Here is a 261,363-nt window from a genome sequence, read left to right as displayed (position 1 = left end):
CTGATGTTCTTGGAACCGGGTAGGTAGGAGACCACGTAATTAAAACGTGACAAGAACAGAGCCCATCTGGCCTGACGTGGTGTCAATCTCTTGGCCTCAGAGAGGTAGGTCAGATTCTTGTGGTCCGTCAGGATGAGAACCGGAACCACCGAGCCCTCGAGCAAGTGCCTCCATTCTTTAAGGGCCTGCACGATGGCCAATAACTCCCTGTCACCAATCTGATAGTTGCACTCCGCGGAAGACAGTTTCCGGGAGTAAAACCCACAAGGAAGCAGAGGACCCTCCGGTGTTCTACGCTGAGACAGGAGGGCGCCTACTCCCGTCTCAGACGCGTCCACCTCGAGGACAAACGGCAACCCAGGGTTGGGATGCGACAGAATCGGAGCCGACACAAATGCGGATTTTAGAGCCTCAAAAGCTCGGATGGCCTCGGGCGGCCAGACCTGGGGATTACTTCCCTTCCTGGTCAGATCCGTGAGAGGCTTGGCTAGCAAGGAAAAGTCCCTGATGAACTTCCGATAATAATTGGCGAAGCCCAAAAAGCGCTGCAGGGCACGAAGACCACTGGGCTGGGGCCACTGTAAGACAGCCGAAACCTTCTCAGGATCCATGGAGAACCCCTCAGCGGAAATGATGTAACCTAAGAAGGTTACCTGGGATCGGTGAAATTCACATTTCTCAAGCTTACCGAACAGCTTGTTCTCTCGTAACCTTTGCAACACTCGTCTGACATCCAGAATGTGGGCCTCCATGGATTCAGAATATACCAAGATGTCATCCAAATAGACCACCACACACTGCTGCAACAGGTCACGGAAAACATCGTTGATGAATTCCTGGAAGACTGCGGGCGCATTGCACAACCCAAAGGGCATAACCAAGGATTCATAATGACCGGTCCTGGTGTTAAACGCGGTCTTCCACTCATCGCCCGCCTTGATCCTTACCAGGTTATATGCCGCCCTCAGGTCGAGTTTGGTAAAGACCGTGGCCCCTTTGAGGCGATCGAACAGCTCGGAAATCAAGGGTATCGGGTAAGCGTTCTTGATCGTGATGCGATTGAGACCCCTGTAATCGATGCAAGGCCTCAACTCACCGCCCTTCTTTTTCACAAAGAAAAATCCAGCCCCTGCCGGGGACGAGGATTTGCGAATGTGTCCGCGTGAAAGCGCCTCCCTCACGTACTCCTCCATGGCCTCATTCTCCGCTACCGACAGTGGATAGACTTTGCCACGAGGAGGAACGGCACCAGATTGTAACTCTATGGCACAATCGTATGGGCGGTGCGGAGGTAGGGCAACCGCACGCACCTTATCGAATACATCCCGGTACTCCTCGTATTCAGGAGGCAACAGAGAGTCCGAGGAAGTACTCAGCAACTTGACAGGCCCATGGATGCAACTAGCCCCACACTGCGGTGACCACGAGAGGATCTCGGCCGATTTCCAATCGAAAGTCGGATTATGCTTCTGGAGCCAGGGGTACCCCAAGACCACCGAGTAGTGTGGAGACGAAATAACCTGGAGACAGACCGACTCTCTGTGAACGGCACCAATGACCATCCCCACTGGAAGGGTCTCATGAGTCACGTGTGGCGGCAGAAGGGGTCTGCCGTCTATCGCCTCAAGAGCCAGTGGGGAACCTCGAGGCTGCAGAGGAATGGAATTGGCGGCGGCGAACACACCATCAATGAACAAACCACCAGCACCAGAGTCCACCAACGCCTGGGTCGTCACCGAGCCCCCGACCCAGGAGAGGACAACAGTAATCAGTGGTTTGTCAACACGGGAAACCGGGGACGAGGAGACTCCACCCAAGATCTGCCCCCGACAGGACCTCAGGTGCGAGCGTTCTCCCGGACGGTTCGGACATGCCAACCGAAAATGCCCACCGAGACCACAGTACATGCATCGGCCCTCGCGTCTCCGGAGTGCCCTCTCCCCCTCGGAAAGGCGAGCAAACCCCCGCTGCATGGGTTCACCCCCAGACAAGTCATCCCCAGGAGGCGTGGGAGGAGAGGGAGGCACGGGTGGGACAGCAAACGTAGGCGCCAATCTGTTAGGAGACCTCCGCAGGCTCTCCTTAAAGGAAGGTCTCTCCCTGAGTCTGGTGTCAATCAAAATCAGGAAAGAAATAAGAGACTCGAGCTCCACTGGTAGGTCCTTAGCTGCAACCTCATCCTTCAAGGCATCCGAGAGACCATGAGAGAAAGCAGCGACCAGAGCCTCATTATTCCAGCCCACCTCTGCTGCCAGGGTACGAAACTCAATGGCGTATTCAGCTACGGATCGTGAACCCTGTCTGATGGACATAAGGAGCTTCGCAGCAGAGGCAGCACGAGCCGGCACATCGAATACCTTCCGAAGAGAAGCAACAAAACCGGAAAACTCGGCAACCACCGGATTGTTGTTCTCCCATAAAGGGCTGGCCCAGGCCAAGGCCTTGTCCGAGAGCAGCGAGATCAAGAAGCCCACCTTTGATCTCTCAGTAGGAAAGGCATGTGGCAGCAACTCGAAGTAAATGCCCACCTGGTTAAGGAAACCTCGGCACTGAGTTGGCTCTCCCCCAAAGCGCTGTGGAAGGGGGGCAGAACCGGTCATACCCCGAAACACCACAGGCGCAGCAACAGGTGTCGGGGTAGACTCTGGCGCAACAACTGGAGCGGCAGTAGGAGCGGGCCCAGGAGCGACAACCGACCCATCGGCAACGGAAGCTAAATGAGCCGTGCGTTCAAGCAGGGTTTGCAACGCCACAGCGAACCGACCCAACAGGTGATCCTGCTGATCAAGTCTGGCAACCAGCGTAGGTAGCGAGGGTGGCCCTGTACCGTCAGAATTCATGGCTTGGTCCTAATGTCAAGGAACCATGAACCAGACGTACAACAGAGATAAGTGGAGAAGAAGAAGGTTTTATTGAAGAGCAAGCCGTAAGCAAAGTCCAAACGGATGGCTAGACCGAAGCAGGGTCTTGCGGAGACAGAGGTCAGGAACCAGAAGGGTAGTCAGACGTAGCCAGGATCAGGAACCAACGGGGTAGTCAGACGAAGCCGGAATCAGGAACCAACGGGGTAGTCAGACGTAGCCAGGATCAGGAACCAACGGGGTAGTCAGACGAAGCCGGAATCAGGAACCAACGGGGTAGTCAGACGAGGCCAGGATCAGGAACCAAAAGCAGCAGCAGTCTTGGAAGCATGTGAACACAGGAGGACCAAGCAAGGAACTGAAGCCACAGACCTCCTATATATATGAGCTGGGCATCCAGCTCCTCCCAGTGGGAAGGAGGAGCCGCAGGGTGGGAGGCTACAAGAAAACCCAGAAACCAAGATGGCCGCCAGCACATGTCAAACGAAGGGAACAGCAAGGAGGTAAGACCATGACAATCGCCCCTTCCAACCAATGACACCATTCCTCAAAAGCCAACTTAATGGCCAGTAACTCTCTGTTCCCCACATCATAATTTCTCTCTGCGGAAGAGAGTTTATTTAGAGAAAAAGGCACATGGACGCCATTTACCAGGTGACGGGCCCTGCGATAAAACAGTTCCTACCCCCACCTCGGACGCGTCCACTTCCAGAATGAAAAGTTGTGATACATCCGGCTTAACCAATATAGGGGCGGAAGAGAAGCATTCCATAATCGCAGAAAAGGCTCACAATGCCGAATCAGACCACACTGAAACATCTGTCCCAATCTTAGTCATGTCAGTTAAGGGTTTTACTATTGTCGAATAGTTCTGAATACATTTTCGGTAATAGTTGGTGAACCCCAAAAACCGCATAAGAGCCTTAAAATTTTCGGGTCAATTCCAGTTCAGATCTGTAACACCTGTCTAACATGATCCTGATGTATCTCCACGTCTGGAGAATAAATTAGAATGTCATCCAAATACACAACTACAAACCTCCCCACAAGGTGATGAAAAATTTCATTCACAAAATGCTGGAAAACCGCAGGAGCATTGGTCAACCCAAAAGGCATGACCAGGTTCTCAAAGTGCCCCTCAGGAGTATTAAAAGCAGTCTTCCATCCAACTTTGAGAACACCTTGGCACCAACAATCTGGTTAAACAAATCAGGAATCAAAGGAAGAAGGATCTCGGACAGTAGTCCGATTGAGTTCACTGAAATCCAGACATGGAGAAGACCTCCGTTCTTTTTGGACATGGAGATTTGGAAGGTCTTATGTGTCCTTTAGCCAAACTCTCAGCAATATACTCTCTCATGGCCAGTCTTTCAGGTCTAGAAAGATTATACAATCTAGATTTTGTCAACTTAGCTCCGGGAATAAGGTTGATAGGACAATCATATTCCCGATGCGGAGGTAAATCCTGGCATCCACTCTCAGAAAATACATCAGCAAAATCAGATATAAAAGAGGGTAATGTCTTAGTAGTTAAAACATAAAAAGATGTATTCAGACAATTGTCAATGCAATAATTACCCCAATCCAAAATCTGTCTAGCTTGCCAATCGATGGTTGGATTGTGCTTGCTTAACCACAATAAACCCAGAACCACCAAAGCAGGGAGAGCTTCCAACACAAAACACAAGATAAATTCTTGATGAAAGTCACCCGCTCTTAATCTGATATCATGCACCACTTGAGATAAACACTTCTGAGTTAGAGGTGCAGAATCATTAGCAAAAACGGAAATGTTTTTTTCTAATACACTCGGTGACAACCTATGCATACGAACAAAATAAAGCATCAATCAGGTTCAGCCCAGCCCCGTTGTCGCCACCTCAGCAGTCAAGAGAAATCGTATACTACCAGTCAAAGACAAATGCACATTTTCTGACTTTCCTCTTACCCCTTCAAGAGTTAGATGGGAATATAATGTCCCTCTTTTTTCTTTTTGCCAATGATAAAATGTCCTTTCTGTCCGCAGAAAAAACAAACTCCCTTCCTATTGCCAGTATGCTTAAAAACGGATCCAGGAGTAGCTCCCCCTAATTGCATGGGTTCATCCCCAGACATAAACGATACAACATATGATAGTACATCCTGAGAGTGGGGGCCCCTAGATCGCCCTCAGGCGTCTATCAATGCGTATAACAAGAGAAATTGCAGCCTCCAGAGACACTGGGGTTTCATGAAAGGCCAAAGCGTCCTTCAGCTTCTCTAATAACACTTGACAAAACTGGCTACGGAGGGCAGGATCGTTCCACTCAGTAGCTGTAGCCCACCTCCTAAACTCAGAACAATAAATCTCAGTGGAAAAAGCCCATGACTGTGAAACCTACTTAACCCCTTAAGGACACAGCCTTTTTACACCTTAGGACCAGGCCATTTTTTGCAAATCTGACCAGTGTCACTTTAAGTGCTGATAACTTTAAAACGCTTTGACTTATCCAGGCCGTTCTGACATTGTTTTTTCGTCACATATTGTACTTCATGACACTAGTAAAATTAAGTCAAAAAAATATTTTTATATACCTAATTTAACAAAAATTTTGAAAAATTAGCAAATTTCAAAGTTTCAGTTTCTCTACTTCTGTAATACATAGTAATACCCCCAAAAATTGTGATGACTTTACATTCCCCATATGTCTACTTCATGTGTGAATTATTTTGGGAATGATATTTTATTTTTTGGGGATGTTATAAGGCTTAGAAGTTTAGGAGCAAATCTTGAAATTTTTCTGAAATTTACAAAAACTAAATTTTTAGGGACCATTTCAGGTCTGAAGTCGATTTGCGAGGCTTACATAATAGAAACCACCCAAAAATGACCCCATCTAAGAAACTACACCCATCAAGGTATTCAAAAGTGATTTTACATATGTTGTTAACCCTTTAGGTGTTGCACAAGAGTTATTGGCAAATGGGGATGAAATTTGAGAATTTAATTTTTCTGTCTAATATTTCATTTTTACCCATTTTTTCCACTAACAAAGCAAGGGTTAACAGCCAAACAAGACTGTATCTTTATTGCCCTGACTCTGCCGTTTACAGAAACACCCAATATGTGGCCGCAAACTACTGTACGGCCACACAGCGGGGCGTAGAGTGAAAGGTGCGCCGTATGGTTTTTGGAGGGCTGATTTTTATGGACTGGTTTATTTACACCATGTCCCATTTGAAGCCCCCTGATGCACCCCTGGAGTAGAAACTCCCTAAAAGTGACCCCATCTAAGAAACTACACCCCTCAAGGTATTCAAAACTGGTTTTACATACGTCGTTAACCCTTTAGGTGTTGCACAAGAGTTATTGGCAAATGGGGATGAAATTTGAAAATTTCATTTTTTTGCCTTATTTTCCATTTTAACCCATGTTTTCCACTAACAAAGCAAGGGTTAACAGCCAAACAAGACTGTATCTTTATTACCCTGACTCTGCCGTTTACAGAAACACCCAATATGTGGCCGTACACCTCTGTACGGCCACACAGCGGGGCATAGAGTGAAAGGTGCGCCGTTTGGTTTTTGGAGGGCTGATTTTTATGGACCGGTTTATTTACACCGTGTCCTGTTTCAACCCCCCTGATGCACCCCTGGAGTCGAAACTCCCTAAAAGTGACCCCATCTAAGAAACTACACCCCTCAAGGTATTCAAAACGGATTTTACATACGTCGTTAACCCTTTAGGTGTTGCACAAGAGTTATTGGCAAATGGGGATGAAATTGGAAAATTTCATTTTTTTGCCTTATTTTCCATTTTAACCCATGTTTTCTACTAACAAAGCAAGGGTTAACAGCCAAACAAGACTGTATCTTTATTACCCTGACTCTGCCGTTTACAGAAACACCCAATATGTGGCCGTACACTACTGTACGGCCACACAGCGGGGCGTAGATTGAAAGGTGCGCCGTTTGGTTTTTGGAGGGCTGATTTTTATAGACCGGTTTATTTACACTGTGTCCTGTTTCAACCCCCCTGATGCACCCCTGGAGTCGAAACTCCCTAAAAGTGACCCCATTTTGGAAACTACGGGATAAGGTGGCATTTTTTGGGGGAGTATTTTTAGGGTAAATATAATTTTTGGTTGCTCTATATTACATTTTTGTGAGGCAAGGTTACCAAAAATTGAAATTCTGATATTTCATCTCCATTTGCCATTAACTGTTGAGGAACACCTAAAGGGTTAATAAAGTTTGTATAATCAGTTTTGAATACCTTGAGGGGGTGTAGTTTCTTAGATGGGGTCAATTTTAGGGAGTTTTTACTCTAGGGGGGCATCAGGGGGCCTTCAAAAGGTATATGGTGTCAATAAAAAAAGGCCATCAAAATCGGCCTTCCAGAAACCATGTCGGTCCTTTCCTTTTGCGGCCTCCCTTTTACGGATACAGCAGTTTACGACCACAAATGTGGCGTTTCTGTAAACTGCAGTATAAGGGTAATAAATTTTAACTTTTGTTTGGTTGTTAACCCTTGTTTTCTTACTGGAAAAAACGGACTGAAATGGAAAAGTGCCAAAAATAGCGGTTTTGGCACAGTTTTTTTTTTTTTTTTTAACCGTGTTAATCTGGGTAGTTAGGTCATGGGATATTGTTATAGAGGAGATTCTTACGGACGCGGCAATATCTAATAAGTCTACTTTTTTTTTACAATTATTTAGGTTTTTGACTATATTATCTTTTTTGATACAACATTTTTTTTTGGGTATCTCTAAAGTCTAAGTGTAATTTTTTTAATTTTCTTTTAGCCAATTATCTTATGTGGGGGCTCATTTTTTGCGGGATGAGCGGACGGTTTTATTGGCACTATTTTGGGGGCTATATGACTTTTTGATCGCTTGCTATTAAACTTTTTGTTATGTAAGGTGACAAAAAAAATATTTTTTTGCACCTATTTTTTTTTTTTTTTTTACTGTGTTAATCTGGGGGGTTGGGTCATGGGGTATTTTTATAGAGGAGATTCTTACAGACGCGGCGATACCTAATAAGTCAACTTTTTTTTACAATTATTTAGGTTTTAGACTATATTATCCTTTTTGATACCCTAAAAAAATTTTTGTATCTCTAAAGTCTAAGAGTCATTTTCTATTTTTTTTTTATCTGATTATCTTATGTGGGGGCTCATTTTTTGCGGGATGAGATGACGGTTTTATTGGCACTAATTTGGGGGCTATATGACTTTTTGATCGCTTGCTATTAAACTTTTTATTATGTAAGGTGACAAAAAATAACTTTTTTTGCACCTTTTTTTTTTTTTTATGGACCGTGTTAATCTGGGGGGTTAGGTCATGGGGCATTTTTATAGAGGAGATTATTACTGATGCGGCAATACCTATGTCTACTTTTAATAAATTATTTTAGTTTTTTTGGGTGTCTCAAGTCTGAGAACCATTTTTTTTTTTTATCCGATGTTAGTGCTAAATTGGGATATAAATTTAGTACTCCATGGAAGTGTGATACTCCCTGAAGCAACCGTCAATGCAGAGGCCCGGATGATCGGGGCATGTGTCGCACTGAGTAGTCGTGTCCTTCCGTATCCCCCTCCTGCGACACACTCTGCACTTTTTTTGGGTTCGTCCCTTCTTTCCAGTATGGGGGACCACACCTGGAAAGTGTTGGCCAGGGACGATCCGGGCGCCTACAGTTCCCGAGGTACTCCGGCCTGCTCTTTCCCGGTCCGAAAAGATCAGGGCCTTGAGGACTGCCTCATAGAACTGGAGGAATGTCCCTGTGCTGCCAGCGCTTCGGGATAGTACAAAAGAGTTGTACATGGCAACCTGTACCAAGTAGACCGCAACTTTTTTGTACCATGCCCGGGTTTTGCGCATGGCGTTATATGGCTTGAGGACTTGATCCGAGAGATCAACTCCTCCCATATACCGATTGTAGGCGACGATACAATCGGGCTTGAGGACCGTTGCCGCGGTACCTCGCACAGGGACAGGGGTGATGCCGTTACCATGAATTGTGGACAGCATAAGGACATCCCTTTTGTCCTTATACCTGACCAGCAACAGGTTTCCAGTGGTAAGGGCACGGGTCTCACCCCTGGGGATAGGTACCTGGAGGGGGTGGGCAGGGAGGCCGCGTTGATTTTTCCGCACGGTCCCACAAGCGGACGTGGATCTGGCGGCAAGGGACTGGAACAAGGGGATACTGGTATAAAAGTTATCCACGTACAAGTGGTAACCCTTATCCAGCAGTGGGTGCATAAGGTCCCACACAAGTTTCCCGGTAACACCCAGAGTGGGGGGACATTCTGGGGGTTGAATCCGGGAATCTCGCCCCTCGTATACACGAAATTTGTAAGTGTACATAGGCCTCCATTAATTTGGCCCCAAAGTGATCGATGACCGGCCGTATCTTATACAGACGGTCATGGGCAGGATCACCTCGGGGTGGACATGCTGCATTATCGGAATAATGCTGACATTTCCGGATGGCCTCAAACCGGGAGCGTGTCATAACCGTACTGTAAAGTGGGGTCTGATATAGGACGTCCCCACTCCAGTACAGCCTGGCACTGGGTTTCTTGACCAGGCCCATATGCAGCACGAGGCCCCAAAATGTCCTCATTTCGGCTGCACTGACCGGCGTCCAGCCACCGGGCCTGGCCAAAAAGGAGCCCGGGTGTTGAGCGACGAACTGTTGGGCATACAGATTCGTCTGCTCCACCATCAGATTTACCAGTGGGTCACTGAAAAAATGACAAAAAAAAGTCATATTCAGTGTAGCCCACTGTGGAAATCTGGATTCCTGATTGGCCTACGAAATCAGGAATCACGGGCTCGTATCGCTCTGGGCTACACCAGACAAGTTCACCGGCAGGGTGCTCCGGTGGATTTAACTGGTGGGCCGGGAAACCAGTACGAGCCCCAGAGCTGCTCGTACTAGTGTGGGCCACAGGGTCCCTAACATGGCGGTCCCCTTGCTCCGCCTGGCGGCGTCTCCGCCGCCTTGGGGGCTCATCATCATCGCTAGATGATGAGGAGGATGCGGATGACAACAGGAATGTGGGGTCATCCTCATCCTCACTGGGATTCTCGGACTCGGAGGCAAGCTGGGCGTATGCCTCCTCGGCCGAGAACGTCCGGCGGGCCATAGGGGAGTGTGTGTCTGCGTGTATATGTGCGTGTGTGTAACTCTTTATTTGGTGTGCGTGTGTGAGGGGGCACGGGTGTTCACGAACTCACCCTAAAACTAACAGAAAAAATAAATAAACTAACTAAAAAAAGGGCAAAAAATGTGGTGAAAAAAAATTCAAAACTGCTGATCAACCGTCCGAAGTTGATCAGCGGTGGGGTGTGCGATGCGCTAACAGTGGCCGGACGCTAAGTGCCGGCCACAGTCAGCGTACGCAAAAAAAAAAAAAAAAAAGCACCCCAAAAAAGGTGGAGGGGGGGGGGAGGGCAAGTGGCAGCACCCCTGGGGGGTCTAGGGTCACACAGCTGTGCTGTGGACCCTAACTGGGGTGATGCAATAAAAGTTCAAAAAAACTACCTTTCCCTTTTCTTTCCCTGCCTAAACCAAACTTTCCCTAGCTGTCCCTATGTACCTGATGGGGTGCTGGGGGCAGAGATCGGGTCCTGGGGGGCACAGATCGGGTGCAGGCAGCGGTGCAGCGGTGGCAGCAGACACGTGCAGGCAGCTCCTCTCTCCTCCAGCTCCGGAACACAAAAGGAGGAGGAGAGGGGCGCCTGCCTCTTTTGAATCTGCCGCCAGACCGCCCACAGACCAATCAGAAAGCGATCCTGAGTGGTGATGTCACCATCACCACTCAGGATCGCTGGATGGTGATTGGTGGAGTGAAATCACACCACCATCACCATCCTGTTCCGGGTTATCGGGTCTTCAGAGACCCGAATAACCCGGAAACGCAGAAAACCGCAGGTCTGAATTGACCTGCGGTTTTCTGCGATCGCATACAGGGGGGGGGTCACCGGACCCCCCGACGCATTTGCCCCAAGTGCCTGCTCAATGATTTGAGCAGGCACGGGGTTCCGATCGCCGCCGGCCGCGCGGCGTGATTGAAAATGCACAGGGCGTACATGTACGCCCTGTGTCCTTAAGTACCAGGGCACAAGGGCGTACCTGTACGCCCTGTGTCCTTAAGGGGTTAAGCAAGGAAATAACCATACCGATTCGCTGTTTCTCATCCCCAGATGAGTGTGGACCTAGCCTAAAATACAGTTTGCGCGCCTCCCTAAACAAAATTTAATTATCATGTCCCCTAGAGAATCTGTCCAGAAGGGCAATTTTAGGCTCCAGAAAGGCCTGGTCTCCACCACTACCACCAGGACCAACAGCGTGTGGTCTCGGGATCTGCGAGACGGTCGTGCGGAGGTCAGCTACCTCCAAAGACAGCTCTTGTAACTGTCCTGCCAGTGCAGCAATTAGATCTATGGCTGCACACAAACAAACAAAAAATGACGGTTTTGGCGGTTATAATGTCACGCTTCGGTGTGGGAGGGAAACACCACACCGAGCATAGGAGGGAAGGGAGGAACAGGGAATCAGGCCTGAGAACTAGAGAAGGAAGATGGACACCTAGTGAAAACCCTAACCAAAATCCTGACTGACTACCTCTATGCTACAAGAAAATTTAGACTAGCACATTCATATACATAGTCACAGGGGTATTTCCATCAAGCAAACATGGTTGATAAAAAAAAATGGCTGCACAATTTTACACATACAAACAATAGAGCTGAGAAATAGGGATCATTCTAAATTAAAGTGGTATTATACCTATTATAAATGGAAAAATGCAGGCTCTTAGCGCATATTTTTGATCAAACGTGTGTCTGGCCCATCTACCAGGCGTCAAGTTGGCTTCCGCAGACAGGTACCTAACACTGACTACCTGTCACGGAAGGTGTACAGAAAACTAGAAGACACAAAATGAAGATCCGACTGACTGGATCCAAAACTAAGGAACCAAAGGGATAGCCCTGCAAAAGACCTGGCTCTCTCCCTAACTGCTCAGCCTATGCAAAAATCTCAATGGTAGATGATCGCATATCCTCGTTCCTCGACTGTATAACACCTGAACACCCTATAATAGTGAGGGGACATGACCACCGGCTCCCTACACTTGATACAGAGGGAGTCAGGGTCACCTAGGATCCAGCAAACAGGAAAATACAAATGAATGAAAAAAACTTTTCTGTAGAAGACTCAGTAGTAGCATCCAGCATGCATACACTCCAGGAAGTTGTATAAACTGCAAAGTGATGCAGTATGGGAAGGGATTTAAAGGGATGCAATCAGTGCAACTACATGACAGCTGAGAGAGGCTAACGAGATGAGAAAATGAAAGCAAAACAAAAGGAACCTCAAGGAGAAGGTTCTGAAAAATGTCTGTCAGAGCTTCTCAGATGACTGGTGGTGACAGTACCCCTCCTTCTACGAGTGGACTCCGGACACTCGGAGCCCACCTTCTCAGGATGGGACCTATGGAAAGCCCTGATGAGACGAGTGGCCGTCACTGGGACCCACATCCTCTCCTCAGGACCATAACCCTCCCAATGAACGAGGTACTGGAGAGAACCGCGGACAACACGAGAATCCACAATCCTAGAGACCTAAAATTCAAGATTACCATCAACCACAATCGGAGGAGGAGGCAAAAACGAGGGTACAATAGGTTGGACATAAGGTTTTAATAAGGACTTATGAAAAACATTATGGATCTTCCAAGTCTGAGGAAGATCAAGACGGTAGGCAACAGGATTGATGATGGACAAGATTTTGTAAGGCCCAATAAACTTAGGACCCAACTTCCAGGAGGGAACCTTCAATTTGATATTCTTAGTAGACAACCACACCAGATCACCAACATTCAGGTCCGGACCAGGCACACGTCTCTTATCTGCCACACGCTTATATCTCTCACTCATGCTCTTTAGATTATCCTGAATCTTTTGCCAAATAGATGAGGACAGATTCTCCTCGTCTTTGTCATCAGGTAAACCAGAAGACCCCTCTCCAGAGAATGTCCCAAACTGCGGATGAAACCCATATGCACCAAAAAATGGTGACTTATCAGAGGACTCCTGACGACGGTTATTTAAAGCAAACTCAGCAAGGGACAAAAAAGAACACCAATCCTCCTGATTCTCCGCCACAAAACAGCACAGATATGTCTCCAGATTCTGATTGACGCGCTCTGTCTGGCCATTCGACTGCGGGTGGAAAGCAGAAGAGAATGACAACCGAACCCCCAAGCGAGAACAGAAAGCCTTCCAGAATCTGGAAACAAACTGCGTGCCCTTATCAGAGACTATGTCTGAAGGAATACCATGCAATTTGACAATGTGATCAATAAATGCCTGCGCCAGCGTCTTAGCATTGGGCAAGCCAGGAAAAGGAATGAAATGCACCATTTTGCTAAAACGGTCCACCACCACCACCAGAATCACAGTCTTCCCCGAGGAACGAGGCAGGTCCGTAATGAAGTCCATGGACAGATGTGTCCAAGGACGGGAAGGAATGGGTAACGGAAGGAGAGGCCCTGATGGCCGTGAATGAGGGACTTTGGCACGAGCGCAGGTCTCGCAGGCTGCCACAAAACCCTCAACCAACTTACGAAGCGCCGGCCACCAGAATCTCCGAGCGATAAGATCCACTGTGGCTCTTGTCCCCGGATGCCCAGCAAGGACAGTATCGTGGTGCTCCTTAAAAGTCTTGTGTCTTAAAGCGAGAGGCACAAACAACCTCCCAGGAGGACAGAGATCAGGAGCCTCTGACTGGGCTACCTGCACCTCTGCCTCCAATTCAGGATAAAGAGCAGAGACCACCACACCTTCAGCCAAAATGGGACCCGTGTCTTCAAAATTCCCACCTCCCGGAAAACAACGTGATAGGGGATTCGCCTTCACATTCTTAACCCCAGGGCGGAACGTGACAACAAAATTAAACCTTGAAAAGAACAAAGACCATCTGGCCTGTCTCGGGTTCAGACTGCTTGGCTGACTCCAAGTAGGCCAGATTCTTATGGTCAGTAAACACGGTAATAGGGTGTCTGGCTCCCTCTAGCCAATGGCGCCATTCCTCAAAAGCTAACTTGATGGCCAACAACTCCCTATCTCCCACATCGTAATTTCTCTCTGCGGAGGAGAGTTTCTTCGAGAAAAAGGCACACGGTCGCCATTTGGCAGGAGAGGGACCCTGAGACAAGACCGCACCCACACCCACCTCAGAAGCATCAACCTCAACTATGAAGGGTAGAGAAATATCAGGTTGTACCAAGATGGGAGCGGAAGCAAAACTCTCCTTGATATTAGAAAAGGCCTTACGCGCCTCTACCGACCAGGAGGAAAAATCTACCCCCTTTCTAGTCATATCAGTGAGTGGTTTAACAACAGAGGAATAATTCAAAATAAACTTCCTGTAATAATTGGCAAAACCCAAAAAACGCATCAGCGCCTTCTGATTCTCAGGAAGCTCCCACTCAAGCACAGCGCAGGACCTTCTCGGGGTCCATGCGAAAACCAGAAGCGGAGAGAAGAAACCCCAGAAATTGAATTTCTGGAACCGCAAACACACATTTTTCCAGTTTAGCGTACAATTTATTCTTCCGCAGGATGAGCAAGACCTGACGTAAGTGTTCCTTATGAGTTTTGAAATCAGGAGAAAAAAATCTAAATGTCATCTAGATACACTAATACAAATTTCCCCATTAAATGATAAAAAATGCTGTTCACAAAATGCTGAAAGACGGCTGGAGCATTCATCAAACCAAAAGGCATAACCAAATTCTCAAAATGGCCCTCAGGGGTATTGAAGGCTGTCTTCCATTCGTCTCCTTCTCTGACCCTGACCAGGTTGTATGCCCCTCTTAGATCCAACTTGGAAAAAACTTTAGCCCCAACAATCTGGTTAAACAGGTCCGGGATCAGAGGAAGCGGATAAGGGTCACAAATTGTGATACTGTTCAGCTCCCTGAAATCCAGACATGGTCTTAAAGAACCATCTTTTTTCTTAACAAAGAAAAAAACCAGCGGCAACAGGTGACTTCGAGGGTCGTATGTATCCCTTTCTCAGACTCTCAGAGATATAAGCACGCATAGCGACCCTTTCAGGTTGGGAGAGATTGTATAAACGAGATTTAGGCAGCTTGGCGCCTGGGGTGAGATTAATAGGGCAATCGTACTCCCTCTGAGGGGGCAAGTCCTGAACACCACTCTCAGAAAACACATCCGAAAATTCTGAGAGAAAAGATGGTACAGTCTTAGTAGAAACCTCAGAAACAGATGTCGTGAGCAATTCTCTCTGCAAAAGTCACTCCAACCATTTATTTGCCTCGCTTGCCAATCAATGGTGGGGTTATGTTTAGTGAGCCAGGGTAGCCCCAACACTAGAGGAGTAGGCAACCCACTTAGGACGAAACATGACACATCCTCAACATGAGTATCACTCACAATCAAACGGATATTGTGAACTATGCCCTTTAACGATTTCTGAGAAAGTTGAACGGAATCAATAGCAAAAACAGGTATATCCTTTCCCAAAGTGTATACCTGGAAACCATGAGTTATAGCAAATTGACTATCAATGAAATTGACAGCTTCTCCACTATCTACAAAAATCTCACAAAAAATGTTCTTGCTCTCTAGCGCCACCCTGGCAGGTAGGACAAAACGGGAACTACAAGCAAACGGAAAACCTTCAATTTCCGCATCAACCTTGCCAATAGTAACAGATGGAACGTTTTTAGAGGATTTTTTTCTTTTTGTTTCTTTATTACTCTCAAAAAACTGCCTGAATCTCCTAGAGGGACAAACATTTGCCAAATGATTTATACCTCCACAACAGAAACAAACCTTCCTATGAGAGCTGAATCCTCTATTGTCAGAGGCAAGCAAACCCAGCTGCATGGGCCCCTGCTCAGAAGGGATTGAGAGCGACTGAGACCCCTGTGCACTGAATGAGACCGCCGCACTGTCCTTGGACTGAGTATGACAGGAAGGAGTGATCTCTCCTCTCTCTCTAAGACGCCTGTCAATACGAACGGCCTGAGACATGGCAGAGTCCAAGGAGGTAGGTCTCTCATGAAAGGCAAATGCATCTTTCAATCCCTCTGAAAGACCATGGCAAAATTGACTTCGGAGTGCAGCATCATTCCAACCAATATCAGCTGCCCATCTCCAAAATTCTGAGCAGTATATCTCTGCGGATTGTTTACCTTGACATAAAAGACGTAGTCTAGACTCAGCCAGAGCAATACAATCCGGATCATCATATATCTGACCCAGGGCTAAAAAAAATGCATCCACTGAACGGAGGGGTCGTGTCCCCACCGGCAGCGAAAAGGCCCAAGACTGAGCGTTATCCCTGAACAGCGAGATGATGATCCCCACCCTCCGCTCCTCATCACCAGAGGAATGGGGAAGTAGGCGAAAAATGGAGTTTGCAAGCCTCTCTAAAACGAACATAATTCTCACTACCCCCGGAGAACGTATCTGGAAGCGAGATTTTATGCTCAGAACAAATTCCATGAACGCAAGCAGAAACGGTCACCTCAAACTGAGAGACAGTTTTGCAGAGATCTTCTACCTCCAGTGAAAGACCCTGCATGCGGTCAATCAAGGTTGAAACTGGATACATGCTTAAGACGGTTTTGGCGGTTTATAATGTCACGGAAGGTGTACAGAAAACTAGAAGACACAAAATGAAGATCCGACTGACTGGATCCAAAACTAAGGAACCAAAGGGATAGCCCTGCAACAGACCTGGCTCTCTCCCTAACTGCTCAGCCTATGCAAAAATCTCAATGGTAGATGATCGCATATCCTCGTTCCTCGACTGTATAACACCTGAACACCCTATAATAGTGAGGGGACACGACCACCGGCTCCCTACACTTGATACGGAGGGAGTCAGGGTCATCTGGGATCCAGCAAACTGGAAAATACAAATGAATGAACAAAACTTATCTGTAGAAGACTCAGTAGTAGCATCCAGCATGCATACACTCCAGGAAGTTGTATAAACCGCAAAGTGATGCAGTATGGGAAGGGATTTAAAAAGATGCAATCAGTGCAACTATATGACAGCTGAGAGAGGCTAACGAGATGAGAAAATGAAAGTAAAACAAAAGGAGCCTCAAGGAGGAGGTTCTGAAAAATGTCTGTCAGAGCTTCTCAGATATCTGGTGGTGACACTACCAGTATGAACAGACCCCAAAGGTAGGTGAGTTCATACGCAGGAATACCTAGAGTCCTATCAAGCTCTATAGGACCCTGGTACTAATGGCAGGGACAAGACTACCTGTTCCTCCAACAGGAAGGACGAATAGGAGTCTCCTTCTGGCCTAATACAAATAATAGGGAAATGCAACACACAGAACCCAAACAAAATACGAAAGGAAAGACTTCACTTCAAAGAGGCTATGGAAGCACCAAGAACTCAGCCGAGATCCAACCACAATCTATCCAAAGGTCCAAATAGAAGCTATAAACCGCACAGCATTGTGGGAGAAGCAACTATAAATAGAGAAGGTTAAATGATCCTGATAGCCACACCCGGGGAAAGAAAGTGTGACAAGCACCAGAAACAACACAGACGTCATTTGATCCAAACGGAAAACACGTCAGATCAAACCACGTGTTGCCAGTCTCACCGATCTTCTGCCACCTGTCGCGGGAACGTCCGTGACAGTAAACAGAGGAGCGTCGCTAATGCTCAAGATGGGCCACTTTACAGCTTTTTTTTTTATAGAAATGTACAATTTCAGTAATTAAAGTATATTACAAAAATGGTCAGTGACACATTGCAAAAAATAAAATAAAAAATGACAGTTACAGTTTAAAATCAATGAGCCGCACTACAAAAAGTCACAGTGTACTTGTACCCTAATGTATACTGCTCCATTATATGGTAATACCTTGTTCATTGAGTATTATATGGGTTATTTTGCTTTTAACCACAAGTATACGTTACTAGTGTCCTGTGCTAGATGGCGACAGGAAAATGCGGCCGCAGGTGCCATGATGGTAGATGCCTAGTTCTGCAGCTACACAGGATTTGTAATGCACGAGTGTAACCTGGGTGACAACCTGTGTAGAGTCTGCAGGGTGGCCATGCTGGTTGTCACTCAGATCCCCAGAAGCCTCACACATAGAACTAAGAAGTGGCAGAACTTTCTAGAAGTGGGCACATTTGCCCATGGTCATGCCACACTGGGGCAGTTCCCCCCTAGCTGTACATGGAGGGTGAGCTGCTGGTAGGCTGGAACCTGGCAGCACAAGGAGGAAGGAGGGACTCGTAGCTTCAGCGCCAGGGAGAAGGAGCAGAGCTGCAGCCTGACAGGAGAGCATCCTCCACAGCTCACCCGGAGGAGCCACCACACACCCTGCGGGTACACTGCCTGCTGGACAAGTCTCAGGGCACGGGCTGCCGCCATGTGAGGCGGCAGCAGCTCCCACTACTACTTCAGCCGCTATGGACACCTCTGACTGGGCGCTTCTGCAGGACTGGGAGCTGGATGACTTGTGGTAGGTGCACGCCTTGAGGTTAGTCTTTGTCACCTTTTTCTTATATAGTCACGCAGCAGGTTTCTATGTATTCGGTTCCTCCACACACTTCTAGGTTGTAGCATGAAGCCCCGTAGTCAGGGGATCTCATTCTACAACTGCCGCTGGAGCCTCAGGTGAAAATGGTAGCGTTACCTGACACGTGACGGCAGGGGGCGCTGTGCTACTGCACGAAGGTCTCCTCACCCTGCTGTCAGTTAGGAATACTAGGAGATTGCTGTGCCAGGTGCGTGTTATACAACTGCTATATAACTGCCTTTTGTTTGGGCAGAGGAATAACCCAGTTCCTGATAATTATGTAACAGTGATCATGGTTATCAAACCAGACCCTGTCTATCAATTAAAAATGATCAGAACTATCTGCTTCTCAGGAGATTCATGAATAAATGTGGAGCAACCTTCTGAGAGTACTTTTGTGGAGTGCAGACAAATGGCATCACATCTTAGTAGTCATGTGACATCACACCTTCGTAATGTGACATCACAGCTTGGTAATGACATCATACCTTAGTAGTCATGTGATGCAATAATTTGATTTCATCCATCATGGCCTCTTGCGTTCTAGCCGTTCCTACAGAGATCACTGAGAAGAGCCTGAGTTTCTTACTGCGGTTTGTTGTGTTCAACGGGAAGATTCAGTTTATTGCCAGGACAGTGCCAAGAAAGGATGTGTTCTTTCCCGCCATTTTTGTGACAATAAACTGTGGTTGCATGAACGGCAGCATGGCGTCCCTTTTTTCAATGTAACTTTAGACCAGGGCTGGCCAACCTGCGGCTCTCCAGCTGTTGTAAAACTACAACTTGTCTTCCACCATGCCCTTCTGTAGACTGATAGCTGTAGGCAGACTGGGCATGCTGGGAGTTGTAGTTTTGCAACAGCTGGAGAGCCGCAGGTTGGCCAGCCCTGCTTTATTGCACTTTATTTCTGGTGTTTTGATGATTTACTGATATATGATATGATATCGCCCATGTGGTCCCCTCCAGTGATGTCGCCATCTTAGGCTACTTTCACACTGGCGTTTTGGCTTTCCATTTGTGACATCCGTTCAGGGCTCTCACAGGCGGTCCAAAATGGATCAGTTTTGCCCTAATGCATCCTGAATGGAAAAGGATCCGCTCAGAATGCATCAGTTTGCCTGCTTTCAGTCTTCATTCCGCTTTGGAGACGGACACCAAAACACTGATTGCAGCGTTTTGGTGTCCGTCTGATTAAACTGAGCCAAATGGATCTGTCCTGACACACAATTTAAAGGGACACTGACAGGCCCAAAATGCATATTTAGGTATATATATGAAATATAAAGTGTATTAGAATCATCTAAGTATCCCCCCTGTCCACCTTATAAATACAGTAAAAAGAAGTTTTATAACCTGCTTTCATCGTGTTCAATCTGCCCAAGGGGCGGCGTTTCATCTCCACTTGCGCCCAGCCAGCCTCGCCACAACTGCCGTTTGAAGAGGCCGCCCAGCTAATCAATATTCACTTCGCTGGGCGGCTACTAGTGTCCCCGGCCATCTTCAGCGCATGCGCCCGGCACCCTCACTGGCCGGGATCGCATCGCGCCTGCGCACAGTCTGATTCCCAGAGGCCGATGCAGCCTCTGCTTAATGCGCATGCGCCGGGCACAGCAGCGCTTCAGAGTAGCCGCCCAGCGAAGTGAATATTGATTAGCTGGGCGGCGCTTCAAACGGCAGTTATGGCGAGGCTGGCTGGGCGCAAGTTGAGATGAAGCACCGCCCCGTGGGCAGATTGAACACGATGAAAGCAGGTTATATAACTTCTTTTTACTGTATTTATAAGGTGGACAGGGGGATACTTAGATGATTCTAATACCCTTTATATGACCTGTACTGTCATATATATACCTAAATATGCTTATTGGGCCTGTCAGTGTCCCTTTAAGTCAATGGGGACAGATCCGTTTTCACTGACACAATCTGGCAAAATAGAAAACTGATCCGTCCTCCATTGACTTTCAATGGTGTTCAAGACGGATCTGTTTTGGCTATGTTACAGATAATACAAATGGATCCGTTCTGAACGGATGCAGACGTTTGCATTATCTGAACGGATCCGTCTGTGAAGATCCATGATGGATCTGCACCAAACTCGAGTGTGAAAGTAGCCTTACCTGCACTGTTATTTTTAAACCTTTTTAATTATTTCCGCGTATTGTTTAATAAACTAATTTTGATGATCATTATGCGGACTGGCAATTTTTGTAGGTTTAGCTGCATCCGTATTTTGCAGATCTGCAATTTGAGGACCGCAAGATAGATACGGTCATGTGCAGGAGAGGTGATATAATTAGTGTCAATGCATCAGGACTTACCACAGGTATTCATTCTGTGAGATATTCTCAAATTATGAGGAACACTTCTCTAAAGTCATCAAGAAGAGCTTCCTGGCCAAACATCTTGGTAAATGTTTAGCTTCTTAAACTCATGGAATACATTGGACCTTTCTTAATGAACACAGTTTCTTATGCCTCATTCACACGTCAGTGTTCGGTCAGTGATTTCCATCAGTGATTTTGAGCCAAAACCAGGCGCGGCTCTAAACACAGAACAGGTGCAGATCTTACCCTTATACCTTATGTCTGTGGAGGCTCCAATCCTGGTTTTGGCTCAAAATCACTGATGGAAATCACTGACCAAACACTGACAGTGTGAATGAGGCTTTACCAAACTATATCCTATGCATAATGGCATAATAAAATTTCACCAAGCATGAACTTTTCAAGCCAAAACACCACTGTTCTGGTCCCCGCTTGACCTGTTCTAATGACATCACATTCATTGGTTGCTTTATTGCTAAAGCCAATCACCAATCTCACTAATAACATGTGCTCTGACATCATGATGCCAGTGCTGGTTGCAGCACCTTTGAGGCCAGTGCTTAGTTGCAGTGTGATGAATAGCACGTGGTCCATGCAGGCCCAGTTTGGGCAGAAGAGTGGAGGGCATCGGAGAGGTTGTGCAAGATTGGCCAGACATTTTTTTGGACTTTAACCCCTTAAGGACACAGGGCGTACAGGTACGCCCTTGTGCCCTGGTACTTAAGGACACAGGGCGTACATGTACGCCCTGTGCATTTTCAATCACCGCCGCGCGGCCGGCGGCGATCGGAACCCCGTGCCTGCTCAAATCATTGAGCAGGCACTTGGGGCAAATGCGTCGGGGGGTCCGGTGACCCCCCCATGTATGCGATCGCAAAAAACCGCAGGTCAATTCAGACCTGCGGTTTTCTGCGTTTCCGGGTTATTCGGGTCTCTGAAGACCCGATAACCCGGAACAGGATGGTGATGGTGGTGTGATTTCACTCCACCAATCACCATCCAGCGATCCTGAGTGGTGATGGTGACATCACCACTCAGGATCGCTTTCTGATTGGTCAGGGGGCGGTGCGGCGGCAGATTCAAAAGAGGCAGGCGCCCCTCTCCTCCTCCTTTTGTGTTCCAGCGCCGGAGGAGAGAGGAGCTGCCTGCTTGTGTCCACCATCGCTGCCAGCACCCCTGATCTGTGCCCCCAGGACCCGATCTGTGCCCCAGCACCCCATCAGGTACATAGGGACAGCTAGGGAAAGTTTGGGATAGGCAGGGAAAAAAAAGGGAAAGTTAGTTTTTTTTTACTTTTTATTGCATCACCCTAGTTAGGGTGTCTGGGGTCCACAGCACAGCTGTGTGACCCTAGACCCCCCAGGGGTGCTGCCACTTGCCCCCCTCCCCCTGCCACTTGCCCCCCCCCCCCCACCTTTTTTGGGGTGCTTTTTTTTTTTTTTTTTTTGAGTTCGCTGACTGTGACCGGCACTTAGCGTCCGGCCACTGTAAGCGCATCGCACACCCCACCGCTGATCAACTTCGGACGGTTGATCAGCAGTTTTGAATTTTTTTTCCTCACTTTTTTGCCCTTTTTTTTAGTTCGTTTTATTTATTTTTTTCTGTTAGTTTTAGGGTGAGTTCGTGAACACCCGTGCCCCCTCACACACGCACACCAAATAAAGAGTTACACACACGCACATATACACGCAGACACACACTCCCCTATGGCCCGCCGGACGTTCTCGGCCGAGGAGGCATACGCCCAGCTTGCCTCCGAGTCCGAGAGTCCCAGTGAGGATGAGGATGACCCCACATTCCTGTTGTCATCCGCATCCTCCTCATCATCTAGCGATGAGGAGACGCCGCCAGGCGGAGCAAGGGGACCGCCATGTTAGGGACCCTGTGGCCCACACTAGTACGAGCAGCTCTGGGGCTCGTACTGGTTTCCCGGCCCACCAGTTAAATCCACCGGAGCACCCTGCCGGTGAACTTGTCTGGTGTAGCCCAGAGCGATACGAGCCCGTGATTCCTGATTTTGTAGGCCAATCAGGAATCCAGATTTCCACAGTGGGCTACACTGAATATGACTTTTTTTGTCATTTTTTCAGTGACTCACTGGTAAATCTGATGGTGGAGCAGACGAATCTGTACGCCCAACAGTTCGTCGCTCAACACCCGGGCTCCTTTTTGGCCAGGCCCGGTGGCTGGACGCCGGTCAGTGCAGCCGAAATGAGGACATTTTGGGGCCTCGTGCTGCATATGGGCCTGGTCAAGAAACCCAGTGCCAGGCTGTACTGGAGTGGGGACGTCCTATATCAGACCCCACTTTACAGTACGGTTATGACACGCTCCCGGTTTGAGGCCATCAGGAAATGTCTGCATTATTCCGATAATGCAGCATGTCCACCCCGAGGTGATCCTGCCCATGACCGTCTGTACAAGATACGGCCGGTCATCGATCACTTTGGGGCCAAATTCATGGAGGCCTATGTACCTGGAAGGGAGGTCGTGGTTGATGAGTCTCTCATTGCGTTCAAGGGGAGACTCATTTTCCGCCAGTATGTGCCTTCCAAGCGGGCGAGGTATGGCGTGAAGCTATACAAAATTTGTGAGAGTACCTCAGGGTACACTTACAAATTTCGTGTGTACGAGGGGCGAGATTCCCGGATTCAACCACCAGAATGTCCCCCCACTCTGGGTGTTACCGGGAAACTCGTGTGGGACCTTATGTACCCACTGCTGGATAAGGGTTACCACTTGTACGTGGATAACTTTTATACCAGTATCCCCTTGTTCCAGTCCCTTGCCGCCAGATCCACGTCCGCTTGTGGGACCGTGCGGAAAAATCAACGCGGCCTCCCTGCCCACCCCCTCCAGGTACCCATCCCCAGGGGTGAGACCCGTGCCCTTACCACTGGAAACCTGTTGCTGGTCAGGTATAAGGACAAGAGGGATGTCCTTATGCTGTCCACAATTCATGGTAACGGCATCACCCCTGTCCCTGTGCGAGGTACCGCGGCAACGTCCCTGGCCAACACTTTCCAGGTGTGGTCCCCCATACTGGAAAGAAGGGACGAACCCAAAAAAAGTGCAGAGTGTGTCGCAGGAGGGGGATACGGAAGGACACGACTACTCAGTGCGACACATGCCCCGATCATCCGGGCCTCTGCATTGACGGTTGCTTCAGGGAGTATCACACTTCCATGGAGTACTAAATTTATATCCCAATTTAGGACTGACATGGGATAAAAAAAAAAAATGGTTCTCAGACTTGAGACACCCAAAAAAACTAAAATAATTTATTAAAAGTAGACATAGGTATTGCCGCGTCTGTAATAATCTCCTCTATAAAAATGCCCCATGACCTAACCCCCCAGATTAACACGGTCCAGAAAAAAAAAAAAGGTGCAAAAAAAGTTTTTTTTTGTCACCTTACATAATAAAAAGTTTAATAGCAAGCGATCAAAAAGTCATATAGCCCCCAAATTAGTGCCAATACAACCGTCATCTCATCCCGCAAAAAATGAGCCCCCACATAAGATAATCAGATAAAAAAAAAAATTGAAAATGACCCTTAGACTTTAGAGATACAAATTTTTTTTTAGGGTATCAAAAAGGATAATATAGTCTAAAACCTAAATTATTGTAAAAAAAAAGTTGACTTATTAGGTATCGCCACGTCCGTAAGAATCTCCTCTATAAAAATACCCCATGACCCAACCCCCCAGATTAACACAGTAAAAAAAAAAAAAAAAAAATAGGTGCAAAAATTTTTTTTTTGTCACCTTACATAACAAAAAGTTTCATAGCAAGCGATCAAAAAGTCATATAGCCCCCAAAATAGTGCCAATAAAACCGTCCGCTCATCCCGCAAAAAATGAGCCCCCACATAAGATAATTGGCTAAAAGAAAATTAAAAAAATTACACTTAGACTTTAGAGATACCCAAAAAAAAAAGTTGTATCAAAAAAGATAATATAGTCAAAAACCTAAATAATTGTAAAAAAAAGTAGACTTATTAGATATTGCCGCGTCCGTAAGAATCTCCTCTATAACAATATCCCATGACCTAACTACCCAGATTAACACGGTTAAAAAAAAAACAAAAAAAACGGTGCCAAAACCGCTATTTTTGGCACTTTTCCATTTCAGTCCGTTTTTTCCGGTAAGAAAACAAGGGTTAACAACCAAACAAAAGTTAAAATTTATTACCCTGATACTGCAGTTTACAGAAACGCCACATTTGTGGTCGTAAACTGCTGTATCCGTAAAAGGGAGGCTGCAAAAGGAAAGGACCGACATGGTTTCTGGAAGGCCGATTTTGATGGCCTTTTTTATTGACACCATATCCCTTTTGAAGCCCCCCTGATGCCCCCCTAGAGTAAAAACTCCCTAAAATTGACCCCATCTAAGAAACTACACCCCTCAAGGTATTCAAAAATGATTATACAAACTTTATTAACCCTTTAGGTGTTCCTCAACAGTTAATGGCAAATGGAGATGAAATATCAGAATTTCAATTTTTGGTAACCTTACCTCACAAAAATGTAATATAGAGCAACCAAAAATTATATTTACCCTAAAAATACTCCCCCAAAAAATGCCACCTTATCCCGTAGTTTCCAAAATGGGGTCACTTTTAGGGAGTTTCGACTCCAGGGGTGCATCAGGGGGGTTGAAACAGGACACGGTGTAAATAAACCGGTCCATAAAAATCAGCCCTCCAAAAACCAAACGGCGCACCTTTCACTCTACGCCCCGCTGTGTGGCCGTACAGTAGTGTACGGCCACATATTGGGTATTTCTGTAAACGGCAGAGTCAGGGTAATAAAGATACAGTCTTGTTTGGCTGTTAACCCTTGCTTTGTTAGTAGAAAACATGGGTTAAAATGGAAAATAAGGCAAAAAAATGAAATTTTCCAATTTCATCCCCATTTGCCAATAACTCTTGCGCAACACCTAAAGGGTTAACGACGAATGTAAAATCAGTTTTGAATACCTTGAGGGGTGTAGTTTCTTAGATGGGGTCACTTTTAGGGAGTTTCTACTCTAGGGGTGCATCAGGGGTCTTCAAATGGGACATGGTGTAAATAAACCAGTCCATAAAAATCAGCCCTCCAAAAACCAAACGGCGCACCTTTCACTCTATGCCCCGCTGTGTGGCCGTACAGTAGTTTACGGCCACATATTGGGTGTTTCTGTAAACGGCAGAGTCAGGGTAATAAAGATACAGTCTTGTTTGGCTGTTAACCCTTGATTTGTTAGTGGAAAAAATGGGTTAAAATGGAAAATTAGACAAAAAAATGAAATTTGCAAATTTCATCCCCATTTGCCAATAACTCTTGCGCAACACCTAAAGGGTTAACGACGAATGTAAAATCAGTTTTGAATACCTTGAGGGGTGTAGTTTCTTAGATGGGGTCACTTTTAGGGAGTTTCTACTCTAGGGGTGCATCAGGGGTCTTCAAATGGGACATGGTGTAAATAAACCAGTCCATAAAAATCAGCCCTCCAAAAACCAAACGGCGCACCTTTCACTCTACGCCCCGCTGTGTGGCCGTACAGTAGTGTACGGCCACATATTGGGTATTTCTGTAAACGGCAGAGTCAGGGTAATAAAGATACAGTCTTGTTTGGCTGTTAACCCTTGCTTTGTTAGTAGAAAACATGGGTTAAAATGGAAAATAAGGCAAAAAAATGAAATTTTCCAATTTCATCCCCATTTGCCAATAACTCTTGCGCAACACCTAAAGGGTTAACGACGAATGTAAAATCAGTTTTGAATACCTTGAGGGGTGTAGTTTCTTAGATGGGGTCACTTTTAGGGAGTTTCTACTCTAGGGGTGCATCAGGGGTCTTCAAATGGGACATGGTGTAAATAAACCAGTCCATAAAAATCAGCCCTCCAAAAACCAAACGGCGCACCTTTCACTCTATGCCCCGCTGTGTGGCCGTACAGTAGTTTACGGCCACATATTGGGTGTTTCTGTAAACGGCAGAGTCAGGGTAATAAAGATACAGTCTTGTTTGGCTGTTAACCCTTGATTTGTTAGTGGAAAAAATGGGTTAAAATGGAAAATTAGACAAAAAAATGAAATTTTCCAATTTCATCCCCATTTGCCAATAACTCTTGCGCAACACCTAAAGGGTTAACGACGAATGTAAAATCAGTTTTGAATACCTTGAGGGGTGTAGTTTCTTAGATGGGGTCACTTTTAGGGAGTTTCTACTCTAGGGGTGCATCAGGGGTCTTCAAATGGGACATGGTGTAAATAAACCAGTCCATAAAAATCAGCCCTCCAAAAACCAAACGGCGCACCTTTCACTCTATGCCCCGCTGTGTGGCCGTACAGTAGTTTACGGCCACATATTGGGTGTTTCTGTAAACGGCAGAGTCAGGGTAATAAAGATACAGTCTTGTTTGGCTGTTAACCCTTGCTTTGTTAGTGGAAAAAATGGGTTAAAATAAAAAATTTGACAAAAAAAAGAAATTCTCAAATTTCATCCCCATTTGCCAATAACTCTTGTGCAACACCTAAAGGGTTAACAACGTATGTAAAATCAGTTTTGAATACCTTGAGGGGTGTAGTTTCTTAGATGGGGTCATTTTTGGGTGGTTTCTATTATGTAAGCCTCGCAAAGTGACTTCAGACCTGAACTGGTCCCTAAAAATGTCGTTTTTGTAAATTGCTGAAAAATTTCAAGATTTGCTTCTAAACTTCTAAGCCTTATAACATCCCCAAAAAATAAAATATCATTCCCAAAACAATTCAAACATAAAGTAGACATATGGGGAATGTAAAGTCATCACAATTTTGGGGGGTATTACTATGTATTACAGAAGTAGAGAAACTGAAACTTTGAAATTTGCAAATTTTTCCAAAAATTTGTTAAATTAGGTATTTTTTGGTGCAAAAAAAAATATTTTTTTGACTTCATTTCACCAGTGTCATGAAGTACAATATGTGACGAAAAAACGATCTCAGAACGGCCTGGATAAGTCAAAGCGTTTTAAAGTTATGAGCACTTAAAGTGACACTGGTCAGATTTGCAAAAAATGGCCTGGTCCTAAGGTGTAAAAAGGCTGTGTCCCTAAGGGGTTAAGGTAATTTTATTTTTTTACTGCCTTTTGCTCTGCATGATTTAGTCTAATGGCTTATCAAGCAGAGAAAACCTAATGGGTTGCAGTGATCTTTTTAGAGAGAAGTAACTGATTCCTTCTAGCCTCCCATGCCAAGGAGCCTGCAGATCGTTAGATGTTCCCTGGAGTTCTTTGTGATCTGCAATTTTCCATGTTATTAAAAATATGTTTTACAGTGGTGGTGAATGTTCCATTTGAACACTGACAATTAATACATGAAGACCAAAGCCTTTATAAATTAGTTGGTAACCTTTTTAAGTCTGATAAGCATTAACGACTCTCTCTGAGGTCTCCGAGGAGCAACCCTAAACCATGACCATGCAATAATAGATGACCTGACTGTCTTTCCAAACAGGGTATAAAATCAGTCTTTACAACGCTGTGTGCAGTATGCTAATGACAAGTGAATAGTCAAGTGGGTGTTGTCCAGAGTCCAACCCAACCCTAAAGTCTTGATTAACATGATCCCGGCTGTTGTAGGCACCATCAGGCTGCTCCAAATCTAGGCCATGTGCCATTGCCCTAAACTTCTAGAGCACAGTAATTGTTACCTTTATTTGTGTCCAATCTATGTTGTTAAAAATCTGCATCTTAATGGCATTAATATAGGGAGATATGTATTGTCAACTTATCACTCTCGGGATCATGCTAGAATCATTTTCATATGCTACATACTATAGATATACATACATGTTTACTCATTTTCTGTATTTCTGGCAGGATTCTGAAGTTTCATTATCACACTATCTCCATCAAAAAATGAACCAGTCATCCAAGATGTCCCATATTATGGCTTTAATTCCTTTCAAAACCTTCACCCTAGTAGAGCAATTTACAGTTGGGTCTATTCTTTTATATTTAGATGCCAGTTGTACCTGGCTTCAAAGCTAGACAGGCCCTCCACCCCAAATCTGGGTAGACCCTTCACGCTTCTCTCCTCTTCTTCCTCTTCTCTACCTTTATACCAGAATTACGGTAACTAGATCCTTACTGCTTATACTTTCCGCTGCTATACTCTTGACCCCTTAGTCCAACCATAGTGAAACCACAATCTTTTGCTGCTTCATGCTTCTTACATTATGATTGATTCTCTGCCCAGTTGTGGTGCTCATCTCTCTGTAGCCAACTGTTTTGCTGTCCTAAGGAAGTCAATACAGTTAAATTCTGTAACAGGGGATAGGAGCGATGTCTCCCTGCCTTGCCATTACCATTGATAGTCTACAGGCACTAGGGCTGAAACCTATCAGAGACTAGGACAGGCAGTGCGATGATGTAATCACATGAGCCAGGCAGCGTATACAGCTCAAGAAACAGGCTGGAAGAGGCCTGCCACCACATGGAGGTAAGTATTTCAGATAATTATTTTTTATTTGGCACCATGCTGTTCGCCCACTATGAGGGGCGGAGAGGAGCACTATGGGGCATTTTTTCTACTGGTGGCACTAAATAGGGGCATTTTGGACTGGCACACGTAAGGGGGCATAATGTTTGTACTGGCTCACATTATAGAGAGCTCTACAGTGGCTCTACTGGGGCACTAAGAGGGGGTATTGTTTGTACTGGCACACAGAAGGGAGTTTTTTTTTCACTGGCACACATTAAAGGTGGGAAATCCAGTCTCTAGAGAACTATATAAAAAACTCTATTGTACCAAGCGGACTGAGGATTTTTATCCGCCCGGCTAAACGTATTTGTACTCAAGACCTCTTGATCAAATGGGAACAAGAGGCTACTGAGAGTTCTTTGAGATTTATGAAATTACTATTGACACAAGAAAATATTAAATTGTCTGAAATAGAAAAGAAGATTGGGGAAATTACGGAAATAGCATTGACTTTTAAAGATCATATGGAATTCACAAAGAGAGAGTCAGAATTACAGAACAATATTGAGATATTTAAAAACTCCCTAATCGAACGTAAACACAGACAATTTGTAAAAATTCTGACTGAATTTAGAAATAAAACAGCTTATAATATTACACGTCTGGAATCAAGGGACTCGGTAACTGATACATCTGCCTCTGAGGCATATAGTTCTGATATTGAACAACAGAATTTCAGTTCCACTCAAAGAACTCAATATAAAAATTGGGGTCGTTTTAGAGGATGCAATAGGAATTTTTCCTCTAAATCTGCTTATTGAGGTAACCAATATTCACACTCACAACTTCCATTCCCCTACATGCAAACCTAGAAACAATGGGAACAGTCCAATGAAGTGAGAGAAGGAGGGTCTTTTCCCCCTCATGTAGCAGGGAGAGGGGATGGTACATCACCATCACCTACATTATATTCTGCCACATTGTTATCTACCCATGGTTCCATAGACAATATGATTTTTTTAAGCCAGAACACTCAAAACTCAGAACACTACAAAAGAAATGATTGCAACATCACCTGACAAGTCTCTGGTCCTGAGTCTTTCTGGATCAACAATGTCAGATGCTGAGATATCTATAATTTCAAAAGGCCTTAGAGTTGTTCCAACTAACCGTTTTGATTGTTTTCAATGGCTTAAGGATATTAATTTATTTGTGTGTAAGTTAAGGTGTTGTAAAACATTTGCACAGACTGACAAACAAAAATGTGCTGAGATGGGCCTAGAAATGACAGATCTCCCAGGTTTTGAGAATATAATGGGCCTCCTCAATGATAATGAAAGAGCCAGAAGAGAAGGCCCATTTACAAACCTGGGAAATAAGAGCGCTAAGAATCCACCAAGAGGTGTTGACATGCATATTGAAATATTTCTTAACTCTGTGACTAGAGATCTTACTAATTTATCACAGACCCCTACACACAAGAACTACACATATGAAGAGATGACAGGATTGAAAAATCTAAGGGACAACAAAAATCTGATAATAAAACCTTCAGACAAGGGGGGTGATACTGTTGTATGTAATTGTCATCGATATAAAGATATGTGTATGGCTCTTTTGTCTGATGAAACCAATTATGAAATCTTAAGACAGGATCCAAATAAACAATACAAATCTGAACTTCATTTCATCTTACAAGAAGCTTTAGAGCAGGCATGCTCAACCTGCAGCCCTCCCGCTGTTGCAAAACTACAACTCCCAGCATGCCTGAACAGCCTACAGCTATCAGCCTACAGCAGGGCATTGTGGGAGTTGTAGTTTTACAACAGCTGGAGGGCCGCAGGTTGAGCATGCCTGCTTTAGAGGATAAATTAATTAATCGTGGGGAGATGGACTACTTATTGCCCTTACATCTGCGAATAGCGACCTTTTATTGTTTATCTAAAATTCATAAAGGCCTTGAACCACTAAAAGACCGTCCTATTGTTTCGGGGATTGAAAACCTCACTCAACTTTTAGGAACATACGTAGACCACATTTAGATTCCCTTTCTTTTGACCTTACCTTCTTATCTCCGTGAAACGACTGACCTTTTAAAAAAATTGGAGGGTATTAGTATTGAGGCCAACACTTTTTTAGCCTCTATAGATGTTGAATTTCTATACACATCCATACCTCATGCTAAAGGCCTAGCTGCGGTGAAATATTACCTTGACTCTAGGAGCAATGAATTTAGGGGACACTATCGACTTGTGTTACGTCTCCTTGAGTACCTATTGACACATAATTATTTTTTGTCAGAAGGCAAATTCGACCACCAGCTCGGGCACCGCAATGGGGAGACCATGTGCGCCCACCTATGAAAATCTGCTCCAGGGCTGGTGGGAGGACACAGTTACGGGTACGCTATGTTGATGATATTCGATTGGACAGGGACCACCATAGAGTTTGAAAGTTTTATGAAAATACTTAATGTAAACCATATTGGTTAAGTTTTACCTTTGAAATTTATAATATATCGATATCATTTTTTGACTTAAAAATCAGTAAGGGACAAGGCCAACAACTAAAGACCACCCTTCATCATAAACAAACCACAACTAACATCCTGCTGAAGTGGGAAAGTCATCATGCCAAATCATTAAGAAAGGGTATCCCGAAGGGTCATTTTCTAACAGTGAGATGCAATTGTTCCACACTAGATGAATTTGAACATGAGGCGACTATACTTTTCCTTAGGTTTAAACAGAGAGGCTATCCTGATTATTTCCTGAAACAAGCCTGTTTTCATCCACGTGAGAGTGATCATGCTTCTCTTCTTCAAGTACGTGAGAGGAAAGATGACATCCTAATCCGCATTATTGGGTCCTTTGATTCCCAGCATAATCAAGTTAGGGACATTCTCAGCCGCTATTGGTCCTATCTCAAAACAGATCCTGATTTGAAAGATCATTTAGCAGACACCCCCTTTATAACTTTTCGTAGAGGAAGAAACATTGGGGATTCTTTGGTACATAGCCATTTATGAACCCCCCAAAAAAGAAACTTGGCTTCAGAATCGCAAAAATGGCACTTTTAAGTGTGGGAGATGTAAGGCCTGTCCCTTTGTCAAGTCGGGGGACTCCTTTAGAGAGAGCATGGACAGAACTCCATTAGCTCAGATTTCGCAATATTTTGCCTGGCGAACGCATTTAAAAAGCGCCGCATCTCTCGATGACACCGCTCCACGCCTGTCATCCACGCCACCATCCTTCCATATCGCCATCACAGCTGTGCCTTCCTGATCCCTCTTTGAGGCATAATGGCTCCATCCAAGTATAGGACCTTGCTGGTCCAGAGCTATTTGTATATGTATTGATCGATGTGTATCTCTCAATACTGAATACCCAATAGGGGATACATTGTGAATTGATTTTACTGCCTCATCTGCCCCATTATTTGTGTGGAATTGACATAATGGGACCTTAAGCTCTGTTTGTGAATGGCATAATGGCAACATAACATCTTATACTACTTTCTTTATACTTTACACCTTATCCTTATTGGCAATTTTTATACCTTATTGTATTATATAATTGTATTGTATCTTCATGATACTATTGTTGTAAGCTGTCCCCTGATGAGCTGGTGCCTCTTTGGCACAGTGAAATGCGTTGGGACTTGATACCTAATTAGGACATATTTTGGATATGGCTGTACATTGATACATGATTCTGTATATCTTTTTTTGGATTGTTTTCATGTGCTTTTTGTGTTTTTATTTTATTTATTCTAGTTAATTATAAGGTGCAAGATTATAACCTGACAGACGGACATTTCTTTGAAATAAATGGTGATGGGATCCTTTCCTGTGTCAGGAACCGTTTAGGGCCAGCAGGAGGTTTCTGATACAGGATTGCCCCTATCGAGGCGGCCATTCGGTCTTTAGGTAGGGCTTAAATAGATATATGGTTAGAAATAGGGTATGTTTTATCTTCAATCTATCCTGCTTATCTCATTCTTTATGGTAGGAAATGGCGTTCAATGATTTTAATGTATTTCTATTAAAGCTAAGTTTTTGTGGTGGTTCTCCAATGATTGCACATTAAAAGTTTTTTTTTTTGCACTGGCACACATTAAAAGAGGGCATTTTTTGCACTGGCACACATTATAAGGGTTTAACAAGGCGATGTGAGGCGATTGCCTCAGGCTGAGCAACCCAGGGAAAAGTGGGAGGCAGCAGCAGGGCTGTGGTCAATGAGCGCTTCCACGGAAGAGATCATCTCTCAATAGTCAACTGAGGACAGCAATACAGTTAAATGCTGCAGTTGGGCTCAGGATTGGTCTCCTTGCCCTGCTGTTCCCTCTGAAGGACTTAAGGCCTAGCATCAGTGTCCTATACAAGGCTGACATACAGTACAGACCAAAAGTTTGGACACACCTTCTCATTCAAAGAGTTTTCTTTATTTTTATGACTATGAAAATTGTAGATTCACACTGAAGGCATCAAAACTATGAATTAACATGTGAAATTATATACATAACAAAAAAGTGTGAAACAACTGAAAATATGTCATATTCTAGGTTCTTCAAAGTAGCCACCTTTTGCTTTGATTACTGCTTTGCACACTCTTGGCATTCTCTTGATGAGCTTCAAGAGGTAGTCACCTGAAATGGTCTTCCAACAGTCTTGAAGGAGTTCCCAGAGATGCTTAGCACTTGTTGGCCCTTTTGCCTTCACTCTGCGGTCCAGCTCACCCCAAACCATCTCGATTGGGTTCAGGTCCGGTGACTGTGGAGGCCAGGTCATCTGGCGCAGCACCCCATCACTCTCCTTCATGGTCAAATAGCCCTTACACAGCCTGGAGGTGTGTTTGGGGTCATTGTCCTGTTGAAAAATAAATGATGGTCCAACTAAACGCAAACCGGATGGAATAGCATGCCGCTGCAAGATGCTGTGGTAGCCATGCTGGTTCAGTATGCCTTCAATTTTGAATAAATCCCCAACAGTGTCACCAGCAAAGCACCCCCACACCATCACACCTCCTCCTCCATGCTTCACGGTGGGAACCAGGCATGTAGAGTCCATCCGTTCACCTTTTCTGCGTCGCACAAAGACACGGTGGTTGGAACCAAAGATCTCAAATTTGGACTCATCAGACCAAAGCACAGATTTCCACTGGTCTAATGTCCATTCCTTGTGTTCTTTAGCCCAAACAAGTCTCTTCTGCTTGTTGCCTGTCCTTAGCAGTGGTTTCCTAGCAGATATTCTACCATGAAGGCCTGATTCACACAGTCTCCTCTTAACAGTTGTTCTAGAGATGTGTCTGCTGCTAGAACTCTGTGTGGCATTGACCTGGTCTCTAATCTGAGCTGCTGTTAACCTGCGATTTCTGAGGCTGGTGACTCGGATGAACTTATCCTCCGCAGCAGAGGTGACTCTTGGTCTTCCTTTCCTGGGGCGGTCCGCATGTGAGCCAGTTTCTTTGTAGCGCTTGATGGTTTTTGTGACTGCACTTGGGGACACTTTCAAAGTTTTCCCAATTTTTCGGACTGACTGACCTTCATTTCTTAAAGTAATGATGGCCACTCGTTTTTCTTTACTTAGCTGCTTTTTTCTTGCCATAATACAAATTCTAACAGTCTATTCAGTAGGACTATCAGCTGTGTATCCACCTGACTTCTCCACAATGCAACTGATGGTCCCAACCCCATTTATAAGGCAAGAAATCCCACTTATTAAACCTGACAGGGCACACCTGTGAAGTGAAAACCATTTCAGGTGACTACCTCTTGAAGCTCATCAAGAGAATGCCAAGAGTGTGCAAAGCAGTAATCAAAGCAAAAGGTGGCTACTTTGAAGAACCTAGAATATGACATATTTTCAGTTGTTTCACACTTTTTTGTTATGTATATAATTCCACATGTGTTAATTCATAGTTTTGATTCCTTCAGTGTGAATCTACAATTTTCATAGTCATGAAAATAAAGAAAACTCTTTGAATGAGAAGGTGTGTCCAAACTTTTGGTCTGTACTGTAGGTGGCATGATTATGTCATCATCATCGCACCACCTCAGCTGGGCAGTGTATAGCTTAGGACACAGACCGGAAAAAGACTTTGTCCTCCACCACATCACTCACAGCAGCATGGAGGTAAGTATTTGAGTTTGCTATTTTTTATAAGGGCAATTTTTGTACTGGCACACCTAAGGGGGCATTTTTTTTTTACTAGTACACATTATAAGGGGGCATTTTTGTACTGGCACATATTATAAAGGGGTATTTTTTGCACTGGCATGCATTATAAGGGAGTATTTTCTTGTACTGGCGCACATTATGAAGTGATATTTTTTGTACTGGCGCACATAGCAGGCAATGAAGAGACAAATGCTGTGCACAAGTTGCTCCCTCCCTCCTCCCTCCTATAAAGACTGGAGGAGTCCTCTCCTCTGTACTCTTCTGCTGGCTGTGAGGAAGTGTCTGCAGAGCATTTCCCAAGAACAGGTAAGGGGGAGATCCTGTGTGTATCAGCAGTGTCATTGTACTCTACAGCTGGGACTTGTAATCCCACACATACAACATGTGTATCCCAGCAGTCAGACTGTAGGCAGGGCAGACATTTTATTCACACCCTTTGATGAGCAGGGGGAGGCAGTCTTTGTTGAAACTCACAAATATTCATGGAGGAAAACCTCAGAGACTGTTGTTACACTCCCCCCCCCCCCCCCCCCCCCACACACACACACACAACTCTGCAACTGCATGTCAACAAAGGGCCAGAACAGAACAAGGGAAATGAGGAAATATATATTTTTTGCCTAAAACTTGCTTAGCTTATATATATTTTGCTGACCATCAGATTTGCAGTGCTTTATTTATTTTTTACATAACCCCGACAACCCCTTTAAGTGTGGGAAAACTGTAGCATTACAGTGTGCACAGACATCTGTTTTCTTTTATCATCTGGTTTCAGTTGCCATTTCGTGGCCAGATTACAGTAGTTTACCATGCTGCAGTATTCTTTCTATTAAAGAGAGAAACCCAAAAGATCTATTATAAGTCGATGTATTCTGGAATTGTGACCTGAGCCTTATTCTCTGAAAGTACTCGAAATAGTTAAAATAGGAACGTGAGTAAGAAAAAAAAATGTTAGTTCAATAAGGTATAATATGGTAACTCAATACAAACTTGAGCAGATGGCTGCACATATTTTCAAGTCAACAGATTCCGTCCTATTAACTGCGGTGCAATTATCTGCTTGAGAGCAGGCACGTTTCTCCTCTGCAGACTATAGATTTGGGGAACAGGTTCTTGTTTTCAAGTTGCTGCTTCTCTTTCTATGGTTCATCTGGAGGGCTATAGTAAATTATCCCTCAAGAATTTAATTCACTTGATTGTTTCAATTGAAAAATGAATGAACTGTTTAGCTAATACTATTTCAGCAAAAGTTACCCATTTGAGTTAATATTCACATTTCATCTGTAAAATGACGGATGCCTAAAGAGTACTCATATTTTTATTACAGTATTTCCCACAAGACCACTTAAGGAAAACCAATTTTCAAACTCATTATAACTGGCACAGTTTTGTCAGGCCAAAAATAATTTACTGCAGACTTGAGTTTAGCATATCTCACTTACATTATTCTCCCTGCCTCAGAATGTCTGGATAATTACACTTCAATCACATTTTCACTATACCTTTGTGTACGATTTCTTACAATTCTTACATTAGCATCTAAAAAAAAACGTATTGGTTTGCCCAAAAGCTATTATAATAGCTTGGGAGACTGTAATGTTATCCTGTCACTGACAGTGGTATCAGATAATTGGAGGTTCCAGTTTCTGTGAAGGTTATTGCAATCTGTTGCTTGGAATATACACGGCTGTGGTTTTTTATCTGTTCACTTCTTCTACCTGGAATTAATGATTTCCCTCACTTATGCCAATGAGATTTCTGTATAATAAAGCGTGAAAAACACACAAAATGCTTGTAAGGAGCCACAGGATGTGTCATGTGGCTCCCAGTGCAAAAAAAGGGTCTAGAACGGGGGTATGGAGATTTAAATGCAGATAGAAAGAGTTATTTTAGGGCAAACATAGTGGTTACTTTTAGGAAAATGGTGCTGGCCAAATGGCTGGTGGTGCTGGGTAGTCTAGGGGCACGTTAGGGAATAATAGATGGTGGGATAGTTGGAAGAATAGGCATTAGAAGTAATTGGGTGGGGAGTTAGGGGAGAGGTAGTCTAGGGGGATTTAAAAAAGGTAATTTTCTTTCCAGTGACTGGTATTTGTGAGATATAACCTCCCTTTTGATCCTCAGTTGTGTCATGTGACCAGCACTCTGACGTTCCAAATAACACATCATCTTATGTGTGGACAGGATGCCAGTTTCTCTATGTATTCCTCTGGAAGGCTCAATGTCAGTCTCATAGGAATGAATAGTAATGAAGTAACTGACTTCCTGTCCCGTGTCAGTTGGAGAGGGAGAGTGTTGGTCACATGACACAACCAAGTATCAGAACGGAGGGGATAACTCACAAATACAGTCACTGGTAAGAATATTACCTTCACTACAATTTACATCATGTACCTTTCAAATGGGCCAAAAAATAAAGACTTTTATGGGAGTGCTTCTTTGAGGTGAAGAAGGTGAGGTTTTCAGCAGACTAAAGCCTTATTCACACGTCAGTTTTTTTGGTCAGTGGTCAGTGATTTCTGCAAAAAGCAGGATTGGAGCCTCCTCAGAGATAAGGTATAAAGGAAAGATCTGCTCCTGTTCTGTGTTTAGAGCCACATCTGGTTTTGACTCAAAATCACTGACAAAAACACTGACCGAACACTGTCATGTGAATGAGGCATAACTTTGCTTCACTTAGATAAAAACAGCCCCACCCACTTAGCCCTTTTGTAAAAATGTTTTTGATCTTAAGCTTATGTGTTGTATGGCAGATACACAGTTTCTGATGGACTTGGGCAACCATGAAGGTTGGTCACGGTTGTCCAGTGGTTGTTCTGAGGGAGCCAGTGGAGATATGCAGACATCATCAATATAAGATTGGGAGGAGTCTGACTCTCGGCACCCCTGTTGATCATCTCTTTGAAAGGGGTGCAGTGCTCAGAGGAGTGATTTTGCCTCTTCATCTTTTACATTGCCCCATACTTCTGCATGCCATACGTTCAGTAGCAGTTGTTCTGGTTATTGCAGTTTTGTCCCATTGCTCAGTGCTCAGCCACTTCAAAAAGCTGATTTTTCAGGGGTAGTGGTGGTGGTGGTTGGGGGGGCGGTCGGGGGCCATCAATGTTGTAATCCGAGAAATCCCCTTTATCAAAAGGAACTTATCATAAGCCTCCTGCTGCCCAGACCTTCAGCAGTTACAAACAGCTATGCATTAGGCCTCATGCACACAGTCGTTGTGTGTTTTGCGGTCCGCAAACCGCAGATCCGCAAAACACAGATGGCATCCATGTGCGTTCCGCAATTTTGCGGAACGGCACTGACAGCCTTTAATATAACGGCCTATTCTTGTCCACAAAGCGCGGACAAGAATAGGACATGTTATATTTTTTTTGCGGACCATGGAACGGAGCAACGGATACGGACAGCACACGGAGTGCTGTCCGCATCTTTTGCGGCCCCATTGAAGTGAATGGGTTCGTATCTGAGCAGCAAAAACTGTGGCTCGGATGCGGACCAAAACAACGGGCGTGTGCATGAGGCCTTACTCTGAAATAGTGGAATGGCGTGAAGAATCACATGGCTGTGCCTCAATCCAGATGTGTAACAACCAAGATTGTTCCCTGTGTGAGAGACCTCAACCATCATACAAGATGCTTTTAGTAAGCCTGTTGAACTCTACTGCGTCATCATCAAGTGAATAAGAGCACACCGTAAGGCTTTATTCACAGATATGCGCAGTCCGTGTTCTCCACAGACAGCACACATACCCATGGGATTATAGATCATAGTCATCAGTGCATAAAACAATATCCCTTCACTGTCAATAAACATAAATATCATAAGACATAAATAAAATAAGACACGTGGACACTTGATATGGTGGAAAGATTTGGCCATGACCAGCTTTATTAAAGATTAAGAACAGCTTAAACCAATTAGAACATTAAAACCATGAACCATATAACTTAATAACCACATATTGGACCAGCCATAAGCTTGGCCTAAATACCAGAATAAAACTCGTCCGCTCACCCTTTCAGTGAGCGATTTTACCCCTCCTTCTAATAAAGCAGTCGTGACAATGGGGTTAAAAAAAGGGGGCTGGCTGGCGGGCGGGCGCAGCTTCACACTTGCGGCTTGGCTGACAGCAATATCACCGTCAGCTGCCGCAATATATACACAAATCGATCCCCCTCCCAATAACACATCACCCAATGCCCTAACTGTTGCTGGGCATCAACATTTAATCTGCCCAGCAACGACCCACGCTAGGTGCCCTAAGTATCCAATCCCTAAAGCTTTACCCTCTACCCAGAGACAATGGCTAATTTTAGCCACCAAAACCACCACCTAACAACACGGGATAATCAAAATCCCATGAGGATCCCTCCATCTGGAAATATCGGGATCCTAACATTCACTTTAATGTGTGCATTCACACATCAGTGTTTTAGTTCGGTAAAGTGAACAACGACTGCAGATATGTGAATGTCTGCAGTGTGAATGTACCCCTGGAACCAACCCTCTTACATAGGCCCATGAGGTAAACTTTGATTCAATAACATTGTCAGAGTTGACTAAAATTTAATCTGCACATGACTAATCTGACCATTAACATTTTATTTCCGTGTGGAGATGGTTACCTTCCCAGTTTGTCTTCACCTGTCCCTAAACAGTAATGAAGGTGTTAGCTACTTTCACATCTGCGTTCAACTTTTCCGGTATTGAGATCCAGCACCCAGCTTCCGTTTTGTCCCTAGTCATTGTCAATGGAGACAAAACGGAACGATACAGAATGGAATGTACCAGAATGCATTCTGTTCTGTTTGGTTGCGTTCTCATATCGTACAGAAAACTGCTGCAAGCAGCGTTTTTCTTTCTGGCATGGGATGCGGAGCAAAACAGATCACATGACACATAATGCAAGTCAATGGTGCCGGATCTGTTTTCTCGGACACAATAGACCCATTGACTTTCAGTGGTGTTCATGCCGGATCCATCATTGTTATTTTAAACATAATACAACCGGATCCATTCATAACGGATGCAGCCGGTTGTATTATCATGACCCTGCCGGACCAGGCAAAAATGCAAGTGTGAAAGTAGCCTAGACATCCTGCCCATTCAGCACTTTAATCCTTTAGGCACATAGGATCCCACTAAACCTATAGGGTGTTCATGTTAACAGAGCAGGGGTTATCTTCAGGCACAGTTACATCAGAAGTCTGATGACATAACATTACTGGCAGGGACGTAACTATAGGGGAAGCAGGGGAAGCGGCTGCCCAGAAGGGGCCCATCCATGAAGAGGAGGACTAAAAGATTTTGTCAGGGCCCCCTCAACAGTATTACACAATGAAACGATATGCAGTGACAGTATAGACAGTGTAGAAAACGGATGGAACAGCTGCCGGGCCTGGTCTGAGAGAGCAATCTTTACTAGCCACAGGAATGGGGGCGGCATGGAAGGAAGGGGTTGCGAAAAAATTACTGGGGAGGGGGGCCCCATTCAAATATTTGCTGTAGGGCCCAGTCATTTCTAGCTACGCCACTGATTACTGGCAATCTTTTAGCCAATATATCCAGTTGCCCTCGACTTGCATAGATAATATTGTGTCCCTGCTTAATGTATTAGCTTTTTATTGTCACAGCAACACATAAGAATTCAGCAATGCATTAAGGAGAACAGTGGTGACTACATGGCGGTTAAACAGGAGACGCTGGTCTCTGGTGCCCTGCACTGGCCATCTGCTGTGTTCTGCACTTTAACGCAGAGCAAAATCTAATATGAATAAAAACGAGAGTAAGCTGACATAATAATAGAAGCAGAAGGCCTCTCTGAGCAGGTGTCTGTCTCCCACAAGTATGCAGCAAGTTAAGTAGCGCACAACTTTAGCACTCATTTTTTCATCAGTGCGTTATCAGTATTTTTTGCTTGGACCCTTGACCTCTGCAGCCAATCACAGACCACGGTGGTCACAGCGGCTTGAACAGTACATTATTGCTGTGATGCATTCAAAGTGTTGTGACTACTGAAGTTGATTGCCTGCAGAGGTCATGGGACCAAACCATTTCCTGGTCCTGTGGGGACCGGAAGCTGCTGAGAACAGAGCGGCAATAAGACTGAGGACAGGTGAGTGGGGTTTTTATGTTTACGGGGACAGAGGAAGGCCCCAGGTGTTGTCAGTAGGGATGAGCGAATCAACTTCGGATAAAACATCCAAAGTCAATTGGCATAAAACTTTGTTCAAATACTGTACAGAGCAGGAGCTCCATACAGTTTAGAATATATTGGCTCTGATGAGCCGAAGTTATTGCTGTGCGAAGTCTCGCGAGACTTGGGTAATAACTTCAGAAATTAATTTGTACTGTAAAAAACAATTTCCCGAACTCGGGTTCGGTTCGCTCATCCCTAGTTATCAGCTCCAAGACCAGACAACTCCTTTTAGAAACATGTTCAGGTATATGATCTTTCTGTAATATCACGTGTGGTCATTTCAAATAATAGGGGGTTTGTAGGAGGGGCAAACATTCACACTATTAATTTACCGGATATTGCAGAATGTATGGGCTTCTAATGACTGACATGGCAAGAAAAAGTAAAATGTGGTTTCAGTATGACCACCGAGGTTCTCATCTGACTGTGAATATAATATTATTTGGTTATACTACTTGGACCAAGCCACTGGAACCACCATTCTAATCGTCTACTATGGAACGGTCTTAGGGCTCATGCACACAAACGCTTTTTTGCTTTCCGTATACGGACCGTATTTTTATTCCGTATATGGACCGTTTACGGAACCATTCATTCCAATGGGTCCGCAAAAGATGCGGACAGCACTCTGTGTGCTGACCGCACCCATTGCTCGGTTCCGTGACCCCGCAAAAATTATGAGACATGTCCTATTCTTGTCCGTTTTGCAGACAAGAATAGGCATCTCTATAATGGGCCTCCTGTTCCGTTTTGCAAATTGCGGAAGGCACACGGGCAGCATCGTTTTTTTGCGGATCCGCGATTTGCGGACCGCAAAATAATTACACGGTGCCCCTATATAATAGGATTATAAGAATTGACATCAAGTGCATACGCTACTTTTCTTGCTGTTAAATGGGTTATCCAACAAAGTAAAAAAAAATGTCTGGAGTTAAGCACACCATTATTAGCTATATTAATACAAAAATGTAGCTCTTGTGTGCATTTTTTTTTTTAGCTTTTTTCTTTTACTTACATTATCTAGAGAAATTTTCTCTTCCCTTTCTCTGGGTGGGCAGCAGCTCTTCAAGCACTTGCAATCCCAGTGCATTGCAATCAGCTCTTGCTAATCCCATCCCCCCGTACAGAAAATAGTCACTTACACACAACAATAGATATCCCAGTAATAAATAGAACTATGATATGCAATGCAATTTTCCTCTTCGCTGTCTAGATATAGTCATAATTGAAAAAATACAGATATAGAGAAAATTTCCTTCTTCATTGTAACTAGATATAGTTATAGGGGGTCATTTATAAACCCCTTCACGCCCGATGACATATAGGTACGTCATCGGGCCGGTCTTTAAAGATGGCGCCCGCTCCTGAACGATGCGGGCGCCGTAGCTGCGAGTGGCCTCCTGTTTCTTATATCAGACACCCGTGGCTCATGTCCGAAACCGGCAGTAATGCAGATCGTGGACAATTAACCCCTCAGATGCCATGGTCAATCCTGACCACGGCATCTGAGCCCGCTGTGGCAATCGGAGGAGCCGAAGCTTGTGTGCAGCAGCCCCTGTCTTTGTGAATGACAGGAGGCTGCTCCATAGTATTTCCTATGGAGCCCTTGACTGTAATAGGCCTCCATAGGAAAGTAGTAAAATCATCATAGATTCCAACGCAAGCGCATTGGAGTCTATGATAATAGCAATCTAATGATTGATTGTTATAGTTCCATATGGGAACTATAAAAAAGTGTAAAAATAAATAAATAAATATGAAAACATAAAAATTCTAATTACCCCCCTTTTCCCAAAATAAAAATAAAAGAACTAAAAAAATTTTAAAAATACACATCATGGGTGTCGCCATGTGTGAAAACACCCATAGTGTAAAAATATTAAAATATATTCCCCATACGGCAAACAACAAAATGGAACAAAGCGTCCAAATGCCGATTTGCCGTATTTGGTCGCTTCATTTTCTACAATTTTTTAAATAAAAAGTAATCAAAAAGTCATACACACCCCAGAATGGTATCAATGAAAAGTTAAGATCGCCCCACAAAAAATGAGCCCACATACAGCTCCGTAGACATAATTACCAAAAAGTTATAGGGGTCAAAAAAATAATAATTCTCACTTTTTTATCACTATCAAATCGCAAGAAAAAATATACATATAAGGTATCACCAGATTCGTACTGACTTGTAGAATAAAAGTAACCAGTCAGTTTTATCGTACATCGAACATCGTAAATAAAAAAAAACTATAAAACTGTGGTGGAATTGCATTTTTTTACAATTTCACCCCATTTGGAATTTTTTTCCCACTTCCCACTACATCATATGCAATAATAAATGGTGGTGTTGGAAAGTAAAACTTGTCCCGCAGAAATCAAGCCCTTATATGGCCAAGTGAGCAGACAAATAAAAAAGTTATGGCTCTGGGAAGGCAGGGAGCGCAAAACAAAAATGCAAAAAAAAAAAACTCTGGGCGTGAAAGGGTTGATCAGAAATATGCCTCAGTCTGCGACTTCTCCCCGCTCACGCCAGGTCTAAAAAAAGTTGTCAGGGAAGGGGATAGGCCGGCATTTTCTACGCCTTTTTTAGTCGTAGAAAGAAGTCTAAATGTAAGACAACAAGGAAGCAGTGTTACATTTAGAGGTGACTGCGGATCCGCCTAAGTTATTTAGAGGCTGGCGCCGCTACATAACTGCTGCCGATCCACCGTCAGTGCAGACCTTTATTAAGACTGGCTTCTAAAACGCAGGTCTTAATAAATTACCCCCATAGTTTCTATGAATGTAGATCAGGGATGGCCAATCTGCGGCTCTCCAGCTGTTGTAGAACTACAACTCCCACCATGCCCTGCCGTATTCTGATAGCTGTAGGCAGTCTAGGCATGCTGGGAGTTGTAGTTTTGCAACAGCTGGAAACCTCAGGTTGGCCACCCCTGATGTAGATGAATGAATGATGTCTGGGCCACTTCACAATGGGATCACTACAGTGGTGGAGAAGGAAAGAGGGTAGCTACTGAGCATGTTAGTCCACCACTGAATGCAGGAGAAAGTGGACCAGAATTGGACGCATGAGAAATAGAGGAGGGCGCTAGAGGAAAATGTACATAAAAACCTAACAATATTTTTATTGTCTGTATATTTCAATACTTCATGATTTTTAAATGCCCTATTCGTTGCATAGTATTGAGGGGCTCCTTTATAAGTCACTGGGGTCTGAGAGGTACTGTTGAGGTCCTCTGTATAACAAATGATTTTAACATATGTGAACAGATTATTGGTGACTGCCCATTACACCTACATTGTTTCTTTTCTGTTTCTCTGTGAATGAGTGCCATTTATGTAGCTTGCCAACTAGTTATATAACGTAACCGTAAGAATGCGTGCCAAGTTTAAACATGGAGCTCACGCCACCAGCACTTTACTGTAACTGGGTATAAATAATTACTAATTACTGCTCAGTGAGTAACAGTTAAGAACTTCTCGATTCAGTAACTTGTTGTCATTGTAACAGTTTCAAATGGCTCTCAAGGGAAGATGCACACAATGTAAAAATTGCTGAGATGTAATAAACCTTGGCATGAATGTAGCTAAGCAAAATGAATTGTTCTTTACACCCATAATTAAGACCAATGATGAACATCTCATACTTGTTAATGTAAATAAAAAGCGGTAATCAATACTTATCATTGTACTCCCCATTTAGCATTTAAAGCTACACATTATTAGGATTAGTAGAATTGCATTTAATGGTAGTTTCTCAGTGATAGCTATGAAAACATATTGGGGGATAGTTATCCATGTTTTTATGCCACAATTAGAGCGTAAAGAAGTTGCAGATTGTGTTACATGCCATGTCAGCTCCATAAATTGCAACTTTTTAACTTTTTTTTAAAGTGGAAAGAAAAGGAATGGGCGTGAGCTTCTGGCTGGCATAGATTTCAGTTTCTGGTGCCCAGAAACAATACTTTGGCACATCTTACTTCAGTGCATTTCTTTTTTACTAAGACTGGTGTAGGAAATACCTGACTTAGTGTTCCAACTTAAGTGATTGAAGACCGAGGGCAGGGCCTAATATGTTGCCAGACAGCAATGCAGTGTATTATAGAAATGACAACAGGAAGCCATGTTCAAGTCCCTTAATGCAGCAAAAAAAAGGAAATGTCCTTGTAGAGTTAAAAAAGAGTGTTTAATAATGACTTTTTCTCTGGATAGGTCATCAATACACGATCGGTGGGGTTCTGACAAACCATTAGGTTCATTAATCAACTGTTTGAAGGGACCACAGCACTCTGGTAGGCAGCATGGCCTCCTCTCATTTTGCCAAGCACTGCACCAATCATTGGATAGCTTCTGTGCTTGGTATTTCAGCTCTACCCCATTCACTTGAATAGGACTGAGCAGCGCCAAGGCCATGTGACCAATGAGTGTGACGTCACTGACCTAGGAAGAGGCCGCAGCACTCATGGAGCACCAATGCCTCTTCAAACTGCTGATCAGCAGGACTATCAGACCCCCTCAAGTATTGAGGATCTCTCCTGAAGATATCAAGACATTAATTTTAGGGTCCATTCACACGTCCGCAAAATGGGTCCGCAATTTTGCGGAACAGGTGCGGGCCCATTCATTTTCAATAGGGCCAGAATGTGATGTCTGCATCAGCATTTGCGTATCCTCACTTACTTTCTGGAAGTTTAAGGGTCCATTCACACAATTTTAAGGGTCTATTCACACAAGAATAGAACATGTCCAATTCTTGTCCGCAATTGTGGATAAGAAAAAGCATTTTCTATGAGAGTGCCGGTGATGTGCGGTCCGCAAAATGCGGAACACACATTGCCGGTGTCCGTGTTTTGCGGATCAGCAAAACACATACGGACGTGTCAATGGACCCTTAAACTTCCAGAAAACCTTTAAGTGTGGACATCCAGGGCAATTTTAAACGGAAATGCTTAAAAGAAAGTGTCTAAGCTTAAAAAATATACTAAAAGTTAATTGATAAATTGTGTGTACCAAAAATGGTTCCACTGAAAAATATTAACTTGCCCATAAAGAAAGACAGTTGATATGACAATAGTAATGGCTCTGGGATATTATTGTACTAAAATAGTGAAACAATACAAATGCTATGCATATGTAGTATCGTCATAATTGTAAAAATCTGCAGAATAACAGTAACATTTTATTATTACTACGGTATTTATTATTATTACTGCATATTGAACAGCAAAAAAACAATGATGGAATATCAGTATTTTTATTTTACCCCTACAAAAATAAAAAAACTTAGAGGTTGTCTGGTCCCAAAGTAAAAAAAAAATGTATGTGCTCCTAACACCCCTCACCATGCATATACGGTGAAACTCGAAAAATTTGAATATCGTGCAAAAGTCAATTTATTTCAGTAAGGCCTCATGCACACGACCGTTGTGTGCATCCGTGGCCGTTGTGCAGTTTTTTTTCGCGGACCCATTGACTTTCAATAGGTCCGTGGAAAAATCTGAAAATGCACCGTTTTGCAGCCGAGGCCGTGATCCGTGTATCCTGTCCGTCAAAAAAATAAGACCTGTCCTATTTTTTGGACGGACAACGGTTCACGGACCCATTCAAGTCAATGGGTCCGTGAAAGAACACGGATGCACACAAGATTGGCATCCGTGTCCGTGATCCGTGGCCGTAGGTTGCTTTCATACAGACGGATCCGAAGATCCGTCTGCATAAAAGCTTTTTCAGATCTAAGATTTCACTTCGTGAAAACTTATATCCGACAGTATATTCTAACACAGAGGCGTTCCCATGGTGATGGGGACGCTTCTAGTTAGAATACACTACAAACTGTGTACAAGACTGCCCCCTGCTGCCTGGCAGCACCCGATCTCTTACAGGGGGCCGTGATCAGCACAATTAACCCCTTCAGGTGCGGCACCTGAAGGGGTTAATTGTACTATCATATCCCCCTGTAAGAGATCAGGGCTGCCAGGCAGCAGGGGGCAGACCCCCCCCTCCCCAGTTTGAATATCATTGGTGGCCAGTGCAGCCCCCCCTCCCTCCCTCTATTGTAATAATAGCTTGGTGGCCAGTGTGCACCCCCCCATCGGGCCCCCCCTTCCTCCCTCTATTGTAATAAATCGTTGGTGGCACAGTGTGCGCCCCCCATCGGCCCCCCTCCCTCTATAGCAGTAACAACATTGGTGGCCAGTGTGCGGCCTCCAATCTCCCCCCCCCCCCTGATCATTGGTGGCAGCGGAGTTCCGATCGGAGTCCCAGTTTAATCGCTGGGGCTCCTATCGGTAACCATGGCAACCAGGACGCTACTGCAGTCCTGGTTGCTATGGTTACTTAGCAATAGTACAATAGTAGAAGATTCATAGTTACCTGCTTGCTGCTGCGATGTTCGTGTCCAGCCGGGAGCTCCACCTACTGGTAAGTGACAGGTCTGTGCGGTGCATTGCTAAATGAACTGTCACTTACCAGTAGGAGGAGCTCCCGGCCGGTCACAGACATCGCAGCAGCAAGCAGGTAAGTATGAATCTTATACTATTGTACTATTGCTAAGTAACCATGGCAACCAGGGCTGCAGTAGCTTCCTGGTTGCCATGGTTACCGATCGGAGCCCCAGCGATTAAACTGGGACTCCGATCGGAACTACGCTGCCACCAATGATCGGGGGGGGGGGGGAGATGGGAGGCCGCACACTGGCCACCAATGTTGTTACTGCTATAGAGGGAGGGGGGGCCGATGGGGGGCGCACACTGTGCCACCAACGTTTTATTACAATAGAGGGAGGGGGGGGGCCGCACTGGCCACCAATGATATTCAAACTGGGGAGGGGGGGGGGTCTGCCCCCTGCTGCCTGGCAGCCCTGATCTCTTACAGGGGGATATGATAGTACAATTAACCCCTTCAGCAGGGGGCAGTCATGTACACAGTTTGTAGTATATTCTAACCTGAAGCGTCCCCATCACCATGGGAACGCCTCTGTGTTAGAATATACTGTCGGATCTGAGTTTCACGATGTAGCTCATATCCGACAGTATATTCTAACATAGAGGCGTTCCCATGGTGATGGGGACGCTTCAAGTTAAAATATACCATCGGATTGGAGAAAACTCCAATCCGATGGTATAAAAGAACTCCAGACTTTACATTGAAAGTCAATGGGGACGGATCCGTTTGAAATGGCACCATATTGTGTCAACGTCAAACGGATCCGTCCCCATTGACTTGCATTGTAATTCAGGACGGATCCGTTTGGCTCTGCACGGCCAGGCGGACACCAAAACAACTTTTTTTTCATGTCCGTGGATCCTCCAAAAATCAAGGAAGACCCACGGATGAAAAAACGGTCACGGATCACGGACCTATGGACCCCGTTTTTGCGGACCGTGAAAATAAACTGTCGTGTGCATGAGGCCTAATGCAAATTAAAAGGAATTGCATTACTGCAGCTTAAAATTTTAATTTTGTGAAAAGGTTCAATATTCTAGGCTCAAAGTGTCATACTCTAGTCAGCTAATTAATCCATATCGTTTGAGCAAAGGGGACCTCAAAATTGTGACTTTGGGGTTTCATAAGCTGTAAGCCATAATCATCCAAATTATACCAAATAAAGACTTGAAATATCTCACTTTGCATGTAATGAGTCTATCTCATATGTTAGTTTTCACCTTTTAAGTTACATTACTGAAATAAATTAACTTTGCACGATATTCAAATTTTTCGAGTTTCACCTGTATACACCCCAAATACCAGTTTTTCATGTCTGTACTTTCTTTTCCCCCTGTCTGGGCATCAGACTACCCTGGCAGATCTGTTTACTTTCTTAGTTTCCTGTTTTGTTGAATAGGTAACTTTATTGATAAAGCCTGGCTGCACTGCAGAGTGATGAGTCACAGGCTGGCCACGCCCCCCCCACTGTTCAGTCTGCAGGAGCTCCGCCCACTACATGTGGCCGTGTTACTACACCCAGACATGAATCCTGCTAGTCTATTTCTTAGTGTCTAAATCACATCACTGACAGTCCACAAGCTCTTTCCTCAATATCTCCAGAGTGCAATACATCAAATCACATCAAATCACATGTGTATCTAATCCTGTCATGTATGATACAGCCTGCCGAGCTGTGTATCTAATCATATCTTGTATGATCCTACCTGCTGAGCTGTGTATCTAATCCTATGATACTGCCTGCTGGGGTGTGTATCTAAAGCCTCATGCACACGACCGTATCCATTTTGCGGTCTGCAAGATATGCATCTGCTAAATAAGGATAATGTCCATGTCAATCCGCATTTTTTTGCCGAGCCATTGACTTCTATGGGTTCAAGGTCTGCATTTTGAAGACCAGAATAGGACATGTTCTATGTTTTGCGGAACCGACATACAGATGTGGAAAACACTCAGATGACGTCTGAGTGTCCTAAATACTGGTGACCTATTCTTAGAAGAAGTCATCAGTATGTGGTCAATTAGGATTCGATTCTTGGCACCCTTGCTGATCGGGTGTATGAAGAGACTGCGGTGATCCACTGAGCACCGTGGCCTGCTTGTACCTTACCATGCACATCACTGTCCATTAGGTAGCGGCTGTTTTGGTATTACAGCTCAGCCCCATTCACACGAATGGGACTGAGATGCCCTAGTCCATGTGACCCCTTCCGGATACCCACCAATCAGATGCTGATCCTATCCTAGGATTGGTGATCAGTATTAGGCACTCGAACAACCCCTTGAACGCATTATCCTGACAGTGTAACCCAATTAAAGGGGTTGTCCGGATTCAGAGCTGAACCAGGACATACAGGCTCTGATAGGCGGGCTTTAGCGCTGCCCTAGCCATTTTACTGGGTAGGGCAGCGCTAAAGCCCGCTCATCAGTGCGGGTGACATCACCGGGCTTCCTGGCAGCCCCATGGAGAGCCTGGTTCGTCACTGGAACTCCTAAAAATGCCTTTGCCCTGCGGGATTTAGCGCAGGGCAAAGGAGAGCATAGGTGCATGAACTGCTCCGATGCTCAAGTCAGGGGGGCTGCCTGGGTGAAAATGGAGACAACCCCTTTAACTCGAAAGGAAGTTCAAGCATTGCATATTATTAAACTAAGCCAGCACAATAAGCTTGTGTGTTAATGCGCCAGTAATTACTTTAACGCCTGCAAGATATGTACAAATTGAAAATGAAATTATTGTTGGTACTTGTTGATATGACTTTGCATCAATAAAAGGAAATAAAAAAAAAGGTTAAGATTTTTGTGAAAGAGTTATGGAAACATGCCCTGGGTAGTGTAATTTTCCATATGACCCACTGCTAACCCCATGCCACCTTGTTTGCCATCGTTGTTGTGGTTGTTAGATAGATGTCAAGATCTGAGATTTAATTCTGTCTTTGACCCTTAACGGTATATAGGCTGTGACTGCCTTCACGGTAAATATTAAGGCATGTTCACATCAATTCTAGTCACTTCCATTATCTTTCTATGTAAGGGTACCTTTACATGCTGCGGATCTTGTTCCAGAATTTTCCGTGACTGAAAATCAGTTTTATTTATTTGAATGGGGCAGCAAGCACATGGATAACTGCAAGCCTCATTCAGGTAAATGGAACAGATTTTAAGGCACTGAAATTTCTGCAACAAAATCCACAGTGTGAAAAACGCATCAAAACAAATTGCACCCGCGCAGAAAAAAAACGGAAACACTGAATGCCATTGCAGACAAAACTGACTGAACTTGCTTGCGAAATGGTGCGAGTTTCACTGAACACATCCTGAGCCCGTCCATATTGTTTGTGTGAAAGAGGCCTTAGTGGTAAAAATGTTTTTTTTTCCTAAATACAGGACATTTTTGTGTGCTCTTTTTTTTGGGCGGAATCTGCAATGGAGTGCCCTGAACTGAGTCTCCAATGCAGATGTCTACAAGCCCTAAAAAAGCAATACTAATCTTAGCAATACAGTAACAACTATATTCCTCACTATATTATGAAATTGTATGGCATAGAAAACATGTGTCATCCAGTGCAATAAATACTGTGTAGATCTCTGCTCGGCTCAGAAATCCCATCGGCTGCAAGTGGATGATGCAAGTGGCAGTTAACAGGGTGGCTCAGTTGTCAGGTCATTGCAGCTGTACACTCACCTGATAAACAGCCTGTGATCTTCATACATCCTGGTACGCTGCTTGCATTTGATATCCATCGCAATGAATTACAAGCAAGTGGTAGGCATACTATGTTGATGTATTTATAAGAAGTTATTCAGCTCTTATTTCATGATTTTTAATAGATAGCTTAAAAACTTTTATTGTGTGTCTCAGTGCCACGTTACACTAATATGTGCAGTGTCTGTTGTAAAGTACTCATGTTTTCAAGACACTCACACATCTAATAATTTAGCATTTCATTTTGCACCATTAGTGTGTAATATAACCAAATATTAGGAACCCAGCACTTTTGAATTGTGACTTCATCATAATAGTTCTAGAGTTCAGAAGATAAGTGAAATAGCATTAGCCTGGGTTGAAGAAGTGGTCAGAAAATTCACTTGTTACAGACACAGGTTTAAGTTACAGCATCATAGACCCCTATGATGACTTTTACCGTGCTTTCACACGTGAGCGTTTCTCAAACGCGCGTTTTACGCGCGTTTTTTGTAATAGTAAACGCGCGTTTGACGCGCGTTTGTGTGATTGACTGCAGTGTCCTATGGCCACAAACGCGCGTCAAAACGCCCCAAAGAAGCTCAAGTACTTGATTATGCGTCGGGCGTTTTACAGCGCGATCGTACACGCTGTAAAACGCCCAGGTGAGAACCATTCCCATAGGGAAGCATTGGTTTTCATGTGTTGAGCGTTTTACAGCGCGTTTGAACGCGCTGTAAAACGCTCAGGTGTGAACTTAGGGTTAGGTGATCAGACCTGTGGTTGGGCAGGGATTTGGGGCTGTTATATAGGCACAGAAATATTACACTTAACCCGTATTACACTTTTTTTTTTATTGACCTTATACTGCATTCACATTTCACACAGATATATATTTTTCAGATGTGACTAGATAAATTATTGAATGGAAATTTAGGAATCTTCACTCTCACATTACGGTAAATGAAATATGCACTTATTGGCTGGGTATAGATTATGATGTGTTTTTAAGCCGAATCATGATTTAGCTTTGGGGCTTTTTCTACTAAAGTTCTGTAAAAAAGCCCCTTTCCTCTGTCAACCCCTTAGATGTTGTTGCTATTGATCATTGCATCTAAGGGGGTTAAATGTCTGAGATCAGAGCTTGCTCCAATCTGGCCCATTGCAGCAGGAGCCTGGTTGTATACTGCTGAATTCTGGTGCAGATCGCATGGGTCTAGCTCTCTGTGCCCCATACAAGTCTATGGATTCCATGCTGTATACATCAGAATACTTTTTTTGTCAACTGTATGGAAAAAAATATTGGTTTCATCAATTGAACCTTATGAAACTAATGCACATACAGTAAAAATTTGCCTTTGTGTATTTTCCCATTTATGTTAATGAAAAAAAAAAAATGGGCCTACTACCCAGTGCAAGATATACAATACAATAGGGCAGATTTACTGATTCTATGTAGGGCGTAAACTTTGACAGCCTGTCCAGACAAGCATTTTTCACAGTGGCTCATGCTGGATGATAATTTAGGTGAATGGCTTGTGCTAACAATTGGTTAGCTTAGGCTACTTTCACATTAGTGTCATCTTTCTCTAGCAGGCTAGTATGGCGGGTGAACAGCCTACCGGGTCCGTGCTGCCGCTAGTGCACGCGTGCCGCCGGCCCCTTTCACTATAATGAGAACGGGCCGGAGGTCCGGCGACAGCATGGCAAACATGCCGAGAGGCGGCCGGAATAAAACTACGACATGTCGGAGTTTTATTCCAGCCATCTCCGGCATGTTTGGCGTGCTGCCGCCGGACCTCTGGCCCGCCCCATTATAGTCAATGGCTCCGGAACGGACGGCTCCCGGCGTGATGCACTAGCGGCAGCACGGATCCGGCAGGCTGTTCACCCGCCGGAACAGCCTGCCAGAGAAGGCTGCCGTGAAAGTAGCCTTACATTGTGATAGAATGTTATAGCAAATTTGTGGCACAATTTTTGTTGCATACTAGGCAATGCTTTCTAGGATTTTTACTAAATGTGCCAAATTGCTCCAAAAATTATTTGGTTACAATTTACAACTTCTAAGAGCCCTTACATTAGTAAATGTGTGCCACTGTTTTATACAGTTATTCACCATTTTATTTAGCTTACATTTGTATAGTTTATATATTTCAATTATATTTGCAAATTGTGTTCAAACATAGAAATATGTATGGGTTTACCTATTATCAAGTATTGATAGTGATAAAATCAAGTAATTGTGTTACCTTTTTTTATTTAATTTAATTTAATTGTAAGAAAACAGCACAGATTAATTTTCTATGGTAATTAGTTAATTATAGTTGCAAATGTGCAGTAAAAAGGCTTGGAGAATGTATCTTTGCCATCCAAAACATATGTCGATATACCGGGGAAGAGTTACTAAATAAAAAGCAGAAAAATTCTGCACTAATTGCGCCGTAAAAAAACAATGTAGACGGTGTGCAACAAATTTATTATGTATTTTAGACACTTTTTATAACTTTCTCAAACGTTTTGAAAAAATGTTTAAAAATATATATGGAATAGGAGTTATAAAAATCTTTTTAATGGTCACAGACAGACCTCCATTAAACTCTAACCTTTATTATATTATTAAAATAATATAGACTACTCACAAAAAGTTAGGGATATTTGGCTTGTGGGTGAAATTTCAGGATTTACCTAAAATGCACTCTAACCTTTACAGGTAAACTTAAAGGTGTTCTCCAGGAATAAAAAAAAAATGAAAAAAAAATAATATTTTATATATATATATATATATATATATATATATTCTAAAATACCTTTCATTACTTAAAAATGGCTTGTTTTGTCTAGGGAGCAATCATTAATAGAAATAAAATGGCCGCTGTCCTATTAGTGCACACAAAACCTATCCTAATCACACAGCAGGACATTTCCACTCTTTCTGGCTCATTTTTTCACCTCCCTCACCTACTCCTGCAACGTCCAGCCCCATGTAAATAAAATCACTCCCTCCCTTCAGCCTCCGCCACCGCAGTCCCATGTAAAAAAAAAATCACTCTCTCCCTTCAGCCTACTCCAACACACAGTCCCATCTAAATAAAATCCCTCCCTCCCTCCGGCCTTCTCCACCGCAGTTCCATGTAAAAAAAAAAATCACTCTCTCCCTTCAGCCTTCTCCAACACACAGTCCCATGTAAATAACATCACTCCCCAGCCTCCTCCAACATACAGTCCCATGTAAATCACCCCATCTTACAGTCTCATGTAAATCACATCTCCCTCCTCCCTCCATCTCCATCATACAGTCAGTCCCATTTACATTACATCTCCCTCCCCCAGCCCCCATTATACAGTCCCATGTACACCACATTTCCCTCCCCAGCCCCCATCATACAGTCCCATGTACATCACATCTGCACCCCCAGCCTCCATCATACAGTCCCATGTACATAACATCTGCACCCCCAGCCTACATCATACAGTCCCATGTACATCACATCTGCACCCCCAGCCTCCATCATACAGTCCCATGTACATAACATCTGCACCCCCAGCCTCCATCATACAGTCCCATGTACATCACATCTGCCCCCCCCAGCCCCATCATACAGTACCATGTACATCACATCTGCTCCCAGCCCCCATCATACAGTCCCATGTGCATCATATCTTTCTCCAGCCCCCATCATAAAGTCCCATGGTCATCACATCTGCACCCCCAGCCCCATCATACAGTCCCATGTATATCACATCTCCCACCAGCCCCCATCATACAGTCCGATGTACATAGCATCTCTCCTCAGCCCCACCATACAGTCCCATGTAAATCACATCTCCCTCGTACTGTCACAATCCCTCCCGTGACAGAGGTTAGAAGATCTGAGATACTAGCATCACGTGAGGTTATCTGACAGCCTCTCGGTTTCACTTGCAGTGTTGTTGTTGGTATGACCACACCTCTTGTTTCAGGTGTAGCTTGTGGTCATTACTATTCCTCTATTTAGTCTAGACTAACTCTTCCTACCATGTGGTTGATATTATCTGCCTGGAGTTGGAAGAGCTGGTGTGTTGTCCTCTTCTGAGTTCCTGCTCATCCATTATCTATTGAAGATAAGTGTTCTCCCCTTTGTATTTTGTTTTCCCCTTTTGCTCATTATTTCCTTGGCCTCAGGGAGATGCTGGTTCGTTTATCTGGGAAGGAACCAGTGGTTTCAGACCCTGTCACTACGCCTAGGTATTTTCAGTGTATCTAGGGTCTAGGTATACGGTCTATAAATATTCCCACCTTCAGGGTCTGTTCATACTGACAGGAGTCAGGGCTAGGTTTAGGGTTTTCCTAGGTGGTGACCTTTTCCTTTCCCTAGCCGTGTGGCCTAGTTTCGGGTTATTTTGCTTCTGTTGCCATTCTGGTGTTCCTCCCCTCCCCCTACATTGCGACACCTACATAAACATACTAACCTGCAAGGACCCACTACTCTCTGCTGCAGTCTTTTGCAAACTGTGAGGCTCTAATTGGATAATTACCTCCCCTTTCCTCCTTTATCTGTGTGCCACAAGCAGGCACTGTCAGAGATGAAAGCTCTCAGCATTCCTGAGGTAAGCCAGCCATATCTGTGCAGTCAAACGGCCACAGACAGTCACGGCAGGCTCCTCTGATTTGCTGGAGGAGGCAGGGCTGAAACATTGCTAAACGGCACTTGAAGCACAGATGAAGGGAGGGCCTGAGTTGTCTTCACTGCTGCTTGACACGTTCATGTGGATGGGCTTCAGGAGCCCAGAACTCGTGCACAAGGAACAGCATGTATTTTGGGAGCAAAGAGAAAGTGGAGAGAGCGTACCCTGTGACCAGACAGGGGATCTCAAGCCTTGTACAAAAGTATTAATAAATATCAATTATAAACTTGCAGCACCTACCAAGGGAAGAAGAATGGAATTTAATAGTTTAATCTTTAATCCCTTTAACGGCAAAATTCATAACAGGTGTTTGATCTATGAATTACCCAATAAGTGTCCTGGTTCAATTAGAATTGGTATTTAAACAGTCCTCCTCATCATGCTGTTCACATTTTGCCATCATGAGACCAAGACGACACCTAACATTTGATTAACAGTACCTCACCATTGCGAGGCTTCAAACAAGATGTTCTCAGACGGAAGTGGCCACTGAGCTTGGAGTGTCACAGAGTGTCATCAGCAGGTTGCAACAGAGATACATAGAGATTGGAAGAGTCACAGGAAGGCATAGAAGTGAATGTCCTTTGGGCACATCCCACACTGATGACCGCTTTATTGTGAACAATGCCCTGCGGAATCGGATGATATATGCCACAAAACTCCAGGCACATTTAAGGGAGGTGAGAGGCACCTAAGTGTCACGTCAGACCTTTCAAAACCATTTACATCATCGTGGTCTGCATGCTTTAGGACTTGCAAGGGTACCTGACCACACTACCAGGCACAGGTGTCATCATCTTGCATGGGCCAGTGAGCATCAATGCTGGACAAGGGACCAGTGGCCCTCAGTGCTGTTCACTGCTGAAAGTCGATTCACTCTGTGCATAAATTATAGTCTCCAACGATGTTGGAGACATCAAGGAGAGCGCTAACTGTTTACACCAGACAAGCCTTTGGTGGTGGTGGTGTTACAATGTGGGCAGGTGTGTTTAGTTAATACAGAACTGCCCTACACTTTGTGAATGGTACAGTGACAAGACCATACTACATGAGTAACATCATTAATCCTGTCATTGTGCCTCTGCATGAAAAACACAGACCTAATTTCATCTTCATGGATGACAATGCGCCAGCTCATCGAGATTGCATTGTTATGGAATGGCTGCTGGAGACTGGCGTACCTCAAATGGAGTGGCCTGCATGTTATCCAGACCTGAATCCCATTGAAAACCTACAGTATGGGATCAGCTGACTTTCCCTGTAGAGGCTCGTAACTCTGTATCGCAGAACCTCCATGACCTGAGGGCTGCCCTTCACGAAGAGTGGGATGTCATGTCTCAGCAGATAATAAGTCGACTTGTGAACAGCATGAGACATCGTTGCCAAGCTGTAGTTAATGCTCAAGGTCACATGACAAGTTACTGAGACATTGAAATTTTTTGTGGGGGTATACCCACGACTGTTATTTGCTTTTGGTTCAATAAATTGAGATGAGGAAATCGCCATTGCATTCTTCTACGTAAATGCCCTACTTTCATAATATAATATCACTGTAGCGTGAACTTTTTATGTTTTCCATAAATTTCACCCGAAAGCCAAATATCTCAAACTTTTTGTGAGTAGTTGTATGTCCCATGATGAACTATGATGTTTCAAGAATCAGGTTTAGGGCAAAGTCTGCGAACACCCATGCCCCCACACACACGCACGCACACACACACTCCCCTATGACCCGCCAAATGTTCTCGGCTGAGGAGGCATATGCCCAGCTTGCCTCCGAGAGCCCCAGTGAGGACGAGGATGACCCCACTTTCCTCTTGTCATCCTCGTCCTCCTCATCATCTAGCATTGTCGATAAGCCCCAAGGCGGCGGAGACACCGCCAGGCGGAGCAAGGGGACCACCATGCCAGGGACTCTGTGGCCCACACTAGTAGGAGCAGCTCTGGGGCTCGTTTTCCGGCCCACCAGATAAGTCCACCTGAGCCCCCTACTGGTGAGCTTGCATGGTGTACCCCAGAGGATTTTGAGCCTGTGATTCCTGATTTTGTTAGCCAACCAGGAATCCAGATTCCCACAGTGGGCTTCACTGAATATGACTATTTTAGTCTTTTTTTCAGTGACCACGTTGTGAATCTAATGGTGGAGCAAACGAACTTGTACGCCTAACAGTTCATTGCTCAACACCCGGGCTCCTTTTTGGCTAGGGCCGGTGGCTGGACTCCGGTCAGTGCAGCCGAGATGAGGACATTTTGGGGCCTCATGCTGCACATGGGCCTAGTCAAAAAATCCAGTGTCAGACATTACTGAAGTGGGGACATCCTCTACCAGACCCCACTTTATAGCACGGCCATGACACGTTCCCGTTTTGAGGCCATTCGGAAATGCCTACATTATGCAGATAATGCAGCATGTTCCCCCCAAGGTTATCCTACCTATGACTGCCTGTACAAAATAAGGCCGGTCATCGATCACTTTGGAGCCAAATTTTTGGAGGCCTATGTACCTGGAAGGGACGTTGCGGTTGATAAGTCTCTTATTGCTTTCAAGGGGAGACTCATTTTCCGCCAGTATGTTCCCTCTAAGCGAGTTATGGCGTGAAGCTGTACAACCTTTGTGAGAGTACCTCAGGGTACACTTACAAGTATGCACCCACTGCTAGATAAGGATTACCACCTGTACGTGGATAACTTTTATACTAGTATCCCCTTGTTCCAGTCCATCGCCGCCAGATCCACGTCCGCTTGTGGGACCGTGCGGAAAAATCAACGCGGCCTCCCTACCCACCCCCTCGAGGTACCTATCCCCAGGGGTGCGACCCATGCCCTTACCAGTGGAAACCTGTTGCTGGTCAGATATAAGGACAAGAGGGATGTCCTTGTACTGTCCACAATTCACGGTAACAGCATCACCCCTGTCCCTTTGCGAGGTACAATCGGTATATGGGAGGAGTTGATCTCTCATATCAAGTCCTCAAGCCATATAACGCCATGCGCAAAATTCGGGCATGGTGCAAAAAGTAGACATATTAGGTATCGCCGCGTCCGTAAGAATCTACTCTATAAAAATACCCCCTGACCTAACCCCTCAGATGAACACGGTCAAAAAAATAAAACAAAAACGGTGCAAAAAAAGGTATTTTTTTGTCACCTTACATCTCAAAAAGTGTAATAGCAAGCAATCAAAAAGTCATATGCCCCCCAAAATAGTGCCAATAAAACTGTCCTCTCATCCTGCAAAAAATGAGCCCCTACCTATGATAATCGGCTAAAAAAAAAAAAAAAACTGACTCTCAGATTATGGAGATACTAACATGTTTTTTTTTTTTTTTTTTTTAAAGTAGACATATTAGGTATCGCCACATTCCCATGTAAACATATGAAAATAAATTAATGTTTAAAAAAATAATAAAAAAAATACCCCATGACCTAACCCCTCAGATGAACACAGTCAAAAAAATAAAGTAAAAACGGTGCCAAAACAGCAATTTTTTGGCAAATTTTCCATTTTAATCATTTTTTTCAACTAACAAAGCAAGGGTTAACAGCCAAACAAAACGTTATATTTATTACCCTGATTCTGCACTTTACAGAAATACCCCATATGTGGTTGTAAACTGCTGTATGACCAAATACCAGGGCGCAGAAGGAAAGGAATGCCATATGGTTTCTGGAAGGCAGATTTTGATGGCCTTTTTTTTGGCACCATGTCCCATTTGAAGAGCCCCTGATGCACCCCTAGAGTAGAAAAGGTATTCAAAACTGATTTTAAAAACATCCATGCACACTCGTCGCTTGTAAAGAGCGGAAGCTGACTGGAAAGGTGACTACCATGTTGCAGCTGGTATTCCACTACTGCCCTCTGCTGCTCACAAAGCCTGGCCAACATGTGGAACGTGGAGTTCCAGCGTGTGCTCACGTCGCACAACAGTCGGTGAGCTGACAATTGCATGCGCTGCTGCAGCATTGCCAGACCGGAGGCAGCTGTAGATGACTTTCGGAAATGGGCACACACGTGGTGCACCTTCACCAGTAGCTCAGGCAAATTGGGGTAGGTTTTGAGAAACCGCTGAACCACTAAGTTGAACAAGTGGGCTAGGCATGGTATGTGTGTGAGCTTGCCGAGCTCCAAAGTTACGGCCATTATCAGACACAAACATGCCTGGTTGTAGATTGAGTGGCGAGAACTACTGCTTAGTCTGGTCCCTTATACAGTCCTGATCAAAAGTTTAAGACCACTTGAAAAATGGCAAAAAATCAGTTAGCATGGCTGGATCTTAACAAGGTTCCAAGTAGAGCTTCAACATGCAACAAGAAGATGGTGGTGCTTAACCGACTGGAAGCATTATCTGCTGCAATCCAACCGACCACCTTGTTGCACTGGTGTGACTTCGAGAGTGGTGTCCTGCGCTGCCCTGCAAACTGGGACATGAAGCTAGGTATCGTGGATGAGTGTGTTTCTTGTGCTCTGGCAGCAGGCACAGTTTAGTTTCACCGCGCCCAGGGCCATGGCCTCTGCTTGCACCATCAGTAGCACGGCCACTTCCCCGTCCCTTACTGCTCGCCTTGAGCATATTAAATGGTGTATATGCTTGCAAGTATGTCACACGTACAGTATGCGCAAATAGAATAAATTGACTGTCACAGATATTTAAGATGCGCAAACATTGTACTGGAGATGTAGCGCAGGTAATGTCGCTGACACCAGAGGCGAAAAAATGTACAATGTCACAGATATTTAGGAAGCGCAAACCTTATACAGTAAATGTAGCGCAGGTAATGTCGCTGTCACCAGAGGCAAAACATTTTTACAATGAATGTCACAGATATTTAGGATGTGCAAACCTTATACAGGAGATGTAGCGCAGGTAATGATGCTGATGTCACCAGCGGCGAAAAAATTTACAATGAATGTCACAGATATTTAGGATGCGCAAACTTTACACAGGAGATGTAGCGCAGGTAATGTCGCTGTCACCAGTGACTACGAAAATTTTACAATGAATGTCACAGATATTTAGGATGCGCAAACCTTATACAGGAGATGTAGCGCAGGTAATGTCGATGCCACCAGCGGTGAAAAAATGAACACTGAATGTCACAGATATTTAGGATGCACAAACATTATACAGGAGATGTAGCGCAGGTAATGTCGCTGTCAGCAGCGGCCAAACGATTGCACTGAATGTCATAGATATTTAGAATGCGCAAATGTAACACAACAGATGTAGCAGAGGTTGTGTCACTGTCAGCAGTGGCCAAACAATTGCACACAATATAGCGCAGGTTGCGCTAATAATATTTATTTTGCAGCCAGATTAAACAGTAATCCTTAAAAGGACTTTTGGGTCTCTAACACCTTTCATCACTAAACTCTGCAAACAAAAAGAAAAAAAATAACAATTCCTGTCCCTACACTATCTGTCCCTTCTGCTGCAGCTTTCCCTGACTAAGTCTGAGCCGAACCACATGTCATTGGGTGCTATATAGCACCCGATGAAGCGTTCTGGCCAGCCAATCACTGTAATGCCAGTAACCAACATGGCTACGGCATTATAGTGAGTGGCAGTACTACCCCGCACGTTTATTGGCTGCATAGCGCTCGAGCAAACACGTTAAAATGGTGTTCGGGCGAGCATGCTCAGGGCGGGTAAAGGAAGAGGCTGAGGAGGAGTAACGCTGAAAGAAGGTCTGGGCTCCCACTCACTGAACGCCACCCCTGAGCACTTGCGAGCCCTCATTTGTATATAAATTAAACATTGTTTTTCCTGCTTCTGCAAGTCTAAAGAAAATAAAATTTAGAATTTTAAGACCAAAACAGTAACAATGCAGTTACATGACAATAATCTGCATAACTAATCAACTGATAAATACAGTGGGATGCGAAAGTTTGGGCAACCTTGTTAATCGTCATGATTTTCCTGTATAAATCGTTGGTTGTTACGATAAAAAATGTCAGTTAAATATATCATATAGGAGACACACACAGTGATATTTGAGAAGTAAAAATGAAGTTTATTGGATTTACAGAAAGTGTGCTATAATTGTTTAAACAAAATTCGGCAGGTGCATAAATTTGGGCACCACAAAAAAGAAATGAAATCAATATTTAGTAGATCCTCCTTTTGCAGAAATTACAGCCTCTAATCGCTTCCTGTAGGTTCCAATGAGAGTCTGGATTCTGGTTGAAGATATTTTGGACCATTCCTCTTTACAAAACATTTGTAGTTCATTCAGGTTTGATGGCTTCCGAGCATGGACAGCTCTCTTTAAGTCACACCACAGATTTTCAATTATATTCAGGTCTGGGGACTGAGATGGCCATTCCAGAGCATTGTACTTGTTCCTCTAACCCTGGGTTCACACCTGAGCGTTCTGAAAGGAGCGCTCTGTATGCGCGATTGTACCGGCGTTTACAATCGCGCATACAGAGACAAGCGAACGCCCATTGTCGCGCGTTCCCGAAAGTCTATGTACGGGAACGCGCGACAAAACGCCCCAAAGAAGCTCAAGAACTTTTTTGAGCGTAGGGCGTTTTACAGCACGTTCAAACGCGCTGTAAAACGCTCAAGTGTGAACCAGGGCCATAGGGAAGCATTGGTTTTCATGTGTTGAGCGTTTTACAGCGCGTCTGAACGCGCTGTAAAACGCTCAGGTGTGAACCCAGCGTAAATGCCTTAGTGGATTTTGAGCAGTGTTTAGGGTCGTTGTCTTGTTGAAAGATCCAGCCCCGGCGCAGCTTCAGCTTTGTCACTGATTCCTGGACATTGGTCTCCAGAATCTGCTGATACTGAGTGGGATCCATGCGTCCCTCAACTTTGACAAGATTCCCAGTCCCTGCACTGGCCACTCAGCTCCACAGCATGATGGAACCACCACCATATTTTACTGTAGGTAGCAGGTGTTTTTCTTGGAATGCTGTGTTCTTTTTCCTCCATGCATAACGCCCCTTGTAAAATGCGGAACGCACATTGCCGCTGTCTGTGTTTTGTGTGTGAATGGACCCTTATTCACATATTATTTGTTTATTCAGCCTGGTGAATCTTTGTTTGCCATTTATATAGTCTGTGGAGATTCCACTGCATGGTATTTATGTATTTAGTTCCGCTATTTATTAATTGTACACTGGTGTGATTCATATTTATTATTAGTTTTTCACTATGGATGTATGTAGCCTGGGTATTTATTAGGCATTAAACTCGGCTGTAGATACTAAATCTCACAGCACTTTTTGAGCCAGCTGTACATTGTGCACTGAGCAGTGTATTTACTGACCATGATATATTTGCACTAGCACTTTATTATCCTGCTAAGGCCTCATGCACACGACCGTAGTTTTTTGCGGCTCGGATGTGGACCCATTCACTTCAATGGGGCCGCAAAAGATGCGGACAGCACTCTGTGTGCTGGTCGCATCTGATACTCCGTTCCGTGGCCCGCAAAAAATATATAGCATGTCCTATTCTTGTTCGTTTTGCGGACAACAATAGGCATGTCTACAATGGGCCGCCCGTTCCATTCCGCAAATTGCGTTCCGTTTTTTGCAGCTCCACGGTTTGCGGACCGCAAAAAACAGCACGGTCGTGTGCATGAGGCCTAACAGTCATGTACTATCAGTCATTTTTGTTTTAATGTTTTAATTGTTGTTTATTGTCAATCATGTGTTGGTGTTGCTATAGTTCTTTACATGGAGACTTGTGTATTTTTTGTAGATTGTGTAGCTGAGTGATATACGTGTCGCTTAATGTATACCTTTTTCTGGGAAAACATTTTTTGGTTTTAGAATACAGATTCACACTGTTCGGCTGAAAAGTCATGGTTTTATAAGAGAGTATATGTTTAGTTACTGGTTACTGTATTTGCTGCTTTTTTATGTTCTGTTCTTTTTGGCTTAGATAGAGTAAAACTCTGTGTACTGCCAAGGATGAAGAGGAATAGTAAAATTTCTATTTGTTTTATCGCGATGGACTGCTCTTAGAATTACACCAGGCCCAGGAGTGCCTTTCTCTCTAGAAGACTACCCTGCACCCCACACATTACATATTTTTCCCCATATACCTGTTTTTCTTGTCAGCACTTTCTTTCCTCGTTTCTCACCATCACTGCATCCTGGCATGATGTTCAAAAGCAGAATATCCTGTTTCCATCCGCTTCCAGTTGGGTTTTCTAACCATACCCAGAATGCTTTGCTCTATAATGTTTCTGAAAGCCTGCTCCTCCTGCCGGTCTACACTAGCCAGGCCCTTTACCCGCCAGCTCTCCATGTTAACTAGGCAGAGCAACCCTTCTGAAACATTACAGAGCAAAGCATGCTGGATTTGGTTAGAAAACCCAACAGGACGCTGATAAAAACAGGAAGGTTTGCATGAAAACATCCTAAAAAAAGGGGAAGGAAAGAAGGCTCCCCCATTGGCTTATTGCTATCTATTGGCAATCCTTGGAGCATTTCGTATTGCATATCTAGGCCACCTGGCTATTCACTTTTTTGCTTCAAGCACACAAGTGGGAAAATGGCATCCTCATATTTGTTTTTCAATGTGTGTGTGTCATAGGGACAGATTAAGGGTCCATTCACACATCCGTATGTGTTTTGCGGATCCACAGATCCGCAAAACACGGACACCGGCAATGTGCATTCTTCATTTTGCGGACCGCATATCGCCAGCACTATAATAGAAAATGCCTAATCTTGTCCGCAAATGCTGACAAGAATAGGACATGTTCCGCAATTCCGGATCCGGACAGCACATAGTGTGGCACCATAGAAATTAATGGGTCTGCAATTCCGTTCCGCAAAATGTGAAACAGAATTGAAGACGTGTGAATGGAGCCTAAACCAGTGCTATTAGCTGGTGTTGGTTTCACATAGTCTCACAAGGCAAAGGTGTGGAGTAGCCCAGTTATTTCCAAAGAAGGCATAGCTAAGGAACAAGTGCAATTAGAGACTATTAAGTGACATCTCAAAAAAAGTTATCTAGAAACTTGCATGGGCATCCTCAATGATCCCTGTGTGATTGTTGCTAATCTCCCAGTAAATTATCTAACTCCCGCTGAATAATATAGATTTTTATTATGGTACAATCTAAGTACATTTGCGTTACTGTCATTTCATGCTTCTTTATTGCTTGTGACATGCTCACATAACTTATTGATGTGTATACAAATTTTTACTAATTTTCCACATTGCATAGATTGCTCATTATTTAACTGTTTTGCTAGCGAACATAAATCTGTTTGAAAGACTAGTAGGAATGGGATGTGCAGCCTATAAATCAACGTGCACACATAATTGGTAGGTAATGTGTAGTGCTAATTATACTAATGGAAATTGTGTCTACTTCAAAACACTATTTTCTTTGCATTATTAAAGGGTTTCTGTCATCAGAAAAATGGGTATTAACCTGGCTGACATTAGCAATGAGCATAACTATATTAGTCCCATGTCACTATATGCCGCCGTTATTTAGAAAAACTAACTTTTATATGCAGATGAGCCTCTAGGAGTGTGGGGGGGGGGGGGGGGCGTTGCACCTGCTCCTAGAGGCTCCGTTCGCTCACCTCTTTCCACGCCCTGACAGGGCCAGCGTTGGTCTCCTGTCTGCCAGGGAAATCTCTCGCCTGCACCGTCCCATTCAGTATTCGGCGCAGGCGCAGTGAGGGAAGGAGGTTCGCCGGCAGCCGGCTTCCACACTGCGACATATTCAGCACAGACGCAGTAAGGAAGGCGGCAGCCGGCGAGCGCCCTTCCCTCATTGCGCCTGTGCCGAATACTGAACGGAACGGTGCAAGTGCGAGATTTCTCTGGCAGACAGGGTTGGCAGGAAGAGACCAACGCTGGCCTGGCCCTGTCAATCAAGTGTAGAAAGAGGTGAGCAAACTGAGCCTCTAGAAGCAGGTGCAACGCCCCCTGCTCCTAGAGGCTTATTTGCATATTACAAAAGTTTGTTTTTCAAAATAACGGCGGCACATAGTGACATGGGACTAATATAGTTATGTTCAGCTGACATTAGCACATCACTAATGTCAGCCAGGTTAATACCCATTTTTCTGATGACGGAAACCCTTTAACTATCCTTTGAGTTCCACGGAACTATAGACCATTCTTTGTTTGGCTATATATCAAATCTACCATAAATGTAGGATACATGTGTGTCAGGAATATGGATTATCGTTTACTGGCAGCCATGATTTTCATCTGATTCACCTTTGTCAGTGTACATGCAAAATAAGTTCCCACTTCAAACCTCTGCTTGTCAGATAGCGGCGGTAGCGTGCAAATTCACACCTCAACCAGTCAGCAAGGAACCAAGATGAGGTGACAGGAAGAATCTCTCAGCATGAGGTCTAGACTATTCCCCAGTTCAATCAAATCTAGCAGACAGCATGGAATCGGCGATTTATAAGGAATTATGAGTCTCCTGGAAATCACAGGCATGACCCAAATACATATTTGTGTCCCTGTGGCCACGATGAACAGGTCCGTGGTCTTAGTGTGGTGGTGGGAGGCCAGGGAAGGGAGATATTCATATCTCCCCACAGAAACCAAATAACGGTACCCTGCTTGGAGTCCACTGGTAGCCGGAACCCAGGCAGATCCGTTGGTCCCAGAACCATCTCCCTGTGACCTTCTGGTCTGGAGCTATGAACCCTAAAGGGTTTTGTGGGTCATTTGCTGCCAGTCCAGCAGAAGGGGCGTGGACCCTTCCCAGAGTCCTGGAGGGGAAGGGCCGGCTACAGGTTAAAAGGCTTGTGCCAGAAAGCGGGCGTGTCTTTCTCTAAAAGGGGGTCACATCGTGCCATGTGTTTGGAGAGACCTGGAAATCACTGCCCCCACGTGACCGCAGCCAAGGACTATTCCACCATCATAACCCAAAGGAACATTCATCTACCCGGTAACTGACTTGTACTCTGTGTAATCCTGTTTGTACCATACTACCTGTCTTCAGAACCTAAATGGCCATATAAATGGCCATATAGATAAAGTGTATTAGTTTTTAACGGCCGTTAGAGGGGTGCACTCCTGTCAATTGGCCGTTAAGAACGGTCTCATTGATTTCAATAGGGTCCGTCTGGCCGTTGAAGCGACCAAAAATAGGTCATGTCCTATTTTTGAACAGACGCTATTCACTGGCCGTTAAAAGAACGGCCATGTGAATAGCCCCATAGACTTTCATTGGTGCTAAAAATGGCCTTGTGTCATGTGCATGAGGCCTAAATAAAGTATGTTAGAAAAGCGGTCCCTATCCCTGTCCCTACACATTAACAAACAAAAATTAATAAAACGGAAGTTACACTTTAAGGCAAAACTCCTTAGTATCCAGGTGTAACATCAGTGCTTGTCTTACTAAAACAGCACAAATAAACAATTATGGTAAACAATTCCCAAACCATTTTGGATAATATTCTGTGTGTCAGTTAACAAAGAAATGTGTCCACCTCCCCATATTATTGCACCATATATACTGTGAATAACGTATGCCGAAGGAGTCTAATGGCATTTATTTGACTGTTAAGCATCTGGACCTGCAGTGAGGCCCTGGAGAGCCGCAGCAGAGGATGGTATTGGTAGTCGCCCTGATGGGGTGTTTCACGTTTTACACCCTCAGACTGTGGCGACTGATTGGCACTAGCAGGCACTTGTGGATATAGGTGTTCACTGTAATAGAGGCTTTATGTTAGTCTGTCCTCATGGTAGTGTCTGAGCCATAGTCCCTCACCTTGCAGCAGTGTCTGTAAAGCTGTCATTTCGCTAATTACTCTACTGCCTTATCACACTGATGCTTTCTGGAAGCATTGTTCTGAATGTCTCTCTGGAGCGTTGGTCTCACAGAAGAATTGGATCTTATTCCTAGCAGTAGGAGCTCTGACATATGCTTCATTACTCCTCACTCTCTGAACTGGAACTCTTCTTCCTGGCAGAAAGCAGGACCAGCCAACTCCTACCAAGAGGGGAAAAACAGGGTGATTAGCCCTGTTCCTACCAACCGTTGCCAACCATATCTTATCTAGCTGAAATACACGGCCATTACATGAAAATCCAATAATAAAACAATTTCAGATACCCCACAGGTCTGGGGTATTGGAGATCCTTGGTATTGTACAGAATTATACACAATATGTTTTGGAAGACAGTTTATAGAAGTCAAAGGCAGACATATGAAGAAATGTAGAACTTACAGTTAATATTTTTTTAATACATTACTCTTTTTATTAGTAATAAAAATAACAAAAAGCATGCCTCATCTGTCCACCTAAAACTGTTGTGATCCTTTTAATGTATCTACCCCTTGTCTTCACTAAAAGAAAATGCACTAAAAAAGAGTTTTTGAGTTAGTGAATTCAAAAAAGGAGAGAAGTTCTATCTTTCCTTTATACTTTTTTTCCGTTCATGATCTACTCCTGATTTTGGTTTCCAAAACTGCATTCACTTGAATGGAGCGAGTACATGTAATTACATTATGCCGCTGCTACAGGGGAGGCGTTGTGTAGTGTAAGGGCTCATGCCCTTGACCGTGTGCCGGCCGGGCCCGTATTGCCGCAATATGCGGGCACCGGCCGTGTGCACCCCGCATCACGGATGTGAACCCATTCACGGGTCTGCAATCCAGAAAGTGCGGTGCGGAACGAAGACACGGTAGCCGTAGTGCCGTAGTGCTTCCGCGGGGTTCCTCTCTTTGCCTCTGCACAGTAAAAAAAAAAATAGAACATGTTCTACTTTTTTGCGGTGCGGGTGGATCATGGACCCATTCTAGTTGAATTGGTCTGGATCCGTCTGCGGAATCTGCATGGATGTTGCCCGTGCATTGCGGTCCCCAATGCAGGGAACAGGCGAACAATGGCCGTGTGCATGAACCTCAAGGAAGAGGAAGCAGCGCTGGCATGGAGTGCTGCCTCCTCTGATTGGCAGGGGTGCAGGGTGTTGAGCCTCCACCAATCAGATGTTGTTGACCTATCCTGAGCATAGGTCATCAATTTAAAACCTTTTGCACACCCCCTTTAAGGTGTGATCCAATATGGTGGTCTGTGGCAGTCAAAGATAGAAAAAGGGTATGAGGTAGAATAAGAGTTTAAGGTGGGGAATGAATGAAACTGAAGTTACATGAGATCGTTTATTCAAAAGTATCAAAACCGCAGAGAACTGCTCAGCCCAACTCCACCCATACCTTGTTATATATTTCATTTTATTTTAGAAATGGTATATGGATATAAATCTATGTACATCCTTTTTATATCCCTTTCTTCTATAAAATAAATAAACATCCAAGCCATTGATGCCATTTTAGTCTCAGGAGTATTTCCTGCATGTTTCATAAGGTGACAGCTTTGTGTGTGTTTTGGTGGTGCGATCTCTGCAGCCTTCTCCATTCAGAAGTAGAGTAGTGCTGTAAGCGCATGTCACAGCACTGAGAGCAGCCAAGAAATATGCAGGCACTGTCAGGACTGGCTGTCCTATTTATATAAGTCCTCTCTGTTGTGTTCTGCATGTGTGCTCACACAGCAAGACACTCAAAGGCAGGATTGTTGACATCTTAAAGGCTTTCAGAAGCTGGCTGCATCAGATCACAGGCGCTGAGGATCCCTTCATGTTTGGTAAGAGCTCATTTTTCTTTGCTTGTTTTAGAAAACTGGAAGGATGTATCATTAGGCACTGGGCTAGCACATTGTCATCTGTCACTTGAAAGAGAAAGCACACTGCCACCGCACACAAGCCTTCTATCTGGATTTCTAGGGAACAAACTTTTTTTTTTTAACCAGTAAAAATAGTGCAGAAATTAAAAAAAAATTAGGACAATGAAATACACCATTTATTATGCCCCTACAGTGTTGTAAAACCTGCTGTAGTTGTTATATTAGGGATAAGTATATTATAGGCATATTTCAGCACCTAGCACCCCATCAGAATGCATTACCAGATGGCAAAAGTTCACAAGGCTTGTGGCTTATTTTGCTTTCTGCCAAAAGAAGTAAATTAGAAAATAGATTATTGCGGGTGACACTGGCTGCAACTCTTTAAGATGTGTGTCTTTTGAAGAAATTGCTTGCAGATGAAAGGGTACGGTAGATTTAATTAGGCAGTTTGATGGAATGTCACATATAAAACCGGAGCAGGATGTAAAGTAAACATTCCCTTCTAATTAGCAATTGCTCGAGCAGTTTGAGACATTCTGCAGGCAGCTGATTGCTGCCTTAACAGCTCCTTAACAATAAAGGAAGCTGACATAGCAGGTGTAAACAGAGACAGATTCTTGAAACGGCAAGCATCAGAGGTTGCTTTCAAGGTGAAAGTCGATTATGATAACCATATCCGTAAATACAAGATGATTACATCCTCATCCACTGCATCAAATGAGACACCTCTGCTGCATCATCTAATGCCTGCCCACACATTTGTCCGATTTATACATGTAAATGTACCTGCATGTAAAATATATTTATGATGCACTTTAAAAAAAAAAAGAAAGAAAGAGACAATAAATCCATTAGCCTTGTGTCACGTATGTTGCTGCAAAAAATGTATGATTACAGTACTGTAGCAGCCGGGCTAAATGAGAAGGAGAGCAGGTACATTCTGTTCAGTACAATATCATATTCCCATGAGAGTATCCTCACTGTGCTCTGCTAAGTGCTTGCCATTGATGTTTGTCTTCTCAAATATATATTACTTAAGTGTTTCCTGAGCTACTGGACAAATGCATTGTCTCCAAGAAAGCTGATGGGTTTATTGGTAAAGATTGAAGTCAGCATAAAGGGCATCACAATATACACTCTTGTTGTTAAAAAAAAATACAGTATATTTGCTATTGAACCTGCTTTGTGTAAGCATGGTCCCCGACTGTCCACTTTGTACACTGTATCACAAGAAGATAAACGTGGTGAAAGTATATTAATAATGGTAATAATAGATTTCAATTATTTAAATGATACTAACACTGAAAACCTAAGGCTACTTTCACACTGGCGTTTTGGTTTCCGTTTGTGAGATCCGTTCAGGGATCTCACAAGAGGTCCAAAACGGATCAGTTTGGCCCTAATGCATTCTGAATGGATAAGGATCTGCTCAGAATGCATCAGTTTGCCTCTGTTCCGCTTTGGAGGCGGGCACCAAAACGCTTCTTGCAGTCCGTCCCCATTGACGTACATTGTGTGTCAGGACGGATCCGTTTTCACTGACACAATATGGCACAATAGAAAACGGATCCGTCCCCCCTTGACTTTCAATGGTGTTTTGGCTATGTTAAAGATAATACAAACTGATCCGTTGTATTATCTGAACGGATCCATTAGTGCAGATCCATGACAGATCAGCGGCAAACGCAAGTGTGAAAGTAGCCTAAAACGGGTATGGGTAGACTTGCAGAAATTCTGCAAGAATTTCCGTGCAATTTCTGTGCATTTCCGCATCAAATCCACATCAAAAACTGCATGTGTTATTTGTAGATTTTATTGCGGATTTGATGCGATTTTGCAGCAAATCTCATGCTTCCATTGAAAATGGTGAAATCCGCACCAAAAATTGCACAAACAATTGACATGCTGTGGATTTCAAAAACCGCACGGCAGGTCAGTTTCTGTGCAGGAGAATAAAGCAAAGTGTACAAGAAATCTGTCTAATCTGGTACTGTATTAGGGCTCATTCACGCAACCGTGGTGTGGTTCCGCATCCGAGCCTCATTTTTTGCGGCTCAGGTGCGGACCCATTCACTTAAGTGGGGCCGCAAAAGATGTGGACAGCACTCCGTTTGCTCTCCGCATCCGTTGCTCTGTTCCGTGGCCTCGCAAAAAATTATAGATCATGTCATATTTATGTCCGTTTTGCGGACAAGAATAGGCATTTCTATAATAAGCCAACCTTTCCGTTCCGCAAATTGGGGAAGGCACACAGGCGGCAGCCGCAAAAAAAGTCACGTTCATGTGAACGAGCCCTTATACTGTGATTTTTCAACACAATAATTCACACAGAAAAAACACACTTTATCCGCATCATGTGCAGGTAATCTAAATGTTAGTGTTCAACTCAGTGTGTACAATTTCCCATCTCCTGTATCAATGGTAGTCCAGATGCTGACCTCCATTGATGGTGGAGTGCAGTGCCCTTTTGGCTTACATTGGCTTCACTTGGCAAAAACATTTGCAGATTTTCTTGTAGGTGAAGCATCCTTCTAAATATGTAAATTCTGCATGTGGACCTAGTCATTCTTAGATTCTTAATATCAATAAAGACCTTACCCTGGCCAGATCCTATAATGACAGTAAAAAATAATTACTATATACTCTTTGGGATCAATGGGATGTATTTAGTATTAAAGGGGTTGTCCCTTCCTGTTTTTACTAAGGTGAGACTGGACTAAGCAGTGACGACCGGGTGGCTGGGAAACAGTGGAGTGTGCCGATGCTCCTCAGTTTCATTTCCTCCAATTGCAGTGCGAGGGGACTACAGAAACAGCATAGCACAGCACCTATGCTGTTTCCTTTAATCAGAAACCGCATAGTTGGCTGTTCTATACTGTAGTCCCCTCTCACAGCAATTGGAGGTAATGAAATAGCGGATCACTGGCCCACTCCATGGTTTCACAGACACGTAGTGGTTGGCACTTAGTTTTGTCTCACTTTAGTAATGGTCAGCTGGGATAACCCCTGTAAGGAAGTAAAACACAAAGTAGATGCTTATCTATCAAGCGCACATTTTTTTAAAATCTAGCTCCTCCTGCTATCTATACAGCCACAGATAACCGTTGATACTGTACGTGGCCGAAACGTTCAGAACTACATAAGTGGCCATGAAAACGTATATACTTACCTGGATATGAATTATCTCATAAACACTACTCACAAAAAGCTAGGGATATTTGGCCTGTGGGTGAAATTTCAGGATGAACTTAAAATGCACTCCAACTTTTACAGGTGAACTTAATGTGACTTTCTCTAAACTTTTGAATGCACAGGTCCAACTGTTTAATGTTTCCATGCTGTTTGCACAACTTTTTCTCTAACAAGGAGCTTAATGGCACAATTCACAACAGGTGTTTGATCCATGAATCACCCAATAAATGTCCTGGTTCAATTAGAATTGGTATTCAAACAGTCCTTATCATGCTGTTCACATTTTGACATCATGAGACCAAGACTACACCTAACACTTGACATGGGATGTTCTCAGACGGAGGTGCCCACTGAGCTTATAGTATCACAGAGTGTCATTAGCAGGTTGCAACAGAGATACAGAGAGACTGGAAGAGTGACAGAAAGGAATAGAAGTGGATGTCGTTTGGCCACATCCCACACTGATGACTGCTTCATTGTGAACAATGCCCTGCAGAATCGGATGATGAATGCCACACAATTCTAGGCATATTTTAGGGAGGTGAGAGGCACCCAAGTGTCACGTCACACCAGTCAAAACCATTTACATCAACATGGTCTGCGTGCTAGATAACCTGCAAGGGTACCTGAACACACCACGAGGCACAAGTGTCATTGTCATGCATGGACCAGGATGCATCTACGCTGGACAAGGGACCAGTGGGCCTCAGTGCTGTTCACTGATGAAAGTCGATTCACGCTGAGCAGAAATGATGGCCGTCAACGATGTTGGAGACGTCGAGGAGAGCACTATGCATCAGCCACTGTTTGCCTTTGGTGGTGGTGGTGTTACAGTGTGAGCAGTTGTGTCTAGTCAATACAGAACTGCCCTACACTTTCTGAATGGTACAGTGACAAGCCCATAGTGCTTGAATAACATAATTAATCCAGTCATTGTGCCTATGCATGAACAACAAAGGACCAATTTCATCTTCCTGGCTGACAATGCTCCAGCTCCTCGAGGTTGCATCATCAGGAACGGCTGCTAGAAACTGGGGTACCTCAAATGGAGTGGCCTGCACTTTCTCCAGACCTGAATTCCATTGAAAACCTATGGCATCAGCTGAGTCACCATGTAGAGGCTTGTAACTCTGTACCCCATAAGCTCAATAACCTGAGGGCCGCCCTTCAAGAAGCCATGTCATGCCTCAGCAGACAATAAGTCAACTTGTGAACAGCATAAGATGGCGTTGTCAAGCTGTAATTGATGCTGAAGGCCACATGACAAGTTATTGAGGCATTGACATTTTTTGTGGGGTTATACCCACAACTGTTGGTTTTTGTTTCAATAAATTGTTTGAGAAGAGAAAATCACCATTGCAGGCTTCTACTTAAATGCTCTACTTTCATGATATGATATCACTGTAGTGTAAACTTTTTACGTTTTCCATAAATTTCACCTGAAAGCCAAATTTCCCTAACTTTTTGTGAGTAGTGTATGTCTAATATACACTGGACTTAATAAAGCATTGAAAAAATATAGTTGGAATGCCATAGATTCTTCATATTTTACAACATTTGTTGACAGATGGAAACTTTGGACCAAGGTAGCTTTATTGACTGGACATGACTTCCTACTTTCTAATTTTCAACTTTATTTGGATCCCCCTTTTTTTCTTATTTTTATCTGCTGGATAATCAGATGGGAGGTAGTCTTATGCATTATGTCAGTGCAAGGGTCCTTCCATAAAGGCCAGTGTTGGGCAATAAATGAGCACTGATCGATAATATACAAGATATACAAATTTATTGGCACTCAATGAATGTGCCTTTCACATGGCACAATGTAAAGTTAAAGGGGGGCCGAATGATCAATATTATGATCACTTATCTTTCATTCACTTCTTGTTGGTAGCATGACCCTTGTTTATGTTGGGCCTGTTCTGTCTTCAGCTCACGATTTTGGGTGCCACATGAAAGATGTAGTCACTTGAAAAAACTTTTGGGGTGATCACTAGCACTTTTACATGGGGTAGTTATTAGGAACAAGTGTTCATAAGAACATTCATTCCCAATAACTGGCCCGATCCTCGGCTGGTGTAAAAGGGTTTTAAGTCCCTTTTCATCTTACCACTACATTATTTTATGTTAATTAAATCTAGACATGTGAATAAATAATGTACAGAGACAACAGGGCAGATTTAATATTGAAAATGTACCAGAATCTTAGCTTAAAATATGCCATTAATTGGTGCACATGCTGTGTGCAACTTACTGTTTAAACATTTTTAGGAAAAAGCACCAGCCTATATGAGCTCCCATGGTCCCGGTCACCAGAAAGCTGTCATTTTTTCCTACAGTGTGCAAGCACGAGCACCACTGATGGATTGCAGGGTGGTCATAACCATGGAATCCAGCTAGTAAAGGAAGCAATATGGCCTGGGTAATCACAATACATTGGTAAATGCCTTGTATTAACTTTCTCTGCATAATAAATGCGACTTGCTGAAGTGACAAACCCCTTTTAAAGAGTCTAGGCACTTTCACACAATTGTATTTAAAGAGGACCTTTCACCTGGAAAAACATTGTGAACTAAGTATCCTGACATATACAGCGGCGCCCAGGGATCTCACTGCACTTACTATTATCCCTGGGCGCCGCTCCGTTCTGCTGTTATGTCCTCTGGTATCTTCGCTCACTAAGTTATAGTAGGCGGAGCTGAGACTACCCTTGTTCTGCTGGGCGTCTCCTCCTCCTAGGCTGTAGCGCTAGCCAATCGCAGCGCACAGCTCACAGCCTGGGAGTTCTTTTTCTCCCAGTCTGTGAGCTGTGCGCTGCGATTGGCCAGTGCTACAGCCTAGGAGGAGGAGACGCCCAGCAGAACAAGGGCAGTCTCCGCCTACTATAACTTAGTGAGCGAAGATACCGGAGGACATAACGGGAGAACGGAGCGGCGCCCAGGGATAATAGTAAGTGCAGTGAGATCCCCGGGCGCCGGTGTATATGTCAGGATACTTAGTTCACAATGTTTTTCCAGGTGAAAAGTCCTCTTTAAGAGAGAATGGTGTAACTTGCAAAAACATCCACCTGAAATAAAATTGTAAATTCATGGCCATTAAGGATTTGTTTTCCACGTAATTCCTAATCTACTGCCTTTGTCAGGCAAGATCCATCCCTAGTAACCAAGACTCAGAAGATGTTTCACAGGAAATGGGAGCGTGTTAGAGTTGGCTGAGATCCTAAGCCTAATAAAAGAATTGATTCTACACTGCTTTTGAAGATTATAGGAGCCTCCTGTGTGTCTGTAGGTGTGATTTCCCTCTCCTTATCTGTTCTGTGAGCACCGGAGCTGAAAACAAACATAGTGAGAAGTAAGGGAAAGGACGTCACAACAGTACAGTACTGGCAGACTTCACAGAAGGAATATGCCCCCTGCTTCTGAATGAAATGCAGCTAGCTATACAGCTGAAAAATATGGCTGAAAATCTTTAGGGGAGTCTGCTTCACAGTTATAATTGTACAAAGAAGCACAGCCATTATGCAAGTTTTTGGGAAAACTCAGGTACTGTCACCACCAGACATCTGAGAAGCTCTGACAGACGTTCTTCAGAACCTGCTGCTTGAGGTTCTTTTGTTTTGCTTTGGTTTTGTCATCTCGTTAGCCTCTCTCAACTGTCATGTAGTTGCACTGATTTCATCCCTTTAAATCCCTTCCCATACTGCATCACTTTGCGGTTTATACAACTTCCTGGAGTGTGTGCATGCTGGATGCTACTACTGAGTCTTCTACAGATAAGTTTTGTTCATTCATTTGTGTTTTCCTGTTTGCTGGATCCCAGGTGACCCTGACTCCCTCCGTATCAAGTGTAGGCAGCCGGTGGTCGTGTCCCCTCACTATAATAGGGTGTTCAGGTGTTATACAGTCGAGGAACGAGGATATGCGATCATCTACCATTGAGATTTTTGCATAGGCTGAGCAGTTAGGGAGAGAGCCAGGTCTGTTGCAGGGCTTTCCCTTTTGTTCCTTAATTTTGGATCCAGTCAGTTGGATCTTCATTTTGTGTCTTCTAGTTTTCTGTACACCTTCCGTGATAGGTACTGTTTAAGCTGGTGTAAGGAAGAAAATGGTGTTTGATTTTTAGCAAGATGCACCAAACTTATCTCACAGTGCATGCCACTGTGATAAATCTGGAATATTTTAGGTCTGCCTCATCTAACTTTATGATGTCTAAATATCAGCATTAGTAAATCTGCCCCAACATGAAAGTGAGCTTGGCTAGACTGTCGCATGGAATAGTAGTACCCGGAAGACAGGGATAACAGTGTACCAGTGTGCCAAACAGACTTTGTCTGAGTCACATACAATTTATCATTACCATGTAAGTTTTGGCTTTGAGAATAGGCTTTGTACACAGCTAGAAATGACAGCTGTGTGAGCATAAGGCTAGAGAAAGATTCACTGAAGACCTGCAGTGTCGGCATTTGCTTCTCTGATATATATACTTATTTAGGTAACGTACTGAACACTTTTTTTCTAACTTGGACTTTTATAAAAAATAAGGTTCCCCCTTGTTAAAAAAAAAACACAAAAATGTAGCCACCATTGGTAAACTCTGTTTATTAAAAAGGCATAAGCTTACAAAGAAAAAGACTATTCAATGGTATTACCAAGCAAAAGTAGGTAGAGTAATGCTTATGACACATTACATAGTAGCCCAAATACTAATCACTTTATGTATAATAATTTTTTATATGCAAAATCAGACATTACCGAGTGACAAGTAATTATTTAAACAAGAGTAGTGAAAGCCTTACGATCTTTGATAATCAATAGACAACAAATGCAGTTCATGTTATGTGGATGGAATTTAGATGCACTATATGTCTTTCTCTAGATTCGCTTCCAGGCCGCGGTTCCACGGACCGCTCACGGCCATGAAAAACGGCCGTGTGAATTCGGCCTTAGGTAAAGGGTTTGTAACAATACATTAAGTTATAGTTATTAGATTTCTGGAGAAGAGTTTTTGATCCAGGGCATTATTGTGATTTTCTGATTTGGAGTCAGGAGTTAACTTTTTCCCCCCTAAGATTGGAAAATTGGCTTCTACCACATAAGGGTTTTTTCCCCCCTCTGGGTCAACTTTGCAGGACAATAGGCTAAACTGGATGGACTTATATCTTTTTTAAGGTTACAGACTATCTACTATGTTACTGTGTTTGGTGTTTTTGGTTACTGGCTAAGCCGAACCTCTGCATTTTCACTGTATTTCACTTTTGTTACTGACTGCCTATGTACCGTACAACAATCCCTTCTGCAGCTCATTTGCTGAGTGCTCTGTTGGTGACCTGGATTTCTTAGTGACCATTCTGTTTGCCAAATTGGAACAGTTGAATTTATCTTTATTGACCTTTATTGCTCCTGGACATACTTTTACAGGTTATGTCTCACATTTCCACTGTGATATTCCAGTTTGCAGTTAATCTTGCATTTTCTTGTGGGTCTACAAACCCTAATGTCACCTGGTGACAGCTAAGTACCTGGAAGCATAAGTAGCTCTACATAAAACGAAAGATCCTGAGATGATTAACACATTTCTCTATATATTATTATCTGATTTTACGCTGTGTTAAGAAGATGCAGTAGAACAGTAGCAATGTTTGGTACCACTGTCTCATATACTGGGGTTTATTAAGTCTTTGGCATTACTTTCCTTATATTCCACTTAGCTCAAGGTGTAGTTAGAGCAGTGGATGGCATTCATGTTATAAACCTGAGGTTGTGAAGCAGGATGACAGATGTATCCACAATAAATTAATTTGAGCCTGACTGCTCTATTAATTTATGGAGTTTGTTGCCAATTGTTTTAGTAATGAGGAAGTTTTTTTTCTCACTAGTATCCAATGTATAGTGTTAGGCTGGATTTACACATTCAGGTTTTTAGATGTAGTTTTTGAAGCCAAAACCAGGAATGTACTGGAAAAACTAATATATGATTTTTATAGTGTTGAGCAAAGCGACGCTTTGCAACAAATCTGAATTTCCTTGCTCTTCGTGGTAACTAATCAGTTTTTCTTAAAATGGCCGCTGCACGTGTTGAAAGTGAAAGTAAGAATCCCGGGAATGCAAGATCACACATAATGCAGTCAGCCAGCCAATTCGCAGGTAACCATCCCCTGTTAAGTCTCATCCCCATAAAACCCTCATCCCACGTGGTCTCCGCCATTTCACTGTGAGCTGAGCATAGGGAGAGATGTAGCAAGCACTGATGCGCTAGGGACTGTGTTGTTGAAAATAATTAATAGAAGAATATTGGAGAGGGAGCGTGCAGGGAGACTTATTGTGCGTCAGTTTTATTTATTCATTCCTACATTTACTTATTCCTACATCAGCCGTAAACTAAGATATGTAATTCAATACCAATAAGATGGAAGCCTTTATTATTTCAGTGCCAGCGTGCCAACCAATACCATCCATTCCTCCCCCCCCCCCCCCAAGGGGGGACAGATCTTAATGATGACCATCCTTATCTTTTGCTGGCTTTACTTCTTCCAAATCATCCTTCAAAGTCTCCATGTCCTAAAAATGTCAACAAGATGCAGAGAGAGGAGATGCTGGATGTTCCTGATGACATATTCTCATTGATATTAGGTGATGTGGAAAAGGAGGAAAAGCAGATGGCAGAAGAAGGGCTCCCACCTGTAGGACAGGTGTCACGTTTGGGTGTGGGAGGGAAACACCACACCGAACATAGGAGGAAAAGGGGTGAGGGAATAAGGCCTGGAAACTAGGGAAAGGAGATGGACAACTCCTACTAAAACCCTAATCAAAGTCCTGACTAACTACCAGTATGAACAGACTCCAGAGGTAGGTGAGATCATACACAGCAATACATAATGTCCTAACTCACCCTATAGGACCCTGGTACTAATGTCAGGACTGAGACAACCTGTTCCTTCAAAAGGAAGGACGAACAGGAGTCTCCCTCAGGCCTTAATACAAATGACAGGCAAATGCGACACACAAAATAACCCGAACAAAATACAAAGGGGAAAGATAACACTTAACTTCAAGTGGCTATGGCAGCACCCGTAACTCAGCCGAGATCCACAACTCCAACAGAAGCTATAAACCGCACAGCATAGTGGAAGAAACAACAACAGAGAAGGTTAAATGACCATAATAGCCACACCAGGGGAAAGAAGGTGTGGCAAGCACCAGAAACAACACAGACATCATTTGATCCAAACGGAAAACATGTCAGGTCAAACCACGTGTTGCCTGTCTCACCAATCTCCTTCCACCTGTCGTGGGAACGTCCGTGACAGCAGGAGAGCGCTGGGGTTGGAGAAGTGGGTATGCCAGAGCTGATTAATATTCTGTGTTTACTGTCAACCTGCAGGAGATTGCTGGCAAGAACAACAATAATATGCATATTGTGCCCGCACCAAACAAGCCAAAACCCATACCAGCAACAGCCCTTGTTTAAAGGACAGGTGCCATGTGGCCATTAACAATGAAGAAGGACGATACAATGCGGTCGTCATTATTAAATGAAAAGCACCTGCGGGCTAATTGGCTGTGCGGTTCTTCACCACGCTTGGCCGCAACCGGCCCACAGCACGGCTGCTCCGTGTGGCCATACCCTAAGGCACAGTGGCCTGGGTATACCTGATTTATAGAGATTCATGACAAATGAATTCACAGCTAATCGAACTCTTTGGCTAACTTCGGCTAAGTTGCGCAATCAAATTAACCGAATCGAAACACCTGGTTTTGGCCTCCTATATTGCAGTTAAAAGCCTGAACTTGTAAACCCAGGCTTTTAAGGGTGCCTTTAGAGGGTCAGGTTTTCATCAGGTTTTGAGATGCAGCTCTAAAGCTAAAAGTAAGGAAGATACAGTATTAATGGCATATTCTGCTTTCTCCATACCTGATTTAAGCTTCAAAACTGCATCTCAAAGCCTGATCAAAACCCAATCGAGTAGTAGTAGGATATGATCATGCATTCAGGTTTCTTGATTACACATTCAGGTTTCTGAATTGGAAGCGGAAACCAGGACTGCATTTCGAAACAAGGAAAAGTAATATGTGTCTTTTTTTTTTCTTTCTCTCCTTTTATGATCCACTTCTGATTTTGAATTCCAAAACTGAATGAAGAAACCTGAATGTGCCGCTATACCCATACATATGTTATATTACGGTATATTGATACCAGCTGTAACATTTAGATAGAGGGGCTTCTTTTGTAAAGTTAATTATCAAAAGGTCACTCACCTTTGAGTCCCTGGTTGGGCTATATTGCAACTGTTAGTAAAGCAAGCTGCCAACAGGTGGCAGACCTTTCCTAGCTTCACTTATGTTTGAAAGAAGCTTGGGTGGTTGTCTCAAGAACCAAATTCTTATGTAGCTAAATAGATTATGCTATAAAGTTGACAGCTTTAATGTGAGCAAATTGCCTGCCATCTTGTACTTCAGCATTGTATATGACATATTCAATAGGAACAGATGTAATGCTTATTGATTATACATTTGCTTTTATTGCTAGTTCTGTTCTGTGTTGTCTTTGCCCTGTTGTCCTTTCCTGGGCTAATGTCTTCCACTTGTACAGTTTATAGTCATGACAAATTAATTAGGGAGGTTTTAAATAAGAAGGCAATGTGCTAGATCTCAGAAAGGATAACACTGTGTTCTTGTGCTTTTTAAGGGATGTAGTGCAAAATTGCAATTTGTCTCTATGTCTATTTCATGTGGCATCTGTTCTGTCTTGCATTTGCAAGAAAAGTTCTGGTTGTCTTTAATTTGATTTATTTCTTGCACAATTTCATTTTGTTCTGAATGAAGAATGATGTATTGACCAATACATTCTGACCTTTAAAAACGGTATAACAGCATGCAAAATATTTGCTTCATTTATTTTGTTGAATTACTGAAAGAGAATACAAATATATATATAATAAGTTACCTGTATAGTCTTAAAGTGAACTTGTCTACTTGAAAATGTGGGGTAATCTGCAGGCAGTATCTTATAGAGCCGGAGGAGCTGAGCAGATTGGTATACAGTTACATCTCAATAAATTTAGAATATCATTGAAAAGTTAATTTTGTTTACAGTAATTCAATTCAAAAAGTGAAACTCATACCATATTTTTCGCCCTATAGGACGCACCGGCCCATAAGACGCACCTAGGTTTTTGGGGAGGAAAATAAGAAAAAAATTATTTTTAACCAAAAGGTGTGCTTTTGGTGGGTTTGGAACTAATGGTGGTCTGTGGGTGGCACTATTACTGGGGATCTGTGAAGGACACTGTTATGGGGGGATCTGTGGATGACAGACACTGTTATGGGGGGATCTGTGGATGATGGACACTGTTATGGGGGGGATCTGTGGATGACGGACACTGTTATGGGGGGATCTGTGGATGACGGACACTATTATGGGGGGATCTGTGGATGACGGACACTTATGGGGGATCTCTGGATGACGGACACTGTTATGGGGGGGATCTGTGGATGACTGACACACTGTTACAGGGGGGATCTGTGGATGGCACTGTTACAGGGGGGGATCTGTGGATGGCACTGTTACAGGGGGGATCTGTGGATGGCACTGTTACAGGGGGATCTGTGGGTGGCACTGTTACAGGGGGGATCTGTGGGTGGCACTGTTATATATGTGCCATCCACAGACCCCCCACCCCATAACAGTGCCATCCACAGCCCCCCAGCCCATAACAGTGGCATCCACAGCCCCCCAGCCCATAACAGTGGCATCCACAGACCCCCCCCCCCCCCCTTAACTGTGCCATCCACGGATCAGCTGGACTTACTGTAGATTTCTTGAAAACATTTCACCGGTTCTTCCAACGAGCTTTCTCAGTTCTGAGTGACTGTACAAGAACTCTCTGGGAATAAATATGTAACTGAATCAACATCTGGTAATTATACCCAGCATGGGGTCAGAGGTGTTGATTTCATTATCCTAATTGGAGTCAGTAGGTGATAATGACCTCCCAGAAAAAGGTGTCAAGACAGCATTTTGCTGGGTATAATTACCAGATGTTGATTCAGTTACATATTTATTCCCAGAGAATTCTTGTACAGTCACTCAGAATTGAGAAAGCTTGTTGGAAGAACGAGTGAAATGTTTTCAAGAAATCTACAGTAAGTCCAGTTGCCTTGATCTATGACTTAAAACTCATTTAAGACTAAATATTTCCTGTAGCTACAAATAAGATTTTTTCAGGAGGATTTTTGGATTTTCAATCCTGCAAATGTGTTTCAGTTCATCAATAATTCTGACTATGGCTTGGCCATTCCAAAAGATAAACTTTTTTAACCATTCTTTAGTTGATTTTGTTGTGTGCATAGGGTCATTGTCTTGTAGCATCACCCAATGTTTCTTTAGCTTGAGGTTGTGGTCTGCTGCTATTACATTTTCCTGTAAAATGTTTTGATACACCGTCGAATTTATTGTTATAGCAGGGATCCATGTGTCCAGGCCCTGAGCAAAGCAGCCCCAAACCATGTTCCTCCACTATTCTTCAAAGTTGAGTTGAGATTTTGGTGAACAATGTGCTGTTTCCTCGAAAAGTAGTATTGTGCACTTGTGCATAAATAATTCTACTTTTGTCTATTCTGTCCATAGAACATGTGCCCAGATGCATTGTGGAACATCCATGTGATCTCTGGCAAACTCAAAAGGAGCCACAATGATGTTTTTTGGAAAGCAGGGAGTTCCTTTATGGTGTCTTTCCATGAACGGCATTCTTGTTCAGTGTTTTTCCAATATAGTACATGTGATCAGAGGTTTTTACACTTTGTATCGTTTTCTGTATAGGTCCTTTGCTGTCACCCTTGAGTTTTCCATCTCTTTCAAGATTACTTTTTATGCTCTTAGAGTGATCTTAACAGGAAACCCACTCCTAGTGAAAGTAGCAACTGTCCTAAATACTGTATATTTTCATTTTGTAAATAATTATTGCTATTTGGCAATGATTCCTAACCTTTTCCAGCTTAATTTATCTCTATTACACATCTTCTGAGTTATTCTGAAAGTTGTTTACATTGATACTAACAAGGCTTTCTTGAGACTAACAGATTTGTCAGTAACCAGGCTTTTTGTGCCTTTATTTAAATCCACATATCCAATCTCTTCTGCTAAATTGAAATGCATTTGGCCAAGCAGCTCTTGGCTGAGCACAGAGGCTCACTTACTTTTACTCTCTAAAAAGTGGATGTTTACTCATTTTGCACAATAAAAGATAGGAATAGTACAACTGCTTGAGTGTATTAGTTTAATTAAATTGTGTTTGTTAGTAAGACTACTTTTACACCAGCGTTTTTGCTGGTTCCGTCATGGATCAGCAAAAACGCTTTCGTTACTGATAATGCAACCGGATCGGTTCACAATGGATGCAGCCGGTTGCATTATCTTTAACCTAGCAATGATGGATCCATAATGAACTCCATTGAAAGTCAATGGGGGATGGATCCTTTTTCTATTGTGTCTTGCTCTGCACCACATTGCGGACAGAAAAACTTGCTACAGTTACGGCTTTCAGAAGAGGAGTTGGAAATCAACTTCACTGTTTAGGCTGGCCATACCAATTAGATATGTACAGTATGGTCTAAACCTGCTGATTTCCACGGGTTTGGCCGACCATCTAATGTGTATGGTGGCCTCCAGACACTTCACTGATGGCTAATGTTAAGGAAGATAATGATTAGGCAGATCTGTTTAGTTCAGTTCAGTTTTTGTCCCCATTCACAATGAATAGGGACAAAACAGAAGCGTTTTCCCCCGCTATTGAGATGCTATGATGGATCTCAATACCAGAAAGGGAAAGCGCAGATGTGAAAGTAGCCTAAGTTATAACTTAGCAATCAGATTACATTTTATAGTAATCAAAAAGGAATTCTGGCTGATTCCAAAGGTATCACTTACTATTTCTTGCAACTGTATGTATGTTTTAAGTAAGCAATAATAAGATTTATTTTAGAGCACGGTAAAAATACAAACTTCCGCTGCATGGAGTATCGTGCAGTTAAGCTGGTTGCATGATCAACCCTATTTAACCAGACATACTGCCTGGTAGGGTTGATTATGCTGATTAAAATGATACCTTTTTTGTCAGTATGTTGAACTGATGCAGAGATTTATCAGTTTTTGTTTAAATGCAAATTAGTATGTTTGATCTGGAGGCAGGGGGGAGTCTGATCTATGGCTGATGGAGGCTGGGGGGGTCTGATGGAGACTGATCTGAGGCTGATGGAGGTTAGGGGGGTATGATCTGAGGCTGATGGAGGTTGGGGGGTCTGATCTGAGGCTGATGGAGGTTGGGGGGTTTGATCTGAGGCTGATGGAGGTTGGGGATCTGATCGGAGGCTGATGGACCTTGTGGGTCTGGTTTAGGGTCTGATCTGAGCTCTGATGAAGAATGGAGGTCTGATTTGGGGGTCTGATGACAGTCTGATCTGAGGTCTGATGAAGAATGCGAGGTACTGCTCTGAAGCCTGATTGAAAATATTTTTTTTCCTCCTCCAAATCCTAGGTGTGTCATATAGTCCAGTACATCTTTTAGTCTGAAAAATACAGCATTTATCAAAAGTTATGGCAGGAAAATTGAACTTTTATTTTCCTGCTTTTTTCCTTCAAAAGTCATGTTTCTGCAAACTTAATGTTCTTGAAAAAATATCAGAGCAAAAATCATTACAATAAATGTGTTTTTGTAACAGTACTCACTATAAATATCCCAGAAGAGTATTTGGTATTCCTGTAATTAAAATAACCTGTACAGTATAGTGAACACATTATGGTGATTAATAAACAGTGAAAATAAAAAATGGCACAATTTTTTTCTCCTTTATTTCAGTAATACACTGTTTATTTAATATGATGCCTGTAAATAAGCCCTGCAATTCATGACTGCAGCCAGGCTTGGGCCAATAAACCTTTGGATCACAGATCTAAAGTTGATTCTTTTAAATGTGCAGCATTAAAATGTATTGAGTATTTAAAGGGGGGCAGTATAGCATATAAAACTTAACTTTTACTTAACCTAAACCAAAAAATAATAATTGTGCTAGGAGAAAAAAATCTGCAACCCCATAAGGGTGTAAAAATGATTCTACTAGCAACAGGTGTATGTACTTACAACAACCCAAAAGGTGTGTATCTACAATCAGACTGTTAGGAAAAATGGGTTGATCTTACCGTTCCCGTTGAATTGCGTCATGCGAATATGGTTCAGACACATGTCCACTCAATAAAGTTTCAGGAATTCCTGTGCTTGAGGGTGCTTGCTGTCGCATTCACAGACGTACTCATGCGTAGCCAGTGTGAAGATGGGGCTAGGGGTACCATACTAGCTCTAGTATGCCCTACTTAAACTAGTACACCCTGATGACCTCCTAATACGGAGTCATCGCCCTGAAAAGAGTGGCCCCGTCCGGAACCTTTTCCTGTTGTCAAGGCTCTATGCAACCCTAACTCTACTTGCGTACAGAGGGAGTAGGGGACTGGACAATACCGTGTGTTCCCATAGCGAGTAATACCCTGTCTCTTGGGGGATCACCAGGTGAGAAAACCTTCAGTTTAAAGATAGAACATGTCCTATTATTGTCCACATAATGGACAAGGATAGTACTGTTCTATCAGGGGCCAGCTGTTCCATTCAGCAAAAAACGAATCATCCGCGGACTGCAAAATACTGAAAAAGCCATACAGTCGTGTGCAAGAGGCCAGAGGCAGAGAAACACACAATGGTGCTGTTGTTTACTAGTCAGTGTTTTACTATAGCACCCCAGAGCTAGATTGAGAGAAACACTACTGAATACTGTTGCATAATCCCCACTGTGCTGCTGTTGAGGGCATGCTGTTTCGATCGCCTAGTTCAGGTAAAATTAATAATTAGAACTATGATCTGCACGGGGGAAAGCTCATGAAAAAAAGCAGAGTTCTGGTCATATAATGACCAGAATTACTGTTTTCCTTCTTGAACACATACAGCTTATTGTGAAAATTAACCTGAAACGATTGGCACACGTTAAAACACCAAATTCACTTTTAAATTGTGCACAGTGTCTGGTAGTGCTGCATCCCCATATTAAACTCATATCTTTAGTTGGCTACCAAATTATTACCGGACAGAAAAAAATCGCAAAAAATTGCCGACCCACAAGGAGCCCAAACTATCACCCAAAAATTAACACAAATTTCTTTGCATAGTAAACATAAATAAACTTTATTAACAATGTAAAAATACATACATGGTGGTAAAAAAAGGCAGCACAAAGGTGGAACACAAAGGAGAGGAATAGGACCCAAGGAGGGGCTGGGAGGTCAGCACACCAGAAATCAGGAAAAATAATTATACACAGATGCTAGTCACAAAGAAACCTCAGGACAATAAGCCCCAAACACAAAGGGGTGGAGGCAAATGTGAGGATAAATAGGCTTGGTGATTAAAAAGAAAAATTGATGAGCATACCCTGAGTGGTATGACGATCTCTTAGCCGCCTCCTGACCCAATGCCGTTTCACCAGTAATCTGGCTTCTTCCGGGGATATGGGCCAGGATACCAAGCCCTCCACCACTTGCTGTTATGGATCCTCCAGCCTTGTCTGAACCCCCACAGCCTTGGGCGAGTTACTTTAGCCGTTTTCCTACAAAGGAGGACTTTCGGGCTCTTATCTCTGAAGTCACAGAAGCCTGCAGAGCTGAGATTGCAGCAGTTCGCACTGATATCAAACACGTGGTGGACTGGGTGGACTCTCTGGAAAATGCCCATGATGACACCAGGCAGTACGTATCCACTCTTCATGAATCCATTGCTGCTCAAACAGCTGTGCTTAGGGGCATGGGACGGCATCTGGAGGACTTGGATAACCGAGGCCATCGGAATAATATCCGGGTGCAGGGCCTTTCGGAAACAACCGGGGATGAGGACCTCTTTGCCACACTGGAGGCCATATTTAATATGATCTTGGGACAGCCACCCTCGCATAAGATCAAGCTGGACAGGGCTCATAGGGCACTCAAGCCCAAGGGCTCTGCTGCACGTCCCAGGGACGTAATCTGTCACGTTCACGACTTTGCCCTTAGAGAAACTATCATGGCTAAGGCGAGATCTCTACCCAACTTTGATTTTGATGGCGCTCTTGTACAGTTGTTTCCTGACCTATCCTGGTTCACACTTCAGAAAAGGAGGCATCTTCAACCTCTCCTCACGTTGCTCAGGGACCGCCAGATTGCCTATCTGGGGTTTCCCCTTTGCCCTGGTAGTTCGTCATCAGGGAAGAACGGAGACTCTCCGTTTCTTCTTGGATCTCCACCCTTTTTGCAGATCACTGGGAATTCCTGTACCCGACATGTCTGATTGGGAATCTGAGTCTCCAGCACCTCCGCCACCATGAATCTGGTCCCCTGTAACCAGGAAAAGAAGACCCGGCCCAAGTGCATCCTCTTCTCCGCGGTCTCCTCTGTCATCGGGGCAACGTCCACATGCCTGACTGCCCCTGGCCTGGAGGAATTGGCCGACCTGAGCATCGCCCTTAACCCCTTCATATTCACAGGGACATTGGACTCTGATGGATCCCCATATTGCTCGTTTATTATTACTGTTTAGCCAGTTGCTGATAACTTTTTGCTGCCTTATGGTGCGGGCTTTCCGTAGGGCCCTCCTCGTTGTAAGTTGATTTTCTAGTTATCTGTGGTTTGCTCTTTGGCCAGCCTTGACTCGCTGGTCTTCCACACTTACACCCCTTGAGGGTTTTTTGTTTGCCCCTGGCAGGGATTTCATCCCTGGGAATAGTTGTTTACTGTTACTTGTTTATAAGGGTTATTAAGACCGGCGTCTAAAAATGTGATTTATCTTCGTGAATCCACCAGCAGAGTAACACTGGACATTGTGGAAGTATGACCTTAATGACACGTGCCGTGCTACAGCCATTATATTGCTAGGAAGTTATAATCAGTGTCAAAAATAAATTTACACATTAAATATATCACTGTTACGCAGCCACTACTGTCATTATTCATACCTCACCTCTTATACTCTGTTGGGTTGGGGGCTTCTGCCTATCTGTGAATAATAGGGTTTTAGCTCTCTCTTTTAGATTAGTCACATTTTATAAACTTTTAGTTTTTGTTCTAACATTTTTTAGGGAAATACTGAATACTAGTAGAACACATCAACAGTTTATACCCTTACTGTGACACTGGAGAGTCAGTCAGCTGCAGGTCACACTAAAAGTAAGCCATGACAAGCTGGAGAGGCTCTTCTATCTTGTTGGAAATGTAAGCTGCAGCAGTGCCAATTTCTTGTTTCAAGCCTCTGCCACAATTATTGGCCCGGATGAAGAGTGGGTGGCTTCTTTGAAGCCCCAGGTTGAGGACCAGCAGCTGGTTCAGTATAGCAGTAGGAGGAGGCCATGGACAGGGAGCTTGGCAGGGGAACTAGGCTATGAGGTGAAGGTATGCTGTAGTGTGAGTTACTGCTCTGGGTATTGGTGGGCCCATGGTTCAACACAGGTGTCTGTAAACAAGATAGCTACACCTGTTCCAATGTGGCAGCAAGAAGAGGCTATGGACAGGGTGTAGAAGGCACACAAGGCCCTGAAGTGGAGGTAAGCTGCTTGTTTTTTTGATTGGCTAGGCTCCACCCCCAGCTCTGCTGCCCTCCTCTGATTGTGGTCTAGACTTTAGGCAGGGGCTTTTTAGCAAAATGTTTTCTTACTAAAAAGTTTCTTACTAAATTTATAGTAAGAAAAAAATTCCATTCATCACCAAGTGACCTCTATGTTCATAGAAAAAAAAATAGGATCTGTTGACTCATCACAGTCCATCAGTAGCCTCTATTTGAAATTATGCTGAAAATGCTGGACAAACTGGCGCAAAATGCTGTCTTACTTTGCCCAGAAAAATTACGGACACGATGAGGGAAACCTGATGGACCCCATTATAGTCAATGAGGTCCACCAGGTGCCGTTGGTTTTCACCATACTATGGATCCAACACTGCCATTATTTTCATTGTTCTGCTTCTATGACAGAGCATAACAATGCAAATATACAACACAGTACTGAACAAATGTTGTATTGTCATCTATATTGATGTAACTTTGTGACAGATTCTGTAAAAAATATCAGTAAAAATAGCACAGGATGTAATGCTGCTGGCGACCTTTTACAATCTACAAACCGGATTCCCAAAAAGTTGGGACACTAAACAAATTGTGAATAAAAACTGAATGCAATGATGTGGAGATGGCAAATGTCAATATTTTATTTGTAATAGAACGTAGATGACAGATCAAACGATTAATCCGAGTAAATGTATCATTTTAAAGGAAAAATACGTTGATTCAAATTTTCACGTTGTCAACAAATCCCCAAAAAGTTGGGACAAGTAGCAATAAGAGGCTGGAAAAAGTAAATTTGAGCATAACGAAGAGCTGAAAGACCAATTAACACTAATTAGGTCAATTGGCAACATGATTGGGTATAAAAAGAGCTTCTCAGAATGGCAGTGTCTCTTAGAAGCCAAGATGGGTAGAGGATCACCAATTCCCACAATGTTGTGCAGAAAGATAGTGGAGCAATATCAGAAAGGTGTTACCCAGCGAAAAATCGCAAAGACTTTGCATCTATCATCATCAACTGTGCATAACATCATCCGAAGATTCAGAGAATCTGGAACAATCTCTGTGCGTAAGAGTCAAGGCCGTAAAACCATAAACGACAACGCCCTTAAACGACAATGCACCACAAACAGGAATGCTACTGTAAAGGAAATCACAGAATGGGCTCAGGAATACTTCCAGAAACCATTGTCAGTGAACACAATCCACTGTGCCATCCGCCGTTGCCAGCAGAAACTCTACAGTGCAAAGAAGAAGCCATTTCTAAGCAAGATCCACAAGCGCAGGCATTTTCACTGGGCCAAGGATCATTTAAAATGGAGTGTGGCAAAATGGAAGACTGTTCTGTGGTCAGACGAGTCACGATTCGAAGTTCTTTTTGGAAATCTGGGACGCCATGTCATCCGGACCAAAGAGGACAAGGACAACCCAAGTTGTTATCAACGCTCAGTTCAGAAGCCTGCATCTCTGATGGTATGGGGTTGCATGAGTGCGTGTGGCATGGGCAGCTTGCATGTCTGGAAAGGCACCATCAATGCAGAAAAATATATTCAGGTTCTAGAACAACATATGCTCCCATCCAGACGTCATCTCTTTCAGGGAAGACCCTGCATTTTTCAACAAGATAATGCCAGACCACATTCTGCATCAATCACAACATCATGGCTGCGTAGGAGAATGATCCGGGTACTGAAATGGCCAGTCTGCAGTCCAGATCTTTCACCTATAGAGAACATTTGGCGCATCATAAAGAGGAAGGTGCAACAAAGAAGGCCCAAGACGATTGAACAGTTAGAGGCCTGTATTAGACAAGAATGGGAGAGCATTCCTATTTCTAAACTTGAGAAACTGATCTCCTCGGTCTCCAGACGTCTGTTGAGTGTTGTAAGAAGAAGGGGAGATGCCACACAGTGGTGAAAATAGCCTTGTCCCAACTTTTTGGGGATTTGTTGACACCATGAAATTCTGATTCAACATATTTTTCCCTTAAAATGGTACATTTTCTCAGTTTAAACTTTTGTTCCGTGATTCATGTTCTATTCTGAATAAAATATTAGAAGTTGGCACCTCCACATCATTGCATTCAGTTTTTATTCACGATTTGTATAGTGTCCCAACTTTTTGGGAATCTGGTTTGTAATAATTTCAGTCTTTGGGCATGTTGATCTGGCTCTAAACAGGAAGAAATGCCCCAGATCTAACAAGTGTGCTCATATTTTTCCATATCTGGATGTTGGTAGTTATAGGGGAATATTGTTAGGGGTGGACATTACCTCCAGACAACCCAGCAAATGCTTGGTGCCCTGGACATCAGGGTCTACCTGCTGACTGCCAGTTCAGCTACAAGTGACATACTTAACAAATCTCCTGGAATGACCTGGAAATGAGGGAGACCACCTGGACTCCCAAAAGAGCTGGCAAGTCTCCTCGAGATAAGCATGGAGGGCACTTTCTCCATGTATTGTAAATGTATGTGCCTGTCTTCCGAAATAGCCCCAGCACCCAAACGTGAATTCACGGAATGGGAGTGATGTAGAGGGTGGTAGACCCCCTGGACTCCCAGAAGAGCTGGCAAGTTTCCTTGAGATTAGCATGAAGGGCCAGAGAGGACCTTCCCAGTTGTAAATCAGTAGCATAAGTGCCAAGGCTGTAAGCTGAGAAACACTTGCGCATGGAGGTGGAGCCTAGTGGTGCAATGAGGTAGAGTTAGATGTGTGATGGGGCAGAGCTTAGGAGTGTGATGGGACAGAGTTTAACAGTTCAATGGGGGTTCCCAGACATAACATTGCTTGGAGCTCCAGAAATGCTGTATAATAAAAGTTGTATGTAATAAAGGGATTGAATATTGTAAGGGTAACATTGTTTCTGCTGATGTAAATATTGGTGTAGATATACTGTGCTAAATGCAGACAGCTTAGAATTAGACAAGGTTTGTGAAATTTATCACAGTGCCTTATGCCGTGTGATAAATTTGGCACATCTCTAGGCACTTTGGTCTAACTCCATGCCAATTTTGTTTGGGTTTATTTGCACCAATTTTTTGGCACAATAGGGCACTTTATAAATGTAAAAAGTGTTTAAAATGCAATAAATTTGGGGCAAGGCATGTATGCCAGATCTTTCTGTGCAAATTGAGACAGAATTTGACACATTTAACTTATTTAAATCTGCTCCATTGCTTACATGCGGATTGCTGTACATGTAGAATGATGTAGTTCTCAAAGAGAAACATTTGAAACAAGGAATTTGTTATCACTATTGGCTAGCAGCATTGGGTTCCTGGCCTGACTAGAGACTGTAAATACATATGCTCTCCCTAACTTGCAGGGGTTTCATCTGGGTATTCTAGTTTTCTATGATCCAAAAACATAATTATAGGCTAAATAGCTTCTTATGAAATTGACTCTAATGTGTGCGTGTTTAGGTTAACAAATTTATATGGCGAGCTCCAGGGACTGATGTGAGTGATGACAATATATGTACAGAGCTGCATGAGATAATGGTTCCGCACTGTATATAGGCTCCAATAAATAATTACATTTGTTTTGTGCTGGTGAGATTGCCTGCAGGGAAATGTGTCAAACAGATTTCCTCCAAGCCTTTCAGGCTTATAACCTGAAAAAAATAAAAATAAAAATTTGAGTACCATAGTGGAGTGAAATCCAAAGCAATTCACTAAAAAGGGAATCAAAATCACACCCTTGTCTTAAAGTTATACTTGGACCTGGAATGGCAGTCTGAGAGCTAAATATTGCCTGCAGTATTGCAGTATTGTGCTGATACAGTGTTAAAACACCAGCTCCCTGCAGGAATCCTCCAGGCCCCAATGTAATAATTTCCACTTTGGACTTAGGCCTCTTTTACATGTCTGTGTCCATGTTGACATCTGAAGGTGTTCAGTGGTTCATCCATGAAGATGTCTGTGTAGGATTTGTGTCGGGTCCGTGTGTCCGTTTTTTGTCCTCCACGTGTCATCCATATTCCACGGCCACTGCTAGGCTGAAAACCCGCTAATTTTCAGACTACCAATGGTCTGTGGAATCGACAAGCCAAACGACTGTGTTGTGTCAGTTGTTTTCATGAACGCATAAGCTTTAATGTGCTCGAGGGATCCATAATCATGGACAAAAATAGGGCATGCTTCTGTGGTGTCACCACGGACCCGCATTTCATGGAAAACCACTGATGTGTGCATACACACATTAAAGTCAATATGGAACATGGAAAATACGGAAAGCACACGTCCGTTATTTAATGTGTGAAAGAGGACTTAGTCAAAGTTCACAGTGGAAGTCAGATGGAGCAGAGATGCAGCCATGATTTAACCAGGAGCCATGGGTCAGTGTGGCTTAGTCACTTTGGAAAAAAAGATGTAACGTGAAGTGTACTTTTATATATAGCTTTATCTGAAACACTTATGAAATAAGGTACATTATGCAAAGTGTTCTCCATTTTTATGTTGTAAACCGTTCTCCAATTAAAATTTTTAATGTCCTACTTCATGTATAATCTCATAGGACACGTAAAAAGCATCTCAAATGCTACTGGGGTTTCTGCAACAGCTCCAGTATGTGAGCCAGGATGCAGTTTCACTGCAAGATAAGGAAGCATTAAATAAAAAGGCTGACATGCCACAGTCAAATTTAATCTCTTCAGTATTTATTTTCTGCTACACTGCGGTAATCACCACTTTGCTCAAGGGATCTTGAGCTACGATGCTTTGTGAGTGACGTGCTCCAAGCAAATTAAACTGAGGCAAGTTACACAACTTCATATTAATGCTTTCAGATGTATCTTTTTTTATTTTTATTTTTTGCTGAGATTTAAAGCGAGACTCCACCTTGAAGCCCCTTTAAAATATGTATTAGGGAAATTACATTACCATTAATCTCCTAATATGTTCCTCTAACTAAATTTATGAGCAGAAGCACTTTGGGTAATAATGCAGTAATTTCCTCACCTCCCTTCAAAGCCATCATAGGGCTGCTAAAATATCTGTCAGCATATGGCAATCTGTTATTATCCCCATGTTTCTACTGAGAAAGTGATTTAACCACCTAACAGTTTTTACAGATATCAGCTCGCGCAGAAGGGAAAGGGGAGGGGGGGGGGGGTGTTATTTCTCCTGAGTCATAAGCCTGGTCTTGTTTAAAAGCTTGCATTCTAGGCTTTCATACAAGACCAAAATGACAGCATTAGCATAAGATAAGCAGGAGATATCACTGTTAGAAAGCGAGTCGGAATAAATGCAGTAAAACCTGCTTTTACTTTCACTTTCAGCTTTTCAGCTGCATTCACTGCATCCTGATTTCTAACAGCCATATCTTCCCATGTAGTGAAGATAATGCTGTGATAATGCTTCTGTTATTGGAATGTCAGCTTATAAACAATACAATGCCCATATCTCTCGCTGCTACCTATCCAGAGTTTTTAACAGGTAAGTTTGGAAAAACTGACAGCCTGCAGGAGAAGAGAAAAATAATAAAATTATATAGAAGTTTGGCATTAGCATTAGTGATGAGCGAATTGAAGTCAAACGAATTGACTTTGATTTGAATTTCAGGGGGAAAAAAAACGATTCTCTGTGAAACTGAATTTCCTAGCGCTTCGTGGTAACATATCAAAAATATAAAAAAAAACACACTCACCTCATCCATTTGTGTGTGAAGAGCCACCACGGCCATCTTGACTGAAGATATTGCGCTAAATCTCGCGCTTGGTGACGTATGACATCACCACGCCTCCCTTTCGTCTCCTCCTTTCTGCTTTACTGAAAACCAGCTTTTAACAAAGGGTGCATTAACACTTGTTTGCAGTGTACAACATATGCACCACAAAAATTTCGGCATGTATAGTATCTGTAGGCGCTCATTTGTTTGATGGACTCCAGATGAGTGTACTTTTGGCGTCAGACATTATAGAATGCATTCAGAAAGTCTTTAGACTATTTCACTTTTTTTTTTACCTTTTATGTTGTGACCTTCTACTAAAGTTAAAAAAAAAAAAATTTAAGTTTTCCCCCATAAATCTGCACTTAATACTCTATAATAAGAAAGTAAAAACAGAATTTTAGAAATTTTTGCAACTGTATTAAAAATAGAAAGTCTAACATTTTGAATTGTTAAAGGGAACCTGTCACCGGGCTTTTGTGTATAGAGCTGAGGACATGGGTTGCTAGATGGCCACTAGCACATCCGCAATACCCAGTCCCCATAGCTCTGTGTGCTTTTATTGTATTAAAAAAAACATTTGATACATCTGCAAATTAACCTGAGATGAGTCCTGTACATGAGATGAGTCCGGGACAGGACTCATCTCAGGTTTATTTGCATATGTATCAAATAGTTTTTTTTTACACAATAAAAGCACACAGAGCTATGGGGACTGGATATTCCGGATGTGCTAGCGGCCATCTAGCAACCCATGTTCTCAGCTCTATACACAAAATCCAGATGACAGATTCCCTTTAAGGCTTTTAATACTATTGACTAATGATAATAAACATGTATAGCCTAACATTAAAGGGATTATCCAAGGCTAGAAATGCCTTCCCTACTGCCCCAGGCGTCTCACACTGATTCTACTTACCTGGCTCCTTGCGTCATTCCTAGTGTCTGCATGGCCGCTGCTGATTCTCCCTTTGTGCGGATTAAAACATCTGGTGTCGGGGTGGGGGCAGCCAATGGCAGATGACGACAAGCCTCCCTAGCATCGCCATTGGCTGCTTCCCCCCCAACATCGGATGTTTTCATCCGCGCACAGGGGAGAAGCAGTGGCCGTGCGGAGACCAGAAGCAACTTGGGAAGCCAGGTAAGTAGAATCGGTGTGAGGAGCCCAGACAGTAGGGGAGGCATTATCAGCCTTGTATAACCCCTTTAAACATGTACTGCACATATCGCTACAGCAGTATAGTAGCTCATATGATGTAAATGCAGGTTAAAATACTATATTGACAAAAGTCATATTTAAAATTTACAATAGCAAATACAGACAAATGCTGTTTTCAGTTGAATGGATTGAATAAATGGAATTAAGTGAAATGATAGCTACTTTCTTAGAGTGAACCATTTTGCACCTTTGCCAGGCAAACACTTAATTAAAGACTTTGAATTAAGCAATGGCACTAGGAAATGCACTGGCAGTGTTAGTAATTCATTCCATTCTGTGAGCTGTGTATTTCTTTTATCACCACACATTTTACTCTGAAGTCAGATCAAGTCAGACTAATGGACTCTCGTTCATTTTATTATAGCATAGATTTTGTATGTCAGAGATGTAGCCCTGCAAGAATCTGCACAATAATCTTCCAATAATATTAATTATTGGAAGTAATATTTTTAGATAGATGTGTAATGAGTATTATTGCAATCCGATAAGAGAGGCACTACTATGTTTTAACCCCACATGCCTGTTTTTTCATGTCGGCAGTTTCCTTTCCATTTTCTCAGTTTCATTGCATCCTGGCAGGATGTTTACAAGCGGAACTTCTTATTTTCATCAGCTTCCTGGTGGGTTTTCTAACCAAACCCAGCATGCTTTGCTCTGTAATGTATCTCAAGTCAAGTGATGAGCGGCAGGTGCCATATTTGATTTCAACGAAATTCGTTTTATATTCGTCGAAATCGAATATTCGTCATTATTCTAGTTATCGCGATTAATATGCGATTTAAATAATCGCTTATTGCGATTTTAACTTAAGGCTACTCTCCTATTGTTTGTTATCTAGAATTAGCGAAGATGACGAATATGACGAATGTATTCGTCATATTCCTCAAAACGAAGATAACAAAGTATTCTCCATCTTTGTTTTTAGCTACCTATTCATCAACTTCACTAATTCTAGCAATCAAATAGGAAAGTTGACTATAGAGACAGCTCATTTTAATTCGCTATGCGATTATATTACTTTGCTTTTTTTTAAAAAAATTGAATAGTTAAATACTTGATTATTATAATGATTCTATTTATAGCAACAAAAAAAAAAAGCAAAGTAATATAATCGCATAGCGAATTAAACACAGCTGTCTCTATAGTCAACCTTCCTATTTGATTGCTAGAATTAGCGAAGTTGACGAATAGGTAGCTAAAAACGAAGATGGAGAATATTTTGTTATCTTCGTTTTGAGGAATATGACGAATACATTCGTAATATTCGCTAATTCTACCAAGCCAACCAGGTCCAAGTTGAAATAGTAATGCGATTAATTCAAGTTATAATAATCGAATTTCGATTTCAACTTAGCACTGCTATACTCCATATTCGTTAATTCTAGCCTAATATGGAATATAGCAGTGCTAAGTTGAAATCGCAATTCGATTAATTCAAGTTATAATAATCGAATTGCAATTTCAACTTGGAGCTGGTTTACTATGGTTGGCTTGGTAGAATATGGCGAATGTATTCGTCATATTTCTCATAACGAAGTATTCTCCATCTTCGTTTTAGCTACTTATTCGTCAACTTCGCTAATTCTAGCAATCAAATAGGAAAGTTGACTATAGAGACAGCTAAGTTTAATTCGATATGCGATTATATTACTTTGCTTTTTTTAATAAATAGATTATAATACTTGATAATTATAATTATTCTATTTATAAAAAAATGAAAAAAAGAATATAATCGCATAGCGAATTAAACACAGCTGTCTCTATATTCAACTTTCCTATTTGATTGCTAGAATTAGCGAAGTTGACGAATATGGAGCTAAATGAAGATGGAGAATACTTTATCTTCGTTTTGAGGAATATGACGAATACATTTGCCATATTCGCTAATTCTACATATATATATTATATATTATAACTTGAATTAATCGAATTGCGATTTCAACGTAATTCTCAAATCCGACAGTACATTCTAGTATGGAGACGTTCCCATAGTGATGGGGACGCTCCATGAGCACGGAAGTCGGCAGAAGCGGCAACGGGCACTGACTGGAGCAGCCAGGAAGTCAGGAATCCTAAGGACAGGTAAGAACAACTTTAGGGAAGTGGGAAAGAAATAAATATAACAAAAAAAATATATATAGATATTCGAATATTCGCGCTCAACACTACTCAGGGCTTGTTCTACCTGCGACACTGTTTTCCCTGTGGTAGTCACACCCTCTACACCTTCCCTCTCCATGTTAGCTAGGAGGAGCAAGCCCTGTGAAACATGGTGCAAGGCAAGGCAAGGCACTGTGTTATATGACTTAGTATTAAAAAAATTCACCAGGAGGCTGTCTATCGTAGGATGTGATTTCTTTGCAACTTTTCTTTGACATTTCAAGTGTCGCAGACAGTAATCCAAGTCTAATCGCACTTTTAGTTCTTAAACATAGACCACTGTGAAGAGTGCAAGGATAACGAAATGTCACAAGAATGTTGCAGTTGCCATGGAAATGTCGCAAATGCCATGACTTGCAGCTTTTTTTTTTACGCCACAAAACTGACATATTGAATTTCATAAATGCCCCCGATAATATATTAAATACACAGTTACAGCAAACTTTAACTTGACTTTTGTTGGTCTTCTTGAATATGATGTTTATAGGGCAGTGGGACACTAGAATATCCACTTCACAGGCTGCACCACGGTGATACTCCAAAAAGGTATTGCCATTGTTGGGTCAGGTGCTCTGTAACTTAAAAACATCTAGGGCAAAGAGCCTATCAGTATGCTCCTTCCCCACCGTATTATTAGTTGTTTTTGGGCTGTGATTAAATCTTTACACAACACTGGCTCGTGCTATGATTGTGCTTGTGGTACGCAAACACGGGGAGAACATACAAACTCCATGCAGATATTGTCACACTCCTTTCACTCCCTTTGTTGACCAAGACAAAAAAGTATCTCTGACAATAAATGTGGTGCACAGTCCCTGCTCCAGAATTCTGGTGCATTTGCAGTAGTGAATCTTCCACATAGTCCATGTCTATTATGAGAGCAAATATTGGAAATCGGGACACCAGAAATCAAATGCAATTCACAAAATGTGGCAAGGCCTCCTAGGTTAAGATCAAGCTTCCTGAATCATAGGAGAATGGTTAGGTGTACGTCGGTTAATCAGAGCACTCACTGACCTGGTTATGTGGGGAGCCTGGGTTTCATCACTTGTGATAACACGATATATGGGTTTGGTATATTCATATACATTCACAAGATCACAGTCATTTGACCTTTATGTAGACCATGTCCTGAAATCTGAGAGGGTTTAGAATTATAGATGCTGATACTATAGTCCTTTGTTATGAGGGTACGGCCTCTATCAGGTTTCTGGGTATAGTTTTGGAAGCCAAAATCAGGTGTGAATCTACTCCCAGTTTTTCCAAAATGTCATCCAGAAACCGGATTGTGTGGCCGTACCCCTAGATGCCACAAGAAATACTTGCCTATAGGTTTTCTGTTCACAATGGAATACTGTAAATGGTTCGCCAAAACTGTATGTTGCACATACTCAGGGTGTGCAGTGTAATCCTCTCAGGGCTCTTCATCTGAGAATATAATTCTAAAGTGAAGCATGCGGCAGATGTTTCTCAAACGATACAGGGAGAATAGAAGTGAAGTACAACAGTGCATCTCTTCCGTTGGAAAGTAATTTATTGGTTGCGGGATAAAAAGCAGAGAGAGTAAACATCCATCTCATCTTAGGCCCCTGTCACAGATTGATGGCTGCTTCCAGCAGCTGCCTGGAGGTAAACTCTGTGAAAAAAGGCATTCAGAGTACTTTATCTGTCTGACAGTTCAAGCTCCCATGTTTTGTTGGGACTCAGCTGCATCTTTATTGTCAATAGCAGTAGCGGTTGTAAATCTGAGCTATAGCTTCACCCTGAGGTGTCTCTACTTATGCACATAATAACACATATGTGCAGTCAAAGCGCTGCTCAAAATCATTTACCATCATTCAATGGAATAATATAACTTTTTGATGTCTTTATGCTGTTGTTATTGTTTTATGTCTTTGTGCGGCTGCTGGACTTTCGCCACAGAAAAGGTATTGATCAAGTTGCTAACTTATCAGCGGGCAAAACCATGTTCTAAGTGCACAGAAGTTTCAATTTCATTAAGAAAAGCATTTTGCCACGTGAAACCTAACGCTGTAATACTGAAGGCCATTAGCACCGCGAGTCTCAATCCATCATCATTTTTTATAGAGTTTGAAAATGAAACTGGCACCTATAAATTGGTTGGTAAAGAAGATGGAAATGAGCGAGGCATCTCACCCTGCCAGTCAGAATCCTAGTCTGTACTGATGAGGAGTAAAAACTCATGTTCCAAGATCAAAGATTGGCTTACATTGGCTATAGAGACAGTTTGCTTCCTTCTGGAGGAGATCTATTTTGCATATTTTCCCAAAGAGAGCATTGCTTATGAGACGCTCTACACTGATTGAATCCCGGATCTCCACAAGCAGAATGAATTCCTTCATAGAACTTTACAATACAATGGGTGAAATGCACAGCAATTTCTGATGCATAGCCTAAAATCTTCTCAGTCTTATTTCATAGCATTTGCCATTTCTCTTATGACAGCTAAACATATTGAATACATGGAAATCTTTAACCCCTTAGATGCCATGGTCAATATAAGCTGTGGCATCTAAGAGCTATACAGAGGAAACTGACTCCCTCTGTCTCCCATCAGTATCCAGCAAATGACATCATGGAATGCTGATGTCTCTGTACAGCAGTTTGAAGCCTACTGAAGGCCCCAGTGCTGCCTGCAGTATAAGGGTACTTTCTCACTAGCGTTTTTCTTTTCCAGCATGGAGTTCCGTCACAGGGGCTCTATACCGGAAAAGAACTGATCAGGCATATCCCCATGCATTCTGAATGGAGAGTAATCCGTTCAGGATGTCAGTTCAGTCGATTTGACTGATCAGGCAAAAGATAAAACCGTAGCATGCTACGGTTTTATCTCCGGCGAAAAAAACTGAAGACGTGCCTGAATGCATTTTCTCATAGGAATGTATTAGTGCCGGATCTGGCATTCAAAATACCGAAATGCCGGATCCGTCCTTCCGGCATGCGCATGCGCAGACCGGTAAAAATGTGAAAAAAAATACAAGACGGATCCGTCTGTCCGCATGACAAGCGGAGAGACGGATCCGTCCTTGGAATGCATCTGTGAGACGGATCCGCATCCGGATCCGTCTCACAAATGTTTTCAGACAGCGGCAGATCGGCGCATCCGGCGGCCAGTTCCGACGATGGAACTGCCTGCCAGATCACACTGCCGCAAGTGTGAAAGTAGCCTAACCTAGCAGGCTGTGCTTCTCTGGTGCAGTCTGCTGGCGACAGTATAATTCTGTTGTACTGCATAAGCAGTATTGGAGAATTTTAGAAGTGATCAACTTTTGAAGTCCTCTTAGGAAACTGTTAAATGGTTAAAAAAGTTAAATAAAAAAAATAAAAAAATCCACACTACTGCAGATTTTTAATGCAACTGTAACTCGACAGTAGACTTGCGACATACCCTCTCGCGGCTATATCGTTTACTCATTTCTCTGTCAAATCAATTATCCCCCTCATACATGCACAATTGGGAGAGGGACTTGGGCCTCACTTTCACAACACAACAGAAAGACCGTTTCTTTACATTGACCCACAAGACTTCCATTACCAGTAGCAATCCAGAAGCGGTTTTAAGATCCTCTCTAGATGGTACAGGGTGCCTTCTAAACTACACTCCCTCACCCCAGTGGAGATCGAGGTACTATTCTTCACATCTTTTGGGGATGTCATGTGCTAGCAAGTTTTTGGTCGGAGGTATGGCATATAACCTTTCAATTCACCTTTCACGCTGTTCCTAACACACCTGCCTTTTTCTTGGTTCATAATAAAGAAATCCCCCTGTCTACCTATAAGATGTTTGTGGAACGTCCTTTGGTTAATGCTGCAAGGGCATGTATTCCAATCCTATGGAGAGAGACATCTCCTCCCTCTATAACTCTTTGGTTTAGTAAGATACAGGAGAACATGAGAATGGAGGACTTACCGCATTGAAGGGTACACCTACCACGTTTCACAAAACGTGGCGACACTGGATCTTCTTCCAGGGCACCCCAGAGTGCCTATCTTTGTTTACCTCATAGGGGCAAAGTTTTCCAAGTGTTCTCAAAAAGGGGCTCCCCCCTTTTTTTATTTTTTTTCTCTCTATCCCTAACCCTTCTCCCTCGCTCTTTCTTTCTCTCAGCTTCCTCTTGTTCTTTCTTTCTTACTTTACATGTTGATATTCTTACCTTATCTGGTCTTCCCAGGTAAGGTTATTTCCTACTTGTCTATTGAGGTATAGCCAGACAATGGGCACTCTGACATATTTGACATGATTTCCCATTCGATCGACCGTATCTTGTACTTTGTGTATTTGCTTGACTTTCATCTGTAAGTCATTACTGTTTAACCTGTTTTTTATTATTACTGAAAAACTTTAAGAATTTACAAAAAAATGCACCTTTCTGCCATTGAAAATAAATCCCCTTCACTTAATTGGTATCACCAGGTCCTCTGGATAGGTCATTCGTATCTGAATGGTGGGGGCCTGACACCCGGGACCCCCAGCAATCAGCCGTTTGAGAAGGCACTTGTGCTCTTGTGAGCGCTGCAGCCTTCTCCGTATTAGGATAGGTCATCAGTATTAAAATCATGTAAACACCCCTTTAAAGCCCAAAACATGCTAGCCACTAAGAGGTTAGCTACGAAGCCTATTTTGAATAGGGTTTCTGATATTGCCACCAATATCATCTGATTGAAGGGCCATTGTGCTTGCTTGAGTGCTGCTTTCTCTTTAGTGTTTACTACTCTTTTGTAGTTGCAGTGAAGTGTAATTACAGTTGTTCATCCTGTTCACATAAATGGGAGAGGAATATCAATATCTGTAGCTCAGACAGCCCCTTTAAGGTCACAGGAATCACATTCTTAGACCACTAACTTTTAATTTTTCCGTTTATGTAATAAAAAATAAATGATACATATATATATATATATATATATATATATATATATATATACACACACACATATACAGTGACATGCAAATGGTTGGGCACCATTGGTCAAAATTACTGTTACAGTGAATAGTTAAGCAAGTTGGAGCTCAAGTCATCAGAAAATGACCTATTGTTTAAATCATGTTTTTATGTTTAACGCATTTTTAAAGAATTTTTAGTGATGCTATCTTTAATTTTCCATGTCAATATCTGTATTTAAACAAAAATAAACATAAAATCCTGCAGTTTTTATCACTGGCCAATAAGCCTTATAATAGGCGCCACTTCTTGATCTGTATAGATCATTTTACTGCTGTTACTGCTTATCTGTATACAGAGGTGATATCATTACAGGCAGGATTAGAAGGACAGATATGACAATATCACAGTAGGTGACGGTCAAATCTGCACAGGGCAAAGACCATGCCTAGAAAACTCTTACATAGAAGTCAACTAGGCCTCCTCTTGACCATTGAGTCTTTGGACCATGAGGCTGCCGTAAAGCTATTTTCTTAATGCTGTTAAGAACAGCTTAGGCAAGATGGCCGCCCCCATAATCATGTTCAGGAAATAGAATAAACATATCTGCAAACAGAAAATAAAAACATAATAGAAAAAAAGATATGTGTTACTATCTCGTTTTAGCTTGGAGAAAAAAAAATTGGGTGACTAATTTCCTTTATATTCCTTTTTATTCAATATCAGTGTATTATTTTGTATTATTTTATTTTTGTATGATTTTAGAGTGAAAAAAAGAAAGGCAGTACCTTGCAAAAGTATGGTAAACCAAGGTGATTTGAATGCTCAGATAACTTTGACCAATGTCTCAGACCTTAAATAGCCTGTTATGGTTAAGGCTGTTAAAAAGCCATGTAATGCAAATTTCAAAGTTTTATAAATATCCAGACTCCTCTAACCTTGTCCTAAAAACAGCAGCCATGGCTTCTTCTAAGCAGCTGCCTAACTTAGGCTACTTTCACACTAGCGTTCATAGGTCCGTTCGTGAGCTCCGTTTGAAGGAGCTCACGAGCGGACCCGAACGCCTCCGTCCAGCCCTGATGCAGTCTGAATGGAGCGGAGCGCATCAGTCTGGCGGCGTTCAGCCTCCGGTCCGCTCGCCTCCGCACGGACAGGCGGACAGCTGAACGCTGCTTGCAGCGTTCAGCTGTCCGCCTGGCCGTGTGGAGGCGAGCGGATCCGTTCAGACTTACAATGTAAGTCAATGGGAACGGATCCGCTTGAAGATGTCACCATATGGCTCAATCTTCAAGCGGATCCGTCCCCCATTGACTTTACATTGAAAGTCTGAACGGATCCGCTCAGGCTACTTTCACACTTAGAATTTTTTCTAAGTTATTAATGCAGACGGATCCGTACTGAACGGAGCCTCCGTCTGCATTAATATGATCGGATCCGTTCAGAACGGATCCGATCGAACGCTAGTGTGAAAGTAGCCTTACCTGTCCAGACCCCAAAGGTGAGATCTACAGCTTTGGTGTGTCGGGAAAGACGTGCTGTGAACCATATCTCCTGGTGACATTACAGCATCCACAGCAGGTGTGTACTGGAGGAAACTAGCAGTGGGTTGATTGCTCAGCTGTTCTATTCCTGTGTGCTGTGTTCTGACTAATGGAGCACGGAGTCATGACCTATCAGGTTCTGATCCTGGCACTCTGTGCTCTATTTAAACCCCTTGCTGGCCAGATACCATTGCCAGTGATAGGTTTTCACTCCCTAGCTGTGCTCCCATTTCTGTTCTGCGTGCATTTGGATTGCTTATTGTATTGATCTCAGCTTGCCTTTGACCACTCTCTGTCTCATGATTTGGTACTGTGTTTCCCGTCTGGTTCTAACTTCGGCTTGGCTATTCTGACTACCCTCTGTTGTCTAATTTAGTACTGCATTGTCCGTCCGGTTCCAACCCATACCTATACGACTTTCTCTTTGTGTAGTGTTTTCTGTGTGTCAGTCCTGCATCTAGGGGAGTAGGGAACGTTGACCAGTTGCAGACTTGCCATCTAGGGCTTGCACTGAGAATTTCATGAAAAGAGCACCTCTCCAAGCATTAAGCAATAGAGTGGATCATTCATGCTTTGAGGTTGTGTTGCAGCCAATGGCACGGGAAATATTTCATAGGTAGAGGAAAGAATTGATTCAATGAAATTCCAGGAAATTCTGGATGCAAAGATAACACCAACGGTAAAAAAGCTGAAGTTGAAAAAAGGATGGCTTCTACAAATGCATAATGATCCTAAACACCTCGAAATCCACAATAAACTACCTCAAGGCTCAAGCTGAAGGTTTTACCATGGCCCTCACAATCCTCTGGTCCAAACATCATTGAAAATCTGTGGATAGACCTCAAAAGAGCAGTGCATGCAAGATGGCTCAGGAATCTCACACAACTAGAAGACTTTTGCAAGAAGGAGTAGATGAAAATCCCTCAAACAGGAATTGAAAGACTTTTGGCTGGCTATAAAAAAGCATTTACAAGCTGTGATACTAGCCTAAGGGGGTGCTGTTAGGTACTAACCATGTAGGGTGCCCAAAGTTTTTCATCAGGCCCTTTTCCATTTTTAAAATATTGAAAATGTAAAAAAAAAGAAATATATATATTGTTTTGCTTAAAATACAAAGGGAATGTGTCATCTTTAACTTTATGCCTTTCGGTGATCATTTCATCTTCAACTTGCTTAACTGTTCACAGTATTTTTTTTAACTTGGCCTTCCAAGAGCTAACAGTTTTTTATTTTTCTGTAAATGTAGGTATATTTTGGATTGTTTTTGCAGTATGAGATTTAGTTTTTAGTGGTACTATCTTTTTGGATACATGGAAATTATTGATTAACTTTTTTTAACCTCTTAAGGACGTAGGGCATACTACGCCCTATTTCCCGAGTCCTTAAGGACTCAGGGCGTACCGGTACGTCCTAACTTTAAATCGAGATTTCGGCGCCGTGGGGGTTAATCGGAACAGGATGCCGGCTGAAATCATTCAGCCGGCATCCTGTCACAACGCCAGGGGGGGTAATGTGACCCCCCTGTATCGGCGATTGCCGCAAACCGTAGGTCAATTCAGACCTGCGGTTTGCTGGGCTTTCTGCAGTATCTGATCCCAGCGGTCCCTGACCACGGGGATCAGAAACTTTAAAATGCCCAAAATGTCGATTTTGCACCCCCCCCTGCACCCCTGCATGATTTTATGCCGGCGGGTGGCGCAGGGGGGGTTGTGGGCGGTGGGGGTGATGCGAGGGCGATGCGCGATCGCGATCCCCCGCCCGCCTCCTCTTGAAAATTCGTTGGTGGCAAGTGGTTATACCAGAGTGTCAGCACATTGCTGACACTCTGGTATAAACGGCTGACATCTGTGCAGATGTCAGCCGTTTAAACCTTTCCATACCGCGGTCCGTACGGACCGCTGTATGGAAAAGGTTAACTGTCAGGGCCAGGAAGCTCCCTCCCTCTCCCTGACAGCCTCGTCCTTACCCTTCCCCGTCTGCAAAGTTGTGGCAGACGGGGAAGGTTTCCATGGCAACATGACGCCTTCTCAGGCATCCTGCTGTCCATGGTGCTGAACAGATCTGTGCTAAAGGCATAGATCTGTTCAGACAAAGTGTAAAGTAAAATACAGTACAGTACCCTATATAGTGTGCTGTACTGTATTATACAGACATCAGACCCACTGGATCTTCAAGAACCAAGTGGGTCTGGGTCAAAGAAATGTAAAAAAGTGAAAAAAGTTAAGATAAAAAAACACATTTATCACTGAATAAAAATTAAAAAAATAAAATACACTACACATATTAGGTATCGCCGCGTCCGTAATGACCTGATCTATAAAACGGTCATGTTACTTTCCCCGCACGGTGAACGCCATAAAAATAAAAAAATAAAAACTATGAGAAAATTGAAATTTTGCCCACCTTACTACCCAAAAAAGGTAATAAAAGTGATAAAAAAGTCGCATGTACGCCAAAATAGTACCAATCAAACCGTCATCTCATCCCGCAAAAATCATACCCTACCCAAGATAATCGCTGAAAAACTGAAAAAACTATGGCTCTTAGACTATGGAAACACTAAAACATGATTCTTTTTGTTTTAAAAAATGAAATCATTTTGTAAAACTTACATAAATAAAAATAAAGTATACATATTAGGTATCGCCGCGTCCGTATCGACCGGCTCTATAAAAATATCACATGACCTAACCCCCCAGCTGACCACCGTAAAAAAATAAAAATAAAAATGGTGTAAAAAAAGCCATTTTTTGTCATCTTACATCACAAAAAGTGTAATAGCAAGCAATCAAAAAGTCATATGCACCCCAAAATAGTGCCAATCAAACCGTCATCTCATCCCGCAAAAATTAGATAAGATAATCGCCCAAAAACTGAAAAAACTATGGCTCTTAGACTATGGAGACACTAAAACATCATTGTATAAAACTTACATAAATAAAAAAAATTGTATACATATTAGGTATCCCCGCGTCCGTGACAACCTGCTCTATAAAATTACCACATGCTCTAACCTGTCAGATGAATGTTGTAAATAACAAAAACAAAGTGCCAAAAAAGCTATTTCTTGTTACCTTGCCGCACAAAAAGTGTAATATAGAGCAACCAAAAATCATATGTACCCTAAACTAGTACCAACAAAACTGACACCCTATCCCATAGTTTCTAAAATGGGGTCACTTTTTTGGAGTTTCTACTCTAGGGGTGCATCAGGGGGGCTTCAAATGGGACATGGTGTAAAAAAAAACAGTCCAGCAAAATCTGCCTTCCAAAAACCGTATGGCATTCCTTTCCTTCTGCACCCTGCCGTGTGCCCGTACAGCAGTTTACGACCACTTATGGGGTGTTTCTGTAAACTAATGAATTAGGGCCATAAATAATGAGTTTTGTTTGGCTGTTAACCCTTGCTTTGTAACTGGAAAAAAAAATGGTAAAATGGAAAATCTGCCAAAAAAGTGAAATTTTGAAATTGTATCTCTATTTTCCATAAAATCTTGTGCAACACCTAAAGGGTTAACAAAGTTTGTAAAATCCGTTTTGAATACCTTGAGGGGTGTAGTTTCTTAGATGGGGTCACTTTTTTGGAGTTTCTACTCTAGGGGTGCATCAGGGGGGCTTCAAATGGGACATGGTGTCAAAAAACCAGTCCAGCAAAATCTGGCTTCCAAAAACCATACGGCGCACCTTTCCCTCTATGCCCTACTGTGTGCCCGTACGTAGTTTACGGCCACATATGGGGTGTTTCTGTAAACGGCAGAGTCAGGGCAATAAAGATACAGTCTTGTTTGGCTGTTAACCCTTGCTTTGTTAGTGGAAAAAATGGGTTAAAATGGAAAATTAGGCAAAAAAATTTAATTCTCAAATTTCATCCCCATTTGCCAATAACTCTTGTGCAACACCTAAAGGGTTAACAAAGTTTGTAAAATCAGTTTTGAATACCTTGAGAGGTGTAGTTTATAGAATGGGGTCATTTTGGGGCAGTTTCTCTTATGTAAGCCTCGCAAAGTGACTTCAGACATGTAGTGGACCCTAAAAATTGGGTTTTTGTAAATTTCTGAAAAATTTCAAGATTTGCTTCTAAACTTCTAAGCCTTGTAACATCCCCAAAAAATAAAATATCATTCCCCAAATAATTCAAACATGAAGTAGACATATAGGGAATGTAAAGTCATCACAATTTTTGGGGGTATTACTATGTATTACAGAAGTAGAGAAACTGAAACTTTGAAATTTACAAATGTTTCCAAATGTTTGGTAAATTAGGTATTTTTTTATGCAAAAAAATTATTATTTTTTTACTTCATTTTACCAGTGTCATGAAGTACAATATGTGATGAAAAAACAATCTCAGAATGGTCTGGATAAGTCAAAGTGTTTTAAAGTTATGAGCACTTAAAGTGACACTGGTCAGATTTGCAAAAAATGGGTCCTTAAGGGGTTTAAGGGGAGGGAAAAAAAGCAGTTTCATTGATATTTTTATTTTTTTACTTTGTTAAAAAGGGCAGTTGAAATAACGTATTATCTTTATTAGAGATGAGCGAAGTATTGCAAAATTTGATTCCGCTGCTTCACTGAGTTTCAAGTGCATGGGTCTGCGATCCGCCTGTGGCCAATTTGCAGTCCGCAGCACGGGCACGGAGCCCTTACGTTCGTGTGAACCAGCCCTAAGACAGATTTTTATTTTTTCATTTTTCGGTACTTCTAACAGATCGGAAGAAGGGAAATCTATATTCAGATGTGAACAGGCCCTTAACTTTTCAACCATATGGGGATTAATAAGGATAATTTTCCCATTATCTTTTCATCTGACAGTACAGAAATATGGAAAACATAACACTAATGTGATCTTGACTAGTGATGATCGAGCATGATCGGCCAAACACCAGTTCGGCTCGAGCATTCGGCACATCGCGGTGTTCAGCCGAATACCGCGTGTGCTTGAGCGCCATGCTTGAGTCTCCTCCCCGCACGTTTGTAGGCTGCTACGCAGCCAATAAACGTGCAGCTAAGTACTTCTACTCACTGTAATGCCGTAGCCATGTTGGTTACTGGCATTACAGTGATTGGCTGGCCGGAATGCGTCATCGGGTGCTATAAAGCACCCAATGATACGTGGTTCGGCCAGTCTTAGTCAGGGAGAGCTGTGCTGTAGAATTGAATTTTATTTTTTGGTTGGGCAGGGTTGGTGTTAGAGACCCAAAAGTCCTTTTAAGGACTATTGTTGTGTCTGGCAGCAATATATATTATTAGCGCAACCTGCGCTAAATTGCTTGCAATTGTTAGAGACCCAAAAGTCCTTTTAAGGACTTTTTGTTGTATCTGGCAGCAAATTATATTTTTAGCGCAACCTGCGCTAAATAGCTTGCAATTGTTTGGCCGCTGCAGACAGCGACACCATCTGCGCTACATCTCCTGTGTAACGTGTGCGAAGCCTAAAAATATCTGTGACATCCAGTGTACTTTTTCCGTGGACGGTATCCGCTGCGAATAGTTACATTACCTGTGCTACATCTCCTGTATAATGTTTGTGCATCCGTAGACGCTGCGGACAGCGACATTATCTGCGCTACATCTCCTGTTTAAGGTGTGCGCATACTAAAAATATCTGTGACATCTAGTGTACCTTTTCTGTAGATGCTGCGGGCAGCGACATTATCTGCGTTACATCTCCTGTTTAAGGTGTGCGCATACAAAAAATATCTGTGACATCCAGTGTACTTTTTACGTAGATGGTGTCCGCTGCCGACAGTTACATTACCTGCTCTACATCTCCTGTATAATGTTTGCGCATCATAAATATCAGTGATATTCCCTGTAATTTTTTATTAGCCGCTGGTGACAGCGACATTACCTGCGCTACATCTCCTATATAACGTTTGCGCATCCTAAATATCTGTGACATTCAGTCAAATTTTTTCGCTGCTGGTGGCAATTGCAATTGGGGAATGGCAATTAGTGTTTCGCGAGGTGAATCATGATGATGATGAGACACAGTTGCCAATAAGTCAATGGCAATTAGTGTTTTAAGAGGTTGATGATGAGGATGAGACACAGTTGTCAGTAAGTGAGGTTGTTGTTAGGCCAACAAGTCAGGAAGATGAGCAGAGTGAGGAAGTGGAAGAGGAGGTGATGGACGAAGAAATCACTGACCCAAACCGGGAAGGTGGCAAGCCGAGTGAGCACAGCAGAACAGAGGGGGAGGGATCCGCAGCACCGCAACAGGCTGGAAGAGGCAGTGGGGTGGCAAAAGGGAGAAGGCGGGCCACACCAAAACAGGCCCGCAATTGTTCCCCGGTGTACCCACTTGCAGCAATCTCCCTTGCTAAGGGCTAGATGTTCCGCAGTCTGGCATCAAAGCACCCTAATAGGTGGTTGGAACGCTTGGGTCCACAATCAGTGTCTGCGGGTCACACCACTGCCTCCTCTTCCCCTGTGTTACGTGCTGGCCATTTCTCAGGCTGGCCAATTCTCAGGCCTCCCACCCTGCACCTGGACCTTCCCAAGCACCATCAGCTAGTACATCCACTTCTGTGTCCCAGGGCAGCGTACAGATGTCCATACTCCAGGCCTTTGAATGAAAGCTCAAATACCCAGCCACCCACCCACAGGCCATAGCACTAAATGCGCACCTTTCCAAATTGCTGGCCCTGGAAATGTTGCCATTTAGGCTTGTGGACACTGAGGCTTTCCGCAGCCCGATGGTGGCGGCAGTCCCTCATTACTCAGTCCTCAGCCGCCACTATTTTTCCCGTTGTGCTGTCCCCGCCTTACACCAGCATGTGTCCCGTAACATCACCTGTGCCCTGACCAACGCAGTTATTTGGAAGGTCCATTTAACGACTGACACTAAATTTTCCTGGGGGCACACTGGGTGAACGTTGTGGAGGCTGGGAGCGAGTCGTACCCTGGGATGGCACAGGTGCTACCAACACCAAGGATTGCGGGCCCTACTTCCATCAGGATTTCCGCCACCACCTATATTAGTGGCTGCAACCCCCCTTCTCCTCCTCCTTCTCCACTTCGACCTCTGAATTATCATCTTTCAGCACCAGTCAGCCATAAGTCAGTAGCACTGCAGTGGAGAAGCGGCAACAGGCCGTGCTTTAAATAATATGTTTAGGTGACAAACAGCACACCGCTGCAGAGCTGTGGCAAGGTATAAGGGACCAGACTGAGCTGTGACTCTCACCACTCAACCTTGAACCAGACACCGTAACTAGGTGGCAGCTTTGGAGCTCGGCAAGCTCACACACATACCATGCCTAGCCCACGTGTTCAACTTAGTGGTTCAGCGGTTTCTCAAAATCTACCCCAATTTGTCTGAGCTACTGGTGAAGGTACGCCGCGTGTGTGTCCATTTCCAAAAGTCATCTACAGCTGCCGTCGGTCTGGCAACACTGCAGCAACGCTTGCAATTGCCAGCCCATTGTCTGTGCGACGCAAGCACGAGCTAAAACTCCACATTACACATGTTGGCCAGGCTTTGTGAGCAGCAGAGGGCAGTAGTGGAATACCAGCTGCAACATGGTTGTCGCCTTTCCAGTCAGCTTCTGCGAGTTGGCATGGATGTCAAACCTCTGTGAGGTTTTTCGCAACTTTAGGAAATCAACACAGATGGTGGCCGCTATTATCAGTGTATCCATCCCACTTCTGTGTCTACTAAAACGCTCGCTGCTCACAATGAAGGCGGACGCTTTGCATGTGAAAAAGGGGGAAGACAGTACACAGGGTAATAGCCAGACCACCCTCCGTTCGTCTTCTCAGCGCAAATTGGACTATGAAGAGGAGGAGCAGGAGACGTTTGCCTCCGCTACAGAGGGTAGTACCCACAGCCGGTTTATTCCATCTGTTCAGAGTGGATGGGCCAAAAAGGAGGAAGAGGATGAGGAGATTGAGAGTCATCCTCCTGATGAGGATAGCAAAGTCTTGTCTGTTGGGACCCTGACACACATGGCTGACTTTATGTTATGCTGCCTTTCCCGTGACCCTCGTGTTATACGCATTTTGGCCAACACCGATTACTGGTTGCTCACCCTTCTGGACCCCCGCTACAAAGAGAAATTCTCATCTCTCATTCCTGTGGTGGAGAGGACTAGCAAAATGGTGCAATACAAGAAGGTCCTTGTGGAGAAATTGCTCCAAAAATGTCCAGCTGACAATGCTGGCAGCAGAGTACGTCGTTCCTTGGGCAACTGATGAGGGGAGACAAGGGGAACACACAGCAGTTCCAACAGAGGCAAGTCAACACTCTCCAGGGCCTGGGACAGTTTCATGACACCCTGCCAGTAACCTCACCCTGATGCGCGGCCTAGTGTCACAAGAAGAGAAAAGTTTTGGAAGATGGTGAAGGAGTACGTAGCAGACCATGTCAGCGTCCACAATGATCCCTCTGTGCCTTACAACTATTGCGTGTCCAAGCTGGACACGTGGCACGAACTGGCGCTCTACGCCTTGGAAGTGCTGGCCTGCCCTGCCGCCAGCGTTTTGTAAGAGTGGATATTTAGTGCTGCTGGGGTCATAATAACTGATAAGGGCATCCGACTGTCAACTGAAAATGCTGACAGGTTGACTCATCAAAATGAACAATGCCTGGATTGCCCCTGACTTCTTTACTCCACCAGAGGAAAGTGGCTGCACATAAAGGCACTTTATTGAAATATCACAAATAAATTCCATGTGCCTTTTATGGTGTATTGAATACACTGTATTCCCATGCACCACTTCCACCACAAAAAAGGATATATGGTTCAATCTTCATTTTCTCATCCTTGTCCTCCTCCTCAATCATATCAACATGCTTATTAAGCTGCCCTAGCTCCTAATGTTTTAGAGGGTCAGCTCAGCAGCAGGCCCTCAACCATAATTGTTTCATTGGTCAGCTCAGCATCAGGCCCTCAACCATAATTTTTTTCGATGGTCAGCCCAGCAACAGGCACTCGCCCCTAATGTTTTAGAGAGTCAGCTCAGCAGCACACCCTCGCCCATAATGTTTTAGATGGTCAGCTCGGCAGCAGTCCCTCGTCCCTAATGTTTTAGATGATCAGCAAAGCAGCAAGCCCTCACCCATAATGTTTTAGATGGTCAGCTCAGCAGCAGGCCCTTGCCCATAATATTTTAGATGATCAGCTCGGCAGCAGGCCCTCGCCCATAATGTTTTAGATGGTGAGCTCAGAAGCAGGCCCTCGCCCATAATGTATCAGATGGTCAGCTCAGCAGCAGACCTTCGCCCATAATTTTTTCCATGGTCAGATCAGCAGCAGGCACTTGCCCCTAATGTTTTAGAGAGTCAGCTCACCAGCAGACCCTCAACCATAATTTTTTCGATGGTCAGCTCAGCAGCAGACCCTCACCCCAAATTTTTTTGATGGTCAGATCAGCAGCAGGCCCTCGCCCCTAATGTTTTAGAGGGTCACCAACAGGCCCTTGCTCCTAATGTTTTTGAGGGTCACCAGCAGGCCATCAATCATAATTTTTCAAGGGTGTGTAGGAGTCTCACTACCTGAACAATTGTACCACAATGTGAATGAGGCCCTCCTTTATGTGATATACAGGTTGTATCGGAGTGCCTCTTCCTTGTAATTTTTGGCAGCACTTGCACTTTACATACAAGTAAAGAATGTTTCCTAACAATTTTTCCTCTAAAATTGATTTTATCTTCGGTTTTGTGCATATTATTGTCAGTCTGTAAAATTGGCTTACTACTCGGACAACATTGTTCCCAGCAGCGACCTGGGAGTCCAAGATGCTTCCAGACATCCTCCCCATGCTGTTCCCGAACCATTTCAGTGGTGTTTCCATCAATTTCTGACCTTTTCATGTGAACCAGACACCCTCCCCTCTTCAGAGCAGGAGGGTGCCTGGTTTAATGCTCGGGTTCTCCCATTGAATTCCATTGTGCTCGGGTGCTTGATAGAGCACCCGAGCATCCCAAAGTGTTCTACTCGAGCACCCAAGCACTTTGTTGCTCGATCAACACTAATCTTCACCTAAGCTGTTGGTGATACCATCAATTAAATTATTACATAAACGCATTTCAACCTCCATAGAAAAGATGCTCTGGAGCTGGAAAAAGTTCAGACGAGAGCAACTAAACTGATGAGGGACACGGAGGGTCTTGGTTATGAGGAAAGATTAAAATAATTTATGTAGTTGGTCTTGAAAAGAGACGTGTAAGGGGGACATAATTAACCTATACAAGTATATAAATGGGCCATACAAAAAATGTGATGAAAAACTGTTCCATGTAAAATACCCACAAAAGACAAGGGGAACTGCCTCCGACTGGAAAAGAAAAAATTGTCTCCAGAGGCGTCAAGGATTCTTTACTGTAAGAACTGTAAATCTGAGGAATATACTTCCTCAGGACATGGTCACAGCAGGAACAGTGGACAGTTTAAAAAGGGTTTAGATGAATTCTTAAAAGTAAATGATATTAATGCTTATGAAAATGTGTAGAAATCTGGGTCTCGCTCCCCTTTTTCTGAAATTCTTGCCCCCGCCTTTCCCTTGGTTGAACTTGATGGACTTATGTATTTTTTCACCCATATTTACTATGTAATCTCCTGGGTCATGCATATTGTAATATGAACATATCTTGCTCTATGTAAGAGTGCCATCCTCTTGATCAAGTAGTCTGTCTTTTAAAGGGGTTCTGCCATTAAAATGAAAATCAGACATCATATAGTACATGACAATCACTTTTTTTTAAGAAAGCAAGAACCAGCCCTGTACCCCACATGGATCCAGAGATCTCCCCATTCAATTATGCATTTGCTTTGCTATATTCTCTTTAGGTTGGCAGCTCAGGGGGTATGTCCTCTTTGCTGTAGCTCTTTTTCTGTAAATGCCACAGCTTCTAACAGAACACATGACTGGTGTCAGCTGAAAATTTAAAGTGAGTGTGTCCAACCACAAAAAAATAAGGAAAAAAATAAACAGCAGGTGGCGCTATACAGATACATTTTATTGAATAACTCACTGGCTATACAAAATGTTTAATTACTTGCAATAACAAAAGCATTTAGATCCATGTGCTTGGTTGAAAAATTTAGAATATGTTTCTTGGCATAACCTGTTTGAGGTACGGGGTCATGACTATGGGAATGACTATGAAAAGAACACACTAAATTGGCAGACGCGGAGGTGATAAATAAGTGTCTCCAGATTTGGATGTAAAATGGGGAACTACTTTTGAATACATTACTTTGGTGTTGGTTGTAGGTGTGTTGCTTCTAGAGGTTCCAAACTAATGAATGACAAATCAGATGACAGAAGAAGCAGATGACAATGTGTGATTCTTTTGGGAATGAGGAAAAACTGGGGAAACAAGCAGCTTAAGATATGTGCTGCAGTAAATTTTCATCTCCAGGTGACATTCAAAAGAACCATACCATTTATCAGAGTGCGTCAAGGATAAATCCCTTCTCTCATACAGATAAATGACATGGTCTCTTCTTTTTGCTGGTGCCTTTAGTTAAATAACCTCCATGTTTCCATCTCTTCAGATCACAATCACTCAGATGTGCAGCGGCACAATTCAGTCGCCATGCATTTTTCATGTTCAGAACTTGCGCTCATGTCACACCAGTCAGAGAAAGGGGGATTGATTAAGGAGTAGTTTGACGACTTGGCTGATTACCAGAGATCAGGAAATAAAAGTGCGGCTGTAAGGAAAACTACTGCTACACATAATTTTAACAACTCTTCAGGGAACAAGCTAATAAGAGATGTACCACTAAAACAAGCCAGGAGCATTAGACTGATCACATGTAAGAGAGGTCACAAAAAAGAAATCTGTTCATACGTCACATTTTGAATACATATATTTTGAACTCCACAAAGACATATTGGGGCACCTTTATAAACAATGTAGGGTTTGTCATTTGTGTATATGTTCCAACTTCATAAATATGTCACTTAGACAACGGCATTATTCATACAACTATTATATATCCAATTTCAAGGTGGCACGGATCTGTTTAAAACTGAGATTGCTTTCATGTGCATTCTTTTTTTTCACTCCTAGAGATGAGCCAATTTCTTGAAATTAATTTCAGGTCATATGCTAATGAAACGATCGGCAGATTTGATTCAGGCACAAATTAATTCAACTTGAATCGAAATTGCTGAGAATGCCTTAAAAAGTCGTTTACGACATTCTGAGGTCTCCTAGGTCTGTATCCAAACCTTTTCAAGTGCCTTTAACGCAAAAACAGCAAAAGATTCAGATTAGGCTGGAATTTTAATTTTTGGGAAGTTCAAGACAAATTTAACTTGTTTAGAATTTATTTGCTCATCTCTACTCACTCCCGTACTTGAATGAGCTATTCTGATCCACCAGAATGGACCAATGTAGGACATACACTTGAATTCGGGAATGTGAATCTATTAATAAAAGAGATCTGTTAATAGCGCCCTTGACTTGTCTAGCGCCATGCACCGTCTGTTTTTAAACTGGACAGACTTGTGAAGAAAAAAGTTGTCAGGTGAAAAATCCCATATGTGAATTTGGCACACATGCTGAACTGTACAAAACTGCTACAAACTAATTTGACCTGGCACAGACTGGCAGTTTTCTGGTTAGATCCCATTCCCAAATTTTAAAAATACCGGAATGTGAGAAAAATAAACCACAAATACTCTCCAGATGCTTTATAAATTTGGCTTGTGCCATTCTCTATTTCAAAAATCTATCTCTTACCATCTAAGGTTACATTTTTCTTTATAAATTGTAGACTCTAAACTTTACTTTTTGAATTCTCTTAAAGTTTTTCGATCATTTTGACTCAGTCACAGTGTTTCTTGGATTCTTTTATCACATCACAATGCCATGAAGCTCAGGACACACTGATCCACACTAATGACTGTGTGTTTCTTATTTTTCCTGAAGATTTTCAATTATCTGTTCACTGTGCAAAGAAAACACAGGCTTATCCAGAGAGCAGAGCTCATTCAGTCTGCTAGTACTGGCATTAATCAGATTCATGTTTCTCCTTGCTGTGCCATCTGTTTGATGACTCCTTTTCAGGTTTGTGCGCAGTGTTATTACTAATTTTAACAAGTGACTGTCTGAATTATTACATGTCATTTCCTTTTGACAGTGGGTATGAACAGGACAAAAGCGTGTTGCGTAGAAAAGAATGGGAAAGGAGAAGTCAAGATGTGCAGCCAAGTGATGATGTCTTTCTTGCCAATTATCCCCTTTTCAGCGAACCATACAAGGTAATGTATATATATCGGTTTTCCTAAATTAGAGGCGAAAAAAAAACCGTATAAACCTATGGACCCAGGTAAAAAGGAAACTGCCACCACAAAAATGCAGTGTGATTTGTAGGCAGCATGTTCTAGAGCAGGAGGAGCTGAGCAGATTAATAAATACTTTTATTGGAATTGATTCCATAAATCTACACTATATTCTGGTAGTCATGTAGGTGGTGTTACTTATTTATCGCTTCATGACAGTGCATACATGTCAATCATTAATAGTACCACCCACATGACGCCTTAGTCTAAAATGGCCAGAGGTTTAGATGAATACATTACAAGTTTTACTGAATCTTTTCCCATAAAACTACATATCAATCTTCTCAGCTCCTCTTGACCTATAACATGCTGCCTGTACATTGCACTGCATGTTCTTAGTGAGTTATTTTTGACACTTACATATCTATAATCAGTAGCATTCCACCATTTCTACCGCAATGGCTTTGTTAGGTTAGGTTGGTAACAGTACAGTGACATTGCTACAAAGGAAACCATGGAAGTGCTATATTAAAACTAGCACCATGAAAATTTTTGCTGCCTACAGCAGCTACTACAGGAAGCCACTGTGCCCTTGTATATGAAGTCATCTGAGAAATTCTGTAATGTTAATAATGTTTGTATTCTGTTCACACTTCATTACAAATCAGCAAGAAATAGGTTGTATGTTTAGGCATACAGTGGTATGCATGGTCCATATTACCCCATTGTCAAAAAAAATTATATGTTTTTTACTGTGTGCATCTGTATTGGAAAGTGCAGCAGACTACGCTTTCCTATACAAAGAAAAAAGTTACAGCTGCCCAGTATATGCCAAAAAGACACTTTTCTTGGCGTATGCTGGGTGCACATGCGCAATGTATGAACAGAGCATTTATGTTCCTACTGTGCACAAAACATATAATAAAAAATGTATACATAATAATTATTCTGCAAGCTAATCAATGTTTAATACCTTATAGCTACAGTGGAGAAAATAAGTATTCTTCTGAGTTTTCCCACTTACAAAGAATGGAGAGCTCTGTAGTTTTTTTTTGTAGGGACACTTCAACTGTGAGAGACAGAATCTAAAAAAAAATCCAGAAAATCACATTTTATGATTTTTAAATAATTAATTTGCATTTTATTGCATAAAATTTGTATTTGATACAATAGTAAAACTGAATTTAATATCTGGTACTGAAACCTTTGTTTGCAATTAAAGAGGTCAGACGTTTCCTGTAGTTCTTGACCAAGTTTGCTAACACTGCAGCAGGGATTTTGGCCCACTCCTCCATACAGATCTTTTCCAGATCTTTCAAGTTTCAGGGCTGTCGCTGGGGTACATTGAGGTTCAGCTCCCTCCAAAGATTTTTGATTCAGTTCAGATCCGGAGACTGGCTTCACAGTTGGGATGGTGTTCTTGAGGTTGTACTCATCCTTCTTCCTCCTCCGAGTGGAGTTGATACCAAAAAGTTATATTTTGGTCTCATCTGACCACATGACCTTCTCCCATGCCTCCTCTGGATCATCCAGATGGCCATTGGTGAACTTAAAACTGGCCTGGACATGTACTGACCTGAGCAGGGGGACCCTGCATACCCTGCAGCATTTTAAGCCATGACAACATAGTGTGTTACAAACGGTAATCTTTGAGACTGTAGTCCCAGCTCTCTTCAGGTCATTGACCAGTCCTCCCGTGTAGCTCTGGGCTGATTCCTGACCTTTCTCAGAATCATCCTTACCCCCAAGAGGCGAGATCTTGAATGGAGCCCCAGACTGAGGAAGCTTGACAGTCATCTTGTGTTTCTTCCATTTTCGAAGAATTGCGCCAGAAGTTGTTGCCTTCTCACCAAGCTGCTTGCCTATTGTCCTGTAGCCCATCCCAGCCTTGTGCAGGTCTACAATTTTGTCCCTGGTGTCCTTAGATAGCTCCTTGGTCTTGGCCATGGTGGAGAGGTTGTAGTGTGATTGATTGAGTGTGAGGACAGGTGTCTTTTATACAGGAAACAAGTTAAAACTGGTGCAATTAATACAGGTAATGAGTGCAGAGTAGGAAGGCTTCTCAAATAAAAACGAAAAAAGGCCTGTGAGAGCCAGAATTCTTGCTGGTTGGTAGGTTATCAAATACTTATTTCATGCAAATTAATTACAAATACAATGTGATTTTATGGATTTTATTTTTTAGATTCTGTCTCACAGTTGAAGTGTACCTTAAGTGATAAGTGTACCTGAAGTGATAAAAATGACAGACCTCTCCATCCTTTGAAGGTGGAAAATCGCGAGCGTATCAAACACTTATTTTCCCCACTGTATCTGTGGAACTGACGAAGATCAGCCACAATATAGTGACTGGATAACACCATCATACAGTGACTGTATAATGCCACTATACAGTAACAGGATAACACTGCCGTACAGTGATGCATAACATTGCCTTACAGTGACAAGATAACACCACGATACAGTGACAGGATGACACCACCATATAGTAACAGGATAACACCACCATATTATGACTGGATAACGCCACCATAGAGTGATAGTATAGAAGGGTATAAGAGGCCACAGTACAGAATGTGACTAGGGACACAGTATAGAGTATGAGAGGGCACAGTATAGGGTGTAAGGGGGCATAGTACAGGTTAGGAGGCACAGTATAGGGTATAAGGGGGCATAGTAGAGGTTAGCAGGCACAGTACAGCGGTATTCTCTTATACTCCTGTACTGTGCCTCCTACAGAGTATTATAATGGGGCATAGTGCAGAGTATAAAGGGGCACAGTAGGATATAGGGCACAGTACAGGGTAGGGTATAGGGCACAGTTCAAGGTATCAGACTCACCATTATTGGTCAGGCTGGCAGGAAGTCTGAAGCAGGAGTTTAGTAGCATTGGCTGGCAGGCAGGAAGCAGCAGTGCTCAGAGGCGGGTAGACGACAGCTGAGATAAAGCGCTGCCCAGGGTCACTCCTGCTTCTTTTTGGCTGTCACGGTCAGAGCAGAAGGTCAGCTGTACTGTCAGCTATGCTATCAGCGGGGTAGACAAACGAGCGAGGTAAGCGGGTTCATCCAGTGTTCCCATAGGATTTCTTCTAGGGGGGCCGTATGTAACTTTAAAGTTGAAACAATTGCTAACACAGTGCAGCAGTGCAGAGAAGAGGTAGGAGAATCCCTCTCCCCTCTCCTCTTGGTCAGTATGGGCCGCAGCGTTACAACCCTTCACAGTGCACTAAAGTAGTGAGTTGATGGCTTTGCATAGCACCAATAGGGACAAATATCTAGAAACATCATGTCACGATGGGGAGTGGGGTAAACTCCCCACAGTATGATAATGGATAAGCAGGGAAGCAGCTAGGCCAGGATGCCGGGATAAGGGAGCAGGTCACCTCCTAAAGCATCCCTAATCCTCGCCCTAACTCCTCACCGTATGAGCAGACCTGGATGGTAGGACGGCTCATACCCAGGATACCTAGGACCCTGAGTCACCCTGATAATTCCTCACATAGAAGCAGGGGAGAGATGGCCTGCACAGAAGAGCAGGAGTCTCTGCAGGCCTAGAAACAAAGGAAAAGTACACCAAGTAGAATGACAGGTAAGTAACCAGTGGCTAGAGACAACTGAACCAAGAGTAACAGTAAACCTGGTCACTTACCTGCCGCATCTGCTGGAAGGCACCAAAGAAGAACACACCGTAGAAAACTGGAACCTATACAAACGCACTGCAATCCAACACCATACTGATGCAGTACGTACAGACACCCAGGAACCAGCACACCAGCAACTGCACATCCTAGACTTCAGGTTCACCCCTCCGGGAAACCAATGGGGCCCCCTTTCTGAGAAATTAACAGACAAGGGAAATGTCTAGCAGACATGCTGGACACAACACCAACAGACCAGACATGTAACAACGCACTAGACATACACCACACCCAGAACATAAACCCACACCAGCCATACAACAAGAGATGTAGGGTACATGGAGGATACAAGGGGAGATAATTTATGTCCAACAAGGTGGCCCTCAAGGATAGGGCAGAATCACCCAGGAAAGGAGGTATGGTGGCTCACTCTGTCGGTAACTCTGGAATGGGTGCTTCAAAGCCTGATGACTCACCCAGTCAGAAAAGAGTATAGAATCAAGTATTGGTTAAGGCTGAGTACTCACCACCTGGGCCATAGATGACAAAGGAGGATAAAAATCGCCTGAGTAGTAGGTAAACACCTAAGTGATTTATTATAAAAAAATAATAATATATGACATAAAATGGTATTAAAAAAACATATGGTACATATAGCGCAAATAAAATGCAATATAGAATCACTAATATGGCTGAGGTAGTTACATATAGCAGCAATATAAAGTGACAGTATAGAATTGATGTGCCTAAACTGAGTCACTGCCTCAATATGGAGCAGTGTATGTCGTCCAATGTTTAGTGTTGGATTGTCCGATTCTGATCATAGATGCTGAATGGTGATTAAAATCGTGACTGTCTCAATATGACAGTCACGATTTGAATCCTGACAACCATCTGGAGACATCACCTGAATAACTCCTACGGTCGCAGACTGTCTATAAGGCAACTGGAGATTGTACAGACAAGTGACCGCTAAATCGTCCAAGCCATTCCAGCTGACAACTTGTAACGAGGTACCATTGTTTCCGACATTGCAGCCACGTGGAACGCCACTGTGTGCGCAAGTCGTAAGGCACTTCAATTACTTTCAACTTTGCAACAATGTCACATATCCATTGTGAAGTGTAACTACAATATACAAGTCAGCTATCTTTTGCCTAACCCTCTTTTGCAATAATATTGCTTTCAAATTGATGGGAGAAAATTGGGATTGTTATATGTGATACTATAAGTCACGATTTTAATCACCATTCAGCATCTATGATCCAGAATCGGACAATCCAACACTAACATTGGATGACATACACTGCTCCATATTGAGGCAGTGACTCAATTTAAGCGCATCAATTCTATACTGTCACTTTATATTGCTGCTATATGCAACTACCTCAGCCATATTCGTGATTCTATATTGCACTTTATTCATTTTATTTGTGCTATATGTACCATGTTTTTTAATACCATTTTATGTCATATATTCAAATTTTTTAATAATAAATCACTTAGGTGTTTACCTACTACTCAGGCGATTTTTATCCTCCTTTGTCATCTATGGCCCAGGTGATGAGTGCTCAGCCTTAACCAATACTTGATTCAATATCCACATTATGGCCACACCCAGGACACACCTAAAACCCCTTGCTTACCAAACAGCAGGGAGGCACACCTTAAAGGGGAAGTGGACGTGCAAACCGCAAACTACACATTGCCCCAGGCAACTAGTCTGCACGGCAACCGCATCACGGTCCAACAACAATACGACCGTGACACATCAAGACTCGAAAAAAACATTGCTCCAGGGCACTACAAGACCAGTTTTGATTATACTGCCATGTGAAGAGTAGATATAGCTAAGCAGTTTTATATCTGTATTCTGTCTCTTTCCTATGTATTTGAAAAGAGGTCTGAATCATATAATCAGATTCAAGCTGTTGTTTTATAATTACAGTTTGGAAAATGGAAGCACCGATGGGTGACTTATCCTGCTTGATAATTTTTTCCTAGAAATTTCACTTCAAGCTCATGATCATCGCTTAGGAAGGTTGTTTAATAGCGACAGACCCTTTTCATTATAGTGATATTGTAATGGTGTGCGGAACAATAAACATTAAAACAATTAAAATAACACATAATTGATCATTTATTTTACAGTGAAAATAGAATATATAGTAACATAACATCTGTAGTAATGCTGCTGAATAATCTCACCCTACTCCTTTCTATGACACGAGTACTTTAAAATGCAATTTGCATAATTAAAACCCACACAGAACAGAAACGTGCTCCACAGTGAAGGTCGTGTTGACCTAATTTAAAGTATTTTCAATCTGTTAGAAGTACAGTAGCTCAGATTACACTGTAAGCATTTGAGAATCCAGGTGTCTGTTGCCAGGTCTGATAAGAAATGACTAAAGCTAATTTTTTTTAGACCGTGAGCAGAAGGTACCAAATGCAGAATCTTGTAGATTGCCTTATTTATGTGCTTTTAAAATGTTATAATTATTAAAGAATGTCTCCATCTAAATGTACATGAATTACATGGATTGACAGCAGCCGATCTGTGTTTACCCAATGCAGTGTGAGCTTATCATTTGAGACATGTCACATAGTTTGGTGTCATGGGGTGCCTTGTCTAATAAGCCTAGCCATTTCAGTAGGGTTGTCCAGCACCTCCCTAGCAAACATTCTGCCTCTGACTTTTTAGTTAAAAGAAGATCTATCTGATCTCCTGAAATGTCTGTTTTAGTATAGGCTTGTATTCCCCATAAAATAAAATCCTGGAGCATCTTTTCTCACATGTCTGTGCCATTCGCCTGTTATTGTTCCTGAATATTTTTGAAAAAATTGACAACTGGGTGTTAACATTGCCCTTGTCAAAGGGTCATGACCCTCCGAAGTCTGATACAGTCTGCATTGATTAAAAACTATCCGCCTGTAGGGACACACCAAACTGGTAACACCCAGTTGACAATTTTTTTCATAATTTTTAGGAGGAATGTCAAAAATAGAATGTTATGAAAAATTAAAGATCCTGCTTCGGCGCTTCAAGACCTGATCAAGACGATCTCTAATTTTAAGATCTTCTTTATTCCATTTAAAAATGCATTCAGTATAAAAACAACACATTTCGGGAAATTATTATCCCCTTAATCCATCAGGTTAACAATTAAAGGATTTTATAGAGGATTTTATACCGAATGCATTTTTAAATGGAATAAAGAAGATCATAAAACTAGAGATGGTCTTGATCAGGTCTTAAAGCGCTGAAGCAGGATCTTCAATTCTTCATGCAACTACCTTTCTGGAGGGACTGGACATCCTACTACAAAGGATGTCCCCCAAAAGGTGAGCCTTAACTTTTGAGTGTTTCTGTCCTTTAGACCGCTTAGGACATACTACCCTATTGTGCGCTCTATTGAGCCCTGGGCACATCCACACCTAAAAAAAAAAAAAAAAAACATAGAATGTTAAGTAAAGATGCTCCAATTATTTCATGGGGTATACAAGTATTTACTAAAAAAAACATGTCAGAAGAGTGGACAGTTCATCTTTAATGAATGAATGAACCAAGGAGGCAGAATATTTCTACCCTGGAGTACCAATTTGTTTCCCTCTAGTCTTATGTCCAACATTCAGTGCTGATTACTTTCTTCTTAATACTGGTCTGAGATTGGGCTTTTCTGATACCGAGCATAGACCTGTATTTAAAGGCTATTGACATCTTTGGGGGGATTTTTTAATAATTGCATTCTACTAATTTTGGGATAAAATATATTCGATGCATCTGCAGACTCCTGCAGAGAGTGCTCTGACGGCTCTGTCTGTAGCCTATCTGTACTTTCCTAACAGCTCATAAACACTCATTATAGCTCAATTCTGATCAGTTTTATAAGAATTTAGTTTAAATGAGTGTTTATGAGCTCTCAGGAGTCCAGAGATAAAGGCTACAGACAGATCCATCAGAGCCACTGTGAAGCTGAAAGCAAGAGTCTGGAGATGCATTGAAAGTGAAAATTGTAGAGTTAAAACTATTGACATCAACTACTTGACTATAAAGTACCAACAGTAAAGTACAGATTACAGGGGCAGTGTATTTGAATGAAGAAGACATCACATGGAGGTGTTTTGCTTGGTCTCATGACCTCCCATCAGCCGCCATCTTATGAGCAGCACAAAATACTTGGCAAACAAGGAGGCATACCTTATGAAATATAAAAATTCTTTGTGGGGTGAAATTGGAGAAAATTACAATTTCACCTAGGTTTTTTGGGGCTTTGCATTTATGGCAGTCACAAAAAAAAAATCACATGACAACCTTGTTCTATTGGTCAGTATAATGACTGCAATACCAAGTGTGGCGATGTGAACTTTAAAATGCATGGGAAAGTCCCGGAAGGGGGTTATATCTTTCCCAGGTTCCTCAACTGGCTGAGGTGGGTAAAATCCAAAATGATGCTGGCTTCAGTAAATATAGTTGCTGAAGCTATTTTCTTTATTTATTCGGGGCAGGATTTTACTTGGATTGGGATGGTAGGTTTTGGCAGTGGGACCTCCCAATCCACCCCCCACCACCACCAGTCCGGGGCAGGTTTTCCCTAGCAGTAAGGGATCCCCAGGTGAGGCCTGTTCTAATCAGGCTGGGGTAAAGCACCTCCCAGTGTGTCAGTCTGGGAAGAGAGAGAGAGTGATTTGGAACAGAGACCTGCAGAGGCTTTGTGTGAGTGTGGTCTCAGCCGGGCTAGGCTGAGGGGCCACGAGGCTGGGAGATAGCCTGGAATTTGGGGGACTCGTATTTGCTACAGCCTGGAGGCTGCTGGACCGCACCTGAAACAATGTGTGAACTGTGATATATAGGTGAGTCAGAGAGACACGTCATATTTGTTTAGTTAGTGCCTAGACGGGCAGGTGTTTCTTTTACTTTGTTTGTGCTGGTGTGTGAAGACTGCCAAATAAATGGACCTTAAACCTGGTGTCCGTGAAGAAGTCTGCGAGTACGACCCCCTGAGAGAGAGCACGATCCCTGGCACAAGTTTATACAGTTTTAATTTTTAAAAAAACAAAATTTAAAACATTTTTTTCTTCGTATCACCATTTTCTGACACCTATAACTTCTTTATATTTCTCGCTACAGAGCTTTTTTTTGTGCAGGGTGAGCTGTAGTTTTTATTGGTACCTTTCAGGGGTACATCTGACTAGATCATTTTTCAAGATTTTTTTTTTTTACAGGGCGAGCTGACCAGAAAAAACTAATCAGATTTTTTTCCTATTATGGCATTCACTGTCTAGGAAAATATTTTTGATATTTGAATAGTTCTGACATTTTCGGATGTGGCAATTATGTAATTTTTTATTTTTATTTTTTACAAAACTTTTTTTACTGTAACCTTTAGTCCTCTTAGGGGACTTTTACATGTGATCCCCTGATCAATTGTCCCATAGACTGCAATAGAATATAATTGCAATGTTTAGGATTCTGAGAGATTTCCTTTTAGGCAGCTCATTATGGCAGCACTGGGAGCCTTCCCAGGCTGTTGTAGCAACTGAAAAAGCCCCACGATTTTTATCAGAGGCACGATTTTGATCGGATGACAGAAGGAGCCCCTCTCTCTCTATCTAACCCCTCAGATGCCTTAGTCGCTATTGACCACAGCATCTGAGGGGTTAAATGTGATCAGTGTTATCTCTGATGCCAGTAATTGCGGCTGGGTTCTGACTCTATTACACAGCCTGCACTCGCCATGTATGGAGCAAGCTTAGCGTGTGAGCCTGCTCCATACACTTACACTTACACTTGCCAACAGTGCACAATTTACGTTGTGGTGCATGTAAGAATTGCTGAACTTCTTATTAGTTCCTCTGATGGATTTGATTGTGAAAGAGACAGCAGCCTGAAACATGTTAACAATGTCGGTTATAGAAGACAAACGGTTAAAAATTTGAAATAAAGACTTAATGGAAAAAAAATTTTTTACGGCCAAAACAAGTACAAAACAATATCAATTCTGGAGAAGGATAGTGTTTAAAGGGATTTTCCGAGACATAACTTCTGATGACCTATCCTCTGTATAGTATCTGATTGGTGGGGGTCCAACAGTAGGGAACCCTGCCAATCAGCTATTTGAGAAGGTAGCGGTGCTTGCAATAGTGCCACAGCCTTCTCTCAGCTTTCCCTAGGCCAGTGACAACATGTTCATTAGTCACATGGCCTAGGCACAGGTCAGCCCCATAGAAGTGAATATGGCTGAGCTGCGATACCAAGTACAGCTGCTATACAATATACAGACCTGTGCTTGCTGACCATGGACAAGGCTACGACGCTCAGAGGAGTGCCACTGCCTTCTCAATTAGCTGATCTTTGGGGGTCCCAGATGTGTGCCCCCGCTGATCAGATACTGATGACCTATTCTGAGGATAGGTCATCAGTATTTAAATTTCAGAAAACCATTTTAATGCTATTTTCATAGCATATACAGCACAAAGCATGCTTTATGGAATATAGGAGCCTAGGAGGTAAAGTACATGATCTGTCTTTATTTCTATAGTGTATGTGCAGTCATGATTCAGAAGTTAGATATGTAGCTAATATTGTTCATTATATTATGACTAGGATTGTTCTTTAACCTCTTGCACCAATATCATACAAGAACAACTCCAGTACTGACTTAATTAACACAAATAGCTCTAACTCCAACTTTACTCATTTATAACTTTTTCGGTATATAAAGTGCAAAATGTTTATGCAGAGGAAACTCTATTAATCTTACATTGTTTCCTTCTTTCTTAGACCAGTAAAGGAGATGAGCTTTCAACCCGTATACAAAGTACACTTGGAAACTATGATGAGATGAAAGACCTATTGACTGAAAAATCCAACCAAAGTCATCTAGTAGGCATTCCAAAAATTGAAGCAGTTGGAATCTCTGAGGGGAACAAAGAGGAACATTACCAACAGAACACAGCAGAACGTCATTACTCAGTTTGTCGCACTGTACAGATTGGTATCACACCTAGAACTTCTCCCAGAGCCACCATGGACTGGCAAAAAGCTGAAAATTCCTCTGATGGACAGAAATCATTAGGAAAAGCTAACCAAAGAACAACTGGTTCTCCCAATACCGATTTTAAATATGGACAACAAAACCACAAAACAGAAAAAAATAAAAGCTGCTTATTAAGCCCAGTGTCATCTGGAAATTCTAATGAGCATCACATTTTAACTTGTACAATGGATAAGGCCCTCAATAGACAGATACCAACATCACAAGTAAATTGCAATCTAGAAGTGGACTTCCCCAACAAAGAAAAGACTTGCAACAAAAACAGCAATAGCTCACATTGCTTGCAGAACTTTCCAGCTTCCATTGTCTCTAAACCAAATCCAATCCAGCAAAAGCCAACTGCATATGTTCGACCAATGGATGGTCAAGATCAAACACCCTATGAATCACCAAAGCTAAAATTATCAAGTGACTTTAACATGCTCTGCCCATTATTGAGAGGACTTTCTAGCAAAGCTAACTCTGACAAGGTAGCAAATGATAAAACAGAAACATTTCCAGAGATTGAAGAGGGAGAGGTAGGTGTAATCATATTTTACATGTATATATTTTATGTGCTAAAATGGTGTGCATGGTTTGATGTACTTATTAAAGAACATTCCCACAATTTTTTTTTTATTCTCTGACCTGTTAAAAAGATACATGATGCTGTAGTGAATATAACCGTCTTACCAGTGACTGTATTTGTGAGTTATAATTTCCCTTCTGATCCTCAGCTGTGACCAGCACTCTGACTTTCCAAATAACACATCATCTTATGTATGGACAGGAAGTCAGTTTCTCTATGTATTCCTAGGGGAGCCTCAATGTCAGTCTCATAGGAATGAATATAGAAGTTACTGACTTCCTGTCCAGAGCCTTGGTTCAAAAATAGAACTGTTAATAGTTTTATTTTTATCAATTAAGAATATGCAAAGAGAATGAACAAAAGAGAATTAAATGAAGTCAATATTTGGTGCGACTGCCCTATGGCTTTAAAACAGCATCAGTTCTTCTATAATCACTTGCACAATCAAGGATATTGTAGGATTATAGTCAGGTGTATGATTAACTAATTATACCAAACAGGTGATAATGATCATCATTTTCATATGTAGGATGAAACTCGCTAATTAACAGAAACATAAACAGCTGTGTAGGAGGCTTATCCCTTTCAGCTTGCAATTTTCAGTTTTTGCATTTTAATTATTTACTCCCAGCCTTCCTGGAGCCATAACTTTTTATTTTTCTGTTCATATAGCCGTTTGAGGGCTTGTTGTATGCGGGACAGGTTATACTTTCTAATGTCACCATTTACTGCATACAATGTAGTAGGGAGGTGGAAAAAAAAGTCCAAATAGGGTGGAATTGGAAAAAAAAATGGTTTTATTTTTTACGGTGTTCCCTATGCGATAAAACATTCTATGGGTCAGTACGATTACAACAATACCACATTTGTATCGTTTTTCTTGTGTTTTCGTACTGAGAAACAAAACTTGGGAAAAAATAAATTCTTGGCATCGCCAGATTTTGGACCCCCATAACTTTTTTATAGTTAGGTCTACGGAGCTGTGTGAAGGCTCTTTTTTTTTTTTTTGCAGAGCAATTGGTACTTTTGATTGATACAAATTTAGAGTATGAATGAGGTTTTGTATATTTTTATATTTTAACCCCTTCCCGACTGCCCTGATAACGCCGATCGCATACATTTAAGCCCTCAGATGCGGTGGTCAAATGTGACCACGACATCCAGGAAATTAAAGACCAGTGGGATTGCGCGCTACTGTCTGTACTATGGCTCCCCTGTCAAAGATCGGGGGAGCCAGACGCAGCATGTGGAAGCCCCTGTATTCAGGAGTGGTATGTGGCCACCACACACTAGTTTCTTTGGAGAGCCTGCCTGTGCCTGCTAATGCATTGGGGACTATGAGAAAAACAATCTAATGATTGCTTGCTATAGTTAACTAGGGGAACTATTCAAAAGTGTAAAAAAAAAGTTTTTAAAATATAAATAAATATATATATATATATATATATATAAAAGAAGGAACAAGATGGCGGCACTGGACAAAAATAGAGTTGGCGGGTGCTAGGTCCAGGGATATAGCTGCTTACCCCGCATAGATAATGAAGAAAGCTGGACAGCACTCTAAGTAAAAAACAAATGGTGTTTATTCACCCATGTGGAAGGCAACGTTTCAGCTCATACGAAGAGCTTTTTTCAAGCTATATATATATATGTGTATATATATACAGTACAGACCAAAAGTTTGGACACACCTTCTCATTCAAAGAGTTTTCTTTATTTTCATGACTATGAAAATGGTAGATTCACACTGAAGGCATCAAAACTATGAATTAACACATGTGGAATTATATACATAACAAAAAAGTGTGAAACAACTGAAAATATGTCATATTCCAGGTTCTTCAAAGTAGCCACCTTTTGCTTTGATTACTGCTTTGCACACTCTTGGCATTCTCTTGATGAGCTTCAAGAGGTAGTCACCTGAAATGGTTTTCACTTCATAGGTGTGCCCTGTCAGGTTTAATAAGGGATTTCTTGCCTTATAAATGGGGTTGGGACCATCAGTTGCGTTGTAGAGAAGTCAGGTGGATACACAGCTGATAGTCCTACTGAATAGACTGTTAGAATTTGTATTATGGCAAGAAAAAAGCATCTAAGTAAAGAAAAACGAGTGGCCATCATTACTTTAAGAAATTAAGGTCAGTCAGTCCGAAAAATTGGGAAAACTTTGAAAGTGTCCCCAAGTGCAGTCACATAAACCATCAAGCGCTACAAAGAAACTGGCTCACATGCGGACCGCCCCAGGAAAGGAAGACCAAGAGTCACCTCTGCTGCGGAGGATAAGTTCATCCGATTCACCAGCCTCAGAAATCGCAGGTTAACAGCAGCTCAGATTAGAGACCAGGTCAATGCCACACAGAGTTCTAGCAGCAGACACATCTCTAGAACAACTGTTAAGAGGAGACTGTGTGAATCAGGCCTTCATGGTAGAATATCTGCTAGGAAACCACTGCTAAGGACAGGCAACAAGCAGAAGATACTTGTTTGGGCTAAAGAACACAAGGAATGGACATTAGACCAGTGGAAATCTGTACTTTGGTCTGAGTCCAAATTTGAGATCTTTGGTTCCAACCACCGTGTCTTTGTGTGAAGCAGAAAAGGTGAATGGATGGACTCTACATGCCTGGTATTCACTGTGAAGCATGGAGGAGGAGGTGTGATGGTGTGGGGGTGCTTTGCTGGTGACACTGTTGGGGATTTATTCAAAATTGAAGGCATACTGAACCAGCATGGCTACCACAGCATCTTGCAGCGGCATGCTATTCCATCCGGTTTGCAATTAGTTGGTCCATCATTTATTTTTCAACGGGACAATGACCCTAAACACACCTCCAGGCTGTGTAAGGGCTATTTGACCATGAAGGAGAGTGATGGGGTGCTGCGCCAGATGACCTGGCCTCCACAGTCACCGTACCTGAACCCAATCAAGATGGTTTGGGGTGAGCTGGACCGCAAAGTGAAGGCAAAAGGGCCAACAAGTGCTAAGCATCTCTGGGAACTCCTTCAAGACTGTTGGAAGACCATTTCAGGTGACTACGTCTTGAAGCTCATCAAGAGAATGCCAAGAGTGTGCAAAGCAGTAATCAAAGCAAAAAGTGGCTACTTTGAAGAACCTAGAATATGACATATTTTCAGTTGTTTCACACTTTTTTGTTATGTATATAATTCCACATGTGTTAATTCATAGTTTTGATGCCTTTAGTGTGAATCTACAATCTTCATAGTCATGAAAATAAAGAAAACTCTTTGAATCACCCCCTTTTCACCAAAAATAAAATAAAAATACATAAATAATTGTATAAATTAAGATCATGGGCATCGCCATGTGCGAAAATGCCCATACTATTAACATATAAAAATATTTATCCCATATGACAAATGGCGAGACAGAAAAAAAACTCAAACTGGCCAATTTGTCACTTTGTAGTCGCTTCACCTCCCACAAATTCTTTTTAATAAAAAGTGATCAAAAAGTCATAAACACCTCCGAATGGTATCAATGAAAAGTACAGATCGTCCTGCAAGAAAAATGTGCCCTCACATACCTCCGTACACATAAAAAAAGTTAGGGGTCAGAATATGGCAATGTAAAGGAAAAATGATTTTTTTTCCCCAAAGTAACAGAGAATAAAAGTAACAGGTCAGTTTTACCGCATATTAAACAGTGTAAAAAAAAGATCCCATAAAACTGTGGCGGAATGGTGTTTATTTTATAATGCCACCCAATTTGGAATTTTTTTCCCCACTTCCCATCACATTGTATGCAACCATAAATGGTGCCATTAGAAAGTACATTTTATCCCACAAAAAACAAGCCCTCATACTGCTATGTGAATGAAAAATAAAAAAGTTATGGCTTTAGGGGAGTAAGAAAATGAAAAAGCAGAAAATCACCCAGTCCTGAAAGGGTTTTCAGGCATAGCAATGCCCATTATGTTTATTTTTTATTGTTTATTTATTTTAAATTCTAGGGAAAGGGGGTGATTTAAATTTTCTTTTTTTTTTACTTTTTTAGGTCACCTTAAGTGACTGTAACTTGCAATCATTAGATTGCCACTTGTATTCTGTAATGGATTTCTATCCATTACAGAATACAAAATTCAGTATATTCCAATACAGTCCTGCCACCTGCAGGCCAACATTTGAATATATTAATAATCAGCCTGGAAGCATTGTACAGCCTCAGGCCTCTTGCACGCGAACGTTTTTTTTTTCCCCGCTTCCACTCCGTTTTTGCGGATTCCGTTTGCTGTCCGTATGTGGAACCATTCATTTTAATGGTTTCGCAAAAAAAAACGGAATGTACTCCGTATGCATTCCGTATTTCCGTATATCCGTTCCGCTGAAAGATAGAACTTGTCCTATTATTGCCCGCAAATAACGATCCGTGGCTCTAGTCAAGTCAATGGGTCTGCAAAAAATACGGACTGCATACGGAACACATCTGTATGTCATCAGTTTTTTGCGGATCCGTGCCCACTTTGCTCATGTGTATATTAAAACACATTACTGTACATTACATTAATGATTCAAAATGTAATGTTTCTGTTTGTGATCCGAAAACAACGGATCGCATACGGAAACCATACGGAGATTTCTTGTGGAACTACGGAACAGAAATGAAACAGAAACACAAAAAATGGAACAACGGATCTGTTAAAAATGGACCGCAAAATACTGAGAAAGCCTTACAGTCATGTGCAAGAGGCCTCAGGCTTACTACTATGGAACTTTTTCCCCAATTTCAGACAGAGGACAGCGTCCCGAGTTAGGAAGCTTGTGGCTTCCGGTTCTACCGTTCTCAGATGCTATGGTCACATTTGCTGCATTTGCATTATTGTCAATCACAGACATTAGCCCCAGGTCTCTGTTGTTTAAAACAGTAGAAACCAGGTGGTTATGGCGCATGCTGCACTCGTGAGCAGGTGCCATCTTTAAAGAAAAGACTTCCACAAAGTCCTGATCTCAACATTATCAAATCTATCACTGTGGGTGTCTGCAGTATTGTATTGTACAGCTCACACCTGTTCCCTTAACGCATTCGACATGCAGGTGGGTCATATGGTGTTATGGGTTTATCAGGGATGTGCCTTACACCAGTGCAGGACAAATTAAGACCGCTCTATGCTTCCCAGAGTTTGGATCCACACCTGTCAGACATTTATGGCAAACTATTAATATGCCATGAATTTCCAGATGGAGCAACCACTCTGGGGTTTTCTGGGGTTTTAATATTGATGACTTAGGCCAGGCATGTCCAAACTGGGGCCCTCCAGCTGTTGCAAAACTACAACACCCAGCATGCCTGGATAGCTTACAGCTATTATGGTATGCTGGGAGTTGTAGTTTTGCAACAGCTGGAGGGCCGCAGTTTGGACATGCCTGACTTAGGCTATATTCACACGACCATATGTGTTTTGAGGTCTGCAAAACACTGCTCCGCAAAAAATACGGATGACGTTCTTTTGGCATCTGTTTTGTTTTTTGCTGATCCATTGTAACAACGCCTATCCTTGTCCGCAAAACGGACAAGAATAGGACATGCTCTATATTTTTTGCGGGACCTCGGAACGGACATACGGATGCATTGAAATAAATGGGTCCTCATCCAATCTGCAAACAGAACAGACACGGAAACATAATACGTTCATATAGGTCATCAGTATCAGATCGTCAGGGGTCCGACATGCGGCAATCAGCTGGTTGAAGAGATGGCAGCGCTCAGCGAGAGCGCTGCCTTCCCTTCATTGTTTACCTGCCCGCCGTCAACATCGCAGCGGTGAGCAGGTGTAATTACAAGCCGTCCCATTCACTTCCTATACACTTGAATGGGACAGCTTGTAATTACACCTGCTCACCGGCAAGTAGGTAAACAACGAAGGGAAGGCAGCGCTCTCACTGAGCGCGGCCTTCTCTTCATCCAGCTGATCCTGAGGATAGGTCATCAATATTAAAATCCTGGAAAATGCCTGGCACTGCAGCCATTCGTTATCGCTATATAATGTATGAACATAATTTGTATACATATAATTAATGTGGCTAAGCAAAATCATGGAGCCGTTTTGACACTGGCATGCTCTTAACTTTACTGGCAATATTGGACTCCTGTCTCTGTAGTACCTCAGAAAACTAATTTATCTACAAGGAGAAAAAAACAAGGGAGATTTGATTCCCTGCCACTCTTGGTTACCTTACTATGAAAACGGATAACTTTCAAATTAAAGCCGGCACCAGCCAGTCTGGAGGAAATATATCCATCTCGTGTTTTGTGTAATGCATTACATTTTCATGTGGTCCAGTGCTTTAAATTAAATTAGAGATGGTCCACTCCATTCTTTTATTTAGTTCACTATGACAAGTACTTAAATTACTTAATCAATTAGCATTAGTCAGACTCTGAACTAAGGTTAACAGCTAATTCATCTCTTACCATAAGCACTTACAAAGCTGGTATAACAGAGGCTTTTATTTATCGTATGTAATATGATCATTCAAGTATATTTGTTTGTTTTTTGCATGATATCCTTTTATTGATTATTTAGGATATTGAATTAGTTAAACATAAGAAAATGGAAGATTCAGAGCCTGGATGGCCAGTGCACATTTTATGTTTGGCATGAACCCATCATCTCGAAAATGCAGTGCAATCTACAGGTTCCATGTTAGCGAGCAGGAAGAGATAAGCATTTAAATCTCTGCTCATTTTATGCTTATGTGTCATGTGGGTGGTGCCACTCAGTGACTGGCAACATGACTAAGTATACAGGGAGAGCTGTCAATCACTGAAAGAACCGCCCACATGACTCCTAAACTTCGAAATAGCATATTTAAATTAATAAATTGCATGTTTTACTTAATCTTTTCCCACACCTTCCAGGGGTGTAACTAGAAAAAGTGGGGCCCCACCCCAAGCAACTTCCTCACAACCCATTTCCCCACATGGTTAGTCAAGACGGTCTACTCCTGCCATATGATCCCCCATCCACTCAGTAGTTATGCCCCCTTAGCCCCCACACAGTAGTTATGCCTCCTTAGTACCCCCACACAGTAGTCATGCTCCTTAGTGCTCCCACATAGTAGTTATGCTCCTTTAGTGCCTCTTTCATATTAGTATGCCTCTTTAGTGCCCCCACAAAGTAATTATGCCCCCTTAGTTCCCTCACACAGTAGAATGCCCCCATAATGTTCACACACAATAGTTATGCCTCATTAGTTCCCCCACACAGTAGTTATGCCCCCTTAGCGCTGTATTCATGAAGCTCCCTGGCCAGTCCCCACCCCTCATAGTGGTAAGTAACAGACTGCTGTATATACGTGCAAACACAGCAACCTGTCAGGAAAGGCAGGACTTTGAGCGGGTGGTTGTTTTTTTATCCTGCTGGTCTTTAATTCTGCAGTTTTGTTAGGCAACCCCTTTAACGTTAGGTATTTGTACTTTCTTGTTGAATTAAACATTTATTTAGTATGTTATCTTCAATTTCCCACATACAATCATTTTCGTCATCACATCCACTAGTGACTGTGCATGGAGCACCCTCGGTTAAAGAAGAATGGCTCAAATAGTTTAATTGGATTTTAACTTATTAGCTATCTTGGGGTATGACCACATGGCAAGGTCGTGTCTCAGTTGCAATATGGCCATGCTGTGGTCTAGTACCACGTAGCCCTACAAGCCAATTAAAATAACCAAAAAACCTGGGTTTAAACCAGCATCCCTATGCGACGATCAGGGATTCTGGTTGTTAATTCTAATAGACTGATTCCTATGTTGGCCTGCAGGTGGCAGGCCAATATAGGAGACCAGCAATTAGAGATTTTACTAAACTAGTGGACATTGTAGCCTCCTAGAGGGGCTACAAAAAAATATATATATATATATATAAAAATTGTAATCACCCCCTCCTTTCCTTAGAATGCAAAAATAAATAATAAAAAATATAATAAAAATATAAACATCATGGGCATCACCGCGTCTCAAAACATCCGTACAATAAAAATATTTTTCCAATGCAGCGAATGGCATAATGGAAAGAAGTATCAAAATGGCTGATTCACCATTCACTTCTCTTAGCCAATTTTTTTTTATAAAATGTGATCAAAAAGACGCACACACTTTAAAATCAATAAAAACTACAGATCATCCCACAAAATTGAGCCTCCACACAGCTCTTTAGACATAACTATAAAAAGTTATGGGGGTCAGAATATGGTGATGTAAAAAAAAAAATTTTTTCAAAGTTTTCATTTATTTTTTCAGTACATATGTGATATTGTTGTAATTATACTGGCCTAGAAAATGAAGGGCACAGGTCAGTTTTGCCGCATAGGGAACATCATAGGGACAAAACCCATAAAACTGTGGAGGAATTGCATTCTTTTTCTAATTCTACCCCATTTGGAATTTATTTCCACTTACAGCTAAATTGTATTCCTTATAAATTGGTGGCACTAGAAAGTACAACTTGTCCTGCAAAAAATTTGCCCTCATATGGATATATGAATGGAAAAATAAAAAAGTTATGGCTTCAGGAAGACAGGGAAGAAAAATAGAAACGCAAAAACAAAATACCGTCCAGTATTCTAAGGGTGACCTTGCTGTATTTGACTGCAACGTTGCCGTGTCGCAACTGCGACACAACTTCACTGTGTGGTCAAACCCTTAGGCCCCTTTCACACGAGCGAGTTTTCCGCACGGGTGCATAGAAACATAGAAACATAGAATGTGTCGGCAGATAAGAACCATTTGGCCCATCTAGTCTGCCCAATATATCTGAATCCTATGAATAGTCCCTGGCCCTATCTTATATGAAGGATAGCCTTATGCCTATCCCATGCATGCTTAAACTCCTCCATGCTTGAACGCATAGCACCCGCACTGAATCCTGACCCATTTATTTCAGTGGGTCTGTGTACATGTGCGTTGTTTTTCACGCATCAGTTCTGCGTTGCTTGAAAATCGCAGCATGTTCTATACATTGCAAGTGCAATGCGTTTTTCACTGATGGTTGATAAGAGATGTTGTTTGTAAACCTTCAGTTTGTTATCACGCGCGTGAAAAATGCATCAAAACGCATTGCACCCGCGCGGGAAAAAACTGAACAACTGCACGCAATCGCAGACAAAACTGACTGAACTTGCTTGCAAAAAAGTGCGAGTTTCACTGAACGCACCCTGAACTCATCCGGACCTAATCCGTCACGTTTGTGTGAAAGAGGCCTTAGGCCCCTTTCACACGGGCGTTGCGGGAACACCAGCGATTTTTCCGCGCGAGTGCAAAACATTGTAATGCGTTTTGCACGCGCGTGAGAAAAATCGTGCGTGTTTGGTACCCAAACCCAAACTTCTTCACAGAAGTTCGGCCTTGGGATTGGTGTTCTGTAGATTGTATTATTTTCCCTTATAACATGGTTATAAGGGAAAATAATAGCATTCTGAATACAGAATGCATAGTAAAATAGCGCTGGAGGGGTTAAAAATTTTTTAAAAAGTATTTAACTCACCTTAGTCCACTTGCTCGCGTAGCCCGGCATCTCCTTCTGTCTTCATCTTAGCTTTTTGTAGCAACAAGGACCTTTGGTGACGTCACAGTCATCACATGATCCATCACCATGGTAAAAGATCATGTGATGGATCATGTGATGACTGTGACGTCACCAAAGGTCACTGTTGCTACACAAAGCTAAGATCAAGACAGAAGAGATGCTGGGCTACGCGAGCAAGTGGACTAAGGTGAGTTAATTTTTTTTTATTTTTTTTTTAACCCTTCCAGCGCTATTTTACTATGCATTCTGTATTCAGAATGCTATTATATTCCCGGGTCTCCATCCCGATCGTCTCCTAGCAACCGTGCGTGAAAATTGCACCGCATTCGCACTTGCTTGCAGATGCTTGCGATTTTGACGCAACCCCATTCACTTCTATGGGGCCTGCGTTGCGTGAAAAACGCACAAAGAGGAGCATGCTGCGATTTTCACGCAACGCACAAGTGTTGCGTGAAAATCACCGCTCATGTGAACAGCCCCATAGAAATTAATGGGTCAGGATTCAGTGCGGGTGCAATGCGTTCACTTCACGCATTGCACCCGCGCGGAATACTCGCTCGTGTGAAAGGGGCCTTATTGTGTTTGGAGCAAGCCAAACTTGTGTCTTTATAACTTATCACCTTTAATTTAATTGTGGTTCTTTTTCCTCAGGCCCTACAACACTGTCAAAAGTTGGTCAACATGTATAACATTATATCCAGATCACCTACATTTGTAATAATGGAGTCCAGAGTTCCCATGCACATTGCCCCTTGCTTATAATAGTGCCCATTAAGAGTGCAATCAATAATTATGTTGCCTGTTCAGAGTGCCCTATTAATACGGTCTCATGCACACGACTGTATTTGTGGCTCATGTCCGATATAATTTTTTTTGCACACAGACCCATTCATTTTTCTGGGGCCACATAAAAAATGGATAGCACACGGATGTCATCCGCATGCTGTCCGTATCCGTGCGCCTGGGCTGCAAATAATAGAACCTGTCCTATTCTTGTCTGCTTTACAGACAAGAATAGGCTTCTTTACAGCAGGTCACGCGAAAATTGCAGGATGCTCACAGACCGCATCCGTATTTTGTGGATCCACGATTTGTGGACTGCAAAACAGATACGGTTGTGTGCAGGAGGCCTTATAATGTACATACAGACTGCCTCTATTAAAGGAGTTGTCCCATGAAAAATATTCTACAGTTTTCAAACCACTACCTGTATCTGAAAACTTTTGTAATTGCATGTAATTTAGCATGGCCACCGAGTTACTCAATAAAATGTATCTGTATAGCGCTACCTGCAGTTATTTTTTTTCTTATTTCTCTGTCCACCGCACTGAGACGGCCGCAAATGCTCAGATTCATCCTTCAACTGCCTCCTGTGCTGTGATAGGGAGAGCATGGACACACCTCCTGAGCTGTGATAGGGAGAGCATGGACACCTCCTGAGCTGTGATAGGGAGGGCATGGACACACCTCCTGAGCTGTGATAGGGAGGGCATGGACACACCTCCTGAGCTGTGTTAGGGAGGGCATGGACACACCTCCTGAGCTGTGATAGGGAGGGCATGGACACACCTCCTGAGCTGTGATAGGGAGAGAACGGACACACTCCCTTAGCTGCAGCAGAACAGACACTCCCCTAGAGCTGCCAGCTTGATATAAATCTAGCAGAGCAATGAATAGGAATACCTCTGGATCCATGTGAGGTACAGGACTGGTTCTAGCTTTGTTAGAAACAGATCGCCATGCACTGTGTGGTGTTTGATTTTCATTTTTTACATTAGTCATGGTATAACCCCTTTAATTACAGTGTTCATGGATTTTTTTTCAGGGGATTTTCATCTCATGGTTAAATACTAGGACTTATTAAATAGATTATTTTGTTGGTGGCTTCTGGTTGTCTATCACTTGCATTTTCTTCACGCTCTGTTGTGGTTGTGTTAGTAATGTGCAGGTTGTTACTGCTCCATAGCCGTTACTTTCAAATAGATGATATAGTGCACTTATGTTAAGGATGTGCACACCAAAGATTAAATTAATAGTACACCGACCACACTCTACTTTATCTAATGCACAAAGGGGACACTTATGGAATGTGTTCTTGATATTACAACACGTATAATGTAATTTATATTATAGTGAAGTGACATTTAAGTAGCTATTATAGTGGTGGTTAGAACTTTCTGCTAGGCTAAAGCAATATAATGTTTTCTTAAATAGATGGTGCTTCATGAATGTATTCTTAAAGGGAACCTGCCCCAATAAATAAGGTGAGCTACAGGCAGCATGTCACAGAATAGAAGAAGCTAAGAAGACTGATATGGAGTTTTGGGAAAAGATTCAGTATAGCTTGTATTTTATTTATTAAAATCCCTGTGCTTTCTATTCTTAAGAGTCCAGTGGGCGGTCCTATTCAGTTATTGTCAGCTATCATATCTCTGTATGCACAATCATACAGGGAAGACTTTTCAGCTAATTACCAGGCCATACCTGTGGCTGCCATGAAGCTGCCAGGAGCTGCAGATCCCTGCAGAGTTCTATTAAAAAAAAGTGGTAACTCATTTCAGTTTGGTAATAGCAGAGCAGTTTTTGAGCAACCAACGTGGCCATTGGCAGACCGCACACAGTAATGATGTCCTCCTTTGTGTAACACACAATGCCCCCACATAGAAATGGTGCCATTTTGTGTCCCACACATTTTTACAGTGCCCTTTGTGTGTGTGCGCGCATAGTAATATTGTCGCCAGACAGTGACAATGACCCTTTAGTGTCCTAGTAATGATGCCCCTTAGTGACACCCTCAGAGCAGTCATGCTCACTTAGAGCACTCACATAGTAAGGATGCCTCTTTAGAACCCATCAAACCAAAAGAATGCTCCCTTAGGCCCCTTTCACACAAGTGAGTTTTCTGCGCTGGTGCAATGCGTGACGTGAACGCATAGCACCCGCACTGAATCCTGACCCATTCATTTCAATGGGTCTGTGTACATGAGCGTTGTTTTTCACGCATCAGTACTGCGTTGCGTGAAAATCGCAGCATGTTCTATATTCTGCGTTTTTCACGCAGCCCTGGCCCCATAGAAGTGAATGGGGCTGCGTGAAAAACGCATTGCATCCGCAAGCAAGTGCGGGTGCGATGCGTTTTTCACTGATGGTTGCTAAGAGATGGTGTTTGTAAACCTTCAGTTTTTTATCACGCGCGTGAAAAACACATCAAAACGCAATGCACCCGCGTGGAAAAAACTGAACAACTGAACGCTGTAACTGACAGTCCATAGACGGGAAAAAACAACCTCTTACATTAGTTACTGGCAGAGGTGATCTGGCTCAGATCTGGCCAGGGGAAAATGGCATTCTCATGATCATTGGATCTAATAGATTCATCAAAAGACTGGAAAAGAGAAGACAGAAGTGGTTACAAATTACATCTGTCTGCCACTTCTTGTCTATCAGGCATCCTATCAGGAACTTTAATTACATGATATACTTTACAATGGCGCAACTTTAAAGCCAAGTACCATAAGCGCACATTTATGGTAATGGTCCTTAACTTTCTTTTTTATATTTGCCTTTAATACAGCCTCCTCAGATTTTAATATAGTATTTATAGAAATTCCAAAATCTTGCTATTCAAATTTGTTTTAAACATTGTATGTGGTATGACTACTTGTATCTTTGGGTTACAGTATGGGTTACGGTATGCAGGCAGTTTTAGAAAGTAATAGTTTTAGCAATCACCCTATTCTGTATACAACTCTGTGAAGAAGCTGCTTTGCCTTCTTAAAGAAGAGCCCGGTTTTCAGTGACAACTGTCTCTGTCTACCTGCATTATGATAAATCATTTAGCCACGGTGTAAGACATATACTGTATTACTGTACTTGCAGAGTTAAAGGGGTTATCTGGGAATTAATATCGATGACCTAGCCTCAGGATAGGTCATCAATATCAGATCGTCTGCGGTCCGGACCCCCCGCTGATCAGCTGTTAGAAGAGACTCTTTCTAGGCCATGTGACGTCACCATACATTGGTCACATGGCCTAATTCCTGGTCAGCCCCATTCAAGTAAATTGTGCTAAGCTCCAAACACAGCTGCTATATGATGTGCAGTGCTGTACTTTGTAAGCACCCAGGATGCCACTGCGCTCACCAGAACTTGGGTGAGCACTGCAGCTTCCCGAAACAGCTGATCAGCGTGGATGCCAGGACTCGGACCCCTGTCAATGTGATATTGATGACGTATCTTTTGGATAAATCATCAATATTATTTCTCAGTTAACCACTTTAAATGTGGACCACTACACAAAAGCCAAATATGGCAAAGGTCCAAATGCAGACTAAGGCCTCATTTATATGACCGTATTTTTCTTCCGCGTCCGATCCTCATTTTTTGCAGACCGATTCATTTCGCTAAAATGTCATCCAAGTGCTGTCCGCATCCATGTGCCCATCCTGCAAATCGTAGAACATATCGTATTTGGGTCCGTTTTGCAGACAAGAATAGGCATTTCTACTTTTGGACCCATGAAAAATACGTCATGCACACCGCCTGCATCCATGTTTTGCAGACAGAAGAATACCTACGGTCGTGTGTATGTAGCCTAAGGGTGCCTCCACACATGGCAGATTTTGATGTAGAAAAGTTCTGCGACCGAAAATCAGCTCCATTCATTTGAATTGGTTGAATCTGCAGGAAGTTCATGGGTTTCTACAAACCACATTCAGGTTAATGGAACTGATTTTTAGTCACAGAAATTTTCTGCAACAAAATCTGACATGTTTGAAGGTACCCTAATGCACCTTGGACTTGGCCTTTTTGGGGTCTTATGATTTCCTCCTATCCTCATTTCACTATTTGTTAATTTTACAGTAGTCTAATAACGTTATGATTGCATGGTATGCATGAAAGGTTATGGAGTCATACATCATTGATCCAGTAATCCTAACAGTGAATAAAGGCGACTATGAACTAATCTTGTTAATTCTAAACTCTTCTGACAAAATATGTAGAAAGATAAACTATTAACACAAATTGTAAAGTATATTTACACTTTTGCCTAGGCATTGTACTTCTTTCCATAATCAGTTCTAGAACTAGGATCCCATGGGATTTGAGGATGAAGATTAGAGCTGGCAGTTCATGAAATTAATGAATGTATCTGTCTCTTTGTATGTCTCAGTTCTCTGATTATAAGCCTGATGTGCTCTCATATTAGCAGAGTGCCTCATTAATGCACTGCTTCAAGGCCCGGGATGAATCCACAGCAAGTGTTTTCTCCTCCCTGCAGCACATCAGAGCACAGGGCTTAAGTCACATCCATTGAAATAGGAAATTAAGGTAAACTACCTTGTTAAAATAATGTCATCAGAAGCTAAATTATATATTCATAATGCAGACAATAAAAGACGAGTATAAATTGCGTTAAGAAAGTAATAATGTTCAATTTAAAATCATTACCCAGTGTTAATATGCCATTAGCAAAGATTCAATCCATTGTTCCTTGTTGATATGTCTCTATTGGTATCAGAAAGTGACTTTCCTTTTCCAGCCATATAGTTATGATAAATTTACATCCCAAAAAATAATCAGTCACATATTGCTTACTCAATCATTTGCCATTTTCTCCAATTTTCAATTGCAGTTGTCAGGTTTGGGGTGGTCCCAATGCTATCCTGGGTTGCCTGGACCCCATTGAGGTATCACCAAATGTTGCTGCTCTCTAGAAGTAATGGAAAGGCATGGTGTCAATGAAAAATAAGTCCAGAGAGTTACGGTTAACCAGTCTGCTACTTTACTGGAGGAACTCAAGTGCAAAACAATGCAGGCAAGGCACTGAGCTGGCTTCTCCAATCTCATCCTGGTCAGAGGAAGGCAGAAGAAGTTTTATCCCGAGGAAAGGCTTGAGCTAGCCAGTCATTAGGCTGACTACCTGGTCACATGGGTCTGTGGTGTCAGAATCCCCATCTTAGCATTTTCTTCTGGTCATTCATGCAGTCTGGAAACGTCTCTCCTACTAAGTACTTGTCCCTGTCTGCAAACCACTAGAGACTGACTGCTCTCTTTATATACAGTATTTAGCTGAACTAGAACCTTCTAGTGAGAGAGGTGCAGTGGAGAAGCACAGCCTAAACAGAAACAATGTAACAATTTTAGTCCCCCATAGACTTGTTTAGAGTATGCATACAAGTATATGGGAATGACTAAGCAGCTTTTCCAGACATAAACAAGTCTTCAGCCATAAACAACAGAGCTTAACCAGACAGTCAGAAGGTCTGTGGGTCTATTTTGTCCTCCAAATCTATGCTTAGGTAGAATGTCCCAAAGTCTCTTAGTATTAGCCCTCTGTGCATTAATCCTTTCCCCAATGCAGTGCAGATAAATGTGCATTAATAGTGCAAATAACCCGAAAATATAACAATAAACATATAAAAGCAGTTAAAAAATTTGAAACAGTATAAGTGCACACAATAGCATAAAGCATGGTGCAAGTTAACCCTTTAAAGTGCACTAAAATAGGGAGTTGATGGTTTTGCATAGTAGCAATAAGGGAAAATGTCTGTGAAGGTTCTCATTTATCCAGGTCATGCTATATCTGTAAAGAGTAAATCAAGGCAACTGGACATACTGTAAACGCTTTCAAGACATTTACAGTAAGTTCAGTTGCCTTGATTTATTCTTTACAGATAAATAAGGGAAAATGTTCACAAATGTCCATAGTACCCTTGCTCCAGGGCATTACTTTTTTATTATTCTGTATGAAAACTATAATCTGTCTAGTAAGGTTGTTCCACAAAGATACTGTGATTTTCTTTCTTTTGAAAAGTATAAAGGAAAGTGCCTAAGAAATATTCTGCATCATCACTTTCTCAGTGTACATATTTAAAGGGAAGCTGTCACCATGAAAATTGTATTCAATCTGCAGGCATCACTGATTGAAATCACTGTGCTTTCTATGCTTATAAGTCCAGTGGGTGGTCTCACTCAGTGATTAGCAGAATACAGCTAGTGATTAAGCATAGAAAGAGCAGGGATTTCAATCTAATCAATTTACAAGTTATCCTGAATATCTTCCAACAAAACGATGTCTGTCTCCTTAGCTCATATTGCTCTATGACATGCTGCTGGCAGATTAGAGTGCATTTTCAAATTGATTGGTTCCCTTTATTGTCTTTTGTAGCTGTCCAGAGATATTGCAGTATGGACCACTTATTGTCAGGAATGCAAGTCATGTATAATGTCCAAAAAAATCAGACAAAGCATGCTCTCATTATACTAAGCTCCTGCGTTCTGTACAAGACTGTGAATGTACAGCTCCTATGATAAAGAGAGCCTGGTCCTAGCATACTAGATAAATTCAATTGAGCTAATTGTTAAAATGAAAACTGCACCCTAAGGGGTATTCCTGCACCCTAAGGGGCAATTCTACTTAGTATATACTCAATGATTGCAGATTCTATGAATGGACTTGGAACACTGTGTACTATTACCTTTGCTTCCTTTGCTGTTGCTCTGATTGTGTATTAAACGGGAAACCACCGCTGTACTCTTCAGTTTCCAAACTGTTGGGTTTATACCAAACAGTGGTCACAGTTGTAAGGTATGGCCGCACAGTTAGGTTTTAGAACTGAAAATGGATTATAAAAATAAATAAATAGAGAACCTATAAAGGACTGATGCTACTTCTCCTTTTTTTCTTTACTACAGGTTTTGGCTTCAAAAACTGCATCAGGAAGCCCGACTGTGTGACCTTATAGTTAGGGCCCACTGCCACCTATCATTTATCACCCATCCTATGGATAGGTGGAAAATGATTATTGTGGAAAACCCCATTTAATATCATTTACCAGCTGTTTTAGATTTGACCTACAGTATGTTGTGTCCCTAAACAAAATTAACCATGGGCCTAATTGGAAGTTGTATATTGTGTGATCCTAGGGCATGTGGCCATTCATACCTCAGGGCAAGCCTGAATTTATCAGTATCCTACATAAGACTGATGATAATCTATAGAGAATTGTGTGAACAGCAACTGTGGAGCACAACCAGCTGCTTGTAGTCAGGGAAATATTGTCCTATGGGAAGCATTTATCAGTATACCGTATTTAATTATTAAGGTGCAAAAAAGTGCACTTTAAAGGGGTTCTCCAAGACTGCTAAGCCATTTTGATATTGCCAGGCAGGGTGCAGGGATTTAAGAAAAAAGAGCTGTCACTGGTGCTCTGGTTCCAGTGCGGAGCTCTTTTCTCCCCTGCTTCTGATGACTGTTGGTCTACATACAATCAGTGGCCTCAGCAGTGGTTATGCAGCCTTGCAGGCAGCAGTGATGTGCGTGTAGATGGCATGTCACACTTTCAGTCCAGCGGGGACTGAAACTAAAGGAGAAGGGAGCTTGGTGCTGGAACTGGAGCACTGATGACAGGCGACACATTTTTCTTTTAAATTCCTGCATCCTGACTGTAAATATGAAAAGGGGTTCCTGGTCTTAGAGTACCCTTAAATACAGTAGAAATTACATAGTGAGAGTTTTCAAGTTTTAAATGATATGAATGATTGATTTGTTTCCTTCATATGTAGATGAGAAATATACTTTTACCGTATAATTACCCAAAAAGTTATGGCGAGGGGAAATACTTTGACAACTACCCTATGTTTTGCCCTATAAGACGCACCGTCCCATAAGACACACCTAGGTTTTAGAGGAGGACAATACGAAAAAAATATTTTCATTAGATCTCATATCAGACCAGCCATCAGACCTCCAAAGTTAAATCAGACCTAAGCTCACAGCCCCAATTAGACCCCCAATGTTAATAAGACCCTTAATCAGACCTCAGATCAGACCCCCAATGTTAATAAGACCTCAGATCAGACCTCAGCTTAGACCACAATGTGAATGAGACCCTCATACCTCATACCAGCACCGAACCATATATCAGCCCCCAGCCTCATATCAGCCCCTAGCCATGAATTAATCAGCCCCCAGCCTCATTGCAGCAGCCCCAACCTCATTTCAGCAGCTTCAGCCTCAGATGACAAAATAAAAAATCCACTTACCTCTCCTGCTCCGGAGACTGCCGCTCCTCTTCTCCAGGGCTCTTCTGCCTCCTCCTCCGTCGGCTCTGCTGTGGCCCGATGCGCACAGCGTTAGGTCACAGAGCGCCCTCACGCTGTGCGCAGCCACAGCACACCCGACAGCAGAGGACCAGGAAGCAGTAAGTACAGAGCCTTCACCACTTCCATAATGGAAGCGCTCATTAGTATTTGCACCCCCCCCCCCCCACCCCCAAAAAAAGTGCATCTTATGGGGGCGAAAAATACGGTAATCATCATTGCTGATATGAGGAGCTCATATCAGTTACTATACTACAGTGCTTTGTAGAAGTGAGTTTAATCTTTTCACATGAGACAAATGTATCATCAGAAAGAACAGTTTGAAATAGTAGGAAAAAATTGTGTATATGTGTTCTGCGGTTTAGATTTATTTTATCTTTTCTCCCACTGATGATGCATCATTTTCATTAAATTACTACATGTTAAATGTGTATGACTCACAGCAGGTAAGAAATCCCTTGTGGTCTTTTAGCAGCAAAATGCAAGGGAAAGATAAAGAATAAGCATTGTGATTTATTAAACATGAAACTACTAGTTTGCTGGTATTTTATCAGAGCACCGTTTTGGAGAAGAATAATAAATTAAAAACCATAGTACTGCAGAAACTACGTATGATTTGAAAAATGGGTAGCGTTCCTGGCAAATTAAATATAGACTATTCCAATGTTTCAAAGAAAATTCTTTGGGGGGGAATTTATTATCAGGGTAATATTTGAAGTCAGTTTTTCCTTGAGTCTGCCTTTGCATACTTTGTGCTAATTTCTATCAAATGACACATGTTTGTTAAATTTGGAGCATCTGTACCTAAGCGTATAAATAAAGTTCAGTAAAACCTACTCTAAATCCCCTAAAATGTTTTTTTTTTCTAATATACTTTATTTATTTTTCTGCTTTCCATGCAATATAGGCACCTGAATTTCAGGTGACTAGCGCTTTGCAATCCGTACTCCCGTACACTGCTCTGGATTACATATTCCCCTATCGCTGCACTGAGCTCTGTACAGGCATTTGCTGTATAGCACATAACTGTACCAGTGCTGCTCTCTGAAAGCCTAGCATAGATGTGCTATGCTATGCTTCATCAGAGCAGGCACAGGAGCAAGGTGCAATGCTGAGCTTCTGCCCCGCTCTCGCTCAGTCCGCTGTTTTAAAGCCTTGCATGGTGCAGGGTCTAGCAGAGCAGGAGCAAGGTGCAATTCTGAGCTTCTGCCCCGCACTCGCTCGGTCCACTGTTCTAAAGCCTTGCATGGTGCAGGGTCTAGCAGAGCAGGAGCAAGGTGCAATGCTGAGCTTCTGCCCCGCTCTTGCTCAGTCCGCTGTTCTAAAGCCTTGCATGGTGCAGGGTCTAGCAGAGTGGAGTGAGCAGACACAGGGCAGGAACTCATCATAGCACATTGCTCCACTCCCTGTGCCTGCTCTGCTAAAGTACAGCATAGCACATCTATGCCAGGCTTTAGGAAAGTATCACTGGTACAGACAATAGCAGTGATATGCTATGGAGCTCCTGCCTATACAGCGTTCAGTGCGGCTCCAGGGGAATCCGTACTCCACAGCAGTGTACAGGAGAACAGACAGATAAGCGCTATAGAGTAGGAGAGGAGTGAAGTGCTATGCTGTGTTCCTGCCCTGGGCCTGCCCGCTCACTCCACTTTGCTAGACTCTGCACCATTTAAGACTTTAGCACAGCAGAACGAGCAGGCTCAGGGCAGCAACTCAGCATTGCACATTGCACCTCTGCCTGTGCCTTTCTCTACTGAACCATGGCATCGCACATCTATGCCAAGCTTTCAGAGAGCAGCCCTGGTACAGATAGGAGCAGCAATGTGCGATACAGCTCCTGGCTGTACAGAGCTCAGTGCAGCCACAAGGGAATCCGTACTCCCATACACATCAGTGCAGGGGAGTACGGATTGAAAAGCAATATAGTCACCTGAACTTCACACTTCAATATTGCATGAAAAAAAATTAAAAAAAATAAAGTATATTTAAAAAACAAAATCTATATGGCTGCTGCACGTGTGAGGACATGGAGCAAGGAACTCTGGGAACGCAGGATCACCCATAATGCTGTGCATGCAGCTAATCAGCAGCCAGCCCTGTGATGTTACAGCCTTATAAATAGCCTCAGCCATCTTGGATTTTGCTATTTTCCAGTGCAGGGAGACACGTCAGCAGGTGCTAGGGACAGTGCTAGGAGAGACTTCATTGTGCTAAAAAGACGATTTACAAGTGCAGGGAAAGATTATTCAAGGTCTAGAGAAAGGATAGGGAGGAATCATTCCACAGCATTTGTGTTGAACAGGGTTCAGTAGGGGATGTTACAGCCTGGGTAGTAGGAACTATTACACTTTGCTGCACTGACTGGGGATCCAAATTGCCATTATACAGCTCTGTAATTCCAGCAAACCATTCTTATTAGGGTTCAAGTGCTGTTTGATACAGGCATTAACAGGGTTTATTACAAGGAAACATTTCTACATCTCATTTGCTCTGGTGCAGTGCAGTTATACAGTGGGATGCTAAAGTTTGGGCAACCTTGTTAATCATCATGATTTTCCTGTATAAATCGTTGGTTGTTACGATAAAAATGTCAGTTAAATATATCATATAGGAGACACACACAGTGATATTTGAGAAGTGAAATGAAGTTTATCGGATTTACAGAAAGTGTGCTATAATTGTTTAAACAAAATTAGGCAGGTGCATAAATTTGGGCACCACAAAAAAGAAATGAAATCAATATTTAGTAGATCCTCCTTTTGCAGAAATTACAGCCTCTAAACCAGGGATGTCAAACTCGTGGCCCTCCAGCTGCTGCAAAACTACAACTCCCATCATGCCTGGGCATACTGCAGCTATCAGGGAATGCTGGGAGTTGTAGTTTTGAAACATCTGGAGGGCCATGAGTTTGACATCCATGCTCTAAACGCTTAATGTAGGTTCCAATGAGAGTCTGGATTCTGGTTGAAGGTATTTTGGACCATTCCGCTTTACAAAACATCTTTAGTTCATTCAGGTTTGATGGCTTCCGAGCATGGACAGCTCTCTTTAAGTCACACCACAGATCTTCAATTATATTCAGGTCTGGGGACTGAGATGGCCATTCCAGAACGTTGTACTTGTTCCTCTGCATAAGTGCCTTAGTGGATTTTGAGCAGTGCTTAGGGTCGTTGTCTTGTTGAAAGATCCTGCCCCGGCGCAGCTTCAGCTTTGTCACTGATTCCTGGACATTGGTCTCCAGAATCTGCTGATACTGAGTGGAATCCATGCGTCCCTCAACTTTGACAAGATTCCCAGTCCCTGCACTGGCCACACAGCCCCACAGCATGATGGAACCACCACCATATTTTACTGTAGGTAGCAGGTGTTTTTCTTGGAATGCTGTGTTCTTTTTCCTCCATGCATAACACCCCTTGTTATGGCCAAATAACTAAATTTTAGTTTCATCAGTCCACAGCACCTTATTCCAAAATGAAGCTGGCTTGTCCAAATGTGCTTTAGCCCACCTCAAGCGGCACTTTTTGTGCTGTGGGCGGGGAAAAGGCTTCCTCTGCATCACTCTCGCATACAGCATCTCCATGTGTAAAGTGCGCTGAATGGTTGAACGATGCACAGTGACTCCATCTGCAGCAAGAGGATGTTGTAGGTGTTTGGTGCTGGTCTGTGGGTTGGCCACTATTTTTCCTTTACGCCTGACTGACATCATCATTTATTTGACCCTTCTTCTGATCTGTCAGAAGGAAAAAAAAATTTGTCGCACAACAGATCCTGTCTGTATAGCAGCTGTATGGTCCCATCAGAATTGGCTGATGATTTGGTAGCCAAAAGCAGGAGTGGGTACAAAACAATATTCCATTCACGTGTCATCTCTGTTTTGGATCCATTCCTGTTTTTTGGGGCATTAGCAAAACTGATGGATTACTGACCAAATGCTGACCAAGTGAAGGTGGATGCTCAACAGACAGGATTTTGGGGGTTATTGTTCTGATGAATCAGAGGAAGGGCAAAATAATCAGTGACGTCAACACAAACTTACTGCTGACACCTTCTCTACTCTGTCGGGGGGCTCTATTTGTATAAGCGTTTAAGGGTACTTTCACACTTGCGTTTTTCTTTTCTGGCACTGAGTTCCGTCCTAGGGGCTCTATACCGGAAAATAAGTGATCAGTTTTATCCCCATGCATTCTGAATGGAGAGCAATCCGTTTAGGATGCATCAGGATGTCTTCGGTTCAGTCTTTTTGACTGATCAGGACAAAGATAAAACCGCAGCATGCTACGGTTTTATCTCCGGCCCAAAAAACGGAACACTTGCCTAAATGCCGGATTTGGCTTTTTTTTCCATAGGAATGTATTAGCGCATTCAAATGCCGTATCCGTCCTTCCTTGCGCAGACCGAAAAAAATTCGAAAAAAATAAATGCCGGATCAGTTTTCCGGATGACACCGGAAAGTTGGATCCAGCATTTCAATGTATTTGGAAGACGGATCAGGCATTTTTCACACTGATCAGGATCCTGATCAGTCTTACAAATGCTATCAGTTGGCATACGTTTTGCCGGATGCCGCAGGCAGTTCCGGATCACTCTGCCGCAAGTGTGAAAGTAGCCTAATAGAACAGGTTCTGTAGACATCTATGTGAGATCAGCTGATGACCGTGTAAAAGGAGTGCGCTTCTTATTGGCGCTAACATCGACCTGTAAGGCTGAGTTCATACTTGAGTTATTTAGTCAGTTTTGGCCCCGTGACTGCCCAAATAAGTGAAGTGTGCAGTGATTCTAAGAGTGACGCCTGTCATCTGCATGTTATACTGACTCACATTATTATTTCAATACCACAGCAGACTCCCTATGCGTGTAACTGAAGGCACAAAAAAAAAAACGTCTCGATCCAAATTTATTTGTGGCGAATCGCGTAAAAAAATGTATATTTCCTGGCTGCAGAGAGCCTTTATAGTGGTGTAGAACCACTATAAAGGCTCTCTGCAGCCAGGAAATAGCCATTTTTTAACGCGATTCGCCACGATTAAATTTGGAATGAACCGATTTTTTTTAAAATTCGGGGAACCGTCCGAATAGAATTTTTGAAAAATTATCTTATCTGTAATTATGTATTTAAAGACACTTAACGAGATATCTATTGATAGGTTACACGTAGGAAATAGGTCAAAAGAAAATTAGAGAATTGACGTGCTTAATTAAAGAAACTTGATACCTTTATTAATGAATGGGTATGAGCAAGAGTGATCAATATACTCAGATGCTCTTGATATAAAAATGCAAACAGCGAACCTCCTATTAGAGATAGGTGGTACAAGTAAATCACTATAGTGACGGGGATGATAATGGGTAAGGTCTGTGGGAAAGTTTCTCTCCCTAGACAACCCTACGGAACTATGTCCTGAAGCACAGGGATGTCCCCTAATGGTGGAGACACCCTGCCCCCGTACCTAAGCCTAGATATGGCCCTAGTGATGCCCTACTTAGCAAAGCTGGATCGAGAAATATTAATCCAGAGAAGCAAAATGAAAAAATAATAAGTCAAATGTAAATGATAGAAAGACAACCCCAACGCGTTTCGGCTGCATACAGCAGCTCATCAGGAGGTGATGGCAGTGTAGTCAACGTAGGGAATGAAGTAAGCAAAATAATTTCTATTATAAGAAACTGTAGTGCTTAGAAAAATAAGATGGTACTTAGCTCCTTGGCATACTTGATGGTGCTGTGTATACAGATATGTATCTCTTGTCCGTATATATGATGGATTCTGAGGGTAAAAAACGTGCTATATGTCAGACATTTATATAGGCCTGCAAAAACAAAGTACTCTGTGTCTGACATTCATATATGATTCTGAGCAAGTAAAGTACTTAGTCACAAGTGTTCATATAGCCATAGTGTACTGATCAATATAACAAAGTATACTGTATACCACTCAGACATTAACATCAGGGGACAAGTCCGTGGTGTAAGCGATGTAATGTACTCACCAGACAGAGGGAGACCCTGTAACAGGCACAGCTGGTATGCTGGGAGGCTGGAGGGCTCATAGCAGTGTGTCAGCGCTTGCTATTTAAGCGCTGGTGCCGGCATGTGTTTCCGGACGCCGTCGGCGTCCGGAAACACATGCCGGCACCAGCGCTTAAATAGCAAGCGCTGACACACTGCTATGAGCCCTCCGGCCTCCCAGCATACCAGCTGTGCCTGTTACAGGGTCTCCCTCTGTCTGGTGAGTACATTACATCGCTTACACCACGGACTTGTCCCCTGATGTTAATGTCTGAGTGGTATACAGTATACTTTGTTATATTGATCAGTACACTATGGCTATATGAACACTTGTGACTAAGTACTTTACTTGCTCAGAATCATATATGAATGTCAGACACAGAGTACTTTGTTTTTTTGCAGGCCTATATAAATGTCTGACATATAGCACGTTTTTTACCCTCAGAATCCATCATATATACGGACAAGAGATACATATCTGTATACACAGCACCATCAAGTATGCCAAGGAGCTAAGTACCATCTTATTTTTCTAAGCACTACAGTTTCTTATAATAGAAATTCTTTTGCTTACTTCATTCCCTACGTTGACTACACTGCCATCACCTCCTGATGAGCTGCTGTATGCAGCCGAAACGCGTTGGGGTTGTCTTTCTATCATTTACATTTGACTTATTATTTTTTCGTTTTGCTTCTCTGGATTAATATTTCTCGATCCAGCTTTGCTAAGTAGGGCATCACTAGGGCCATATCTAGGCTTAGGTACGGGGGCAGGGTGTCTCCACCATTAGGGGACATCCCTGTGCTTCAGGACATAGTTCCGTAGGGTTGTCTAGGGAGAGAAACTTTCCCACAGACCTACCCTTTATCATCCCCGTCACTATAGTGATTTACTTGTACCACCTATCTCTAATAGGAGGTTCGCTGTTTGCATTTTTATATCAAGAGCATCTGAGTGTATTGATCACTCTTGCTCATACCCATTCATTAATAAAGGTATCAAGTTTCTTTAATTAAGCACGTCAATTCTCAATTTTCTTCTGTAATTATGTACACTGCTTTATGAGAGCATGGAAGTATTTTATGTGTAGACATTGCAAGAGATTGGGAGGATCTCTAGACACGTATATATGCAGTGCCATATTCTCCTGGGAATTACGGTATTTAAATTGATATTGAAAAAGGGTTAGGAATTATGGGGCACCTCTATTAAGACCTGCGCTTTAGATGCCGGTCTTAATAAAGGCCCATAGCTGTCTGGATCCGCCGATGTTATGAAGAGGCACAGGTCTCTCCATAATGTCGGCGCATCCAGCTCCAGTTCTAAATGGGAAACATGGGCATGAGTTTAAATTATATAGGAATGTCCCAGGAGACACTGCTAAAATATTGTATAGTCTTCTTAATGTGGGTTTGTTGAATTCAAATAACACTGATATTTTTCTTTTAGAGCAATCTCCAGAGGTAAAAGCACTTTTCTGGGGTACTGAGTTTGACTATATTGATAAAGGAAAAATGACAGCAGACATAGGAACTGAAAAAAGGGAAGTAAGAATAAAAGAAAGGCAGGAGGGATTTGTAGATTGTCTGGTGTAATTCTTATAAATATCAGAATTATTCAGCTACATTTATTGCAAACTAAATACGGGTTTACTTGAAACTGCCTACGTTCACTTTGCCTAGCAAGATATTTAAAAAAAAATATTTGACAATGTAGTTTAAGTCACACATTGATGACCCTGAAATAGTTGTGTTTTATTAGCAATATTTGTGTTCTTTTAAAAAGGTTTTGGGAAGGATTTAGGGCTGGGACCTCTTGCTTCAGATGTTAGCTGAAGGTCTATGGGAAATCTGAAATGCAAGCCACAGAAGCATTTTTTGTGCTATTGCATTATTGTTATGCCCTGTTAACAGTTAGGTTTGGAAACTGGTATTGTGATCCAGCTGAGAATCAGGCTAAAGGAGCTCACTGTATCTGGCATCTGGTGTGCTGCAGGATCACCATTGACTATATTGGGATCCGGCCACTTACCAGCATATATGCTAGGAATCAGCAGGAAATAAATTCTGCGTGCAGTGTTTTTTGTCTGTCCGAATCCCGGCATATTTGTCTTGGAGTGGCCGGATCTCCATCGAGTCTCATAATAGTCAATGGGGATCCAGCTGTTCATGGTCATCTCCAACAATGCCAGATCAGACTTCCAGATTGCAAATGCAACTATGAACGGGCCCTTGATTAGGTGGCGTTTTGTCTTTTTGACTGCTTTTAAAACGACAGCATGCTGGAGCTCTTAGCATTTTCCTCACTGCGCCAGCGCCGAAGGCATTCTGTTTGCTTTTAGTCCTAAAATAAGTCTTTGGGAAAGCATAACGGATCCGTCTGGGTCCCGTTATGCAAGACGGAAAACAAAGTCCTGTCGACAGGACTTTGTTTTCCGTCTTGCATAACGGGACCCAGACGGATCCGTTTTGATTCCCATAGATTTCTATTAGGGCAGAGAGCAAACTGAATGCCTTTTAAAGACATCTCTTTTGCATTCCGTCATAATGCAAGTCTATGGGCAGAAGAACGGATCCGTCCTTCCGTCTTATAGATTCCGTTATTTTCCATTATAACCATGTTATAACGGAAAGCTATAACGGAAACCCTAAGGTCCCTTTCACACGAGCGTGATTTCCGCGCGGGTGCCATGCGTGACGTGAACGCATAGCACCCGCACTGAATCCTGACCCATTCATTTCAATGGGTCTGTGTACATGAACTTTTTTTCACGCATCACTTCTGCGTTGCATGAAAATCGCAGCATGTTCTATATTCTGCGTTTTTCACGCAGCCCTGGCTCTATAGAAGTGAATGGTTGCTAAGAGATGTTGTTTGTAAACATTCAGTTTTTTTTCACGCGCGTGAAAAACGCATCAAAACGCATTGCAACTAAACGCAATCGCAGACAAAAAACGCATCAAAACTGAACAACTAAACGCAATCGCAGACAAAACTGACTGAACTTGCTTGCAAAATAGTGCGAGTTTCACTGAACGCACCCTGAACGCATCCGGCCCCAATCTGCAACGCCCGTGTGAAACCAGCCTAAAGCTAGTGTGAACCCACCCTAAGGCCTCTTTCACACGGGCGTCATGTTTTTTGCCCGGATAAGAGGCGGGTGCGTTGCGGGAAAATGCGCAATTTTTCCGCGCGAGTGCAAAACATTGTCATGCGTTTTGCACTTCACAGAAGTTCGGGCTTGGGATTGATGTTCTGAAGATTGTATTATTTTCCCTTATAACATGGTTATAAGGGAAAATAATAGCATTCTGAATACAGAATGCTTAGTATAATAGTGCTGGAAGGGTTAAAAATAATAAAAAAGTTAACTCACCTTCTCCTCTTGTTCGCGTAGATCCCGGTCTGTTCTTTAGCTGTGGGCTGAATGACCTGAGGTGATGTCAGATCACATGCTCCAATCACATGGTCCATCACCATGGTGATGGAGCATGTGATCTGACATCACCACAGGTCCTTTAGCCCACAGCTAAAGAACAGACCGGCCTCTACGCGAACAAGAGGAGAAGGTGAGTTAAATTTTTTTATTATTTTTAACCCTTCCAGCACTATTATACTAAGCATTCTGTATTCAGAATGCTATTATTTTCCCTTATAACCATGTTATAAGGGAAAATAATACAGTGAATAGACTGTCACCTAGAACCCATGCGTGAAAATCGCACCGCATCCGCACTTGCTTGCGGATGCATGCGATTTTCACGCAACCCCATTCATTTCTATAGGGCCTGCATTACGTGAAAAACGCACAAAGAGGAGCATGCTGCGTTTTTTACGCAACGCACAAGTGATGCGTGAAAATCACCGCTCGTGTGCACAGTCCCATAGAAATGAATTGGTCAGGATTCAGTGCGGGTGCAATGCGTTCACCGCACGCATCGCACCCGCACTGAAAACTCGCCCGTGTGAAAGGGGCCTAAGGCCTCTTTCACACGGGCGTCAGTTTTTTTGCCCGGATAAGAGCCGGGTGCGTTGCGGGAAAATGCGCGATTTTCCCGCGCGAGTGCAAAACATTGTCATGCGTTGCACTCGCGTGAAAAAAATCGCGCATGTTTGGTACCCAAACCCGAACTTCTTCATAGAAGTTCGGGCTTGGGATTGATGTTCTGAAGACTGTATTCTTTTCCCTTATAACCATGTTATAAAGGAAAATAATAATAATCGGGTCTCCATCCCGATGGTCTCCTAGCAACCATGCGTGCAAATCGCACGGCATCCGTACTTGCTTGCGGATGCCATCCGATTTTCACACACCCCATTCACTTCTATGGGGCCTGTGTCACGTCAAAATCGGACAATATAGAGCATGCTGCGATTTCAACTAAACGCACAAGTGATGCGTTAAAAACATCGCTCATGTGCACAGCCCCATAGAAATGAATGGGTCAGGATTTAGTGCGGGTGCCATACGTTCGCCGCACGGATTGCACCCGCACGGAAAACTCGCCCGTGTGAAAGGGGCCTAAGGAAAACAAGTGGAAATCAGAAGTCTGAGAACTCTGCTCTTATTGAGGTTTCTGCCAGAACAGATGCCGGAATATATAGTTTGTGCTGCTGCAAGCAGTACATTGTTTATTCCCTCTAGATGTAAGTATTCTACTTAATTAGAAAATTCATTTATGAGAATTGATTGTGCACTGGCACTAGATGATAGCAGAATTACAACTCTTATTCTGTTTATAAGCATTTGTTGTTTCTTTCAAAAAGGTGTTGGGGGAAAGGAAATCCACTGCTATCATCAAAACCCACACATCCCTGAAAAAATATAATCATTGCTTTTCAGATTAAACACAACTATTGATTTTTGTACGACATTCCAGTTTAATAGCTGAAGGTAAAATGGTGATAGTATCCATGAAACTCAGGGACTTGTCACCTTTGATTTCTATCTATTTTACTTATAGAGTGCCAACATATTCTGCAGCACATTATAGAAACCATCACTAGCTGTTTCCAATCGAGCTTACAATTTAAATTCTCTATCATTAAGTCTTTGGGGTTAGGGAAGAAACTTGGAGTACCCGGAGGAAACCCACACAAACATGGGGAGAACATACAAACTCCATGCAGATGTATTCCTTGGTCAGATTTGAACCTAGGACTCTAGTCCTGCAAGGCACCAGTGCTAACACCTTTAAGGTGCAGCATGGTGGCTCAGTGGTTGTCTTATAATAATCCCCCAGTACCCTGAATTTAATAAAATAATATATCCTAATTACTAGCTGTTTCCAGTGCTGCAGTTACAGTCCTTGCCTCCAGTCTGTATTTAAAGCTACAAACACCTATATTAATTACCATATGTTACATATTAATAAAATCTAAATATTTATTAGTACAATTAATGTCATAGTAACAATAAAAAAGTGGCAAAATGCATACATAAAGTATTGGGTGTATGGGGCGGCTCACCCTGATTTTGGATTGCTACGGTGCTCCAACTGAGATTGATGCACCCAAATCCATGGATTAAGAAAGTTACAGGATTAGAGTTTGTAGAAGGGCTCCTTATGCTGAGTGCCCTTCTGCAAACTCCAAAATGCATACATAGGTGATGATAAAAACATTAAAAAAAACCTCCCTGGTGGTGATAGTGTAACGGTCAGCAGAGGAAGAGACCGTAGAGCAGGACTCAAGTACAGTGCAGCAGACAAGGAGGCTGAAGTAGAAACCGGCTTTATTAAAAGAGAACTCTAACTGCCGGAGAAGCAGATTTACAATATGAACAGCCTGAGAATTCACAATAAAGATAATGGAAATTTGCATAAAGAACACAAATGAATCACAAACACAAGTACAGACAATAGCAGGCTACTCTCTTCTAGGTAGTCCTATCTGTCCCCGCTACCCGAGGTGCACCTCTACGGTGCACTAAACTAAATCCTATTCCACTATGTCCTAGCTCAGGTTAGCATCAGTGCACTCACAGTTCGGTGTCCGGCACATGCAGGCAGATACAGTCTGGGTCCCGATCTGGTTGCTTGCTTGCTTGCTTGCTTGCTTCAGCGTGGCTCAGCTCTGGCCTCTCTTTGTAGTCTCTGTAACTCTGGTTAGAGATAATCAGCAGCTCTGGACGTGTAATCAGGCAGGGCCTAGAATTCACTCACAGTTCCTCTGGTAAGTGCCTCACACTACAGCAGACAGCACACAGATACTGTGTCACAGCAGGCAGGGAGAAATCGCTCTAATCTTCCCTGTGGATCTCCCTCTCAGTGCACAGCGTCCTTCTTCCTGTGTACTCAGCCACCTTCAGCCCAGGCTCTCTGCTCAGCCCGGGAAAAACACTTAACTCCTTGTCCTCTGGAAACAACTCCTCTCACTGTCCTACTCAGCCACAGTGGCCTCTGGTGGCTGGAGGGAAACATGACAGTCTGCTATATATATATGTGTTGGAAATGTTGCTGGATGATCAGGGCTGCCTCTTACATGCCTCCCCACTTAAAGGTGGCCGTCCTCGGCCTTGCTATATAGTCCATAGAAATAATGGTTAATGTAACTTTTTACATGGGGACCAAATGAACTCATCAGCAGCGTACCTGTTTGGTGGAACCCCTGCAGTAAGCCTACTGGATCTCCGGAGGTCCTGGCTATCTGTTACGACCTGACTCTCTCCACTAGGAACTGCCAGTCTGGATTCATCCACCACAATAGGAGGTTCGGGTGTGTCCGAGGGCCCCTCTCCATTACGGGCTGGCAATGGTTCTGTGACAGTGCCTTCATCACCTGTAACCTGGGAGGCTTCTTCAGTGTTGGGAGCAGTCCACCAGTCTTCACCATAATCTCCATCAGAGATAACAAGTTCTGAGTATGGGGCAGGAGGAGGTGTCCTCTGAACAGGTGCGGGATCTTTGGACCGGCATGGCCGTAACATATTCCTATGTAGAGTCCGTGAAGCAAATTCCTCATTCTCAACCTGCACTTCGTAGACCGGACCATTAGGGTACACTCTCTTGATCACTTTATACGGCTGTACTTCCCAACGCTCACTCAACTTGCCTCTGGGACGTTTCTCTCGTACCAGTACCCGATCCCCAGGCTGCAATGGAACCTCCTGAACTGGAGGACGGTCTGTATGAGCTCTCTCCTGTAACCGCTGACCTGCCAACCGGCGAATGGTCTGGAGACGCCGACGGTGTTCTTTCACCCATGAGGTGGTTGATCGCTCTATTAGGTCTTCTGGCTGTTCTAGGTTTAATTCCACGATCTCTCGACCAGCCCTACCGAACAGTAACATGTATGGGGTGTAACCGGTGGTGGTGTGGACACGATTATTGTAAGCCCAGACTAATTCTGGCAGGTAGTCAGGCCAGTGTGCCCTCTTGTCTTCCTCTAGCGTCCTCAGCATTTGCAGCAATGTGCGGTTAAAGCGCTCACAGGCTCCGTTTCCTTGGGGATGATAAGGAGTTGTCCTGGATTTTTCAATGCCGTACAGTCGATGTAGCTCTTCCATCACTTTTCCTTGAAAGCACGCCCCTTGATCTGAATGGATCCGCTTTGGACACCCATAGACCCGAATGAAGTCTTGACAAATGGCTCGTGCAGCGGACTCGGCCGTCTGGTCCCGAGTTGGGGTGACTACTGCAAACTTGGAGAAGTGGTCGATCATGACCAGGCAATACTGTGGACCTCTTGACGATTGTCCCACAAGAAGATAGTCTATCATCAACACTTCCAGCGGTTCTGTGGTCTGGATGGACTGTAGGGGTGCTCTCTGTTCTGTACTCTTCGTGAGTTCACACACTCGACACTGTCGGCAAACTTCTTCAACTGTGGCCTCCAGTCGCGGACAATACACATAACGCTGCAGCCACTGGTATGTCTTGACTGGCCCGAAGTGAGCTCCAAACTCATGAGCCTCTTTGGCTATCTCCCGTGCCATTCTTCTGGGTATCACTACCTGCCACCTCGCCTCTAGGTCGGCAGGCTGTTGCCACTTGCGGAACAAAACAGCTCCATGCACTTCCAGTCTGTCCCATTGATGTAGAACGGACTTCATCTCGGCATCCAGATCAGTCCTTTCTTCTTTGTTGGGTTTCCTGCACTGGGTTACCCAGCTTTTCATTTGCTGCAGTCCAATGTCTTCATCTTGCAATCTGCCCCATTCTTCATTAGTTCTCCCCAATGCTTTGGGTAGCTTACGGGCCTCCCCACTTGTCTGGGCCGCGACTGTTGGGGGAGCGAACTTGCGGAAGTCAGGAGTTTCATCTTCTTCCTTTTTTTCATCCATATCCCCTACTGGAGTTTCAAAAGTAACCCTCGAGAGACCATCAGCATTAGTGTTCTCTGTAGCGGAGCGGTAGCGAATTGAGAAGTCATACTTTGCGAGGCGAGCCGCCCAGCGTTGCTCCAGGGATCCCAACTTGGCCGTACCCAGATGGGCCAGGGGATTGTTATCCGTCCGTACGAAGATCTTAGCTCCTGTCAGATATCCTGCAAATTTCTCCGTCATAGCCCACACCAGGGCAAGGAGTTCCAGCCGGAAGGAACTGTAGTTATGGGGGTTTCGCTCCGTATCTCGCAAGGATCTACTGGCATAAGCGATCACTCTCTCATGTCCATCCTGTACCTGCGACAGGACTGCCCCAAGTCAGTAGAGGCTGCCATCAGTAGCTAAGATGAATGGTTTATCAAAATCGGCATAAGCCAAGATGGGGGCCGATGTCAGGGCTTCTTTCAGGGCCTGGAAGGCCTCTTCCTGTTTCTGTCCCCAGGGGATACTTTGGCCCTTGGGTTGCCCAGCCGTTCCTCTCAACAACTCATTCAGAGGGCCCGCTATTTTTGCGTAGTCTTTGATGAACCGCCGGTAGTACCCAGTCAGTCCCAGGAAGGCCTTCAACTCACGCAGTGTTCTCGGCACTAGCCATTGTCGTATTGCAGCCACTTTGTCTTGGGACGGTAGCACTCCGTCTTGGGACACCCTATGGCCCAGGTACTCGATCTCCCTCTTGAAGAGATGACACTTCTTTGGCTTTACCTTCAGGCCATGGGATCGCAGTCGCTCGAGTACCTGCCCTAGCCGATTCAAGTGTTCTTGAAAAGTAGCAGAGTATACGATGATATCGTCTAGGTATATCAGAGTGGCTTCAAAATTCAGGTCTCCCAGGCATCTCTCCATCAGCCGCTGGAAGGTTCCAGGGGCATTAGTCAGTCCGAATGGCATCCTGTTGAATTCAAATAACCCCATGGGGAGTATGAATGCTGTCTTTGCCTTGTCCTGCTCAGCCACTGGTACTTGCCAGTACCCACTTGCTAGATCCAGGGTGGAGAAGTATTTGGCTCGTCCTAGAGCCGTCAGAGACTCCTCGATGCGTGGCAGAGGATATGAGTCTCGCGCAGTGCAAGCATTCAACCGCCGGTAATCCACACAAAATCGAATAGTGCCGTCCTTCTTCTTGACAAGCACCACTGGGGCTGCCCAAGGGCTCTGGCTTCCCCGCACCACTCCGGAATCTATCATCTGTTTCAATAGCGTCTTCACTTCCTGGTACAACTTGGGCGGAATCTGTCGATATCTCTCCCGAATTGGTGGAGTGTCCCCCGTCGGTATCTCATGTGTGATAGCATTCGTGCAGCCAAAGTCATCGGCGTGGCGGGCAAACGCAGCCTGATTCTCCCACAGCATGGTTTCAACTGCTCGCTGTTGGTCTAAACTGAGAGCCTTAACATCTATCTCCATTTGATCCAAGATGGTTCCCCCATTCCATTCTGGGGTCGGCGCCTCTTCTGCACTGGCAGTAACTGCCAGGGTCCAACCAGCATCCCCTACCGGAGCTAGAGTCACTTCTCTCTGACTCAGGATTTCTCCCTGATGTAGGTACACACGAGCCAGTTCCACCCCTGGCATCAAGGGAACTTCTAGATATCCCACATTCACAGCTCTTATGGGTACTCGTCCATTCTGGACCACTCCCAGTGTCCGGGCCACCAGGACGTCCTGACCCAGCTCTCCTAGGCCTGTTGGTTCAACGAACACCTCCATGCCTTCAAGATTACGGAAAGTTCCCACGGGTAACGTCAGCACGGTCTCCCGACCAGGGGGAAGGGTGAAAGTAGCCTTTCCTGGCGCTCGGATCGTTCCCACCGCCTGGTGTGCTGGTACACTTTTCTGTGTTCCACAAAAACGGATTAGCCGTTGAAATGCTTTCTGGGTAGGTTTGTGCGGGTGGCTTGTTTCCAGTAACCCGGCCCCCGTTTGGTGAACATGATCTGATCCAATTCTCGCAGGATATTCATGCCCATTATCACCGGCACATCTTCTTTGAACGTTTCGGGGACCAACAAGATACCTTTCCGCCCCACTTCCTGTCCACACAGCCGTACATTCATCCACACGACTCCTGTGACAGGAATCTGTTGTTGGTTAGCCGCTGTAATCCGGACCAGTGTCTCTCGTTCTGGCTTGGCCAGCGCTTGAAAGTAACGGTAGAAGAATGACTCGGGCATAGTTGTCACCTGAGACCCAGTATCCACTAAGCAGTCGACAGGAACACCTTCGAACTCAGCTCGTATAGTGGGGCACCCTGCGACCAGGTGTTCGGAGCTTTGCTGGGTAACTTGGCTCTCCACCTCCCCTGCAGTACGCCCCACTACTGCAGGGGTCGGTAGTTTAACGGCGGCTCTTGGCGTCCAGCTGGATTATTCCGACACTCTCTGGCGAAATGTCCTAGATCTCCACACCGCCAACACTGTGCCCCTTGACGGCCCACTTTTAGCCTGCGAGTGGGAGGTGCCCTCAGAGCTTGGCTGGATGGCCCCACTGAAGGGTAATGAGGGGCTTGATGGCATGGTAAACTAGCATAAGGGAATTCGGGTGTAGGAACCCACGGAGTCGCCTGATAGGTTTGTTGTCGGGCTGGATAGGCAGCCTCAGTAGTATGGCGCGACTCTATCCGTTTCTCCAGGTGTGTCAACTTTTCGTGCATGGCACTCAGGGAGCTCTGCAAGTCTTGTACCACTCTGACCAGGGCTTCCTCATTTCTTGTAACCCCGGGGGGTGTAACGGTCTGGGTCCGTATTACTCCAGAAGCATAGCCGTCTTCTTTGTTTCGCGTCACGGCCTCTGCCAAAATTTGTCGAAAGGTTAGGGTAGGGTCTACTCTGACTCGTTCCCACAGAGCCTGTTTCAGGGGATTGCTGTAGAGCCCCAGAATAAATTGTTCCCGCAGTATCCGGTCTATGGGTCCCATGCCAGTAACCCCATCTGCCTCTTTTTTTTGTACCTCGGCCAACACTTCCTGTAGGGCTGTAGCGTACTGAGAGACACCTTCGTCTTCCCGTTGAATCCGGTAAAAAAACTTCGCCCGGAGGTGCCCTGCACTGGCTGTTTCCCCATATATTTCTTCCAGGAATCTCACCATCTCTTGCAATGTATTGCGCGTGGCTTCTGGTTGTAGGAGAACATTTCTTCGGGGCTCACCCTCGAGAGCAGCCAAAGCAATTTCTACTTGTAGTTCTGGGCTGACATTGTAAATCCTAACAGCACTCTGTAACCTTGTCACCCAGTCTGACAGTGTCATGTTCTGGCCATCAAATTTGGGTAGCAAGTTGAACAACGTGCCAATAGGAAGGGCCCTTGCAAGGGTTCCACCATTGCCTGAGGTACTCACATTAACATCATGCACATTGCCTTCAGCCGCCTCCATCTCTGTAACTGTACCCTGCTCGCAGCGCCACTTGTAACGGTCAGCAGAGGAAGAGACCGTAGAGCAGGACTCAAGTACAGTGCAGCAGACAAGGAGGCTGAAGTAGAAACCGGCTTTATTAAAAGAGAACTCTAACTGCCGGAGAAGCAGATTTACAATATGAACAGCCTGAGAATTCACAATAAAGATAATGGAAATTTGCATAAAGAACACAAATGAATCACAAACACAAGTACAGACAATAGCAGGCTACTCTCTTCTAGGTAGTCCTATCTGTCCCCGCTACCCGAGGTGCACCTCTACGGTGCACTAAACTAAATCCTATTCCACTATGTCCTAGCTCAGGTTAGCATCAGTGCACTCACAGTTCGGTGTCCGGCACATGCAGGCAGATACAGTCTGGGTCCCGATCTGGTTGCTTGCTTGCTTGCTTGCTTGCTTCAGCGTGGCTCAGCTCTGGCCTCTCTTTGTAGTCTCTGTAACTCTGGTTAGAGATAATCAGCAGCTCTGGACGTGTAATCAGGCAGGGCCTGGAATTCACTCACAGTTCCTCTGGTAAGTGCCTCACACTACAGCAGACAGCACACAGATACTGTGTCACAGCAGGCAGGGAGAAATCGCTCTAATCTTCCCTGTGGATCTCCCTCTCAGTGCACAGCGTCCTTCTTCCTGTGTACTCAGCCACCTTCAGCCCAGGCTCTCTGCTCAGCCCGGGAAAAACACTTAACTCCTTGTCCTCTGGAAACAACTCCTCTCACTGTCCTACTCAGCCACAGTGGCCTCTGGTGGCTGGAGGGAAACATGACAGTCTGCTATATATATATGTGTTGGAAATGTTGCTGGATGATCAGGGCTGCCTCTTACAATAGTAACAATGTATAATATACAAAAAGGTTTCAGTGACATTTTTGTATCTTACTAATACGTATTGTATGGTAATTATTATAGATGTTTGTAGTTTTGGTCTACCCATACGTCTATTATTGTTTAGGCTGTCGGTATTTATCTGTGGTGTTTACTGTATGTAAAGCAGCAGTCGTAACATAGTTATATATACGACACACAAAACATGCAGCCAGTCTATGACCTCAGTGATCTTGTGCCCTATACAACAGAGGCCAGTAGTTGACTACAGCAGCCATTGCCATATACAGCTGTGTCATCACTGCATTCTGTAAACACAAACCAGAGTTGAGGACCACAGTGGCATAGCTTGAAATGGTTGATTAAGTGGTAAGTATATTTTCTTTTATTATTTTATCACATTCGGGGTCACTAGGGATGCTTTCTTATAACTTACATAATCATTTTAAAGTGAAACTCTATACGACCTTAGCTGGTACTTTTTCTTCTCTATTTTATGCTATGGCTACATTATCAATTTTCCTGATACTGTTTTGGAAGCCAAAATCAGGAATGAGTCATAAAAGTATAAAGGACAGATTACTTCTCTTTTTGAATTCACTCCTGGTTTTGGATTTAAAAACTGTTTCAGGAAACCTGAACATATGGCCATACCCTAAGACAATTTTAGCCCTAAGTACAGGTTAATTTGTCCTGACATTTTCTGAATATGCTTGGTACCTGGGTATCCTAGGTTAATATTGATTCCAATATTTGATCCTCTGGTGCCTTTATACCACATACAGTGTTATGTTAATACTGTATTATCATGGTCAATTAATACAGTAGTATAGTGTTATAGTGAATACCACCACATATGATCAATTAATGTTCCAATGGAGTGCTTACTTAACCTATTAGTAACCACCCACATGCCTTTTTATGGCAGGAGTAATGATCCGGGCTGTTTAACACTTTACATGCCATGGTCAATGGTGCCCACCGCATGTAAAGTGCTGACAGAGGGAGCGGACTCCCTCTCTTTCCCATCGGCACCCCGCAAATGCGATCGCAGGGTGCCGATGTGTCTGAAGGCTGCCTGGGGTCTGATGTAGTCCCCAGACCAGCTTTGAGTAATTTGCAGCAGGCAGCACCAGAGTGCATTGCATTTTAAAAGCAATCAAAAAACTGTCTGTTATAGTCCCCTTGTGGGACTATTAAGTGGTGAAAAAAGTAAAAAAAAAAAACATAAAAATAAAATTATGCTTTTTTCCATTGAAAATGCTCTTTTCAATGAAAAAAAATATAAAATAAATAATCTTCCCCGTATGTTTGGTATTGCCGTGTCCGTAACAACCTAGACTACATAAATATTATGTAAATTATCCCCTACGGTGAACGAAGAAAAAAAAAGACAGAATTTTCCTGTATATATCGTTGGTTGTTACGATAAAAAATGTAAGTTAAATATATCATATAGGAGACACACACAGTGATATCTGAGAAGTGAAATTAAGTTTATTGGATTTACAGAAAGTGTGCTATAATTGTCTAAACAAAATTAGGCAGGTGCATACATTTGGGAACTGTTGTCATTTTATTGATTCCAAAAGCTTTAGAACTAATTATTGGAACTCAAATTGGCTTGGTAAGCTCAGTGACCCCTGACCTACATACACAGGTGAATCCAATTATGAGAAAGAGTATTTAAGGGGGTCAATTGTAAGTTTACCTCCTCTTTTAATTTTCTTTGAAGAGTAGCAGCATGGGGGTCTCAAAACAACTCTCAAATGACCTGAAGACAAAGATTGTTCACCATCATGGTTTAGGGGAAGGATACAGAAAGCTGTCAGATTTCAGATGTCCGTTTCCACAGTTAGGAACATATTGATGAAATGGAAGACCACAGGCTCAGTTCAAGTTAAGGCTCGAACTCGCAGACCAAGAAAAATCTCGAATAGACAGAAGCGACGAATGGTGAGAACAGTCAGAGTCAACCCACAGACCAGCACCAAAGACCTATAACATCATCTTGCTGCAGATGGAGTCACTGTGCATCGTTCAACCATTTGGCGCACTTTACACAAGGAGATGCTGTATGCGAGAGTGATGCAGAGGAAGCCTTTTCTCCGCCCACAGCACAAAAAGTCACACTTGAGGTTGCCTAAAGCACATTTGGACAAGCCAGCTTAATTTTGGAATAAGGTGCTGTGGACTGATGAAACTAAAATTGAGTTATTTGGCCATAACAAAGGGCGTTATGCATGGAGGAAAAAGAACACAGCATTCCAAGAAAAACACCTGCTACCTACTGTAAAATATGGTGGTGGTTCCATCATGCTGTGGGGCTGTGTGGCCAGTGCAGGGACTGGGAATCTTGTCAAAGTTGAGGGACGCATGGATTCCACTCAGTATCAGCAGATTCTGGAGACCAATGTCCAGGAATCAGTGACAAAGCTGAAGCTGCGCCAGGGCTGGATCTTTCAACAAGACAACGACCCTAAACACTGCTCAAAATCCACTAAGGCGTTTATGCAGAGGAACAAGTACAACGTTCTGGAATGGCCATCTTAGTCCCCAGACCTGAATATAATTGAAAATCTGTGGTGTGACTTAAAGAGAGCTGTCCATGCTCGGAAGCCATCCAACCTAAATGAACTAAAGATGTTTTGTAAAGAGGAATGGTCCAGAATACCTTCAACCAGAATCCAGACTCTCATTGGAACCTACAGGAAGCATTTAGAGGCTGTAATTTCTGCAAAAGGAGGATCTACTAAATGTTGTTTTCATTTCTTTTTTGTGGTGCCCAAATTTATGCACCTGCCTAATTTTGTTTAAACAATTATAGCACACTTTCTGTAAATCCAATAAACTTCATTTCACTTCTCAAATATCACTGTGTGTGTCTCCTATATGATATATTTAACTGACATTTTTTTATCGTAACAACCAATGATTTATACAGGAAAATCATGACGATTAACAAGGTTGCCCAAACTTTCGCATCCCACTGTATGTATTTGGTATCACTGTAATCGTACTGACCCAGAGAATAAAGATATTATGTTATTTATACTGAAAAATGAATGCCGTAAAACTTATAATGTAAAAGCGCAGTGGCAGTATTGCTGTTTTTCCATCTCCCTCCCAGCAAAAGTTAATAAAAGTTAATCAGAAAGTTATGTGTACCCCAAAATGGCACTATTAAAAACTACAACTTGTCCCCCAAAAAACAAGCCCTCATAAGGCTATATAGACGGAAAAATAATAGTTATAGCTCTTGGAATGCGACGATGAAAAAAGGAAGAAAAACGCTTGGTCAGTAAGGCCTAAAACAGGCTGGTCACTAAGGGGTTAATATTGAAATTCACTGCTCAGATAGTACTGCAAAACAGTGTTCCTTTAATATGGATATCATTTTTAGAAGTCACTTCATGTATACTAGTATCTGTTTTGAGTTGTTAACTTCCCCTCTGTTTGGACTTTTAGGCCCCTTGCTGACGAGCGTGAGCAGATTAGGTCTGGATGCGTGCGGATGCGTTCAGTGAAAAATGCGCGATTTCGCAAGAAAGTTCATTCCGTTTTGTATTCGATTGCGTTCAGTTTTTATTGCGCGGGTGCAATGCGATTTCATGCGTTTTGCCCATGCATGATAAAAAACTGAAGGTTACTAAACAACATCTCTTAGCAACCATCCGTGAAAAATGCATTGCATCCGCACTTGCTTGCGGATGTGATGCGATTTTCACTCAGCCCCATTCACTTCTATGGGGCCAGTGTTGCGTGAAAAACCCAGAATATGTACATAGACCCACTGAAATGAATGGGTTCGGATTCAGTGCGGGAACAATGCGTTCGCATCATGCATTGCACCCACGCGAAATACTCGCTTGTCTGCAAGGGGCCTTATAATAGCAGAGAGCCTTGCTTAACAATCTTTGTCAGACCATCAGCCAGTCCAGGGAGGAGTCAGGGTGGTGATTTAAAAGGCTTTTGCTATGAAGAATATTCTACATTTTTCAAACCAGCACCTGGATCTGAATATTTTTGTAATCAATAAAATGTATCTGTATGGTAATACCTACTGTTTGAGGTGGTCACACACACTCAGTTTAAATCTTCAATTGCCACCAGACATATCATCGGTTAAAAGCCATAGCAGTTATAAGGAGAAAGCTGCTTTAGAATTGCCACACCCTCGAGAAAGGATCCCTTGAGCTTGCAGACTTAAATAAATCTAGCAGAAAAACTGGGGCAATACATTGTGAAATCTTTGGATCCTTGTGAGGTAAAATGCTAGTTCTAGCTTTTTTAGAAAGAGACTGTCATGTATTATATGATGTCTGATTTTCATATTTTATACATCAACTATTGCATAACCCCTTTAAATTAGAGCACTACCCCTTCCCTGTGGTAACCTAGCAGTGTGGCTGGTGAGGTCTTCTTACAGGTCTTCTTCTCTGCTCCTCTCTTTGAAGGCCTATCAAGAGAACAATAGAGATTTCATCTACCACTTACTATTCTGATGGACATGCCCCTTAATGATGGCTCATTAATGGGCATCATTAAGTTAATGATTAATCATTATTTAGTTAATACTACCCAGACCAGCAATTCTGCTCAGTGGCTAGCTTTGTTGCTGCTATGGAACTGGGGTACTGGGTTTAAATCCACAGAAGATTAATATCTTCTAAGTGTTTGATCTCCCATTATTTGCATAGTTTTTTGTTTGGCAAAAATAAGACCAATTAAACCCATCATATAGTGATGATTTAATGCCATACACGGTGACTGAACAATAGCATCCTTTTATGTTCTGGGGGTCCTATTGACCCATACAATTTTTGGGCCAAATATCGGGAGCAAGCATTCATAGGAACACTCGCTCCTGATAATTGGCCTGTATAATCAAGCAAGTCGATGAATCAGCTCATTTGTTGGCTGATTGGCATCTTTCATCAGGGTAAAAGATGCCAGATTATCGGGAGCACATCTCCCTGTGTAATCATGGATGCAATGCTAAAAATCATTAAAACTGAATGGGAGAGCAATCTTTCCTCCCACATTCAGTTTGCATCTGCCTGTGTAATCAGCAGAACTGAATGAGGGAGGAACAACTGCAGTAGCAAGAATTTCCCCCTCATTCAGTTTGCATCGGCCTCTGCAATCAGGCCAATGCAAGAGAGCACCGAAAGATGTGCTATCATGTTATCCATCAGAGCTTGCTATCCTCAAACATAACACCAAAGATATAAGAAAAAAAACCTCATAAAACATTCACATACATACTCCTACATATCCCACATCACAGAGGGGACAACAAGGCCATTAGGGAGGGTTTCATTCTGCTCCAGGGGTCAGAGAGGAGCTTTTTAATTGGGTTGTACTATAGGTCACATAGTGATACCAACTCAAGGAATCAGGGCAATAAGTCAGCAACACATCACCCATTGGCCCACATACAGAACATCTTGAAGCTCTACCTAGTACCAGTCTGGACCTTGAATTACTTATTTGGTTACTTTGTGGATTATACATTGTTAGACTTCTCTTTACAGATTATTTGTTGTAATATGCTATGAATTGGGCTTGAAATGTTGTAATTGTATCTCCAGTACAGTGCTTGATTCCATTCCCTGTATTTTGTGAACTGTCCTATTTAAAGCCTTATAAAATTGTATATTTTCTCCTAATGATTGTGGTATTTTGCCGGTTTCTTTCTATAGCAAACCAATCAGATCAGAAAAGCCTTTACAAAATGGAGCATAAATCTGGTTTACTAATTGTGTCCATTTTCTTCCTATTTAAAATGTCCTTTCATACAGTGTAATGTGTATGAAAACATAGGGATTAGTCTTTTTGTTCAAGAGTGCTTTTGTACAGGTCTCTCATTACTTTTCTAGAATTATCAGCATATAACACATTGACTGTAGCAGCCTACAGGCTCAGCCTTTTTATTCTCGTGTTATGAATGTCTGCCCTCTGATTTATTTAAATTCAAATTCCCTTTATTAAACTTTGCAGGTTCCTTCTAAAATGTGAGATAATAATCTTTCTGTGCCAGCTTACCAGACTTACAGTAATATACGATATTTACCACAAACAGACATTTTAATATACTGGAAATTATTGTATATTGTTAAGTATGTGTAAATGTTTTATACTTTGCGAGCAAATCCTACCATTTATTTTCCTTTTGCACCATGAAACATAATTTTTGCCAAATGAAATGTATTGAAAGCGCATTTATTTTGGTCCATAATAAAGATTGTCTAACACTGCAAACTGTTGGGACTCCTAGGCAACACCATTATGTCCTTGTTTGGTCAGTGATTTGGATTAGTTATTATTAGCCCAAATCAGGATTCAAGCTTATACAGAGATAATGTATAACAAAATGTGCTTTATTTACATCCATACAGTTCAGTAGTTTTCTGTAATGTCCTCCATGATCCTAGGGCTGCTTTTGAGTGAGTGTGAGAAAGTTAGGAAGCAGATTATCTTCTACTTTCTGGGAGAACTGCAAACAAACGCTCTAGCATATAAAGAGGAAAGCTGCTAAAAATGGCAGATACAAGTCATATGATGGCCAGAAATAGTAGACATACTATAATATTGGTTAATGCAAAGTTGGTTGAAAGGTTAGGTATGCTTTCATGTGTAAACCCATACAGGGACATGAAAATCTAAGAGCCTCGTGCTCTCTGCCTGCTGCCTGCTCATCCTCCTCCAGCCCCCTTTGCTTCCTTCATGCAGGCTAAAGTGAGAGCTGCATGTACAGTATATGCAGCTTTCTTTTCAACCTGCTCTAATTCAGGTTAGATCATGACTAGAGTAACAATCTTATGTTTTTGTTAAAATCAGACTCGTGCAAACCACTACTGTCCTGCTCTCTTTGAACAAACGCACCTTGGAATAATCAGTGGACCGGGCATTAATCCGCTATAAAGGTGGACAAGAGCCTAATGGTTCTAATGGCTATCAAACTGTCAGGGAACCATGAACCAGACGTACAACAAGAGATAAGTGGAAATAAGAAGGCTTTATTGAAAATAAAGCTGTAAGGCAAAAGTCCAAACGGATGGCTAAACCGAAGCAGGGTCTTGCGAAGCCAGAGGTCAGGAACCAGAAGGGTAGTCAGACGAAGCCTGGATCAGGAACCAGCAGGGTAGTCAGACGAAGCCAGGATCAGGAACCAGCAGGGTAGTCAGACGAAGCCAGGATCAGGAACCAGCAGGGTAGTCAGACGAAGCCAGGATCAGGAACCAGAAGCAGTCTTAGAAGCATGTGAACACAGGAGGACCAAGCAAGGAACTGAAGCCACAGACCTCCTATATATATGAGCTGGGCATCCAGCTCCTCCCAGTGGGAAGGAGAAGCCGCAGGGTGGGAGGCTACAAGAAACCCAGAAACCAAGATGGCCGCCAGCACATGTCAAACGAAGGAGAACAGCCAGAAGGTAAGACCATGACAGTACCTCCCCCTCAAGGGCCCCTCCTCCGCGGAGTAAAGAACGGTTTCTGAGGGAAGCGTGCGTGGAAGGCTCGGAGCAAGGCAGGAGCATGGACATCTGCGGAGGGAACCCAGGAACGCTCCTCTGGACCATAACCACGCCAATGGACCAAAAACTGCACCCGACCGCGGACCAGGCGTGAGTCCAGGATATTGCTCACCTCATACTCCTCACGATTGCCCACTTGGACCGGACGAGGCCGAGGAACCGAGGAAGTGAAACGATTACACACCAGTGGCTTCAACAGGGAGACATGAAACACGTTGGAGATCCGCATGCCAGGAGGAAGCGCAAGGGCATAGGCTACCGGGTTTACCCTGCGAAGCACTCGGAAGGGACCAACAAAGCGAGGCGCCAGCTTGGGAGTGGGCACTCGAAGGTTGAGGTTGCGGGTGGACAACCATACGCGGTCTCCGACCTGGTAGGAAGGAGCGGGCGCTCATCTGCGATCCGCCTGGAGTCTCTGGCGCTGCGCAGAGACCTCACTAGACCTCTGGATCTGTACCCAAGAAGCACGTAGGACGGAAAGGTGATCCTCCACAGCCGGAATATCCTGGGGAGAGAATACCTCCGGTAACACGGCAGGTTGGAACCCATAATTGGCCATGAAGGGAGACGTCCCAGAGGAAGAGTTCACCGCCGTGTTCCTGGCAAACTCAGCCCAAGGCAGGAGGTCAACCCAATTGTCTTGGTGATCGGAGACATAGCAACGAAGGAATTGCTCCAAGGCCTGATTGGATCGCTCTGCGGCCCCATTGGACTGAGGGTGGTAGGCCGAGGAGAAAGAGAGATGAATCCCCAACTGGGAGCAAAAGGCGCGCCAGAACCTGGACACAAACTGACTCCCCCGATCCGACACAATCTCCTTGGGCAAACCGTGCAACCGGAAGACTTTCCTGGCAAAAATCGAGGCCAACTCTTGTGCAGAGGGTAACTTCTTGAGAGGAACACAGTGGCACATTTTGGAAAACCGATCCACAATCATGAGAATGACCGTATGGCCTCGGGATGCAGGGAGGTCCACAATGAAATCCATCCCCAGGTGTGACCATGGACGCTCCCCGGTGGCTATGGGTTGCAAAAGGCCCAATGGAAGGTGCCGAGGGGACTTACTCTGGGCACAAACGGAGCATGCCGCTACATATGCGGCGATGTCGGAGCGTAGAGAAGGCCACCAGAACAGACGTGAAACAGCCCAGAACAGCTGATTCTTTCCAGGATGCCCCGCGGCCTTGGAGTTATGGTAGGTTCGCAACAACCGAGTGCGCAACTCCTCAGGCACAAAACATCTGCCGTTGGGTCACCCAGAGGGAGCACCAGATTGAGCCGCCAAAATCTGCTCACCCAGGGGAGAGGTCAGGCTGGTGCGAATAGCGGCCAGGATCTGATTCGGAGGTATGACCGAGGTCGGAATCGACTCCTCCCCGGACAGCTCGGAGTACTGCCGTGATAAGGCATCCGCTCTAATGTTCTTGGAACCGGGTAGGTAGGAGACCACGTAATTAAAACGTGACAAGAACAGAGCCCATCTGGCCTGACGTGGTGTCAATCTCTTGGCCTCAGAGAGGTAGGTCAGATTCTTGTGGTCCGTCAGGATGAGAACCGGAACCACCGAGCCCTCGAGCAAGTGCCTCCATTCTTTAAGGGCCTGCACGATGGCCAATAACTCCCTGTCACCAATCTGATAGTTGCACTCCACGGAAGACAGTTTCCGGGAGTAAAACCCACAGGGAAGCAGAGGACCCTCTGGTGTTCTACGCTGAGACAGAAGGGCGCCTACTCCCGTCTCAGACGCGTCCACCTCGAGGACAAACGGCAACCCAGGGTTGGGATGCGACAGAATCGGAGCCGACACAAAGGCGGACTTTAGAGCCTCAAAAGCTCGGATGGCCTCGAGCGGCCAGACCTGGGGATTACTGCCCTTCCTGGTCAGATCCGTGAGAGGCTTGGCTAGCATGGAAAAGTCCCTGATGAATTTCCGATAATAATTGGCGAAGCCCAAAAAGCGCTGCAGGGCACGAAGACCACTGGGCTGGGGCCACTGTAAGACAGCCGAAACCTTCTCAGGATCCATGGAGAACCCCTCAGCGGAAATGATGTAACCTAAGAAGGTTACCTGGCATCGGTGAAATTCGCATTTCTCAAGCTTACCGAACAGCTTGTTCTCTCGTAACCGTTGCAACACTCGTCTGACATCCAGAATGTGGGCCTCCATGGATTCAGAATATACCAAGATGTCATCCAAATAGACCACCACACACTGCTGCAACAGGTCACGGAAAACATCGTTGATGAATTCCTGGAAGACTGCGGGCGCATTGCACAACCCAAAGGGCATAACCAAGGATTCATAATGACCGGTCCTGGTGTTAAACGCGGTCTTCCACTCATCGCCCGCCTTGATCCTTACCAGGTTATATGCCGCCCTCAGGTCGAGTTTGGTAAAGACCGTGGCCCCTTTGAGGCGATCGAACAGCTCGGAAATCAAGGGTATCAGGTAAGCGTTCTTGATCGTGATGCGATTGAGACCCCTGTAATCGATGCAAGGCCTCAACTCACCGGCCTTCTTTTTCACAAAGAAAAATCCAGCCCCTGCCGGGGACGAGGATTTGCGAATGTGTCCGCGTGAAAGCGCCTCCCTCACGTACTCCTCCATGGCCTCATTCTCCGCTACCGACAGTGGATAGACTTTGCCACGAGGAGGAACGGCACCAGATTGTAACTCTATGGCACAATCGTATGGGCGATGCGGAGGTAGGGCAACCGCACGTACCTTATCGAATACATCCCGGTACTCCTCGTATTCAGGAGGCAACAGAGAGTCCGAGGAAGTACACAGCAACTTGACAGGCCCATGGATGCAACTAGCCCCACACTGCGGTGACCACGAGAGGATCTCGGCCGATTTCCAATCGAAAGTCGGATTATGCTTCTGGAGCCAGGGGTACCCCAAGACCACCGAGTAGTGTGGAGACGAAATAACCTGGAGACAGACCGACTCTCTGTGAACGGCACCAATGGCCATCCCCACTGGAAGGGTCTCGTGAGTCACGTGTGGCGGCAGAAGGGGTCTGCCGTCTATCGCCTCAAGAGCCAGTGGGGAACCTCGAGGCTGCAGAGGAATGGAATTGGCGGCAGCGAACACACTATCAATGAACAAACCACCAGCACCAGAGTCCACCAACGCCTGGGTCGTCACCGAACCCCCGACCCAGGAGAGGACAACAGTAATCAGTGGTTTGTCAACACGGGAAACCGGGGACGAGGAGACTCCACCCAAGATCTGCCCCCGACAGGATCTCAGGTGCGAGCGTTTCCCAGACGGTTCGGGCATGCCAACCGAAAATGCCCACCGAGACCACAGTACATGCATCGGCCCTCGCGTCTCCGGAGTACCCTCTCCCCCTCGGACAGGCGAGCAAACCCCAGCTGCATGGGTTCACCCCCAGACGAGTCACCCCCAGGAGGCGTGGGAGGAGAGGGAGGCACGGGTGGGACAGCAAACGTAGGCGCCAATCTGTTAGAAGACCTCCGCAGGCTCTCCTTAAAGGAAGGTCTCTCCCTGAGTCTGGTGTCAATCAAAATCAGGAAAGAAATAAGGGACTCGAGCTCCACTGGTAGGTCCTTAGCTGCAACCTCATCTTTCAAGGCATCCGAGAGACCATGAGAGAAAGCAGCGACCAGAGCCTCATTATTCCAGCCCACCTCTGCTGCCAGGGTACGAAACTCAATGGCGTATTCAGCTACGGATCGTGAACCCTGTCTGATGGACATAAGGAGCTTCGCAGCAGAGGCAGCACGAGCCGGCACATCGAATACCTTCCGAAGAGAAGCAACAAAACCGGAAAACTCGGCAACCACCGGATTGTTGTTCTCCCATAAAGGGCTGGCCCAGGCCAAGGCCTTGTCCGAGAGCAGCGAGATCAAGAAGCCCACCTTTGATCTCTCAGTAGGAAAGGCATGTGGCAGCAACTCGAAATAAATGCCCACCTGGTTAAGGAAACCTTGGCACTGAGTTGGCTCTCCCCCAAAGCGCTGTGGAAGGGGGGCAGAACCGGTCATACCCCGAAACACCGCAGGCGCAGCAACAGGTGTCGGGGTAGACTCTGGCGCAACAACCGGAGCGGCAGTAGGAGCGGGCCCAGGAGCGACAACCGACCCATCGGCAACGGAAGCTAAATGAGCCGTGCGTTCAAGCAGGGTTTGCAACGCCACAGCGAACCGACCCAACAGGTGATCCTGCTGATCAAGTCTGGCAACCAGCGTAGGTAGCGAGGATGGCCCTGTACCGTCAGAATTCGTTGCTTGGTCCTAATGTCAGGGAACCATGAACCAGACGTACAACAAGAGATAAGTGGAAATAAGAAGGCTTTATTGAAAATAAAGCTGTAAGGCAAAAGTCCAAATGGATGGCTAAACCGAAGCAGGGTCTTGCGAAGCCAGAGGTCAGGAACCAGAAGGGTAGTCAGACGAAGCCTGGATCAGGAACCAGCAGGGTAGTCAGACGAAGCCAGGATCAGGAACCAGCAGGGTAGTCAGACGAAGCCAGGATCAGGAACCAGCAGGGTAGTCAGACGAAGCCAGGATCAGGAACCAGAAGCAGCAGCAGTCTTAGAAGCATGTGAACACAGGAGGACCAAGCAAGGAACTGAAGCCACAGACCTCCTATATATATGAGCTGGGCATCCAGCTCCTCCCAGTGGGAAGGAGAAGCCGCAGGGTGGGAGGCTACAAGAAACCCAGAAACCAAGATGGCCGCCAGCACATGTCAAACGAAGGAGAACAGCCAGAAGGTAAGACTATGACACAAACAGGTTATGGTTCAAGCTTGTGGATATGTTCTTTGAAGACTTTGACCAATCACTTTTATTTTTGCTTAGCCTTGAACGTCAGGATACATAGTAGGCCAGTCCGCTGTCCACATGTAAAGGAAACTCCTAAATGGCATATTCTAAGAGGGCAGTTCAGGGGCAAAAACCCTAATAAATATTCAGTCATATTCAGCAGTAATTTAAAATAGGAATTTCTGATGAAACTTAGGATGTCACAATGTCAGGTAGTTATAGAAGGTAACACTACAACCATGCTTGTAAATTATAACATAAGATGGTGTATTTCTGTGAGGTCTGACTTTGTCCAGTATTTTAATTTTTTTATTTTTTACAAAACAAATTAGTATGCATCATATTCCAATGACAAATGTAAGATATGCTCGTGCTTCTGTTACCTGCATAATTTATATTGAGGTATAATTCATAGATTTCTTATACGTTTATTCTTTATTGCTATGTCAGTTACCCAATGGAACACTAAATGTAGAAAAACTAACATGAAAACAACAAGCTAATGCAAGTAAGACAGTGTCATGTATCACGTACATTCAAAGAAGTTTCTACCAGGATTACAGAAGCTAAGAGAACCCAGCAGATGGACAATACCTTTATATAATTCAGAAAAGTAATATAAGTGATACAATGTATTGCCTAGAGTGTACCTAGATGATTTGAATTAGTTTAGAATGACAGAAATGCACACTCAGCATACCCGTTAATACCATTCTAAGAATATAAATCCTTACCATATCTTCAATATTGATGTAATCAAATTAGGCTTAGCACATTTACTTTTTCTTTGTAAGCAATGATTATACATTTCAACTGGTACCTTTAGCTGAGCAAAGTTTATTCTATTTTGTCTTAAAAAAAATGTCAGAGAAGATGAATGGATCAATTGACCCTTAGAGCAGTTTATTTATCCCTTTAGTCACACTTCAGTGGCAAAATCAATATCCTCCTGAAATATCTGATTCCTCTGTGGCTTCTAGTAAATACTAACAACCCTGCGCTTTGTGCAAGCTGAACAAGAATTCATTATCAGCTTAGATTTTCACTACCTCTATCGATTGCACCAAGTCTGCCTGTGGATTTCTGTTTATCTGTGGTAAACCTAATGACCTTTGGTTTAGAAAACTACAGTTTAAGGGTACATCCAACACAAATGTAATAAGTCACACACAGATACTATTTTTGAATAACATGTCAGATCTTTGAGTAATACCATTATTTTTATAGAACCTCTAAATCAAACCCTTATACTGATAGATGTGCTTAAGGATTGATTTTCATTGGACAGCATTGGCGCAGAGCTTTATGCTCAGAGGTAGATGCAGTTGTGACATATTGCTGCAGATAAATGAAAAGAGTAAAATATTCATCTGACTGTGAGGTTTAGTAAAACCTTGGGAATATAGATGCACAGAAATTCGACAAAAGTATTAATATCGTATTTCTTATATCTTATTTTTTGCTCTGACTGTTTTTTCTTTTTGGAGCACTGTGGCTGGCTGCTATGATAGGGCACTCTGGCTGACTCTTAAATAGGTTTCCCCATCACAGAAATTCTGATAAGCCATCATTATCTGATCAGTGGGGATCCTTGTAGTTGAGAGAATGAGAACAAAGGTTTAAAAGGGTTTTCTGGGATTAATATGTTTTTTAAGACCTAGGCTCATGTAGTTACTTACATCAAGAGCATATTCTCTATGCTGACCCCTGTGATAGATCAACACAAAGTAGCATGTATACGTGAATTGAAAAGAAATTTATATATGGTTTTAATAAATAAAAATCTAGAAAGTGTGGCGTGCATTTGTATTTAGCCCTCTTAGTATATACTTTGTAGAACCACCTTTCGCTACAATTACAGCTGCAAGTCTTTTGGGGTGTGTCTTTACCAGCTTTACACATGTTGAGGCTGAAATGTTTGCCCATTCTTCTTTGAAAAGTAGCTCAAGCTTAGTCAGATAGGATGGAGACCGACTGTGAACAGCAATTTTCAAGATTTAGGTCTGGACTTTGACTGGGCCATTCTAACACATGAATATACTTTGATCTAAACCATTCCATTATAGCTCTGGCTGTATGTTTAGGGTCGTTGTCCTGCTGGAAGGTGAACCTCTGCCACAGTCTCAAGTCTTTTGCAGCCTCTTCCAGGTTTTCCTCCAGGATTGCCCTGTATTTAGCTCCATCCATCCATCCAACTCTGACCAGCTTCCCTGTCCCTGCTGAAGAAAATTATCCCCACAGCAAGATGCTGCCACCATCATGTTTCACAGTGGGGATGGTGTGCTCAGGATGATGTGCAGTGTTAGTTGTCCTCCACACATAGCATTTTGCATTGAGGCCAACAAGTTCAACTTTGGTCTCATCTGACCAGAGCACCTTCTTCCATGTGTTTGCTGTGTCCCTTACATGGCTTGTAGCAAACTGCAAACAGTACTTCTTATAGCTTCCTTCTAAAATGGCCTTTCTTTTGTCCACTCCATAAAGGCCAGATTTGGGGAGTACACAACTAATAGTTTTCCTGTAGACAGATTCTCCCATCTGAGCCGTGGATCTTTGTAGCTTTTTCAGAGTGACCATGGGCCTCTTGGCTGCTTCTCTGGTTAGTGCCCTCCTTGACTGGGCTAAGAGTTTAGGTGGACGGCCATGCCTTGGTAGGTTGATAGTCGTGCCACACTTCTTCTATTTTCAGATAATGGATTTAACAGTTCTCCGTGAGATCTTCAGAGCTTGGAATATTTTTTTATAACCTAACCCTGGTTTACACTTCTCCACATCTTTATCCCCAAGCTGTCTGATGTGTTCCTTGGTGTTCATGATGCTCTCTGAGGCCTTCATAGAACCACTGTAGTTATACAGAGAATAAATTACACACAGAGGACTCTATTTATTAATTTGTTAACTTTTTAAGGCAATTTGTCACACTGGATTTTATTTAGGAGTATCAGAGTACAGGGAGTTGAATACGAATGTACGCCACACTTTCCAGATTTGTTAATTTTTTTATTTTGAAAACCAAGTATCATTTTCTTTTCACTTCACACATACTTACTACTTTGTAATGGTCTATGATATACAACCCAAATAAAATACATTTATGTTTGTGGGTGTAGCATGAACAAATGTAGAAAAGTTCAAGGGGTATGAATACTTTTTCAAGGGACTGTAGATCAGAAAGTGATGGCATATCATAGCAATATGTCTTCACTTTCTTTGATGGGTAAACAATTTAAGACATAATTTGAATTGCTTATATGTAGTGCACCCCAGTTGGCTTTTAAAAAAGTGCTCTGGCTCTGGTTTCTATAGGGACACCCTCAAGACATTTTATGGAGATACTGTTGCTGCTTGCCAGTCTTATAGGGGGCACTGGAGTTGTCTCTGTTATGGAGGTTGTTGTGGCTATTATAGGGGCTATGTTGCTGTTTCTTATGCTGTACTGTGACTGTAGCTGTTCTTGGTTTAAAGGACCTGTTACCTCTTATGACATGTCCATTTTAGTGATTACTTGCATACCCTATGAATTCTCAGCAGTCTGCAATAGGTCCAACTGGCTGACTGTGCAGGGACCCCCCCCCCCCCCCCAGCTAAAAACATCCAGTTGGACCTTTATTGCAAACTTTAAGTTACTAAAACAGGCATGTCAAGAGAGGTGACAGGTCCTCTTTAAGGAGTCTGTAACTCCTGTGATGGCATTGTTATGCAGTGTCATTGGCAAAAATTGTTATTGTCTGTTATGGAATGACTAAGGCTCTCACTTTGATAAGAGCTCTGTTGTTGTCTCTCAAGGAGTAATGTGTCTACAACTTCAAAGTGAGGATGAAAGAGAAGGAAAACATTCACATATATATCTGGGTTTTCCATAAAGGGAATTACAAAAACATCTTTCCTCTGCTTGGATGCAATATTGTTTTCATTAAATATATAGACAGAACACAAATTGCAAATATAGCCATGTAAGCAAGTGTGTCTATACTTGTCTTTTACCATGACCCAGGGAGAACGTGATGTTCAGCTACAGTTACTGATGGAATCATGGGCTCCATTTGAAGACCCCTGAATGCAGAGGTTTATTTTCTGGACTTGGTGCTCACTACACTCCCTACCTTTTGATCGCCAGCACTAGCCATCACATCTACCACTGTCTTCTTGCACCTGAGCTGTTGTGCATGAACTAAGAGCTTGCAGCTTCAGAGATAGAGGAGGAACACTTCCAGGTGGAATGAAATGGTCGGGGTCTGCACAGTCTGAATGGCAAGCAGCAGCAGATGGAGTGCATGTGTGATAATATTCAGTCAAAGGGGAGGAATGGTGTAGTGAGCACTAGGGACGTAGCTGTATTAGTGCTCGAAGCCCTACAGCCCTCCCCTAGGTGCTCCAAATGGCTCATTTGCATACTAGTAAAAGTACAAATAATGCTGCAAACATATATGAATTTGATCAGCAATATATGGTTTAATAATACATACAGAGACTCTTTAACTCTAGTCAAAGGAAGTCTGTAACCTCCAAAATAGGTTTCGAAGTAAGCATACCTCCATTCTTTCGCCAAACATAACTATACCTTTCTTGTGAAAATCTGGTTCTTTTTATTTTTATGCAAATATATAGTTTTAATCAGCATGACCAACCCTATCAGGCAACCCTGATAATGTTGACAGAGTCTCTTTAAAGTTGAATAGCAAAAACTCTGCAGTATGATAAAAATATGTATATCAGCATTTCCAGTAATGTTACACAATCTGCAGCTTATGAGCCACGAGTCACTCTGAGCCATTTTGTATGTGGCTTCTGGGCTAAGTGTTGCAGATGCTAATGTTGGTGTTTTAATGTCAAGATCTAACTGCGGGCGCTCATACATAAGGCACTTCACTGCCATATACTGTAACTCCACAATATGGAGTCTTTCAGCATTTTGTTTTGCCATTTGCAGTAATTTGAGAGGACATCGATATCCTATTTCCTGCAATTCATCTTTTTACACATTCGGAGATGCTATCCCACAATACCATAAAATCAGAAGTACCAGTCATTATGTGCACAAGAAGAAGACCAAGTTCAAATGCATGAGAAATTTTTATATTGGTCTTTAGTTTCTTAATATATTGGAAAACTGCACCAGTATCAAGTAACTAACATCACTGACATTAGTCACATGTATTTATTGTGAAGCAGCATAAAATATTATCACGGGTACTTGTCTCTATGGTTAGAGTAGTATCACTGGATGCTGGCTAAAGGGTCAGTAAAGTATAACTGGAATGTTACCCCGTAATCTGCATTACTGATTTTAATAGCAGTTCTAATGCAAGGCTACCCAAAGTGAATATAGTGGTCAGCGAGCGAGAGTGCTTAAAAGGAAATGTTGATATGTAAGTGTATAATTTTTTCTGCTATTCAAATCTGTATTTATTTTCTATCTTTTTTATTATTTTTTCTGAACATCTATCCTAAATATGAAATAAGATTTGAAGCAGCCACTATGAGCCATAGACATAGTAGACTGGAGTAGACTCCAGTTTTATAGGCATGCTGTGGGACCTGTGCAGAGGTCAGGAGGGAGTAAGTAAGCTGTGATATCACTTATTGTGAATGGTGGATCCTGAGTTATATATATGGAATAAATATATATTGTAAGAAGGTACAAGGAATCATCGTGGATGATAGGTATGTGTCACCGAGGTTCCTGGCCTCGGTGGAGTAAAAGCCAGTTTTCATGTGTCAGCAGCAGTTGCTGTGTGACACCTTGCTATCTAGTATGGCTGTAAATAGCTGATCTAGGATGGCTCTTACTGGGAGTAGTCAAAGAGCGGGGTGGATGACTACTCCCCATGGTCGGGTTTTGACAGGCCTATAAAAAACAGCCAGCAGTGTCAGGTGGGTGGATTACTCCTCTCTGACACTGGAGCTGTGTGAAACTCTGCTGAGATCTGAGTCCTGTGTGTGGGCTGTAAGCTAAAGACAGTGTGTCGGGCGAGCAGGCCGCCAAAAGCCTGCAGGTGGACTTTCTGAGGCTGAGCATTCAGCCGGGAGTGGATTAAACACCCAGGATCAAAGGTGAATGTTTTTCTGTATGAACTGTTTTGGCTGTGAACTAACACTAGTACTGAAAATGGGCTGTCATACTGTGAACCTGCAACTAGTGTGAATAAACACTGCACTTTTTTAGTTACAAACGTGTCTTTGCCTCTATACTGCACCCGCTTGTCCTGACTACCAGAGCGAATCCCCACAACATATATATACAGTGGGATGCAAAAGTTTGGGCAACCTTGTTAATCGTCATGATTTTCCTGTATAAATCATTGGTTGTTACGATAAAAAATGTCAGTTAAATATTTCATATAGGAGACACACACAGTGATATTTGAGAAGTGAAATTAAGTTTATTGGATTTACAGAAAGTGTGCTATAATTGTTTAAACACAATTAGGCAGGTGCATAAATTTGGGCACCACAAAAAAGAAATGAAATCAATATTTAGTAGATCCTCCTTTTGCAGAAATTACAGCCTCCTGTAGGTTCCAATGAGAGTCTGGATTCTGGTTGAAGGTATTTTGGACCATTCCTCATTACAAAACATCTTTAGTTCATTCAGGTTTGATGGCTTCCGAGCATGGACAGCTCTCTTTAAGTCACACCACAGATTTTCAATTATATTCAGGTCTGGGGACTGAGATGGCCAGTCCAGAACGTTGTACTTGTTCCTGTGCATAAATACCTTAGTGGATTTTGAGCAGTGTTTAGGGTCGTTGTCTTGTTGAAAGATCCAGCCCCGGCGCAGCTTCAGCTTTGTCACTGATTCCTGGACATTGGTCTCCAGAATCTGCTGATACTAAGTGGAATCCATGCGTTCCTAAACTTTGACTAGATTCCCAGTCCCTGCACTGGCCACACAGCCCCACAGCATGATGGAACCACCACCATATTTTACTGTAGGTAGCAGGTGTTTTTCTTGGAATGCTGTGTTCTTCTTCCTCCATGCATAACACCCCCTTGTTATGGCCAAATAACTCAATTTTAGTTTCATCAGTCCACAGCACCTTATTCCAAAATGAAGCTGGCTTGTCCAAATGTGCTTTAGCCCACCTCAAGTGGCAATTTTTGTGCTGTGGGCGGAGAAAAGGCTTCCTCTGCATCACTCTCCATACAGCATCTCCTTGTGTAAAGTGCGCCGAATGGTTGAACGATGCACAGTGACTCCATCTGCAGCAAGATGATGTTGTAGGTCTTTGGTGCTGGTCTGTGGGTTGACTCTGACTGTTCTCACCATTCGTCGCTTCTGTCTATCCGAGAGTTTTCTTGGTCTGCCACTTCGAGCCTTAACTTGAACTGAGCCTGTGGTCTTCCACTTCCTCAATATGTTCCTAACTGTGGAAACAGAAAGCTGAACTCTCTGAGACCGCTTTCTGTATCCTTCCCCTAAACCATGATGATGAACAATCCTTGTCTTCAGGTCATTTGAGAGTTGTTTTGAGACCCCCATGTTGCTACTCTTCAGAGAAAATTAAAAGAGAAGGGAAACTTACAATTGACCCCCTTAAATACTCTTTCTCATAATTGGATTCACCTGTGTATGTAGGTCAGGGGTCACTAATTAGTTCTAAAGGTTTTGGAATCAATAAAATGACAACAGTGCCCAAATGTATGCACCTGCCTAATTTTGTTTTAAACAATTATAGCACACTTTCTGTAAATCCAATAAACTTCATTTCATTTCTCAAATATCACTGTGTGTGTCTCCTATATGATATATTTAACTGACATTTTTTATTGTAACAACCAACGATTTGTACAGGAAAATCATGACGATTAACAAGGTTGCCCAAACTTTCGCATCCCACTGTATATATATATATATATATATAATAAAGTTTTATACATATGAAAGAAATGCTGTGAGAGTCATGACAGTGCTCTGTGCCCGCCACCTCAAGCTATCCAAGACAGGCACCACATTGTGCTGCTGTTTCCTGTCCAGGGGCCCTCCTCTGCCCACCAGCAGCGAGTCCAACTGCCGGAATCACATATCTGTTCCTTGCACTGTACAGGTATACCGTTTCTGCCCATAAGGTGTGCCAAAGCTCATAAGGGGTTGTTCCAAACATCTTGTAGAAGTAACCATAAAACTCCCTGATGGTATCGCATGATGGATACGTATCTGCCTGTATTTCTCAGCATTGAGGACACCATTTATCCTGACCTAATCCGCAAGTCCATTTGTGGAAAACCTAGTGCAGAAATGAAAGAGACATCATGCATACTTCCCTTCAAAATCGGAACATGTCCAGCAGTGTGATCAGTTCAGAACTTTTAGAAACCAGTTGGACCCCGGTATACCCATTTACTGTTAAATCAGTGGGGATTCTACTGCTGGGATTCTACCTCCACTGATCACAAGAACGAGGGCCCCGTACCCCCCTTGAAACGAACTAAGCGGCCGGTCACACATGTGCGTTGCAGCTCTATTCATTTTTATGGGATTTCTGGAGATAGCCAAGCTCTGTACACGCCTATCTCTGGAACTCTCATAGAGATGAATGGAGCGGGCACGTGCATTTCTGACCACCTGCTCCATTCATTTCAGGATGACTCCACAGAGTACGGGCCCACATTCTCGTGATCAGTGGGGGTCCCAGCAGTGGGACCCCTCTAATCTGATAGTTATCCCCTATCCTGTGGGAGGTCTCAATGTTGGATGTGGAACTATGCCCTGCTCCAAGACCAGCTTAACAGTTCTAGTCTTTAAGATGGGACTACCCCTTTAACATAGCTTTCCTATTAGTACTAAATGTGGCTCACCACTATCTGCCATTCTCAAATATGGCTTCATTGTGGCCATAAATGGTTGTTGACCTTTCTGTAAAGAGAGTCACCTAATGTGTCCTTGTGGATCAACTTACATTTAAATGCAAGCTGAAGTCAACTGTGATGAGAGTAGCGTGGCCGCATTATTATGCTTTTATTGTTTATTCATAAATATTTACAATCAGCATCTGAACGGCAGAACTCCGTGGAAGTAATCTACATTCTACCAGATTAATCAGCGCTTCCAGTTTCATTTACATTTTGAGAGCTTATTAAAATAAGGAATGTTAATTCAGTAAACAAACAGCTTAAAAGAGCAAGCGCTGTAATATAATAACCTGTTTTATTAACAGCGCACACGTCTATCAAAAATGAATGAAATTTATCCCTGTGGTTTTGTTAAAGTCATTTTTACTGTGCTTTGTTCTGAGTACTCTACAGGGAACAGTAATTCAGACTATGACATGCACTTATTAACTTCAGTGAAGTATGTGTCGCAGGGGCCTCCGGTATTTACATTATTCTCAGCAGTAGTGATTTTATGGCTGGAAGCTGCAAGCATAATCATTGTTTATATACAGCGTGTTGTAAAGGGTGCAATATAATAACCTTCAGATGTCTCTAATGTATCACAGTAGTAACATCATGGATAGGCTTTCATTTTAGGAGCCCAATGAATTCGCAAATGTCATGATGGAAGCAGAACTGTTGACCGATATTACTGCAATTATGCAACACCATATAAAGGCTATTTTGCCACATTTAACATAAATGGCTAAAACAGAAAATATTTATTAGCCTCCTGGTAAATTTAAATGCAATGCCGCAAAATGCCAGGATTGCAGGCTTGTGAATACAGTGCCAAAGAGGCAGTGCATATGTTCAGCATGTTCTGCACCATCTTTCTGTGATAGAGCGAAAGAGCTTGGACACTGTCTAGATAGCTTTCAAAAATTGTCTAAGCTGATGTTTTCTGACGGAGGCAGATCGCAGGTAGATCTAAAGACCCGTATTCCATACCCCAGCATTTTAGTTCAAGGCCATCTGCTGCCCATGGATCAACTTTATAAAGAATATATGGCAGTGGTGATCCCACCCATAGGGCTCAAGATGGCGGCTTTCATTTGATTTACTTATGTGAGTGTGCTGAACAGTGTCTCTGAATGTGTCTAGCACCTGATTCTAAACTTTAAAAAAAATAAAAAATTATGAAAATATTTATCAAGTAGATAAAGTTATTAATGTATTGTGATTGTCCATATTGCCTCAGTAGCTGGCTTCATTCATTATTCCATCACATTATACACTGCTTGTATCCAGGGGTTACAGCTGGGACGGGAGCTGCTGTGCACGCATGCCTATGGGTGCTCTCACTGTCCATGGCACCAAAGAAGTCAGTGTTCCTTTCTAGATGTACAAACATGTCCACCACTGCTGGCTTGCAGGGTGGTTGTAACACCTGGAAATAAGCAGCATATAGTATGATGGAAGAATTAATCAAGCCAGCAATATGGACAATTACAATACATTAGTAAGTGCCTTATTTAACTTTGTCTACTTGATAAATTCCATTTGATGAAGTGAGACGGCCACTTTAAAGGAAAATAGATGTGTTTCAGTGGGTTTATTTTGTTTTGCTTGCTTGGCGTCTACAAGTTTGATTTTTAATACATTTAAAACATTTTACCATGATATTTCCTATGACATAGCCTGTAGTCTCTCTGGGAACTTCTGCTGTATGCACTAATACTGGAGGAAACACTAAAGGCCACCTTACACGGGCTGAGGATTAGAGCAGTATTGGTATGAACAAATGCCCCATGTAAATCCACTGCCAATTACTTGCTAGATTAGCCTACACTCATGCATTGAGTGATCTCATATTTTCTATGGCACATCAAATTATCATTTGCATGCAGCAGATCGTCCTGTGTAAACAGGGATCTGCTGCCGGCAAATGATGAATCTGTATGGGGATGAATGATCACAGTAGCAGTTGCTCATTCCCACACATAGGGGATGATAAGTACAGCTCTCTCCTCTGCTGAATGATAGGCAATTATCAGAAATGTTTGCCTGTGTAAAAGGGCCTTACATGAGTGTTCAGTATGTCTTACTGCCAGAATTGTGGGGGCTGGTGTTGCATATAGAGATGACCTTGCGGTCCGCCCGGCAGTCATGTCGCAGCGAACTTTGCGCTTTCACGATGTCCACCAGCGCCATATTCTTTTGCTTTGCGCCAAACTTTGACCCATGACACATCCATCAGGTGGGACAGGACAGCCAATTGAGACGTTTCAGCACATGGACACACCGTTACCCTATCAAAGAACCCGATCTGGCAGCCATTTTACATTCTGTGTTTTGCCAGTGTAAAGAGAGGTTGCTTTTTTTGTGGAGCAGGGACAGGCTGTTAGGGACACCAAACGCTAGCTCATAGGGTCACAAAAGTCCTTTTAAGGAATGGTATAGGTGTGCTATCGATAGGTGTGATATACTGAGGGGTGTGATATACTTATAATATACTTTCTAACATAGAAAGTACAGTATATTATAGTGCATTTCTATTGTGCAGCAGTTGTGTACGGTTCTGCTGCGATACCGTAGCTATATAAAGGGACTAATGCAATTGGAACAACTAATTGCAACGGGTGTGATATACCTGTTGCCCCCCAAAAAACTGATTGAGGGTGTGATATACCTATAATATACTTTCTAACATAGAAAGTATATAGTGCATTTGTATTGTGCAGCAGTTGTGTGCGGTTCTGCTGCGATACCGCAGCTATATAGAGGGACAAGCGCTATTGGAACAACTATTTGCAACGGGTGTGATATATCTGTTGCCCCAAAAAAAACTGATTGAGGGGTGTGATATACCTTCTTCCCCAAAATACTGGTTGAGGGCTGCGATATACCTGTTGCCCCAAATAAACAGGGTGGTGTGATATAACTGTTGTGGCAAAAAAAATAATTGAGGGGTGTAATATACCTGCTTCCACAAAATACTTATTAAGGGGTTCAATATACCTGCTTCCACCAAATATTGATTGAGAGCTGTAATATACCTGCTTCCGCAAAATACAAATTAAGGGGTTTGATATACCTGCTTCCACAAAATACTGATTGAGGGCTGCGATATACCTGCTTCCACAAAGTACTGATTAAGAAGGCACCTGGCCTCCCATCACCGAGCCCAGTAGGAGCAACGCCGTCAGAACCCACAAAGCCACACTCCCGGCGCTCCACGTCCTGTCTCTTCTCCTTCTCCTCTCTCCTCCCATTTGTCCTCCACTCCACCTTCCACCGTGCCGTCGTCACGTTTATCTGGCAGAAGGCAGGATTCCGTGATGACGCCAGATAACCCTCTTCCCAAGGCTGACCGCTGGCTTGTCGGAACTGCTAGCCCACCAACTACTGCCATAAAAACTGGTGGCCTTTAGAAAATTTGTGGCCATTGGCACACCACGATGGAAGGTCCCCAGAAGGAAATATTTCTCACAGAAGGGCATCCCAGAGCTATATGGCCATGTTCAGTGGCAAGTGAATATATCTTTGGTACACAGTGTCGGTGCCAATATACATCTGACCACAGACATGTGGTCTAGCAAACACGGGCAGGGAAGGTACATAACTTTTATTGCCCACTGGGTGAACCTTCTGACGGCCGTTAGGTATGTAACCCGTGGCTCCCATGTCGATTTGGTGTTACCACCAAGGATTGCATGCAGGCCTACCTCTTCTTCTCATCCTCCTACTCCATCCTCCGTCTCTTCCTAGGCTGACTCCTCCTTTTCCACTGCTACCGCCTCTTCCGCTGCGCCCCCCAAGCTCCCCAGAACCTATTCGACGTCCCAGGTGAGACATTGCCATGCTGTGCTGTGGCTGTTGTGCCTGGAAGCCAAGAGCCACACCAGTCCTGCACTTCTTTCAGCTCTGTGGTCACAGGCTGATCAGTGGCTAACCCCACTCAATTTGACAGTTGGTAAAGTGGTGTGCGACAACGGTGCCAATCTGCTGAAACAGGGCAAAATGAACTTAGTCATGCAGCGATTCATTGCTAAATACCCCAGGGTCCAGGACGTCTTGCGGCATGCCAGGAAAATTTTTCCTGCCCATTTTGGAAGATCTTACACGGCCACTTGCTGACGTTCGGCGGCGATACCACTTGCCCGTCAAACGTCTGATTTGTGACAGCCCGACGCGCTGAATGGCTGCTTATGTGCGACGCATGCAGACTACTGTGGCCATTTGATGAGATCACAAAACTGGTCAGTCGCACCCAGGGCACCATCAGTGACATTGTACCTTACGCCTTCTTTCTGGAGTGTGCATTGCGTTGTGTCATTGATCATGCCGTCGAGGAGCAGGAAGATGAGGAAGTCGCAATTGCGAATGAAGTCAGCAGGAGTCTGAAGAGGAGTCAGAGGAGGATGGTGGCTTGGGGGAGGAGGAGGAGGAGAAAGAAGAGCAGGCTTTAAGGGTGAATTTAAACTTTTCAGGGATCCCTGGTGTTGTCCGTGGAAGGGGGGAGGAGACCAAGGACGTCATTCTCCTGGGCGATGAGCAGGAGCCAGTGCGCTCCACCACTTCCAATTTAGTGCAAATGGGGGCCTTCATGCTCCAGTGTTTTAAGAGGAACCCCCTTATAAAAATCATAAAGGGCATGGACCAGTACTGGGTGGCAACACACTTAGACCCCCGGTACAAACACAAAATGGCGGACATTTTACCAGCATCACAGAGGGCTGGCAAAATGCTGCATTTCCAGGCCTTGCTGCAAGAGATGCTGCATTCTGCTGTTGCGAGTTCTGGCAGAGGAATTTCCACCCACAGCGAAACAGTTTCGGGTACCAATCCTACCGCGCCTGCAAGAAGAGGGCAGTTTGAAGATGTGTTGGTCACTTCGGATATGAGATTATTCTTGCAGTCAACACATCGACAGCCGCCCTCCGGATCCAGCCTCAGGGAACGCCTAGACCAGGGGGGGCCAACCTTACGGACACAAAGAGCCAGAAAAAAAACTTATGACTACCAGGATCCACAAGCTGTACATTGCGCGGTTGTGATTTTTTTCTGTTACGGCGTTCACCGCATAGGAAATATTTTTTAATATTTTGATAGTTCACACTTTTTCGGGCATTTTAAACTTTTAGTATTTTTTTTTTTACTTAAAAAAAAAAAACGTATTTACTATTAGCCCCCTTAGGAGCTAGAATCCTCGTATTCACCCTAATAGAGCTCTATTAGGGTGAATAGGGCTTCACACTCTCCCTGCTGCCCTGTGCATAGTACACACAGCAGCAGGGAGTGTACCATGGCAGCCAGGGCTTCAGTAGCGTCCTGGCTGCCAGGGTAACAGATCGGAGCCCCAGGATTACACTGCTGGGGCTCCAATCGGAACTGCCACCAATGTAGAGGGGGGAGGGGACCCTGTGGCCACTGCTACCAATGATACTAATACTTGGGGGTGGACACTGCGCCACCAATGGTTAGAATTTACATGACGAGGGTATTGGTTATCCACGTTCGCCTCAACCATTACTTTCATACCCCCTTACTCACCTTTAACCACCATTACACATTTCCACCCCCAGAGCCCCAATCCCAATAAAACTCGGACCACCAATTGGAAATGTAATGGCCACAGCAGCCGTTTATTAAATAACATTTACAACCATAACATAATAATACAGTATAACCGAAATGGGGGGAGGTCCTTGAAGCCCCAAAAACATCGAGCTGTCAAACCAGGGTGAGCCATTCTTGCCTCCAGCCGTACCGCCCAGCTCAAAGGCACCATCGAATGACCCCCCCTCGATTCACCACAACCGCTCGGTCCACCTGGGAGTCCAGCCCCCACCGTGGGGCCCCCCCAATTGTCCTCAGATTCCACCGTGCCCAACTCCAAGGACCCCCCCCCACCGCCACCAACGACCGGACTTGACCACCTCAACTCCGGGCGTTCCTCCACAACCTCAGGGCCACCTCAATGCCCTCCTGCAACGCCAAACTCCACATATCCAATCCCACTGCATTCAAATGCACTCCGTCCGATCTCCAAAAAGCCCCCGTTCCCGCCTTCAAATCCCTATGTCTGACTACCACCGCCCCGTTCCTAGCCATAAAACGCCCCACCGCCCTGTTCACCTTTATCCTCGCCTATTCACCGCATCCAGAGACCTAGCCTCCCTCCACACCTGCCGAGGGACAATATCCGACCATACGGTCACCATATCCGGAAATAACGACCACAACCGCAAGAAATCCCACTTGATCTCCTTAATCAACTCCCGGATAGGCTTCGCCGCCAAATCATTGCCCCCCGCGTGTACCACCAACACCTCCGGCGCCCTATCCATCCTCACAAACCTATGAATTTCTGGCAGCACCCCTTTCCACACCATACCCCGCCTCCCAATCCACCTTACCACCGCAGACTCCCTGTCAAATCCCAGCTGCTGACCGTCCGGCCGAACCGCTCCCCGAAGAAATAGGAATGCCCCACAATCCACACCAGAGCGGGCGATGTATCTGAAACGAGAGAACAAAAAGAACAATACCGCCGCATTGCACAAACACCATAAACCCAACAACAACCAACCCTCCACACATTACAACCGATCCAAACGCACATAAGATTTAAACCTCGCCGACTCCCAACGGCCAATCCTTTTAATCACGTCATCACCCACACCCCATCTAGCCGCTTCTGTCGCCGCCCCGATTCTAAAGGAGTGGCTAGAATACCCCGCCTTATCCACCCCCACCCGGCTCAAACACCTCGAAAAAATAGCAGAAAACTGAAAGCGAGACAAAAAGGTCCCATCCATATGAACCAACAAAGGGGACCCGTCCCCCCCCCCCTTCAACCCATAATCCTGCAAACATTGAACAGGGCACATGTCACAATCCTCCACCCGGAAAAGCACCACCTTCTTCCCTTTTCCCAACGTATCCGTCTTTGACCGCCGAATAATAAACTCCACCCTATCGTCAAACAGTTCAACATCCCTCCTCAAGAGTCCCCCACCGATGGACAAACCAACTCCCCCACCCGCATAGCCCCAAAAAAGGCCAGCGAGAAAGCCAACCGGAACAACCTCGTTTCCCTCTCAGACCGACAAACCGTCCGCAACTGTCCCCCCAACTTAAGCAACAGCCCAAACGAAACTGGCCTCCTCCCGTCCACCCCAGCACCCATCCTCCTCCAACCCTTTAATGCCTGCACCACCAAAAAAGACTTTGTCACATCCACCATCCACCGAGCCTTAAAACCAAAAGCCAACCCGGCCATGTAACCGTTTTTCTTGCTAACCGACCAATCCTGCTCCCTACCATGACCCAAAAACATTAGTAAAACCAACTCTGGCTCCTCCATCCCTCCCCCCCAAAGCGGCACACCAGTCCTCCCACACCCTCCAAGCCCGCACATACGCATCCCACGTACCCGGAGCCAATGACGCCCGAATAAGCCCCATCAACGCTCCTCCAGCAGCTCCCACAGGCAACCCGGACACTCCAATCCAATCGCCTCCGCCGCCAACTGCCGAAAACGATTCCACTGCGAACGAGAAAGGGCATCAGCAATACAATTGTCAACCCCCGGCACATGCACCGCCACAACCCAAGCATTCAGTGACAAGCACTCTAACACTAAGCGCTGCAGCAGCCGCACCACCAGCGGCGACGATGCCGACAGTCCATTTATCGCCTGAACCACCCCCAAGTTGTCGCACTGAAAACAAACCTTTTTATCCCAGAACCGCGCTCCCCACAACACAACTGCCAGCACAATAGGGAACAACTCCAACAAAGCCAGATTCTTCACCCAACTTCGTTCCACCCAAACAGCCGGCCACACTCCAGCACACCATTGACCTCCACAAAAAAAAAAAAAAACTGCACCCCCCGCCGCATCCGTGAATAATTCTAAATCAAATGCCTCCACCACGTCCCCCATGAACAGCGAGCGACCGTTGTACTGGTCCAGAAAAGAACTCCAAACCCGTAAGTCCGCCCGCAGCTCCCTACCCAACCGAACGTAATGATGCGGAGCCACGACCCCCCCAGTTGCCTGCGCCAAGCTCCTACAGAACACTCGCCCCATGGGCATAATCCGGCAAGCGAAATTAAGTTTCCCCAATAGCGACTGAAGCTCCCTCAACTGCAACTTCTTAACCCGCAGTGCCCTAGCCACCAAACCCTTCAGATCTTCCAGCTTATCGCCCGGCAACCGACACTCCATCCTCACCGAGTCAATCACTATACCCAGGAAACTTAATTCCGACACCGGCCCCACCGTCTTACCCTCCGCCAGCGGGACCCCAAACCTCTCAAAAACCGAAGTCAACGTCGCCAACAATAACGCGCAAACCGGCGACCCCGGGGGGCCTATACACAAAAAATCATCCAGGTAATGAATCAGCGATTCACAACCCGACGAGTCCACAACCGCCCACTCCAAAAACGAGCTGAAAGTCTCAAAGTACGCGCATGACAACGAACACCCCATGGGCAAACACCGATCCACAAAGAACCCCCCATCCCAAAAACATCCCAACAAATGCTGACAATCCGGATGAACCGGCAACAACCGAAACGCCGCCTCAATGTCCGTCTTAGCCATCAATGCTCCCGCCCCAAAACGCCTCACCCAACCGACCACCGCGTCAAATGACATATAAACTACAGAACAAACCGCTGGGTCAATACCATCATTGACCGAGGAGCTCCTCGGGAACGACAGGTGATGAATCAAGCGAAACTTATTCGCCTCCTTCTTAGGTACAACCCCCAGCGGTGACACCCGCAAATTGTAAACCGGTGGCTCCGAAAACGGACCCGCCATCCGCCCCAGCATCACCTCCTTCCCCAACTTCTCCCCCACCACCTCTGGATGCTCCCTAGCAGACCGCAAATTCTTCTTGAGCAACACAGCCCCACCCGGAACAAACGGAATCCGAAAACCTTCCGCAAAACCCAAAACCAACAAACCCGCCGCCTCCCTATTGGGATACCTATCTAAGTACGGTTGCATCCTTTCCAGCCGCACCTGCGTCACCCCCTTTTCCAAAACCATCTCTCTGCTTGCCTCCCTTAAAACACCGCGCTGCCCCGTGACTCCTTCCACAGCCTGAGCATTCGTGCTTAAATTTACATTTAGGCCCGAACCTACAGGTGCCGTCATTGAAGGCAAAACACAGTCCCCTCGCGGAGGCAACCGTTGTATTGCCCGACCCCCCGCTACTACCGTCCCCCCGAAAGGGCTGCCCCCGTCCGCACCGGGGCCGTAACCTTCAGCCACAACGCAATGTCCTTATGGTCCCACCGCATCTCAGGGCGAACCGCCTTCCTCTGCCGGAACTGTTCGTCGTACCGCAACCACGCCACTCCCCCATACACCCGATACGCCTCCCCGATTGCGTCCAAATAACAAAACAACCCCGAACAAGCCTCCGGAGTCCTCTCCCCAATCACACTCGCCAATATCGCGAACGCCTGCAACCAGTTAGCAAACGTCCTCGGTATTAACCTATACCGGCGCTTCTCCTCCTCCTCCTGCTTACCATCCTCCCGCCGCACCCTATCCAGATTGAAGCGTTCCAAAGGAAGCAAGGAAAATATTTCAACATATTCCCCCTTCCAAATCCTCTCCCTCACCTCCGACTTCAAATGCGCCCCCAACGGACCCTCAAAGCAAACATAAACCTCCCCCTTCGCTTTATCATCAACCCGCACAGCATCCTCTTCCCCATCCGTTCCCGCCTGCGTCTGCACTGACACCCCCACACCCGGCAACCCCCGCTGCGGCTCCACCGACGACCCTGCGCCCGCCGCCCCCCCTTGCACGCCCCAGGCCTGCAACGATGTCCCCCCACTCAACCCCCAACTAGCAACCAACCCCGCCAGACCCCCCAACAATTGCCCCAGGCCCTTACTCAACTCCAACTGAGAAACACCCGCCACCCCAGCCCCCACACCCTGCACTACCTGCACAAGTGGACCCCATGCAATCTCACCTGGCTGCCTGGGCGCTGTGTCCCCATCAGCCGCAGGTCCTGACTCCTGAAGATCCCTCCTCTGCGTCACGCCGTCGCCGTCTCTCTGTCCCCTGGACCCGCCGGGACCAGGGACGTCCTCACCCGGATAGACCACGCCGCCGGAACCTTCATCCTCACCCTGCCTCCTGGCAGGGCAGGAACGCGCGCTGCAACAGGATCCCTCCACGGTCCGGACCTCCGCACTTCTCCTGGGCTCTGTCGGCTCCTGTCCCCTGGCTCCAAGCAAACCAGGGACGCCGGGGTTAACGATGGCACCAGAACTGCTCCTGGGGGCGGAGCCTCTCACCCTGTCTGCCGCCTGAGGCCTGCTGCTACCACCGGATCCACATGCAGCCGCCCCGCGCTGAGTGCCTGACCTCCCACGCCGAGGGGCCGCCCCTGTGCCAAGAGTTACAGGGGCGCCCGCAGTACCCGGTCCCGATCCCACGCCGTCGCCGCTTGCAGGAGAGGACGGCCGGGCCCGGCCGCCCACAAGGCTCCGCCTACAATGAGGATTCCTCCCACGCCGGGGCCTAGTAGAAGCTGGCATCGGCGGCACCCGGCGTGGAGGGTCCCGAGAGGGGCTCCTAATACGGCGCTGAGCCCTAGGGGGGGAAGTTGAAGGGGAAAAGCGCGCCGGCGGCCTGGCCCGCCACGGCCGTGATACCGGCGAGTGAGGCGAGACAGGCACCTCACTCGGCCCCCCCAGCAGCAGCTGGATCTGCTCCTGCACCCACGCTGGGCCTCTCACCTCCGCCGCTGCCCGCAACTCGCCGATCATGGCCTCCAGACGCTCCATCTCGCAGGTGACGCAAGCTACCCTCAGCTTCTCTTTCTACCTAAAATGGCCCCCAGCCTTCCTCTTCCCTGCCTATTTAACCCCTTAACTCCACCCCCTCATACCCCCAACCTATCCTAGCCTATTCTCCCTGCCAAAGCCCCCACCCTCTCCTCTAGCCCGACCACTCCCCCCCCAGCTCACTAAACCAAACCCCCCGTCATGGGGGCCTCCCCTAAAGGGGGCTCCGCCCCCCCCTCAGTCCGGCCACTGCTTTACTGCGGTTCGCGAACATTTGATTGCGAACGTGCGTTAGTGCACCGTCCTGGCCGATGTTCGTCCATCACTAGTTGCATATCCCCTTTGTTGAAGGGCACTTCAATCAGAAAGGTGGATTTAGAAAGAAAATCAGTATTCCTAGAAAACAATATTTTGCTGTGGCCCTGTTTATAATTTTTAAAGATTCTCTGTGTAATGGTACAGTGCCAAGTGATTGGCGCAAGGCAAATGTGGTGCCCATGTTCAAAAAAGGATCTAGGTCCTCCACAGGTAATGATGGACCAGTTAGTTTAACTTCGGTTGTGGGAAAAATGTTTGAAGGACTCTTAGGGACCATATACAGGTGTATGTGACTGTGAATAATATTATAAGTGATAACCAACACGGGTTTACCAAGGACAGAAGTTGTCAGATGTTTAATAGGTAAAGTATAGATTGAAAACTTTGAACGGAGCTGAGCTGTGATACCGAGCATAGCCGCTATATAATATACAGGGCTGCCTTATTAAATAGTTGATCGGCGGAGGTCCAAGGTGTTGGGTGCCCACCAATCAGATGCTGATGACCTATCCAGAGGACAAATTACCCATTAGGCCTCTTTCACACGGGAGTCGCGTGTAAGGGCTGGATAGGATGTGGGTGCGTCGCGGGAAAATCGTGCGATTTTGCCTTTCAGTAGGTTAGTATTGTATGCGATTGCATTGCGCCATGAATTTTTTTTCCACGCGAGTGCAATGCATTTTGCACGCTCGTGAGAAAAAACTTTATGTGGTACGCAGACCCAAACCCGGACTTCTTCACTGAAGTTTGGGTTAGGCATTCTGTAGATTTTAGCATCTTCATACAGAATGCTAAGTAAATTAGGTATGGAGGGGTTAAAAAATAAAAATAAAAAATTCACCTCATCCACTTGTTTGCGCTGCCCAGCTCGTCTTCTTTCCTTTTCTTTGATGAGCTGGGAGAAAAGGACCTTTGGTGATGTCACTGCGATCATCACATGGTCCATCACTTGGAAGACAAGCCTGGCAGCGCGAACAAGTGGATGAGGTGAGTTTATTTTAATTTTATTTTTTAACCCCTCCATACTTAATTTACTTAGCATTTTGTATGAAGAATGCTATTATTTTCCCTTATAACCATGTTATAAGGGAAAATATAAAAATCCACAAAATACCTAACCCAGGCCCGAATTTCAGTGAAGAAGTCTGGGTTTGAGTCTGGGTACCACATTCAGTTTGTCATAAGGGAAAATAATAATGAGCGGGTCCCCATCCCGATCGTCACCTAGCAACCATGCGTGAAAATCGCACCGCATCTGCACTTGCTTGCGGATGCTTGCGATTTTCACGCAGCCCCATTCACTTCTATGGGGTCTGCTTTGCGTGAAAAACAATATAGAGCATGCTGCAATTTTCACGCAACTCATAAGTGATGCGTGAAAATCACCGCTCATGTACACAGCCCCATAGAAATGAATGGGTCTGGATTCAGTGCATTCACCTCACGCATTGCACCCGCGCAGAAAACTCACCCGTGTGAAAGGGGCCTTAGGGTATCCTGTGACAGGGATTTCCATACTGACCCTGCTATAACAGTAAAGATAACTCTGATCCTCTAGATGTACAGGATTCCCCTTGTCATAGACTTAGTTACAAGTCTAAGTCTAAAAAGATAATTAGGCAGATCGCTGAACTGATTGATTACATTGCCTGTAAGCAGTCTTTTTTTCCAAACTGGATAACCCCAAGCTTCATAACCGGTCTTGCTGAAGCAATCCTTCTTTTCCCTTAATTAGTTTTCTCGTCTTCCTCTGCACCCCATCCAGGTCAGCTATGTTCTTATAAGGTTCCTAAAAGTGTAAAAATGTTCCATGTGCAGGTACTGATCTTTTATAAAGGCAAAACTATTTTTCTTGTCATGTGCATCTGTGCTCCTTTAGAAGCATCTGATGATTATAATTGCTTTGGCAGCAGCTGTCTGGTATGGGTTGCTAACATTATGTTTACTGTCTACCAATGTCTCTTTTAGTGTCAATTTCAACCAATGTTTTACTATTTAATACATGTTTTTCTCTATGCCCAAGTGCATAACCTTACATGAATCCACATTAAATTGCAGTTGCCAGATCTCTGCTCAGGTCTTCAGCTTTCCAAATCCCTCTATAATAATAATGTATTATCCTCGTCTGTGCTTCCCTAACGTAGCTTAGTTTCTTCTGCAAATTATACAAGGTCATTAATAAGCTTATAGAAAGGCAGAGGGTGGAATACTGGTATCCCACAAGTGACGGACTGTGATCTGCCTAACCCAATTACACACATTTTATACCAGTCCAAGTATTCTCATTGTATATAGCCACTATATAAGTACCATAGCATAAATGTCTTTGAGAAATATAGAATTGATAGCTGGCATCAGGGGCAATGCTAGGGTCTGAAGACATGAGAGGGCACGAGCCGACGTGAAGCCACACTCCCACCCCATGAAGCCACACCCTCATCGCCTTCACATTCACAGTAGTTATTAACCACTTTCAGCAGTCCTCCCTTCAGTGATTGGGGGACTGCTGAAAGGGGTTAATAACTACAGTGAAGGGACTAGCCATCTGGGCAACCCCACAGATCATCCTAACCTATGGTCAGCCTAATTTAAAATTAAGTAATTAAGTAAACCCCCCAACTATAAACTAATCACATAAGTTGGAACCCATCAACTCCCCTTGTACTTGTTCCGCTACTTGCAGGCTGCGCGGGCATGAGTTCAGAACTTCAGTCATTTCGGACCGCTATTCTGTTCTGCGGCCCGTGATCCTGCGACCTCCCGTGGTGGGTCTCGCGGGATCAAGCGCCGCAGAACAGAATTGCGGATTGAAGTGACTGAAGTTCTGAACTCATGCCCGCGCAGCCTGCAAGTAGCGGAACAAGTACAAGGGGGGTTGGGGGATGATCTGTGGGATTGCCCAGATGGCTAGGAATAGCCTAATAAAAAAAATCCCACCAGCATAAACATTCGGGGCACTGGACAAAACAGCCCCAAATGTTTTGACCTAACGACGCCCCTGGCTGGCATCCACATCCTAACCAAGGTTAAGTCTAGAACTTACCTATTCATAAAAGCTGATTTCATTAGTTTGACAGTAATGATCCCATTGTGATGTTTTGTTAGGTTGGAATCAAATATGCAGTTTTTTGTGGAAGCTTTGATGCAAAATGTGGGCATGGATACAAAAGAGAGGAGCCATATCAAACTTTACTATGCATTTATTCTCATTTTTGTATCCACTGCTTTGGCATAAAAAACACACAAAAACTAAGCAAAACTTTTAATAAAACCTTATTGCAAAAATTGTTTTAGGTATAAGTACATACACTTTATAGCCTTCTAAAATTTCCTATTGTGTTGTTCCTACATCTTCTATGTAAACTTTAGTACCTTTATGGAACCAACAAATTGCTCCAGCTTTAGTACTTGTTGTGCCATCAGGTACTTATGCAGTTAGCCATGGGCCGCAGGTGCTCTCCTAAATTCAATTGTATTGCCCCCCTCAGTATGACGATACAGTGGAATGCTGCAGTGGGAGTCGCAGTATTTTGCACAGCACTGTGGTTTTTGGTTCTGCTGGGGTGGTATTTTGTGCTGCACTGTGGTATTTGGTTCTGCTGGGGTGGTATTTTGTGCTGCGCTATGGTATTCGGTTCTGCTGGGGTGGTATTTTGTGCTGCACTGTGGTATTTGGTTCTGCTGGGGTGGTATTTTGTGCTGCGCTATGGTATTCAGTTCTGCTGGGGTGGTATTTTGTGCTGCACTGTGGTATTTGGTTCTGCTGGGGTGGTATTTTTTGCTGCACTGTGGTATTTGGTTCTGCTGGGGTGGTATTTTGTGCTGCGCTATGGTATTCGGTTCTGCTGGGGTGGTATTTTGTGCTGCACAGTGGTTTTTGGTTCTGCTGGGGTGGTATTTTGTGCTGCACTGTGGTATTTGGTTCTGCTGGGGTGGTATTTTGTGCTGCACAGTGGTATTTGGTTCTGCTGGGGTGGTATTTTGTGCTGCACTGTGGTATTTGGTTCTGCTGGGGTGGTATTTTGTGCTGCACTGTGGTATTTGGTTCTGCTGGGGTGGTATTTTGTGCTGCACTGTGGTATTTGGTTCTGCTGGGGTGGTATTTTGTGCTGTACTGCGGTATTTGGTTCTGCTGGGGTGGTATTTTGCGCAGCACTGTGGTATTTGGTTCTGCTGGGGTGGTATTTTGTGCTGCGCTATGGTATTCGGTTCTGCTGGGGTGGTATTTTGTGCTGCACAGTGGTATTTGGTTCTGCTGGGGTGGTATTTTGTGCTGCACTGTGGTATTTGGTTCTGCTGGGGTAGTATTTTGTGCTGCGCTATGGTATTCAGTTCTGCTGGGGTGGTATTTTGTGCTGCGCTGTGGTATTTGGTTCTGCTGGGGTGGTATTTTGTGCTGCACTGTGGTATTTGGTTCTGCTGGGGTGGTATTTTGTGCTGCACTGTGGTATTTGGTTCTGCTGGGGCGGTATTTTGTGCTGCACTGTGGTATTTGGTTCTGCTGAGGTGGTATTTTGTGCTGCACTATGGTACCGTATTTCTGGCCCTGCCTACTTGTGTTGACCGCCTTCTATTGTCGGTTTGGACTTGCCTACAACATGAGGCCTCTTTTAGGTGTTATTCCAGGGCCATTTTAAGCTTCCAATCCGCCCCTGATAGTGAGTGACACCAAACTAGTGGAAAGCCGCTCTTACTATAAGGAAACCACCAGTAATAACATCCTACATGCTCTTCGTGAAATCTAATTCACACAATAGGAAGCGTCGCCGTGACAAAATTAAGAGCCATATGCATCTTCCCAAGAGAATGAAGCTGTGGAATTACCACACAAATGCTAAACAGGGCCAAAAAATTGCAGATGGTAAAAAAAATTTTTTTAGACAAGTACAACATTCTTCCACACCTCATCAGAGAAACAGAAGTACTACAGGTTGTTTTCTCTACGCCATTTTCTCCACAAAAGGGATTCTATCACCATGTACCTGCAAATAAATCCTACTTACTGTAGATGTGAAACTGAATCGAAAGCACTTTGCCCTATCTTGATTGGTGGGCGCAATTCCGTTATATTTATATATAAAAATAAATTATGCAAATCACAGAGATTTAACCCCTCAGATACTGTGACCACAGCATCTAAATCGGCTTTCCTCTGGAATGCTGTGCATCTAGGGCCTGAACATCTACTCCGTGCAGCGATTGGGGGTGTCATTGGTGGTATGTAAAAGCCCTGGTCTTTCTAAAGAAACCAGGGCTTTTATAGTTGTTGTTCCTATGGAGCCCTGGAGGTGCAGGCTTTGTAAGAACTTTTTTTTTTTTTTTTTTATTTCTTTTCCAATAATAAACAGCAAATCAGCTTTTAATTGCAATGTATTGGAGAATGGTAACTTAATTTTTTTTTTTTTAAGTTAAAGGATAAATTTAAAATATAAAAATTCTAATCAACCACCTTTTCCTGCAATTATAAATAATTGTATAATAAAAATAAATAAGCAATATAAAATAAACATCAAAAGAAATGCAGCATCCCAAAACGCCCAAACTATTAAAATATAAACATATTTAAGTATTGTGAACACCATAACGGGGATGGGGGGGGGGGGAATCTAAATGGCAGGTTCACAATTTTTGGACACTTCACCTCCCAAAAAATTGAATAAAAAGTAATAAAAAAAGTCATGCACACTCCAAAATGGTATCAATAAAAACAAACAGATTGCCCCACAAAAAAATTATCCTCCAACCAGCTCTGTAGACATAACAATAAAAAAAAAAAGTTATGGGGGTCAGAATATGGAGATGAAAAGAAAAACTTTTTTTTTTAAAGGTTTTAAAAAAAAATCTGTATTAAAACAAAAGAAAAAAACTATATAAATGTGTATAACTTTAATCAGACTGACCCAGAGAATCAAGGTAACTGGTCAGATTTACCCCATGGACATCGCTGTAAAAAGAAAACCCATAAAGCTGTTTTGGAATTGCATTTTTTTTTTACATATTTATAATTTACATACACAGTACATATATACACATTACTTTTGTAGCAAATAGAGATGTGTGCATTGACAGTGTTGACATGTGTAACCCTTTAATGCTGTCAGCTCTAAGTTGACATATAAATGAGAGCTGAGCTCTGTTTCGAAGTTGACAATTACAGGCCATCACTGACATTTATAGCACTATTACAGGCCTTTAACAATTTTCTGTCTGTCTTGCAAGTAAAACAAGACTTTCACAGTCTGCTTGTATTTGTGGCTGAGCAAAAGGTTAAATTAGGTTCACAGGAAAAGAATGATTACTTATTTATAGGTTTCATTTACTTATTTATTTGAGTAAGGAGGAAAATACAATTACTGTGTTTACTTTCCATTTCAATGGTGCATTACTATATTTCAAGTCATTGTTTTAGACATGTAATCACATCTGAAACTATTTCTGAGATCTTGAAATGATCATTAGCTTGGCACTAATGTAATCTGCAGTAAGTGATTGCCTGAAACAAAAAGATCTTCATAATAAACACTGGAGTGCCATTAAAATCTATCCACCTGAAGGTTCTCTGCAGCTTACATTGACTCTGATATACTGAGGTTATTACCGCCTTACACTGTTTGCAGAGCACAATGACCTAGATTTATCAAAGGTCTGTTCATTTTAGCACTGTTTTCTTTTATTTATTTTACTAGAAGTGAAAGGAAGGACTAAATGTCTTCCCTTTTTTTAAAGGGAACCTGTCATCAACGTTATGCTACCCATACTAACGGCAGCATAAATTAGACACAGGTGAGTTGATTTCAGCGGTCCATCATTTATAAGTTAAAAGTAAGTGGTTGCTGAGAACCAACATCACAATCATTGCAGACTGGGCCTGGAAAAGAGTCCCGGCCACCTGAGAAGAGTCCTGGTTATTCATGACTTCCTGCTCTCCTGCCCACCTGCTGATGGCTGACAGTCTTCTACCTAGTTTTCTCGCTTTCTTTCTAGGAGAGAACTGCCAGTCATCAGCAGATGGGTGAGAGAGCAGGAGATTAGGAATAACCATGACTCTTCTCAGGTAGATTTGACTCTTATTAAGGCCTGGGCTGCAATGATTATGATGCTGGTTCTCAGCAACCACTTACATTTAGATCATGAGTGACACACCGCTGAGATTAGCATTTCTGTCAGTAATTTACGCTATCCTCAGTGAGGTCAGCATAAAGTTGATGACAGGTTCCCTTTAAGTACAGTAATTACGATTGTATTTTCTAGAAAAACAAAATTAACTGGTACTTTTTCTTGAAAGTCTGGAGCATTCTTTTGAGGAAAAATACCCATTTATTTAAGAGCAAATTATTTTCCATGGATAATTTTTTTCTACTTAGGCACACAACTAGCACAAAAAAAAAAAAAAACTAGATGTGCACCTCACTAAAAAATATAAAAATATCCAGAATAAGAAAAACATCTACTTTCTTCCAAAAATAGTCTGGTATTGCAGGCCATGCCACCATAGCTCTTCTTGGCATCGCCCACTGGGCGCCAAAGCAAGAATAACATGTACACAACACATAAGTATATAAATATATATATATATATATATATATATATATATATACACAGGTGAAACTCGAAAAATTTGAATATCGTGCAAAAGTCCATTTATTTCAGTAATGCAAATTAAAAGGAATTGCATTAATGCAGCTTAAATTTTGAATTTTGTGAAAAGGTTCAATATTGTAGGCTCAAAGTGTCACACTCTAGTCAGCTAATTAGTCCATACCCCCTGAGCAAAGGGTACCTCAAAATCGTCTCATATGTTAGTTTCACCTTTTAAGTTGCATTAATGAAATAAATGAACTTTGCACAATATTCAAATTTTTCGAGTTTCACCCGTATATTAGGAAAAAAAACGCAGCACATCCAAGTGGTGAAAAATGTGGGGTCCTTTATTCACCCATGCAACGTTTCAGTCCGCTTGCGGGGACCGTTCTCAAGCAACATATCAAAGTCACAGTGCATATTTATAGAGTACTAAAACATTTACATAAATACTTACAAAATAAAAAAATCCATGATTGCATATATAATCCCTCCATTAAACATGTATAAAATCGTTGTCCCCTAGTGTAATGTGTCATGATTAGGGATGAGCGAACTCGAACTGTATAGTTCGGGTTCGTACCGAATTTTGGGGTGTCCGTGACACGGACCCGAACCCGGACATTTTCGTAAAAGTCCGGGTTCGGGTTCGGTGTTCGTCGCTTTCTTGGCGCTTTTGTGACGCTTTCTTGGCGCTTTTTGAAAGGCTGCAAAGCAGCCAATCAACAAGCGTCATACTACTTGCCCCAAGAGGCCGTCACAGCCATGCCTACTATTGGCATGGCTGTGATTGGCCAGAGCACCATGTGACCCAGCCTCTATTTAAGCTGGAGTCACATAGCGCCGCCCGTCACTCTGCTCTGATTAGCGTAGGGAGAGGTTGCGGATGCGACAGTAGGGCGAGATTAGGCAGATTAACTCCTCCAAAGGACTTCACTTGATTAATCGATCGATCTGCAGCTGTGCATCATTGAGCTGCTGATACTCAAATGCTCACTCACTGTTTTTAGGCTGCCCAGACCGTTTGTCAGTCACTTTTTTATGGGGTGATCGGCGGCCATTTTGTGTCTTGTGCGGTGCTGCGACCAAGTGCATCCAAGCTGCGACCAAGTGCATTTAACCCTCAATGGTGTGGTTGTTTTTTGGCTAAAGCCTACATCAGGGTGAAGCTGTCACACCAAGTGCATTTAACCAGCAATAGTCTGTTCATTTTTTGGCCATATACTAAATCAGGGGCAAGCTGCGCCTGTCACCAAGTGCATTTAACCCTCAATGGTGTGGTTGTTTTTTGGCTAAAGCCTACATCAGGGTGAAGCTGTCACACCAAGTGCATTTAACCAGCAATAGTCTGTTCATTTTTTGGCCATATACTAAATCAGGGGCAAGCTGCGCCTGTCACCAAGTGCATTTAACCAGCAATAGTGTGGTTATTTTTTGGCCATATCCCAGTCTAATTCTGTCACTAAATCCATACCGGTCACCCAGCGCCTAAATACTAGGCCTCAAATTTATATCCCGCTAAATCTCTCGTTACCGCTGTCCTGTTGTAGCTGGGAAAGTTATTTAGTGTCCGTCAAAGCACATTTTTTGTTCTGGGTTGAAGTACAATTCCAAATTTAGCAATTTCATAATTTAGTGGTTCCTGCTATATCAGAGCTATTTGAAATCTATCCCAAAAAGGGTATATAATATTCAAGGTGCACATAGGGTCATTCAGAATAACTTCACACACACCCGCTTCTGTGCATTTCCAAGTCTAATTCTGTCACTAAATCCATACCGGTCACCCAGCGCCTAAATACTAGGCCTCAAATTTATATCCCGCTAAATCTCTCGTTACCGCTGTCCTGTTGTAGCTGGGAAAGTTATTTAGTGTCCGTCAAAGCACATTTTTTGTTCTGGGTTGAAGTACAATTCCAAATTTAGCAATTTCATAATTTAGTGGTTCCTGCTATATCAAAGCTATTTGAAATCTATCCCAAAAAGGGTATATAATATTCAAGGTGCACATAGGGTCATTCAGAATAACTTCACACACACCCGCTTCTGTGCATTTCCAAGTCTAATTCTGTCACTAAATCCATACCGGTCACCCAGCGCCTAAATACTAGGCCTCAAATTTATATCCCGCTAAATCTCTCGTTACCGCTGTCCTGTTGTAGCTGGGAAAGTTATTTAGTGTCCGTCAAAGCACATTTTTTGTTCTGGGTTGAAGTACAATTCCAAATTTAGCAATTTCATAATTTAGTGGTTCCTGCTATATCAGAGCTATTTGAAATCTATCCCAAAAAGGGTATATAATATTCAAGGTGCACATAGGGTCATTCAGAATAACTTCACACACACGCTTCTGTGCATTTCCAAGTCTAATTCTGTCACTAAATCCATACCGGTCACCCAGCGCCTAAATACTAGGCCTCAAATTTATATCCCGCTAAATCTCTCGTTACCGCTGTCCTGTTGTAGCTGGGAAAGTTATTTAGTGTCCGTCAAAGCACATTTTTTGTTCTGGGTTGAAGTACAATTCCAAATTTAGCAATTTCATAATTTAGTGGTTCCTGCTATATCAGAGCTATTTGAAATCTATCCCAAAAAGGGTATATAATATTCAAGGTGCACATAGGGTCATTCAGAATAACTTCACACACACGCTTCTGTGCATTTCCAAGTCTAATTCTGTCACTAAATCCATACCGGTCACCCAGCGCCTAAATACTAGGCCTCAAATTTATATCCCGCTAAATCTCTCGTTACCGCTGTCCTGTTGTAGCTGGGAAAGTTATTTAGTGTCCGTCAAAGCACATTTTTTGTTCTGGGTTGAAGTACAATTCCCAATTTAGCAATTTCATAATTTAGTGGTTCCTGCTATATCAGAGCTATTTGAAATCTATCCCAAAAAGGGTATATAATATTCAAGGTGCACATAGGGTCATTCAGAATAACTTCACACACACGCTTCTGTGCATTTCCAAGTCTAATTCTGTCACTAAATCCATACCGGTCACCCAGCGCCTAAATACTAGGCCTCAAATTTATATCCCGCTAAATCTCTCGTTACCGCTGTCCTGTTGTGGCTGGGAAAGTTATTTAGTGTCCGTCAAAGCACATTTTTTGTTCTGGGTTGAAGTACAATTCCCAATTTAGCAATTTCATAATTTAGTGGTTCCTGCTATATCAGAGCTATTTGAAATCTATCCCAAAAAGGGTATATAATATTCAAGGTGCACATAGGGTCATTCAGAATAACTTCACACACACGCTTCTGTGCATTTCCAAGTCTAATTCTGTCACTAAATCCATACCGGTCACCCAGCGCCTAAATACTAGGCCTCAAATTTATATCCCGCTAAATCTCTCGTTACCGCTGTCCTGTTGTAGCTGGGAAAGTTATTTAGTGTCCGTCAAAGCACATTTTTTGTTCTGGGTTGAAGTACAATTCCCAATTTAGCAATTTCATAATTTAGTGGTTCCTGCTATATCAGAGCTATTTGAAATCTATCCCAAAAAGGGTATATAATATTCAAGGTGCACATAGGGTCATTCAGAATAACTTCACACACACGCTTCTGTGCATTTCCAAGTCTAATTCTGTCACTAAATCCATACCGGTCACCCAGCGCCTAAATACTAGGCCTCAAATTTATATCCCGCTAAATCTCTCGTTACCGCTGTCCTGTTGTAGCTGGGAAAGTTATTTAGTGTCCGTCAAAGCACATTTTTTGTTCTGGGTTGAAGTACAATTCCCAATTTAGCAATTTCATAATTTAGTGGTTCCTGCTATATCAGAGCTATTTGAAATCTATCCCAAAAAGGGTATATAATATTCAAGGTGCACATAGGGTCATTCAGAATAACTTCACACACACGCTTCTGTGCATTTCCAAGTCTAATTCTGTCACTAAATCCATACCGGTCACCCAGCGCCTAAATACTAGGCCTCAAATTTATATCCCGCTAAATCTCTCGTTACCGCTGTCCTGTTGTGGCTGGGAAAGTTATTTAGTGTCCGTCAAAGCACATTTTTTGTTCTGGGTTGAAGTACAATTCCCAATTTAGCAATTTCATAATTTAGTGGTTCCTGCTATATCAGAGCTATTTGAAATCTATCCCAAAAAGGGTATATAATATTCAAGGTGCACATAGGGTCATTCAGAATAACTTCACACACACGCTTCTGTGCATTTCCAAGTCTAATTCTGTCACTAAATCCATACCGGTCACCCAGCGCCTAAATACTAGGCCTCAAATTTATATCCCGCTAAATCTCTCGTTACCGCTGTCCTGTTGTAGCTGGGAAAGTTATTTAGTGTCCGTCAAAGCACATTTTTTGTTCTGGGTTGAAGTACAATTCCCAATTTAGCAATTTCATAATTTAGTGGTTCCTGCTATATCAGAGCTATTTGAAATCTATCCCAAAAAGGGTATATAATATTCAAGGTGCACATAGGGTCATTCAGAATAACTTCACACACACGCTACTGTGCATTTCCAAGTCTAATTCTGTTAGTAAATCCATACCGGTCACCCAGCGCCTAAATACTAGGCCTCAAATTTATATCCCGCTGAATTTGAATACAATACATTGGGCCAAATAATATATTTGTTGTTGTGGTGAACCATAACAATGAGAAAAACATCTAGTAAGGGACGCGGACGTGGACATGGTCGTGGTGGTGTTAGTGGACCCTCTGGTGCTGGGAGAGGACGTGGCCGTTCTGCCACATCCACACGTCCTAGTGTACCAACTACCTCAGGTCCCAGTAGCCGCCAGAATTTACAGCGATATATGGTGGGGCCCAATGCCGTTCTAAGGATGGTAAGGCCTGAGCAGGTACAGGCATTAGTCAATTGGGTGGCCGACAGTGGATCCAGCACGTTCACATTATCTCCCACCCAGTCTTCTGCAGAAAGCGCACAGATGGCGCCTGAAAACCAACCCCATCAGTCTGTCACATCACCCCCATGCATACCAGGGAAACTGTCTCAGCCTCAAGTTATGCAGCAGTCTCTTATGCTGTTTGAAGACTCCGCTGGCAGGGTTTCCCAAGGGCATCCACCTAGCCCTTCCCCAGCGGTGAAAGACATAGAATGCACTGACGCACAACCACTTATGTTTCCTGATGATGAGGACATGGGAATACCACCTCAGCATGTCTCTGATGATGACGAAACACAGGTGCCAACTGCTGCGTCTTTCTGCAGTGTGCAGACTGAACAGGAGGTCAGGGATCAAGACTGGGTGGAAGACGATGCAGGGGACGATGAGGTCCTAGACCCCACATGGAATGAAGGTCGTGCCACTGACTTTCACAGTTCGGAGGAAGAGGCAGTGGTGAGACCGAGCCAACAGCGTAGCAAAAGAGGGAGCAGTGGGCAAAAGCAGAACACCCGCCGCCAAGAGACTCCGCCTGCTACTGACCGCCGCCATCTGGGACCGAGCACCCCAAAGGCAGCTTCAAGGAGTTCCCTGGCATGGCACTTCTTCAAACAATGTGCTGACGACAAGACCCGAGTGGTTTGCACGCTGTGCCATCAGAGCCTGAAGCGAGGCATTAACGTTCTGAACCTGAGCACAACCTGCATGACCAGGCACCTGCATGCAAAGCATGAACTGCAGTGGAGTAAACACCTTAAAACCAAGGAAGTCACTCAGGCTCCCCCTGCTACCTCTTCTGCTGCTGCCGCCTCGGCCTATTCTGCTGCTGCCGCCTCGGCCTCTTCCTCCGCCTCTGGAGGAACGTTGGCACCTGCCGCCCAGCAAACAGGGGATGTACCACCAACACCACCACCACCACCTCCGTCACCAAGCGTCTCAACCATGTCACACGCCAGCGTTCAGCTCTCCATCTCACAAACATTTGATAGAAAGCGTAAATTCCCACCTAGCCACCCTCGATCCCTGGCCCTGAATGCCAGCATTTCTAAACTACTGGCCTATGAAATGCTGTCATTTAGGCTGGTGGACACAGACAGCTTCAAACAGCTCATGTCGCTTGCTGTCCCACAGTATGTTGTTCCCAGCCGGCACTACTTCTCCAAGAGAGCCGTGCCTTCCCTGCACAACCAAGTATCCGATAAAATCAAGTGTGCACTGCGCAACGCCATCTGTAGCAAGGTCCACCTAACCACAGATACGTGGACCAGTAAGCACGGCCAGGGACGCTATATCTCCCTAACTGCACACTGGGTAAATGTAGTGGCAGCTGGGCCCCAGGCGGAGAGCTGTTTGGCGCACGTCCTTCCGCCGCCAAGGATCGCAGGGCAACATTCTTTGCCTCCTGTTGCCACCTCCTCCTTCTCGGCTTCCTCCTCCTCTTCTTCCACCTGCTCATCCAGTCAGCCACACACCTTCACCACCAACTTCAGCACAGCCCGGGGTAAACGTCAGCAGGCCATTCTGAAACTCATATGTTTGGGGGACAGGCCCCACACCGCACAGGAGTTGTGGCGGGGTATTGAACAACAGACCGACGAGTGGTTGCTGCCGGTGAGCCTCAAGCCCGGCCTGGTGGTGTGTGATAATGGGCGAAATCTCGTTGCAGCTCTGGGACTAGCCAATTTGACGCACATCCCTTGCTTGGCGCATGTGCTGAATTTGGTGGTGCAGAAGTTCATTCACAACTACCCCGACATGTCAGAGCTGCTGCATAAAGTGCGGGCCGTCTGTTCGCGCTTCCGGCGTTCACATCCTGCTGCTGCTCGCCTGTCTGCGCTACAGCGTAACTTCGGCCTTCCCGCTCACCGCCTCATATGCGACGTGCCCACCAGGTGGAACTCCACCTTGCACATGCTGGACAGACTGTGCGAGCAGCAGCAGGCCATAGTGGAGTTTCAGCTGCAGCACGCACGGGTCAGTCGCACTACAGAACAGCACCACTTCACCACCAATGACTGGGCCTCCATGCGAGACCTGTGTGCCCTGTTGCGCTGTTTTGAGTACTCCACCAACATGGCCAGTGGCGATGACACCGTTATCAGCGTTACAATACCACTTCTATGTCTCCTTGAGAAAACACTTAGGGCGATGATGGAAGAGGAGGTGGCCCAGGAGGAGGAGGAGGAGGAGGAAGAGGGGTCATTTTTAGCACTTTCAGGCCAGTCTCTTCGAAGTGACTCAGAGGGAGGTTTTTTGCAACAGCAGAGGCCAGGTACAAATGTGGCCAGCCAGGGCCCACTACTGGAGGACGAGGAGGACGAGGATGAGGAGGAGGTGGAGGAGGATGAGGATGAAGCATGGTCACAGCGGGGTGGCACCCAACGCAGTTCGGGTCCATCACTGGTGCGTGGCTGGGGGGAAAGGCAGGACGATGACGATACGCCTCCCACAGAGGACAGCTTGTCCTTACCCTTGGGCAGCCTGGCACACATGAGCGACTACATGCTGCAGTGCCTGCGCAACGACAGCAGAGTTGCCCACATTTTAACCTGTGCGGACTACTGGGTTGCCACCCTGCTGGATCCATGCTACAAAGACAATGTGCCCACCTTACTTCCTGCACTGGAGCGTGATAGGAAGATGCGCGAGTACAAGCGCACGTTGGTAGACGCGCTACTGAGAGCATTCCCAAATGTCACAGGGGAACAAGTGGAAGCCCAAGACCAAGGCAGAGGAGGAGCAAGAGGTCGCCAAGGCAGCTGTGTCACGGCCAGCTCCTCTGAGGGCAGGGTTAGCATGGCAGAGATGTGGAAAACTTTTGTCAACACGCCACAGCTAACTGCACCACCACCTGATACGCAACGTGTTAGCAGGAGGCAACATTTCACTAACATGGTGGAACAGTACGTGTGCACACCCCTCCACGTACTGACTGATGGTTCGGCCCCATTCAACTTCTGGTCTCTAAATTGTCCACGTGGCCAGAGCTAGCCTTTTATGCCTTGGAGGTGCTGGCCTGCCCGGCAGCCAGCGTTTTGTCTGAACGTGTATTCAGCACGGCAGGGGGCGTCATTACAGACAAACGCAGCCGCCTGTCTACAGCCAATGTGGACAAGCTGACGTTCATAAAAATGAACCAGGCATGGATCCCACAGGGCCTGTCCGTCCCTTGTCCAGATTAGACATTAACTACCTCCCCATAACCATATATTATTGGACTCCAGGGCACTTCCTCATTCAATCCTATTTTTATTTTCATTTTACCATTATATTGCAAGGCTACCCAAAGTTGAATGAACCTCTCCTCTGTCTGGGTGCCAGGGCCTAAATATATGCCAATGGACTGTTGCAGTGGTGGCTGACGTGAAGCCTGATTCTCTGCTATGACATGCAGACTAATTCTCTGCTGACATGAAGCCAGATTGTCTGTTACGGGACCTCTCTCCTCTGCCTGGGTGCTGGGCCTAAATTTATGAAAATGGACTGTTGCAGTGGTGGGTGACGTGAAGCCTCATTCTCTGCTATGACATGCAGACTGATTCCCTGCTGACATGAAGCCAGATTGTCTGTTACGGGACCTCTCTCCTCTGCCTGTGTGCTAGGCCTAAATATATGCCAATGGATTGTTGCAGTGGTGGCTGACGTGAAGCCTGATTCTCTGCTATGACATGCAGACTGATTCTCTGGTGACATGAAGCCAGATCCTCTGTTACGGGACCTCTCTCCTCTGCCTGGGTGCTGGGCCTAAATTTATGAAAATGGACTGTTGCAGTGGTGGGTGACGTGAAGCCTCATTCTCTGCTATGACATGCAGACTGATTCTCTGCTGACATGAAGCCAGATTGTCTGTTACGGGACCTCTCTCCTCTGCCTGTGTGCTAGGCCTAAATATATGCCAATGGATTGTTGCAGTGGTGGCTGACGTGAAGCCTGATTCTCTGCTATGACATGCAGACTGATTCTCTGGTGACATGAAGCCAGATCCTCTGTTACGGGACCTCTCTCCTCTGCCTGGGTGCTGGGCCTAAATTTATGAAAATGGACTGTTGCAGTGGTGGGTGACGTGAAGCCTCATTCTCTGCTATGACATGCAGACTGATTCTCTGCTGACATGAAGCCAGATTGTCTGTTACGGGACCTCTCTCCTCTGCCTGGGTGCTAGGCCTAAATATATGCCAATGGATTGTTGCAGTGGTGGCTGACGTGAAGCCTGATTCTCTGCTATGACATGCAGACTGATTCTCTGGTGACATGAAGCCAGATCCTCTGTTACGGGACCTCTCTCCTCTGCCTGGGTGCTGGGCCTAAATTTATGAAAATGGACTGTTGCAGTGGTGGGTGACGTGAAGCCTCATTCTCTGCTATGACATGCAGACTGATTCTCTGCTGACATGAAGCCAGATTGTCTGTTACGGGACCTCTCTCCTCTGCCTGTGTGCTAGGCCTAAATATATGCCAATGGATTGTTGCAGTGGTGGCTGACGTGAAGCCTGATTCTCTGCTATGACATGCAGACTGATTCTCTGGTGACATGAAGCCAGATCCTCTGTTACGGGACCTCTCTCCTCTGCCTGGGTGCTGGGCCTAAATTTATGAAAATGGACTGTTGCAGTGGTGGGTGACGTGAAGCCTCATTCTCTGCTATGACATGCAGACTGATTCTCTGCTGACATGAAGCCAGATTGTCTGTTACGGGACCTCTCTCCTCTGCCTGTGTGCTAGGCCTAAATATATGCCAATGGATTGTTGCAGTGGTGGCTGACGTGAAGCCTGATTCTCTGCTATGACATGCAGACTGATTCTCTGGTGACATGAAGCCAGATCCTCTGTTACGGGACCTCTCTCCTCTGCCTGGGTGCTGGGCCTAAATTTATGAAAATGGACTGTTGCAGTGGTGGGTGACGTGAAGCCTCATTCTCTGCTATGACATGCAGACTGATTCTCTGCTGACATGAAGCCAGATTGTCTGTTACGGGACCTCTCTCCTCTGCCTGTGTGCTAGGCCTAAATATATGCCAATGGATTGTTGCAGTGGTGGCTGACGCGAAGCCTCATTCTCTGCTATGACATGCAGACTGATTCTCTGCTGACATGAAGCCAGATTGTCTGTTACGGGACCTCTCTCCTCTGCCTGTGTGCTAGGCCTAAATATATGCCAATGGATTGTTGCAGTGGTGGCTGACGTGAAGCCTCATTCTCTGCTATGACATGCAGACTGATTCTCTGCTGACATGAAGCCAGATTGTCTGTTACGGGACCTCTCTCCTCTGCCTGGGTGCTGGGCCTGAATTTATGACAATGGACTGTTGCAGTGGTGGCTGACGTGAAGCCTGATTCTCTGCTATGACATGCAGACTAATTCTCTGCTGACATGAAGCCAGATTGTCTGTTACGGGACCTCTCTCCTCTGCCTGGGTGCTGGGCCTAAATTTATGACAATGGACTGTTGCAGTGGTGGCTGACGTGAAGCCTGATTCTCTGCTATGACATGCAGACTGATTCTCTGCTGACATGAAGCCAGATCCTCTGTTACGGGACCTCTCTCCTCTGCCTGGGTGCTGGGCCTAAATTTATGAAAATGGACTCTTACAGTGGTGGGTGACGTGAAGCCTGATTCTCTGCTATGACATGAAGACTGATTCTCTGCTGACATGAAGCCAGATCCTCTGTTACGGGACCTCTCTCCTCTGCCTGGGTGCTGGGCCTAAATATCTGACAATGGACTGTTGCATTGGTGGCTGACGTGAAGCCTGATTCTCTGCTATGATATGAAGACTGATTCTCTGCTGACATGAAGCCAGATTGTCTGTTACGGGACCTCTCTCCTCTGCCTGTGTGCTAGGCCTAAATATATGCCAATGGATTGTTGCAGTGGTGGCTGACGTGAAGCCTCATTCTCTGCTATGACATGCAGACTGATTCTCTGCTGACATGAAGCCAGATTGTCTGTTACGGGACCTCTCTCCTCTGCCTGTGTGCTAGGCCTAAATATATGCCAATGGATTGTTGCAGTGGTGGCTGACGTGAAGCCTGATTCTCTGCTATGACATGCAGACTGATTCTCTGGTGACATGAAGCCAGATCCTCTGTTACGGGACCTCTCTCCTCTGCCTGGGTGCTGGGCCTAAATTTATGAAAATGGACTGTTGCTGTGGTGGGTGACGTGAAGCCTGATTCTCTGCTATGACATGCAGACTGATTCTCTGGTGACATGAAGCCAGATCCTCTGTTACGGGACCTCTCTCCTCTGCCTGGGTGCTGGGCCTAAATTTATGAAAATGAACTGTTGCAGTGGTGGGTGACGTGAAGCCTCATTCTCTGCTATGACATGCAGACTGATTCTCTGCTGACATGAAGCCAGATTGTCTGTTACGGGACCTCTCTCCTCTGCCTGGGTGCTGGGCCTGAATTTATGACAATGGACTGTTGCAGTGGTGGCTGACGTGAAGCCTGATTCTCTGCTATGACATGCAGACTAATTCTCTGCTGACATGAAGCCAGATTGTCTGTTACGGGACCTCTCTCCTCTGCCTGGGTGCTGGGCCTAAATTTATGACAATGGACTGTTGCAGTGGTGGCTGACGTGAAGCCTGATTCTCTGCTATGACATGCAGACTGATTCTCTGCTGACATGAAGCCAGATCCTCTGTTACGGGACCTCTCTCCTCTGCCTGGGTGCTGGGCCTAAATTTATGAAAATGGACTCTTACAGTGGTGGGTGACGTGAAGCCTGATTCTCTGCTATGACATGAAGACTGATTCTCTGCTGACATGAAGCCAGATCCTCTGTTACGGGACCTCTCTCCTCTGCCTGTGTGCTAGGCCTAAATATATGCCAATGGATTGTTGCAGTGGTGGCTGACGTGAAGCCTGATTCTCTGCTATGACATGCAGACTGATTCTCTGGTGACATGAAGCCAGATCCTCTGTTACGGGACCTCTCTCCTCTGCCTGGGTGCTGGGCCTAAATTTATGAAAATGGACTGTTGCAGTGGTGGGTGACGTGAAGCCTCATTCTCTGCTATGACATGCAGACTGATTCTCTGCTGACATGAAGCCAGATTGTCTGTTACGGGACCTCTCTCCTCTGCCTGGGTGCTAGGCCTAAATATATGCCAATGGATTGTTGCAGTGGTGGCTGACGTGAAGCCTGATTCTCTGCTATGACATGCAGACTGATTCTCTGGTGACATGAAGCCAGATCCTCTGTTACGGGACCTCTCTCCTCTGCCTGGGTGCTGGGCCTAAATTTATGAAAATGGACTGTTGCAGTGGTGGGTGACGTGAAGCCTCATTCTCTGCTATGACATGCAGACTGATTCTCTGGTGACATGAAGCCAGATTGTCTGTTACGGGACCTCTCTCCTCTGCCTGTGTGCTAGGCCTAAATATATGCCAATGGATTGTTGCAGTGGTGGCTGACGTGAAGCCTGATTCTCTGCTATGACATGCAGACTGATTCTCTGGTGACATGAAGCCAGATCCTCTGTTACGGGACCTCTCTCCTCTGCCTGGGTGCTGGGCCTAAATTTATGAAAATGGACTGTTGCAGTGGTGGGTGACGTGAAGCCTCATTCTCTGCTATGACATGCAGACTGATTCTCTGCTGACATGAAGCCAGATTGTCTGTTACGGGACCTCTCTCCTCTGCCTGTGTGCTAGGCCTAAATATATGCCAATGGATTGTTGCAGTGGTGGCTGACGTGAAGCCTGATTCTCTGCTATGACATGCAGACTGATTCTCTGGTGACATGAAGCCAGATCCTCTGTTACGGGACCTCTCTCCTCTGCCTGGGTGCTGGGCCTAAATTTATGAAAATGGACTGTTGCAGTGGTGGGTGACGTGAAGCCTCATTCTCTGCTATGACATGCAGACTGATTCTCTGCTGACATGAAGCCAGATTGTCTGTTACGGGACCTCTCTCCTCTGCCTGTGTGCTAGGCCTAAATATATGCCAATGGATTGTTGCAGTGGTGGCTGACGCGAAGCCTCATTCTCTGCTATGACATGCAGACTGATTCTCTGCTGACATGAAGCCAGATTGTCTGTTACGGGACCTCTCTCCTCTGCCTGTGTGCTAGGCCTAAATATATGCCAATGGATTGTTGCAGTGGTGGCTGACGTGAAGCCTCATTCTCTGCTATGACATGCAGACTGATTCTCTGCTGACATGAAGCCAGATTGTCTGTTACGGGACCTCTCTCCTCTGCCTGGGTGCTGGGCCTGAATTTATGACAATGGACTGTTGCAGTGGTGGCTGACGTGAAGCCTGATTCTCTGCTATGACATGCAGACTAATTCTCTGCTGACATGAAGCCAGATTGTCTGTTACGGGACCTCTCTCCTCTGCCTGGGTGCTGGGCCTAAATTTATGACAATGGACTGTTGCAGTGGTGGCTGACGTGAAGCCTGATTCTCTGCTATGACATGCAGACTGATTCTCTGCTGACATGAAGCCAGATCCTCTGTTACGGGACCTCTCTCCTCTGCCTGGGTGCTGGGCCTAAATTTATGAAAATGGACTCTTACAGTGGTGGGTGACGTGAAGCCTGATTCTCTGCTATGACATGAAGACTGATTCTCTGCTGACATGAAGCCAGATCCTCTGTTACGGGACCTCTCTCCTCTGCCTGGGTGCTGGGCCTAAATATCTGACAATGGACTGTTGCATTGGTGGCTGACGTGAAGCCTGATTCTCTGCTATGATATGAAGACTGATTCTCTGCTGACATGAAGCCAGATTGTCTGTTACGGGACCTCTCTCCTCTGCCTGTGTGCTAGGCCTAAATATATGCCAATGGATTGTTGCAGTGGTGGCTGACGTGAAGCCTCATTCTCTGCTATGACATGCAGACTGATTCTCTGCTGACATGAAGCCAGATTGTCTGTTACGGGACCTCTCTCCTCTGCCTGTGTGCTAGGCCTAAATATATGCCAATGGATTGTTGCAGTGGTGGCTGACGTGAAGCCTGATTCTCTGCTATGACATGCAGACTGATTCTCTGGTGACATGAAGCCAGATCCTCTGTTACGGGACCTCTCTCCTCTGCCTGGGTGCTGGGCCTAAATTTATGAAAATGGACTGTTGCAGTGGTGGGTGACGTGAAGCCTGATTCTCTGCTATGACATGCAGACTGATTCTCTGGTGACATGAAGCCAGATCCTCTGTTACGGGACCTCTCTCCTCTGCCTAGGTGCTGGGCCTAAATTTATGAAAATGAACTGTTGCAGTGGTGGGTGACGTGAAGCCTCATTCTCTGCTATGACATGCAGACTGATTCTCTGCTGACATGAAGCCAGATTGTCTGTTACGGGACCTCTCTCCTCTGCCTGGGTGCTGGGCCTGAATTTATGACAATGGACTGTTGCAGTGGTGGCTGACGTGAAGCCCGATTCTCTGCTATGACATGCAGACTAATTCTCTGCTGACATGAAGCCAGATTGTCTGTTACGGGACCTCTCTCCTCTGCCTGGGTGCTGGGCCTAAATTTATGACAATGGACTGTTGCAGTGGTGGCTGACGTGAAGCCTGATTCTCTGCTATGACATGCAGACTGATTCTCTGCTGACATGAAGCCAGATCCTCTGTTACGGGACCTCTCTCCTCTGCCTGGGTGCTGGGCCTAAATTTATGAAAATGGACTCTTACAGTGGTGGGTGACGTGAAGCCTGATTCTCTGCTATGACATGAAGACTGATTCTCTGCTGACATGAAGCCAGATCCTCTGTTACGGGACCTCTCTCCTCTGCCTGGGTGCTGGGCCTAAATATCTGACAATGGACTGTTGCATTGGTGGCTGACGTGAAGCCTGATTCTCTGCTATGATATGAAGACTGATTCTCTGCTGACATGAAGCCAGATTGTCTGTTACGGGACCTCTCTCCTCTGCCTGGGTGCTGGGCCTAAATTTATGAAAATGGACTCTTACAGTGGTGGGTGACGTGAAGCCTGATTCTCTGCTATGACATGAAGACTGATTCTCTGCTGACATGAAGCCAGATTGTCTGTTACGGGACCTCTCTCCTCTGCCTGGGTGCCGGGGCCTAAATATCTGAGAATGGACTGTTCCAGTGGTGGGTGACGGGAAGCCAGATTCTCTGCTATGGAACCTCTCTCCAATTGATTTTGGTTAATTTTTATTTATTTAATTTTTATTTTAATTCATTTCCCTATCCACATTTGTTTGCAGGGGATTTACCTACATGTTGCTGCCCTTTGCAGCCCTCTAGCCCTTTCCTGGGCTGTTTTACAGCCGTTTTAGTGCCGAAAAGTTCGGGTCCCCATTGACTTCAATGGGGTTCGGGTTCGGGACGAAGTTCGGATCGGGTTCGGATCCCGAACCCGAACATTTCCGGGATGTTCGGCCGAACTTCTCGAACCCGAACATCCAGGTGTTCGCTCAACTCTAGTCATGATCTATATAAGATTAACTTCCACCATACATCCTATAATAAAAAAACAGCATAATTCATAATAGGTAATCCTGATTAATTACTCTTCAGTTGTACAAAATAGTGCAAATCTGGAAGGGGAAGAAAGGAAAAAGAAACATTCACCTGTGGGACGCTCAGCATGGAAATCAGCTGGCATGCTTGCTCTGCGTGTGGGGCGGCATACTGCGCATGTCAGTACGTCGTCATCACATGATCGGATCCAGGAACACCTAGCCCATTCAGGGAAATAGATGTAGCGTAGTAAATATAAACTATAAAAGTGCATTGGCAATATAGCCAGAGAGCCACAAAAGACAACATTGCTGTGGAGCAGGGGAGGTGCTTCCGGAGCACTCACCCCTGTTCTGTATCGCAATGAACCTCAGGGAGGGTAGCATTTTGCGACCCCCTCTGTATACCGTCACCTGAACATACAGTTTTTAGTGTCTATTAAGAAGCAGCCCATATATATATATATGTTTAAGTCCATAGTATCCCAAGGAGAGAATAAAAAAATGACGCAGCATAGGCCGCACCGTGTAAACAGTATTATAGACTAAGTTGCTCCGTAGTTATAATAGTTTTCTCCACATTAAGGTGTTAGGAATTACATGTCCACGGTCCGCCACAATCAATAGAGAAACTAATTCATCCTGAGCTTCACAAGGCAAAACCTCATCCCCCCATCCAGGTGATCTAAAAAAATAGAGAAAAAAGTTAATAAAAAAGATTAACTCAGAGGCTGTACATAACAGAAAAAAGATCTGCGACAAACATATATATGGACAAATTATATAAACAACCAAGGCCTATAATCCACATTTAATCCCTTCGGTTTCAATGTTTGAAGCTTGAATATCCACTCAGATTCACGTTTTTTTTTTTTTAGCAATTTAACACCATTGCCTCCTGTACGAGGGACATGATCAATTATCATAAATTTCAAGTCACATTCATTATGTCCCTACTCCGCAAAATGTTTGGATACTGGTAAATCTTTACGCTGTTTTCTAATTGAATAGCGATGCTGATTCATACATGTTTTAAAATCACAAGTTGTCTTCCCTATGTATAATAGCTTGCAGGGACACCACAAGGCATAGACAACATAAGAAGAATCACATGTCAAATAAAATGTCATTTTATATACAGTACTCATAATAGGATGTATAAACTCCATCCTTTTCACCATGTGACTACAGTTGACACAGTGAAGGCAAGGATAGCTGCCTAGTATTTTGGGGGCCAAAAGTTGTTGTTGAGCACTTTTACCATACTTTTACTATATCATTCTTTACCAGTCTGTCTTTCAAATTACGTGCCCTCCTATAGGACATAAGCTGTCTATTTTTAAACTCCCCAATATATTTATGTCCACTGGCTAGAATGGGCTAGTGTTTGTTAATCACTTCAGGACCACAGGTTTATACCCCCCTAGTGACCAGGCCCTTTTTTACAAATCGGCACTTCACAACGGTTTATTGCTCGGTCATGCAACTTACCACCCAAATGAATTTTACCTCCTTTTCTTCTCACAAATACAGCTTTCTTTTGGTGGTATTTGATTGCTGCTAAGATTTTTCGTTTTTTTCCGATATTAATCAAAATAGGCCGCCATTTTCTCAAAAAAAGTGTATTTTCTCTGGTTAAATTGTTCAAATATAATTACATTTCTATACAAGTTTGTGTCAGAATTTATTGTGCTACATGTCTTTGATAAAACAAATCCAATAAGTGTATATTTATTGGTTTGCGCAAAAAATATAGCGTTTACAAACTATGGTACAAAAATTTGAATTTCCGCATTTTGAAGCAGCTCTGACTTTCTGACCTGTCATGTTTCTTGAGGTGCTAGAATGCCAGGATAGTATAAATACCCCCCCAAATGACCCCATTTTAGAAAGAAGACAATCCAAAGTATTCGCGGAGGGGCATGGTGAGTTTATGTACGATTTAAGATTTTTTTACAAGTTAGCGGAAAATGACACTTTTTGAGAAAAAAAAAAAGTTTCCATTTCTTCTAACTTCTGGCAAAAAATAAATAAAATCTCCCACGGACTCGCTATGCCCCTCAGTGAATACCTTTGGGGTTTCTAGTTTCCGAAATGGGGTCATTTCTGGGGTGTGCATTTTGGGCGGGGCTAAATTGTGAGCAACCCTGTAAAGCCTAAGGGTACTCGTTGGACTTTCGGCCCCTTTGTGCACCTAGGCTGCAATAAAGCCGTACTCAGGAGAAGTTGGGGAATGTGTTTTGGGGTGTATTTTTACATATACCCATGCTGGGTGAGAGAAATATCTCTAAAAGACAACTTTTCCCATTTTTTTTATACAAAGTTGTCATTTGACAGAGATATTTATCTCACCCAGCATGGGTATATGTAAAATGACACCCCAAAACACATTCCCCAACTTCTCCTGAGTACGGCGATACCACATGTGTGACACTTTTCGAGCCAAGATGCGCAAAGGGGCCCAAATTCCAATCAGTACCTTTAGGATTTCACAGGGCATTTTTACGCATTTGGATTCCATGAGGGGTATGGCGAGTTCATGTAAGATTTTATTTTTTGGCACAAGTTAGTGGAATATGAGACTTTGTAAGAAAAAGGCGTTTTCTATATAGTTCTGGCAATGTGCGGATCCGCAAAATGCGGAAAGCACATTGCCGGTGTCCGTGTTTTGCGGATCCGTGGATCCGCGGATCCGCAAAACACAAACGGACGTCTGAATGGAGCCTTACAGGGGGTGATCAATGACAGGGGGGTGATCAGGGAGTCTATATGGGGTGATCAGGGGTTAATAAGTGACAGGGGGGGTCTAGTGTAGTGTAGTGTGGTGCTTGGTGCTACTTATTACAGAGCTGCCTGTGTCCTCTGGTGGTCGATCCAAGCAAAAGGGACCACCAGAGGACCAGGTAGCAGGTATATTAGACACTGTTATCAAAACAGCGTCTAATATACCTTTCTGATGTTAAATAAATCGCATCTACAGCCTGCCAGCGAATGATCATCGCTGGTAGGCTGTAGATCAACTTCTCAGCTGTGCGTCGCTGTGAAAATCTCGGCTCTCACGAGATGACGCCAGCAGGCGTCACTGAGCCTGAGACTGCCGTCGCCCGGACGCCTTTCGGCGTTACATGTGCCGCAAGAGGTTAATGATTTTGCTAATATGTATGCTCGCCTCACTGTATGTAGAAACAAAGGGTATTCTAGAAGTATTGTCTTTATCAGCTTTGTGCAAAAGTTGATGTCTGTCCCTCTGGTGTATACCTTAATGTATATATCACCCACACGCAGAGCAAGCATGCCGGCTGATTTCCATGCTGAGCGTCCCACAGGTGAATGTTTTTTTTTTCCTTTCCTCCCCTTCTACCCCCCGTTCCAGGTTTGCACTATTTTGCACTATTTTGCACAACTGAAGAGTAATTAATCAGCATAACCCATTATAAATTATGCTGTTTTTATTATATAGGATGTATGGTGGAAGTTAATCTTATATAGATCATTCATGACACATTACTCTAGGGGACACGATTTTATACATGTATTATGGATGGATTATATATGCAATCATGGATTTTTTGATTTTGTAATTAAGTGGCACTTATTTACATAAATGTTTTAGTACTCTATAAATATGCACTGTGACTTTGATATGTTGCTTGAGAACGGTCCCGGTAAGCGGACTGAAACGTTGCATGGGTGAATAAAGGACCACACATTTCTTCACCACTTGGATGTGCTGCGGTTATTCCTATTTTATGTTAATTACTGCGGTCAAGTTTGTACTGCTGGCACGCCTTCCTTGAACTGAGAAATAAGGTGTGCTGCCCTGATTTTTGGTCTTTTTGGAGATATAAATTTATATATATATATATATATATATATATACGGTATATAAATCCACTGAACAAAAAATATAAATGTAACACTTTCGGTTTTTCTCCCATTTTGTATGAGCTGAACGCAAAGATCTGAAACATTTTCTACATACACAAAAGACCCATTACTCTCAAATATTGTTGACAAATCTGTCTAAATCTGTGTTAGTGAGCACTTCTCCTTTGCCGAGATAATCCATCCCACCTCACAGGTGTGGCATATGAAGGTGCTGATTAGACAGCATGAATATTGTACAGGTGTGCCTCAGACTGCCCACAATAAAAGTACACTCTGAAATGTGAACAGTTTTGCCTTACTGGGGGAGGGGGGGGGGGCAGAAAACCAGTCAGTATCTGTTGTGGCCACCATTTGCCTCAAGCAGTGCAACACATCTCCGTCGCATAGGGTTAATCAGGTTGTTGATTGTGGCCTGTGGAATGTTGGTCCACTCCTCTTAACCCCTTAGGGACACAGCCTTTTTACACCTTAGGACCAGGCCATTTTTTGAAAATCTGACCAGTGTCACTTTAAGTGCTGATAACTTTAAAACGCTTTGACTTATCCAGGCCATTCTGAGATTGTTTTTTCGTCACATATTGTACTTCGTGACACTGGTAAAATAAAGTTAAAAAAAATATTTTTTTTTACATAAAAAAAGTCAAATTTACCAAAAATTGGGAAAAATTAGCAAATTTCAAAGTTTCAGTTTCTCTACTTCTGTAATACATAGTAATACCCCCAAAAATTGTGATGACTTAACATTCCCCATATGTCTACTTCATGTTTGAATTATTTTGGGAATGATATTTTATTTTTTGGGGATGTTACAAGGCTTAGAAGTTTAGAAGCAAATCTTGAAATTTTTCAGAAATTTACAAAAACCCAATTTTTAGGGACCACTACAGCTCTGAAGTCACTTTGCGAGGCTTACATAGAAACCACCCAAAAATGACCCCATTCTATAAACTACACCCCTCAAGGTATTCAAAACTGATTTTACAAACTTTGTTAACCCTTTAGGTGTTGCACAAGAGTTATTGGCAAATGGGGATGAAATTTGAGAATTTCATTTTATTGCCTAATTTTCCATTTTAACCCATTTTTTCCACTAACAAAGCAAGGGTTAACAGCCAAACAAGACTGTATCTTTATTGCCCTGACTCTGCCGTTTACAGAAACACCCCATATGTGGCCGTAAACTACTGTACGGCCACAAAGCGGGGTGTAGAGTGAAAGGTGCGCCGTATGGTTTTTGGAAGCCAGATTTTGCTGGACTGGTTTTTTGACACCATGTCCCATTTGAAGCCCCCTGATGCACCCCTAGAGTAGAAACTCCATAAAAGTGACCCCATCTAAGAAACTACACCCCTCAAGGTATTCAAAACTGATTTTACAAACTTTGTTAACCCTTTAGGTGTTGCACAAGAGTTATTGGCAAATGGGGATGAAATTTGAGAATTTAATTTTTTTGCCTAATTTTCCATTTTAACCCATTTTTTCCACTAACAAAGCAAGGGTTAACAGCCAAACAAGACTGTATCTTTATTGCCCTGACTCTGCCGTTTACAGAAACACGCCATATGTGGCCGTAAACTACTGTACGGCCACACAGCGGGGCGTAGAGTGAAAGGTGCGCCGTTTGGTTTTTGGAAGGCATGTTTTGCTGGACAGTTTTTTGACACCATGTCCCATTTGAAGCCCCCTGATGCACCCCTAGAGTAGAAACTCCATAAAAGTGACCCCATCTAAGAAACTACACCCCTCAAGGTATTCAAAACTGATTTTACAAACTTTGTTAACCCTTTAGGTGTTGCACAAGATTTAATAGAAAATAGAGATACAATTTCAAAATTTCACTTTTTGGGCAGATTTTCCATTTTAATATTTTTTTTCCAGTTACAAAGCAAGGGTTAACAGCCAAACAAAACTCATTATTTCTGGCCCTGATTCTGTAGTTTACAGAAACACCTCATATGTGGTCGTAAACCGCTGTACGGGCACACGGCAGAGGCGCAGAAGGAAAGGAATGCCATACGGTTTTTGGAAGGCAGATTTTGCTGGACTGGTTTTTTTGACACCATGTCCCATTTGAAGCCCCCCTGATGCACCCCTAGAGTAGAAACTCCAAAAAAGTGACCCCATTTTAGAAACTACGGGATAGGGTGGCAGTTTTGTTGGTACAAGTTTAGGGTACATATGATTTTTGGTTGCTCTATATTACACTTTTTGTGCGGCAAGGTAACAAGAAATTGCATTTTTGGCACCGTTTTTTTTTTTTTGTTATTTACACCATTCATCTGACAGGTTAGATCATGTGGTAATTTTATAGAGCAGGTTGTCACGGACGCGGTGATACCCAATATGTATACAATTTTTTTTATTTATGTACGTTTTACACAATAATTTCATTTTTAAAACAAAAAAAATGTTTTAGTGTCTCCATAGTCTAAGAGCCATAGTTTTTTAAATTTTTGGGCGATTATCTTAAGTAGGGTCTCATTTTTTGTGGGTTGAGATGACGGTTTGATTGGCACTATTTTGGGGTGCACATGACTTTTTGATTGCTTGCTATTACACTTTTTGTGACAGGAAGATGACAAAAAATGGCTTTTTTTACACCGTTTTTATTTTTATTTTTTTACGGTGGTCATCTGAGGGGTTAGGTCATGTGATATTTTTATAGAGCCAGTGAATACGGACGCGGCGATACCTAATATGTATACTTTTTTTTTATTTATGTAAGTTTTACACAATGATTTCATTTTTGAAACAAAAGAAATCATGTTTTAGTGTTTCCATAGTGTAAGAGCCATAACTTTTTCAGTTTTTGGGCGATTATCTTGGGTAGGGTATGATTTTTGCGGGATGAGATAACGGTTTGATTGTTACAATTTTGGCATAGATGCCACTTTTTTGATCACTTTTATTACCTTTTTTGGGAAGTAAGGTGGGCAAAATTCCAATTTCATCATAGTTTTTAATTTTTTATTTTTATGGCGTTCACCGTTCGGGTAAAGTAACATTACCGTTTTATAGATCAGGTCGTTACAGACGCGGCGATACCAAACATGTGTAGGGAATTTTATTTTTTTCATTTTTAATCAGTGATAAATGTGTTTTTTGATTTTTACTTTATTTTTCACTTTTTTCACTTTTTTTTTTGACCCAGACCCACTTGGTTCTTGAAGATCCAGTGGGTCTGATGTCTGCATAATACAGTACAGTACAATATATAGTACTATACTGTATTTTACACTTTGTCTGAACAGATCTATGCCTTTCAGCACAGATCTGTTCAGCACCATGGACAGCAGGACGCCTGAGCAGGCGTCCTGTTGCCATGGGAACCTTCCCCGTCTGCTCAGTAGTGGCCAGAACTGCGCAGACGGGGAAGGGTAAGGACGGGGCTTGGGGGGGCTGCCTGGAAGCTCTCTCCCTCTCCATTCGGGGGACTGCAAAGGCACAGCAGCCCCCCGATGGGAGAGGGAGGGAGCTCCCTCTTACTGTTAACCTTTTCCATACAGCGGTCCGTACGGACCGCTGTATGGAAAGGGTTAAACGGCTGACATCGCATCACCGATGTCAGCCGTTTATACCAGGGTGCCAGCAATGTGCTGGCACCCTGGTATACCCACTAGACGCCAACGATTACGCAATGGGAGGCGGGCGGGGGATCGCGATCCCGCCTACCGCACCGCCCGCCTCCCGCACCGCCCGCAACCCTCCCCCTGCACCTCCCACCGGGCAAAAATCACTAAGGGGTGCAGGGGGGGGGGGGATACAGATGCACTTTAGGAATACTAAAGTTTCTGATCCCCGCGGTCAGGGACCGCGGGGATCAGAAACTGCAGAAATCGCAGCAAACCGCAGGTCTGAATTGACCTGCAGTTTGCCGCGATCGCCGACATGGGGGGGTCACGGGACCCCCCCGCGCATTTAGCCTAGGTGCCTGCTCAATGATTTGAGCAGGCACCGGGTTCCGATCACTGCCAGCCGCACGGCAGTGATCGAAAATGCACAGGGCGTACATGTACGCCCTGTGTCCTTAAGTACCAGGGCACAAGGGCGTACCTGTACGCCCTGTGTCCTTAAGGGGTTAAAGGATAACTGTCCCACTTAGACCCTAATTTCAATTTTCATATATGTAGTTACTAATAACATGATATTCCAGAATCAGTTACTATTAGACTGAGTTACCCCATATTTAATAAGATTCAGCCCTTAGCAACCAGTCTGCATAAAACTGCAATTTCACTATTCAGTTAAGATGGCTGCCACTGCCCTCACCCTGAGGCTAATCCCGCCTGCCCTCACTAGCCAGTAACAATAGCCCCCCAAAAGTGTCAGTAACCAGAGCCCTCCCCCCTAAAGGGTTAATCTCCTGCAGCACAAAGGGGTCCTCTTACCACATGTTGCTTTCATTTATACACTGAGCAGATGGCAGATCTCCCTTCCCTGGTCTGCGCTGGTTCGGCTCTGCATTGTCCCAGTCTGCTGAGTGAGGGAGCGTCTGCCAAGCGCAGGGACAGGGAGAAGTGCACACAGCCCAGGCACTGTTATCAGCTGCTGGGGAGGACCTGGCTGTAATCATTTACTTACAGTCCCTGGCTGTCAGTAATCTGACCTTGCACCTGCGTGCTTCTGCGTGCTCCGTCCTTCAACACATAGACGGACCTGCATAGCAACCTGATTTTAAGCAGAGGTAAAAGTAGGCAGTACAGGGAACAAAACTGTGGAATTAAGGGGTAATTGAATACACAGTGAAAAGTTGAAATAGGGCCACCAAGGAAATATTAATCACCACAATCCAATACTCCAAAAAACTAAATATGACAGTTATACTTTAAATAGCTGTGCAAAGTTGCAGAATATTGGCAGGAACTGGAACACGCTGTCGTATACGCCGAACCAGAGCATCCCAAACATGCTCAATGGGTGACATGTCCGGTGAGTATGCTGGCCATGCAAGAACTGTGATGTTTTCAGCTTCCAGGAATTGTGTACAGATCCTTGCAATATGGGGCCGTGGATTATCATGCTGTAACATGAGGTGATGGTGGTGGATGAATGGCACAACAATGGGCCTCAGGATCTTGTCACAGTATCTCTGTGCATTCAAAATGCCATCAATAAAATGCACCTGTGTTCGTTGTCCATAACATATGCCTGCCCATACCATAACCCCACCGCCACCATGGGCCACTCGATCCACAACGTTGATGTTGGCAAACCGCTCGCCCACACAAAGCCACACGTGCTGTCTGCCATCTGCCCTGAACAGTGAAAACCGGGACTTATCCGTGAATAGAAAGCCTCTCTAAAGTGCCAAACTCAAGACGGTTACGATGATGAACTGCAGTCAGGTCCAGACCCCAATGAGGACGACGAGCATGCAGATGAGCTTCCCTGAGACGGTTTCTGACAGTTTGAGCATATTATCTTTGGTTATGCAAACCTATTGTTGCTGCAGCTGTCTCAGACGATCATGGAGGTGAACATGCTGGATGTGGAGGTCCTGGGCTGGTGTGGTTACACGTGGTCTGCGGTTGTGAGGCCGGTTGGATGTACTGCCAAATTTTCAGAAACGCCTTTGGAGACAGCTTATGGTAGAGAAATCAACATTCATTGCATTGGCAACAGCTCTGGTAGACATTCCTGCAGTCAGCATGCCAAGTGCACGCTCCCTCAAACTTTGCAACATCTGTGGCATTGTGCTGTGTGATCAAACTGCACATTTTAGAGTGGTCTTTTATTGTGGGCAGTCTAAGGCACACTTGTGCAATATTCATGCTGTCTAATACCTTGATATGCCACACCTGTGAGGTAGGATGGATTATCTCGGCAAAGGAGAAGTGTTCACTAACACAGATTTAGACAGATTTGTGAACAATATTTGAGAGTAATGGGTCTTTTGTGTATGTAGAAAATGTCTCAGATCTTTGAGTTCAGCTCATGCAAAATGGGAGCAAAATCAAAAGTGTTGCGTTTATATTTTTGTTCAGTGTATATATATATATATACACACAGTGCTGCCCATAATTATTCATACCCCTGGCAAATTTTGACTTAAAGTTACTTTTAATCAACCAGCAAGTAATTTTTTGATGGGAAATGACATAGGTGTCTTCCAAAAGATAATAAGACGATGTACAAGAGGCATTATTGTGGGGGGAAAAATAAATTTCTCAGCTTTTATTTACATCATTTGAGCAAAAAGTACAAGATGTTCCGCACTGTGGAAAATCTCTTGGTCGGAAGCCAAAGGTGACACCTGTGCTGGCCAGGAGGATAGTTAGAGAGGTGAAAAAAAATCCAAGGATCACCACCAAGGCCATCCTGGTGAATCTGGGCTCTGCTGGTGGCAATGTCTCAAGGCAGACAATCCAACGGACACTGCACACTGCTGGGTTCCACTTCTCCAGATAAGGCACACAAAAGCTTGCTTGGCCTTTGCAAAAGCTCATCTGGACAAAGGAAAAGACTTCTGGTCTTCTGTGTTATGGTCAGATGAAACAAAAATGGAATTGTTTGGTCACAATGATGTTTCCTTCATTTGGCGTAAAAAAAGAGAAGCCTTCAACCCAAAGAACACCATCCCCACTGTCAAACATGGTGGTGGGAACCTAATGCTTTGGGGGTGTTTTTCAGCCAATGGACCAGGGAACCTAATCACAGTAAACAGCACCATGAAAAAAGAACAATACATGAGGATTCTCAACGACAACATCAGGCAGTCTGCAGAGAAACTTGGCCTTGGGCACCAGTGGACATTTCAGCATGAAAATGACCCAAAACACACAGCAAAGTGGTAAAGAAATGGTTAGCAGACAACAACATTAGCGTTTTGGAGTGGCCCAGCCAGAGTCCAGACTTGAATTCAATTGAGAATCTGTGGAGGGAGCTAAAGATCAGGATGATGGCAAGAAGACCCTCCAACCTGAAAGATGTGGAGCTCATTGCTAAAGATGAATGGGCAAAAATACCTGTGGAGACATGAAAAAATCTGGTCTGCAATTATAGGAAGCGTTTGATTGCTGTAATAGCCAATAAAGGCTTTTCTATTGATTATTGAGAAGGGTATGAATAATTTTGGACTGGACACTTTTTGCTCAAATGTAAATGAAAGCTAAGAAATGTTTTTTTCCCACAATAATGCCTCTTGTACATCGTCTTATTATCTTTTGGGTGACACCTATGTCATTTCCCGTCAAAAAATTAGTTGCTGGTTGAATAAAATTAATTTTAAGTCAAAATTTGCCAGGGGTATGAATAATTATGGGCAGCACTGTATATATAATCATATACATATAGATACATATATAAAAAAATACAAACTCTAATAAACTATTGAGCTGACTCTCAGATAACTAATCAATCCATTTAAAGAAATCGGTAACCATTAGTAAAGGATATGACTGCAGTCCATGTGCTGCCAAATGGATAAAATATAGTTCACCCTTCTGTTGCCGTTGCTGTATAAAATAGGTTAAATCTCTCTTTTATAGAAGAAAATGGAATTATGCGTTTTCCTCTATGAAATTGGACAATTTGGAATAGCGGACTCATAATGACAGACCAGCATGAAGGTAAAAATTATAAATCAAAAGGCTCTCTGTAGGGAAGAAGGGAGAGAAAATAGAACTCTGTAAGCATAGTCATATTGACTTAGTTTCCAATGCAACTCACCAACAGAACAGAATCACAATACACGAGCACCATTTGGCCTTTGTCATGTTCTCTGGTACAGAACACCCACTGTGAGATAAATAAGAGCCCTGCATATGAACTTTTCTATGGTGTGATCGAGACGAGAGGCATTTCAATTTTTTCAGCAACTACTATAGTTGATTGAACAAAAGTATTTAATGAAACCAGAAGTAATTATATGAACAGCAGGAGTATCATACACAGCATTTCTGCATTGTATCACTGAAATTTGTGTCCTTTCTGGGGTGATATTAGATAAAATTTTACATAAAAAGCAACACAGACACCAAAAGAAGTCCTGGTACTTGTTTGTCCAACAGTCTTTTTGCCTTCCTCTGGATCAACTTACAGGATAACAGGTTGAACTAGATGGGCAGATGTCTTTTTTTGGCCTTAAAAACTATGTTGCTACATTCCTACAACTGTTACCTTCGTATTCTATAACACTTTGTCAGGTTGCCCCCTTTGACCTAACCCAAACTCTTGAAAGGCTAGAGCCAGTTTGTCATTTTTAATTGTATCCAAATACAGATATGGTTGCATTAAAGTGGTCACATGCTCTCGGGGACACCACTATATAAGTGTGAAAGTGAATTGCTGCAGTGGAATGGATATCATCACTTCTGGTCCACCAGGAAACAGAAGAAGTGGGGATGAGACTCTTGGTGTTGAAATGGATCTTTGAGCAAATGATTGGGTGTTTTTCTTTACCACTGTTTCCTGGTGCTCATTTTTAGGGGGGTGGTCAACCTTTAAGGCTACTTTACACCTGTGCTTTTCACACCTGCACTGTGGTATTTGGTTCTGCTGGGGCAGTAAATTGGGCTGCATTGTGATATCTTGTTCTACCGGGGCAGTATATTTTGCTGCACTGTGTAACGGGTTCTTCTGGGGCAGTATATTGTGCTGCAATTTGGTATCTGGTTCTGCTGGGGCAGTATAGTGTGCTGCACTGTTTATCTGGTTTTTCTGGGGCAGTATATTGTGCTGCTCTGTGGTATTTGGTTCTGCTGGGGCAGTATATTGTGCTGCACTGTGGTATTTGGTTCTGCTGGGGCAGTATATTGTGCTGCACTGTGGTATTTGGTTCTGCTGGGGTGGTATATTGTGCTGCTCTGTGGTATTTGGTTCTGCTGGGGCAGTATATTGTGCTGCACTGTGGTATTTGGTTCTGCTGGGGCAGTATATTGTGCTGCACTGTGGTATCTGGTTCTGCTGGGGCAGTATATTGTGCTGCACTGTGGTATTTGGTTCTGCTGGGACAGTATATTGTGCTGCACTGTTTATCTTGTTCTGCTGGGGCAGTATATTGTGCTGCATTGTGGTATCTGGTTCTGCTGGGGCAGTATATTGTGCTGCACTGTGGTATTTGGTTCTGCTGGGGCGGTATATTGTGCTGCACTGTTTATCTTGTTCTGCTGGGGCAGTATATTCTGCTGCATTGTGGTATCTGGTTCTGCTGGGGCAGTATATTGTGCTGCATTGTTGTATTTGGTTCTGCTGGGGCAGTATATTGTGCTGCACTGTTGTATTTGGTTCTGCTGGGGTGGTATGTTGTGCTGCACTACAGTACTGCTGACCCCACCTACTTCTGTTGTGTCACCTTCTGTCAATATGGACCCGTCTACAACATGAGGCCCTTTTTATTTTATTTTTTTCCAGGGCCACTTAAAGTCCACCCCTGATCTTCGCAGTTCACACTATGCAGAAAAACTGGTTTGTGCGCACAGGTCCACATAGTTTATTCCCTTGCTTCTAATCAAGCAGCAAACAGCTTATTTCTAAAGGCTCACACCACATGCTGCAATTTTCATTTCTTTGATAGAGAATAGTAGTATATTGTGCTTTAACCAATCATAAGATTCACCTCCCAGATTTCACTCTTACATAATCCCAGCAGAACACTTTTATACTGAAAATATATTCTTTTCTTCCAAAACTATAGACTTCAGAGTCGAACACATTCTACAAGAAGTACCTCTAATAGCAAACAGAGAAAAAACTGAAAAAAGAAAATTGCTGAAAAAAAAAATATAAATACATAAAAGACCATACAGACCCATTACTATTTACTGCACATGTGAATGTGAAGTTTCATCAGGGGCTGCTTACCATGCATTATTCACATATGAGCATCTGTTCAGGGAGTCCTATAAGTGAGCCAAACCAGGATCAGAGCCTACACACAGATAAGGTATAATGAACAGACTTGCATCTGTTCTCCGTTTTTTGACCTGCATCAGATCCCAACCCACAATCACCGATGCAAAACACTGACCAAACACTGACTGTGTGAATAAGGTCTAACAGCTAGGTGTCAAACTGTCACAACGCATCACCTCCCATACCTGATACACAAGCGGTGAATGTGAACAGTGTCAGCAATCCCAGTTCGCCACTTTCTAGATCTAACAGCTAAGCGATAAGTGTCAATATGCAATTCTATACATGCGCTCACTATTTTTCACTTATACGGCTAAACAGTCTGAATGAATAGAGTTTGTACCCAAATTGGGAAGCAAAGCTATTAAAACTAGGCCCGTCGCTAACAGACAGGCAAAACAAGCAATTGCTTGGGGCCCCAAGCTGGCCCGGGGCCCCAGATAGGGTTGCCACCCGTCCGGGATTGACCCGGACAGTCCGGGTTTGTAATCCTGTGCCCGGGTACAAGCCTTTCTTAGACCCGGGCACAGGATTATTCTATTCTATTCATTGAAACTGCAGACAGTCAGTGTGGAGTCCGTCCAATCGCATATTTAAGCTGCTGCCTGAGTGCACTCCACTGTCACTAGTGACTCACTCACTGCGGCGGCGGCCGGGTGATAATCAGCTGAGCGGAGCGCTCCCTCCCCCAGTCCCCCTCCCCTTCTCCTCTAGACTCTCCTCCTCCAGTCTACAATCACTACAGTGATGCGGCTGCCAGGCAGGCAGCGCAGCCGCAGCGGCTCACTCACTGTTTAGTAGTCTCCAGTCCAGTCTCCTCGCTCCTCCCCTGCCTCCCAGTCCCTCCCTCCTTCTCTCTGATAAGGAACTAAGTCAAGTCCACAGGAAGTGACATCAGAGAGAGGTAGGGAGGGAGATTTGAAATCATTCTTCCAGCAGCTCCAGGCTCCAGCAGCCTGCCCAACTAGTGCCCAGCCCAGACTGTGCCCACTGTGCCCTGCTAGTTTTTTAACCTGACCAAGACTGAGTCTGACTGTGACACCAGATAATCACTTACTTTACTTCTAAAAAGGTATAAATATAAAACATTTGAAGCATGTTTGTAACAGTTTTTAAACAGCCTCAGGTTTCTGAATCTGTCAATCAGAAAAAACATTATGTTATGTAGCTGACTGACATTAGCGATGTGCTAATGTCAGCAATGCATAACAGTGTGTTTTAACTCCCTGCCTGCCGCTGTTCTATTAAAATAAATACTTATAATATGCTAATGAGCCTCTAGGTGCTATGAGGGCGTTGCTGCAGCACCTAGAGGCTCAGTCCATTCACCTTTTGGCAGTGGCACGCCCATGTTTAGTTGATTGACGTCCGAGTTCTCCTCTTCGTCCCGTAAATCCCGCGCCTGCGTCGAATACTAAACAGTACGGAGCAGGCGTGGGATCAGGGGCGTAACGATTGTGGTGCAACATCGATCAGGGGTGGAGGCGGGATATGGGCGTGGCTGGAGGTGGGACATGGGTGGGGCCACTTGTCTTCCCCCAGCTCGCAAGCCCATTGGACGAGGCGCTGCTACTGGGGACATGACGCCACCTGCCCGGCGCTTCTCAATGAATTGTCTTGTATTGATGGGTTCTAGTGGGATGAGGTCTGCACTGCAGGTAGGTGGCCCGGCGTGTGCAGGGGCAACAGAGCCCGGAGGGAACGGTAGGTGAAGGGATGAGGGACTGACCGGGGCACGGACAGGAGCGCTGTGTTTACAGTTACAACAGGCGTATTGTGACGTCACCTGATTCTCGCCCTGCCAGAGGGAAAAGTCGCTAGCGGCTGTCAGCGGGAGGGGAGGGGGGGCCTCCATGTCTATTTTGCTTGGGGCCCCCAAATTCCTTCAAACGGCCCGGGAGGTGGTTGTTTAGTTCCTCCTGGACGCATCGGCGCGTCCTCTCGCGAGACGCGAGATTACGTCACAGCCGGCCCGCGCATGCGCATCGCGGGCCGGCATTTCGCAGAAGACTATTTCGTCAGCAGCCTGCCGGCCACGATCATTGGCTGGCAGGCTGCTGATTTTTAAAAAAACCAATCAGCAGCCATATAACCCCACATATTAGTAAATATGATGGGGTTATATGGCTGCTGTGCTCCTCTGCTCCTTCTTTTGGTCGGTTGGTTCCAGCAGAGGAGCAGAGGAGCACATCTACTGTGAGTACCCACCACACCACATTTAGCCCCCAGATCACCCCAATTAACCCTTTGATCACCCCTTTTATCCCCCCTGTCAATCACTAGTGAAAGGAAAAAAGTGATCAGTGCAAACTGTCACTTTTTTTTTTCACTGTTATTGACCGTTAGGTTTTAGGTATAGTTTAGGTCCCTTGGTTAGGTAGTTAGCGATCAGTTAGCGCCCAGCCCACCGCACCGCAGTCCGTTATTCGCTGATTAGCGTATCGCTAATCAGCATTTGTACTTTTATAGTATCTGAAAGTGATCAAAACTGATCACGGTCAGATCTATAATAGTACTAGTGTCACTTTAGTTCGCCCTCCACCCAAAACGCAGTGTTTGCCCGATCAGGCCTGATCGGTCGCCCACACGTGCGTTTGCCCACGCCCGCCCCACCGCAGTGACAAAAAAATATATTTTTTTTGATCACTGCACATTCACTTTACACGCACTGCGGCGATAAAAAAATCAGTTTTGATATTTTTTATCAACCGCAGCGGCATCCGGTACTTCGCTAGCCTCCCATTTGTAAGACAGGCTTGCTTTTTTTTTCTTGGGTAGTCTCAGGGAATACCCCGAAATTTAGTTGCCCACATGTCTAACAGGGGGTATTCTTCTGAAGAGGCCTACAGGCTTCTGACCCAGTCGGATGAGGAGTGGGAACCCTCATCTGATGAATCCAGCGGGTCAGAATACGAACCTGTAGAAAGCAGTGGCTCTCTGACCCAAAGTTCGGACGAGGAGGCTGAGGTCCCTGATAGCACCAGGCGTACCCGGCCCCGTGTCGCTAGACCGCAGGTTGCGCAGGATCCGCTTCAAGAGCAGCAGAGTGGGGCTGGTGCTGTCGGATTACGTGGTGAGGCATACACCAGCAGCCCAGCCCTCCCTGGACCTAGTACCAGCACTGCCGTACAACCTGGTGAAGTAGCGAGCACCAGAAGGGCAGTTGAAGCTGGTACGGTGGCACGTGCAGTAGTGACCCCGTCGCAGCCACCGCAAAGACGTGCCCGTAGAGCCCCTAGAATCCCAGAGGTGCTGGCAAACCCTGATTGGCAGTCCCCAACTTCAGCCGCACCCGTAGTTTTCCCTTTCACCGCCCAGTCCGGAGTTCGGGTTGAGACAGCTCAGATCGATTCGGCCCTGGGATTTTTTGAGCTGTTCTTGACTGCGGAGCTTTTAGACTTAGTCGTGGCAGAGACAAACAGGTATGCCACACAATTTATCACCGCTAACCCGGAAAGCTTTTATGCCCAGCCTTTCCAAGTTTCCGAATTTAAAACTTTTCTGGGCCTCCTCCTCAACATGGGCCTGACAAAAAAGCATGAATTGAGGTCATATTGGTCCACGAACCCGATTCATCACATGCCCATGTTCTCTGCTGCTATGTCCAGGACACGATTTGAGGTCATCCTGCGTTTCCTGCACTTTAGCGACAACACCGCCTCCCGTCCCAGGGGCCACCCTGCTTTTGACCGGCTCCACAAAATTCGGCCCCTCATAGACCATTTCAACCAGAAATTTGCAGATATTTATACCCCAGAGCAAAACATCTGCATAGACGAGTCCCTAATACATTTTACTGGGCGCCTTGGCTTCAAACAATACATCCCAAGCAAGCGCGCCCGGTATGGGGTCAAATTGTATAAGCTCTGTGAAAGGGCCACAGGCTATACCCACAAATTTCGGGTCTATGAGGGAAAAGATCAGACCCTGGAGCCGGTCGGTTGCCCTGACTACCTGGGGAGCAGTGGGAAGACAGTTTGGGACTTGGTGTCACCCTTATTCGGCAAGGGGTACCATCTTTATGTGGACAATTTCTACACAAGTGTGGCCCTCTTTAGGCATTTGTTTTTAGAACGGATTGGCGCCTGTGGTACCGCGCGAACTAGTCGCGTGGGCTTCCCCCAACGGCTCGTTACCACCCGTCTTGCAAGGGGGCAGAGGGCCGCACTGTGTAACGAAGAACTGCTCGCGGTGAAATGGAGAGACAAGCGTGACGTTTACATGCTCTCCTCCATTCACGCAGACACGACAATACAAATTGAGCGAGCAACCCGTGTCATTGAAAAGCCCCTCTCAGTCCACGACTATAACCTCCACATGGGAGGGGTCGACTTCAATGACCAGATGTTGGCTCCGTATTTAGTTTCCCGACGCACCAGACGCTGGTATAAGAAGGTGTCTGTATATTTAATTCAATTGGCTCTGTACAATAGTTTTGTTCTCTACAGTAAGGCTGGGAGAACTGGATCCTTCCTCAAATTTCAGGAAGAGATCATCGCGAACCTCCTGTATCCAGGAGGTTCCGTGGCCCCATCCACCAGTGTAGTTAGCCGTCTACACGAGCGACACTTCCCCAGTGTCGTTGCTGGTACCTCAAACCGACCGCCACCCCGAAAAAAATGTCGTGTCTGTAGCAGGAGTGGAATAAGGCGTGACACCCGCTATTTCTGTCCTGACTGTCCCGACCACCCTGCCCTATGCTTAGGGGAGTGTTTCCGAAAGTACCACACACAGGTACACCTAGCATAGGGATCACATCTCACCAGGATAGGCACACAGGGCTATTAGGGCCCATTCACTCACAGCTGCTGCAAACGTCTCCTTTCACATGGGACAAAGTGCATAACGCACTTCGCCACATCTTTGGGCGATTTGCGCTTTGCACATTGACCCATGGGGAAGGAGAGGTTTGTTCTATAAAGGTAAAAAAAACCAAAAAAAAAAAAAAACAGGTAAGCAACAGGTTAATGTTTAGTTCCAAAAGTTAAAGTTACATGTTCTGTTCCAAAGTTAATAAAATTATTGCGTTGTGGCCTGTTTTTTTCATTTTTTTTTTTTTTTTTGTCTTTTTACCTTCCAGGTGGACCAACCGATCGACCAGCTGCAGCACCGATGTGCATTCTGACGAAGCATTGCGCTGCTGTCAGATTACACGCAAGTCGGTGTATGCGGCGCTGCAAGACGGGATTTTCTCCTCTGCAGTGACAGATACGTTTGCCGAGGCATACGAGCTGAGGAGGAGGCGGCGTTCCTATGCTTTGGCAAGCACTTTGTATATATATATATATATATATATAAAAAAAAAAATCCCGGCAATGATTTATTCATCCACATCGATTGATGCGAATGGAGAAATCTGGTTTGCCAGGGCATACGAGCTAAGTGGGTATGGATGTAGGGCGGAGCTCCTATGTCCTGGCAGACGCCTTTCCCCTCCATTTTTTTTTTTTGGCAGAGATTTTTTCATCCACATTGATCGATGCGAATGAAGAAATCTGTGCCGTTCATTTTTTTCTTTCAGCCCAGAGGCTGAACGGAAAAAAAAATCTCATTACCTGTATGCTCAATATAAGGAGAATAGCAGAAACTCCTAATGCTGGCCATACATGTAATGATTGCGGAGACCCTCAAATGCCAGGGCAGTACAAACACCCCACAACTGACCCCATTTTGGAAAGAAGACACCCCAAGGTATTTGCTGAGGGGCATATTGAGTCCATGAAAGATTGAAATTTTTGTCCTAAGTTAGCGGAAAGTGAGACTTTGTGAGAAAAAACAAAAAAAAATCAATTTCCGCTAACTTATGCGAAAAAAAAAAAATTCTATGAACTTGCCAGGCCCCTCATTGGATACCTTGGGGTGTCTTCTTTCCAAAGTGGGGTCACATGTGGGGTATTTATACTGCCCTGGCTTTTTAGGGGCCCTAAAGCGTGAGAAGAAGTCTGGGATCCAAATGTCTAAAAATGCCCTCCTAAAAGGAATTTGGGCCCCTTTGCGCATCTAGGCTGCAAAAAAGTGTGACACATCTGGTATCGCCGTACTCAGAAGAAGTTGGGGAATGTGATTTGGGGTGTCATTTTACATATACCCATGCTGGGTGAGAAAAATATCTTGGTCAAATGCCAACTTTGTATAAAAAAATGGGAAAAGTTGTCGTTTGCCAAGATATTTCTCTCACCCAGCATGGGTATATGTAAAATGACACCCCAAAACACATTCCCCAACTTCTCCTGAGTACGGCGATACCAGATGTGTGACACTTTTTTGATGCCAAGGTGGGCAAAGGGGCGCATATTCCAAAGTGCACCTTTCGGATTTCACCGGTCATTTTTTACAGATTTTGATTGCAAAGTACTTCTCACACATATGGGCCCCTAAATTGCCAGGGCAGTATAACTACGCCACAAGTGACCCCATTTTGGAAAGAAGACACCCCAAGGTATTCCGTGAGGGGCATGGCGAGTTCCTAGAATTTTTTATTTTTTGTCGCAAGTTAGTGGAATATGAGACTTTGTAAGGAAAAAAGAGAAAAAAAAAAATCATCATTTTCCGCTAACTTGTGACAAAAAATAAAAAATTCTAGGAACTCGCCATGCCCCTCACGGAATACCTTAGGGTGTCTTCTTTCCAAAATGGGGTCACTTGTGGCGTAGTTATACTGCCCTGGCAATTTAGGGGCCCAAATGTGTGAGAAGTACCTTGCAATCAAAATGTGTAAAAAATGCCCTGCAAAATCCGAAAGGTGCACTTTGGAATATGTGCCCCTTTGCCCACCTTGGCAGCAAAAAAGTGTGACACATCTGGTATCGCCGTACTCAGGAGAAGTTGGGGAATGTGTTTTGGGGTGTCATTTTACATATACCCATGCTGGGTGAGAAAAATATCTTGGTCAAATGCCAACTTTGTATAAAAAAATGGGAAAAGTTGTCTTTTGCCAAGATATTTCTCTCACCCAGCATGGGTATATGTAAAATGACACCCCAAAACACATTCCCCAACTTCTCCTGAGTACGGCGATACCAGATGTGTGACACTTTTTTGATGCCAAGGTGGGCAAAGGGGCGCATATTCCAAAGTGCACCTTTCGTATTTCACCGGTCATTTTTTACAGATTTTGATTGCAAAGTACTTCTCGCACATATGGGCCCCTAAATTGCCAGGGCAGTATAACTACCCCACAAGTGACCCCATTTTGGAAAGAAGACACCCCAAGGTATTCCGTGAGGGGCATGGCGAGTTCCTAGAAATTTTTATTTTTTGTCGCAAGTTAGTGGAATATGAGACTTTGTAAGGAAAAAAGAGAAAAAAAAAATCATCATTTTCCGCTAACTTGTGACAAAAAATAAAAAATTCTAGGAACTCGCCATGCCCCTCACGGAATACCTTAGGGTGTCTTCTTTCCAAAATGGGGTCACTTGTGGCGTAGTTATACTGCCCTGGCAATTTAGGGGCCCAAATGTGTGAGAAGTACCTTGCAATCAAAATGTGTAAAAAATGCCCTGCAAAATCCGAAAGGTGCACTTTGGAATATGTGCCCCTTTGCCCACCTTGGCAGCAAAAAAGTGTGACACATCTGGTATCGCCGTACTCAGGAGAAGTTGGGGAATGTGTTTTGGGGTGTCATTTTACATATACCCATGCTGGGTGAGAAAAATATTTTGGTCAAATGCCAACTTTGTATAAAAAAAATGGGAAAAGTTGTCTTTTGCCAAGATATTTCTCTCACCCAGCATGGGTATATGTAAAATGACACCCCAAAACACATTCCCCAACTTCTCCTGAGTACGGCGATACCACATGTGTGACACTTTTTTGCTGCCAAGGTGGGCAAAGGGGCGCATATTCCAAAGTGCACCTTTCGGATTTCACCGGTCATTTCTTACACATTTTGATTGCAAAGTTCTTCTCACACATTTGGGCCCCTAAATTGCCAGGGCAGTATAACTACCCCACAAGTGACCCCATTTTGGAAAGAAGACACCCCAAGGTATTCTGTGAGGGGCATGGTGAGTTCCTAGAATTTTTTATTTTTTGTCGCAAGTTAGTGGAATATGAGACTTTGTAAGAAAAAAAAAAAAAATCATCATCATTTTCCGCTAACTTGTGACAAAAAATAAAAAGTTCTATGCCCATCAGCGAATACCTTAGGGTGTCTACTTTCCGAAATGGGGTCATTTGTGGGGTAGTTATACTGTTTGGGCATTGTAGAACCTCAGGAAACATGACAGGTGCTCAGAAAATCAGAGCCGTTTCAAAAAGCGGAAATTCACATTTTTGTACCATAGTTTGTAAATGCTATAACTTTTACCCAAAGCATTTTTTTTTTTGCCCAAACATTTTTTTTTATCAAAGACATGTAGAACTATAAATTTAGCGAAAAATTTATATATGGATGTCGTTTTTTTTGCAAAATTTCACAGCTGAAAGTGAAAAATGTCATTTTTTTGCAAAAAAATCGTTACATTTTGATTAATAACAAAAAAAGTAAAAATGTCAGCAGCAATAAAATACCACCAAATGAAAGCTCCATTAGTGAGAAGAAAAGGAGGTAAAATTCATTTGGGTGGTAAGTTGCATGACCGAGCGATAAACGGTGAAAGGAGTGTAGTGCCGAAGTGTAAAAAGTGGCCTGGTCATGAAGGGGGTTTCACCTAGCGGGGCTGAAGTGGTTAAAACTATCCCACAATATACTATATTAACCAACCTTTTCTAGTTAACACCTTGTGAAAATCGATTTTTTTTTACCATTTTAAACTAACACTTTATTTCAAAGTCAACATTTAACCCACTCGGGGGTCAACTTTTTTTGTTTAGTTTATAGCTTACATTTTCACACCTCCACCATTTTCTTACAATCTGAATTTCCCGAAATTTTATACCACGTGGATTACTATGGTGAACATCTTTAGAATGAACACACTGTGCTTGTCTTTCCCTAATCTAATATTTCTGCAGTGTTTTCTTAATCTATAAGGGGGGTACCTTGATGTACCTTTTACACTTGGTTATTGTTTTTATGTACTGGATGATTGTGAGAGAAAGGGAAAGATTGTCCAGGGAGTAAAGCAGATTGTGGCTAAAGCCAAATTGAGTACTATACTGAATGAGGGAAAGAACTAGGCCAGAGATATGGAGGGGTTCTCAATAATGGGGTAGCCTCAGAGGTGTTTGTCTTTGATGAAAGACTTGATACAATTATAGCGGTTGCAGCAGGCTCTATCTAGCGTTGGGTCTAGTCAGGGATGTGATAAGTACCAGTTCTGCAGGACTAGGGAGATGCTGCAGCATACATCTTTGGGGAACTGAGGTTTTGCCTATTTGATTCAGCTACTATAAACTTGTTACTTAGGAGCAGAAAGAGTGAGGGGAGTCCTTTGTAGTTTAAGACCTGGAGCTCAGTGAACATCAACCACTTGATACAGTCCTGATCAAAAGTTTAAGACCACTTGAAAAATGGCAAAATAACATATTTGACATTGTTGGATCTTAACAAGGTTCCAAGTAGAGCTTCAGCATGCAACAAGAAGAAATGAGAGTGAGACAAAACATTTTTTGAGCATTCAATTAATTGAAAATAACGATTAAACTGAAACAGGCTGTTTTTCAGCTGATCCAAATTTTGGGACCACATGCCTTTAAAAGGCCAAATCTGTGCAAAGATGTGGATTCATTGTCATTTTTTGTCAGGTAGTCACACGTTGTGATGGCAAAGGCTAAAAAGCTCTCCCTTTTTGAACGTGGTCGGGCTGTTGAACTGAATAAGCAGGGTCTCTCACAGTGCGCCATCACTGCTGAGGTGGGACGCAGTAAGACAGTCATTTGGAATTTCTTAAATGATCCTGAGGGTTATGGAACAAAAAAGTCAAGTGGAAGACCCAAAAAAATTTCAGCAGGACTGAGCCGGAGGATCCAATTGGTTGTCCGTCAAGACACTGGACAATCCTTGACCCAAATTAAGGCCCTTACTGGTGCTGACTGCAGCCCCATAACCATCAGACGGCATCAGAGAATGAAGGCCTTTAAAAACTAAAAACGTCTTCAAAGACTTTGTCTCCTTGAACGCCACAGAACTGCTCGTTTGGACTTTGCAAAAGAGCACCAAACATGGCACATTCAAAGGTGGAAGAAAGTTTTATTCTCTGATGAGAAAAAATGTAGCCTTGATGGTCCTGATGGGTTCCAACATTACTGGCATGACAAGCAGATCCCACCTGAGATGTTTTCTACGCGCCACAGTGGAGGGGGCGCCATAATGGTCTAAGGTGCTTTTTCTTTCAGTGGAACAATGGAGCTTCAGGAAGTGCATGGGCGTCAAACGGTCGCTGGCTATGTCCAGATGTTGCAGAGAGCATTCCTCGTGAGGGCCCTCGTCTGTGTGGTAACGACTGGGTTTTTCAACAGGACAACGCTACAGTACACAATGCCCGCAGGACAAGGGACTTCTTCCAGGAGAATAACATCACTCTTTTGGCCCATCCTGTGTGTTCCCCTGATCTAAATCCAATCGAGAACCTTTGGGGATGGATGGCAAGGGAAGTTTACAAAAATGGACAACAGTTCCAGACATTAGATGGCCTCTGTGTGGCCGTCTTCACCACTTGCAGAAATGTTCCCACTCACCTCATGGAAACGCTTGCATCAAGCATGCCGAAACAAATTTTGGAAGTGATAAACAATAACGGCAGAGCTACTCATTACTGAGTTCAAGTTTGGAAGTTGAATTTCTGTTTTGGGGGGGGTTAGTTTTTTTTTTGGAGGTGTGGTCCTAAACTTTTGATCAGCTGAAAACAGCTAGTTTCAGTTTATTCATGTTTTCATTAAATTTAATGCTAAAAAAATGTTTTGTCTCACTCCCATTTCTTTTTATTGCATGTTGAAGCTCTACTTGGAAACATGTTAAGATCCAGCCATGCTAAATATGATTTTTTGCCATTTTTCAAGTGGTCTTAAATAGGGATGAGCGAACTCGAACTGTATAGTTCGGGTTCGTACCGAATTTTGGGGTGTCCGTGACACGGACCCGAACCCGGACATTTTCGTAAAAGTCTGGGTTCGGGTTCGGTGTTCGTCGCTTTCTTGGCACTTTTGTGACGCTTTCTTGGCGCTTTTTGAAAGGCTGCAAAGCAGCCAATCAACAAGCGTCATACTACTTGCCCCAAGAGGCCATCACAGCCATGCCTACTATTGGCATGGCTGTGATTGGCCAGAGCACCATGTGACCCAGCCTCTATTTAAGCTGGAGTCACATAGCGCCGCCCGTCACTCTGCTCTGATTAGCGTAGGGAGAGGTTGCGGCTGCGACAGTAGGGCGAGATTAGGCAGATTAACTCCTCCAAAGGACTTGATTATTGATCGATCTGCAGCTGTGGGTCATTGAGCTGCTGATACTCAATTGCTCACTGTTTTTAGGCTGCCCAGACCGTTTGTCAGTCACATTTTTCTGGGGTGATCGGCGGCCATTTTGTGTCTTGTGGTGCGCCAGCACAAGCTGCGACCAAGTGCATTTAACCCTCAATGGTGTGGTTGTTTTTTGGCTAAAGCCTACATCAGGGTGAAGCTGTCACACCAAGTGCATTTAACCAGCAATAGTCTGTTTATTTTTTGGCCATATACTACATCAGGGGCAAGCTGCGCCTGTCACCAAGTGCATTTAACCCTCAATGGTGTGGTTGTTTTTTGGCTAAAGCCTACATCAGGGTGAAGCTGTCACACCAAGTGCATTTAACCAGCAATAGTCTGTTTATTTTTTGGCCATATACTACATCAGGGGCAAGCTGCGCCCGTCACCAAGTGCATTTAACCCTCAGTAGTGTGGTTGGTCAAGCTATCACACCAAGTGCATTTAACCAGCAATAGTCTGTTCATTTTTTGGCCATATACTAAATCAGGGGCAAGCTGCGCCCGTCACCAAGTGCATTTAACCCTCAGTAGTGTGGTTCGTCAAGCTGTGACACCAAGTGCATTTAACCAGCAATAGTCTGTTCATTTTTTGGCCATATACTACATCAGGGGCAAGCTGCGCCCGTCACCAAGTGCATTTAACCCTCAGTAGTGTGGTTGGTCAAGCTATCACACCAAGTGCATTTAACCAGCAATAGTCTGTTCATTTTTTGGCCATATACTAAATCAGGGGCAAGCTGCGCCCGTCACCAAGTGCATTTAACCAGCAATAGTCTGTTCATTTTTTGGCCATATACTACATCAGGGGCAAGCTGCGCCCGTCACCAAGTGCATTTAACCCTCAGTAGTGTGGTTGGTCAAGCTATCACACCAAGTGTATTTAACCAGCAAAAGTCTGTTCATTTTTTGGCCATATACTAAATCAGGGGCAAGCTGCGCCTGTCACCAAGTGCATTTAACCAGCAATAGTCTGTTCATTTTTTGGCCATATACTACATCAGGGGCAAGCTGCGCCCGTCACCAAGTGCATTTAACCCTCAGTAGTGTGGTTGGTCAAGCTGTGACACCAAGTGCATTTAACCAGCAATAGTCTGTTCATTTTTTGGCCATATACTACATCAGGGGCAAGCTGCGCCCGTCACCAAGTGCATTTAACCCTCAGTAGTGTGGTTGGTCAAGCTATCACACCAAGTGTATTTAACCAGCAATAGTCTGTTCATTTTTTGGCCATATACTAAATCAGGGGCAAGCTGCGCCTGTCACCAAGTGCATTTAACCAGCAATAGTCTGTTCATTTTTTGGCCATATACTACATCAGGGGCAAGCTGCGCCCGTCACCAAGTGCATTTAACCCTCAGTAGTGTGGTTGGTCAAGCTGTGACACCAAGTGCATTTAACAAGCAATAGTCTGTTCATTTTTTGGCCATATACTACATCAGGGGCAAGCTGCGCCCGTCACCAAGTGCATTTAACCCTCAGTAGTGTGGTTGGTCAAGCTATCACACCAAGTGCATTTAACCAGCAATAGTCTGTTCATTTTTTGGCCATATACTACATCAGGGGCAAGCTGCGCCTGTCACCAAGTGCATTTAACCAGCAATAGTCTGTTAATTTTTTGGCCATATACTACATCAGGGGCAAGCTGCGCCCGTCACCAAGTGCATTTAACCCTCAGTAGTGTGGTTGGTCAAGCTATCACACCAAGTGCATTTAACCAGCAATAGTCTGTTCATTTTTTGGCCATATACTAAATCAGGGGCAAGCTGCGCCCGTCACCAAGTGCATTTAACCCTCAGTAGTGTGGTTCGTCAAGCTGTGACACCAAGTGCATTTAACCAGCAATAGTCTGTTCATTTTTTGGCCATATACTACATCAGGGGCAAGCTGCGCCCGTCACCAAGTGCATTTAACCCTCAGTAGTGTGGTTGGTCAAGCTATCACACCAAGTGTATTTAACCAGCAAAAGTCTGTTCATTTTTTGGCCATATACTAAATCAGGGGCAAGCTGCGCCTGTCACCAAGTGCATTTAACCAGCAATAGTCTGTTCATTTTTTGGCCATATACTACATCAGGGGCAAGCTGCGCCCGTCACCAAGTGCATTTAACCCTCAGTAGTGTGGTTGGTCAAGCTGTGACACCAAGTGCATTTAACCAGCAATAGTCTGTTCATTTTTTGGCCATATACTACATCAGGGGCAAGCTGCGCCCGTCACCAAGTGCATTTAACCCTCAGTAGTGTGGTTGGTCAAGCTATCACACCAAGTGTATTTAACCAGCAATAGTCTGTTCATTTTTTGGCCATATACTAAATCAGGGGCAAGCTGCGCCTGTCACCAAGTGCATTTAACCAGCAATAGTCTGTTCATTTTTTGGCCATATACTACATCAGGGGCAAGCTGCGCCCGTCACCAAGTGCATTTAACCCTCAGTAGTGTGGTTGGTCAAGCTGTGACACCAAGTGCATTTAACAAGCAATAGTCTGTTCATTTTTTGGCCATATACTACATCAGGGGCAAGCTGCGCCCGTCACCAAGTGCATTTAACCCTCAGTAGTGTGGTTGGTCAAGCTATCACACCAAGTGCATTTAACCAGCAATAGTCTGTTCATTTTTTGGCCATATACTACATCAGGGGCAAGCTGCGCCTGTCACCAAGTGCATTTAACCAGCAATAGTCTGTTAATTTTTTGGCCATATACTACATCAGGGGCAAGCTGCGCCCGTCACCAAGTGCATTTAACCCTCAGTAGTGTGGTTGGTCAAGCTATCACACCAAGTGCATTTAACCAGCAATAGTCTGTTCATTTTTTGGCCATATACTAAATCAGGGGCAAGCTGCGCCCGTCACCAAGTGCATTTAACCCTCAGTAGTGTGGTTCGTCAAGCTGTGACACCAAGTGCATTTAACCAGCAATAGTCTGTTCATTTTTTGGCCATATACTACATCAGGGGCAAGCTGCGCCCGTCACCAAGTGCATTTAACCAGCAATAGTGTGGTTATTTTTTGGCCATATCCCAGTCTAATTCTGTCACTAAATCCATACCGGTCACCCAGCGCCTAAATACTAGGCCTCAAATTTATATCCCGCTAAATCTGTCGTTACCGCTGTACTGTTGTGGCTGGGCAAGTTATTTAGTGTCCGTCAAAGCACATTTTTTGTTCTGGGTTGAAATACAATTCCCAATTTAGCAATTTCATAATTTAGTGGTTTCTGCTATATCAGAGCTATTTGAAATCTATCCCTAAAAGGGTATATAATATTCAAGGTGCACATAGGGTCATTCAGAATAACTTCACACACACGCTACTGTGCATTTCCAAGTCTAATTCTGTCACTAAATCCATACCAGTCACCCAGCGCCTAAATACTAGGCCTCAAATTTATATCCCGCTAAATCTCTCGTTACCGCTGTCCTGTTGTGGCTGGGAAAGTTATTTAGTGTCCGTCAAAGCACATTTTTTGTTCTGGGTTGAAATACAATTCCCAATTTAGCAATTTCATAATTTAGTGGTTTCTGCTATATCAGAGCTATTTGAAATCTATCCCTAAAAGGGTATATAATATTCAAGGTGCACATAGGGTCATTCAGAATAACTTCACACACACGCTACTGTGCATTTCCAAGTCTAATTCTGTTAGTAAATCCATACCGGTCACCCAGCGCCTAAATACTAGGCCTCAAATTTATATCTCGCTAAATCTCTTGTTACCGCTGTCCTGTTGTGGATGGGAAAGTTATTTAGTGTCCGTCAAAGCACATTTTTTGTTCTGGGTTGAAATACAATTCCCAATTTAGCAATTTCATAATTTAGTGGTTTCTGCTATATCAGAGCTATTTGAAATCTATCCCTAAAAGGGTATATAATATTCAAGGTGCACATAGGGTCATTCAGAATAACTTCACACACACGCTACTGTGCATTTCCAAGTCTAATTCTGTCACTAAATCCATACCGGTCACCCAGCGCCTAAATACTAGGCCTCAAATTTATATCCCGCTAAATCTCTCGTTACCGCTGTCCTGTTGTGGCTGGGAAAGTTATTTAGTGTCCGTCAAAGCACATTTTTTGTTCTGGGTTGAAATACAATTCCCAATTTAGCAATTTCATAATTTAGTGGTTTCTGCTATATCAGAGCTATTTGAAATCTATCCCTAAAAGGGTATATAATATTCAAGGTGCACATAGGGTCATTCAGAATAACTTCACACACACGCTACTGTGCATTTCCAAGTCTAATTCTGTCACTAAATCCATACCGATCACCCAGCGCCTAAATACTAGGCCTCAAATTTATATCCCGCTGAATTTGAATACAATACATTGGGCCAAATAATATTTTTGTTGTTGTGGTGAACCATAACAATGAGGAAAACATCTAGTAAGGGACGCGGACGTGGACATGGTCGTGGTGGTGTTAGTGGACCCTCTGGTGCTGGGAGAGGACGTGGCCGTTCTGCCACATCCACACGTCCTAGTGTACCAACTACCTCAGGTCCCAGTAGCCGCCAGAATTTACAGCGATATATGGTGGGGCCCAATGCCGTTCTAAGGATGGTAAGGCCTGAGCAGGTACAGGCATTAGTCAATTGGGTGGCCGACAGTGGATCCAGCACGTTCACATTATCTCCCACCCAGTCTTCTGCAGAAAGCGCACAGATGGCGCCTGAAAACCAACCCCATCAGTCTGTCACATCACCCCCATGCATACCAGGGAAACTGTCTCAGCCTCAAGTTATGCAGCAGTCTCTTATGCTGTTTGAAGACTCCGCTGGCAGGGTTTCCCAAGGGCATCCACCTAGCCCTTCCCCAGCGGTGAAAGACATAGAATGCACTGACGCACAACCACTTATGTTTCCTGATGATGAGGACATGGGAATACCACCTCAGCATGTCTCTGATGATGACGAAACACAGGTGCCAACTGCTGCGTCTTTCTGCAGTGTGCAGACTGAACAGGAGGTCAGGGATCAAGACTGGGTGGAAGACGATGCAGGGGACGATGAGGTCCTAGACCCCACATGGAATGAAGGTCGTGCCACTGACTTTCACAGTTCGGAGGAAGAGGCAGTGGTGAGACCGAGCCAACAGCGTAGCAAAAGAGGGAGCAGTGGGCAAAAGCAGAACACCCGCCGCCAAGAGACTCCGCCTGCTACTGACCGCCGCCATCTGGGACCGAGCACCCCAAAGGCAGCTTCAAGGAGTTCCCTGGCATGGCACTTCTTCAAACAATGTGCTGACGACAAGACCCGAGTGGTTTGCACGCTGTGCCATCAGAGCCTGAAGCGAGGCATTAACGTTCTGAACCTGAGCACAACCTGCATGACCAGGCACCTGCATGCAAAGCATGAACTGCAGTGGAGTAAACACCTTAAAACCAAGGAAGTCACTCAGGCTCCCCCTGCTATCTCTTCTGCTGCTGCCGCCTCGGCCTCTTCTGCTGCTGCCGCCTCGGCCTCTTCCTCCGCCTCTGGAGGAACGTTGGCACCTGCCGCCCAGCAAACAGGGGATGTACCACCAACACCACCACCACCACCTCCGTCACCAAGCGTCTCAACCATGTCACACGGCAGCGTTCAGCTCTCCATCTCACAAACATTTGAGAGAAAGCGTAAATTCCCACCTAGCCACCCTCGATCCCTGGCCCTGAATGCCAGCATTTCTAAACTACTGGCCTATGAAATGCTGTTATTTAGGCTGGTGGACACAGACAGCTTCAAACAGCTCATGTCGCTTGCTGTCCCACAGTATGTTGTTCCCAGCCGCCACTACTTCTCCAAGAGAGCCGTGCCTTCCCTGCACAACCAAGTATCCGATAAAATCAAGTGTGCACTGCGCAACGCCATCTGTAGCAAGGTCCACCTAACCACAGATACGTGGACCAGTAAGCACGGCCAGGGACGCTATATCTCCCTAACTGCACACTGGGTAAATGTAGTGGCAGCTGGGCCCCAGGCGGAGAGCTGTTTGGCGCACGTCCTTCCGCCGCCAAGGATCGCAGGGCAACATTCTTTGCCTCCTGTTGCCACCTCCTCCTTCTCGGCTTCCTCCTCCTCTTCTTCCACCTGCTCATCCAGTCAGCCACACACCTTCACCACCAACTTCAGCACAGTCCAGGGTAAACGTCAGCAGGCCATTCTGAAACTCATATGCTTGGGGGACAGGCCCCACACCGCACAGGAGTTGTGGCGGGGTATAGAACAACAGACCGACGAGTGGTTGCTGCCGGTGAGCCTCAAGCCCGGCCTGGTGGTGTGTGATAATGGGCGAAATCTCGTTGCAGCTCTGGGACTAGCCAATTTGACGCACATCCCTTGCTTGGCGCATGTGCTGAATTTGGTGGTGCAGAAGTTCATACACAACTACCCCGACATGTCAGAGCTGCTGCATAAAGTGCGGGCCGTCTGTTCGCGCTTCCGGCGTTCACATCCTGCTGCTGCTCGCCTGTCTGCGCTACAGCGTAACTTCGGCCTTCCCGCTCACCGCCTCATATGCGACGTGCCCACCAGGTGGAACTCCACCTTGCACATGCTGGACAGACTGTGCGAGCAGCAGCAGGCCATAGTGGAGTTTCAGCTGCAGCACGCACGGGTCAGTCGCACTACAGAACAGCACCACTTCACCACCAATGACTGGGCCTCCATGCGAGACCTGTGTGCCCTGTTGCGCTGTTTCGAGTACTCCACCAACATGGCCAGTGGCGATGACGCCGTTATCAGCGTTACAATACCACTTCTATGTCTCCTTGAGAAAACACTTAGGGCGATGATGGAAGAGGAGGTGGCCCAGGAGGAGGAGGAGGAGGAAGAGGGGTCATTTTTAGCACTTTCAGGCCAGTCTCTTCGAAGTGACTCAGAGGGAGGTTTTTGGCAACAGCAGAAGCCAGGTACAAATGTGGCCAGCCAGGGCCCACTACTGGAGGACGAGGAGGACGAGGATGAGGAGGAGGTGGAGGAGGATGAGGATGAAGCATGGTCACAGCGGGGTGGCACCCAACGCAGCTCGGGTCCATCACTGGTGCGTGGCTGGGGGGAAAGGCAGGACGATGACGATACGCCTCCCACAGAGGACAGCTTGTCCTTACCCCTGGGCAGCCTGGCACACATGAGCGACTACATGCTGCAGTGCCTGCGCAACGACAGCAGAGTTGCCCACATTTTAACCTGTGCGGACTACTGGGTTGCCACCCTGCTGGATCCACGCTACAAAGACAATGTGCCCACCTTACTTCCTGCACTGGAGCGTGATAGGAAGATGCGCGAGTACAAGCGCACGTTGGTAGACGCGCTACTGAGAGCATTCCCAAATGTCACAGGGGAACAAGTGGAAGCCCAAGGCCAAGGCAGAGGAGGAGCAAGAGGTCGCCAAGGCAGCTGTGTCAATGCCAGCTCCTCTGAGGGCAGGGTTAGCATGGCAGAGATGTGGAAAACTTTTGTCAACACGCCACAGCTAACTGCACCACCACCTGATACGCAACGTGTTAGCAGGAGGCAACATTTCACTAACATGGTGGAACAGTACATGTGCACACCCCTCCACGTACTGACTGATGGTTCGGCCCCATTCAACTTCTGGGTCTCTAAATTGTCCACGTGGCCAGAGCTAGCCTTTTATGCCTTGGAGGTGCTGGCCTGCCCGGCGGCCAGCGTTTTGTCTGAACGTGTATTCAGCACGGCAGGGGGCGTCATTACAGACAAACGCAGCCGCCTGTCTACAGCCAATGTGGACAAGCTGACGTTCATAAAAATGAACCAGGCATGGATCCCACAGGATCTGTCCGTCCCTTGTCCAGATTAGACATTAACTACCTCCCCTTAACCATATATTATTGGACTCCAGGGCACTTCCTCATTCAATCCTATTTTTATTTTCATTTTACCATTATATTGCGAGGCTACCCAAAGTTGAATGAACCTCTCCTCTGTCTGGGTGCCGGGGCCTAAATATATGCCAATGGACTGTTCCAATGTTGGGTGACGTGAAGCCTGATTCTCTGCTATGACATGCAGACTGATTCTCTGCTGACATGAAGCCAGATCCTCTGTTACGGGACCTCTCTCCTCTGCCTGGGTGCTGGGCCTAAATTTATGAAAATGGACTCTTACAGTGGTGGGTGACGTGAAGCCTGATTCTCTGCTATGATATGAAGACTGATTCTCTGCTGACATGAAGCCAGATTGTCTGTTACGGGACCTCTCTCCTCTGCCTGGGTGCTGGGCCTAAATATATGCCAATGGACTGTTGCAGTGGTGGCTGACGTGAAGCCTGATTCTCTGCTATGACATGAAGACTGATTCTCTGCTGACATGAAGCCAGATTGTCTGTTACGGGACCTCTCTCCTCTGCCTGGGTGCTGGGCCTAAATATATGCCAATGGACTGTTGCAGTGGTGGCTGACGTGAAGCCTGATTCTCTGCTATGACATGAAGACTGATTCTCTGCTGACATGAAGCCAGATTGTCTGTTACGGGACCTCTCTCCTCTGCCTGGGTGCTGGGCCTAAATATATGCCAATGGACTGTTGCAGTGGTGGCTGACGTGAAGCCTCATTCTCTGCTATGACATGCAGACTAATTCTCTGCTGACATGAAGCCAGATTGTCTGTTACGGGACCTCTCTCCTCTGCCTGGGTGCTGGGCCTAAACTTATGAAAATGGACTCTTACAGTGGTGGCTGATGTGAAGCCTGATTCTCTGCTATGACATGAAGACTGATTCTCTGCTGACATGAAGCCAGATCCTCTGTTACGGGACCTCTCTCCTCTGCCTGGGTGCTGGGCCTAAATATATGCCAATGGACTGTTGCAGTGGTGGCTGACGTGAAGCCTCATTCTCTGCTATGACATGCAGACTAATTCTCTGCTGACATGAAGCCAGATTGTCTGTTACGGGACCTCTCTCCTCTGCCTGGGTGCTGGGCCTAAATATATGCCAATGGACTGTTGCAGTGGTGGCTGACGTGAAGCCTCATTCTCTGCTATGACATGCAGACTAATTCTCTGCTGACATGAAGCCAGATTGTCTGTTACGGGATCTCTCTCCTCTGCCTGGGTGCTGGGCCTAAATTTATGACAATGGACTGTTGCAGTGGTGGGTGACGTGAAGCCTCATTCTCTGCTATGACATGCAGACTGATTCTCTGCTGACATGAAGCCAGATTGTCTGTTACGGGACCTCTCTCCTCTGCCTGGGTGCTGGGCCTAAATATATGCCAATGGACTGTTGCAGTGGTGGCTGACGTGAAGCCTGATTCTCTGCTATGACATGAAGACTGATTCTCTGCTGACATGAAGCCAGATTGTCTGTTACGGGACCTCTCTCCTCTGCCTGGGTGCTGGGCCTAAATATATGCCAATGGACTGTTGCAGTGGTGGCTGACGTGAAGCCTCATTCTCTGCTATGACATGCAGACTAATTCTCTGCTGACATGAAGCCAGATTGTCTGTTACGGGACCTCTCTCCTCTGCCTGGGTGCTGGGCCTAAATTTATGACAATGGACTGTTGCAGTGGTGGGTGACGTGAAGCCTCATTCTCTGCTATGACATGCAGACTGATTCTCTGCTGACATGAAGCCAGATTGTCTGTTACGGGACCTCTCTCCTCTGCCTGGGTGCTGGGCCTAAATATATGCCAATGGACTGTTGCAGTGGTGGCTGACGTGAAGCCTCATTCTCTGCTATGACATGAAGACTAATTCTCTGCTGACATGAAGCCAGATCCTCTGTTACGGGACCTCTCTCCTCTGCCTGGGTGCTGGGCCTAAATTTATGAAAATGGACTCTTACAGTGGTGGGTGACGTGAAGCCTGATTCTCTGCTATGACATGAAGACTGATTCTCTGCTGACATGAAGCCAGATTGTCTGTTACGGGACCTCTCTCCTCTGCCTGGGTGCTGGGCCTAAATATATGCCAATGGACTGTTGCAGTGGTGGCTGACGTGAAGCCTCATTCTCTGCTATGACATGCAGACTAATTCTCTGCTGACATGAAGCCAGATTGTCTGTTACGGGACCTCTCTCCTCTGCCTGGGTGCTGGGCCTAAATTTATGACAATGGACTGTTGCAGTGGTGGGTGACGTGAAGCCTCATTCTCTGCTATGACATACAGACTGATTCTCTGCTGACATGAAGCCAGATTGTCTGTTACGGGACCTCTCTCCTCTGCCTGGGTGCTGGGCCTAAATATATGCCAATGGACTGTTGCAGTGGTGGCTGACGTGAAGCCTCATTCTCTGCTATGACATGCAGACTAATTCTCTGCTGACATGAAGCCAGATCCTCTGTTACGGGACCTCTCTCCTCTGCCTGGGTGCTGGGCCTAAATTTATGAAAATGGACTCTTACAGTGGTGGGTGACGTGAAGCCTGATTCTCTGCTATGACATGAAGACTGATTCTCTGCTGACATGAAGCCAGATTGTCTGTTACGGGACCTCTCTCCTCTGCCTGGGTGCTGGGCCTAAATATATGCCAATGGACTGTTGCAGTGGTGGCTGACGTGAAGCCTCATTCTCTGCTATGACATGCAGACTAATTCTCTGCTGACATGAAGCCAGATTCTCTGTTACGGGACCTCTCTCCTCTGCCTGGGTTCCGGGGCCTAAATATCTGAGAATGGACTGTTCCAGTGGTGGGTGACGGGAAGCCAGATTCTCTGCTATGGGACCTCTCTCCAATTGATTTTGGTTAATTTTTATTTATTTAATTTTTATTTTTATTCATTTCCCTATCCACATTTGTTTGCAGGGGATTTACCTACATGTTGCTGCCTTTTGCAGCCCTCTAGCCCTTTCCTGGGCTGTTTTACAGCCTTTTTAGTGCCGAAAAGTTCGGGTCCCCATTGACTTCAATGGGGTTCGGGTTCGGGACGAAGTTCGGATCGGGTTCGGATCCCGAACCCGAACATTTTCGGGAAGTTCGGCCGAACTTCTCGAACCCGAACATCCAGGTGTTCGCTCAACTCTAGTCTTAAACTTTTGATCAGGACTGTATATAGTCAGTGGGAGGTGACAGGAGCCAAAATTTCACTGAAATCCTGCATGCAGCTGTATTCTTTAATGGACATGTCTCTTCTTGGTTAAACTGTCACACTACAATCTTCAGCGCAATTACATAGTAACATAGTTCATAAGGCTGAAAAAAAGATATCTGTCCACCCAGTTCAGCCTGTTATCCTGCAAGTTGATCCAGAGGAAGGCAAAAAAAAAAAAAAAAACACTGAAACGCTGTGAGGTGGAAGCCAATTTTCCTCATTTTAGTAGAAAGAAAATTCCTTCCCGACTCCAATCAAGCAATCAGATAACTCGCTGGATCAACAACCCATCTCTAGGTACTATAACCTGTAATATTATTACACTCCAGAAATACATCCAGGCCCCTCTTGAATTCCTTTATTGTACTCACCATCACCACCTCCTCAGGCAGAGAGTTCCATAGTCTCACTGCTTTTACCGTAAAGATTCCTCTTCTATGTTTGTGTACAAACCTTCTTTCCTTCAGACGCAGAGGATGTCCCCTCGTCACAGTCACAGTCCTGGGGATAAATAGATGATGGGAGAGATCTCTGTACTGTCCTCTGATATATTTATACATAGTTATTACATCTCTCCTCAGTCATCTTTTTTCTAAAGTGAATAACTGTAATTTTGATAATCTTTCAGGGTACAGTAGTCCATCCATTCCAGTTATTACTTTAGTTGCCCTCCTCTGAACCCTCTGCTATGTTTGCCTTGTTCACAGGAGCCCAGAACTGTACACAGTACTCCATATGTGGTCTGACTAGTGATTTGTAAAGTGGCTGGACTATGTTCTCATCACGGTTGCCCCTTTTAATGCAACCCATTATCTTTATTGAAATAAATGAGAGGCAGAAACCATGCAACAAACCATGCGGTCGCTGGTGAAATTTGGCACGTTATCCTATGAAAAACATGTATCACCTGTGTACAAGAAAGGTGATAAGCGTATGGTCGTTCAGGGCCTTGCAGTGACTTGGTCCTTGAAGTCTATGAAGACAAAGAAGTGCAAATTAAAAGAATACCCTGAACCACTTTATGCAACAAAATCACAAGGCTAAAAAAGTTCTCACCACTATTGCTGTATATGTGTAGATGCGGAGTAATTTAAATGTCAGGTAGTTTCTTTATTCTAAGCGGTATAGAAGGTAGTATACAGTTCTAGTGCTTTGTGCAGGTGGTCATTGTTCTTGTGTATCCCTCCATTGGTACACAATGAGAATTGTTTGGCGAGCTCTAGCTGGACTTCTTCCTCCTCTGCTTTTCCAAACACCCCAGGTTCAACAGTCTCAGGTCCTTGGTTCTGCCCTAAGCTGCTATGGGGATCAAGGATAGAGACCCCTTACACAGCAGCTTTGCATAAAATTTAACACATTTAACCCCTTCCCAACCTTTGATGTACTAGTACGTCATGGGAACCACTGAGTTCCCGCAATTTGATGTAATAGTACGTCATAGTGATCGCGCGGGCACCGGAGCGGTGCACGCGCAATCACTGCCGGGCCCCTGCTGTATCCGCCGGCATTGCTTTAAAAGCCTATGCCGGCGGATTAACCCCTTCTACGCCACGGTCCGCGCTGACCGCGACATAGAAGAGGTTTGTGTCGGGTGAGCGATCGCATCGAGTCCCCGAGCTGCTGTGGCGGGGACCCGATGCGACACAAGGCAGCTCGATGCCATGCAGAGGCTGCCCAATGCCTTGCACGGCATCAGGAACTGCCTTCTACGGGAGCTGAGGAGATCCAGCTTCAGGCTGGGTCTCGTAGGCAACCTGTTAGTGTATGACTCAGTAATGCATTGCAAAGGGGATCAGATCCCCAAAAGTGAATGTCATAAATAAAGTAAAGTAAAAAAAGTTAAACAAAAGTGTTTTTAATAAAATTAATAAAGTAATAAAATTAATAAAGTAAAAAAGAAAAAAAACGCCCCTTTCCCCTATTTTATAATAAAAACAGAAAAAAAAGCACACATATTAGCTATCACCGCGTCCGCAATGACCATCTCTATTCTAATTCGTGTAAAAAAGCCATTTTTGTCACATTACATCTCAAAAATTGCAACAGCAAGTGATCAAAAAGGTGTATGCCCCCAAAATAGTACCAATTAGACGTCACCTCATCCCGCAAAAAATGAGACCATACCTAAGAGAATCGGTCATAAAATAAAAAAGCTATGGCTCTCAGACTATGGAGAAACTAAAATATGATTATTTTTTAATTCAAAACTGCTATTATTGTGCTAAAGTGAAAAAAAAAGTATACATATTAGGTATCGCCACGTCCGTTCCAAACAGCTCTATAAAAATATTACATGACCTAACCACTCAGGTGAACACCGTATAAAAAACAAAAAACTGTGTAAAAAAAAGCTATTTTTGTCACATTACATCACAAAAATTGCCACAGCAATTAATAAAAAAGGTGTATGCCCCCAAAATAGTACCAATCAGACAGTCACCTCATCCCGCAAAAAGTGAGACCCTACCTAAGAGAATCGGTCAAAAAATAAAAAAGCTATGGCTCTCAGACTATGGAGACACTAAAATATCATTATTTCGGTTTCAAAAATGCTATTATTGTGTAAAACTTAAATAAATAAGAAAAAGTAGACATATTAGGTATTGCCATGTGCATAACGATCTGCTCTTCAAAAAAGTCAAGTTAAACGCTGTAAAAATAAAAAATTAAAATGGTGCCAAAACATCAATTTTTTTGTTACCTTGCCTCACAAAAAACGTAATGTAGAGCAATTAAAAATCATATGTACCCCAAAATAGTACCAATAAAACTGGCACCTTATCCTGTAGTTTCCAAAATGTGGTCACTTTTTAGAGTTTTTACTGTAGGGGTGCATCAGGGGGGGCTTCAAATGGGACATGGCATCTAAAAACCAGTTCAGCTAAATTTGCCTTCCAAAAACCATATGGTGTTCCTTTCCTTCTGCGCCCTGCCGTGTGGCCATACA

At 44.0% G+C, this 261,363-nt stretch overlaps 1 protein-coding gene across 1 annotated transcript; it reads left to right on the top strand.

Moving 5' to 3' along the window:
- Nucleotides 1-18,299: 18,299 nt before the first annotated feature.
- Nucleotides 18,300-149,859, top strand: LOC122923150 (AF4/FMR2 family member 3-like). The gene is made up of 4 exons (XM_044273877.1): nt 18,300-18,412; nt 118,417-118,537; nt 128,981-129,772; nt 149,521-149,859. Exons 3-4 carry the CDS (start codon nt 129,041-129,043, stop codon nt 149,857-149,859), a joined length of 1,071 nt encoding a protein of 356 aa, XP_044129812.1. The 5' UTR covers nt 18,300-18,412; nt 118,417-118,537; nt 128,981-129,040.
- The last annotated feature ends 111,504 nt before the right edge of the window (nt 149,860-261,363 follow it).

This window comes from Bufo gargarizans, unplaced genomic scaffold (genome assembly GCF_014858855.1).
Source record: "Bufo gargarizans isolate SCDJY-AF-19 unplaced genomic scaffold, ASM1485885v1 original_scaffold_1261_pilon, whole genome shotgun sequence".
Lineage (NCBI taxonomy): Eukaryota > Metazoa > Chordata > Amphibia > Anura > Bufonidae > Bufo > Bufo gargarizans.
This window is presented reverse-complemented; position numbering and strand designations above follow the sequence as displayed.

Excerpts from the sequence above, each read along its gene's own strand:
- LOC122923150 (XM_044273877.1), top strand. The coding sequence starts at position 129,041 with ATGAAAGACCTATTGACTGAAAAATCCAACCAAAGTCATCTAGTAGGC. Across the intron at positions 129,773-149,520 it reads CAGAGATTGAAGAGGGAGAG|CCTAGCATAGATGTGCTATG; the intron begins GTAGGTGTAATC and ends GCTCTCTGAAAG.